Source organism: Ambystoma mexicanum, chromosome 13 (genome assembly GCF_040938575.1).
Source record: "Ambystoma mexicanum isolate Mex_15411 chromosome 13, UKY_AmexF1_1, whole genome shotgun sequence".
NCBI lineage: Eukaryota > Metazoa > Chordata > Amphibia > Caudata > Ambystomatidae > Ambystoma > Ambystoma mexicanum.
The window spans coordinates 72,421,728-72,710,085 of NC_090938.1; the positions used below are offsets into that span (position 1 = coordinate 72,421,728).

The following is a 288,358-nucleotide window of genomic DNA, read 5'->3' on the forward strand; positions in this document are numbered from 1 at the left end:
TTGGCAATAGCACAAAAGGTGCATCCTGGTATGTAATCCGCGACATCCTGTCTCAAGGTCTACCACCATACATATCTTTCAAGTTTCTTTTGGGGCTTGTGGATCCTGAAATTGCCTGCAGCAGTGGAGTGTGTCTAACTGGCTTTCCCTTGTGGGTAACCATAGGCAATCAGCTTTGTACAACAATCCCTAGTTTCCAAACTGTCGGGTGTCATTTCTAGAAACACCTTCCTGCTTTCTGCAGTTTAGAGTTCACGGAGTGCTTTGTCCCAGGAAGGGGTAGCCGGCTGGATGGTTGAAATGATCTTGTCTGATGAGACAAATGGAAGTCCTTCTTCTTCCTGGCTAGGTTCATGACACATCGTGGGCAAGGCATCTGCCTTAGTGTTCAGGTGGCCTGGCTTATAAGTGACAACGAAATCAAATCCTGAAAAGAAATGAATCCAGTGGTTCTGCCGCTGATTCATAGCTTTGGCTGTTTTAAGAAATTCAAGATTCCTGTAATCTGTGATCACCTGGATGGGATGTCTTGTGCCTTCCAGCAAGTGGCGCCATGTCAAAAAGACCTCCTTGATTGCCAAGAGCTCTTTCTCAAAGATGGTATAGTTGGCCTTGGCTGGTGATAAGGTCCTTGAGTGGTAGGCAACAGGGTGTAGAAGAGTTGTTTTCAGATCTTTTTGCAGCAGTAATGCGCCTAAGGCTCATCAGAAGCATTGACTTCGACCGTATATGGTTGAGAAGTATCAGATAAGGGTACTACAGGAGCTGTTGTGAACAGCTTTTTGAATTGCTGGAAGGCTTCTTAAGTTTCGAAGGTCCAGATAAAGACAGTGCTCTTCTTCAAAAGGCAAGTTAACAGCAAAAACAAGGATGACTACTGAGGGATGAAACAATGGAAGAAATTGGCAAAGCCCAGGAACCATTCTAACTCCTTAAGATTTCTGGGTTCTGGCAACTCCAGAAGAGTGGAGAACTTCTGAGGGTCCATCTCAAGTCCGCTTGGGGACAGAATATAACCCAAATAGGCAATGGGGTCTTGGTGGAAGCTACATTTCGTTTTATGTACAGATTATGCTTCAAGAGTCAGTGTAAGACCTCTTTTACATGTCCAACGTGTTTTTCATAAGTGTTGGAATAGATCAAAATATCATTGAGGTATATCATCACATAACCCTCAAAAAAGCCTTGAAAATGCTGTTTAAGAAGTTTTGGAAGGGGGCCAGGGCACTGTATAGCGCAAAGGGTATTACAAGATATTCATAGTGGCCAAAACAAGTACGGAAGGCCATCTTCCACTCAACCTCCGGATATATCGTGACCAGATTATAGGCACCACAAAGGTCTAGTTTGGTGTAGAGATGGCTCCGACCTGCTTGATCTAATAGAATCTGGATGAAAGGCAAAGGATAACGTTTTTTATAGTAATGGCATTTATTTGCCTGTAGTCCACACATGGCCTTAATTCGTCGTCGTCCTTCTTTAGAATGAAGAACAATGGGGTCCCCGCCGGCGATGTCGAGTTCCTTATAAAGCCTTTCTTTAGATTCTCAGCAAGTTATTGTCAGAGTACTACGTTCTCTTTTTTGGACAGAGCGTAGGTACGCCCCCCAATGAATCAGGGCCCTGGGACTAAGTCTATTCGACAATCGTAGGGTCGATGCAGGGGAAGTATGTTTGGCTCATTGGCTTCCATAACATTAAAGACTGAGGTGTATTCCTGATATTCAACCGGGATCTTGGCTTCCTTCCATAGTTCTCGCAATACAGCTGGACTACACTTACGTCCGAGGCTTTGTGTTAAAGGTACAGGATTGGACAGTCTCTGAGGGGAAGTGGGAGAACGAAACTGAGGGTGTGTTCGTTCCAATCGATAAGAGGATTGACGTGCTGCAACCAAGGTATGCCCAGAATCAATTGAAAATGCTGGGCCGAAATAACATTTTGATTCGCAGGATAACACAAGAGGGATTGTTTCTTGCTTTATTGATCCAGAAATAAGAAAAGATCCATCAACCGACAACATTGGTTCTGAGATAGGCTTTTCACATAAGGGGATCTGATGTTGATGGGCGAAATCAAAATCAATAAAGTTCCCGGTAGCTCCACTATCTAGAAGAACCTGGAAGGTACTCCACTGATGGATCTTGGTCTTGTGAAAAACCAAAGGCTGTCTCACACGCTAGTCCTCAGGAACTTGTCATCCAGGTGGCCAGGACACGGCCATCGCTTTTGGATTCAGTTCCTGGGGGTGGACCAGTGCAGGAGGATTAGCTGGGTGGGGATCTTCAGGGAGTGGGGGTGAAGCAACTGATGGCGCTACATGTTATTCCCCCCTTTCCGATACCCATGACCCTCCTACTTCATAGTATTTTCTGATGTCCCAACTTCCCCCCTCCATTTCCACAAACACTTGGCCAAGGAAGAGGGTGACAGAGTAATAAGGCTAACCCTTACACATCATATTGGACATGTACCGCTAATCGGATCAGGCAAAGTCAGGCGCTTGACTTTAATCACATACATCTGATAACCATTATCTCTCCCCAAACGGATAAAAGATGGAACAAAGAGACACACTCTGAGCAAGGTGGAAAATGAGAAGCAGCAGAACTTCCGGGGCGAAGGCAAACCTACTGGAGCAGAGTGACAGATCGAGGGACGAGAACCAAGGGTAAAGGAGCCCAGGAGTTCCCTGCAGGAGGTTGTTGCCTCCAAAGAATCGTAAGATATACGTGGAGAAGGGCAAATTCCAGGCAAGAAGACTGCATTGTGTTTCAAACGCGCCTGCAACCCTCTCAGGTGAACGACAGAGTTGGGGAGGCGAGGCCAAGCCTGTGGTATTAAGCTTGACTCTGGAATTAAAAGGCAAAGACAAGAAAGGAATGCACACAGCCGGTGAGATGGCGAGCAACATGAAAGACCGGTGTGTGTTAAGGGAAGATTGAAGTTGCAGAAGTATATTACACAATTGAAGGCTGCACATGTGTGGATGAGACACGAAGAAAGGCAGACCTGTGGTGAACTTTAAATTACTGATAACTGTGAAACCAGTGATAGAGAGTAGCGGAGTGGTCCGGCGAAAGGAGGTAGCCCACTCAACATTCTCTATGAAAGGTGAAATGTTTCATTATAAAGCAACAAAGTGAATGAACTTTAAAGAGCGTGATGTTCAAGATTGACCCAGGCAAAAGGGGAAGTAGAGAGTGAATATTGAACTCTTGTGCTCATGAGATTGAACTACATAGACAAGGAAACATTGGGGTAAATAACACAGGAGTGCGAGTTGAAGGAAAAGTCGAAGTGGTCCTGAGGAGGTCCATAGTAAAAGCCTCACACATTTGAAAGTCTTCGACATCAGGAAAAGGTCCAAGCCCGACTGAAGGAGACCAGAAGAGGAGTGTGATAAGTTAGGGGAAGGGAAACCCTAACGAAGGTGAATAAAGCTTGAAGAAGGAAACCCTGCAAGTGCTGTGAGTGAGAGGTCCGAGCCTGACTGAGATAAGCCAAGGTGAAAGTTTTACTTTTAGAGGTCCGAGCCCGATCGAGGTAGGCCTACGTGAATCTTTGGTGAACTGTGAACCCTTTTTGTTCAACTGTGAAAGAACTTTTGGAAGGCTGGAAAAGTGACTTTAACTTGGAAGGCCAGGCGGGCGTCAATCCATGAGCCACAGTGTGTTATCCTGTCTACGAGGACGGCTTACTCTGTGCTGTCCAATGTGAGGAGGAGAGCTGACTCAGCCACTTTAATTCATTATATTTTTACACTGATTTTCCTTTTCATATGTATTGCCATTTACACACTTTTTCTATAAGGGATAGGGCAGGCATTAGGGTTTATTAGTATAGGCCATTTTGATTTGACAGAGACGGACTATGACTGTGTTTTCTTTATTATTTGATGGTAGAGACTACTCCCATCTTAGCTATAGGCCAAAGTAGGAGTTTTTCCAAACCCCAAGAACTGAATAAAGGTTTTACAAATTGTGTCTGTGTCCTACTTGTGATACCATGCCTCCCTTACAGTCTGTAACTGTATCGAAAAGTAAAAATCGGGTGCTTCATTGGGAACAGACCCAGGACCACTCCACGGAAGCAGCTTTGGTGAGTTCGCCAAGGATGTCCCTCTACTCAGCGAGCTTGTTAGTTTCCCTTCAGGAAGGGACCTCTCTTGGGGCAAATACGTACGGAATGGCCTGGATCACGCAATAAAAACACAAATTCATTTTCCTTCTCTTCGTTGCTTAATGTACTCTTAGTAACTCCTATCTGCTTAGGTTCAGGGTCGATTCTCTAAGGATTGTTCATTCTGGATCAGGTCTAAAAAAGGGACAGCGGTAATCAGGATTTCTTTGCTCCCCTCATCTTTCCCCCGTTTTCTGATCGATTCGTATCACCAGAGAGATGAACTTAGTGATGGATTCTGGGGGTGCTACTACTTGGCTTACTGAATACTATAGGTCTTCCCTCGGGCCTCTATAGAAGAGGGTTCTCTGTACATCTTACGCCCACAAGATTTGGGCTGCAATGTTACGGAAATGGGCGATATAGTACAATAAGTCTTGATTGCCTTGATGGATTTAATACATTCATTACAGATGGGTTAGGTAGCATACTGATGTTCAAAGATGGCCCAGAAGGCACTGAAAAACCTGGGGGAGTTAGTCAGAATAGGATCATAGTTATCTATGTATGGGGTAACCCAAGCAAGGACTGTTCTTTCTAGGTTGAGTACCACAAAAGCTAACTTAGCATGATCTGTACCGTACACGGTTGGACGATTAAGGTAGTGTATCCGACAATGAGTACAGCAGGCCTTGAACTCTCGGGGATCCCCTTCATATTTAACAGGCATGGGTGCTGTTCAAATATTGGGACCTAACCCAGGAGTCTGTAACACAGCGGGGGTTAGGACCGACCTGCTATCTCCTCTAGTTGCAGAGGTACTCATAGGGCCTGCAGCAGGACCTCCCACCAACCCCCAAAAGGTGGCCTAACCCAGGGAACCTTCCCGTGACTTGTTCTACTTTATCTTGAATTGCAGTCATGGTTTGAAACAGGACCGCGTTTTCTTGTCTACCGGTACTGACTTCGACCTGTAGCTTCTGTAGGGCTATGGTTAGTTCCTTCACAATGCCTTCCATGGTTCGGAAGGAGAATATAAAGTTCTCACAATGTGTCTAGCTTTGTCCGGTGTGCAGTTGCTTTGCCGATCCTTAGGAATCATGGAATTGGACCACCCCTATGAGAACCCCCTCTCTCGGACTGTGGAGGGCACAAAACAAGAAGGTTGGCAAAAGGGCAGCAGTGTCTTAATGGCTGTGCCCCCTTTACTTTGGCACTTGAACCACCAACTCTGGAGCTGCGCTGATGACAGGAGCTGCAAGGATGACAAAGTTATGTATGTAATACTTGCTAGACTCTAGTAGTGGGGATTGTGGAGGAGGGATATATGTAAGAGTATTACTGATACCTGAACTTCTTAGGAGTCATGTGCAAACCATCCAAGACGCCATTGTCTGTTGATGTCACAGACGGTGACACTTGGCTCATTGCACCCTGATTTTTCCCTATGCTTTTAGGAGTTGAATCAACTTTACATGACAAAATACAATGGTGCTTGTAGTCATAATATGCATATTGCAGGGGAGGCATGCTATCACAACCAGAGACTGACACAATGGGTACACTTTGTCAAACCTTTATTTAAATGGTTGGGATTGAAAAAACTCCCATTCTGCCCTATAACTAAGATGGGAGTAGTCTCGACCATCCAATAATAAATAATGCAGTTCTAGTGGAGTCTGTCAAATCGAAATGGCCTATGCAAACAAAACCCTAATGCCTGTCCTATCTCTTGTACAAAAAGTGTGAAAAGGAAAATTGTCCTCAAAAGGAAAAATCATTGTTCAAATGATGTGGTTGAACCAGCTATCCTCCCCGCGCTAGGCCACACGGAGTAAGACAATCCTTGTAGGCAGGGTGACACACTCTGGCTCGGTTTTCAACACAATATATATAGTTAAAAAAACCGTGGATCGAGGTCTGCCTGGCCTTCAACGCTCGAGCCTCTTTCTCTTTCTTCCAAAATAATGTCTTATCCAAACGTTCCCAAAAGATCCCCTGCTGCCGGGCTCAGATATTTCACTACACAGTTCTTTTAGATCTCCCTCTGTCAGGCTCAGATCTCCTACGATAAAGTTCAACACAAGTTGCAAGGGGGGCTCCCTTCCCCAAGCTTATTTCACTTTGGGTCTCCCTCCGCTGGGCTCGGACCATTCACAATAACTTTCAACACAAACTTCAGGTTTCCCTCTGTCGGGCTCGGACCCCTTTTGGATGTCGAAGTCTTTCGATTGTGCATGGCTTATTTGTCAGACCACAGCAGGACCACTTCAACTCAAAGTTCACTGTGTTACTTTCACTCTTCCCTTCTCTAAGAATTAATCTTCTTCCTTTTACTTTTACTGTTCATTTGCTTTCTCACTTTAAACAAAGTACCTTTCACATAGACCTTCGAGTGGGTTACATCCTTTCATAGAACCACTCTGTTACTTAGTATCGCTGCTTTGCCAGCTATTCTTTACATTGAAGTCAATTCACAGGTCTGCCTTTCTTCGCGTCTCCTCCACATGCGAGCAGCCTTCACTTGTGATATGGTGTTGCTACTTCATTCAATTTACCACACACCAGTCTCTTATGTCGCTTGCCAACTCACCGGCTGAGTGTGTTTCTTTCTTGTTTTCCGATTTTCGAGTCAAGGTTAGTACCACAGGCTTGATCTTGACTCCCTAACTTTGCGTTCAGCCGGGAGGGTCGCTGGCGTCCTTGAAACACAATGCAATCTTCACTTGTGGGATCTGGCCTTCTCCACGCATCTTTCACAGCCTGTCAGAGGCAATGACCTCCAATAGGGAAGCCTTGGGGTTTTCGGTCCACTGCTCTTGTCCGTTTGTCTGTTGCTCTGCTCCAGTAGGTGTGCCTTTGTCACTGAGGTTCTGCTCATTCTCGTGTTCCGCCTTGCTCAGAGTGTGTCTTTGATTTCTGCCTTTTATTTGTGTGAGGAGAGCATATTGGTATCAGATGTCTGCATTTAGGATTAAGTGCCTGACTTTGCCTGACCCGATTAGTGGGACATGGCAAGTACGATGTATACAAGTCAGTGTTGTTATTCTCAGACATCCTCTTCCTCTGCCCACTGTTTGTGTAAATAGGGGAGGAGCGAGTTGGGATCTCAAAGCATGCTAAAACATAGGATGGGTTTGAAAAACCAAAAAAGGGTGAATACCGCGTCTCACCATCAGCTATCTCACCCCCACTTTCCGAAGACCCCTCACCCTGGTGATCTTCCCGCACTGGTCCACCCCCATGGTCTGAATCCAAAGGTAATGGCCATGCCCTGGCCACCTGAGAGAGAGATCCCTGGGGAATACCGGGTGAGACACCCTCTGATTTCTCACAATATACACACATCTCCTGGATTAACCAGCCTGGTCATGCAGCGTGTGCGTTTTCATTCTAACGCACATCTCAATCTTTATCTTTAAGTTCGGGCAACATAGACGTTATGCCCACTAGTACCTGCCTGTCCAGTACAGCCTATGCATTCCATATCCACGTATGGCTTCGCCAATAATGCAATAACAGAGGACCTCTGTATCAACAATAAGACAGACACAAGTGACCACAGTTCAAGGATGTTTATTGAACCTCAATTGGGTTTGAAAAACGCCCATCTAATCCTAAATCTAAAGATGGCAGCAAGCTACGACCATCAAATAATAATAACGCAGTTCTAGTGGTGTCTTGTCAAAATAAAAGGGCCTGTACTAATAAACCTATTGCCAATGTTTACCTATAAATACAAATAGCGTGGGAAACAATGCTATGCAAAAGAAAAGTGTTCAAGAAAGTATATTTCAGGATATTTAAGCCATTGGATTCCCTTCCCCATGTTTTCAGCATGGAATAAGGTGGCACACTTGAGCTTAGCACAGTCTCTGGCTACTCTAGCACGAGGCTGCAGTTCAAGACTCCAATATCATGGCCTTCTGTGCCAAAGTCTCTTTGCCATTCAAAGTCTCTTCTTTCAGAGCGCCTGATGTAACAAACAAATAATAAAGTTCCTTTCCTTTCAGGATTCTCATATACACAATTTTCTTAGGATTTCCACGTATCCAATTTCTGGGGTGATTCACTGTTCACCACGGATACCACTCTGCCAGGCTCAGATCTGTTCTAACACAAAATATTTAATCAGTCTCCCTCTGCCGGTCTCAGACCAATTTCTCTAGCATAACACAAACTTGATTTAACACAAAGCTTTCAATTTATCTCCCTACGTTGAGCTTGGACCAACTTTCCATCAACTTTCTTTACTGTATCAATATCGAAGACTTTCGATTGTGCACAGGATTTGGCTTGGCCCATTGCAGGACCACTTCGATTCACAATCCTTTGCCACTCTTTCACTTTTGTAAACTCTCAGCTGAACACCTTACAGAGGCCTTCAAATGAGCATGCATGCAGTGCCGGACCACTCTGTCAAAGGTATTGTATATCTTGGTTTCAAAGTTCAATCACTGATCTGCAGATCAACTTTACTTGCGTTGGTTATCACACGCATTTCATACACTGTTCGTTCCAGGGCTCACCATACAATATTTCCGCTTGCAACCTTGGCTTCAACACAGACCGGTCTTGTATTGGTCTCCCCAACTCGACGGCTGTGTTGATTTCACTGACGCTGCTTTGTTGTTGGAGCCAAGGACAGTACCACGGCAGCTGGTGATTCTCCCCGCCTTGATTATAAATGCGGCAGGGCCCCGGGTACAATGCAGGATTCCTCAGCCTGGTTTCCTGGTCTTACGCTTTCTATTCTCGAGGCTTCTTGAAAGTAACAGTTCCTTGTCGAAAAGGTCAAGGGAACTTCCCTCCTTGTGATCCGCTTTGGTTTTGCCGTCTTTCTCCTTGTGTCAAACTGCCATCTTGGAACTGCTGTTTCCTCGTGTGCTTTGCCTTGTTCAGGGTGTGCTCTCATGCTCCACCTTTTATCCGTGTGGGGAAGTGTAATGGGAGTCAGGTGTTTGTAGTTAATAATTGCTTGACTCTGCTTGACCCTTGTGTTGAGACATGTCAGGTATACGGCTCTGGTGTTAGTCTCTTGTCGCTCATGATGAACCGCCCCTTAGAAAGTGTTTGTGTTGGAAAAGATGGGGGGATTGAGTTTCTAAATATCCTACCTGGTAGGATGGGGGAAAGGTGCCATAAGGAAGGGGATACTGTGTCTCACCTTTCTGTGTCCCAGTTCCAGTCCCGAATACTCCCCCATCCAGGCGATCCTCCCGCACTGGTCCACCCCCAGGAACTGGATCCAATAGCGATGGCCGTGTCCTGGCCACCTGCATGACAGATCCCCGGGGACTTGCGGGTAAGACACCTCCACGGACAGCTCACAGTGAGAGAAAGCGGACTAAAACCCGATGCGTATACTTGACATGTCTCAATACAATGGTCAGGCAGCGTCAGGCAATTACTGATCATTACACACACCTGACGTCCATCACGCTTCCCCACGCGGATAAAAGGCAGAGCAAGAAAGCAGTGAGGCAAAGCACATGAGGAGGCAGCAGTTCCAAGATAGCAGTTTAATACAAGACGAAAGACGGCAGAAGCAAAGAGGATTGCAAGGAGGGAAGTGCCCTTGACCTCTTCAACAAAAGTTTGTTACTTTCAGGTACCTTTGGGAATTGGAAAAGTAAGATCAGGAATCAAGGCTGAAGAATCCTACATTGTGTATAGGAGCTGTCTGGGGCTCTCCTGCATCGATAGTCAAGGCAGGGAGATTTGTTTGCCGCTGTGGTACTGTCCTTGGCTACTACAACAAAGCTGCGCCAGTGAAGTTAGCACTGCCAGTGAGTTGAGGAGACTGATACCAGACCGGTCTGTGTTGAAGCCAAAGTTGCAAGCGGCAACATTGTAAAGTGAAAACTGAAGAGAACCTTGTAGGAAGCGTATGTGGCAAGCAACACGAACATAACCAAATAGCAGATGATAGATTGAATTTTGAAGCCAAATATGATACCGTAGACAGAGTGGTCCAGTACCACCTGGGTGCTCATTTGAAAGTCTCTGTTAGGTATCCAGCTGAAAGGTGGCAAATGTCAGAAGTGATAAAGAATTGTGAAATCAAAGGTGTCCTGCAACGTGTCAAGCAAAACCCTGTGCACATTCAAACGTCTTTGATAATTGATGAAAAAGGATATGAAGTTGATCAGAGCCTGACTGAGGGGGATGCAAGATCTGAGCCCGGCTGAGGGGGATCCGAGATCTGAGCCCGGCTGAGGGGGATCCGGAATATGAGCCCGGCTGAGGGGGATCAGCAGTGAACAGACACCCGAGCTTGAAAACATTGTGATAAGAGAAGGATCTGAGCCCGGATGAGGGGGATCCAAGGTGAAGAACATTGTGTCAGGAGGATCTGTGCCCGGATGAGAGGTATCTATGGTGAATCGCCTAAGAAATTGAGAACTTGTGAAAATCTGAAAGAGGAAAAGAACTTATCATTTATTTTTCACATCAGGCCCTCTGAATGAAGAGACTTTGAAAGACAAAGAGACGTGGACATAGAAGGCCCTGATGCTAATGATTGAACTGTATCCTTGTGCTAGAGAAGCCAGACACTGCTAGGCCCAAGTGTACCACTTTGTCCCACACTGAAAACGTGGGGAAGTGAGCCAACAGCCTAAAGATGCTGACATATCATTTTGTGAACACTTCTTTCTTTCTTGTAACATTGTTTCCCACACTAGTTGCATTTAAAGGTAAGGATCGGCAATAGGTGTATTAGTATAGGCCCTTTTATTTTGACAAGACACCACTAGGGCTGCGTTATTATTATTTGATGGTCATAGCTTGCTCCCATCTCTAGATTTAGGATTAGATAGGCGTTTTTTAACCTTTTTTCTAAGTTCAATAAACACCCTTGAACTGTGGTCACTTGTGTCTGTTTTACTGTTGATACGATGCCTTCCTTACATTTCCTCTTGACAACCCCCTTCTACTACTGTTACTGTGGGAACAGGCTCCTTTGTGGAACAGTATGTCTACTACTTCAACCAACTTTAGGGTAAGATACACTGAAGTATTACACACACAAGTACAGTTTTAGACGTTCTACTCCAACTTGAATTGTAAGTTGTGTTAAAGACAAGACTCTTCGATCTCCACAGGTAGGCAACACACTCTCCTTTCTACACTATACAAAAAGGGCAGACTCTTTCCCTGTTCTTTCTGTATTATTGCCACCAATATAACCTGCCTCTGCTTCCAAACTGCTCCACTTTCACCTTCAATGGTCTCAGCAGTACAGATTGTTGACCTAATCTTATTACAAGCACCAAGCTCCTTTCCCAGCTTAGTAGCTACCCAGAAGCTGTATTGCCACACTTCCAGATTTGGACAGCAATGTCACACTTGTATCAGAGGACACTGGGCTGTCAACAACTTTAACAACTTCAGCATGCAGGTGAATAGATCTTAGCAGGGTTGGTTTCACCATAGAAACGATTTGTCTACTGGCTTGGGCAATGCTTGTTCTTTTCGTCAGTTTAACAACTTCTACATTTATTGAAGACTTGCTCTGGATGTTACAAGGATTAATCTTCCAAATAGAAACATATTTAGGTACACGCAACCACTCTTCAAAGAGGATCTTTAACTTTGAAGACCCATAAAGGATTGTATTCCCCTTTATTAACACAGAGTTATACTCTGGCTCCGGCCGGGAATCACTATTGTTCACATGTGACCTCTCCTGGATGGTATGTGCCTTGTTACACTTTGTGAAAATGAGCTTTAGGTTCCCGAGCGATTTGTAAAGCGTTCCTCTTAATTGGAGAAACGCGACCACTCAGGTAACGCTTAAACAGTTCAACAATGGAAAATGAAAGCTTTCTTTTATACGCGAGCACACCGACTTGCATTAGTAGTGCCCAGTCTACATTTTCATTGGTAACAGGACTCTTCACAGCGACAAACAACTTCTACTTGCTCCCAATCTTATGCGAGTTATTACAGAGCTGGCAACAGTTACCGGCAAGGATTTTAAAGCAAACCTGCACACAGAGCATCACTCACCAGCTCCAGGAACACTGCATTTGTGGGCTGCTTCCACTTCCCGACTTTGTTTGCTTCTGCTACTACTTTAGGCACTCTTGGGATCTACACCCCTCAGCCACATAGGTGTCTTCGTTCCAGCCACAACCACGGAGTGTCTCCTGCACTCCCCTGTCCCTCGGCTTGCTTCTGTACACGGGTCTTGGGTTGCAGCACAGTCCCAGCTCTGTAGTCACAACCACTAGGCGCACCTGAGAAGACTTTCAACCTTGGCACGTTTCTCTCAGTGCAGCCACCACAAAAAAGGGTTTGTGAACACAGGACTCTCTCAGGACTTGCAGATGAAATCTGCTTTCCTCTTGCCCCAACATCTCTTAGGTGAACACACTTCCTTGTGAACTGTCAGCCTCATGAGATTCCCCTTCTGCTACTACTACCAGCCTTCCAGCTCCTGCTCCATTCTACTTATCCCTCCTGCTGCAGCCTATTATGCTTCTTAGGTGAGGCAATTAACATCAGGTGCAGGCCCTTATTGTTAATTGCCTGACCCTGGCAAAGACTGTTAAATCTAATTGACTGTCCTTCCTTTCTACATGCCTCTTGAGCCCTCTTCTTTGTCTCAGTCCCTATCTGGGACATGTAGTTCACTTTAGTGAAATCAGATTTTTCTACTTCTTTTATAGAATTAAGGGTAGATTTAATTCCCTTAGTCTTTTCAAAAGCGGGATTGAAGGTCTTAACCTTATCAGAGGAAGAAGGTGTAGAGAAGATAAAGTTTCCGCCATTCCTTGTAGTATACCTTTGGTATTCAGGAGGATGTTTGCTGTTAGGGATATAAAAGATTTGTTCTTTTGATGTAACAGGTTTGGGTCTTACCACCTGTGGTTTTATGACTTTCATTTTAACAAGAGGCTGAAGGATATTAGACGGACAATAAGCCACTGCCTTTTCTACAGGAAATATACTGCATCCTACAGATTCTCCTCACAACCCTGTGCCCTGTCTCCACCCAGGTGATCCTCCCGCAGTACACCATCCCCAGGATTGGGATCAGGAAGCATCTGCCCTTTGCCTTTAGGCAGGGTTTTGGTGAGGGATCCACACTATTCATCAACATTGCCTTCTCTTTACTTTGGAAATGATGGTTACAATCTTTCTGAAATATTCTCTTCTCTTTAATTTGGCAATGATGGTTACAGTATTTCCTAAATATGGCCCCTGTTTTAATTAGGCAATGATGGTTACAGTCTTTCTTAAGTATTGCCCCCCTCTTTACTTTGGCAATGAGGGTTACTATCTTGGTTCAATATTGCCCCCTCTTTGCTTTGGTAATGAGAGTTGTAACCTTTCTTCTCTTGCTTTCTTTCAAAATGAGTAGAACGCCAACCTGGACTATTTTCAGTATTCAAAATGATTGTAGGCAGCCAGCAGTTGACTACAGAGCGCCTTGGTGTTACCTATCAAAGGCCAACTCACCTGTCTCTCTCTATACATATGTATACAGTCAATCCGCTGCTGCTGCCACTTCTGCTTCTGTTGGTTCTGAACTTCTGACAACTTTGGTCGTATTCCCGTGGCCTGTGCCGTTCAGGAAAGGAGCATCTCTTACTCCTTGTGCACTCCGTCACCGCCACCGGAACAGGGCACAAAATAAGGAGAGGTTTTCTCTCCCACGGGACAGCCTGTCAAAGTACTGCTTCCCGCAGCAAGACCTCTGTTCTTCAGGTTTTCAAATTCAAAGACTCCCTCAGCACTGTAATTCGTTTGAAACACAGCAGCGGTTCCGGCATCTTCGTTTCTCTCTCTCTGGTGCTCCCACTGCTGCTGACCACTTCTTCTAATGGCTTGGGCCTGAAGGGGCTTCAAATATTCTAAGGTCCCGCTCAGGTTTGGGTTATTAGAACCACTAGACTGTACATGGCAGCTCTGTACCTCTGAGCCCCTCTTCCCCTTCCGAGTACTTAGAGCATTATGGGACTTGAAGTCCCTAATGTTCTGGTTTCTTTTTATATCAAAGATTTCAAGTCTAACCTTCTTTAATTAGTTCTATTTATTGAATACACCATTAGGGGAGGATTCTAGAGGATTTAATGGTTACTGGTTGATTTCATAATCAAACCTAAAGGTGAATCATATCAGGAGACCAGGCATTAATGCTATGATTCTTATTTATTATACCTATGTTGACCATAAAGGTTTTCACTACTAATAATTTGGGTAATTTTGGGAAGGGAAGCGTGACATCCTGAACAGGATGAATACCGGAGTCATCCTACTCCTTTGGTGGCCTTTTTCTTCCAGGTGATCCACCCAGCTAATGCCACCTCTAGGATTAGGATCAGGATCAGGTGGCGGCTGCCTTCCCCATGCCAACTGGGAGACTTTAGGCATGGATTTTGTGAGGACTCAGCAGGATTCATCTCACGTCCTATCATAAACTAAAACAATATCAACAACAACGAACAGCAAATAAAATCGATTGTACACGCTTGTCTTCCCTTTATACTGAGTATCTCCTCTTTTATCTCTTTTACTGCTCCCCAAAGGAGACTGGGCTTTATGCCCTACCATTCACAATTACTGTCGGAAGTATCTCTTTCTCTCTGTCTCTCTGTCTCTCTGTCTCTCTCTCTCTATCTCTCTTCAATACTCTTTTTTCAACTGAGACAACATTAACAACAAAATGTACCCTCCACCGCAGGTATTTTCATGCATGGATATACTCACATCTTATGATCCCGAGGTCCGTCAGTGTCGACTCTCATCTATCTGCCTTCTTCGCCCTCTGCACCCAGTGTGCTGCCTGTGAGACTGGGCAGGACTTGCAGGACCTGGGCTCCTGCCACCACCTCTTAAGCGCGCACTCGTGCCGCTCCCTGCTGGCGGTCTCTACTGTCCAAGGGAGACGCAGCAAGACGCAGCAAGGAGTCCTCGGCCCCCACCAGACACTGGGTATCTCAGCAATGCCTCCAAAGAACAAGTTACTTCTTACCGACGGGATGTTCCTCCGACGTATTCCTCATCTTAGATATCTCCTTCCAGCTCTGCTGGCCTCGGAAAATTTTTTCTCTAGAGGGCGCAGCGCGTCGACGTCCTCCGAGTCGATGTCCTTCGACAGCCGCCGTATCGACGTCGACGTCATCCTGCCTATAAAGGCCGCGCGCAGCGTCCGTTGCTCAGTTTCGTTTTGTAGCCCACAATAATACTTTCTGGACTAACTAATCACCCTGAAGGAGCGTAAGCTGCAACAACAAGGGAAGTAGAACTGCGGGGATGGATGGGAGGGTCGATGAGGATTACGTCTGAGGAACATCCCGTCGACAGAACGTTACAAGGTAAGAAGTAACTTGTTCTTCGAAGGGATTGTGTCCTCCGACGTATTCCTCATCTTAGATAGGCTCCCATAGCAGTATTCTATTATCGGAGGAGGGAGTACTGACTTCACGCTGTCTTCTATTGATGAATAGAATGCAGTACAGCCCTTCCAAACCTAGTCTCTTGACTGGAGGAGGAATCCAGATTGTAAAAACGTGTAAAGGTATGGACAGACGACCATGTAGCGGCCGCACATATGTCTTTAACCGGCACGCCTCTTTTGAGGGCCGATGAAGCCGCAATACCTCTGGTCGAGTGAGCCCTAAGGTTTTGAGGGGGCTCCTTCCCTGCCAGTTTATAACATTCCAGAATGGCTAGAATGATCCATCTGGAAATGGTCTGCTTAGTTATTGGTAACCCCAGCTTGTGACCTGTGTAACCTACAAACAGCTGGTCTGCCTGTCTTATCCTGGCTAGTCTACTAATGTAAAAACTTAAAGCCCTCCTAGGGTCTAGCCTGTGTAACCTCTCTTCCTCTTTCCCCGGGTGAGGAGGAGGATAGAAAGATGGTAGGGTAATCTTCTGAGTGATATGGAATTCAGAAACCACCTTTGGGAGGAAATTAGGCTTCACTTGCAGGACAACTTTGTCTTTGTGAAATATAGTATGAGGGGGTTTACAAGAAAGAGCTTGTAATTCGCTCACCCTTCTAGCAGATGTAAGTGCTATTAATAAAACAGTTTTAAGGGTAAGGAATCTTAACGAACAAGAATGGAGAGGTTCGAAAGGTGTACCCATCAGGAAAGTTAGTACTAAGTTTAAATCCCATAGGGGAACTTGGAATGGTCTTGGGGGATAAACATTGGTTAACCCCTTTAGAAACTGTATTACCAAGGGTAATTTGAAAAAGGATGGTTCTTCCGCAGTACGCTTAAAGATGGATAGCGCTGCGAGATAGCCCTTAATGGTGCCAACGAAGGCCTGAATTTGCCAAATATAGTAGGAAGGACAAAACCATTGGTGTACCACACGAAAAAGGGTCGATATTCTGTTCTCTACACCAGCTGCAAAATCTGTTCCAACGGCAGCGGTATAAAGACTTTGTTGCTGGCCTCCTTGCCGAAAGCAACACCTCCATAACATCATCAGGGAGGTCCCAATCCTTGTACCTCAGCCTTTCAGAAGCCAAGCGTGTAGGTTGAGGGTTTTGATGTCTGGATGGAGAACCTGACCTCCCTTCTGTGAGAGTAGGTTCTCTCTGAGTGGAAGTCGAATTGGAGGGCAGATGGACAAGTCTAGAAGGTCCGGGTACCACGTTCTCCTGGCCCAATCCGGGGCAATTAGGATCATGGTTCGCCAGAATCTTCTCAACCTCCTGATCATTTGAGGAATGACAGGGACTGGTGGGAACGCGTACAGAAGCGGAAACTCCCAGTCCACTATGAACGCGTCTCCCAGAGCTCCTCTCGGGGGAAATTCCCTTGAGCAGAACAGGTCGCATTTCCTGTTTAGGCTGGTGGCGAACAGATCTACCTGAGGGGTTCCCCAAAGGGCGAAGATCTCTTGAAGGACTTCGTGAGCTAGCTCCCACTCGTGGGAGACTGTGTTCTGCCTGCTCAGAGCGTCCGCTGTCAAGTTCTTCTCTCCGGCTAGGTGAACTGCCGATAGAGAGATTCCTTCTTGGATTGCCCAAAACCAGAGCTGCATCGCCTCCCTGCACAGGGGTAGTGAACCTACGCCTCCTCTTTTGTTGAGGTAATGCATGGCCACCGTGTTGTCCGTCATTATCAGGACGTTCTTCCCTTGTACAGCTGGCAGGAACGCCTTCAGCGCAAGTCTGATGGCTCTCAGCTCTAACAGGTTGATGTGTAGTCTGGACTCCGATGGAGACCAACGACCGCTGATGGTCAAGTCGTTGGCGTGGGCTCCCCACCCCGTGAGTGAGGCATCCGTGACTACTGTTATCTCCGGCCAGGGTTGCCAAAACTGTTCTCCTTTCAGAATGTTCTCCTGACAGGCCCACCACTGAAGGTCTTGAGCCACCCTGCCGGGAACCTGAAGAAGATCTGTCATTCTCCCTGAGAATTGTGACCACTGAGTCCTCAGTGCCCACTGGAGGGATCTCATTCTCAGGCGAGCCTCTGGCACTAGGAAAATGCAGGATGCCATGAGGCCTAGCAACCTCAAAAAGTCGAAGGCTGGGAGACGTTGGGCATGCTGGAACTTGGTAACCATCTGTAGAATATCTTGTGCCCTCACCTCTGGTGGCAAGGCTTTTCCCAGGGAAGTATCCAGGATCGCTCCTATGAACTTGAGTCTCTGCGATGGTATCATTTGTGACTTCTTTAAATTGAGGGAGAAGCCCAGTCTGTGAAGGAAGTGGCACACGTGATTTAGCTGGATCTGAGCTTGTTCCGGAGAAACAGCCCTGATCAACCAATCGTCCAGGTAGGGGTAGACGTGAATCCCTTCCCTCCTTAGACTTGCAGCCACTACCGACATTAACTTGGTGAAGACCATCGGGGCGGAGGTCAGCCCAAATGGCAGCACTCAAAATTGATAGTGAGAGTTGCCAATTGCGAACCTCAGGTATTTCCTGTGTTTGAGATGGATAGGCACATGGAAATAAGCGTCCTGAAGGTCCAGAGATACCAACCAGTCCTGGAACTGAAGGGCCTGGAGGATCTGAGAAAGAGTGACCATCTTGAATTTGTCTTTTCTGAGGAATTTGTTCAATTCTCGCAAGTCCAAGATGGGTCTCATTCCTCCGTCTTTCTTTGGAATGAGAAAGTAAGGGGAGTACCAGCCCTTGTTCCTCTCCGCTACAGGTACCGGTTCTATGGCACCTTTCTCTAGCAGGTCCCAAATTTCCTGCAAGAGGAGCGGATCTGGAGCTTTCTGAGAGCTGATCCCCGGTGGATGACTCTGAGATATACGTAGGAAAGGCAGGCAGTAACCTTGGGCAACTGTTTCCAATGCCCAAGCATCTGACGTGATAGCCTGCCATACCGTCAGATGTTGAGTCAACCTGCCTCCTACAGGTGTCCTGTGAGAGAAGTCCTCAGAGTGGTTTTGGGGCGGCTGATGAAGATGCCGATGGTAAAGAGGCACCTGCTATTGCTGCGGCTTTTGAATATCTACCCCATCCACCTCGGGTAGTTCTTCTTTGACCCCTTTGAGCCGGTCGTCCTCTACCTCTTCCGAATGCAGAGTAGAAGCGAAAGGACTTGCCCCTCGCAGAGGTTCCTGTGGGACGAAAAGGAGTCTGACGGATTGCAGCTCCTAGGGATTTTGCTGCTGCTTTTGAAGTTTGCAGTTTCTCTAAACTGTCATCCGCCTTTTTCCCGAATAAAGAAGAGCCATCGAATGGCATGTTCAAGAGCCTGGCTTGCACATCTGGGGCAAAACCCGACTTTCTCAACCAAGCGAATCTCCTGGTTGATGTACTTGCCGCCATTGCTCTGCTGATACTGTCAGCCGAATCAATGCCCGTCTGGAGGGATTCGCACATAGCGTCTTTACCGTCCTGTATAATATTCAGGAACGCATCCCTTTCTTCTCCTTCCGGGATGCAGTCAGCCGCTGTAGAAGCACACTCCCAAAGTGTATGGCTGAACCTAGCAAGGGTGCAAGTAGCATTAACAGATTTTAACGCCATGCTACATGCTGAAAAGACTTTCTTTGCCATAGCATCATATTTTTTATCGTCCCTGTCCTGTGGGACGGTAGGATAAGCCGTCTTGACATCGGTAGAGGATGCTGCCTGTACCACCAGACTTTCTGGGGATGGGTGTTTAGACAAAAACTCTGGGTCTGTAGAAGATACCCTGTACTTTGTAGACAGTTTTTTATTTACTGCTGGTACTACATCTGGGGTTTCCCAGTTTGTCATGATCTTTCTCTGAAGAGCTTTATGAAAAGGCACCACAGGATCCTCCTGTGGGCCTTTGTCAAGAATATCCGTGAGGTCATCTTGTTGGAAAGATTGTGAAGGTGCAGACCACCCCATGAACTCTGTAATCCTGGCCATTAAGGCTCTGTAGGGGGTTTCAGCATGCTCCCCAGGGTCTGGTTTAGCAAACTCCACCTCAGGGGAAGTGTCTAACCCACTTGCCTCATGTAAAGAATCATGAAGATCCTTTAATCTGCGCTCTTCAGAGGAAAATTCCTCTCTAACTGGGGTTACAGGTCCCTGTAACTCAAATGTGTCTTCCTGTTCAGACAAATCACCCTCTTCTAAAATTGAGGATATAGTTCTCAATTGTTCTGAACTCATAAAGGGAGTAAATCCCATTTCCAAGGCAGAGGGTGCCGAACTTGTCATTATTGGCCTCGAAAACGTCGATGTCGTCGACGCCGACGTCGAAGGCTTCGAGCGTGGCGTCGAAAACAGAGGCGGAGGCCTCGAAGACCTCGACAGAATTGGAATTCTACTCGACAATATCGAAGCCATCGACGTCGAGGGCCTGGGGATAGTCACTGGATGTGTGGTAACCGTGACTTTTCTTGGCGTCGACGCCGGTGTCGAAGCCGGCGTCGAGTCGACAGACCCGTGTGTCGAAGGTCCCCTCGACAACGGCGTCGAAGACATCGACCTCGACGTCGACAGAACCTTCGAGGAAGGTTTGGAGGTCATAGTCCTGCTCGAGGGTTCGAGACGCGCTTGAGAGGTTTCTTTCGCCGGCTACTGCGACTCGCGGCGTTTTTGACCTTTGGGTCTTTCGACCAGAGCATCGCTCTCGGCAGTCTTCGAGGGGGTCGAGGCCGCGTTCTCGAAGACGCTCATCATATTTTTTCGGAATTCCTCCCATTCAGCCCGGGAACTATGTTTTGTGGGGCAAGGGATTCTTTTTGGCGAAACAGAGGAAGAGGAAGACAGAGAAGGGGATCTTCGACGTCTCCTCTTCGAGTGCTTCGATCTCGAGGAGTGATGAGACCCACTCCGAGACCTGGAGCGCGAATGGTGACGAGGAGACGAATGTCTCGACTTCGTCGACGAAGAAGAAGCTTTAAAAGTCTTACCTTTCTCCAGCTTCCCCCTACGCTCCTTCAGGGCCTTAGCTGTCATGGACATACAGTCCTCGCACTCCGAACAATGGTGTTCAGCTCCCAAACACCACAGACAAATTCTGTGAGGATCGGTCAACGACATCTTTTTCCCACAATCTCGACATTTCTTGAAGCCGGATCGAGGAGTTGTCGGTTCCGACGAGGAAGCCATCGAGTACGGATCGAATAACTCGAGGTAAATAGGATTAATCTGACTAAGAACTGAGCAACGGTATTCCGAGGCACTGAGTAAGCGCGGAAAAATGGAACTGAGCAACGGACGCTGCGCGCGGCCTTTATAGGCAGGATGACGTCGACGTCGATACGGTGGCTGTCGAAGGACATCGACTCGGAGGACGTCGACGCGCAGCGCCCTCTAGAGAAAAAATTTTCCGAGGCCAGCAGAGCTGGAAGGAGATATCTAAGATGAGGAATACGTCGGAGGACACAATCCCTTCGAACGTCTGTGTATGCTGCAACCTCTCCCTGCCTGCTCATCTCCATCCTACTTGTATAACCCTATCTTGGTATTCAGCAACCTATTCTACTTATGTGGATGCAAACTACTTCCTGCCCTGCTGTGTCGCGCAACCTATTCTACTCTTCATGGCGGTTGCGTGACCACTGGTGGTTTACTGAACAATTCTCCGTTTGTACTTTCGCTCATGCTCTGGAACAGGTGGTGGCATGGCCAGATCTGGTGCAACTCTCATCTCCATTATCACACCGGTAAGGTCAGTACAGGGAGAATGCAACACTTGGTATGGGGATGGGCCTTCCTGGGCTTGGCCAATGTCAGCTGGTTTCAGTTCTGTGGTGGGGCAGAGAACGAATGATTCCAAATGCTAGTTGGGGTTCCAAAAGCACGCACTACAAAATCTTCAATCACACACCAAAACACCAAAAAACATGATTAGCCATAATACAAGCTGTCCACGAAGGCATATAGCTAAATGCTGCTTTTGATTTAGGAGCACTAGCTATCTAAATTATGAGATAGTAATGCTAAGCCACCAGATTTGGCAGAATACTTAATACTTAAAAGTAGCAATGAAGTTGCAACAAGAAGTTTCATTTGAAAATTATACCCATGCTGCTAGTCATGGTTGTAGGTCTAGCAGTCACCTAGTTAATATTTCTTTAGTGGACTTTTTTTTATTTGTTTAACAGGGTTATGCTACTCTCTCAAAAGGTTACACAGCGCTCAGGATTTACCAGGCATGCCTATAGAGACTCCTAGGCATTACTGGGGATTGTATGCCACATCAAATAGAATTGGGTTGCCAATTGTCAACTGCATAACATTAAATCAGTTTCACAAAGGTAATAGGCTTTTAAAGAAAAGTAGATGTAGCTGCCATCTGGTTTCCGGTGTGCATATTTCTCCTGCTGCATGCAACTTAATCTGTGAAAGATGGCTGTCTAACAGTTGCTGGGTGTCAAAAGGTTCATATTTCCTAGCATATGGATATTAGTGGTCCACCTAGGCACCCATGGGCAGAGGCCCACCTTAATAGAAACCAACGACACCACCTTGTAGCACAAACCGTATCATGAACATGAGACTGTTCAGCAGATCTTACTGTCATGGGGAACTCATTTGAGCCAGAAGATTAAACCTAGCTGATGGCAGCTGCAATCTGGCCCGAATTCATGGTCTGATTGATAGTATTAATTTGTATTTGTATTTATTTGTTATTTATATAACGCCTAACGCCAAGGCGCTTTACAAAAACAATTTTACAGTACAATAAAAGTGAGCCGGTGGTTACAATAAAATAATATAGGTTACAGTAAAACTCACAATACAATTAAAGCAGAAGTAAGAAGGTCTTTAGGGCAGAACAGAAGGTGGAGTTAGAATGAATAGACCGGAAGGAGAGAGGGAGAGAATTCCTGTAAAGAGGAGACAGGAGAGAAAAAGAACAGAAACAAGAGGAAGTACAAGGGGGACGAGGAACAGTTAAAAGAAAGTGGGTTTGGGAACAAAGAGTACGAGAGGGGACATAGAAGGAAACAAGAGAGGCAAGGTAGATAGGAGTAAATCGATAAAGAGATTTAAATACGATACAGAGAAAATTGAATTTAAGCAGAGAGTGAAAAGGTAGCCAGCGGAGAGGCAAAGTAAGGGGAAATGGAGTCACAAATAGGTAGGGAACTCAAGAGACAGATAGAGGAATGGAAAATAGATTTAAGGGGAGCTAGAGGGGAGGTGGGAAGACCAAAAAGAAGAACAGAACAGTAGAATAATCGAGAGAAAATTAAGGAAGAAATTGGAAGCTTCGTAGCAATGAAGGTAAGGAGAGGTCTAACTTTCCAGATGTTAAAAAGATGAAAGTGGCAGGAACGAGATGTAATTGAGATATTATGAGCAAAGGAAAGATTAGTATCAAGATGAAGACCAAGGATGTGGGCAGCCAGGGAAAAGGGCAGATGCAAAGGGGAAAAAAGAACAAATGGAGGGAAAACAGGAGGGGGGATAGTATTGGCGGGAAAAAAGAGAACTTCGGTCTTAGATGGATTAAGGGCAAGAAAATGGTCTAACATCCAAATTCTGATTGCGGAAAGACAAGCAGAAAGATTTGAGTGTATATCAAACGAGAAAGAACAAAAGGATAGGAAAAAGTTGGGTGTCATCGGCATAAAAGTGATGAGACAACCAGAAAAAAAAGAGATAATCTCAGCTAAAGGAGAAGTATACAAAGAGAAGAGAAATGGACCAAGGCCAGACCCTTGTGGCACACGATGTAGAAGAGAAGGGAATTCAAATTAACTCCAGCCCAGCATACTAAGTAGGAAGGATTAGCAAGATAGGATTGAAACCATGAAATTAAAGAGCCACAAAAGACAAAGGAAGAAAGAGAAAGGAGTAATGAGTGATCCACTGTGTCAAAAGCAGTGGATAGGTCCAAAAGTATAAGAATAGAAGAGTGTTTTGGATAGCGGGCAGAAAGGAGAGAGTCGAAAACAGATAAGAGAGCAGTTTCCGTACAGTGAAGAGCTTGAAAACCAGATTGAAAGCGAGGTAGAATAGAATTAAAAGTGACAAAGGAAGAAACCTGAGAGTAGACGAGACATTACAGTAATTTAGAGAGATAGGGCGGAAGAGAAATAGGATGTAAATTTGAAGGAATGGCAGGATACAAAGAAGGTTTTTTCAGAGCAGGAGGATTGATAGCATGTTTCAATAGAAGATGAAAAGTACAAGTAGTGATAGAAATGTTAAGAAGACTAGTAACGTAAGAATCGAGAGAAGGATAGATGTTAGAAATGAGAGCAGATGGAACAGAATCTTTAGGAGAAGCAGTGGGATGTGCCCGAGAAATAAGTAAAGAATTGTCAGAATTAGAGATAGGTGAGAAAGAAGAAAGAACCGCAGCAAGGGGAAAGGAGAAACAGAGCAGGATGAAGACTGGGGAGCAAGGGGAATAGTAGAACAGAGAATTCTCTTTAGAAGTGAAGACATTAGCAAAGTCAGATGCATTAGGTGTAGAACGAAGAGAGTGATCAGGCAGGGGGGAGACAATAGGTGAGAGAGGGATTAGAAAAAACGACGAGGGTGGGAGGATTGCGAGTGCAGGAGATCAGAGTAATAAAGAGGTTTAGAAGAAAGAAGTGCCTCATCATATAAAGTATGGTAGCAAGAGAAGGACACACCATCAGACACAGATAGAGATTTATGCCGACACTCCGGGCGACGGAAAGCTCTACGCACAGAGCAAAGATACGGAGCGAGCCAATGCAACAGTGATCAGCAATGTCCTGGATTGACCTAACAGTGACATATTGAAGTATCACAAAACTGCAAAAATAACCAAATACCTATCAACATGAAGAGCAACAGCACACAAGCAAAAACAATTTGTGGGTGAGAGTGTGTAGCATTTTTTTTTAAAGTTCCCCAGGAGGAACCCACCCACACGTGTGAGATTCACCCATGGTTATGGACCTCTTGGAGCGTCAAAGTTACATTTTACCTCTGTTGATACTCAGTTCTGCTGAATAAATCTCCACCACAGCAGAAAGTATTCAGACCTAGCAAAACAAAACAAATGTATACAATGCATAATGTGCAATTGTTTAGGTGTTCAAGCAAGTATGAAAGAGTCAATAAGTGGGCCTCATTACGAGTTTGCCGGTAAAACATGCCACTTACCGGCAACCGCGTAACACTGTTACTGCCGCCTAACATCCCAGTGCTTCTGGGATATCATAAGCGGCAGCGATACGGTTATTTACCTTTCCCATGGAGTTATTTCCCATTCCCATGGAGTCCCATAGGAGGTTAGTAACGGTGCTTCAGTGAAAAGCCTGCCGGTAGGGGCCTGAACTCCCGGCAGGTCAGGCCGGCTGGGAGCTCTATGCCCCTAACGGCAGACTTGTAATTTTTTTGTCAGTCTGGAAAGGGTGCCGGTAACTTGTAATTCCGGACCACCATACTCGTAATGAGGGCCATAATGTATGCACAAATGCACATGGTGGCGAATTGTTAAATGAACTTATTCTAACAGCAGTAAAACTGTCCAGGCAGCCTATCCTTAAAAGCATCGAGTAAAAGATACAGTAATATGATCTATGGAAAAGGTACAAGTCGCATAGAGTTTCACTTTGTTGTGCTTCAAGCAAGGGGAGTTCCTGTCTATGCAACCACTTAAATTCATAAACTTGTGGCGGTTGGAATGTGAACTCTAACACGACTCTTTGTAATTAGAAGTGCTATTGGGGCGCAAGCAGGTTTCTTGCGTGCATCGGTGCTAATCCACAAAGTATCGAGATTTCAGATGCAAGTTATGCCTGGCAGAACTTGGGCCAACGCCAGGGATCATGTTTTGCCTAAGTGAATTGAGGCAACCCTGTTGCTGGGTAGAAAAAAGTAAATTGCACTACATTTGCAAACAAGATCAACTTGTGGCTGCTTTACTGATGTTCTGGCCAAGGTCATGCAATGTGTGCGTAGTGGTATGCTCACACAAAAGTCAGAAATTGTTTTTGAGGATCAGCCGATTGCACACAACGAGCTACGACAAAAGTTACACCATTTTCCATGTGTTCAACATGATTTAGCTTTTTACTTCCAACTTTTAAAAAATTAAGCTATATTCTTACATATTGCAACTAGGAGTGTGTTACGGCCATGACGAGAAACTAAGGGACAATCTCACAGAAGTTATAGCCACATTTTTCACACAAAAATTTTGTCCACACCAAAGACTTTAGAGTTCACCATGTGTAATTTATCAGAAAACAACAATGACAATGGTGCCCATAACATCTTTTAACTTTCATTGACTTATCTAGAACGTCTCACTATAACAGCAAAATACTGCAGGAGGTAACGGGGTGGTATATCATTTAAATTATTACTTATTTTTACTGAGATCAAAAATTGCACCCACATAAAAAAAATCAACCATGCTTCTCCTTTGGCAAACTTACTGAACATAAATGTATTAATACCCAAAGGAGGCGGTAGAGTATGACTTGCATATGTAAAGCAAAACTTTTTCCCAAAAGCAGAACTCTCTTTCTGGGCGGGTTCATACCATAGCCTTTATAGAAAGATTAAAGAACACCATGCGAAGCTGGGTGTGCCGACGCTTGTGTATGTATATAGTGAATTGGCTTCTAGTTGTGGCATGTTTACAATAATTACCTACCCAGGGACACGTGAGGATTTAACCCATGGGACCGAGCAGAACTGCAGGAGGATGAGACATCAGCTGTGAAACTCCTCGGGCAAGACAGCACCCACGCTTGCTATGGTGCAGCCAGTTCACCCTGTACACTTTATTAATGTGGTCCGACCTTCCCAGCATGCGTTCATATAGACCAGTATAACCCATTACAATCACAATAACCAATAGGTCCAGTTGGTAGCTTGTGATATTGAATGATACCTGGCCCTAACAAGAACTCTCAGGCTAGCCAAGCAAAGTCCTCTTTGTCTTGGTTTGGCCTTTGTTCCTTTTGCTATTCATCAGACACTGTTCCCCAATTTCAAAGCACCAGGGTCCTGGGTGTGGCCATTATAGACAGAGGTGAAGTGTTCTTCTTGGGTGCAGATGAGGGTCTGGATATCCAAGCACATGGAGAAGGACAGAGCATCAGTGCATGACCATGCTGGTCCTGAAACAGATTTTGCGGGTCTGGAAATCACATAGCCACCCATCATCTGGGGAGTGAGATCTGAGATACGAAGGAGCAGTGTGATAGGACTTTTTTAGACTAGAGGGCAAAACAAGGAGTTTTAGACGGATCTGGGCCTGTTTTGTTGAGTATATTGGATAGAAAATTATTGTAAGGAAGGCATGGTATCAACAGTAGACACAGACACAATAGATTCAAGTTTCTAAAACCTTTATTTTGTAGTTTATTGGGGTTGGTGAAATTCCTAACTGGCCCCAACTCTAAAATGGGAGTAGTCTCGACAATTACACAAACAAAAAATGTGTTCAAGTCAGTCTACTCAAAATAAAAAGGCCTATACTAAGAACACCTAATCTTGCCCTCCTTCTCAAATGACAAATGTGTAAAGGGAATACAAAAATGAAAAATAGTGTCTTAAAAGAAATGTCAGAATGGCTTAGGTAGCAGCAACTCCCTTTGCCACGTTCAGAGGCATGGGGTCTCGAGAGTTTCTTAAAAAGGATAGGTGGATGGCACAGTTCTATAGTCTTGCACACTCTGGCTTGATGGTACAATTCAACAGTTCAGGCTTGGGCTTCGAACTTTTGATAGTCTTATAAATTCCTTAAGCATCATCTGCCTTACCACAAATACACAGTTCTGCTCTTGGCTTTCACTATGCCACCATTCAACACAGGCTTCACTCCGCCGGGCTCGAGCCTATTTTCCTCTTTGTGGGGGTTCCCTTCCCCATGTTATGTTCTTCACACCTAACTTTCACTCTACCACAGTTCAGCACAGGCTTCCAACCGCTGGGCTCAAGCCTGTCTTTCTCTTTGTGGGGGTTCCCTTCCCCATGTCATGTTCTTCACACCTAACTTTCACTCTACCACAGTTCAGCACAGGCTTCCAACCGCTGGGCTCAAGCCTGTCTTTCTCTTTGTGGGGGTTCCCTTCCCCATGTTATGTTCTTCACACCTAACTTTCACTCTACCACAGTTCAGCACAGGCTTCCAACCACTGGGCTCAAGCCTGTCTTTCTCTTTGTGGGGGTTCCCTTCCCCATGTTATGTTCTTCACACCTAACTTTCACTCTACCACAGTTCAGCACAGGCTTCTAACCGCTGGGCTCAAGCCTGTCTTTCTCTTTGTGGGGGGCCCCAATCCTCACGTTCTATCCTTATCTCCTTTTACTGTCGAAGACTTTAGAAACTGCAAGGATTTTACCTAGACCACTGCATCACCACTTCGACCTCCTTTGAAACAATAATCCTCACAACACCAATGCTCCTTGGTACTTGTCGTTTCCTTATTCTCTTTCTTTGTGCCCTCTTGGCATCTTTCAAAGTTCATATGCAACACCAATACTTCTTGGTACTTGTGGTTCTACTTTTGCCCTCTTGGCCTCTTTCAAAGTTCACACGGCACATTAATGCCTCTTGGTATTTGTAGTTTTACTTTTTCCCTCTTGGCAGTATTCAAAGTTCATATATATATTGCTTTTGACTCAATCCACTCTCGTTCTGGATCGCAGTTACATTCTTGCCTTTGTTTCCCGCTTTCCATAACTCCGAACATTTCACAGATACTTTTGAATGTGCGACTCCTCCTTGCAGGACCACTCTGTTACTTTATGCATGTTTCTCAGCATTCAATCATTGTTCTCTTCATTAGCCATCTTATCGGCACACGTCCAACCTTCAACTCTTGTTACATACTTCTTCTACTCTTAACACAAACCAGGCTTTTTCTGCCTTCGATAACTCACCGGTCGTATTAATTGTGCTTCAATCTTCAATGTATTCCCGTAGCAGTCAAGGCCATTACCAACACCGCCTCTGCTGCTCCCCAACTCTGTCGTTCATCCGGGAAGGTAGCGGGCCGCCTGGAAGCACTTTGGAGGTTTCTCTTTTCCGACCACTCGTTTCCGGTCGTGGAATGCTTACAGCTTCCCGAAAGGGTGGAATTCTCGTTTGGATCTCTGTCATTCTCTCAGCAGCCGATCAGCCCCTTGGCCTTCCAACCTCCACAGCCTGGTTCACATCAGCCCCGAAAGAGCTGCACCTTCTCATGCGCAGCCTCGCTCAGAGTGTGCCTGTGTGGACAACTTTTTCTCCTGACAGGGAGTGTTAACAAGTGGAAGGTGTAAGGCCTCATTTCTCATTTTCCTCGGCTCAGTAGTGTTGTCAATGTGAAGAGGGGAGGAATTATGTGAGTTGTAGTTTCCCATATAATAAGCAGGGATAGGGTTTAGATGAGTCAGTAAAATAGGGGTTTACCATGTCTCAGCATCAGGTGCTTCACCCCCACTCCCGAGGACCCCTACCCAGGTGATCCTCCCTCGCTTGTCCACCCACAGGGTCAGGATCCAAAAGCAATGGCCTTCCCCGGGCCACCTGAGTATGGCATCCCCGGGGACTAGGCCGTTTAACACCATCTGGTTTTTATCACTATGCATACAACTAGCCTTACAGATAAGGTGTGTATCAGCCACTTTTGCTTCCTAAAAAGAGGTAAATACTCCCAATAAATTCAAATAGGATGTAAAAATACTCCCAACAAAAAACAAGCAAACGACATGTAGAACCATGCGCCCCTGCTTTCACCCAAACAGCTCCATGGGTATGTTTGGACCAGTAGTGCATGTAGTACAAGAGGAAGAAATTACTATTATTGCTGCATGATTGGAAGAAGTAAACATGTATATTTTAATGTACATGATTAACTAGGTGCAAAGAAATAAATATTACAGAAACGTTTCCATTTTCCTGTTTAATCATTTTTACTTGCTTATAAAATACTCCCATTGCGAAACAGACTTACATGTTTTCTCCCAAAAATGTGTTTTACTTCCAACTTTAACAAATAGGGAGTACTCCCACTTCAAAATCTTAACTGGAGCACTGCATACAACATATGTGTTCTATTGTTGGCAGTGACCACCAAAAACAACTTGCCATATTGTTAAATCCTGTATATGAAATGTCAGTTTTTTGTGTAATGAAAATATAATCAAATCTTTTAGTGCAAAAAAAATCAAATTTCAAATCTGTTCAACATAGGTATGGAAATAATTTCTTGGAGATCAAATATAAGTTATCATTTGAACTCTAAATAAAATAAAAAGGAGTGAAACATTACTGTTGTCATATTGTTTTTATTTCATGAAACATTTTTTAAAAGCCGTGGCATCGCCATTTGGGTATATTGGGATTTTGACAGCGCGGCCGCTTTCTCCTGTGATCGGTCTCGAAGCAGAACTGATAGCCAGACGTCGGCTTGACAGAGGTGTAGAATGGGGCGAAGGAGTTTGCCTTGAAGTAGGAAGGGTCGTGTGCCACATCTATTGATCTTGGAAGGTCGGGCAGCTGATATTTGGCCTTCATGCAGAGGCTGGCCAAAGAAGGCGGGAAGTAAGGTTTGCTCTTGCTGAATTCAGAGAAGGACATCAGTTTGGAGAGATTATTAGACCAAAAGGAAAACAATAATTTGTCACGAGTGTCGCCCACCATAACCCTTCTGCTGGCATTTCTAGGGATGGTATTCAAGATACCTAAAATGGACTGAGAAAAAGAAAAGACAAAAAGAAACGTGAATACTTTTGATAAAGTAGCAGCTGGTATCACAATTTGAAAATAAGGATTGTAGGGAAAATGGGGCTGCGAATTTCAACTGGGTGAGAGTTTTATCAAAAACGCAGACTCTGACAGAAAGAGGTCTGCGACTCTGGTGTGAGATTCTGGTGTGGGACTCTGGTGCGGGACAAAAAAAAGGGGGGATTGAATTCGGCATTGCATAATAACTGATGATGTAACATAGCATAAAGCTACACCATGGTATAGCATGGACTGAGTTGCAATGAAGACTAATAAATACTGACCATTAATACCATCATTTGCTAATCTGGAATTCCTTACTAATATTGAAGGCAGCTCAGTCCGTAGTTCTTTGGTGCAAAATATTGGTGCAGATCATTGGTACAAGCCGGCCCATCTTATGTGATGGCGGGCACAGGCTGCACAATGTCGCTTGGAAAATACAAGAAATAAACGTGTAGCATTAAAGCTGTTTTGCAGTGAATACGTGACAAGTTGAAGGGCATGGAATGTGCAAGTTCATGTTGCTCGAAGCAAGCTTCTGCTCAAAACTCCCAGCGCAGGAAGCCAGTGTAACCGGACAATATGGCAGCTATATTCACCTTACATTAGACTCTGCCTCTACCAGTGTTATTCGAGGCCTAAATGAGCAATAGAACTTGTCTTGGGAATCATTTTCTCTGTATCATTCAATACAGTAAGCCAAGAAGGCTGCTGAAAGCAGGACATTTCAGCCAAATGATTTGCCTCGCCAATTCTTTCCAAACTTAAAAAGGGGCATTCTAGTGCTTTGATGTGACCATTAACCCTCATTCAGTAGAATTGAAGACTGCTTACACTTTTATGGGCTCCAGCAAGATATTGTATCTGAGCTAACCCGTGAATTTGACAGGCAAAATCCACTAGAATGGATCATGAAACAAAATGGCCGCTATTTTCATCTTACATTAGGCTCTGTCTCTGCCAGTGTTACTCAAGGCCTAAATGAGCAATAGAGCTTGTTGTGGGAATATTTTCTCTGTATCATTCTATACAGTAAGCCAAGAAGGCTGCTTAAAGCAGGACAGCTCAGCCAAATGATTTGCCTCTCCAATTCTTTCCAAACTTAAAAAGGGCAATCTCACACTTTGATGTGACCATTAACCCTCATTCAGTAGAATTGAAGACTGCTTACACTTTTATGGGCTCCAGCAAGATATTGGAGGTCATTACGAGTTTGGAGGCAGCCATGGCGCTATTAGCGCCATGGCTGCCTCCAAACCCGGGTCCGGGTCCGGGTAGGCGGAATGGGGACTTACCGGGACATTCCGACCTATGCAAATTGCAGGCCCGTTATTAGCTTCAAGGTCCCTTAACAGATCCCGCTAAGAACAGCTGGTCAGACCAGCCGTTCCTGCTGGGACCCACTAAGGGACCTCGGAATAGGGCGGTAAGGGTTTACTGGCACTGGCATCCTTAACGGTGCCGGTAAACCCTTACCGCCCAACTCGTAATGACCCCCATTGTATCTCAGCTAACCCACTAATTTGACAGGCAAAATCCACTAGAATGCATCATGAAACAGGCAACTAAGATCTATGGGGTAATATCTAATGAGAAGGAAGAGACAGCTAAGAGTGAATAAACTTAATTCATAAGCTAAAGAATCCACACCGCCAGTCCTAGAGGTAAAGTCTGTAAAGATGCCACTAGAAACAGACGAAATTCAGGCAAAGAATGACACACCACACAATCAAAGGGGTGTGGCTCCGCAGAGAACAACACCCCAAACCCCTGTGTTCCAATCCATAGATCCCAGTGACAGAAGCTCATACATTAGTCCTCAGTGTCTTGGTCATGCTCCCAAGGCGTTATTTCGCTATGATATGCCAGGGCTATATAACACCCAGAATCAGATGTACAATAGCCCATTTCAGGCATTAGGAGCCCAGTTTAGATTTGACTCTAACAGTACAGTGTATGGCCATCAGGAAAGGCCAAGGTATGTTGATAGGTTCATTGAAAATGGAAATCAGCACAGGGAGCAACCACACCTAAATGAAAGACAAAATGTGAACTATACACCTTGCTAATATAGTCAGTCCCCACCGCAGGTTGACCACAGTCAAAGGATGATCACCCAACAATCCCCACCTCTTATGGCACTGGAATTCAGGGGAAATACAAATAGATATTAATCTCCTGAAAGGTACCATAACAGGCCTAATCAGGGTGAATTCAACCATTATGGCCTAAAACACAAAGGGATTAGTTTAGGGACATGGACAGGTTCCAATGCATAGAGGTCCAGGTTAAAATGGTGTCTGAGCAAATAGGGAAATTGTGTGCAGTACAAAAACAACAGCCAAATGAAAGTGCAGAATGTCACAGAAGTGATCTTGCGTGTGGTGACAAATGACTAGTTAGTTTGTTTTTGCCATGATGACCAGGAAGTACCATTGAATGAAGACACCGAGTTGCATAGTGATTTAAAACCAAGAAAACAATTGAGAAAACAAGACACATGTAATGTAAACACATATCAAAAGGATGTGTGAATTAACCTAGATAGGAACCAAACCCTTCAAGGTGTGTGAAAATGAGAAAGAGGAAAAAAGAAATGAGCATGAAAACCCAAAGAGCAGTGTGATAGATGGCAATTTAAAAAGACTGGAACATGCAAATAAAACACATGTCGTCAAGCAAATGATGGTTTGTGACAAAATGAATCATTGCAGGACTGATGGTACACTGAGTATATCAGCAGTAATACATCAAAAGAGAGAAACAAGTGACAATGTCCCAGTACTTAACAAGCAAGATACTATTCATGCTTCCACAGAAATGAAAATTCCCCAAGAGACAGATGGCGGTCAGTCATTTGAAGAATATTTTAAACCACAGATTTTTCAGGAGGAGAAAATGACAGGTACTGTACAAAATATAGGTAAGTGTCCCATACCAGAAACTTATATGCTGCCAAATGACACATGTGAAAATATAGATTCACTAGGTTCCAGAATGCGGGTAAGTGGAAAGGACCCGGGGGTAGTCAGTGGCGCTGCTGCAAAATGGTTCTTAGTCCAACAAAATAAACAAAGACATACTAAGAGAGATGGGCAAAAAGGGGGCTTAAGTGTCATTTCATATGCCCCTTTGCCCAGCAAGAAGTCAAGCAAGCCTAAGGAAAGTAAGAACTGAAATCAGTAACAATTCATATTTCCTATGTATACAAGAAGAATGCAAGGACAGATATTATGCTCCTATTTCTATTATCGAAAGGTGCAATGCATTAGCAATGATTGAAACACAGGTGGAAAGGCAACCGTGATGTCCCAGAAATTAATTTAAAGCATACATTAGGGAAACTCCCCACAGGACATGCTGATATTGAGACAGAGTGAAGGCCCAGTGCAGAATTTCAATGAGGAAGAAATACCAGTGGTAGGTGTCACTGAAGTTGACATCAAGATAAGGAGACATAGTACGAGACAGGATGTGGTGGTCACATCCATAGATGAGATACCATTCCTTATAGGAACAAATTGCCTTAGGAGACTCTCAACTCTCATTGATGGGTAAATGGGGTATTGTGGCCTTTGGCCAAAAAAAAACTAAACCCAAAAGGATAATGAGTCAGAGCAACAGTGCAGAATGTGCAGAATGTCACAACATTGCCAGATCAGAAAGTGCAGTCGAAGTGTATCGTCAATATGGCTGTGTGCCTAGTGTCACTGTCATTCCGATGTGCCAGAGTGAAATGCAAGGAGAAAAGGAAAAGCAATCTATAGAGATGTTTCTGGACCCCAAGAAAAATTGGCAGACACAGATTGATGAAAACACATTTTATCTAAATGAGGAGAATTGTACACTAAATATTGCTGAAGAGTCGGATCAGGAAAGCTATATTTCAACAATAGCAGAGTTACACATGTTAATGTTAAAGTATATTTATACCGCGCCCTATCACCACCGGAGTGGTCCCCTGGCACTCGGGCGGCTCTGAAGGAGGAAGGGAGGGTGAGTTAGTGGGAGGAAGCTGGAAAAGTGTAAGAAAGCAGTGATGTGCTGTTAGCAGCCTCAGCCCGGTGGGTCCATTGGCTGGGCCTGGGGTGTTTTCGGCCGGTAGTGGTGTACTGTTGTGCTAGTCTATGTGTGTTTTTTTTTTGTTTTGTTGTTGTAGTGTAGTGAAGTTTGTGCGGTTTGTTGTGCTATAGATGTGTTGTTGTGTTTGGTTTGGAGTTTGAGAGGTGTATACAGAGAGGGGAAATTGTTAGTGGAATTGGTTAGTTGGCATCTCTATCCTGAATTGGCGTGTTGGGTTAGCGTAATCCCACTAGATGGGACGGTGGCGCCACGCGCCTCTGTCGCGATCTTGGCCCGTCCGGCATTCAATGTCCTTTTCATATCTCGCTCCCACCTCCACCAGCCTCCCTCAAAAGCTCATCTGTCTTTCCTACCCACTTAAGTGGTAGAAGGGCAGGACTGAATCCCGGAGCATGTGAATGGGCATCCAGAAATAATTGAGGCATTGTTGGCTTAATGAAAGTGTGTTTAAACAAATACTTGACAGAGAGGAAATATCAAGTTTTTAAATAAAAAGTTAACAAATGTTTGGGCTGGATGACCCTGAATTGGGGCAAAGAATTGTGGGAAGGTGCATGTTGAAAATCACAATTGGTTCCAAAAGCATTCAGCATAAGGTTTGGATTGTAAGTGGAACCAAAAATAAGTTCTACTTGGGAAATGACATCATGCACAGAATGTGCATGATTTTAGATTCCTTGACACAAAAGGTTTGGTCTAGGGTGGGTGGAGTGCTTACCATTGTGCCCAAATGATGCCATATGCAGTTGAGCTTCAGGTAAAGAAGGATGTCACTATTCCTGCTTTCAACAGACAATTCATGATAGCATTAAAGTACAGGAAGGGGCAAAAGATGGAATTGCCTGATGATTTTGTATGCCTCAATGAATCCATGAAAGAGCAACGGCTAGAAGGCGAACATACAGCATTGGTTGAGATTGGGGATGTCCCCATTTGAATACTGGTGAATAACAATGGATGCCAGATGTGAGAAACCAGAAGGTGTCTCGCCCACTGGTCCACGAAGATCTGTCATCCAGGTGGCCAGGACACAGCCATCGCTTTTGGATCCAGTTCCTGGTGGTGAACCAGTGCGGGAGGATCAACTAGGTGAGGGGCCTTCGGTGAGTGGGACACCGGATGGAGAGACGCGGTATCCCTTTCCTGTAACACCTTTACTCCATCCTACCAAGTAGGATATGTAGGAACTCTACCCCCTCTTTTACAACACAAACACTTTCATACGGACAGCCCGCTATGAAGGAAAACAGACTAACACCTGAGTTGTATACCTCATGTGTCCCAATACAATGGTCGGGCGAGGTCAGGCAATTACTGACCATCACACACACACTTGACTTTCATTAAGCTTCCCCACACAGATAAAAGGCGAAGCACGAGAGCACACTCTGAGCAAGGCAAAGCACACATGAAAACAGCAGGTAGCCCTGTGGCTTTGGCCTGATAAAATACCTCAATAGGATACCGTTCTAATTAACCCAAACTTGTCCTCTTGACAAAGCCGCATATGCGTTATTCACTGTCTCTATGTAACACTCTTACTCAATCGCTCTTATTTTCCTTCTAGCTGAGACAGGCCCTGCTGTAACAAAATTGGAGAAAGAGGAACAGTTTACTGAATAATGGTGAATTGCAGGAGAATTAACTTGTATAATATTTTTTATGTATTTATTATTACTTGAATTTAATCAGATATGATTTTTACGATTTGTAGAATATGCAGTTTGCCCACACAGAATGCAGCTGACTACAGAGGAATCAGCATTTAGCTGTCAAGCGGGGATCCTTTGCACCGGCAGTCCTCTTTCAATGACAGCTAGCCAGCTGGGGTAGAAGAAGAACCCCACAACTGGTGAAAGAGGGGGCACTATAACTAGAAAGTGAAGAGGGAGGAATGGAGGGCCTAGTTTGGGTGTTGAAGGAGAACTGGTCAGTTGGTGACTTGTGGTTAACTGAGAGATAAGGTGGGAGAGGAAACAGGTATGGAGGCTCAACTCCCCAAACCTCATAGAATTATTTTGCAGTTGAAGAGTCGCAGCGAGGTAATGTCAATGAAAATCAGTATTTTGTGATGTAAAAAAACGAATGAAATTGCACGGTGCGACTAATAGGGGAGACTTTGGTAATCTATCTATTAGGGATAAAATGTTGGGTGCAATACTAAATTATGAGACAGTTTTTCTGCAAAAGTACATGGATCCAGCTCATGCACAAGCTCAGATGAGTATTTCCTGGAATAGGGATAACATGGTGTTGGGACAGAGTGCAAAATTTGAACTTGTAAGGTACTAGCCAGGAATACAAAGTTACTTTCCCCCCCAATTCACGACATACGCACACAGAACAGAATTTCTTACTTGCCAGGAGTCAATCACTAAGCAATTGATGGTGGTGAGGGCACCTTTTGAAACCGGCCATTGGGGATTGGAAGGCTCTGTGCTGCAGTAGATTTGGGGGCAATTGGAGAGGCCATATGGGCAGCTGGAGATGGAGACCATCAGAACCCGCTGGCCAATATTTGGGTGCAGGCAGTGAAAGCGGACACTTATGTATCTAGCTATCAAGCTGGCTGTTTTGGCCACCCTTAGACACCACAGGTGAAGGCAGCCCGGAGGCCCGGTTAACTTCTTAATGACTTGATTCAGCAATATTTGGTAGGGCCCTTTTTTACCCTTTGTGTTTATAAAGCAGCAGAAGAAAAAAAAAGGGATAGCATTATATAAATCTTGTTGGACTGGTTGTATACGAATTGATCGTTGTACAACTGCTCGAATGACAATTGACCTTTTCACAATTGACCGAATTGTGAAGGTCATTTGTACCATATATGTGGGGGGGAAACCCCCCACAACCCCCCACCCAACGCCAAATCCCCCAAAACCCATATATATATATATATATATATATATATATATATATATATATATATATATATATATATATATATATTCGGTCAATTGTGAAAAGGTCAATTGTGACCCTTTAAATTGTAAACGACCAATTTGGGTAATACCATTGGACTATAAGACAGATAAGCGGGGATACTTTAAAAAATATATAATAATAATTTAAAAAAAAATACATAAAGTTGACCCCATCAACAAAATAAAACAGAATACTCTGGTGAGAAGCAAACAAGAACAAGCCATAAGGAGTTTATTACATACATATTACAACAACGATGCTCTGGAGCTCTGGGAGGTGTTATGGTGCAGAAGTAAGGCTCAGACAAAAAGGTGACAGATTGGTTATAAACTTACCAGTAAAAGGGTTGAAAAATCGACCCACTGTCCCTAAAGGTAAGAGGGGGTTCCCTGCCTCAAAGAAATCTAAGGAAAACATCAGGATGTCAAATAAATAGTCACAGTTGTGTCAAAAAACCCTGCTTCTGACCCTAACACTAGTAACTTAAATCTAATGTGCAAGGATGCTATATTCAGAACTAAAGTGATGTTGACAGTTCTTGCCAAAAGAAAGGTCCCAATGTCTCAGGATGTTAAAAAAACAAGTGTTCCTTTTCAACAATGTAACATTCCAATGACCGGGGATTAGCTCCTTCCCCTATATTCCTTCTTGTTCTACCTGACAAGTTAGGAGCTTGTCTCCTCCTTCTGTGGTTTCCTTTACTTTGCAAAAATAACACAAAAGAAAGCACAGTATTCTCTCAGCCAGGGGACTTGTCTACATTTCCCTGGACTTTCCACGCTTTCCCAAAGATGCACAACAAGAATTTCCAGCTTTCCCTTGAACACCTCTTCATTGTTCACAGAGGGTTTATGTCTGGTTCACTCTTCTGCTTAAAACACCCCAGGAAATTATAACAGATAGTCTTTGTTCATTTCTTCTTTTTATCTCCTTGGGTCCCAGACCCCGTACTTTCTTGAATGATCTTGACCTTATTCTTAGACTTGCAATGATATATTATCAGCTTGGTGTACTCTCCTGCCAAGCATATGTTTTTCTCTTGTCTGTCTCTTTTGCTTTCAGAGTCTCAGACCTTCTTATTCTCTCGCTCTAACGTGGCTGAGGGTCCTAGACTCACAATGCTGTAACACAATTGCTTGGTCTACTCTCCTGCAAGCAAAGATTTCTTTCTGCACTGTCTGTTTCTCACAGGGTCCGAGACCCTCTTATTCTCTGGCTCTCATATGGGTGTGGGTCCTAGACTCGCAATAATGTCTCTTGCCTGCTTGGTTTACTCTCCTGCCAAGCATACAACTGTTTCTTTATCTCTCTATTACTCTCAGGGTCCCAGTCCATCTTATCCCAGAACTCTGGCACTTCTTGGTCTGCCCGCGTGCTGGGTTTGTGTGGTTCATGTCATCCAAGCGGTGGTGCTCCGCTGTGAGTCTCTGGTAGCGTTCGGGTATTCTCTCAGGCCGGCATCGGGCCTGCTAGTTACTCCTTCTTTCTCGGGGGTGGTTTATGTCTCTGCGTTCAAGTATCTCCCCTCATCGTGGGTTGCTCCACCGGTCACTGCTTCCTTCTTGGACTGTAGTTTTGGTCCCCAGCAGCTCCCCGGCTTCGAGGCGGCCAGAGGTTTTCTTGGGCAGCAGCCAGTGTAGTTCCTTTGTGCTCCCATTCGCCTCTGTGCATGGCGTCTCATGGTGCGTTTCCCTGTATGCCGGATCAGCGTCTCCCAAATTTCCTTCTCAGAGTATGGCTCTTTCCATGTTGATTTCCCTCTTCTATTTTGTATTGCCTTTGACCAATCAAGTGACGTGAGAGACTAGACCGTTCACTCCGGTTCTCTGGAGTGATCTTCATACTCCTGGTCATCTTCTTCACAGTACCTTTTAACATTTCCAACAGCGTTCAATGCCGTTTGCAAATGAGCAGAAGATAACGGAAAAGTTAATGTCATGGCTCTGTTTCAATGTGGCCAGAGAAACATTGCCAGTGGTCTGAAAAGAATCTTAGTTGCACTGCACTTCCTCCTGCACATAGCCACTGGCAGTGGAGACCAGCTACGGGAATGCCACAGATCAAAGCGCATCCGTTTGTGAAGCTGGTGCTCTTTAATCCGTTGGCAGCTAGATCTGTGAGGACCCCCTGGACACATTCTGCAATTAGATGGATTTTCAAAAAGGAATCTGTCATGTTGACAAGTAAGTTCCGGGGTAAGGAGGCGGTTGGCGGGTGCAAGGAAGTGACATGGGGCCAGGCAGGCAGGGCAGTCTACAGTTGTACGTGGAGCAATAAAGAAATGTAACATCACACTTGTCTGTCATGTTATTGCGCAGCAAATCCTTGACTCCGGTCCATGTGGTCCTTCACCCGGAGTAATCTCGGCACTGGCGATGAGGGAAGAACGTGGTATGACACGTGGCTGACTTCAGGCGCCGCGGGCGCAACAAAGCTGGCGAGGAGGCCTGATAACTGTTGATAACTGTTATATCACCCGTGGCTGCGGCGGTGAGGCTGCCCAACAGCAGGAGGGCTGGGCGATTGTCGGAATCAACCTAGGGCTGTGGCGGTGATCCTCACAAACATATCGGTGAGTGAGGCATTGAAAGGAGAGACAGACAGTGCTCGTGCCACGTGGCGGCTATCTCACAGAGTCTCTTTTCCCTCTGTTCTTTCTTATTTAACCCCAAGGATATAAAAGAAACAGTGCACACAGGAGAGAATTATAATGTCTGTCTAGGATGTCCCCCTGGCAGTTAATCAGGACATTCAGGCTGCGGGTCAAGAGGCTCCACCAGCAACAGCTCCATACAGGCTCCCTGACTCCCTGGCTGTGCAGCTACCAGGGGCCTTTGATCTATCTGACACAAGCGGCATGGGGCAGAGGTGGGCCTAGTGGATTAGGAATTTTGATCTCTAAATGGAGGCAACAGGGCCCGTGGATGAGGAAAGACAAAAATGCCTGCTTAAGTTAGCAGTAGGGCCTGCAACAAGGGACATTATCGATGAAATTCTAGCAACGTCCATCGATTCCATTTAAGATTTAAAAGGTGCACTGGCCGCCTCTTCACACTGCACACAAATGTGACCTATGAACATCACCTTTTTCATAGCACAAAACAGGCAAAAGGTGAAACAATGGATGCCTGTGTTATGCGCCTACAAATTCAAATGAAGCACTGTGACTTCGCCAATTACTCGAACACGAAGGCTCTACGGTCCCAAATCATTGCGGGCTGCGAATCTGAGGCGCATTGGCGCAAGCTACTTCAAAAAGCCTGAATACTCGACGAAATCCTAACTTTTGCAAGGGCAGAAATGGCGGTTGATGTACAAGTTTAGAGTTTCAACACAGCCACGCCTCCAGAGACAATGCACATACTCCAGAACGACCAGAGACAAGAGGAACCTTTTTGTTATCGGTGCAGGAATGAATATCCACCCAAAAGAACCTGTCCAGCAATTGGACAGAGGTGTGCTGCATGTGGCGATGAAGGACACTTCAAATCGGTGTGTCGCATTGTGCGAGAAAAAGGATGAGACAGAGGGGGAGAGTCCACAGCTTGCTACAGGCCGACGCCTCCTCACAGTGACACAAGCGTCTTAAGCAACCGCCCATTCTCATTACAGACCAAAAGAGAACGAAACAAGAGAGCCGGAATCAGGGGGTTGACAAGCACAACAAGTCACTTGCACATGACCAGACAGAAGGTTGAGACACCATGTGCGGTACCTGGTAGAACAATATCCCTCAGACACAGAAATCATCTCATTGGACGGTGAACACAGAAAGAAGGGTTATCTGTACGGTATGGGCAACACTGCCGCAACAGAACACAGCCCGACCCTGGTCAGGGGGCTCAATGAAAGACCGACCGAGTTCCTGATAGACACTGGCTCGACTGAATGTGGTAAGCGAACAGGTGTACAATGAACTGCAGTGCCCCCAAAACTCCGGCCGGCAAATGTAGATATATACCCGTATGGGGCAACATCTCCCCTGAAGTGTTTGGGACAATTTGAAGGCACATGCAGATATAAATCAAAAGAAAAGAAGGTACCCGTACATATGCTTGGCACTGGGAGTGGGAGCGGGTGCATAATCAGCTTTAAAACAGCTAAAGACAAGGGTCTTATACATGTGCTGTACAGGTTAATGGTACATAAATACATCGACCCCGTGAACATGATCAAGGAACTGCACCCAACCCTGTTCAGAGGAATAGGAAAACTCTGCAACTAACAAATCAAGCTGCAATAGACATCCCACCTATAGCACAACACTACAGAGGCATACCTGTCAACATACAAAGGAAGGTAGAAGAGGAACTGTATAAAATACTTGAGCCACGGGGCCCACAACATGGGTATCTCCCATCGTCCCCGTCATGAAGAAAGGCTCAAACGCCATCCGCCTGATATTACTCATACATCAACATTCAAACCGACTCAGGAAGTTTGGCAAACTCAAGACTGATTTATTAACAATTTTCTAAAACAGGGACTTACAATGATCATCAATGGACGCTCTCTCGATTTCTCTCAAAGAAGCCCATGAGCACCAAGTCCAGTATGTGTGCTCAGAAGGGTTCCTTGCGTGAATTACTTTCACACACATTTATCATATATAACAAATTCAATTAAATTCATCTTGTTTCGGCCCAAAACCATAAAAAATACATAAACAACATTGCAAGTAAAAGATTTTAGGATGAAATACAAACCGATTACATAGATAAAACATCATAAGAATGGCATCACATATTGGCGCCAGTTGTAAAATACCAGACCACAAGCTAAAAGCTATGCATAAAGCAAAGAATATAAAAATATGTTCTCATACTTTTGGGACAAGGAGCCCACAATGGTGGTGTTTGCCTCCTTCGTTTTATCAAAAGAGATGTATTTTCCGAATTAGGAGGATTTACAGCGATTTACTTACAAAGAGAGAGGGATGGAGAGACTTATTTACAGTATGCAGACTGGATGGCATGAAGAACATGTTTGCCGGTACCCATAATGTACTGCTTGGAGAAGGTGGCCCTTGCCTAAGTCACCTGCCACCCATTCAAGCCACACCCAGCACCCGTCAGCCCATACCCACTTAGACTGCATCCCACCGTTACAGCCCCTCTACGATTTCTCATCCCACCTCAACGCACACAAGCACAGATCATTTTGTGGCGCGTTAGGACCAGAGTGATCTTAAATCTTATTAACTATTGTGCCAATTGATTCCTATGCCCACTAGGAATACTTGCGGTGCAAAGCAGTCTAAGCACGGGAAAAGTCTACTAACCCACACTACAGTCATTACCAGAATACATGTTGAGTTTACTCTATTCTGCATACGTTTCATGAGGGTTGGTCTTGCCTGTATAATTGCAATTTACTAACCATGCCCCGGTTGTTAGAAACCCCAAAAGGGGTTCATATAGAGGATACACGGGTCAAGATGAAGATAACACATTCAGTATCTCGTGTTGTTTTCAACAGGGAGGAAAAAATAGCGAACTTCTTTAGGGTGTATGTACCCAAAAATGGTGGGTGTCACTCATATAAAAGGTTAAGCTGACAGATTAGTTTCTTGGACACAATCTCATATATAACATTGCAGCCTGAATGACAAATGATACGTTTTAAAAAGGTGGAAGACAGGTCTCCTTTTCAACAACAAAATCAGGAACAAGGAACCAAAGTGTGGAGAGACTCACTAAATGTTATCAAATGTAACTTCTTTTAACCAGTCCATAGGGCAGCCACACAAACCCAGCCCTCCCAGCCTGTGTGGTGACATCCGATTGTCACTCACAGGACCGGCCTGTAACACTTTCAGATTCTAATCTGCCCACGGCTCTTGTGTCACAACCCTGTGGGAATGTGGCCCAGAAACGACACGCCAGCATTCCAGGCACTCCTGCTGCCCAGCAATGCTGATCCGTTTACATAACTGATGGTATCTCACAAGGGTGTGAGAATGGATGCTGAAAATACTCTGATGTATTGAAACTTGAGTCAGGCCCAGGAGGACATTTCAAAATAACAAACACATTTTCATAGGAGCTCAAAAGAGTAGATGACTGAACCTCGAAGGATTTTAGTTTATGCAATTGGCAGTGGAAACCGCTAAAATGAATTATTTTCGAGGCCACCGCCTTGTATTTCAGTTTAGATAGCAATTCGAGTCGATGGGTATTCTAAAGGAACAGGGGGAAAAACATGACATACAAATTACCTGCGATGCGTTTTTCCTTAAAAAGCAGGACAATTGAAATTCGAAAGGAAAAATCAGAACTCCAAACCCTGCTTTGTAAGGAAACAATCCATGGTATGGAGTGATAAAGTCGCCTGGGTAATGGTCGTCAGGTGGTGACATTTCCACAAATGTACACTCCCAAGAATCCAAAGCTCTTTGCCCAAATATTCTATACCCGTCCTATAATATGTTGGGGAAGGCTTTTAGGGATGCAGGAAAAAAGTCGCCTACCTGCCGTCTTTTTCCCAGGCGACATTATCACATGCAGCTCAATCTACTTGAATTCATTTCTGAACTTCTCTAAAGATATAGTTTCTGCAGACATATCTGTGATTGAAACTGGTGCTCTAGATTGAAGACGTCTCACGTTGCTCTATGTCAGATGTGAGTAGATAAAGCATCTCCGTCTTATTATCTTTGCATTCTGTTTTTGTAGCACAATATTTATAATGGGGCGGGGGCGAAACTTATGCAATAGAGGGCACAACCAAGACTGGCATGGGGCAGCTTCGACCAGTAGGTCACATTTGCAATTCTGGTCAATGTTTTTATCCCTGTCAATCCTTAGAAGCGCTATGTCAAACTGATGGGATTTTTGCCTCCAGCTGTAAATGGCTCAGCGAGCTTTGGTCAAAGCAACTCTAAAAAAAAAAATAATAATAATTCCCAAAAAGAAGATTGTTTACTGGACTCGTAGTTCTATCTTTCGATACCAGCTAATCCTATAGGTTGAAGGTGCAAACTACACTTGTGGGCAAGAAATCAAGGTGAAGAGAAAGGCCCAGCAAAAAAAAAAGAAAATTATTCCCACAAATCTGAGATTTGTGTTTAGGAAAACTCTCAAACGTTTTAAAATGGTACATGATCAGCCTGAAAAAAAGCTAATGCAGGGATACCAATAAGATATAGTGAAACAGTCCTTGCACCAAAGTACAATCAATAGCATGGACCAAAACCAACCTGTTCATCTGCACCCATAAACCTTAAGGCATCCACAGACTTACAATACACAAGATCAAATCAATACATATTAAGATAAACTGTTATAACCCTAGCAAAAATAAGGGGGTGAGCAGACATACTGTGACAAATCGAGGGATTCAGTCACTTTCCCGCAAGGGGGACCCCCTTCCTGTGAGGAAAGGGAGGTGAGCCAGCTACTTAATAATCCACCTAGGCGTGGGGGTAAGTGGGACCTCACAGGAGAGACTCCCCTCTTGGGGATAAGGACTCCCTTTCCCATGAGGAACTCCCTTCATATTATCACCCACAGTCCAACACTGCCCTACTGACTAACAAATATCCAGACTTCTCCTAGATATACTACTGTAATGTTATACCAGCAGAAAAACCTGGTACTAGGACGAGCAAGAACATAGGAGCAAAAAAGAGTGCTTGTCTATTAAACACTGAGAGGAAGAAGCTGACAAGGGGTATGATGAATGTATCACAAACACAAAGGAAGGACTTTCCTGAGAAGTTGGGGAAATCTCAGCAGTGTGTCATAAAAAGAGGTGGTCTCAGAAGCAGGAAATGAAGCCCGGGTGTTTCAAACAGGCTGGATTGAGAAGGCTGGGAAACCAAGGGAGACGCTGCTTCATGCACTTGAAAGCAGCTATGGAGAAGAAGGGACGGCGGCACGCTGCCGACCAACCGAGAGGACTGAGTTGGTAAAAGTCCCTGAAGGGATGTCCAAGCAGGGCTGAAGGAGAGCCCTCCTGTCGGCATTTCAGAGAAGCTGCACGCCAGGAAGAGTCTGCAATCCGAGAACTGAAAAGAAGGTGATGGCATAAAAGGGGAACCAAGAGAATCCCTTTTTTTCGCTGATAACGCAGAGATACAGCAAAGCGTGTCAGAAGCAGCGAGAAAGAGAAACCAGAGAACCATCCTGAGTATGGAAAAGAAGAAAAGAACGTTGATCCAGTGACGCAGACCTCTTAGACTACAAGTGAAGGGGAAAGCGGAAGACCCGGGGAGCGAGTCGTAGAGAATCACTCAGCTATCCTGCATACTCGTGAGGGGCAAAGATATAAAGAGAGGGATGACCACTCAGGGTCCCTGCTTATTCATCCCAGTGAGTGGCAAAGATATCAGAAGAGTAAACATCACTCCAAAATCCTGCATACTCGTCCCAGTGGGTGGCAAATATATAAAAGTGAAAATCACTCTGAAACCCTACCTACTCATCCTAGTGAATTGCCAAGGCATAATAAGAGTGAAGATCACTCAGGGGCCCCGCCCTGCATACTCATTGCAGTAGTTGGCAAGAGTACCAAAAGTGTGGGGGTCATACAGAAGCTCATCATAGTTGTCCTAGTGAAGACAAAGAGTACAGAATAAGCAACAGGCAAACAGAAACTTGATCTACATTCCTTAGTGTGAAGAGAAAGAGTCTGAAGAGTGCTGAGAACAAGTCTACAAGGGCCTGTGACAATCCCTTGAAGGAACTAAAAGGGCTATTATGAGGGATAGCCAGAGACTATTTGAAGATACCTTATTAAAAGGAGCAGTGCTGAAAAGCATCCCAAGAGAAGGGAGTCATTCTCCTGATTTTATGTTGTTTTTTTCTTAGTAGTAGGGCTAGAATAGCTTAGCTTTTTGGACGGAGGACGGACTATTTACTTTGGCCATTACGACTTATGACTAGGACCCTAGTTTAGTTATGTTAGTTAGGGAGACCCTTAGCAAGGTTTTCCTCTCCTACTTTCCCCTCTGCTTGGCGAGCTGTTTCTCCGCTGGCGATCCTGCTTGGGGTTGTGCTCGGATGGGCGGGGGATAAAAGATGAAGCCGGGAGTGGTGAGCTGAGGTATCAACAGATTCAGGCAGGTTGCACACCTAATGTTTTATGCAACTGTTATGTGCTTACTAGGTTCTTATTTAAGATTGATCCCAGCTTATAATTGAAACACATAGGTCTGCATTTTCAGTCAGTGGATGAGAGTATGCTTCTCACTATCGCACAACGCTCTACGATCTAAGTCTATGAGCCCTTTGTAACTATTGTATGAGTGCATAATCGAGGCCGTAATACTTGACTCATCCTTGAGATACTCAGCTTGCCTATTACTAGAGCTCATGCTTCTAAAGTGGTGTCTGGGCACTTAGTTGGGCCTCCTTCTCAGCTGATGTTTTCTGACCCGGGAGTAAGAAAGGGGTTTTCCCCAAGAAGGACTTAAACCTGGGATAGCGTAACAGGTTTTCCTGGAGCATGGTACTATTTCTGCATATCCGGTGTGCATTGGTAGTCAACAGTCTGAGGTCTTGGCAAGGAGTGCTCAGATGAGAGAGCTACTCCGAGACATGAGATTAGAGTCAACTGACGATGGACCTGGACCCTTTATGGATACCTCCATTACAGGTACTGAGTTAGATAAGGAGCAAGTGGCTAATCAGGAGGATCATGCAAGTTTATTGGGGCGGCATTAATTGGAAGTCAACCTGGAAGCACAGACTGCTTAGCATCAGCCTTGGCTATGTCAATGCAGTCCCCAATGAAGAGTAGGGAGAACGTTATTTTGGAGGCTATTTCACACTCCCCTCTGGCACATAAGGGGATGGATGACGATCCAACTCATCTCAGTAGATGACAACACATTAAGGAGAACACCATTTGTGATCTTAACCAGTGTTCTAACATTATGAAATTCTGCCTACGGGTTGAATCCTTGGTTATGGTTGTAATGCAGGCCCATCATTGTAACAGTGTTGATAAATGCTGCCAAGCTGACAAGAATGAAACCAGTAGTCTGGTATCTGTTAGAAAGGAAATCACTGAACATCAGGTTGAGCCAGCATTTCCAGCTTCTGGTTTAGTGTGGTTGTCAGCACCTGCAGAATGTCTCTGTGGCATTATACCATCTCCTCAAAAGCCTGTTGGCTTTACGTACCCTACACACAGATCAGTTAACTCCCTCGATTCGAGAGTTATCTGCATAAGAAAGTCCTGAATGCCGGAGATCAGTGACAAATCAAAGAGGGTTGTTTATAGATCGGAGAAATATTATAATAACTAGTGTGGAGAAGCTGGGGACGAATGGGCCTAGAGAGGTGCTCTGGAACAAAGTCCCGCCCTGGTTACATTTGTGAGTAGGTTGAGGTTGTATTAGAATGCATGACCTGAGAGTTCTCGGGAGGGTGCAAATAAATGATTGGTATACTGTGAGCAATTCAGACTATATTGTGATAGGTTGTGGACAGAGTACTCTCCCACTGTTTTTGATCCTGTGTAAGAAACTGTATTAGTTTAATCTAGCCATGCTGGCCTAGGAAAGCTTCTTCTCTTACTTGTATTTCCTTTTTTGATTTGTGGGGGACATTGCTGTTGCCTACCTGGCTTTTAGTTTTGCTCTTGTGTGTAAACATAGATTTGCTATTTATATCTATGTATGTTATGTGTTGTATGTGAGCGCACAGATGCATTTGGTTTGGTCGCGCTATACAAATAAAGAAAACATAAACAGCATAAGGAAACTTAAACATTTTCTTTATTTAAATAAAATACTTGTGAACATGGCAAATAATGATCTGTCTCCTCCTTCTGACCTACCACATTAGACTATCTTGCCACTCCCCATAACTAGCACTACACTGTAGACTGGTTTAATGTTCAAGACACACACACAAATCACTGCCACTACTCAAGGGAGTAACTAATGTCAATGATTCTGCACCACGCTTATTCAGTCGGACTCAGTCCTTTTGTGTTATACCATTGAGTGGGAAAACATCTGACCACTGTTTCTCAGAGCAATATTAACCCCTGCAGGGTTCAAAGTATAGGGCCGCGATATGCGAGGGACTCAACGTTGGATTCCGACACCATTTACCAGCTTGCGAAATCTTGCAGCGGGGTGGAGGCTATTGCTATTAGAACCCAGGGTTTATAAATTGGGATGCTGATATCAAAGTATTTGCTTGAGTAAACGGGTCATGAGCTCGCCAGGGTCTGATTATTCACACAAATACTCAAGGTGTCTCTCATGGAAATGGAAGATGGGTTCCATGTGCAGACCCTTTTCCCAGGAGCTGCTGAGGAGCATTGCGGCAGCCGCAAAAACAACAGGTAAGTGGGTTGCTAAGGGTAAGCTTATGGGAGGTGGCGAATGAACTGAGAAGGAGTGGGGAGCGGGTGGGAAGATGGAGGGGTGGTTGTGAGCAGCACACAGCTTGGTTCAAACCCATGCTTGAATCCTGTGATTCAGCTCAGCTCAGAAGAAACCTGTTTGGATGCTGCCCCTACCAAGCTGCTAATTTGTATTAATTGACAATAGGAAAGACCCTCTCTCCTGGAGGAGGGCAGATACAGCAGGATCAACTATTGTTGAACTGCTACAGAAAATAGGCCAGTGCACCAAAATAAGTGGCGAAGAACTCTGAACTGCAACTCCCGAGTTCTTGCAAGAACATGGGAGTACTTTTAAAGGAAAATGTGCAAAATAAAGATTATAACATTGTTCAGAAGACCACATAGGACTAGCTATAACCTGGTATATGCTGAGCAGGTATGCATGAAAACATCAGAGAAAATAAGGAATCATCGCATACAACAAATCCACTCCAATGGAACAGACAGAGGATGAAAAAAACAATCTCGCAATGAGGCCGAGGGAGCACTGAACACCACAACTTGAAGATGAACTCAAAAAGAATGATCAAAAGGCACTGAATTCTTTACTAATTCAGAAGAACAAGAAACTTCATGACCTAAAAGGAGTGGCCCTAGGGACTGTTCATAGGCAGAGAAGGATAACGGTGCCCCCTGAAACAGTGATCCTTACACCAAACATTACAAACACTGAAGAACCATTGGTGGACCTCAATCAGCAATCAACAATCAACGATAAACAAACAGGACCAACACTAAAGACACGACGGGAGACCTCCCCAACAATTAACTAGTAGACATCAACGTCTTGCGAGCATGTACATACACATACTAAGCAGTCTGGTCTCTCCAAAGGACTGACCTTCTGCTAAGTTAGGAACTAGACAACATTTAACCCTGTGAGAAAAATAAAGACTATATACGACACTTGTGTCGCAAAAACAACTTCCATTGGCAGACCAATAAACATTGGCAGGGTTTGAAAATAGCTGGGAGCTATTTAGCTCTTGCTTCTAGGATAGGATAGCCTGGATAGCATGAAACCAAGAGGTACCAGGAACTACACTTTTGGCTCCACAGGCCCACTGGTGACCAGGCTCGACTGACCTATAGGGCAATAGGGCAATGCCCAGCCAGGTTGATAAGTTACTTCACCATGCGGCTAGTAGTTTTGACCAGTATTACTGAATAAATAGTCTTTAAAATGCACAATTTGCATAAGATTTTATTAAAAAAAGCTCCCCCTTTGGTACTATTCAGTCTGTCACAAAAGGAATGAATTAACAATTGCAACTGTGTGCCACTTTTTCATTGGTGCCCAGTATGCTCCAGTCCAACCCTGCTGGTGACTTCCAAACATGCATATGTGGCATCACCTTTGAGTATTTGAGAATGTTAATAAAGAAGAATTAGGACACATCTAGTACACATTTAAACAAACTTGATCATAAAACTGGGTACAAACTTAAAAATGTCATCGCATAAGGAAGTTGGGTTTCAAGCACACTGTGTACCCGCTCATGGTTCCCCAGCAGTAGTTCCTGCATACTGGGTGATGCCTGACACTGAGGAGCAGGTTTTAGTCCCTGCTTATTTCTATCTATATATTTGAAGCAGGAAATCTGTTAGTTTGTTCCTTACACAATTCCACACCGTTCCACCAATCTGCACCAAATGTTGCATAGTTACCCATTAGGACCCTCCGGACATTACTGGCTACATGACATTTGTACGCCCCACCACTTTTCCCTGGATTTCAGCCCCAACACACATGAGACGGTTGCCTGAAATCAGCGAAAATGCAGTCATTGAAGGACCGAACAAAGCTAATTTTAAGCGTCTTGACATGAGGAATAAAATATGAAGGCTCGAAAACCTCGTTTCAAGATGCTAGGACACTCCGTTTCAGAAATATTTGCACCGCAACGCACTGCACCGCGCCAGGATGAGGCAACAGGTGTAGAAAGCGCACAGAAGGTCCCAGCATGCTGCAACACACTAACTCTCACCCTCCCCAACCCCCCAACATCTGCTCCGGGGTATGTCAGACAGACACACGATTCCATTCTAGGTACAGTTTACTTCGGCGTGCAAAGCACATCAAGTGATAAGTGACTTGGAACAGAGGCCTACAGGATCACTAATTTTAAACAATTGATGAGAGTGTTATCATGTCTGTCTACAGAACCCGTGCAGAGTACGGTCATTTTTGCTAGTTGTATCATAATTTCAAACCCTGAAAGGTATGCCCCAGGTTATGATTGCACAAGAAAATGCTTGAACTAGATACCGCTATGTTCATGTAGTTTGAAGCTTGAAGCCTACATCGGCATGCTCAGAAAATGTGTAAGATCTGACATACTCACACACAACAGGTAACTAAATAGAAATTAATCCCCAATAGAGAAAGGCAATATGAACACTCCAGAGAAACAAGGAAAATGTAATACAAACAGCTGGCGGTGGAGGTGCTGGTGTGGTCACGGACACACAGAAATACAAAATGGAAGCAAACAGACAACGTTTTGACTCAAATTATAACTAGGAACTTAGTGACACACCGCAACATGGAATACACAAAACTCTGGAATAAATCACCAAGTCCATGCCAAGTAGCACCAAGGAACACCTCCAACATCTGAAACCAAACAATGTAACCTTTGGGACTTTCTCAAAGATCCACAAACCAGGAAATGTGGGCAACCCAATCATCTTTGGAGTAAATACATTAACCAGAGCCATATCAGGATATACTGAATCCATCCTGAATCCACTGGTGATGGCCACAGAAAGCCTTGTACAAGATGCAACACATTTCCTCAGGAAGATTCAAGAGGCAGAACATGTACCCTCGGATGTACTCCTGGCCATGTTGTGTGTCACTGGACTTAATTCCAAAATTGCATATGAAGATGGAATTGCGGCATGGCAGAACTTCATAAAATAAACGAAAACCAAGATAGGACACCCAACCACAGCAATCACAGTTCTATGAAATTCCTACTCTTATACAATTTCTGCTTCAATGCAAGGCACTTTCTACAAAAGACAGGACGGCCAGAGGTACAAATAAGGCACTTCATTATGCAAACATATTCATGGCAGACCTATAACATGCGTTTATACAACAATCATCCCTGTAACCACGAATATACGTACATTACAATTGATGGCACCTTCTTGATTTGGATAGAAAGCAAAGACTTTCTTTAAATAATCCATTTATCACTAAATGGCTTACACTGATGCATCCAATTCCACGTAGAATATTCCAAGAAGAGGATACATTTCCTCTATTCAGTCATCTCTGTTGGAAGGAATGGCCATCAAGATACAGCTGTATACAATAAACCCATCAGCAGGAATAAATACCAGCACAGAGCCTGTTTCCACCCAAGCCACACAAAATGATCCATTATCTAAAGCCAAACCATCCGAAACCAACGCATATGCTCCAACATTAGTCAAAGCAAGCTGCACAGAGTATTGAGTCCTACTATCCTGGATGGGCAGCTTAACTGCAACTGGCTCACCTTAGGAATAGGATGGCGCTGTGCAACATGGGTTTGATGCCCCAGTTGGGCTGATTCATCCCTCCATCCTCCGGAGGTCCATAAATTGAGTACCATGAATGGGTAATAGTGGCACTGACTATTAAGAACAAGTTATTCACTTTGCTCCTAGTCCATAGTCCAATTTCCCTCATTTATAAAAGCTGTGCATCCCATTGGGCGGGGACTAGCACATTTACACAACAACAAATCCTCCACATTTAAATTTAGGGGCAGAGCCTTTGCAGTGTGTGGTTGGAGTGTATGCAGACTCCGCCCATCTGCAATTCACAGCAGTCCCTATATTCCATGCCTTAGGGCTGTCCAACTACTTTTTATTATTTTATTTTAATGCATTTGATTATAGGGGGTGGATAGAGGGTGAAGGGAGGACAGGGGACTAAGGACTAGCAGTACAGTGGTCACTAGGGTACCATTATCTTACTCCTAAGTCCCTTTCCCTTTTCTTTATACATATGGAAGAGTACCATGCATCACACTCCTGGGTGGAATCCAAGGACACAAAAAGGTTCTGCAGGACATCCTGTCCACATCTAGAGTATGATCTACAGCTATGCTGTCCATGCAGTAGTGTTTGCAAAAAACAGACAGGAAGGACCACGTGGCTGCTTTAACTATGACCTCCTACAGAACCTGCCTTTCAAAAGCTAACTTTCGCCATGACCGCATAAGCCCGGATTGTTTTTGCAAAGAGTAGGATTCTGAGATGCATTAGACTATGCAGTGGGCAACCAATGTCATAGATGCCTTCCTGCTTGCTTAACAGCCTCCAAAGGTGACATACAGGTCATTGTCCTGCCTGAATTACTTCGTTCTGTCATGGTGGAATTGCACCGATCTGTGTACATCCAGATAATTTATGACTCGTTCAGCCTCAGACTGAGGGTTCAGAAAGGAAACCAGGAGAGAAATCTCCCCATTGATGCGGAAGGCAGAGACCACTTTGGGAAAGATCTTTGGATGCTTGAGAATGATCACCTCTTATTTCTTATAAATGGTATAAGGTTCAGTTGCTGACGGGGCTGAAATCTCACTTGTGCAGTAGGCCAACATAACTGTCACGAGGAAAGCTATTCTTAAGTGACCAACTTGATGTCTACTGATGCCATAGGCTCCAATGGATCCAAAAAAGAAAGAAAATAGAGGGCCGCAGTGCAACCAGCTCCGTCCTTACAGAAAAAGAGACTGGCGGGTGGTGCCGGTGGGCGGAGACAGCGTATGCAGTGCCCATGCCCTCGTGTGTGCTGGCTCCTCCCCAAATTTAAACTTGGAGAATTATTTTGCGCAAATATGCCAGTACCATCAAAATGAAACAGACATTCTATAATTAAGGGAGAAAGGGCACGGAACATAGCAGTATAGTGCTTACAAGCTGGGGGAATCTGGTATGACGTGAAATAAAAGGCCCTGTATTATTACTGTTATATATCAACCTGGATCCACGGGCATTGCCCTATTATTGCCTGAGCCCAGCATTTACTGTTCCACTGATTTGTTGGAATTAGAGATTGCCTGACGTATACATCTCATGGCATCACTGAACCCGATGCTTGGTGCCAAATTGTAATATTTGGGTCTATTTAAAATGGCAGAAAGCACAGACTAATTTATTGCTTAGCCAAACTTACAGCCAATTCATGTACTCATTATCGGTGGTGAGGGACCTGGGAGTGCTGCACTGTTGCATATCATGTTTCGATAATGGACATAAGATGCATTACATTTCCTGACGAGGATATCAGGCACCAAAACCGTTATGACTTGTAAATGCAGAGGTAAACAAGTGTTTTTTTTGTGTGCCTTATAACTGAGGAGGAAGAGAACTGTCCATAAAGGTTCCCTGGAGTCTCTCTCTGTGCTATCCTCAAATGACCCCTTGTTGTTCCGCTCAGTAAATGTTGCTAGGGTTTAAACCACGGTCAAAAGACAAATGGGATTATCCACTTGAGAGAACGCTCAGTTTACGGTGCTTTGCTGTAATTGGCTAAAGAGTATTCCCTCGCCACTGCCTGATCCTATAACCTGGATATTCCTCAGCTCACAGAAGCACATCCTTCATCAATAGGCACATCTTTAGAAGATTGCTTTTCTGCTGCCCTATTGTATGCTAAAACATGGATGAAAATGGAAAGATGAATTACTAGCTGTACACAGTGTATCATAATCCATTCTAGCCTTATCTATGACGTTTCTCTCTGTCAGCGCAGGGAGGGCCACAATCTCTGGACGGGGTGTGCACTCTATAGCTTGGTGTCTGCCTCTCTTTTTCTTTCTTTCTATATCAGTATAGATTATATATATAAATTTGATGTTTTTCGCTTTCAAGTCTATCTGGATTTCACAAATGTTGTGACTGTGTGGCGGAGAGTGGCAGTCTTGGTCTGCCTCCCCTACTACATTCCAGTCTTTCTTCAGTGCGGATCCAGTCTTTCTACAGTACCTTTAAAAACTTACTACCTCCGCGGAGCGGACGCGGAGTGGCGGAGAGTGGCAGTCTTGGTCTGCCTCCCCTACTACATTCCAGTCTTTCTTCAGTGCGGATCCAGTCTTTCTACAGTACCTTTAAAAACTTACTACCTCCGCGGAGCGGACGCGGAGTGGCAGAGAGTGGCAGTCTTGGTCTGCCTCCCCTACTACATTCCAGTCTTTTTTCAGTGCGGATCCAGTCTTTCTACAGTACCTTTAAAAACGTACTACCTCCGCGGAGCGGACGCGGAGTGGCGGAGAGTGGCAGTCTTGCAGTCATGCTAGGCAAGCCGGCAAAGACGCTTACTCTACCGCCGGCACAATCAGAATCAGAAGAGGACACGGGCAGACGCTTGAGAAGTGCTAGCGTAAGTGCCATTGCCAAAAAAAACACAACTACAGCTATGCCAAACCCCCCCCTCGACACAAGCTTGCCACAGGACGATGCCTCTCAAGATTCAACGCAGAAAAACCCTCTAAGAAGGATCAACATCATAGCGCCTGCATCAACGACCCATTATTCTCTACCACGCCAGGCTTTGAGGTCACCGGTCTTACCTAGCAGTGTACGGCCGTCTTCGCCCAGGGGGTCTCCCCAGTGGGTCGGGGCGAGGCAGAAGGCCCTGTGGTCGATCCACCGAATGTATGTCAGCGGCCGGAGGACTCGGCTCTCTCCCTCCACCAGCGTCTCTCCTCGGCCTTGACCGGCGCTCCGCAACCTCTCGGAGGAGAGGCGGCGTTGAGATCCCGGAATGGCCGGTCGGAGGTCGACGCTGGCGCTGAGGAGGAGGCGAGGCGGCGGACGTGCCCCCCGCTTAGGGCGGCGGAGGAGAGGGTAGCTCCAGACGGTGCTCTGAGGCCCGTATCAGCGGCCCAGATGGGGCTCGAGCCCGCCCGACTATCGTCCGCCCAGGCGTTCGTTTCGCTGCAAACTCCGCCCCCATCCGTGTTGACGGTGCAGGCCCAGATCCACCAGGGGGTGGGGAACGCAGCCAGCGAAGAGGAAGACATGCAGACCCGGCCCAACGTGGACCTCGCATCATCTCTATCGACGGTGGTCGAAGAACCGGTGGGGGAAGAAGATTTTACTCCTGTAAACCAGAAAAAAAGACCACGACTCACCGGTGTTCCCCCCCTAATAAAAAAAAAAAACTATAATAAAAAAAAAAAGAACCAGAAAAAAAAAAAGACTGCCACTTCACCAACAAAGCCAGATCTTAATGACCATCTTGATAATGCAAACAAGAATGGTAACTTAAACCCTATAAAAAATTTGAAAAAGGGACCAAAACAACATCAACAACCGTTAAAACTTTTGACGGATTTCTTCCGCAAACATTCAACGGCTTTTCAAGGTCTAAGGCAAGAGTTGACCGATGAGGAAATACTGGCAGTGACCTCTGAAAGCTCCCCTCCTAACAAACAACGTAGATTGAATCCCTTATCTAACATCCCTCCTTTGCGACAACCAACAGCAGTAGACGACCGCATGCTATCTCCAACCAAAGAAAATGACCAATCTGTTGAACTTCCCCCAAACAAGCGGGCCTCAACGAATGAAGCTGCCACAACAACGCCATTAGCACAATGGCGGTCAAACGGCTCTGACACCACCGAGGCTGTACTGGTGCTAACCGAGGTTAACAGCGATCCACCGTGCTCCAAAGAGAGAAACTCAACACACCTGGCCACTTCGCAGCAGGATGGAGCTTCCAACGAGACATTTTCAAATGATTCCATGGCTAACCAAATTCCACCCACGTTAGCCAAAACTTCATTGACCCTGCTCCCCTCTCCAAAAGAAATTTTAGAAAAAGAAGACTTGAACGGTCACGTCGAGGAACAACCACTAGGGAAAGACTCAGTGAGTAAGCCCCCTCCCTCGGGGAGAGATGAACGCATCAGAACAATCAACTCCCCCCCTGATTACTCGCTGACGAAAAAGCCTCCTTCATCGCACAAAGTCAACTTACTGCCTGAAAGGCCCTTGGACACCTTTTTCTCCAACTTAGACACTTATAACCACTATAGAAGATACTCACTAGATCACCTCCCCAGAAGATCAAACTCAGGAATGTCATCTACAAACCCCTCGACCACACGGAGCAGTAGTCCCCCCCCACAAAGCCCAACAATTTCAAACGATCCTCCACCAAAAAAACTAGACATGTGTACTTTGATGTCGGCACTGACAATCGCTCTCGCCCCATTCACCAAACTCTACGAGACTATCAGTGAGAACTTGAAGGATCAAATATCAATACAGGCGACTATGTCAACTAAATTGACCTTTTTAGAAGGTTACATAATGGCTCGAGAGCAGAAACGGAAGCAGGGCGATTTTCTGGAACCACAACATCTTTCATCACCAATTTCTAAAGGAAACAATACCGAAAAAGAAGTGTGCATGCCGCCTATCCATACACCAGGTGAAACAAAAGCCACTCAAACGGTAGCATTTATTGACTTAACAACGTGCTCCGGCTCACAACCAACGGCAGGCAAAACCATAAAAGATCACTTTGAAAGTACAACAAAACTTACGAGTACTTCAAACCCTGAATCAACAACTCAAAACCAAGCTCCTTCTAAGACTAAATTACCACCATTGATAAAACGGTTAGCAACCCAACCAACCCCACAGCTTACACCGAAAGTCATCCAAAGACCACCTCTGGAAAAAAACGATCCACCTAACCCCTCACCAAGAGGGGTCCAAGAGTTCTTAATTCACGAAGAGCTGATGAACATCACACAACATCTAACAGAGTATTCGACACCTCCTTCAACGAAAGAAAACCTCAGGTTCGACAAAGCCACGCCACTCGCTCAACAACAAACCAGACCGAATGTAGAAGACGCAGGACTTGAGCCTTCATCCTCAACCTTGAAGAACATTAGAAGGACCATCACCAGGAAACAAGATGACGACAGGAAACATTATGCTTCCCGCGTCCATCGCGACAAAAAGAAAATATCGCCACCCCGAAAGCGTGAAGAACGATCGCGCTCTCATCGCCAGATGAGACGAAATCATCACCACGATGAACCTAACCATGTTCCTTTCGAAGTCGGACAACGACCATCTCGTCCACACAGATCCTACAACAGACCCATGCCAACGAGAAATACACCTAGAGCCTTATCGCAAAAAGATCCTCACATTAGATGGATTCTGAAGCTTGAACAAACTCAAGAAAACCAAGACAAAGTAATCCTAAATAGAAGATCAATCCTTGACCTCTTCAGCTACATCCCCAAACTATGTGCGCTGAAATCTGAGGACATCCAGATAGTCGATCCGAGCCATAGGGACCACAAGGCAATTTCCCACCTCTATATCTCATCCTCTGCTACTAATAAAATAATAAGAGCAGCAGTCGAAGACCTGCAAATCATGGGGTACGATTTAAGAGAATCTACAAGGGAAATAAAAACTCGTAAAAATGAAATACCTGAACCTACCACGAATCGCCCAAAGGGAAAAACTGACATAAAGCACGCCCCCAAACAGCAGCATGATTCGTCAAAAAGCACTAAAGTCATCGGAAGACGTAAAGATGTACTATATTCAACTGTTCAGAACGCCCCGGCATTGCCAATAACCACTCAAGAAGAATGGCAATCAACAGATTTAAGGAAAACCCAAAGGAAGGTTCAAAACGAGTCCTACGCAAACGTGGTAAAACCCAAGACAGCCTCTACCCTTGAGACTATGTGGTCATGGCTGCCTAAGGCCTTGAAGTCCCAGCGCCAAAAATAGCCACCAACGAATCATATCTACAGCGACACGGTCAACAACCATCAGACTCGGATTCACGACCGAATAAAACTTTGTTCATGGAACACCAGAGGCTTTTACCATTTAACCACTCCAAGCGCCATCAACTGGTATGAATACGACATCATTTGCCTCCAAGAGACTTGGCTACTTCATCCTCCGATCATTGATGGGTTTGTGACCAACATAGCAGCAGCGAAAAAAGGATTAACCGGTAGACCAACAGCCGGCCTATTGATCGCAATCCGAAATGATCGTGGTCTCACGAACATAGAAAAATTGAAAGAGACCCAAGACATGTTAATGATAAAGCTAAATTGGTCATCTGCCAAAGAGAACTCCGCTGGCTATTCAAGGTCGATGGTTATCATCACCACATACTGGAACCCGGCCACGACTAACACCTTGAAATTTATTAAAGAAATGGAAAGAAACATCGACTGGATCCACTTAAATCAAAAAATCGACCACATACTTATATGTGGGGATCTCAACATTAAATGTCACAACCCTGACAACTCTTCTTGTGCCAAATGGAAAGTCCCAGCTACCGACCAAAGGGCATCTAAGTGGCTAGAACTAATGGAATCTAGATCTTTCCTAAACCTTGATCACGCTTTTCTCGATTTAAAGAGACTCCCAACTTGGGAAAGAGCCAACTCCAAATCTACAATAGACCATATCTTTGTCTCGCGGCCACTACTAAACCTGGTAACTGCCTTCGATGTGAAAAAAACAGAGGAGAGTGATCACAACCTCCTTGAAACTACCTGGATCTCAGTGGCGCCAAACAAGAGCACGATGCCAAATAACATCGACCTAACATCGCAAGGCACAAGATTGAAAATGACGGAAAAAGCAATAAACTCGTTAACATTAACGTACAAAGCTCTTACTGCACAAAATCAGAAGCCACCGGCTGACTACACTCCATTATTGGCAGCCTTCAGAATCCCATGTGGAAGGAAAAGAGAAAATCATTCTCAGAGGAGGCACACATTCGACAAACTTATTCAGGAAAAAAAGAGGGAACTAAGGAGATCTAAAAGACTCGCCCTGACACTAAACCAACCCGCAGCTGGCCTAATAGCTGAAAAAACCTATAAAAATTGGCTGAGAAGTTATCGACATAACCTGTTCCAGCAAGACGCGGAAAATATCCTCAGGGCAATAAATGGCAACCATGCCAGAGATTTTTGGACCCTCATCCACTCGGCTACGCCAGGAGCCCCTCCCGACCAATTAAACGGAATTGCGGCTGCAGTTTGGGAGGCCCACTTTGAAAATTTATTCAAAGAATTAACACCTACTGAGAATAAAACACCCGAAACTACCGCTGCATGGATCAACATCACCGACCGGGACGAGATTCTGGTACAGATAAAGAAATTAAAACCATCCCGCGCCCCTGGCCCAGACGGGATTACAAATGTTGATCTTAAAACCCACCCGGAAGCGTGGTCTCATCTCCTGAGTATAATTTTTGCATGTTGCGCAACTTCCAGATCAATTCCGCCATCCTGGACCTATGCGAACATAGTCCCCATCTACAAAAAGGGTAATAGAGCCGATCCATCCAACTTCCGACCAATAGCTCTTTTGGACTCAATAGGGAAACTATTTGGGTCCCTCCTCCTGCAACATTTCCTCAGATGGGCAATCAATGCCCCTTGTCAAGATAATCTTCAAACAGGATTCAAGAAGAACCTTGGTACGAACGCGAACATTATGATATTGAACATACTGAAAAATAAGATCATCGAAGGCAAACCAGATTTATACATCACGTTCATTGATCTAACTCAGGCCTTCGACAAAGTGAATCGTACTAGATTATGGCAGAAATTAACTAACTGGAAATGTCCACCGGAGATCTTGAATCCGATCAAAGCCTTATACTCAAATACTTCAATGAGAGTAAGGCTAAACCAACAAGGGTTCCTGTCGGAGGAGATAAAAACATCGAGAGGCGTGAAGCAAGGCTGTCCACTCGCCCCAGCACTGTTCTGGACTTATCTGGGGGACTTTCAAGCCTCCGAAAAATTAATTCGCTCCTTTCCACCGAAATTGGGAGGAACCCTGATCAGCCGCTTATTTTACGCCGACGACCTGATCCTATTGGACCAGACTCCTATAGGTCTCCAACGACAACTAAATAACCTTCAAAGGTATATGGAAGAAAACAACTTGGAAATTAACGTGTCCAAAACCAAAACAATGAGGCTCCAAAAAACTTCAAGGAAAGCAGAAAAGTCCAACTTCTGCCTCGGTTCCATTCAAATTGAAACGGTGAACAGTTTTAAGTATCTAGGAGTCACACTAGACAGCTCTGCGAACGACAAATCAATGCAAGAATCCCTCATCGATAAAGTCAAGAACCTCGCGATCCAGGGAAAGGCAATTGATCGTAAGTTTGGCCGTTATTCCTTAATCCCTGTAAGGGACTTCTACAAAAAGAAGGTCATCCCCACAGTAACCTACGGCACAGACGCTATGCCTAACTTACCGGCAGAACTGTGGCCCAAATTGGAAGCCCTATTCTGGAGGAAAATCTTGGATCTCCCGAAATCGACCCCGTTAGCCCCGCTCAGAAGAGAACTTGGGTTGCTATCCTTGGGCACCTCGGTGGCGCTGAACAGTGTTCTACTATACAGGAAATGTATCACGCCAGGGACTCCATACGCTTATCGCCTGATAAACCAGGAACTAGAAATGAAATCATGTAACTCACTGTTGAAATGGGAATCTAACATGCTGGCCCTCCTCCACTCAGCGGAAAGTTGTAAGGAAGAGCTGATAACCAATCCAGTAAAAACCTCAAAAAAAATCAAAGAGTGGGACTGGATTCAAACTATAGAAACAGCAAACAAATACAAACTCACCAGTCACCTCCCACCTTTCTTCAAAAAACAGGACATATTGCAACCATACCTAAAACTTTTTCCAAGCAGAACAGCTCGTCTTTATTTTCTGAGAATTAGACTAAACCTCTTGGAGACAAACGAGATCTTGGCAATAAGAGGTCGCTCAAATACAAGCCAATGCCGTCACTGTAAATCCCCGAACGAAAAAGAAACGATCCGTCATCTCCTGCTGAACTGCCCTAAGACTCGAGAAATCCGTTGTACCTACTTGAAGAACTGTATCTCCGACTTCTCAGCGACCGACGAGGTAAACTGTTGGAACAAGTTGATCGCAGGTGACAAACCGGGCTGGGCCCTGGCTACTGTAAATATCATGCAACACATCATTAATTTAAAGTGTTCCGCAGAAGCTCAGCAGTCAGCTGCTAATCTGTCGACCTCCTAAACAAAAGATAGATACAAGCAAGATCGTCCTGTACGCAACTCCGTCTGACGCACTGGACCTGTTCGTCAAGACACCAGATGCGTCACTACCAGTCACTTCCAGCCATTTGCCTTCTCCTGCTTCGAGTTCCGGCATCCACATGGAGCCAGTAACTAAATATTGAAACTATTTAAATAGAAACCTCAGTTAATTATTCCCTGCTTTGTAAAAAATCCGAAGTGATTAAACAATAAAAAAAAAAAAAAAATGTTGTGACTCCTCACACCACCCCATAACTCTGCACCCGCTTTACGAAACCTTGCAGTCAAGTTTTTTATTTTTGCAAAGTTTCATCAAACGTCGCCAAAGTTATAAGCCACCCAAAAACTGCTCTTCCTATGGGAAAACCAACTTAATCATAAGTACACTGTCACTACTGCCGATCTTGTAATATATCAGTAAGGTCTTGGGCAAAGGTCACCTTGCTGCAATGATACTCCGTGAGTGAGAGCCACCTTGTTTGTCCGATGTGCGCTCTCTGTTTTATCTTCTCACTCTCTTTCTGTGTTCCTCTGTCTCTCTTGGTCCCTGTATAGCTCTGTGTCCTCCCCTCTCTGGAGTTGAAATGTCAGTAACACAGAAAAGCATGTTCTCTCCCTCTTGGGGACCTGTGTATTGAGGATGGAGTCTCTCCGGCTGCATCACAATATTTCCCGGTCATCATCTCTCCACATGTCTACCACCGGTCTCCATCTATCCCTCTTCTCTCCCCGTCTCTCACTCCGTCTCTCCTTCCACTCGCTCTCCTCCTGAAGCCTGTGCATAGAGGAGAGTCTCTCTCCCTCTCTATGCTGCTCTCGCCCTATATCTGCACAGTTTGCTGCCCGTCGCCAAGATTTGTCAGTAAACACAATATGGAGAAACAAAAACAACGCATGAGAAGCCATGAGATAAAAAGAAAGGATACATATATCATATGGTTATGCATCATGATAATTGTGGACACACCTGCTCTGTTCCAAGGAATACAACTTCTCATCATTCTTGTTATGGGGGTTCTACATCACATAGTGGAAGTCTTTAGTAGCTTTACCTGTGTGTGCCTATTTAACAATATGGTGCTGCTTGTAGGTTGAACTGTTTCTCCAATCCCGAACCATCCTAATGTTCGGAGTAAATGACACGGGTCATCACATGGTGAGTGAAAGATTGTCATCTTCATTTTGTGAGTATGCCTCATGTTGATGGCAGCAGACGTTTTATGGAGCAGGGAAAAAGCCTACCACTCTTGAAAAAGCTTCAAGTTGCTGCTGTGTTGAGCCCGAGTTACTTTAGGGAATATTGCCTTGGTATCATTAATTGTTTGGAAGTGCTTCTACCAACCTAATCTGGTCTGAGGATTTGAATGAAGACATATGCACGTGGGCAATGTGAACAGGGAGACGCCGGATTCAAGTTTTAATGTTGGAGCTGTTACTTAGTTAATGGCACAGCGATGTGGGTAGGGTTGGCACAAACGCCTACCTTATACCATAAACACAAAATCCTAACTAATAAGGTGAGGACAAGAACAATCAAACAGAATGGAGATAGTTATTCTCTGTCTCACTCTCTCCTCAAACAATGGCTTACTAAAATGTTTGTTCTACATTTCAGCAGTGCCGAGCCAATGCTTCCCTAATCAAATAAACAGAAATGTACAAGAAAAACCAACCAAAAAGTTCCCAAATTCATCTTGAAAAGTCCATCCTTAAATTGGCATGGTTCAAACAGTTTGTGAAGAAAGTCTCTCAGAGCTTGAAGAGTATGGATGCTTCCCAGACCAGGTAGTGAACTGTGCCTAGTTAAGGGACACTATATAGCTGAGGGAGGAGTCTGGGACCCAAACCTTCAGAAACCAAGAGAACAAGAGAACTGTAGATATGAGATAGCAACTGGCAAGTTAGTGAACCAGGCTTAAGTAATACATATTACAGAGCTGAGAAGTAGTCTGGAACCCACATAATGAGACGGGGCTCATTATGGGGGTTCGTAATGAGGCCCATTGTGATGTGCATCTATTTTGGATATGGGTACAAGCGTGTAGTGATACATTTCTCATTGATCAATCTTGATGCAGCATGGTTGTGGTTGTCAAGCATTGTCAATGTTGGGTACTGGTTGGGGTGGGTGTATGCACTGTAATGAGCAACTGGGGCTTGCTGTACAGTTGTGTAGGGGATGGCAGGATGTTGATTGGCATGGCTACAATTGCCTTGGTCCTCGTGCAGGGTTCTTGAGTAGGTGGTTTGGAGTCACTTTTCCATCACTGATCCTCACAAGCCTTTGCATGTTGGCCTATGCCTTCTGACCCTCTCATGCCCTTTACGTGAGCATCCGTTTACATGGCGAACATTGGTCATCACTACCATTCATTCCTGTGTGCCACATTCTGGTTTGCATTCATGTCACATGCATATGGGTATGTGCTCCTGTGACAGCATGTGTACTGGCTAGATGCTGTGGGGTTCACTGCTAGTGGTGAGTAGGATTGCATTCAATTGACTTGTCTGTGATGCAGGCGGTGAGGGATGTGCCCAGATTTAGTGCAGGGATTTGTGCTAATGGTGTGATGCATTCTGGTACATATGGTAATTTTGAGACGACTGTCTGGCTTTACAATGATTGGAATTGGGTGTGATCCATCTGCCCATTTGATACATGCATTCCATGCCATTCAACTCAGGGATGCTATTTGTGTGTAGTAGGTTGCATTGAGCACATGCTCTGGTGCCTGTGCATCTATCCCCCACTACACAGTGCTCATGCATTGGTCAGTCTACCCACCCAACAGCCAGGTGCGCTATCCGGTGTACTGTGCCATGTACCCTGGCAGCGTGGAGTTCCTCAGTACAATTGAGTCTAAGTAGATCCCGGAAACCGAGCGCAACAATGGGTGATGAGGTGTTCAGCATCACAGACCCAACTGCACATTTAGGGAGTGGTATAGCTTCGTGTTTCTGTACACTACCTCAATGGCATTTCTGGCCACCAACTCCACATGGGTGAAATCCAACGCACCAATTATGTTGGGCATGCCTGCCAGGGCATGGAAGGCAACTTTAGTGGAATTCACCTTGGCAGGGGTTCGGAGTAGGGCAATGTGGTCTGCCACTTGGCGTAGGAGTGCATCTAGGACCTGGAACAGGACCCTTGAAAAACAGGGTTGGGATAGCCTTTGCAGCTCACCCACGGAATTTTGGTAGGTGCTGGTTGCCAGGAAATGCAGTACCAACGCTACCTTCAGCAAGGGTGGGATTGCAGTCATATGTTTATCAGGCTGGCTAAGTCATCATGTATCAGGGTGACATTTGAGGTTATGGTCTCTCTGTAAAGCCAGTATAGGGTGTGTATTTGGCTTGGGGTCAGATTCCAGGGTGTGGCCCTGATACGGGTTATTGGTGGCTCCCTACAGGGTGCTTCCGGCTGGCCATTGATGTTTTGTATGGCCCTTTGGTTCCTCCTTTGCCTCCTGTGTCTCCGCCACCTCCTCTGCCTCTCTGCTGCTTCCTCCTCTATCCCTTCTTGCAGGGCCTGCAGTCCAATTTCTGCTACTGCAATTTCCAGCATGGTTGTGTTGGGAGGGGTGTTGGGTGTGGGTGTGATCCTTTTCTACATTCTCAACGGTCAATGCTGTGCAGCTGGGCTGACTTTGTGCACCTGGGACCTGTTGCTGCACACCTTGCACCGTCTAATGCCTGGTCCGCGGTGCCGGTATTACAGGTGCAGTCTTCACAGTGCTAACGGAATTTCTATGCCGGTGTTTCCATGTACTCAGTGCTTGAAATGTGTCCCTATTACCGCTGTGCCAGTGCCTCAGGCACATCCGGCAGTACATTCCACTGTTTACGTTCACGGTGCTGAAGGATGCGGTGGCACCGTGGCTGTGGGTTTGCGGTAACAGCGTTTGCGCCATCGCGACTTGTGATGTGCCGGTCCAGTAAACAGTGTCGGTATGGTGCTACCGGCATTGCTCTTTCTGGACCGGCATGCTTGGAACGAGACCCATTGTATTGTTTAACAGACTTTCAGAGTATGGAAACAGCACTGAGATGTAGCCATTTACTTCTGTTTCTACCATTCTAAGCAATCAGGATGAACAATGTCAGAGCTTTCGAGAGGGCTGGCTGAGTTTCAAGGGGACGGGGTTTTGAATCACACATGTCATACAGAAAGACAATACAATTCTATATTTTGTGTAAGTAGGACCTATATGGTGGGCAGGCTTAGCTCAGAGGGTTTAAAAAGGCTGTCAGGATGGAGGAAGGGGGACTCACTCTCTGGCTTCGAGTTCCTGGCTGGCAGCCATCTCGGAAGAGTTTTGCTGACCCTGGGGGAAGTGTGCAGGCAGGCGCTGACAGAGGATCCTATGTGCTGTTTCCAAACTAAGAAGATAGTGTCCAGCAGCTAGAACGGGCGCTGTCAATTCAGGACACACACTCATGCTTAAAGATTATCCTTGGTGAGTTCAGTTGATCTGAGTTGCATGCTAATCTGAATTTGTAGTATTGGATAGTGTGGGGTGGATTATATTACACACTTGTCAGAGGTGGATGTTTCATTTTTAGGTACTGTACAGTGAAGTCTTAACTGTGTTATTTTTTTTTATTCATGTGACAAAATTCAAATGTAATAGAAGGTTAGTCTCTGCCAAGACTTGTCAGAAGCTCAAAGTCAGTTTCCACATACCGCTGGCTAGTTATCAAAATGCACTTTCATGAAAGCTCATTTATAAAAAAAAAAAAAGAGTTAACACTTTGACATCTAGCATAGCAAGGCACTTTCATTGCAGAAGAAATTAACTGCAAGTGAATTGCACTTAGAAATGTTTATTTTTGATTCCTGGCTCAAAATGTAAGGGGTATGTGAACATTTTGCATTGTATGTTAATCTGTATCTTGCATATTTCTAACCTGTGATAAAGAATAACAATTCAAAAGTTCAATCATCTCAGAACATGTATTACGTGGCAAATGTATTCTGAGATGCAAGCCAAAAGGGCATATTGTGGTATTGTAAATAAAATACTGCAAGGGGATAAGTTAATTGTTTAGAGTGTACCAAGTCTAGCATTTACTTACCGTTAGTGATCCCGGTATAAGAACAATTATCAGGCTGTACTCTAAAGTTAGGCTCACCACTATACCACAAAATACCAATAAATACCACCAACCAAAAATACTACAGAAAATACCCCTAACAGGAGTCATCCTGTTATAAGCAGGGTGTCGTTTACATTATAGGTTTCTTTTGGAGTGTAAGGGGTGGAAATAGGTGTGGGACATAGGACAGTGGACTGTTTCATTTTGATGGACATTCTGACATTATCCTTAGTTTTGGCTGAGGCAGGGAAACCCCTCTTAGTTCTAGGGACAGTTAAGAGTTTTTCCTTATTTTCTAGTCAATAAAGGTTTGTGCCAACAAACAAGCCACCCTTACAGTACTCAGACTGCCAGATATTATATGGGCCTTGTGATAAACCTGAGGGTGTTTCACAACCTAGTCCCCAAGGATCCTGTACTTAGGTGGCCAAGGAAAGGCCATTGCTTTTGGATCCCGACCCTGGGGGTTGTAAGGAATTTATGGTGGCAACAGTAAAGACAGATACAAGTGATCACATTTCAAGGGTGTTTATTAAAGTGTATAGGGAGGTTGGAAAAACACCTAATATAAACCTAAATCTAAGATGGGAGCAAGCTTCGACCATCAAACAATAAGAAAGGCAGTCCGAGTGGAGTCTTGTAAGGGACTATACTAAAAAACCTATTGCCAATACTTACACTAAATACAAATATAAGTGTGGGATAAGGTTCTTAAGAAAGAAAAAAGTGTTCACAAATAATAGTCAAGGATGCAGTAGTCGGATCTCCCTTCCATTTTCAGCACAGGATAAGGTAGGACTTTGGAGCACAGCGCTCGCTCGCGCTTTCCCAGCACAAGCTGACAGTTTAGCTCTCAGGAATCAGGGCCTTCGGAGGCTAATTCTCTTTTGTACATAAAGTCTCTTGCCACCGTGGGCCTGATATATTCGAATTTATACTCAAAAAGCTCTTCTCTGCTTGCATGTTGGGTGATGGTTTTTCCACCCCTTGGTCGCCCTCTTCCGGGCTCGGACTCTTCTCAATTGTTAGCCTCCATTCACCAGGTTCACTATGGCTTTCAACACAATCTTCTTTGCATCATTCACAAATCTTAATATTTTTTTAAACAGTTCACTGTGGACATCCTCGGCCGGATTCACTCTTGTCAACACACTGTATTTCGGGACTTTAGACTTTGCCTTCTCTTTATTGGCATCCCTCATCAGGGTTTACTCTTGCCAATCTTGTCAATCGTGTCTTTCTCATTCAACTTTTAAGATGCAGGATTCACTTCCATTAGCTTCACAATCATCTGTCGGTCAAAGACTTTCGACTGAACAAAGGATTTTACAAGACCCCTGTATGACCACTTTGACCCCCATTTCGCCTTTCCCAAGGCTTTCTGGTTATGGTAGTTCAAAACAATCGAGTAATTGCCCAGAGTTTCCAGAGTGAGCACCCATGTGGTGCCAGACTCCTCTGTTGCTGTTTTTCCCCCTTTTCGTATAAATAGTTCTTTGAATCATTTACAGTTCAATTAGACATTTGCTACTTTTCGTTCAACACAGTTCGGTTTCCCATCGACTCACAGGGGTTCCATGTAATAATGTCGCCACAAAAATCATGCCATGCAAAAATATCGCCGAAAAATTGCCATTTTTTGTGGCGACATTATTGCATGGAACATGCGGGGGACACCCCCGCAATCCCCAAACTTTTTTGTTTTTAAAAATTTTTTTGTAACATTTTTTTTTTTTTGCCCCTGTCCCCATATATATGGTCACCCAAATAATATCGCCACAACATTTTCCCGGCGATATTATTTGCGGCGACCATATATATGGAGATATTATTACCTAATACCCTCACAGGCTGTGATGAACCGCTTAACTTTCTTTCTCTTTGGAGTCAAGGTTGGTACCATGGAGACCAGCGTCACTCCCCGACTTGGTCATCAGCGGAGGAGGGTCCTGTGTACCGCTGACATCTGCTGCAAGACACGCTGGCTATTGTTCGCGGTCTTACGATTCCTTCTACGGAGGTTCCACAGGCCTTGGATGGAAAGGGCAAGGCCACTTCTCTCCTCGTCACCCTCTCAGTATGCGCCGTCTTGCTCCTCCTCTTTAACTGCCGTGCTGAGTTACATCTCATGTCGTGCAGCCTGCCTTGCTCGTATTGCGTTCTTGTGCTCCACCTTTTATACCTGTGGATAAGGCAAAGGGACGTCAGTTGTGTGTGGTTCTGGTCAATTGCCTGACTTTGACTGACCCTGGTGTTGGGACATGTCAGGTAAATGGTTCGAGTGTTAGTCCGTCATCCTCCGTAATATGCAAACATGTTCGCGTCAGAAAAGGGGAGTGGTTAAAGTGTTTGTGTATCCTACGTGGAAGGTTGGAGAAAAGTTGTCATAAAAAGGGGGATACTGCATCCCCCCCGTCGGTGTACTACTTCCACTTCCCAAGGACCCCCCATCCAGGCGATCCTCCCTCACTGGTCCACCCGCAGGAACTGGATCCAATAGCAATGGCTGTGTCCTGGTCACCTGTATGACACACTCTGGGGACTAGTTGGGGAGACACCTTCAGGTTTCTTGCAGGATGTGCAAATGAGGGAGGATCACCTGGGTAGGGGCTCCTCAGAGATTGGAGACGTACCTGATGGTGAGACATGGTATAGCCCCTTTTCCAGAACCCATCTAACCCATATCCCTGCTTATTTCGTGGGAAATTAAAGCTCCCATAATTTCTCCCCACTTCACATTGAAAACACTATTGGGCCAAGGAAGATGAGGATTGAGGCCAGGAAGATGACTTGCAATGGCTCTGTCCTTTTAATGAGTCCAGGGAGAGTCAGGCACGTAATCCTAAATGTACACACCTGCCACTTGTTAACACTCACTGTCCGGGTAAAAGGTGGTGCACACAGGCACACTCAGAGCGAGGCTGGGTACGAGAAGGAGCAGCTCTTTCGGGGTTGATGAGAAACAGGCCATGGAAGTTTGAGGCCAAAGGGCTGATCGGCAGTTGCTAAGAATGAGAGAGAGAGACAGGCGAGAATGCCACACTTTCAGGAAGCCGTTGTTCCAAGAATGAAACTGAGTGAGCGGAAAGGAGAAACCTTCAAGATGCTTCAAATTGGTGTGCTACCCTCCTGGGTGAATGACGGAGTTGAGGAGGAGCAGAGGAGGCGTTGATAGGTAACGGCTTTGATTGCAGCATGAAAGGCGTTGAAGAAAGAATCCCAATTAACACGAACAGTGAGTTATCGTAGACAACAAAAGCCCAGTCTGTGTTAAAAGCAAAAGTAGCATTAACTAAAAGTTGAAGGTTGTGCGTGTGCCAATAAAGTGCATAATGGAAAGGATAATTATTGAATGTTGAAGAAAGTATATAAAGTAACAGAGTGGTCCTGCGAAGCGGAATTGCACATTTGAAAGGCCCTGTGAAATGTTCAGAGTTGAAGTGTATTTGAACGGGAACCGAAGGCAAGAAAGTAACCCTGGTCCCGAACGAAAGCTGAAGAAGTGAAATGCAAAGTATGTGAACTCTGAATATGCCAAAAGGGCAAAACATATGAACTTTGAAAGAGAACAAGAGGGCAAAGTAAAGAGAATAAGAAACTACAAGTACCAAGAGCATTGTGAAATGAGGAAGATTGTTGATTGTTGAATTGTTTAAAGAGAGGTAGAAGTGGTCATGCAGAGGTCTATGTAAAATCCTTGCAGTTTCGAAAGTCTTTGACAGTAAAAAATATAAAGACAAAATGTGGGGAAGGGAATCTTCACAAAGAGAAAGACAGGCTCGAGCCCAGTAGAGGAAAGCCTGTACTGACCTGTGGCACAGTGAAAGTTAAGTGTGAAGGAAAGTGGGGAAGGGAACCCCCACAAAGAGAAAGACAGGCTTGAACCCGGCGGATGGAAGCCTGTGCTGAACTGTAGCAGAGTGAAAGTTAAGTGTGAAGGAAAGTGGGGAGGGTAACCCCCACAAAGAGAAAGACAGGCTCAAGCCTGATAGAGGGAAGTCTGTACTGAACTGTGCTAAACTGAAAAGATGAATGTGAAGAGAAAGGCGTGCTCAAGCCTGGGAAAGGGTAGCATGTGTTGAATTGTGGCAAAGTAAAAGTCAAGAGTAGACTGTATTTATGAGAAGGCGAACAAAGCCTAAGAAACTGATTGAACTGCCAAAAGCATGAAGCCCAACCTGAGCTGTTGAATTGTACCAGTAAACCAAAGTGTGCAAGGCTGATAGAACTATACTATCCACCTATCCTTTTTAAGAAACTCTCGAGACCCTGTGCTGCTGAACGTGGGAAAGGGAGTGGTTACCTAAGCCATTCTGACATTTCTTTTAAGACACTTTTTTCATTTTGTATTCCCTTTATACATTTGTCTATTGAGAAGGAGGGCAAGGTTATTTTTATTTTTAATATAGACCTTTTTAGTTTGACTAGACTGACTTGGACTTGTTAATTATTTGTTTAATGGTCGAGACTACTCCCAATCTAGAGTTAGGGCCTGTTAGGAATTCTACCAACCTAAACAAAACACCAAAATAAAGGTTTTCAAAACTTGCATCTTTCGTGTCTGTGTCTACTACTAATAACATGCCTTCCTTACAGCCTCCTGCCACAGGTCAGCCTTTTCCACTGGTTCACAGGTGGATGGTGTGGCTTCTACCACCACAGTTCACTCTACGTGAGGCTCAGGATTGTGCTTCTGGCTACTGACCTCCTGCCATGCCCCTGGTATTCTCGCAATTTGGCAAGTGGCAGCTTTCGTCAGCTGCTGTATGGCTTACACCAGCCATTCTAGTTGCTTACCATGGTCTCTTCCTTTAACCTCCCTTGTATCAAGATAGCTGTTGTATCCCAGTCAGGTCAAGTCAAAGTTTGCTTCATTTCATAAATAATTCCCATAAGAACACAGGCAGAAATGACATACATTAAATATTTCATCAAAAATGTGTCTGATTTTGACTTCTACAAAGAAAGAGACTCTGTGTCATCCACTAAGGAAAGGGACTGCAAGGGTACAGCTTGGTCTTTGGTTACTGGTGCCAATGAGTCTACTGCCCTAAAGGTGCCTTCCTGAGCCACAAATGTGTCTGTCGACTTCTTAGACTTCAGTCTGTCCTCCTACAACCATTGACTCTTCTATGATCCAGTCCACAGCTCTACAGTCATCTTTGGCACATGTGCCTTCAATCAATGAACCACTGCTATGTCTGCCATTTACTCAAGAGCCTCCACCATGCACGTGGTCAGTCCCAAAGACCTTGACATGTTTGTCTTCAGTTACCGAGATGGCTCCAGCTTGCATGCCTTCAGCCTCAAAACTTCCTCTGGCATGCCTGGCTTCAGCTACAGCGACTCATCCAGCATACCACTCTCCAGCCATAGAGCCTCCGGCAGTCCACCCTAAGTGCATGTGTTCAGTCCCAGAGCCAACCACTTGTCTGCCTTCAATTCATGAGACACCTGTATCCTGCTTAGCCTCGCTGCTAATATCAGAGGTATACCTGTCTACACTGTCAGATTCTGCTGCATTTTCTTCTGCTCCAGAGATTCCTCCTGAATCCCAACCATTTACTGTTGCTGAACGTCGAGCCTGCTTCAGGGGGATCACCAGAATGCCTACCTTTTACACAAGACGATTCTCCCAACTACTTGACTTTAGCATCAGAGCCTCCTGAATATGCAGCATCACAATCTGAGACTTTTGCCAGCATGCCTGCAATTTGCTCACCTCCCACATGTCTGCTCTCGACAGAAAGGCTAACAGAGCATCTACCATTGTCTAATGTATGTTGCACTAGCCTGCCTTCCTCCTCAAGGACTTATAAGTGACCGCTCCCAGTGACTGAGTTTCCTGGTCCTTCCAACTCTGCTTCAGATCCTGCAAGTCCTTCATGCCTTTCTTCGACCCATGAGTATCTTCCTCACCAGAAGCCTGCCTATGACTCTTCTAGTCTGCAACCTGAGTCTATGCATTCCAGTCCATCTGTCTTTGCCCACATGCCACCATTTCCATCAGTGCCGCCTCCAAAGAAAAAGCACTCCTATCATGGAAAGAAGATGCCTCGTGCGGGTGGCGGGCACCAGAAGACGGCCGTAGGAGGGGGTATACTGTCACGATTCGCTTCCTTCGCTCCCGTTCCCACCACTTGGGGGCATGATTTGGGGTTTATTCCCTACTGGACTTTCCTTCCAAACCTTATGCTACAGTGCTGTGATGAATTGGGAGCGCTAAATCCTTATTTTCCAAGTTACTTCCCTTCCGGATCCATTCCAGGTTTTTGGCAGCCAGTATGCTGCTTTAATCAAATGACTATGCTTTCCAGAATGCCTGGCCCACAGCTTCATCTCCACCCTTGCAGGACAGGGCTGGGTGGAGGATAGGCAACACTTGTGGCTGCAGGTGCAGCAAGCAGCACACCTGCGGCGTGTGCTCGTTAGGCAGGTTTAAAAGCCTCAGTTTGCTTCAGTCCAGTGCTGGTCATTGATGCAGTGTTCCTGTTTGTGACTGGTCCCTTGTTCCTGGCTCTTAGCCTTGTGCCTAGTTCCAAGTTTCTATTCCTTATTCCTTATCCTTGGATTTCGAATTGATCTGCTTAATTGATTTCTGCTTCCCAGATTCCCTTTCTGTCTTCTTCTGTTAGCAGGCAGCTTTTCTCAGTGCTTTCCCTTTTGGTGCAGCCCATTTTGCCTGTGTTCTATATTTCTTTGACTTTGTCCTTTGCTGTTGTAAACCTTGATACTTGAGTCTTTCTTCTTTATAGATTAGCTTCATGCCTTTTTCCTTAGATGGGTGGGGGAAGTTCGCCCTTGTAATTTTGTTTTCTCTGCTCCTGTTCCTTTACTTTCTCTTGGAATCCATTCCATGTTTTCCCTTGCACCTGTGCATATATTTCCCATTGATTATTAGGTGTGGTGTGCGGTTGTAGCTAGCTCCTGTGTGAATGCCTATGTTTTCCTCACTATTCCTACTTGCCCCTTGTCTTGAGTCTTATGTATTTAGTTATCCTTCCATTGCTGTTACAGCCTTTCGGGGTCCCTGTTTGATCAACAGGGTTCGTGGGCTTGCTGACATTCAAGTAGTATTTCTCGTCCTCGTGAGTACTGTTTTTAAGTTTCCTTATTTAATACCATCAAGAGTGTTAGTTCACAGATCCTGTCTTTGCTTGCCCTCTATGTGGGCGTAGCGCTGTCAGTACCTGTAATAGCAATTGGGGGGTAAGGAGCTTGCTGACTTTCCTTGCAGTCATAAGGAGCATCTAAGTGCTTACCCCACATCCCTTTTCATATATTTGTATTGTTGTCACACTCTGTTTGCACTCCTGGGTTTTAGTATACATGAGTCTTGGTTCCTGTGTGCATGTTGTTTGACTCAAAGCTATTCACTGTGTGATTTTGTGCACATTTCCCTTGCCATAGTCGCTGCCTTTGTCCTTACCTGACAAGGCTGAGCATTCTCTTGGATTATGTGTGTACACAGAGTGCTGGTCTACTCAGTTTTGCCTTCTTGTCATCCTTCTCTCTGGCACAGGGAAGAATCAGGTACTAATCCTCCAAGCTCTTCGACACTGCGGTGCCAAAGAGCTAGTAGGTGCTTCACAGAGATGCCTGGTCCACAGTCTTGTGATTGCATCTTGTCTGCTTTTCTCTAGTCGTCTGAATGCACAGCGGCTATGTGGTATACACAATAGCAGTCCTCTACATCCGAGAGTTTTGCCATTAGATCTGTATCTTGGAAAGCTCCCCAGCCCATAGTTCAGGGGAAAAATGAAAATTCTATCCATGAGTGTCGTCTCGGGCTTCCAGGCTATGCCACGTTTCAAGACGGGTAGTAGGCCTGAGGGATCTCCAGCAGGTACTTTCTGGGAGGACTTTCAGGTGGTGGCTGGTCCAGCCCCAAACTCTAGTGGCTGGCTATCTTCTAAGAGTAGTATATCGAGACTTCAACAGACTTGGAATCACTACCTTACCCTGTACATGCAGTCGCTTTGTATATGGGGTCTCCCAGAGCTGAAACAGAAATCCCTGAAAACCACTTCATCGGCTGCTCACTGCTCTGGAAGGAAACCGAGACCTGGACCGAGCAGAAATAATTGAATTAATCACCTGGTCCAGCAAATGAGACAGGGTGGACTTCTTTTAATTGTACGGGAGCCAGGAAGCAGAAACAAAGGCAGATATGATCTTCGGGTACACCTTTCACAGTTACCCAAATAGGTCTGGAAAAAGACGACATGCCTAAGGCAGACTACACTCTTACGAATGACTAACTCCCTCACACCTCACATAAGCGGACCAGAATTTTGGTACAAACACCATACAGACTACATAAAGAAGGAGAACCTCTCTAATGCAAATGTACTGTGAATATAGAAAAAATGCTTCTAGCTCCATTAATGGTAAATAGTAGCCCTGTACCCAATGGAAACATTTCACTGCCATTACGACTGAGGTTAGCAGTGACAAGATACCAAAGTCATAAGAGTGGCCAAAGAACTTAAGCTGAATACTAGTAACGTACAACCTTCAGTAATGCTGGAAATTAAAGTCTTGCCAGATACCATGGAAGAAACTGCGGATGTACCCCTACCTGGAAACACACAACATAGCCAGAAGTGGCAGTGTCCCTGGAGCAGCAGTGAAGAACCATTTCCAGTAACGAGAACAGGAGCTGACCTATCTCTAGGTATGTTGACCCATGCACATCATTGAACATTGTTGAGTTGAAAGCCACATTGGTGGAGACAGCAATTTACATTGGTTTGAAAATGGAAAAGCATGATTACTGGCAGCTTTTGCCTGCAAAGCTTCACTCTTAGTAAAACCCATCATTAAGGCATTGTTCCCTCCCCTGAACCCAATTTGAGATCTGGTTTGAGGGCAGCTCTCATCTGCCTTTCAATCCCAACAAGGTAAGACAAGCAGTCAGATTCCTACTCGGTTGACAGACAAGGCACGAACATCCCTCACAAAGGGTTTGCAGGCTTAAAACAGGTAGGGATTAGTATAAATGCAAATTTAAGGGAGAACAAGACCTTTTAAAGACAAGGCATTCCTGTTGATGGCATTCTTGGAACAAAATAGTCATCTGCTATTGATAACCGTCTAGATTATGGACATGAAGAGTCACCCACACAGAATTAGGCAGTGATTAATGTGAGGAGACAGGAATTAAACTCTGGCACAAGTTAGCCATGTTTTGGTTAAAGACCTTTATTGAAAATAAAAGGGTTGGGAAAAGGCCTCCCTGACTGTGCTCTAAAAGGAACTTCCCTACCTAAACAAAAAAACTAAGGATCCGTCTGTGTCAGAAAGTCAAAAACAATACTGTCCTGTGTCCAAAGTTCTATTGTGCCCCTCACACTAAAACTAAACTCAATGGTGAAATGGGAAATGTCTTTAGCCTTTGGAGGTTAGGAAAGGTGTTAACAAAAGAAGAATAAATGGCTCCAACAGAAATGTTCTTCCAGTATAGAGAAACTTGTTCCAGAGGGTGGTTCCCTTCCCCTGTATTCCTCTTGGCTTTTCGAGGTTTCACATACAACAGTTATTTGTGCATTTCTAGGCTCAACCCAATTAACATACACACTTATTTGACTTTGCAATTGTATTTCCAGAACTCTTGGTATGCTTTTCTGCCAGTTTTCTAGATCTCCTCTCTTGGTTCACATATCTCTTTTCTAGTCCTGCCAGGGCATCTTGCTCTCACACACTTGTGGTTAACTGGTATACTATCCTGCCAGGGCTTCGTGTATTCACACACGTGTGATTGCCTGTTATACTCTCTTGCCAGGGCTTATTGTATTCACACACTTGTGGTTGCATGGTATACTATCCTGCCAGGGCTTCCTATAATCACACACTTGTGATTGCCTGGTATACTCTCCTGCCAGGGCCTCTTCTAGTCACACACCTGTGATTGCCTAGTGTACTCTCCTGCCAGGACATAAGTTGTTCACACACTTGTAATTGGCTGATGTACTCTCCTGCCAGGACTTCTGTTGTTCACACACTTGTAATTGCCTGGTGTACTCTCTTACAAGGATGTCTGCTGTTTACACACTTGTAATTGCCTTGTATACCTTCCTGCCAGGGTTCTTATATTCACACAGGGCTTCTGCCCTTCCCCAAAGTTGCATATAGACTTGGTTTATCAATCTGTCCTCTGGATATACTATCCATTTGGGTTTTCCCCATATGTGCATAACATATCTCCTTTTGCTTGGAAGGGTTTTGTTTGTTGCTTAACCCCCCCCCCTTTTTACATCAAGTTAATTTGTTCTTGCTTTCTTTTATTTGTGCGTTTACCACTTCCACTCGACGTTGCTGCAGAAACACACCTGGCTCCCCGCTGCCTCTTGGTGGACTCACCAGCTCTTGTTGGCATCTTTCGTTTCTCCCGCGATCAACCAGAGAAGAGTCCCCATCTTCTTCCTTCTTGAGACCACCCTCTTCCTGACTCTTGCAGCTTCCACTTCACGTGTCTGCTTCTCTCCGGGCTCTGGTAGGTAAGGCGCTAGTCTCTGTCGCCTGCAAACACCCAGGAGTCTCTCACTGGCTCCAGGCCTTCCCACAGCGTGCCCTCCTTGCGCAGCCTCTTCCGTCTTTGCTGATGAGCCACCTGGCTCCACCACACCGGTAACTGCCTTTCGGTTTTTTCACCTTCACAGAGAGACACAGCTATCGCCCGCCAGCAGCAGACATTGAATATGTGCTTCAGTGGTCCCGGGGACAGGTGTTGGCAAGCAACCAATAGAGCGCTCACTGGACTTGTAGCCTCTCTCGCTCTGTAGTGCTCACTTCCTCTTCCTCATCCCAGTGTTTTGGTCATTCCGAGCGATGAAGTTCACTTTTGAGAATTTATTTGAAAAACTTAAATAACCATTTCCAGTAGTCTTAAATGGTAGATGAGTTATGGATGACTGATGAGTGGAATTGAAGAGGGTGTTATCCCATTTCTTCATTGGAGAAGGAATGGATGTATCACAATAAGTCATGAGGGTGTTGGATATGGGAGGGTTACTTTCAAAAGAAAATGGGGCATACCATGTCTTACCCGATGAAGACATGACATCTCTCAGAGATGTCTCCCCCATGTGATCCTCCCTCATACAGCCCCCCCCAGTGTCAGGATAAGGTAGCGGTTGCCGTCCCATGGCGACATGGGAGGAGGTCACCGCCGGGGAATCAGTGATGACTCCATCGGATTCATCACAGTAATTAGCATTAACAAGGGCTTCATACCCTGCTAGAGAGCATTAGTTTTGCCCTCACATGGCCATGTACTGTCATCTTGGCCTGAGGTACTTCCACCAAATGTGCAGATGGTGGTATAAAAAGTACACTTACTCCCTCAACATGGTAGGTAGTGGCATTCTATGGGCATGGGTGAATCATGAAGTGGAATGCAGAACAAGGATAGTGGAGAGAGGACTCATAGGGCCAGGAGTGGTGCACACGGCCTGTTGCTGCCATTGTATACCCAAGTGATATCCGACCAAAGGCATCATAGAACTCAGTGCATCTTCATATAGCCTTGTACTGACATCATGGACCCAGGCACTGTTAGTGGATGCCCAGTTAGTGGATGTTACTGCAACAACATGAACTGTACTGGCATCACATGTCTTGCTTTTAACACGCTGTGCCCGGCAAAGTCATGATAATCCAAGCCATTAATAATATGGCATTTATGCCCACTCAGGAGGGCGATCATGGCCGGTAACGGCACGCCAGCCCGAGCTAAGGCAGTCCTGAGCCAAGCAAGGGGCCTCAGCTCGGGCTGTGTGCCACAACCGGCCATATCCGCCCTCCTGAGCGGGCATGACGGAGAGCCCGTCCACTGAAGCATTCTCCTGCCGCATGTGTACCTCCATGACAATGTTGCAGAGGCCTCCAACTCCATCGCGCCACCAGCGTCCTCCCTCAGCTGATGGTCCCTCTCCCAACGGGGCCTCAACTGACCCTCCCGCTGGGAAAGTTAGTATGGTTCTATCTGGTTGGTGTCGGACTTCACCAATTGTTGACAGTTCATACCTAGGCATAGTGAGAAAGGGGGAGAAGTCTGGAACTACCCTTTGCCACTTTGGAGGACTCACTGCAAACACCAAGAAACAAAGGCAGGGAAGTTTTAAAATAAACAGAAGCACTGGGTCTATCCTTTGAATCTCCCATTGCATATTTTTTTGTATGTCTGTGCGTTGCAGAAGATAATCAGCCTTGGTCTTGTTCCTGCCATCACTGGAAGCAATCTACTCCCAACTGCTGAACCATAACCCCTTTACAAGGGAACAGCAGCAACCACTGACATTTGTTGGCTTCATCAGGGAGGTGCAGAGTGGTTACTTTGTCTCGGTGAGTAAGAGACTCAAAATCTGGGCAGAGCCAATGTTGCATTTGATTTGCATTTAGTTGGCCTCCTTCTGTAAATAGCACAGTCTAAAACATGATGGAATGTAAATTGCCCAGAGGAATTTGCAGTGGTTAGGATTATTTTACAGCTTTTCACCCATTTTTTTATGAGTCTACCAAGAGCAGAACCAAGTATAAACTTGTGATTAATGAGGGCAGGATTCTTCTTTGACCCTTTTATGGGGCTATTATGTTTCACCGAAATTCTACTTACTGATAAGAAGGGTTTTTTATTTCCTCATTTTGATTTTTTTTTTAAACTTTGTTTTTTTAATTGTATTTCAGTGATCTGAGCTCATCGTTGCACATGAACCCCTACTCTCAAAATCCCCTGATAGCTTCTGTAGTACACTATGGAAGATGCTCATATTTCTAACAGCACTCTAAAGCTTCATTGTTGCCTCCCAACGGGACCGTAAAGTAGATATTGAACAGTATGAATTCCTGCAGTTTTTGGCACATGTTCTTTCTTCTGTCACTCTATTTACCTTTGTTTTATCAGGTGTAGAAATTCACCAAGAAATCTGCGGGGAACTATGAAATTCTATTTGTTGTTTGAGAGTGCAGCCAATACTATGTCAATACTGTATCCTAAAGTTACAAGAAGACATACCCCTTTTAGCAGCAGGTTGCAGGATCTTTGCTCCAGGCAAAAATATTGGCATTACTATGCAACCAATTACAAAATGAAGCAGATAATTAAGTCTGGACATACAAAAGGGAAAGAGGGATATAGTTGGAAGAGCCATCTTTAAATAGTGTGTCTGTGATCCTTATCCATGATCCTTAGAAAAATTGTCCTCTCATAAGGCCTTGTAAGTCAGACATCAACAGACCCCGGTTGACTGGGGAGTCAGGTGTTACTGAATCCTCACGGGTAATGATGCTTTGCAGTTCTTGAATGCGGGAGGAAGTCTTTGACGGGGTGCCAGGTGTTTCTCTACTGAATCCTCATGGGTAGTGATGCTTTGCAGTTCCTGGAAGCGGGAGGAAGTCTATGACAGGGCATCAGGTGTTTCTCTACTGAATCGTAATGGGTAGTGATGCTTTGCAGTTCCTGGATGCAGGAGGAGGTCTTTGACGGGGCGTCAGGTGTTTCTCTACTGAGTCCTCATGGTAGTGATGCTTTGCAGTTCCTGTATGCGGGAGGTGGTCTTTGATGGGGCGTCATGTGTTTCTCCACTGAATCCTCATGGGTAGTGATGCTTTGCACTTCCTGTATGCAGGAAGAGGTCTTTGACAGGGAGTCAGGTGTTACTCTACTGAGTCCTCATGGGTAGTGATGCTCTGCAGTTCCTGTACGTGGGAAGAGGTCTTTGACGGGGCGTCAGGTGTTTCTCTACTGAATACTCATGGGTAGTGATGCTTTGCAGTTCCTGTACGCGGGAAGAGGTCTTTGACGGGGCGTCAAGTGTTACTCTACTGAGTCCTCATGGGTAGTGATGCTTTGCAGTTCATGTATGTGGGAAGAGGTCTTCGACAGGGCGTCAAGTGGTTCTCTACTGAATCCTCATGGGTAGTGATGCTTTGCAGTTCCTGTATGCGGGAGGAAGCCTTTGAAAGGTCTTGTGGCCATTTTGGATATCATCAATGTGCTCTGAAGAACTGTCCAAAACCAATGTCCCTTCTGAGTGCGGTTGAGATGTCTTTTCTCCTCGCAGGTACTACTACTCATAACAGAGTGGGGTGTTTCTCCAATAAAATGTGTTGCTGAGTGACGGGGGTTACTGGAAAGTTTTTCTCTATATGGTTTTCCTGGGTCTTGGACCGGGGGGCTTCTTCAGTAACAGGGGGGGTGGCATCATGGTAACGGCAAGAGTTGAGAGTCTTCACTACTGGGGACTTGGTGAGGGGTCTGGAAACATGAAAATGCACTCAGTATGCCAGCGTGAGAACATCTGCATACAAATCCCTGGCAAGAAAACAATGGTGGGCGAGCAGCACACTAACGTCATTGAAATGGAGTGCACCGCTTGTGGCTATCCAGAAGGCTGATGTGGCAGTTGGTGGAACCTTGGGCCTGCCTGATGAGTGATTGGGCGGGGTGGGGGAAACAAGGTGAGAACCATCCAGGGAAAGTGAGGAGAGCTCTGCCAAGAAGATGGAAGCATACCAGAAGACGCCAGCAGTAGAGACATGCCGGAATGTGGAGAGGAAGGAAGTAAGAGCGGCATTATGATGGTGGATGGTGGAATGTCACCAGCGCTGTTACACAGGCATTAGACAAAATCAACGACATCAGACAAATCTTACTAAACAGACCAACCAACCCTAACACTCAAGCAACTAGACCTGACGAGGAACCGCAGCACAAACTCCAAAACTTCCCGGAAATATCAGTAGAGACATTTGTCAATCTGGTAAAAAGACAGCAAGAAAGCAGGATTACCTATGGATCCCTGCCCCACTGACATCTACAAATCAATCCTCGCACAAGGAACGCCATCAGAAAATTATAGAAACCTCTAAATCTGTCGCTCATAACAGGGATTGTACCATGATCCTTCAAATCATCATATATTAAGCCACTTTCGAAAAACACAGTTGGCGACGTGGAAGACCTCTCCAACTACAGACCGATTTCAAACATTCCCTACCCAGCAAAAATCCTAAAAACATACGTATACAAATGAACCCAATAACATGTAGAAAAACACCAGTTGCTAGACCAAGCACAAGTCGGCTTCAGACCCTCAAGAGGAACAGAATTGGCACTAATACCCATCTGGACGACCTAAAAACAAACGCAGACTCCAACACAACCTCAGCTCTGATTCTGCTCGATCTCTCGGCAGCCTTCGACACAGTGGGCCTCATTACACGGATGGCGGAGAACCATGGCGCTATTTGCGCCATGGTTCATGCCGGTAAAATACCGGCACCGCCTTGGTGGAAAGGGGAATTACCGCCCCATTCCAAGGATGGCGGGCGGTAATTCCCCCTTCCACCATTGCCCTTCCCCATTCCCATTTTTGCCCCATAGGGCATAATGGGAATGGGGAAGGCGCTAATTACGGTACCGCAAATTGCGGTACCGTAATTAGCTCCCTGGGTCACTTTGCGGGTTGGTTTTTAACGCCTGCAAAAAGCAGGCGTTAAATTCCCCAACCCGCAAAGGGACCTTGTAGTAAGGCGGTAAGGATTTACCGGTACTGGTAAAATACCAGTACCGGTAAACCCTTACCGCCTACCGTGTAATGAGGCCCAGTAAGCCATGACACCCTAATCAAAAGATTAGAATATATAGGTATAACGGACAAGGCACTACTCTGGATTAAATCATTCTTAGCAGACAGAACAGAACCTGTATGGATAAAACCCTTCAAATCTACTCCACAAATTAACAACTGTGGAGTACCACAAGGATCCTCACTATCAACACTATAATTCAACATCTACCAGACTCCATTAATCAGGATCTTCAAAAAATACAACATTACATGCTACAACTATGCAGACGACACCAAAATCATCTACAAAACCGAAGATACACAAGCCGACCACTCAACCCTAGTAGAATGTCTAAAAGAAATCTTTGATTGGATGAACGCTAACAACTTAAAAATCAATCCAGGAAAGCCAGAAATTATATGATAGTTTATTTATATAGCGCCTATACACAATGTGTTTCAAAGCGCTTCAAGGCAAGGGAGGGAACAAGGGAAAATACAATGATGTTCTTACAGGCCATGAACAGTAACAAAGTGAAATGAACTATCGTACTCGGCCTGACAATATTTCAGATAGTGCAAGACCTGAGACATAGATAAGGAAGGGAAGGAGAGAGTGGGAAGGAAATGGAAACAGACAGACAACTACCATACTTGGCCTGATGACATTTCTGGTAGAGCCGTAGAAAAACAAAAGGTGAGGGAGAGGGGTGCACAAAGGGAGGGGAGGAACAAAACAAGCAACTATCGTACTAGGCCTGATTACATTTCAGATAGTGCTGGGGGGGCAATTAAGGGCAGGGGCGAGGAGACAGACAAGGTTGCTATCATACTAGGTGCAGGGACAATTCTGATACAGTACGTGCATAGAAGAAAGTAAGGGGAGGAGGGCAGGAGATAAGAAAAGGGAGAGAGAGGAGGGGAGAACAGAGAGTAAGCAGTAAAAAAGAGTGGAGAAGCAAGAGGGGAGAGTGAATACAATTGCAGAAGTCAGTAGTAACACAATGTTGCAAGCCAGGATACAAGATGAAGTTGGGAACAGCATGATTCAGGGCCACCATGAGTACAAGATGAAAAGGAAGTCCAGCATGAGAGATGAGAAAGGGTGACGCACCATGAATCAATGAGGTCCTAAAAGTCAAATCCAGCATTGGCCACAAGACGTGATGGTGAAACCAGAATGCATCAGGACAGACTCCTTCAGAAGTATGCTGGAGGGAGGGGAGGTGGATTAGGGTATAAGAATCAAGTAAAACAGGCAACACCTGTGTGCGGGAATGTGGGGCAGAGGGAGTACACATATGTTGGTGCATGCTTACCTGCGTCTGAGCAGGTGGTTGGGCCCTGGGTCTCCTGGTCCGAACAGGAATTGCCCTTTTCTTCGACTGCCCTTCGCTTCAGACGCCCGGGCGAGAGACGCCCTTGATCTAAGAGTTAAGAGCAGGAAGGAAGAGACAGGGCTAAGAAGGTGGATAGTGATTAGGTCAGGTGACCTAGATCCACTTGCCCTCCCCATCTGCAAAGGAAAAGAGGCTGGTGGGCTCCTTAAGTAGGGAAAAAGAGTGGCAACCAGGAAGGCACCAGGTGGGTGGGGATTCCTAAGTGGGGAAAAAGAGCGGCAACCATGAAGGCACCAGGTGGGCGGGGCTTAGGCCAGGTGACCCAGATCCACTTGCACCTGCTCCCCATCTGCAAAGGAAAAGAGGCCGGAAGGCTCCTTAAGTAGGGAAAAAGAGCGGCAACCAGGAAGGCACCAGGTGGGCGGGCTTGCTCAGTGGGGAAAAAGGGCAGCAACCATGAAGGCAGCAGGTGGTCGAGGCTTGCTAAGTGGGGAAAAAGAGCAGCAACCATGAAGGCACCAGGTGGGCGGGGGTTAGGCCAGGTGATCTAGATTCACTTGCACCTGCTCCTCATCTGCAAAGGAAAAGAGGCTGGAGGGCTCCTTAAGTAGGGAAAAAAGAGCAGCAATCAGGAAGGCTCCAGGTGGGCAGGGCTTGCTAAGTGGGGAAAAGGAGTGGCAACCATGAAGGCACCAGGTGGGCCGGGCTTAGGCCAGGTGACCTAGATCCACTTGCACCTGCTCCCCATCTGCAAAGGAAAAGAGGCTGGGGGGCTCCTTAAGTAGGGAAAAAAAGCTGCAACCAGGAAGGCACCAGGTGGGCGGGGCATGCTAAGTGGGGAAAAAGAGCAGCAACCATGAAGGCACCAGGTGGGTGGGGCTTAGGCCAGGTGACCTAGATCCACTTGCACCTGCTCACCATCTGCAAACATGATTATATCCAAAAATCAAGAGAACACCTACATATCCTGGCCGACGGAAATGGAAACCGTGCCCACACCATCTAAGGTAATAAAAAACCTGGGAGTCCTAATGAACAACGCTCTAACCTTAGAACCACAATTAAATGCAATAATTAAGAAATGTTTCTTCCTCCTTCACACAACAAGAAGAATCCTACCTTTCCTCTCCTTAACCCACAAAACACTGACAATCATCACCTGATCATGTCAAGAATCGACTACGCAAACAGCCTCTACCTCGGGTTGCCGGAATACCTCCTGAAGAAATTACAACGCATCCAAAATGCAGCAGCTAGACTCCTCCTCAAACTATCCAGAAGAGACCACATCACTCCAGTGTTAAAAATACTACATTGGCTCCAAATCAAACATTGTATCACATTGAAAATAATGTGCATAACACACAGGCGAATCAGCGGACAGAGAGGACAATTCCTACAAAAGAAAATAACTATCTACAAGCCAACGAGACTCCTCAGATCAAGCAAATCCACCTGGAAAAAAAAACATACACCAGGAAAAAACTAGGGGGCTCCTATTTCTCCGTCCTAGCCGCAAAAATATGGAACAACCTTCCAAAAGAAATAAGAAACACCAAAGACCACCTAAAATTTAGAAAACTTCTAAAAACTTGGTTTTTCAACACATCAGAACCGAATTGAAACAACTGAAACAATCAAACAGGAAACACAAAGAACAGACGGATAGAATATATGATGGCACAGACAACACCCAGGACCGACTAAGGGAAACTCCTACAAGAACAAGAGAGACGATGCTAGGTGGAACAGAATGCAAGCGACAACCCCATGAGGAAAATAGCATACATGCCCAACACCACCAACAACCTCACCCAGTCAGAAAGGACGTAAGGTTCGGATGTTCCTTGCAAGTAAATCAATCCGAAAAGACTAGGTTGCAGCAAAGACAAACTGGCATAAAAGGGCTAGCTGAATAAAAAGATGAAAACACTTAAGTAGCTAACTTAGCATAATGACAGAGGGATGAGACAGCCTTATGATGCTGAAATTGAATCACCGAAAGGAAACAACCTTCTGTAAATCAAGAAGGAGAGGCTATAGGTAAGTGAATTTCTCCTAACAACAAGGCTAATAACCAACCCCAAAAAACTATTAAAAACCTCACCACTCCTCACACACCTCTCACACTTTAACCAAACACAAACACACCTCTAAAAGCTGCAGCAATCCACACGCACTTCACCACACCACCCCGCAACAACAACCACACCACACAGACCCCCACAAAACAGCACACGACAAACTCAGAACCGAACACCACACCAATAAGCTCGGCGAACGGTGTTAATCGAACTGAGGCTGCCAACAGTACTTCACAGCTCCCTTGCTCTTCTCCAAACTTTGCCCTACTAACACGCCTAACCTACCCCCCATTTGTTTCAGATCTGCCAGGGGACCACTCCGATGGCGATAGTGTTGGTACAAATATCCTTTTCCGATGGCGATAGTGTTGGTACAAATATCCTTTAACATTAACATTAACATTAGGACATATATTTCTATGATGTGAATGGGTGGTGAATGCTTAGAAAAGACACACACACACACAAACACACCACACCTCCCATAACTCTTGCTTTAGGGCACTCAACTTGCACTGCCACAGCCTAATCCAGTGGTTAAAGCAGCAGAGGTCTATGGCATCCAACCTTAAAACTCCAAAATGCCATCGTACACCTCGTCGGGCACAGCATTCTTCAGGTCTTCGACAGAGCAGCCTCCCAAGTAGCCTAAGCATAAGACTAAAACCATGGGCTCTGAAAACCTATACCAAGCTTCCCGGCTTAGCGAGTGCAAGGGCATGCTTCTAAGCACTACAGGGAAGTTCCCTCCCACAAACATTTTGTCTTGGTCCTCCCAGAAGAACTGATTACCTAGGAAAATGAGGGTGTATGTCTCTAGTAATTCCCCCGTTCTACTCCCCACCTACTAGCTAAACAGTGGCGGAAAGGTACACATGCTTAAAAAGAACCTTGCCTTGGACGACTCTATTCTTGTGCTTCTCTAAATGTGCTCCTTTTAACTCACTGGGTAGGGCGGTTTCTTTTCACTCCTCGTTATCTCCTCCCTTCCTTCCCTCCCTCCCTCTGGCTCGCACCTGCACCTCTTCCATAACTCCTTTTAGCATGCGGCCGCTGGAAGGACTCTCAACATGTCACCTACATAGATACAAACATGCATACAGATAACAAGTCTTTAAAGTTTTCCGAGTTCAGAGGCCACCAGTAACGTTCTGGGAACATCGCCAGCAGTAGCTGTGCTGGAAGATGTTAGATTTGTTAACTCTCAATGCTGATAATACTGAATATGCCGCCCGAGTCACTTGGTATTTCCTGTGCTGCACTTATATAACACGAGCCATTCTGAGGTTAACACAAGGTCTGAACACATGCAGAACTCACCGGCCAATCATATTAGTAGCTGGCCATAAACCAATTAATCATGTCATGGGAAGATTACGGAAATAAAGAGTGACAGGTTTCCCGGTACAGGCAACGTGGAGGCATTGCATAAGCTTAAGTGCTAATAAATCTGATCATTAGTTTCCAAGCGGTTTCCGATTGGGGATCATGAGCTGCTTCTATTTTTACATAAACTATTGGTCTTCACTGTCAAGCAATTCAATTGATCTCGCTACAAATTAGTGTGATTGTTCTTCATGATGTGAAACTATTTTTACACATTAAGACAATAACAATGTATAAGCATAAAGCATTCATGAAGCATAAGGTCCATGTTCTGCTTTAGAAATGTATAAGGGATTGGATAGAGCACAAAGTGTAAAACCGATGTCTTCAGCCAAGGAGGTAATCACAAAACAAGAGGATTTTAAACATTCTTTTACCAATTTTTCTCTTCAAGACTTAACTTAAAAATGTACAATTAATGTACATGTTGTAGTGTTGGTAAATGTAGTTTGGACTGGGGACGGGGGAGCGGGAGGGAAGTGACATAGGAGGAAAGGGAAGGGCAGAACAAATTGGGGGCCTGTTGAATAAAGATGTGTTACAGTAGCGCTCCGTCTCCCCATCTCTTTGCACTGTGACGCTGAGGGGCGACCGGCAGTGCCTGCACAAGAGGCCCTTGTGAGCGAGGCATTCTACACTGGCGATGAGGACGGCCCACATGTGAGTGGTGATGGCCGCCTGGAGTGGCTATCGTTGTGCAGCAGCGCTCCTGGCCGGAGAGCTGCTGTACAACGTGAGATGGCAGTGAGCCGGCAAGGTCCGCGTGATGCGGGTGCGCACCGGAGACAGAGCACACAGCTGGGGGAACGACGACAGGACCCGGGGCAACGGCAGTGAGTGTCAGACAGCGGGCACGAAACCCGGGTGGCCCGAAAGGAGACGATTTGAGCAGTGCTTGTGCCTACCTTAGGCGGCCGCCATTTTGTGGGTCACTCACTCCCCAATCCGCTCACTAAAACTACGTCAACCCTGGGTGTCATTCTGTGTCAGTGCCATCATAGTAGAAGCCCAAAGGGAATAGGAGGGGCAAAATCGCAGCAATCCACAATACGAGACCTCGAGAGTTGAACAACACAACAACCATGACTGATCTGGATGGCCCAGCCACCGTCCCGGCCACACCACCAGCACAGGGTCAACACAGTGTTCCGGAGTCTCTTGCGGTACAGCTGCCAGGGATATTCAATGTTTCGTATACCAGCAAAATAGGGCCAACATGGGCTAGGTGGATTAGAGACTTCGACTTGTATCTGGGTGCTATAGGACCCGCTGAAGATTCCAGACAACAATGCTTATTAAAACCGTCGGCAGGCCCTGCCACCAGGGACATTATCGATGAATTTCCAACCGACTCCATAAGACACCATTCAAGGTCTGAAGACCGCACTGGCCACCTACTTTACATCACATACCAATGCAGATTATGAAAGACTTATGTTTCACACTTAAAACAAATGAAAGGAGAACCCATGGATGCCTTTGTGATGAGGCTGCGCATTAAAACGAAACACTGTGACTTTAACAATTACTCAAACATAGAGGCATTGAGGTCTCAAATCATAGCAGGACAGGCGCCAGAGCTTCAGGAGAAAACTACTACAAAAAGCCAGAACTTTAGAGGACATTTTAATGCTAGCGAGAGCTGAAGCAGCGGTGGATTCATAGGTGGAGTCGTTTGGTAACCAAAAGGGATCACAGACACACCCTGAAGTCATACAGAAACTACAAGGGGCATCAAGGCCTCAGGGTGAACCGTTCTGCTACAGATGTGGCTATGAATTCCCCCGTGATGGCACATGCCCGAAGATCGGACAAAGATGTTCCGCATGCAAAGTAGAAACCCACTTAAAGACAGTATGCCAGGATTAAGACTACAACCACTGCATCTGAAGCCTCTCAAATTGCAGCCCAAGTGCACGGCAGACTGAAGGAAGAAGAAAGACGCAATCAAGGATCTGGAGATGAGAAGCAGAGGAAAGCTAGGAAGGAGGACAAGCTGGGGAGAGAGAGAAGACGATATTGCATCTCATCATCATGACCAGAACGTCACTCAAGACGATATGTACGATGTCTTGTTGAGCAATCACCATTCAACACTGAACCGGGCTCCTCTGAAGGAGTACAAAGGTGAAAAGGATATTTGTATGCATTATGCAACCAGCAAGCGACCAAGCACAGCCCGATACTGCTCATGCACCTAAACTAGAGACAGACTGAATTCAGTATAGACACTAGCACCAAAGTGCATGTAATCAGTGAGCACATATACAAGGCTCTACACCAGACACCCAAATTACACCTGTCAGCAGTAGACATATATCCCAACGGGTCTTATGCCTTAGGCAATTTGAGTCGGCATGCAGACACAAGAAACAGATTACGCCCATTCTGGTTCACGTGATCTCCACTCCCACGAAGTGTGGGTGCATCCTGAGTTTTCAAACCGCTGTAGACATGGGACTCATCCAAATACTATACAAACTAATGGTTCCCAAATATATTGACACCGTGGACACAATTGACCAACTATTCCCATTACTATTCAAGGGCCTCTGCAACACACAGATCGGACTCCACGTTGATGAAGATCCCCACCGGTAGCTCAACACTATAGAGGTATCCCCGTCAATATTCAACGACAAGTCGAGGAGGAACTCCACAAATTACTAGAACAGGACCTCATAGAACCAGCGATAGTGCCCACACCGTGGGTGTCCCCCATCATACCTGTTCCAAAGAAGGGCTCAGATGCAATCCAACTGTGTGTGGACATGAGGAGACCAAATGAAGCCATCAAGAGTAAACGACATTTGGCATTTTGTATCACAGATATGGTTCACTTTCTCAACGGTGCAAGGGTATTCTCAAAATTGGACCTAAATAAATGAGCGCACTGAGACCTTTGAGCACCCTGAGACCTTTGGGTTAGTGTGCGCTATATAAGAGCTATTTAGTTAGTTAGTTAGTTAGGTATCATCAGCTGGTCCTAAGCCCGGAAAGTAAATATATCAGCACGTTTGTGACCCATCTAGGCCTATATAGATACAAACGACTTAGCTTTGGAGTCTCGTCGGCAGCTGAAATGTTTCAAGCGGAAATCCACAACAAAAAGCACATTGTAAATTGCATCAATTATAGTGACGATGTTCTGGTGTTCGGTGCCACTGCAGAGAAACATGATGACACACTCGCCAGAGTATGCATGGCACTAGAAGCGGCCAACCTCACACTGAAGAGAGGTAAATGCGAGTTCAGAAAGGGGTCACCCAGGTTCTTTGGACACATCTTTTCAGACAACCGCATGACCCCAGATTCCGCCAAGGTATATAGGTGATAAATGAAACACCACCACCGAAAAACATCTCGGAACTCAGGTCATTTCTGGGTCCGGCACGTTGTTGCACACGATATATCAAGAATTTTGCCACCATCAGTGACCCACTAATGGCCCTTACCAAACAGGACACACCGTTCCAATGGTCGCCTGCATGCCAGCAAGCCTTCACATCCATCCATGACTGGATAGAGCAGGCTGAGAATATGGCCTATTTTGATGCGGAAATAGAGACGGAACTAACGGTAGATGTGAGCCCAGTCGGTCTAGGGGCCATATTAGCCCACAAAGGCCCGGACAACTCCAGCCACAGGCAAATTGTCTCTTATGGGAGCAGGAGCGTATTAAAGATGGCGCAGGATATTCACAGGCAGAGGAGAGCCTGGCAGTCGTCTGGGCCTGGAAACACTCATTTATTTTTATACAGAAAGCCATTCACAATTATAACCAATCACCAAGTCTTACACTTCCTATATGGCAACCCTCAAGCAAAAATGCTGCCCGCATTGCCAGATGGGCCTTGTGATTACAGGAATATGCGTTGGACATCATTAATAGGCCGGGAAAGAGGACAACCCAGCGGTCTTCTGGTTGCGACGCCCGAGACCTGAGAGCATGCAAGAGCCATCAATAGCTGATCGGTACAATCGATAGCTGGTTCAACAGGCAATTCCTCAAGGCATAGACCCGTTAGGACTCACAAAAGAAGCAGACAGCGACATTGGATTCCAAAAGTGTTATAGAAGGGAGGAAGTCAGGGAAATGGCGGCAAGCAAAGGAAAGGAGCTGCCTTGAATCAGTCGAAATCAGGAAAGTAGTAGACAGTCTGCTAATGATAAAGGAGGAATTGGCCATGTTGGAAGAGAACCTACTGCTCAAGGGAAACAAAATCATAGTACCCATGCCGCTGAGGAAGCGAGTGATAGAGCTAGTGCACAAAGGGCACAGAGGAATTGTCTCGACAAAGAGAATGCTTATACAGAAATTATGGTTACCAAAGCTTGACTCGATGGTGGAGGAACTATTTCGAGAATACCCTACATGTTACCTCATCACACCAAACAGTGTCAGGCTGAGAGTTCCTGTGTCCGCGGAAGCTGCTGAACCCCCGACAATCCCCCTGAAGTGTAATTCTCAGAACCAGAAATACAACTCAGCTCTGTTAACTACACCCCTAAGGGAAAGGGGGAAGTGGATAACATAAAAACACCAGGCTGACGGCATCAAGACTAACCGAAACTGAACCTGCAGAGAATACAAGAAAACAGATGCAAATCCTCTGATTACTTACTTAACTTCAATGATTAGAATTTACTTTACATCCATAACTAATAAGTTAAGAATCATACATGGTTCTTCTCCTAAAACTTCTTAGAGAAGTTTGCAGAAGTAGCTGAAAATCATTCTTACTTGAGTCTCTTGAAATTTACAGCAACTTCTTATTCATGGCAAACCTGAGAAGTCTTGCTCTTGCCTTTTCAAAGTTGACTAATTGTTCCAGTAAGATTGTCTTTAGTACTGCCTTTGTTTTATTCTTTTCTTAAGTTCCAAACTATTTACAAAACAATTGAGTACATAGATTCTTGAAGAAGCGCGCGCAAAGATGCACACGCGCTGAAGTACAAACGTGCTGAAATCACACGCGCTGAAGAGTCCACGTGTTGAGGCGCACCCGCGCTGAAGAATACCCGCGCTAAAATCACACGCGCTGAAAAGTCCACGTGTTGAGGCACACCCGTGCTGAAGAATACCCGCGCTAAAATCACACGCGCTGAAAAGTCCACGTGTTGAAGCGCACCCGCGCTGAAGAATACCCACGCTAAAAATCACACGCGCTGAAAAGTCCACGTGTTGAAGGGCACCCACGCTGAACAACACATGCGCTAAAATCCCACGCGCTGAAGAGTCCACTCACTGCAGAGTTCATGCGCTAAAACACACGTGCTTGAAAACACACACACAGCAGAGTACCCGTGCAGAAACATACGCGCTTGAAAACGCACGCACAGCAAAGTTCACGCACAGAAGGATTCTCACATTAGGAAACACACGCGCTGGTAAACACACGCGCAGTAGAGTTCTCGCGCAGACAAGCTCTCGCGCCGAGGAACTCTCGCGATAGGAATCTCACGCACATAACACACTCGTGCTTTTTATGTACATGCACAGACGAATTCTCGCGCTAAGAAACACACGCGCAGGTTACACACAAGCAGTAGAGTTCTCGCGCAGACAAGTTCTCGCGCCGAGGAATTCTCGCGATAGAAAGCTCACACGCATAACACACCTTAAACCTCGCGCTTACTTTCAAATGAACACCAAAGTTCACGCACTTAAACAATTCAAAGTTAAAGGCTCCAAGAAAACATTTTACGAATTCTCTCTCAAACGACTTCAAGATGAAGGCAAAGCAGTAGAATTAAAATCTCAAAAGATAGTCACTTATCTCCAAAATGATTTCTAAATATCTTCAGGGTTTCCTGTCTTCAGATCACTTTCCTGGTAAACAAAGATCTTCTTCTGACACCCTATGGAGAGTAGCCGCTCAACTGCTAGCGCCTGAAGGATAAAATCCACCAGGCCCAAGACTAAAGCAGGAGCAGCCACTACACACGTCCTCTCAGCTGGGTGTTAGATGATGAAAGGCAAAGAGTGACAGTTTAGAATGTTCATTGTTGTTCTGCAGGGTTCTCTAGCCAATCAGAGCAGTCACTGAGAAACTCCATCTTGCCTTGGGTCAGAATCAGGATTCTGTATTAAGAAGTTAAGGCCAAACCAACTACAATAGAAAACTTCCCACCCACATAAGGCCAATCTAAAAGGGATAGTAATAATAATAAAGAGATAAAGGAAAAGAAACCTGACAGTACCGCCCCTCCTAATGCCCAGTCCCTGGGCCTACCTTATGTGGATTTTTGGCATGAAAGCTAGCAATTAAATTGGGAGCATGTACATCAACTGAATCTTCCCAAGTTCGTTCTTCAGGTCCATATCCCTCCCAATCAATTAAATACTGCAACTTTCCCCTCACTTTCCTGGAATCCAAAATCTGTTTAACCACAAATTCCTCAGATGAACCCTCCAAAATCACAGGGGGAGGAGGTGTTCTAAATCTAGTTCCTGAACTAATTGGCTTTAAAAGGCTACATGGAAAGTGGGGTGTACCTTCAATTTCTTGGGTAATTTCAATCGCACTGCCACAGGATTGATGACTTTCTCTATCTCAAAAGGGCCTACAAATCGTGGAATTTATTCTTCCCCTTAATTTTTAGATACCGGGTAGAAAGCCACACTAAGTCTCCTACCTTGTACTCAGGACTTGCTTTCCTTCTCAAATCAGCACATCTTTTATACTTCAACTTTCTTTCCACCAGCACCTTTTTTATCCATATTATTCTTCATTACCAGCAAACGATCTTCCACTCCAGGATTCCCGGAATCCTCAAAAACCTCAAAACTCAGAAAGCGAGGATGAAACCCACGACCCAAAAAGAACGGGAACATAGAAGTAGCATCCTTATCACAATTGTTGTAAGAGAATTCAGCCAACCATACTAAATCCACCCATTCCTCTCCGGCTTGTAAATAACACCTTAAAAATGTCTCCAATTCCTGATTTACTCTCTCTACTTGTCCATTAGTCTCAGGATGATACCCAGAAGTTAAACTAACTTCCACCCCAAGTTTCTTACAGAAGGCCCTCCAAAATATTGAGATAAATTGAGATCCCCTATCAGAGATAACTTGACTAGGGAGCCCAGGCAGTCTCACAACACCTTGTAAGAAACTATGAGCCAGTTTTTCCGCAGTAACCTCTCCCTCCATCGGTAAAAAATGCGCTTCTTTAGTAAGAAGATCCACCACAACTAGAATGGTAGTACAACCTTTATCCAGAGGAAGATCAACGATGAAATCCATAGAAATAGTGTGCCAAGGACGAGGAGGAACAGGTAACGGCTCCAATAAACCATGCGGCTTCCCAACTTGACTTTTTGCCTGTGCACAGACTAGACATGTCTTAACAAAGTTCAATGTGTCTTGGCAATTTTTTTCCCACCAAAAGTTCCTTCGAACTAACGCCAGAGTTTTCCTGAAACCAGGATGTCCTGACAAGATGGATTCATGACAGTTTCTCAAAACCTTTTCTCTTAACTCTTCAGTAGGTAAATAAAGCTTGTTGTCAAAAAATGGTAGACCGTCTTTTAAACTTCTGGCTGGATCTAGTCTCACCCACTCCTCCATCTTCTGCAAGGACATATTCTGGCGAACTTCGTTCAAGACGTCCATGCCTTTAATGACTCCAGCTAACAAAAAACGTTCTGGAGCAATAAGAGGTTCTGGCTCCAGAAACTCTCTCACCTCACTTCCAGGAAATTGGCGGGATAAGGCATCAGCTTTTTTGTTCAAACTTCCGGGTTTAAAGGTCACGACAAAATCATAGTCCGCAAAAAATAAGGACCGACGAAGCTGTCGTGGAGACAAAGTTCTTGCAGATTTTAAAAACAATAAGTTTCGATGATCAGCAAGAACCGTTACCATGTGTCTTGCTCCCTTAAGAAAATGTCTCCATTCTTCAAAAGCGGACTTGATTGCTAGCAGCTCACGATCTGATATTGTATAGTTAACTTCCGCTGCAGAAAACTTTCTTGAAAAGAATGCAACTGGATGTAACTGACCAGTAGTTTCAAGTCTTTGTGAAAGTACCGCCCCCAATGCTAAATTTGAAGCGTCCGCCTCCACAAAAAAAGGTTTCGAAAGATCTGGATGTATTAGAATCGGACTAGAAGTAAACCTTTCCTTTAACTCTTGAAAAGCCTTTTCTGCTTCAAGGTCCAAGTTAAATTTCACTCCTTTTTTCAACAGTCACGTTATAGGAGCAACTAGCTGAGAAAATCCTTCGATAAATCTCCTAAAAAAATTTGCAAACCCTAAAAAACTTTGTATTTCCTTAACCTTAGTTGGAGTAGGCCATTCTAGAACTGCTTGAACTTTTTTAGGATTCATTTCTAAACCATTTGGTGAAACTATAAAACCTAAAAACTCCACTGAATCTGTATGGAATTGACTTTTTTCCAGTTTGGCGAACAAATGATTTTCTTGCAACTTTTGTAAAACTAAGCAAACATGTTTCTGATGTTGATCCAAGTTAGAAGAGAAAATCAAAATGTCATTGATGTACACTGTCTTCAGATCACTTTCCTGGTAAACAAAGATCTTCTCCTGACACCCTATAGAGAGTAGCCGCTCAACTGCTAGCGCCTGAAGGATAAAATCCACCAGGCCCAAGACTAAAGCAGGAGCAGCCACTACACACGTCCTCTCAGCTGGGTGTTAGATGATGAAAGGCAAAGAGTGACAGTTTAGAATGTTCATTGTTGTTCTGCAGGGTTCTCATAAGGCCAATCTAAAAGGGATAATAATAATAATAAAGAGATAAAGGAAAAGAAACCTGACAAACAGGCACCCTGAACAGCTGAACATGTCAGAACTGCCAAATGGTGTGTGGAAAGAAGTGGCAGTAGATTTCTTCGGTCCCATTGAAGGGGGGAAATGAGTGATGGACGAGTACTTGCGATTTCCGGAAGCAAAAGTAGTCTCTTCCACCGCGGCTCACCACGTCATCCCTGTACTGGACAGAATCTTCATCGCATACAGCATTCCCAAGCAGGTGAAATCGGACAATGGGCCACCATTCACGAGGCAGGAATTTAAAACTTTCATGGAGTACATGGGGTTCCAACACAGGAAAACAACCCCATGATGGCCACAGGCCAATGGAATGATTGAACATTTCAGGGCCAACATGAAACACTATAAATCTCACACCTAACTGGACAACTATATGAACAGGTGTTACATCAGCTGTTACGAGACTACAGCCACACAGCTCCACCGGAAAGTGCCCGGCAGAGGTTATGTTTGGCCGCAACTTTCGCACTCAACTACCACATCACCAGAGTGCTGCTGGAAGATATGTAGAGGACAAGGATCTCAGAGAGCGGGATGAAGGAGTCAAAGAAAGGATGAAGTGCTATGCAGACACTCAGAGACAGACGAAGCCCTCCACATTAGCAGTGGGGGATGTAGTAGTAGTAAAACAACCTAAGACCAGCAAAAGGGATGCCATATTTCATGAAGACCTTTTAATCATCACAGCGATGAAAGGCTGCATGATCGCTGCTGAAGGAGACCAACGGCATGTGACAAGAAAATCATCCCACTTCAAAAGGCTGGCCGGAGGTATCCAACCAAGGTGAAGCAGTCTGCAGAAGAAGGAAGTCACCCACTCGTCTGATGAATCTTATTATGGAGACACTGATGACTCTGACGGGGTAGAGCCATGTGACCTGGTGTTTGACACCAGACCTGAGCCATTGGAGGTGAGTTACCACCAACCACAAAAGGCAAGAAAAAAGCCACGAAGACTCATTGAAGAAATTGTCAGGAACTGTAGTTTGGACTGAGAGGGCGGGGCACAGGGAGGGAAGTCACGTGGGAGGAAAGGGAAGGGCAGTATGATATGATATGATAGTTTATTTATATAGCGCCTATACACAATGTGTTTCAAAGCGCTTCAAGGCAAGGGAGGGAGGCCATGAACAGTAAGGATGTGAAATTAACTATCGTACTAGGCCTGACGACATTTCAGCAAGAGCTAAGACATAGATAAGGAAGGGAGGGAGGGAGAGAGTGGGAAACAAATGGAAACAGACAGGCTGCTACCGTACTAGTCCGGACGACATTTCAGGTAGAGCCAGAGAAAAACAAAAGGTAAGGGACAGGGGTGCAGAAAGGGAGGGGAGGAACAAACCAAGCGACTATCGTAACATCTTACAAGTTGGAGGCCTGTTGAATAAAGACGTGTTACACTACTGCTCCATCGGAGCGTCTCTTTGCGCTATCGATGCTGAGGGGTGCCCAGCAGTGCCCGCATAGGAGGCCACAGGAGGCCACTGTGAACGAGGCATTCTACATGTGTGAAACTTCATTTCTGTGCATTGGCAAAACCCTGGTTAGGTTAACCTTGTGGTGCCGAGTGAGAACACGATCAGAGAGTACTTTGGTGGAGAACTTAGCAACGCCTGCCTCCATCTATGGAGGTATAGAAATGTACAGCAGATTTATAGTCCACCCTATCAGCCAAATGTATCAGGCACTACCTACCCTCTGCTAGTTGTGCCCCATACTTTAGAAAGAACTCCACAAGTCACTCTCCCTCACTCCCCAGGTGAAATCCTTCAGTGAACAATCGCGATGACTAAACTAAAGACTGTCCGACCGCCCAACTTCACAATTTCCGCCTGCTGAACAAGGCCTCTGAAGGGACGGTGGTACAGGGGGATAATTAGTCCAATAGAAAACACCTACATACTTTATAAAGAGATCCCAATATTTTACACAGGTGTATTTTAGGGAATATATACCAGCTCATACATAAGGGCACTGCATGGCGCATTCGAGTTCCTTGTCCTTATAAAGGCAGTTGGCCAGCATTTATTTTATTGACAAAGTTTCTTGTTGACTTGAAATACCTGAATATGTAACGGAAGGCAGATTAAACCACAAACAGCCACACATGCTTGGAAGTGTATATACAAAGCAGCTCTGACAATGAGAGCAACAGGACACAGAGAGATAGATATAGATAGATAAGCTAGATGGATACAATAGGAAACTTGGACCAGCATTCATAAGTATATATGTTGATCTCTGTGGCACCAAATAGAGGTCTGCTTCTCACGACAGTCCATTCATTCCTCCTCACTCAACTCAAAATCACATTACCAAGTGCAGAGAAATGCATGGAAAACCTGCCTTATCAAAACCAGGCAGCAGAAGAATGCAGCCCAAAGCCAGTGGAGAGTTAGAGATTGGATTTTAGGAAGAGGCCTAGGGGGTGCAAAGGAGAACTGGGAGTGGAGGATGCTGCAGCACGGAAATAATGCAAGTAATTTGAAAAAGGAATGGTGGCGCTCAGTACAGTTTGTGACCACCAGTTTAGGGACTGTGGCTAGAAAGGCTTTTCTATTTGCCATAACACTATATTGCCACCACTGTCTTTTCCCTGCCCCCAGCATCCCCCACTCCCTGTACTCTTTTGCAGCAACCACCTAGGTGGGTGTATATGTATACAAGTCTATGGTGTGAAACATGGGTTGGAGACCTGTGAGTCTGGCGTTAAACACGTAATAGTAATGTATGTAAATATGTTCTATGTAAAGCACTTTAGATTAAAGCGCTATATACAAAACAAATTATTATTTTACAAATCAGCAATAATAACAATACATTCAGATAAGTTGCATCATTTGTCTACTGAGGGGAATCATAATGGGTGTTAGGAAAGATTTCCATGTATGGGTAATTTTTCCTCCAGTTGTGAACCCCCAACTTTTTACTTTTGTCTGAACACCCTATCCTAACTTTCTCCAGTGGAGCCCAACCTTCTGCTGTACGCCGCTGGGCTTTTGTTATGGGGACATGCCCTTCATACTGTCAGTACTGGGAGCCTTTGTTTCCGTTAGTCTTTCACTTTGTTGTCATTTGTTGGTAACATTTTATCAGTACACAATGTACCTTACAGTACAGTGAGCTTGGGTCTCTTTTTCATTTTTAAGGCCCTAGAGAGCCTCGAAGGATTTTTGGTGATTTTTGGTGAATGTACAAGTGCGTCCAGGACAGAGCTGGTGGCAGCAATTACTTTTAAAGCATTTTTGACCTTTTTCTATGATCCAAACTGCGTGCATCACAATTGCCCCAGGACAGTGGCCAGTATCTAAAATGGGCATGCCATGAGGTCCTTTGTTCTGTCCTTTGGCCATTTTGTCCCTTTGCCTTCCCCAAGTTGAGCAGACTCGGAAAATTCCTTATTTGGTCATGCAGACCCCCGCACAAACCAAAGATGTCGCAGGCTTCTGCATGCCCTGTGTGTGTGCACCCAGGATGTGGGCTGGAGCTGTCTAGTTCCAATACACATCCTGGGTGCAAGGATGTCTGGTGTGCTGGGATGACTAGGACCACCGTAGTCCGTGATTGGTCCATGTCTGGGATGGTTGAATGTGAGCAGATCTCCTATTGGTTTCTCATTGTTTTGTCGCGAAGGAAATTCTGGATAAGAGAAGGCACTCCAGATCTATTCCAGATCGATCTTCTGAGTTCACACTGAACTCAGTAAAGGAGCCAATTATCCTGAACCAAAGAAGCAGATCTGTGGAACCGCTGGTGACCCGCTGGAAGGTCTGGCACCCTGACCCAGCTGTTGTCCCGTTGGAGTCCCTGTTTCTCATCGATCATAGAAGGCATGCAAGGGCACTTCGACCCATTGGAGTAGTGGGACTAACTACTCTCGGCACCTCCTGCTTAACCTGCAAGTGAGCCTTTTCAGAAGTGTACCTGGACCGCCCAGTGAACTGACCAGCTCATACAGGAACTTTGCCTTGAAACCGCTTTCTCGAGTTTGGACCGGAGACTTAGGGAACCGTAAGCTCTTGGTAGAAGGCACCCTCTCACAGAGTTTCGTACACCTAGCATTCCTAGGTCTGGAATTAGGAGAGTCTGCCTTAACCCGAGCATATGCGATACCCGTATCTCCACGCTGTGTTGCAGAGCTTCGTGGGTGCCTTGCTGCTGTGCCTCCCCCTCCCTGTGCCCTAAAACGAGCTGCAATGGAACTGGCCCAATCCTTCCACGAGAAGCGGAGAAATCACCACTGTCCCGCCATGGACTGAAGTCCCGGAACGCAGCCCATGAAAGCAGGAGAGACGTGCAACTGCTGAACTGAGACCTGCAAGGAACTGGACTTGACTAGTGAAGTTTGGTCCGAAGTGCGTCGAGGGTCGGTGAGTACTTGCATCACTTACCGGTGGCCCCTGGCGCATCCATAGACTGTTACGCACGAGGGCCCCCCCCCCAAGGGCCACTCTCCTTTCTTAGGGCAGCCTGTGCTACCATCCTATTCCCGATTTCTGGAAATTGCTCTGCCCTCTTTTGGAGACCCTCCATAATTAGTGGAACTCTATTCTTCATCGCTTTACCCCCATTCCTGTGACACTACAGCCCCTTGAAGAGACCCCTTGTGTACTTTAACGCACAATTGAACGCTGCGGTGCTGAACTTACTTTTGGGCACAACACTCCACAATTTGTAGGGATTGGACTGCCTGTTAGTGAGAGTTGAGACTCTTGAAGAATTGCCTAAAGTATATTTCCACTGCCTGACCCTCTTCTGTTACAGGTTGTGGATCTGCCCTTGTTTAATATTCATTTTGGCCAATAGTTACAGTATATATGTTTCCTAGTAAAGTGTTGTGTTGGTGTTGTTAATATTGCTGTGGTTTCACTTTGTGTTTCATTTAAAAGGCCTTTAATAAATGTATGTGTATTTTCGATATATACACCTGACAGAGTAATTTGTGGTGTTGTTTACTGTGTGTGCTCATTGTGGACATTCAATCACCCTCACCCCTTATGAGACCTAGTCTTGGCCGCCACCAATGCTACCTTGATTGGACGGGCTTGTACAGAAGGTTACCCTGTTCCAAGAAACTAGGCTATCCTTCTGAACCTCTACCCACCAGGTCAGAGTTCAGAAATCCATCTTAACAATGGGTTCATGAAATGTGCTCTGTTATGTTATAAAGCTTTTATACTGTGTCAATAACCATTGTCATGTTCTTATGGTGCGGGCACCTTGTCCGAGAAATTGCAGTATTGTGCCTTCCTAGTCTTTGGAGGAAGAAGAAAAGAAAAAGGGCCAAGAGACGGAGTACAGGGAAGCAGCAATAGGAAAGAGACGCACAGAACTAGCAACTTGGGAAGATCCAATGGGGTTTAAGAAAAGGGAAAGTGACTGGTACGTAATGGTAAACAGAGGATCAAATAAAAAGCTGATCATGAAAGAGGGAAAATAAGAAACCTTGTGGTGATGAACATTTTCCCAGTGATGGCGGTTTATATTTTTTTAGACGGAAGTATTAGAATTATTTAAAACATGGTTGAGTTATGGCCCTGCCTTATGCCCGGGAAGTCCTTGAAGTGCGGATGCTAGATTTCTCAAGGAGCTTTTTTTAGGCACCCCTTGAAAACCACAAAAAACATAATCTGTGATTACCAAGCCAACTGGCAGAAGTTACAGAGCCAAAGACTGGCTGTGTAAAGAGGGTCAATGCCGGGAAATCATAGTGGACATAGGGAATAGGGAGAGGAAGTGAAAACGCCCGGTATTACACAAATTGACCTTTTACAATTGACCTTTTGTCCTAATTGACCTAATTATAGTGGTCCTAATTGAGCTTCTGCACAAATTACCTTTATATTATTTTAGTTATTTTATATATATATATATTGGGTTGGTTTTGGGTTATAAATAATATAAGGGGATTGGGTGGGGTCATTTCTTCTACCAGTAGGTTGGACCTCTAGAAAGAAATCATAAGTGCCATACTTATTCACATTCTAGGATGGACGTAATTTTTCCACCTCTAACCTGCCAAGCCATTCCTCCGGCTAGTAAACAGGTGGAGGGTAACACTTACAACCTTTTCTTCCCTCAGACCTACCACATACCCGATAGGGACAAAATAATCATCTGCATAGAGCGTAAGGTAAAAATTCCAGCCCGCTCAGTTATCTATCTGATGCCCCTGACTGAAAGTAGATGTAACAGGAGATTAAAGGTGTTACCTGTGCTGTTCAGTGGAGAAGATATCAAAATCGTCCTTTTGAATTTTTTGCACAATCTTGTACAAATTAAGAGGGGCGAGTTAGGAGGACTCTTGGCACATGAAACCCCATATGAACCTTTATCACAGTATGGCATGTGGAAGGGAGATGAAGGAAACCCAGGAAAACAACATGATGGGAAGTAGGACCCAGACATTTTCCTGCATGACTCAAAGCTAGAAGCAGAGAAAAATGCAGATTCTAGTTACAACCGGACAGAGTCAAAACTATTAACGGAAAAGAGCAAAGGTCTGGATTCCTGTCACGTCTTGATGTCCCAGTTGAACTAGAGACGGTTCATAGTGATAATACCGAATCAAAAAATCTCGAAAACAAAAATCTCGAATACAAAAGGCCGAAAAAAAAAATATCGAATTTTTTTTTCAATGTGTTTTTTTCCAAAATGGGGGGGTTCCCCCCCAACCCCCCTTTTTTTCATTTTTTTTTTATTTTACCCCTTTTTTTTACTTACCTGACCCCAAAAACATATATAAATAAATAAATAAAAAATTCGATATTTTTTTTTCGAGATTTTTGTTTCGGGCTTTTTGTCATTCGAGATTTTGTTTTTGAGATTTTGACTGACCACCAGGTAGGACAGGATTGGCTCGCATAGAACCTCAGCAGCTCTAGAAGGAACAGAATAGAGATCAATGCATTGATACTGTCTGTCACTTAGGCAATTAACTTATTAGACGAGTCACATACCTGAAATGGGCATACGTAGGTTTTAAAAAGGAAGAAGCTGAATGTGTATTGCCCGTCGGCACTAGGACCGAAGAGAAGACAGATGGCAAAGTCTTAGGGATGGGGAGCCGTAATGTCCAATCCAGTTCCAGAACAAACAGGAAGGTCGAATCCAGGCCAGAAACAAAGTTTCAAAAATGGTCCAAGTCACCAAAATGCAAGGCAATCCAAAAAAGAGTTCCAGGGATGCAAGTCCAAAGTTCCAAAAAACAGAAAAGACAAAAAGTTCAACAAAAATCAAATGGCAATCCACAAGGCAATCCAAAATGTTAATCCAGGAGTCAAAGGCCAGGTGCAAGGATGTTGAACAAGAACAACAGACAGCGAAGCAAGCCAAACGCTACTACAGCTGAGAAGCATTGACAGCTGTTGGGCGGCGGCTTAAACAGTGTAAAATTTCATCTCCGGGCTGCGACATACTGCTGTCACGTGAGGGGGGGGGGTCATGATCCCGTGACCAGCCTTACCCTTTTGGTGCTGCGGTGCTGGCTGGTGTCGCTGGGCTGCATCGGCCAATAGCCATGGCAACCGCCAACAGGGCTCCAATGTATGGAAGCAGCGCGGTCCTCCAGGGACTACAGGAAAGCCACAGTGGGCCGGGACAGGGTGCCAGGTACATGCACAACAATTCCCCAATATTATGCTAGATCCCTCTTCTCTTGAAAACTGAAAATTGTGACCCTCCTGAAACTACGGTCACTCCATTATCTTCACCCAAATATGGTAGAATCGCTGAACAGCCAGTAGAGGCCTTTTTAGTCAGGATAGCCAACAAGGATAATAACTTTCCTGATTCCCCACCAACTAGAAAAGTCTCCTATCCTTACGAGACAGAAAGCTGTGAAGTTTCCCAGTCCAAAAATATTCTGGTCTTTACATTGGTCAATACTCCCACTACATCCGAGAAGGATAGATATTCCCCTGAGGAAGATACCCTATCAAGGTCATCCACTACCCCTGATGATAAGGAGACCCTCGAAGTAGAAGGAGACGATGTGTAGACTCCCTTGATAGAAGCAGAAAGTGAAGATGAACCCGATTCCTCATGGGTGGAATTTGGATTCCCTGTCGGATACCGACCCCAAAACAGGAGTGTTTTTCTTGTGGGAAACTGGGTCATCCCACAAAACTTTGTCCACTCAACAAACTGGAAAGCTCTACCTTACCATCAGAGCATAAATTAGGAAGGAGAAACAAACGAACCGCAGGTTTTCCTATTTAAATATTATGTATGCCCATTCTATCAAATCAGCATCTGTTGAGAAATCTGATATCATGCTTTGTGCAGGGGAGAAAAATAATTATCGACCCTCACTGGTACTACAGGGAAAGAAAATATGGGCCCAGTTGGACACAGGAAGTAAAGGGTCTGCTGTAAAAACTGCTCTTCTTCCTCCAAGTTGGGAAATCTTGGGCCAGAGAAGTGTAGGGTGTTTTCATGGACAGGCTTCGACCAAACTCACGGTTACCATGTTATGGATTGAAATGTTATTAGTAGTGTTATTGTTACTTTACCTTCCCACTCAGATGGTTTTGGGTAGTGACGTCCCATATTTTGATGAGTTGATTCTTTGGGTGGGTCAGCTAAAAGTAAAAAACATTTTGATGAAAGAAAGAATAAGAAATTTTCATCTTACTCTCCCCATAAATCTTGGGAACAAGAAGAGAAATTTTCAGAAGATCCAATATGGAATGGGGAAGCCCAAAAACCCACTTTGAATGTGTGGGAGAAAATTAACCTGGAATGGGAGACCAGGTCTTTAGGGGAAGGGTATGTGATGAATCCTGCCGACTCCTCACAGAATCCCAGCCTAAAGTCTCCTTCCATGTGGCCAGGGGAAGGCAGCCGCTACCTGATCCTGACCGTGGGGGTGGTAGTAGCCGGATGAATCACATGGGAGGGGAAGGCAATCAAGGGAATGTGAGGACTCTGTCAGAGAAAATGCAATATCATCTCCCGCAGACGAGGGTTTCCTAATACCTGACTATCTGATGGCTTACTGCCATCGTACTACTTTCCATGGCAAACTTCCTTTAAACATAATAGTGTGAAAACCCTTTTGATAAACATGGAGCTAAAAATCTAGGAATGAATACTACTTCTGATTATCATAATTCGACTTTCTTTAAAAACTTTCTTTAAAAACGTCCCCTCAGTGTACATTTCATAAATCATTAAAACTGAGAAACTTGAATAAACTTCAACAAAATAGGAGCATTTTGGACTTCAAGTCTCATAATGCTCTAGGTACTGGGACAAGGAAGAGGGGCTCAGAGGTGCAGAACTGCAGTCTGCAGTGTAGTGGTTCGGATGACCTACACCTGAGTGGGACTTTCAAATATTTAAAGCCACTTCAGGTGCAGGCCATCAGAAGAAAAAGCAGAATAAATGAGAAGCAGTCGAAGCAGCACTTTGTAGAAGGTGCAGGAGACAAAGCTGCAGCTGATGTGAAAGCGGGGTGCTGTGTAAACGCTGTGGCAGAAGTCGAGAATGCTGTGAAGTGAAAACAGTGCGCAGTGGGAAGCAGTAAATAAACTGGCTGCCCAGAAGGAGAGAGAAACTTTCCCAGTCCTGCGTGTTGCTCCATTGTGTGGCGCTCACTGGAGCATACTCAGAGCGAAGGTTGCTCCACCTGTGGGAGGCGAGAAACATAGAAACATTGCCCGAGCTGTCAAACACCTGGGGTTCCCTGCTGAGAGCAGGAATGCAATCAGCGGGCCCAGAGGAGAGGCTGGCTAAGACAGATAAGTTGGCCGTACTTAGGTGACACTGGGATGCTCCTAGCCAGTCAGCTGGCTCAGCAGTAGGATTTTGAATACCAGACTGATGAAAAGAAAGCTTTTGAATACCAAAGTAATGCATTAAGGCGATTTGGGTGCAATTCTCACTTTAAGAGGCAGAGTGAAAAGAACTATTGTAACCAACATTATCTAAGCCAAGAGTGGACAGTATGTAAACAAGGTGAAATAGAACATTGTAACCACCATTACCAAACCAAAAGGGAACAATATTCAAACTAAGTAAAAGCGATTCACAGAAAGGAAGATTACTGTTAGAAAGAAACTGTACAAAGCATTGCCGAAGCCAAAGAAAGGCAAACAAAGGAAAGCAAAGTTGGCAGAACAGAAACAATCTTTGTGATAACTATCAAGGGGGAAGAGAATTATAATCTGCATTGCCAGGGGCAAGTGAATCAGTATGTAATACATTATTAATGCCTGCAAAAAGTGTTGACTTTCTCGACTGTGGATCGGATTAAAGTGTGCAACGTTTTGAAGCAAGCCTTACCACGAAGTACTGATATTAGTTGCAGGAGTTTTGTCCTGGCAGGCGAGTAGACCTGGAAGGGAAACTTAGTGGTGGTTAGTCCTGGCAGGCGAGTGGACCAGCAAGAAGTTGAAGTATTACAATGTGGTAGAAGGTTGTGGCAGATCAAAAAGAGTACATTGGTTGGTGAACTTTGAAGAACTATTGTGAAATCATCCTTATGACAATTGTGTTGCATAAGAAGAAATGTGTTTGGTTTATCAAACAGCAGTTCGTTGACACTTTGAACATTGTCTTGAAGAGTGGGAAAACCTATTGCACAGTACAATAATTGTGTTGCCAAGTGAAGAACCTGCGGAAGGAACAGAACCTGTACTATACTTTGAGTGGAACTTCAAAATTGAAAGAAATTGCTTACTTTTGACTTTTAGTTGGAAACATTCTGAACATATCCAAGGGAGGGGGATTCAACCCTGGATACAAGGATTTATGTTTATTCTTTCTCTATGTGCATCTAAATGTTATTTTGTGAAACTTGGACAGCCACATAACGCTTTTACGATTTTGTTGTATAAATGAGTGTGAAGGACAGAGATCTTTGAACGTTAGGTCCGTTTTCATTCGCTTTTGGTTTTGTTAGGTTAGGGGGAGTTAGGCGTTTGTCTCACCCTTACTGTTCAATTAAATGGCTAATTGTGAGAAAACTCTACTTGTTCGTCTCACATTTATGACCCCCTTACATAGTGAGGAGGAGAAAAGGAGCTTGATTTAAAAAGAGACGGTCAGGAGGAGGACAGGGAAGGGAATAGAGGAGAGAAAAAAGAGAAGGGGAGTAAGGAAGAAAACTAGAGGTAAAAAGAGGGAGAGGCAGAGGTAGTAAAAAGGTGGAAAGTTGAAGTAAAGGAATGACTTGTGCTGGGTGAGATGAGGAGTCCATGAAAAATGAAAGTGCTTGTACATTAGTAGAGTGTGAAAGAACCCACAAACCCCACCTAAAAAAGGAAGAAAAAACAGCTTGGCCCAATACCCCAATTGAAGCATAAGAGTCTGGCACAGGGTCCCAGTAAAGACAACCCAAGGATCTAAGTGTGGTAGTGCCAGGTTTGGCGAAACACAAGAAACCAGCTACAGGATATCCTAACCAATACAGTGATGACCAAGGAAGAGTCTGCTAAGTTTATCAAGAAAACCTCTATCGAACAGCCAAGAAAGAACTGTAGGGACACTTAAAATCCTAGAGACTGTCTTTTTGCCAAGAAGGCTGAACTATAGAAGACAGGGAGGAAAAGAGAGAGGGCCACATCTTTAGAGAAGTTGAAACCTTGTTGTATGCTTTACTAGAAATGTCCACCCTTTGATCTCAGTGTCACTGAATCCCCTTTTTTCTGTTTCTAAAAGTGAAAGCCCTTTGACCTTTCCTGACAATGTGTCATCGGTTGATCCCTGCCCAGGACAGTGCACAAAACAAAATGTTTCTGTTTTATATTTTAATGCGGACTGGCGGTTGTGACTAAAACACACATTCCTAGAAACACACACAGACACACACACACACACACAAATAGACCTTCAGGCGGAGTTCCTTAATTTACATACTGGAACGAAGAGAAATTAACCTGCCCCATGGCGATGAACGACAAAATATTTACCAGTGCTTTCTGTAAAATCATGCATGTCACCATAAGCACACTTCATATTTGGTGCAATTCTGCCACTCAAAGGCCAGCCATGCAAAGTCAAACTTTTATTTGACATTTACTGCAGTAACCTTCTGGACAAACCAGACCAATCATGGTAGCTTGGCAGGTGGTCAAGACTAAGTCTCGGGAGAGGTGAGAGTGATCAGAAGCCCAGAATGAGCACACACAGTAAAACTCCACAGAATACACTAAGACAAGTGTATATAGAAAATACATATACATTTATTATACGCCTTAATTAAACATGAATACAACAAAGTAATATCAAACAGTTACCACACAGGCCTTTCACTATGTACCATGTAAACAATTATGTTTCACCTAATGCAGTAAAGGGGGAAACACAACCACAACCTGCAACAGAAGGGTAAGTTAACACAAATATAGCATTGGGCAGTTCTTCAGAGTGGATCCCTAATTTAAGCAGTCCAGCCCTACGGAGTGGAGAGACTAATGCTCAAATGTACAGCAGTGAGGTGAAAATGTGCGGTGATGCATATGAGAGAAAGCGGGTCCTCTTCAGGGAGCTGTAGCCGTTCAGGAAGGGGCTTGAGGTGATGAGGAACAGTGTCCTACTATTTGAGGAGGGTCTACCCTTGCAGGCAGAGTGACTTTCGAGTTTCGGGAATAGCCAGGGAGAGCGGGCTAGCCCAGCTAAAGTGAGTATCTTTTTAGGGATTCTTGTGTGTAAAGAGCAATGGCTGTGCCAGGGGGCCACTGGTAAGTGATGCAAGTACTCACCGACCCTCGACACAGTCCAGGCCAATCTTTGCCAGTCTAGGCCAGGTCGCTGGTAGGTTTAACTGCTGTAGTTACACGATGCATCGGCTCTGAACGGCTGTGGGACGATTGTCCATGGTGGGACAGTAGCCTTTTCTCAGCTCTCGATGAAGAAAAGAGGAGAGTTCCAGTGCAGCACGTCTCAGGGCACACAGAGGCAGGTATGCAAGGCTCCTACAACGACTGTCACCACAGCAGGGCGACACAGCAAATGCACTCTCTTAAACTATGACCCAGAGGTGCTAGGACTATGAAATTTGGCGGGAGAGGCCACAGGACCACAAGCTGGCGATTTCTTAAGTCTTGAGTGTCAACTCAGGACGGCGGCGCTCCTAGGCGAAACCCCCGGGTTTCAGCTGGTCAGTTCACTAGATGGCCCAGGAGCACTTGCGAAGACGTTCTATTTGAGGGTTATCAGGAGATGCAGAGAGTAGTTGTTGCCACTACTCCAAAGGGTCGAAGCGCCCTTTCAGGCCTTCAGTGATCAATGCAAAAAACAGGGGTCCAACAGGACAACAGCTGCTCAGGGTGCCAAACCTTCCAGCACATCCCTGGCAGTTCCACAGGTCGGCATTAGCATTTCAGGATACTTGGGCTCCTTCTGTAGTTCGGTGTGAACTTCAGGTGATCGACCTGGAATTAATGCAGAGCCCCTTCTCTTATCCAAGATTCGTTTCGCACTCAATTCTGCGATAACGAATCGAAGGGCTGCTCTCTTGCATTAACGCCACGTTTGTGCCAATCACAGCCACAGTGGTTCCAGTCATTCAGGCATACCAGACATAATGGAACCAGTAGTGTGAATTGGGCCGACATTCCCAATCCTCTTCCTGGGCACTGTAAGGAACTCATGGTGGCAACAGTAAAGACAGACACACGTGATCATAGTTCATGGGTGTTAATTAAACTGTATACAGGTTGGAAAACGCCTAATCTAAACCTAAATCTAAGATGGGAGCAAGCGTCGACCATCAAATGAAGAATAAGGCAGTCCTAGTGGCATTGTGTCAAATAAAAAGGGCCTATACAAAGAAAACGATTGCCAAACCTTACAACTAGTACAAAAAGGGTGTGGGATAGTTTTCAAGGAAGAAAGAAGTGTTCATAAATAATATGTCAGCATGCAGTAGCCTGGTCCTTCCTTCCCCACGTTTTTAGCACGGGGTAAGGTGGGATTTTGGAGCACAGCACACACTCAAGCTTCCTCAGCACGAGTCGACAGTTCTGTTCCAGTTTATCAGGAGCCTCGATGGCCAAGTCTTCTTCCCCTTGAAAGTCTCTCACCTTCGCGGGCCTGATGTGTTAAAATAACAAAATAAAGGTTCCTTCAACAAAATGAAAGTTTGTCTCCTGATTTTACTTATGGTGAGGGTTCTTCCCACCTGGGTCCCCTTCTTCCAGGCATTGACCTTTGTTCCTCGTGATGTTGGGTGTTGGCTTTTCACTCCTAGGATCTCCCTCTTCCGCGCTTGGATTCACAGACAGTTCCTTTCAATATCAAGGCCTTCAGTGGTTGTGGTTTCCTGGTCCCAAGGGCCTGATAGGTTTACGAAGAAAAGAACTAACTAACAAACACAAAGTCCTGTCTCACATATTTCTCGGGTGATGGATCCCCTGGGTCCCCCTCTTCCGGGCGCAGACCCCCTTTCTGCTTTCAGCCTTCCTGCACCGGGTTCACTATGGCTTTTATCGGGTGATATATTCACCCCTGGGTCCCCCTCTTCCGGGGTCAGTCTTGCCAACTTTACATTCACTTTCAATGTTCACGGGAATCACTTCCCTTACTTTCTCATATGGCAGGATTCACTTCCCTTGCTTTCGTTATAGTTCTTAGGTCATAGGCTTTCGACTGTATAGGGATTTTGCTTGACCTCGTGTATGACCACTTTGACCTATCTTGGAGGCTCTCCTACGGCATTCTGGTATCTGTAGTTTCACTCAGATGGGGATCGACCAGAGTTTCTCAGAGCAGTACCCACATGGTGCCAGTTCCACTCTGCAGCTGGTCTCCCCTTTGTAATATCACAGTTCTCACTTTGCCACTTTGCGTCTTTCATTCACCACAGCCCGGCTCTTATCGGTTCTCCCCTTGACTCACCAGCTGTGATGAACGGCTTAGCTTTCATCTTTACTGAAGTTAAGGCCATTACCACGGAAGCAGAAGTCTCCATCGCTCTGGCTTATCAGCTTTTATACGCTCAGTGTACCGTTGACATCTGTTGCAACACACTTGGGCTATTGTTCTCGGTCTTAAGTTTCTTTCAGCGGAGGGTTCGCAGGGTTTGGTCGAAAAGGGCAAGGTTGTGTCTCTCCTTGTTAGCCTTTCGATATTTGCCACCTTTCTCATCCTTTTCAACTGCCGGGTCTGGATAGCTGTCTCGCCATGCAGTCTGCCTTGCTCGTACTGTGCTCTCTTGCTGCACCTTTAGTCCCGGTCAGGTTGGGAAAGGGCCGTCAGGTGTGCGTGATTCTCATCAATTGCCTGACTTCGCCTCACCCTTGTATTGGGACATGTCAGATAAACAGCCCTGTTGCTCTGTTTTCAGTCCATTGTGCGAAAGTGTTTGTGTTAGGAAAAGGCCGGGGCAGGGTTTTCGAATGTCCTATAGGGTAGGAGGGGGAAGAGGTAATGAAGGAAGGGGGATACCCCGTCTCATCCATCGGTGTCCCACTCTCACTCCCAGATGACCCCCATCCAGGTGATCCTCCCTCACTAATCCACCCGAAGGAACTGGATCCAATAGCGATGGCCGTGTCCTGGTCACCTGAATGGAAGATCCCCGGGGACTAGCTAGGGAGACACCTTCAGGTTTCTCACAGCACACGTGACATACAGGAGCACGCGAAAGATGCGGTTTTTGCAGGATGCTGCATGCCCAAATAAGGAATTTGAGGGTCGGCTCGACCTGGGGGGAAGGCAAAGGGACAAAACTGCCAAAGGACAGAACAAAAAGACTTTGTGGCATGGCCATTTTCGGCACTGGCCAGAGTCTTGAGCCAAACATGCTAAGCGTGATATGGTTCATTATAAAGAAGTCAAAATACTATAAAAGTAAACTGCTGCCCCAGTTTGTCCTAGGCACACTTGTACAATTACCAGAAAATCCTTAGAGGGTGTCTAGGACCATAAAACAAAAGGACACCTATGCGCAGTACTGTAAGGTAATTGGCACATAGATAAAAAGTTACCAAGAAATAACAACATAGACAAAGACTAAGGGAAACATAGTTTCCCCAATGCTGACAGTCTGAAGGAAGAGTCAGTTTCCCCATAACAGATGAGCAAAAGCCTAGAGGAGCGCAGCAGAAGACTATGCGCCACTGGAAAATTCAGGTTAGGTTAGCAAAACAAAAATGTTTGGGGGGGGGGGGTTTAATGGAGGGAACATTGCACCTAAGGGAATTCTTTCCTAACCACGATGAATTTATAATAAGCCCCTAAGTCTTTGACCTTGCATGACAAAAACTATTATTGAGCAACATTTTGGGGAAAGTGAACGCTTCTTTCTGGTGATCTTTAATGAACCTTTTTCTTTTTGAAACCAGAATAACTATTTGGTGAGATATCTAACTTAAGCCTGACGCACATGGCGCTGACTTAACTTTCTGTGGTGCTCTAAACGTGGTAGGGATAGGTAATAAGTAGGTTTTCGACAGAGGACAGATATCCCGCGGTGACTGAATAGGAATATCTGCAGGAGGGATTTAACCCGTGAAGTGATGAGGAACCAACCGAAGAATTGAAAATACGTAAGGATGTAATGAAGGAGTGTAATACCACAATTGCCCAGATTTGAAAAAAGGCACACAGGAGAATAATTTAAGAATAAAATAACAGTACAAGTTTGAAAGAATTCTGTGGTGCTGGTACTTTTTGTGAGAGACTGTTATGTCATGTTATGTTAAAGGTACTTATATAGCGCACTGTCACCAATGGAATTGGTCCCCAGGCGCTCTGGTGGTTCTGTAAACAGGAAGGATGGGTATGGTTAGTCTGGAGGAGGGGAGCAGAAGAATGGGAGAAGTGATGTGCTGTTGGCAGCTTCAGCTCGGTATACACCAAGTGCTGTGCTTTGGTGTTAGTTAGGGATCAGGCGAGACCTCGAGTGCTGTAGGTGATGTTTATGTGTTGTTGATGCGGTGTGGTAAAGTGTGTGTGGATTGCTGGGAGAGAGATTGTTGTGTGGCTTTGTGTGGTTTAGGGATGCAGAAGGTTGAGGGTTGGGTTAGTGGGGGGTCTGTGTCCTGATTCAGGTACTTTCTGATTCCGTTAGAGTTGTATCCCTGTGGGTTGGGTTGATGCTGGTTCCTCATGGGCCGATTCGCTTTGTCGGTGCTTCGCTGACCCCGCTGTATCATAGTGAGTATTGTTTGGATGGATAGGTGCGTCTGAACCTTTCTTCTGGTGTGGGACTGGGTTGGTAATATCTCTATTCTCTTGTTATCTGGTGTGACACTGGTCAGTTGAGGTTTGAATGGTTCAGTGTCGGAGTGGTGTTGATGTGGTGTTCTAGTGCTTCCTTCTTGGTGAGCCTGTGTATTCAGTTGTGCGTTTCCTCTTGTCATAACTGTCTTTCCGTTGGTTCATTGGTTTCTGTCGGGTGAACATCCTTGGGGATCTTGTTAGTTGTAGTTTTTGTGATGGGGCATTGTGCTTCCCGCTGTTTGGTCGCTGGACAGTGTGTAATGATGAAGCGTTCTGTTTCTCACCCATCGGGTAGGGTGCTTGTGGTGTAGAGCTTAATTTCCCCCTCTGTCTATTGTCCTTAAGGTCTGTTGGGAATGGCTATGGTATACGGTCATGATCCTCTTGATGATTCGTCCTAGTGTTTCTGTCTTTGTCTTGCTATTTATACGGTCTTTGGTTGTATTGCGGCTGTCTCCCGGTTAGTCGTTTAGTATCTTGTGGGATATTTTCCTGGGGGGGTTTCCCCCATTGGTGTCTTGGTGCGGATCAAGGTCTCATAGTTGTGTGCGTGCCCCTGTGGCTGTTATTTCTAGTTCCCACGTGAAGAGCCAGGTTTTGAATAATTTCCTGAATAGTAGGTGGTTTCTTGTGTTACGTATGTACTTTGGAAGGTTGTTCCAGGTTTTTGGGGCTTGGTGAGAGAAGGAGGATCCTCCAAGTTTTCTTTTGTTGTAGGGTTTCAATTCCAGGCAGATGTCAATGCTTGATCTGAGCGTTCTTGTTGGTTGGTATAGACGCATTTTGTCACTGAAGAACTCAGCGCCTTCTTTGTGTACCGCTCTGTGCGTGATGCACATTGTTTTGAATTTTATCCTTTGTTTTATTGGTAGCCAATGTAGTGTTTTCAGTGCCGGTGTGGTGTGTTCTCTCCGAGGTCGTTTCAGAAGCAGTCTGGCTGCCACGTTTTGAATGTGTTGTAGTTTTTTTAAAAGTCGTTCCAGCATGCCATTGTCAGCTCATAACCGAATCCAAATGATTTCATATACACAGCCAAACATGAACCAGAGCGATTCTCATCACACTGCCCAAAATGTAATTTCATGGTGGTATTTACATTGCTGTGCCCAAGTTGATTCTAGGTGTTTTCCAACACTGTGCCAAAGTTGAATCAGTGTTTTTCCATTGCTGTGGCAAACGTTTATTCTAGGTGGTTCTTTATTTCATTGTCAAAAACGGAATCTAACTGGTGTTCATTACTCAGAAATAGTTTAATCTACTTCCGCTTGACAGTTCTACCAAAGTTGAATGCAACTGTCTCCCATTGCCCTGTCAAGTCTAAAGAATATCACTGCGTGCAGAAAAGAGATCCTTTGTATGCATTTGCATTGTGTTCATTACACAAACAAATGAGAATTTGGGTAAACATTTTGTCGCTGTTCAATGTTGTCTTCCAGGGGCACTCAGAGGTTGTAAGGGGCGTAGTTTTCACTCATCACCCTATCATGCCCGCCCCGGACATGCCACACCCCACACCTCTCCTCCCCCACCCTATTTTCTCCCCTCACAGAGCCCGCCCACCCTGTGCACCCCAGATTCCACTAACAATAAGGCAACTCGGGCAGCTCACTGGTGCCTGACCACTTGCGACAAGTCAAGGATGAAGACATACAAAAAAATAGAACACTGTTGTCTAGTCTGGCACAAAAAATATTTTGTTTGAGTAAGTGATCAAACAGGGATGATCAATATAGATGTTGACTTTACTTTGTTACTGTGTTCAATAGATATATTGCAGGTGGAGAACTGGTTGTCCATATCTCTCACGCATGCGGCACTAAGAATATCAAATGAATATTGTAGTTAAAGGGCGCAGGGTTTCAGCAAGGTGATATCAATACAACCCCAACCATAATAAACACAATTGTTTAAATAAAGGTCTTTAGCCGCAAACATGCCACCTTTGTGTCATCCTCCTTTTTCTATACCCTTGCATACCCCTAAAATGTCCTCAAGGAGTCTGACTCCTTTTTCTGGTCCGCCACATATGGTGTCAGTAGTGGGATGTCTATCCAGTGGTAGACGTTGGGGACCCATGCTATTTACCAAAGTAGTCACTAAGGCCAAGGCTCCCGCAGTAGCAACCCCAAAGTTTACTGGATTTGGTTTACATAGCATAAAGGAAATCAACATACCCTTTATTTTATTTATTTATGTCATTTGGTTATACGCCCAAACCCTCTGGTATCGCGGCGTAGGTTTGAAGCATATTTACAATCTTAATGGTTGAACAAAACAAGAATACTGACAGGTTTCAAGAATACTTACAATCTTAATGGTTAAACAAGCAGTCATAAAGCAAGGAACAAAGTCTTACATGAATACATAGGGTTACATGGTGAGGAACTTAACAATGGTTGCTAGTAGAGGTACAAAATAACCGTGTGGAGAAGTGTATGTGGACAATACCGGCCAGCTATGAGGATAAATGAGGTAGTGGCAATGGCCAGCATATATCAGATAGGTACCTGGTGTCAGATTAGAATTTGTTGAAAAGCCAGGCTTTTAGTAATTCCTTACATTTTGGGTGGGAGGGCTCATTACAAATGTCTGAGGGGAGTGAGTTCCAGATTCAAGGGGCTGCTACAGGAAAGATAGAGCTGCTGGTTTTGGCATTTTTGAATCAGGTGATAAGGTGAGTGTTGGCATTAGATCTGAGGGATCTGGTAGTTGGTTTGCGCGTGAGGCACAGGTTCAAATAGATTGGTGCGTTGATGGTGACACATTTGTGCGTGATGGTGACAGTTTTATGTGGAATTCTTGCTTGAATAGGCAGCCAGTGAGCCTGTCTCCTGTGCTGAGATATGTGAGCTCTCTTGTTTATTCCTAGCGCTGCTCTCAGTGCATTATTCAGTAATCGCTGTAGTTTGTTTATGTTTTTCTTCGAGGTCCCTTGCAGTGGTATATTACAGTAATCAATTTTGGCCAGTATGAGGGCTCTTGCTAGTGTGATGCAGTTTTGAGATGTGAGGAATGGCCGACTTAACAAAAATAAGTTTGTTTGTATATTCGGTAGAGAAGGCAAGTGAACTGATATGTCTGGTCAGGCTGGAGTCAAGGTAGACACCAAGGGTTTTGACCTGGTTGGAGATGGAAACAGGGGTACCATCTATAATTATGGATGTGTATTCTGGGTGGAGCTTGCTAAAACGTGATGGTGTGCCTACTATCAGGATCTCCGTTTTTTCTCCGTTGAGGCAGAGACTGTTGGTAGCCATCCAGTTTTGGATGTGTGAGTACATTTTGTTTATGCAGATGGTATCTTGTTCCAGATTGCCTTAGATAGGGATAACAAACTGCGTACCGTCTGCGAAGTTGGTGTATATTACTCCCATCGCATCCAGTGCAGCGAAGAGTAATTTAGTATACGCATTGTATAGGGTGGGGGATAGGCAGGATCCTTGTGGGCCACCCAATGGGACTCAGATGGGGTCTGCTGCTTCCTCTCCAATGGACACTCTGGAGGTGCGGTCTGACAAGAATGACTTGATTCAGGTTGTTGCTTTGTTAGAGAATTCGAGGTTGTTTTTATTGTTAGGCATAGTTTGTCATGATCTACTAAGTCAAATGCTGTGGACAGATCGAGTATCAGTAAGATGCAAAGTTACTCAATTCTCTGATGGGGTCCATCTGGGTTTTTAAGTCCAGTAAGGCTGTATCTGTGCTATGCCTAGGGCGAAAGCCTGCTTGCCTGTCCCCTAGTAGTTGGTTGTTCTCAAAGTGAGACTGCACTTGGGAATAGGCAATTTTGTCTATGATTTTAAGGAGAAAGGGGACTGTGGTGATCGGTCTGCAGTTGGTGGGGGTTGTGGGGTCTAGTGTTGATTTTTTGAGAAGGGGTGGGAGGAGGCTTCTTTGATGTTTGCTGGGATGTGGTTGGTACTGAAAGAGGCATTAATGAAATTGCTGATGGTAGGGGCTAGAAATGGGGCACAGGCCTTGACTAGTTTGGCAGGAAAGCTGTCTCCTTTACAATTGGAGGGTTTGAATGATGCTATAGTGGTAATAACCTGGGACACAATCACTGCAGTGAAGTGGAAAGGAGTAATGTTAGATGAGCGGTCTGTTGTTAGCGCATGGGTGGGTTCAGTAGTTTTAGCTAGTAGTTTTCTTTTTCGAGTACCATTTTGTTTTCAAGCATGTTGACTTTGGACGCCAGTGCGCCCTGGATGGTGGTGCACCATGCTTTGCTCACTATAGCTGTGCTGGGTGGTGGGATAGGTGTTTCTAATTCTCTAATGATAGAGAACAATTCTTTGCTGTTCGGGGCAGCATTCGTGATGCGTTGGTTAAGGGAATTAGCTTTGAGGGTGATAACTTCACGTTTATAAGTTCTTGATATAGATTGGAGTTCTTTTGTAGTCTCGCTAGTGGGGTTTTTTCTTGAGAGATGTTCTAGCGCTCTTTTTTTCCTTCTCAGTTCGAGGAGATCATCGTTGAACCATAGGTTGTTACGCTTGGGTTTTTGGATTTTGGGTTTGCGAGGGGTTAACTCATCAATAGTTGTTTTAAGGCATGTGTAGTAGTGCCAGGAAATGCTATCTGGGTGTGCATCGATGAATTTGGCATTGAGTAGTTTATTTAGGATGGGGGACATGATTTCCGGGGTGAGTTTTCTAGTGTTTCTCACCAGGATAGGGATGGGGGGGTGTATTTACGGGGCCTAGGCCACTAGTTCGGTTTACATTAAACCTTATAAGAGAATGATCGGTCCATGAAAACTCTAGTATATCTTCTATGGTGACTGGAGTATTTAATGTTAGGATCCAATTTAGAGTTCTCCCCTTGGAGTGGGTGGGGGCATTGACAATTTGCGTGAATTGCATTTCTAAGAACGGACTGTGGAAGGCTGTGGCATTGTGGTCTGATGGGTCATTGTAACCAGAACGATGTCTCCTAGGAGAATGAATTTGGTGTTGGTTTGAGGAGTGGGGTGATAAGTAGCGGTAAGTCAATGTCAGGGTTATTAGAAACACTTGGGGATCTGTACACGATAAGGAAATTAATGGTGGTTTTTGGATTGGTGGCTAGTTAGGAGCTAGGAGTTCATAGCCTGTTAGGATCTCTACTATACATTCTCTGAAGTGGAGACTGGTTTTTGCAATGATGGCAAGACCTCCTCCGGTGGTGATATGGCGGTCCGCTCGGATTATAGTATAGTCAGGCGGGATCGCAAGTGTGAGAAGAGGACCTGAGGCTGGTTGGAGCCAGGTTTCGGTCAGTACTAAGAAGTCTAATTGGAATTCCAGAATGCAGTCGTAAACATCTCTTTAATGAGCGACGGTTGATGCCCACGGCACGCAGTATTTCTCCCCCACAGGGACTTATGTACGATTTGCCTCAAAAGCAGGACTTGCATGGAGATCTGCCCTGGATGTTGTGGCTGGTGGGATAGACCCAGATTATCGGGGAGAAATCCAAATCCTAATTCGTAAGTATGGGCCTAACCCTTATGTGGTGAAGGATGGAGAGGTTATCGCACAAGGGCTTCTCCAACTAGCCCTTAATCTGAATCCCCAAGAGGTGGAGGTAACTAAGGGAATCTTGAGGGTTTAGGGAGGCTGATCTTCCAGATGTAGACCCAGTGGAGACTGAAGAATCACATCTCTACCCGACCTTGCCTTTGCCCAAAGGCATTATCTCGTTCTGACAGAGGCCTTTAAGAGGGTAATGTCGGACGAGAATGGGCACAGACAAGCTGGACCATTTTCATTTCTTAAAAAAGCATTGTCATATAGGGGAGACACTGGTAGGGATGGTCTACCCCGAACCCAATTGGTGGTTCTCTGAAGCCACGGGAGAATAGTACTGGAGTTGGCCAAATTTCCCAATTACTGCCCCAATCAGGTAATGGGAAAAACCCAAACGCAAGTGATCCCTAGGTTTTATTGGCCTGTAGTATTTTCAGATGTCAAGGGCTATGTCTCGACTTGTGACATCTGTCAAAATGTTGCAGCCCCTCCAGTAGCACAGGCCCCCTTATAACCTCCACCCATCATTGAGGTACCCTTTTCAAGCAATGCAATGGACATAGTATAGTTAATCTTCAGAAACTTCCAAATTGGGGGAGAGGTTCATTTTGGTAATTGAGATCTATGCTACTCGGTATTCAGAAGCTTTCCCACCAGTCAGTAAATACTAAAACATCTCCTTCCCTTGCTTTCCCAAGTAGGACTTCCGAAGGAAATCTCAGTAGCCAAGGCACTACCTTCAAGTCCAAGATTATGCAGGAGGTCAAAGAAATGCTCCCACATTAAAACCTTGCACACATCGTTGTATCACCCTCAGACTGATGGACTGGTAGAAAGGTTCCATCAGACCTTAAAAATAATATTACACACGTTGGGAGAGGCAGATGGCTGTAATTGAGACACCATGATTCCCTGGGCACTCTTCACTGTCAGGAAAACACCTCAGGCATCTCTAGGTTACTCTCCTTTTGAACTATTGTATGGAAGAGAACCTCGAGATGTACTCAACATGTTGAAAGAGACATGGGAGGAAAGAGAAGAAGCCACTATACCCATCTCCCACAGCACAGAAACTCAAAACTCATATGGCTTCTGTTAGGGAAATTGGGAAACAACATTTAGGCAGAGACCAAGAACATGAAAAGGCTTTGCATGATAAGCATGCAGTAGACCAGTCTTTCTCCGTAGGTAGGTGAATCCGTCTTAGTTATCCTTCCCGCCTCTGAGAATAAGATGATTTCAAAATGATAGCATGTAAACCTGTTCAAAGAGTGGAAGATCGACTCAGAAGAGGAAACAACAGTGACAATGGCTGCCCTCCTTACTGATTCAGCCTTAGAAAATCAATGAATACCCAACCATCTACCACTCTCCCAAGAAAAAGGACTCCATGATATATTAAGGCATTTACTGGAGGTTTTCTTTGAACATCCGGCTAGGGTGAGTAATTCTTTTCATGACATCCGTACGCATGCCAGGCAAACAGTAAACCTACAACCTTACCAGATTCCGGGGGCAAGGAGAAAATCATAGTGGCGGAGCTCGATGAAATGCTCATAGCTGTCATTATTGAACCATCAGAGAGCCCCTGGTCGTCCACCATCATTTTAGTGGACAACCCAGACCAGCTTTGGAGGTTCTTTAGCAATTTCAGGAAACTGAACTCCATCTCTATGTTCAATACTTACCCCATGCTATGAATCGATGTGCTCATTGAGACGTTAGGGTCTTCCAAATACATTTCCACACTTGACTTGACCAAAGGATATTGGTATGTGCCCTTAAATCCATCCAATAGGGAAAAGACCACCTTTTCTACATCTTAAGGGCTTTTTCAATGTAATGTACTTCCCTTTGGCCTGAACAGAGCTCCTGCTACTTTCCAAAGGTTTATGGACAAAATCTTAAGATCCTACTCTAACTTTTCTGGAGCATACTTGAGAAACATAATCCGTAGTAAGAACTTGCATCAACACATGCACCGCCCTGATGTAATTTAATGCGCCCTCCGGAGAGTTGGTTTAAGGAGTAACCCGAAAACATGCCATCTGGCTCAGGTGGTTATAAAGTAACTGTTATATTTCGTGGTAAATGGATTAATAAAACCTCAAGTTAAAAAAGTTAAGGGGATGAAACAAACACAAGTACTGAAAACAAAAAAGGAACCTTCAAGCTTTCCTAGGACTGAAAGGCTACTACCAAAGATTTATCCCAAATTATTCCACTCTAGCCGGCAATCTTATGGATAAAGGGAAGAACTTTCAACGCCAGAGACTTGTCTGGAAAGAAGATATACAAAGCTTTGAAGGGGTTAAAGCAAATTTTGTGCCAAGAAACAGTCATGAAAATGTTAGATTTCAACAAGGAATTCATGCTTCAGACAGATGCTTCTAAAGTCAGATTGGGGGAAGTATTATCCCAAGAAGACGATAGGAAACATCCCATACTGTATACCAGCTGAAAACTGTTTCCACAACAGCAATCATATGCAACAGTGGAAATAAAAGCCTTGGCAATCAAATGGGTGACACTGATGCCTGTGTTACTATCTGGCGGGGTAGAAATTACAGCTTGTGACCGACCACTCACCCCTAATCTGGATGACCCCTAGGAAAGATTCTAACACTTGAGACATAAGATGATTTCTGGACTTGCAAACCTTTTGCTTTTCCGTATAACATAGAAAAGTGAAGATCAAAGAAATGTGTACTTCCTAAGTCGCTTCCACCTTACCATTGAAGGGACTGCCACTCGCTTAAAGGGAGGGGTATCTGATGAATCTTCGTCCCTTCCCCCCAGGGGGAAGCCACCCATTTTGAGGCTTCGGAGGTGAGCACGTTAAGCAATACCCTCCCTAGGCATCTGGACAAGTGGGAACTCACTGGGAGTGACTCCCCTTTCTGAGACATGGACTCCCATTCCCACAAGCAACTGCCCATTGGAAAAACACTACACACCTATATGGGAACTGAAAAGCCTGTTGCTACTGCTCTATTACCTCCAATGAACAGTGACATTGTTGCCATCCCATTGGCTTTAGGTAATGCTGGATTTCCCTCAAAGAGCAAAGTGGAAAGACACACCGCTTTGGAACACAGCACCAAACATAAAATGGTGAGGAACCCGGAAGGCAGGGTGCAATCGCACCGCACTGAGGAGCCACCGGTGCTCTGGAGCTGAGCGAGCAGAGAAGGATGCCAGAAGAGGGGCAACAAGAATGGTAGAGTAACCGATGTGGAGACAGAGGCGGAAGAACCGTCCTGCTTGGTGGAGTGACCATGCTACAACCGTGGATGGCCTGGGACCCTCGAACGAACACAGAGACCAGAGAAATACTATCAGGATTACCTTCCTCTCGGTTTCAAAATCCCCCTCGTCCTCCTCACCTGATGAACTTGATTCAGGCGATGGAATCTTCCTTCTCCTCTTGGCAATTACCTCCTTTTTTTTAATGAAGGTACGGTCTGCCACGGAAGGAAGCCACCGGGAATCCCTGTTATCAATAGGGTGGTGGTATCCTCTCTTCCGGGGCAGCCAAGCGATCAGGGGAAAAAGCCTTATCGCACAAAAAACCCCTCTGAGTAAGGAGTTCAGGAAGGTGTGTCCTATTACCCGGATTCCAGTGAAGATTTGTGGTCTTCTGTCCTCCAGAAGGTAAGTGGTTGCCAGTTCAAACGAGATACAATGTAAGGAGGGCAGTAAAGCTGACCAGAGCTGACTGGAGCAGGGCTGGGGAAAACCCAGACAGCAGGAATAGCAGGGAGGCTAGAGCCAGGAGGGACACAGCAATCGGGAGAGAGAGAGTCCCCAAGGGAGAAAGAAACAAGAGAGGAAGAAGAGCGGCGGACTACAGAAAGCCAAACCGAAAAGAAAGAAAGAGAGAAAGAAAGATGCGCTCGAGAGACGCCGCAGCAGAAGGACTTGGTTACGAGAAGCCAAACAGGGAGACAAGCCATGAAGGGAAAAACGACAAGGAAAGAAGCGTAGCACCGGAAGACAGAAATCACAAGCGTAGCGCAACAAAAGAGCAAAGTACCAAAGAGTTGAAACGCACTGACTGCTGGGAACTGGATGGAACAAGTAACTCCCGGCGGCGGCCATGTTGCAGAGAAAGACTAGACTGCACACTGGAATGCAGAAAAAGATGTGAAGGCACAATCAATGGAGGCAACGTCTCCATTGATTCCAGAGCCTAATGCCCCCTGGAACTGTGACAAATACGGAAGAATGAGCTCTCCATTCTGCATTGAGATGCAGAGTCGATCAAGAGGGTCAGCAGACACGGAGACGGGGGCACAAGAGCTGTCCCACCAGGTGGCATGACCACTAGACGACCATAGTGGGATACTGGCACTCAAATGAAAGCTGGCACCAAGTGACACTGAGGAATGAATCCTCTGCTACAGAGAGAAATGTCCAGACGCCATCCCTAAAAGGCACATGCAAGAGGGGTGAAGGTACCCGGGTTGCCCAGCAAAGAGGGAGGCACAAGAGAGCAAGAGAGTTGAAACACAAAGCAGTCCACAAGAGCCCTTTTAAGTTGAGCATTGAATATTGGCAAAGGCTAGGGACACACACATGCAAGAAGAGAATTACCAGGAACTGGATGGTCTTTTAAAAGCAAGGGATTGCAAGGGATATTTACATTAAATATGTAATAGTCAGAGATATGGGGTCTAGTGGGTAAATTAGAGACAGTGAAATGGACACAAATCCAGGCTTCTCCGCTTGACCAAGATGTGTAATCATGGGCAAATCGCTTTACCTTGCAGGGCCTAATTGTCCCTAACTTTTTAAATTGAGATCCCTGAATAAGTGTTTCAGTCAACAAAATGTATTATGCACCAACAATCAGGCTTTACCGGTCATAAAGCGACAGTACTTGGGTGAATGTGGCAGAGCGTGGCAATGATTATAGCACTTGGGTCTGTCAGGTTTTAGCTACCATATGATGACTACAAATGATGCATGAGGTTTAACCTGGTATAAGAAGGCACTATAGGGTTTATGAGACTGAACTTAGCATTCTATAGCAGTGCCTGGTGGTGAGGCCATATCTAGCATATTATTGCTATACATGGCGGAACTGGTACAATTCAAAGGTGGCCAACTCATTTCTGCTCTTCCCCAGCATGGTTTGCAGCATTTTTATGAGGTGGATGGGGCAAACCGGGCAAGCCGCCCAAACTCCCAACTCCTTCCCCAACCCCACCCCATGGCATGGTTTGCAGCATTTTTATTAGGTGGATGGGGCAAGCAGCCCAAACTCCCGACTCCTTCCCCAACCCTGCCCCAACTAACTTTAGAATAATTTTTTTAACAAATCCTAACCCTGTACCATCCCTAAATGAGCAGTAAAACGACTGCAACGAGTTGTGGCCGACGAGTTGGGCTGGTACATCTGGCATGTGAGACTAACAGATTTGCTAGTACTTGCTTTTATAGCCAGTCACTGGTCTATTATAAGAAAGCATTTCTATTTGTAGATTTGGGATACCTTTCCCTTTACACAGAATGAGCAACTTTACTAGATTCAGGCCATAAATTAGCAGTTGCTTTTGAAATTTGTGTCCACACAAATGGAGGCATAGACCACGTGTTTTGGAAATAGAATTCAAGTTTGGCAGAGCTGTAAAGCATGAAGTGTTCAAAAACACTGCATTTTAACTTAAAATCATCTGCGATGCGTTTAGAAACGTATATCATTACTTGTGTTGGAAGCACTCATATGGCAAGGTACTGGTCCTATTCTTTTAGAGCAGGCTTGTCCAACCTTTTTGAATGTGGGGCCGAAGCATTAACTTTTTGTCACCCGGTGGGCCGGCGAGCCAAAAGTGAACACCCTTACCCAAAGCAGTATACTCAAAAGCGATGGTGTGTGACCTTTGACACAATAGCATCACAGGGGTAGCCATGCAGTCCCAAAGATAGCTTTTGGTGTCGGGGCAGTGATCAAAGGATAGTTTCTTGTGATTTCTTCCAGTGTGTATGTGTTGATATTTCTCTGAAATAGTGGGGGCGACCGAGCGTAGCGAGGGAGCTATAATGATCTTGGGAGGGTTTGGGGTGAGGTGGGTGGGGTGGGTGGGGTCCCCCCCAAGATTTTTTTTCCAAATATGGGGCTGAAATTGTGCATTTTACAGCAGGAAAAGTGACCAAAAAGCCATAAGTTTACAATCAGTTCTAAAGGGGAACATGTACATTCCATGTCACCAACAGTAGACAAGAACATAGTAGAACGCAACACATTTTAATGATCAATGTGTCCACAGTGTAAGACAGCACTGTCACTTATGTAACACATTGGCATGCTGGTTGTGCACAAAATATGTCTCTGTAGCAACATGCCTATGCTGGCTGTTCCCAATTTAGGCCAGCATTGTCCTCTACAAAGCATGATTCATGCTGCCTGAGCATGTGCAGTGTGCCCAATACATATGCCAGCTTATCTCTGTAATAAACATTCATTACTTCTGTGCTAATGAAAGAAGCATAATCCAATTCCAGGGGGTCGGACCCAACATTGCAGAAATAAATAAATTGATCGTGTCCACGGACCTGACAAACATTGAACAAATAAATAAATCGGGCAGGGGAGCCGACTTCTAATTCCCAGCGGGTGCCCAAATATAGGAAGTGACATCACTATTAGTTATATGTCCGCATTTGCACGTAGTCGCTGACTTGGTGCGAAGGGGGAGGGGGGTGCAGATCAGTGGAAACATTGGCTAGCATGTACTGCATATACTAAAGTCAAGTAAGAAGGAGGTGTAAGCCTTCCAGTTGCATTCCAGTAGGCCAATACTGCCCCTACTCCAACCCTCTATAATCATCCAGGTTGTAGTAGCCCTCAAAAGGCAGAGCAACACAACAAGGATGGGAGAACGAAATGCCATCCCATCCTGTGAGTGTGCCAAACCTCAGAGCAAAGACTGTGCATGTGCCTCCTACCTTGGAGCACAATCTCACTAATTTGATGCAAATCTCGCAAGTGGGTGCTTGGGAATCCCCTGCGTGTGTGTGGGCTGCAGACCCCGGATCACTTGCTCATTTATTCAGTACTGTCCCAATGGTGAGACGTGTCATATTTTCACATTCGATCTGGAAAAGTGAATACCCTTCATTTGAATGACAGACGTAACTTGATGGCCGTAGGCCAACCGTCTTATGCACCGAATTATAGAAATATAGACTGTTATGCTTGACCAACAAGCGGCCATTTTAAACGTAGCAGAATCGCCATTTTGCCTGTTAACCATTGCTCATTGCTTTCTGTCTAAAACTGCTTTGCAGCTTGCAATTCTTGCGGTTTCTGCTTACTCTGCTCAACTGTTAACATTGTTGTCTGAATATGAAAAGGGCAAGGTCGCGGGACTGAGGAGTTTGTTGAAAACTCCTCATGAGTAGCCTAGAAAGGAATGCCCACGCTCCCTCTCTGTAGCCTTGAGGGAGATCTGCAGGGCATTTAATCACTTCACAGCTGCCAGCCAGTCTAGCACGATGATAGAATATGTTAGAATAAAACAGCTAAAGGCTTGAATTATGCTCTTCCTACGGCCCCCCTTCGCAAAACCCTTTAGAGCGTGTCGGCTCCCAGGACAGGAATAGTACCTCATAGATAGCAAAGCATGGAATGTGGCTCTTCGCCCGTGTGCAGCTTGCTTCCAAGAACAGAACCACTGTGTTCTGTTCAACAACTAAAAGATGCCTCTGCACTTTCTAAATTGCACATTGTTACTAGAATAGACATCGAAAGTGTCATAATTGTCATAATTGTCATACCCGTCGGAAATGGCCATCGTCATCCCGAGTTCAAAGAAAGTTAATAAAGGAGGGTGTTAAACATGACATAGCTGATTGTATGATATGCATTTTGTATATATGTAACTGATGTACGTAATTCGCTATCTTGCGTCCCTCGAGGTCTAGGAAACTCACCTCGTGGGGCGTGAGACCAGAATTGGCCAATTGGGACTATTTTTGCTTGCAATAAACCCTAGCATTGGGAATTTGAACCTCGTGTCTGGCGCATCTTTTCGTGTATGGTTATTGCCTTGTTTCCATATCACGAGGGACCCCTAGGGGCCCCTTTCAAGATGGCGCCCGAATAGGGACCCTCCCCCACTTGCCCCATCGTATACGTTGTAACGGAGTAAAGGCGGAAGAACGGCGAGGACGGGACGATCGAGCCGGGATCAAGAGGTGTACGGGGCGCCCTGTAGAAGTGAGGAGAGATTCCTTCCGCAGATCTGCACACATTTGATCCCTGATCGACATACCGGGCCAGAGGGCAAAGGAGGCAAGGGTCCCGAGACGAGGCAGAAGCCAGAGAAGCGCAGACACGACGTTGGGAGAGGTTGCGTTAAGACAGGCGACTTGTTTTATCAGGTGAGTCATTCCCCGATTCAAATAAAAACCTGATTTTTGGTAGAGTGTTGATTTTGCAAATTCAAACGTCCAGGTAAAGGTTAGCTAACCAAAGGGGAAGGTTAAAGAAACATGCCTGGAGTACTGTCCACTTTAGCAGGGATTTTCAGCTGCGGTAGACAGTCCTTGGAATATGGCCAAAGTGCACCGCCTGGGGGAACGCCGGCTTATGACATGTATGCAAAATATGGTGTGGGTGCGATAATATTTTGTGAAATTTGGCATAGGCAAACTAGAAAGCAACCCGACCATCAGTGGCCGATTAATGTTAGCTTTGAGATTGCGAGGATAGATAACCTAGAAAGGGTGCTGATTAGGAAAAAAGCACGACCCGCAGCTTTTGAGACTGTCAAAGATTGGAGGAGGGAAGCAATGCTCCGATTTAGGAGTAGAGAGAAGCATGCGCGTAGGCACAAAACGAAGCTTGAGGTAGCAGAAGAAAAGGAGGAGGAGGAGTGGACAGCAAGTCTAAGACGGGAAGGGAGATGTGACCAAATGAACATAGAAGGAATATACCCGCAGCGGGAACTACACATAGCAGACAGATTAATGGAACATTTGTTAACTAACACGGGTCGAGGCCCAAAACCAGAATCGAAACCAAACACGCCAGTAGTGACTGCGCAGGCCCAACCAGTAGCTCTCGTACCCCCTCCCGTAGCCCAAGCACTTCCCCTCACGCAAGCATTAACCCAAGCCCCACCCACAGCTCGAGCCCTCCCACAAGCGCAGACCGCGGACATGCAATTTCCCAGCACCCAGGAAGGCCCTTCTCAGATGCCACCTGTGTCACTTGTCCCATCCGCACCTCCCGCTCCAGAGACAGATTCAGCACCATCCGCCCCTCCCGAAGTCGTAATTGAGACCGGGGAAGCGAGAGGCGGGGCTGAAGGAACAGGATTTGGACGGGTAACTCGAAGCGCGATCAGCAAAGAAAGAAAGATTGAATTACGGCAAGAGGCAGAAATGTACATAGAAGGAAATGATGGGACGGCAGCATTGGCCTCATTGTATGGGTACCGAAGAAGCGACGAGAGACAGGTAGTGTTGGAATGCATGGGGGAAATTTTGGTGGGAGAATGGAAAAAGATACTTGGGAATTTACCGCCACAGCGATTGTTAGATTTGAATAAGTTAGCACGTAGTGAGCAAAAAGATGAGGATGTAAGAAAACATGTGCACAAACTCATTGAAGTGAAAAATGAAATGGAAGACAGATATGCTAAGATGTTTGCTACACCTGAATATAGTAGTGAGTGTATTAAGAAAGGTAGGAAGGAGGCGTCGAGGTTGTATATGCAAAAATCGTGGCCGAGAGTTTTTTCAGGTGGTACAAAGCATTTGCCGGTACCGGGACAAATAGGTGATAGACAAAGATTGCAGGTATGGGTGGGGGAAACAATGCGATGGATGTCGAACAAAAGAACGTCAGTGAAGGAAGTAAGTGAGATATGTAATGGGTACCCATTGGAGATGAGAAAAGAAGCGATGCGAATGATAGTAGGAGTGTTACTGCAGCAGGTCATTGGATACAATAGAGGTAGAGGAAATGCACAAGGCAGAGGAAATTTGAATAATATGCATGGGGTGTCATTGGGAGTAAATCAATGTGCGTACTGTAAGGAGGAAGGACACTGGCGAGCGCAATGCCCGCACCTACAGAATAGAGGTGGGTTTGGTCAGAGAAGGCCTCATAGAGGACATCAGGGGTCAAACGGCCCAAGCAGAAATAGCATGCAGCAGTAGCAGGGATATACCAATGGAGGTACTGAAAACCAATCCTATGGTCAAAACCAAGCGCAACAGAACCAGGCATTGACCCAAAGTGTTTCAAACCAAAATCAGGGCGGGCAGGGCCAACAGAGAAATGATCAGAGCGGAGGACACCGAGGGGGAAATGGGAATATTTTTGATACACAGCCAAACACGTATTATAGCAGCAGCGGTGGCTACACATCGGACGATGTGTTATTTTCACAATAGGACAGCCCACGGCAAGGGTCGGAACCAGTGTCTATTCCCGTGAATCAGAGAGGACCTTACGTAGAAATGAGAGTCGGGAATAAGGAGCACCGTGTCCTTGTAGATACAGGGGCACAGAAGTGCTCGATCGACCACCACTTGGTTCCGGAGATCCCACTATCGGGGCAAAATAATGTTTCTGTAGGGTTCGCAGGTACACCAGTAATTAACCCCATGTCCGAAGCTGTCCCAATTACAATAGGACCATTTACGGAACAGTGTCCATTTCTTTTGACAGAAAATTGTGGAGAGAACTTGCTAGGATTAAATTTGTTGAGAAAATTGGGGGCAGTCATACATTGTACAGCAGACGGGGTGTTCCTCACGATGTGGCCTCACGATGCACCGGGGACGGAATTTATGTCAAAAGCGTTACCAGAAGAGCTAAGTAGAGTACCAACCTGTCTGTGGGCAATGCATGATAACGATGTAGGATGCTTGAAAATAGAGCCAGCAAAAATAACTTTTAAAGAAGGTGTTACACTACCACGAATTCCCCAGTATAACATTTCTGTTGAAGGTGCGAAGGGATTAAAAAGTATTGTTACTGACCTGGTGAGATTGGGGGTGGTTGAAGAAATTGCAGGTAGCACGTGTAACAGCCCGATTTTTCCAGTTTACAAGAAAGGAGGCAATGAAGTACCCTATCGTTTCATAATTGATCTGCGTGCATTAAACAAAGTGGTAGACCCACAATTCCCTTTGGTCCCAGATGTCACAACGATACTGACAATGATACCGGCCACTGCAGAATACTTTAGTGTAGTTGATCTGAAGAACGCGTTCTTTAGCATTCCAGTGGATAGAAGCAGTAGATATCTGTTCGCGTTCACTCTAGGAAGTCGATCATTCACATTCACACGCATTCCACAAGGATACACAAAAATGAAAGGGGTTGGACCTGACGGACAGGGAATAGCCACTTAGTACATTTATTTTTTCATGAATACCAATAAATGTTCAAATTTCGTTTCTAAACGTTGACGAATGTCGGTGTGATAAGCACGCACAGACGGAACCATCAGAACAGTGGATGGAGGACATTTGTGGAATTGTCTCAATAGAGCAAGAGGCCTTTTATATATGAGGCCAAAGTATACACATGTCACCAGTGTGTTATAAAAAGTAAAAACAGTATGAATGGTAGGAGTGAATCAGTCTGAGTTGAATTTACATTTAATTGTTTATTGAAATGTTTTAGCATTGCATATGAATTTATTATGAGAATAAAAAGTTTTTAGAAACGAAATTTGAACATTTATTGGTATTCATGAAAAAATAAATGTACTAAGTGGCTATTCCCTGTCCGTCAGGTCCAACCCCTTTCATTTTAGTATATAACGCCTGAAGGACCTGGCACCCCTTTTTTGTATAACACAAGGATACACAGAAAGCCCGAGCATTTACAGCAGAGCACTAAAAGAGCAGCTAGACATGCTAGAATTACCCGAAGGTTGCGTACTCTTGCAGTACATAGATGACTTATTACTAGCTGCTGACACAAAAGAGATCTGCAAAGAAAGTACTATATTACTATTGACACACCTAGCGACCCATGGTCACAAGGCAAGTTTGAAGAAATTCCAGTATAATCAGAAGGAGGTGTCTTATTTGGGTTACCTACTTTCGAAAGAAGGGAGAAGATTAACACCAGAACGCATAGAAAGTATTTCTAGTATGCCTATTCCAAAAACTCAAAAAGGAGTGAGAGCTGTAGTAGGCATGGCCTCTTATTGTCAGCAGTGGATCAGTAATTTTGCGTTGATTGTGAAGCCGATGATAAAGTTAACTAAAAAGGATGCAGTGATGCCTTTACAGTGGGATGAGGAATGTCAGAAAGCGTTTGAGCAATTGAAAGCTGCATTGTGTGCTGCGCCAGTTTTAGGCACTCCTAACTATAAAAAGATCTTTAGACTATTTGTGAGTGAGATTGAAGGATGTGCATTGGCGGTTTTGACACAGGAACAAGGTGGAAGAAATAGGCCGTGCGGCTATTATTCTTCCGCGCTGGACCCTGTAGCGCGCGCACTACCACGATGTTTGCGATCCGTCGCAGCGGCTGCTGCGTCAGTAAAACAAACGGAAGGAATGGTATTGGGGCACACTTTAATTCTGATGGTGCCACATGCTGTAGACGTTCTATTAAATCGGACACAGAATCAACAACTCACCTCAGGTAGACTGACAAGATATGAGCTCATCTTGTTTGCACCCCACATCCAAATTATGAGGTGTAGCGCATTGAATCCTGCAGAATTAATGCCACTGCCCATAGCAGAAATTGGTGACAATGAATCACCACCCCATGATTGTTTAATGGTCACTGAAGAAGAAACAAAGGGAAGAATTGACTTGAGCGACATCCCACAGAAAGAGCCAGATGGGGAGTTATTTTGTGACGGCTCTTGTTTTAAATTACCTGATGGCACATCAACGGCCGCATATGCAATTACTACCCTAGAGAGTGTTGTAGAAAGCAGAAGAATCCCCTACAATTCGGCACAAGCCGCAGAAATAATAGCACTGACCCGAGCCTGTGAACTCTCTGTGAATTTGAACGTGAATATTTATACTGACAGCCAGTACGCCTTTGGCGTGGTTCATAACTTTGGCCGACTTTGGGCTGAGAGGGGTTTCTTGACATCACATGGGGCCAGGATTCAGCATGGCCCTTTGATTGTGCGATTGTTGTCTGCACTCACGTTTCCAAAGCGCCTAGCTATAGTGAAGTGCGAGGCGCATAAAAAGGTAACATGTAAAGTGGGAGAGGGAAACGCATTTGCAAACCGGATTGCGAAGCAAACAGCCACAGATTTGGGAAATAAAATGATGACAGTACAGACTGAGGAAGTACCTTGTATGATAGAGTATGGAGTTGCCACAGTCAAAGAAATGCAGGCTGAGGCCACGAGCGAAGAGATTCAGGGGTGGGCTGAGGGCTCTGCTGAGTTAGATTTGAAGGGATGTTCGGTGGACAAAGAGACCAAGAACTGGATGTTGCCAAATTGTTACGTAACCGCAATGGTTACAATGGCGCATAGCCCTACCCACATTTGCACGAAGAAAATGGTACAGCATTTATCCACAGTATGGAAAAATGAGCACATAAAAAAGAATGCAGAAAGGCTAGTGCAGAATTGTATTACGTGCCTGCAACACAATGTAGGGAAGGGAACCGGGGCTCCAGTAGGTAGTTTTGGCCCACCCTCTATGCCATTTGAGGTGATCCATTTTGATTTCATAGAAATGGAAAGGTGCCAGAACTACAAATATGTGTTAGTGGTGATTTGTGCATTCAGCAAGTGGGTAGGGGCATATCCTTTAAAAGACTGTACTGCCATGTCAACGGCAAAAGTAATGTTGAAGGAATATTTCTCCCGGTTTGGGTTGCCCCGTGTCCTATGGTCAGACAACGGCCCACACTTTGTGGGTGCAGTAGTGCTACAGACCTGTGCAGGTCGGCAGATAGAGAAGAGATTCCACAGTTCCAGGCATCCCAGTTCTGCCGGGCTTCTGGAGAGACATAACAGAATCTTAAAGTCAAAGATATCTAAAATCTGCGCTGGGACCAAGTTGAGTTGGCTGGATGCATTACCCCTAGTGCTATTGTGCATGCGCACGTCTGTGCAGGCTAAAACTGGGCTCTCCCCCTATGAAATTATAATAGGGAGACCGGCAAATGTGTGGTGCGCACCGCAGCCCAAAAGATTATGTGAGGTCGAGCATCCTATGTTAAGCACGTACTGTGGCCTTTTAATGCAGAAGTTGCGTTTGATTCATCAGCCGCTGCAGGAGGCGTTACCAGTGCGATACACCGGACCGGGGCACTCGCTGGAACCTGGAAGTTGGGTCTTAATAAAGAACTTTGAGCGGAAGACAGCATTAGCACCCAGGTGGCACGGCCCCTACCAGGTACTTTTGGCAACGCAAACGGCCATCCGAGTAGACGGACGGAAGGCATGGATCCACGCGACACATGACAAAAGATTCCCAGGACTGCTGACAACTTCCAACGACCAGAGAAAGGAAACGGTCTCGGAAACGAAATAAACTGTTGCCAGTCCATTACCACAGCATCAGCCTGAGCGAGAAGTGAAAGTTGAAACAAAGCCCAAGCGAGAAGTGAAACTCGAAACAGAGCCTGAGGAGGCTGCCAGTAAGGGGAGAGGGCGAAAAGTGCCCCAACGTTGCTCAGCAGAAACAACATCACTGCCGAGCGACACAACCCCTGCATTGCAAACACGAGCAGAAACAACGCGTGTACCCCTTTGGCGCCCACCAGTTTCTGCAAATGCACCAAAACCAAAGAAAGAAACTACATCATTGCCACGGCGCTCTCCGCTACCCATCATTGTGCCACAGGCTGACACTGAGCCTGATACTGGAAGTGCAACGGCACTATTCACGGATTATACAATATCAGGAGTGAACCGGTATAATTTGCATCCTCGACAGGCAAAGTGATCCACAGATCTTTGGTGCTTTTCTTTTGCCTTTGGTTCCACTCACGGATGGAGTAGGAGCCAGGGGCGTAGAGGAGAGAAGTGTGAGAGTTGTGCAAGTCGGACAATTCAAGACTCACGGCTCCTCGGTGCGCTTATAAAAGTACATATGTCAGGAGCCAGAGCAGGACAAGCTGGATGCACATAGTACTCTATCAATAAAGAACTGTTCAGAAATCGTCTGAGCAGTGGGAGAAAGAACAACTAATCTTGCTCGGAGTGGATAAGTGATCTAGGCTGTGAAAGGGCTGGCAGAATTGAACTGTGACATTTTTCGTTTAACTTTTCTGGCATCGAGAACGAGAGACATTTGTGACGAACTTTGCCAACAAGAAGAAGGACAATGAAGAACAAATCAAGACCGGTTTCAGCCTCCTCCTGCACCCCTGCTGAAAAGATGATAGATTTAGAGACTGTAAATTTTGGAAAAAAGCATGGTAAAAGGAATAAGGTACTGATTTGGACATTGGTCCTGTGTACCTTAAGTATGGTAGTACCAACAATAACAGCTATTACACTATGGTTCCTGGAATAAGCGCACCCATTAGAAACACTTTTGCCAAAAGCAGCTACTGAAAGCCCGGTTCATGTAATCACTGGTACTTTGCCCCCAATGGAAGAAAGACATAGCGAAGGATACGGAAACAATAAATTGTTGCTCATCATGAACATGACCCATGCGGTTTTAAATAAAAAAGATTGCTGGGTTTGTGCCCATTTACCACAGCACGGTGGGAAAGGGATAGGCTGGTATGTACAACCGTTACCATTGGTTTATTCATGTGAAGTATCATTGAGTGCAATGTTCTTTGGGAAATGGAACAAGAGTAATACGGGTCAGCTAGATGAGACCAATATGAATGAATTTGAGGAAGTGATCATGAGACCTGTGGGTTGTTCCATATTCCACAAAGCTCGCGTGTTTTCACCAGATCCCATGAGAAAGAATACACGAAAGACAACAAGACTAGATAGATTACATAGGCAAAATAGACCAACCCCGCCAGCAGAAGAAACATCAGTAATGACATTTCGAATGAGGGATGAATGGAATAAAGATGCTGTGCCTCCTGCCTATACAGTGGATCACAGCCCCGAAACTGCTCCCCTATGTTTACAGAAAAAGGGTTCCTATAAAATAGGAACGTTTAGCAACTGCCTGAACACAGTGGTTTTAAAGCACGAAATGGAACCCGTGGACGTAGGGGACCCTGTTTACTTTATATGTAGGAAAAAAGCATATCCATGGTTACCTAGGAACTGGGCAGGTACATGCTACCTACGTCTACTATTTCCAGGAGTGTTCCTCTTGGAGACAGCAGAAGTAGCCAGAAGAACAAAAGGTAGAACTCAAAGGAGTAGCAAGGATGGAATGATAGCAATAGATATAGCCAAATCATTTATACCATTCTTGTCCCAAATAGAAAATTCTTACAATATAAGAAAACTGTCTACAATATTAAAAAATACAATAGATTCAACAACAGATATTTTATTGAATATGACTGTAGAAGAAAAAGGAATAAGACTAATGGCACTCCAAACAGGATGGCTCTCGATATAATATTAGTTGATCGTGGGGGAGTTTGCAAACTCGTAAAAACTGCATGCTGTGTGTATATAGATGATTACTCCCCTACGATATTTAAAGCAATCCGGAAATTACATGCCCTAAGTTCCACACTTAGGGTTGGGGGATAAGTTCCACACTTAGGGTAGGGGGATAGGATCCTGGTTTTGGGGATTATTGCGGTCTTGGGCTGGAAGTTAATTTCGATACTAATGATGGTACTTGGTATATTCATAACATGTTGCTGTTGCATACAATGCTTACCAATAGTTTGCACTGAAATAACTGATGGATGTACTAAGGGATGTGTGCACATGGTGTCGAGAGGAAAACAAACGCATGGTCAAAATAACAGAGACACTGATGAAATAAAAACAGTAAAACAATTCATGGCTATAGACATTAATGATGAAGATGATGCTGATAATAGCATGAAAGGTTCAGACATAGATACCCCAGACTTATCCTCATCGGAGGAGGATAAAATGAATGAATAAGACGTTTGGCATACGGCCAAAAGGAGGGTTTGTCAATCTGGAAAAGTGAATTCCCTTCATTTGAATGACAGACGTAACTTGATGGCCGTAGGCCAACCGTCTTATGCACCGAATTATAGAAATATAGACTGTTATGCTTGATCAACAAGCGGCCATTTTAAACGTAGCAGAATCGCCATTTTGCCTGTTAATCATTGCTCATTGCTTTCTGTCTAAAACTGCTTTGCAGCTTGCAATTCTTGCGGTTTCTGCTTACTCTGCTCAACTGTTAACATTGTTGTCTGAATATGAAAAGGGCAAGGTCGCGGGACTGAGGAGTTCGTTGAAAACTCCTCATGAGTAGCCTAGAAAGGAATGCCCACGCTCCCTCTCTGTAGCCTTGAGGGAGAACTGCAGGCCATTTAATCACTTCACAGCTGCCAGCCAGTCTCGTACAATGGTAGAATATGTTAGAATAAAACAGCTAAAGGCTTGAATTATGCTCTTCCTACGGCCCCCCTTCGCAAAACCCTTTAGAGCGTGTCGGCTCCCAGGACACCTCATAGATAGCAAAGCATGGAATGTGGCTCTTCCCCCGTGTGCAGCTTGCTTCCAAGAACAGAACCACCGTGTTCTGTTCAACAACTAAAAGATGCCTCCGCACTTTCTAAATTGCACATTGTTACTAGAATAGACATCGAAAGTTTCATAATTGTCATACCCATCGGAAATGTCCATCGTCACCCCGAGTTCAAAGAAACTTAATAAAGGAGGGTGTTAAACATGACATAGCTGATGATATGATATCCATTTTGTATATATGTAACTGATGTATGTAATTCGCTCTCTTGCGTCCCTCGAGGTCTAGGAAACTCACGTCGCGGGGCATGAGACCAGAATTGGCCAATTGGGACTATTTTTGCTTGCAATAAACCCTAGCATTGGGAATTTGAACCTCGTGTCTGGCACATCTTTTCGTGTATTGTTATTGCCTTGTTTCCATATCACGAGGGACCCCTAGGGGCCCATTTCAATCCTGTGAGTGTGTCAAACCTCAGAGCAAAGACTGTGCATGTGCCTCCTACCTTGGAGCACAATCTCACTAATTTGGTGCAAATCTTGCAAGTGGGTGCTTAGGAATCCCCTGCGTGTGTGTGGGTTGCAGACCCCGGATCACTTGCTCACTTCTTCAGTGTGAAACTCTGGCCAAGGCAGTACTGTCCCAATGGTGAGAAGTGTCATATTTTCACATTAATTATGCTTAAGCACTTTGGGTTATTGAATAGTACTGCTACATTCTGAGTTATTCCATCCCTTTAAATATATTAGCTCTTGTATAACCACAACAGTGTTGATTTATTCTGATGATGATGAAGATGTTAGACTTGCTCAATAGTTCTGGTTCAGTATCATTAAATGTACTTCAGATCTTCAGAGTCTCGGGAGGATAGCTCAGGGGCAACGTGCTCGCCTTGGAAGCAAGACGACATGGAGCAACACAGGTGCGATCCCTCTGGGTATATTATGCTCATTATAAGTAACCAATACAAATAAATAAATCTGCTGAGAAGTGCTAGGGCCTTGTCAATATGAGTGTAGCAGCTCAACTGAGAAGTTCTGATGTTGCGCCATCAAAAATATAGCAGCCCCACTAAGATGAACTAGCATTGCCTCAACAAAAGCATAGTATTACAATTATAGAAGCCCTGTTTTGCAAGCTAACTGAGGAGTACCAGCTTTGCCCCATTTAAAATATGGCAGCTCTAGTAGAAAATAGATTACACAGCTCTGCTTAGAAGTGCTGTTACTGTTTCTTTAAAAATACAGAAGCCCATTAGCTCTGCACCATTAGGCCCTGCAAGTACCTCATTACACGGTAGGCGGAGAACCATGGCGCTATTAGCGCCATGGTTCATGCCGGTAAAATACTGGCACCGCCTTGGTGGAAAGGGGAATTACCGCCCCATTCCAAGGTTGGCGGGGCGGTAATTCCCCCTTCCACCATTGCCCTTCCCCATTCCCATTTTTGCCCCATAGGGCGTAATGGTAATGGGGAAGGCGCTAATTACGGCACCGCAAATTGCGGTACCGTAATTAGCTCCCTGGGTCCCTTTGCGGGTTGGTTTTTAACGCCTGCAAAAAGCAGGCATTAAATTCCCTAACCCGCAAAGGGACCTCGTAGTAAGGCGTTAAGGATTTACCGGTACCGGTAAAATACCGGTACCGGTAAACCCTTACCGCCTACCGTGTAATGAGGCCCATTGAATGCTATCACACAACAAGGTCAACAGTATGGCAAGGTCCATACTGGGTTCTATGTGATAATTCTGCATTTTGAAGAACAAATTGTTATGACCAGCCCTTGGTCATACGGTTCACTCATCAAGGACACTCAGGATACTCAGAACAGGTACTCTTAGTGGTTACTTTATTAGCTTCATAGTTACAGGATCAGATGTCAACAAGTCATTGAGAGATCAAGAGGGATAAGGGATAGGAGCCCACTGGCTCCCACCACCCAGGCTCACTAATTGTAACTGCCTGGTTTAGAACCAATTCAACTCTAAACATTCTAACCTTACACTCCAAACTCACAGCCTACATTCTGATGATGACATCAATCCTGGCACAGCACACATGCAGGCGCAAGAGCCAACCCTAACACCTCCTTTCCTACATCAAACAAACACACATCAAACTCACCAGAAGGAAGCCAACCCTAACACCTCCTCCTGTTGCATAAAGACAAACCCACTACCACACACTATACATAACTTCTTCGCTCCAACCATGTTCCACTTACCCCAGGGAAATTGAACCAGCAGGCTTAACTAACATCCTACGACAGACCCAGCCGCCACAACTAACACTCCTAACCAATCAAAACAAAACAATTCACCTTCCTTTCCCACCTGCCACGAGGAACCTCGAACTGCCACTTTCGAGCACTAACCGCCCACCTTGGCAAACACAACAAACGCTACCAAAACCAACCAAAACACCACAAATCACCTTCCGTTCCCCCCTGCCACAAAAAAAAACTCGAACTGCCACTTCCGGGAAAAAAACAGGTACTATCGTAACAACAAAAGACACTTACTAACAACCCAACAATCTACCCGGGTCAACTACACTCACAACTCATACCGCTGTTAGAGCCATTCAGAAATTCAAGCAAACACAGCCACACCAAGTCACCACTCACTCACCCAATCACACCATGAATAAATGCAACTAGATGTCACTAAAACAACCACAACTAGCCCCAGCTACAAATGTTGGCCAGACATTTGAGCCCTTCTAGACAATTAAAAACACCCCCAAAGTGAACACAGCCGAAGATGAAACATTGCCAAGCTTCTGAAATTGACCAAGAGGAACTCAAGAACAATCCCAGAAACTACCTAAAAGTTCAAAAAGAGAAAACACAAGGTACAATGACACCTGCATCTTCAGGATTTCAACATAAATACCTGGACCCTAACAACTTCATAAGGTCACCAATAACAACATCAAAGCTTCACACAGCTTCAGGCACTAGTCCCCTACTAGATGCCTCTGGGCTCAGCAGAATGTTCTGACTTGTGTGTCGTGTAGACCGTTGAGACCTCCGTCCCCAAGTGACGCACAGGGGAACCAAAAGAAACCCGCTGTGCGACCTTTGGGGCCACAGGTGGGAGATGTTACTTCCCGGATCCACGGAACCTCTGGAACACCGATGCTGCTGCAAAAAGAACTAGGTTAAGTACCAGGCAAATACAATATATCACAAGAACCAAAGGATCTGAATAGTCTTACCTATCCGGTGTTTGGAAAACCCGGGAAACCTAGGAGGGAGGTTCGAGACTCAGATGAGAGGCGGTCCCCAGAACAAGAGGGAACGCAGACAAGCGTGGATCCAGGATAAGCCACCTGTAGAGCTGAGGGCGTAACTTGAGTTCCCAAAAGGGCAATGGCGTAGAAGTCCAACAAAGTACCAAGGGATGATCCGAAGACAGGTGGGGGTCGTGTCGAAATTCAGCAATAGGTAAGCAGTTCCAAGCAAAGGTACAAAAGGATAATCCAAGGGAGTCCAGGTGAGAGTTCCAAGATCAAGGTAAACCAAAAGTTATCAAACGTAGTGCCAAACAGGGTCTGAAGACAGCTGAGAAGCGATGAGTGCTCCGTGCATCAGGCTTTATATACTGTGCGCTTCGGGGTCATGTGACGTCCACCAAGGTCACGTGGGAAACGCCTCTCTGAATCACGTGAGCAAATGAACAATCGACGCGGAGGTGTTCCGCCGCCCCTTCTGCTGTATGTTCTCCATGGCAACTGCCAATGCAGGAAGGGCTGCAACCGAGCACGTAAATTGTACCTGGTACGGAACTTTCGGTCCTTTGGGTAAACCAAATCACATGAGTCTCGAACCCTGGAGGGAGTCGTGTGGGAACCCGAGGAAGGTGTTGTGGAGATGTTAGCAGTGTTCTGGTGTGCAGAGATGTTAGCAGTGTTCTGGTGTGCAGAGGATCGTTTAACATAGCCCCCCCCCCAATGGCCCACGACCTCGTGGGCAGGACGGGTGATCCCTATGGAACCGGGCTACCAACCGAGGAGCATTAACATCCAAGGCGGAAACCCAAGAACGCTCCTCCGGTCCATAACCCTTCCAATCCACCAAATACTGGAGCCTACCCCTAAACCAACGGGAACCCAAAATAGCTGACACTTCAAAAACATCAGGGGAGGCCAGGGACACAGGGGCTACTGGGGCCCGAAGGCGGGAAGAATCAGGACATGGCTTGAGGAGAGAGACATGAAAAACAGGATGGTTTCGCCAAGAACTCGGAAGAACCAGACGAAAAGCCACTGGATTCACAACCTGAGAGATCTCATACGGGCCAACAAAGCGAGGCAGAAGTTTCCGACAACCCACCAGGCGAAGGTGATGGGAAGACAACCACGCCCTGGAACCCACCGCAAGGGGAGGAGCAGCCAAGCGCTTGCTGCCAACACGGGACTTCATAGAGGCCTTTGCTTCAGTAAGATGGACCAAAGTACTAGCATGAACAGCAGACAGATCCCTAAGACAAGCCGTGGCCGCAGGATTCAAAGAGACAGAGGCGTCAGGGACAGGCAAGACTTTGGGGTGTTGGCCATAGAGGGCGTAGAAAGGAAGAAACCTGTAGCAGAGTGAGCCGCGTTATTGTATGCGAACTCGGCAAGCCGTAAAGCACTCAACCAGGAGGACTGCTGCTGCAGGATAAGACACCGAAGATACTGCTCCATAGATTGATTCGTCCTTTCAGTCTGCCCATCAGTCTCAGGGTGATAGGCCGAAGAATATCTGGTATTGATGCCAAGTAGCTTAGTCAAAGATCTCCAAAAACGAGAGGTGAACTGCGACCCACGATCGGAAACAATGACAGAAGGAAGCCCAAACAACATGAACACAGATTCAAAAAACAACTCTGCCAGGACCGGGGCCGAAGGGATCCCCTTACAAGGAACAAAGCGAGCCATTTTAGTGAATGTGTCCACCACCACCCAGATGGTGTCAAAACCCCGTACCTTGGGGAGATCGGTCACGAAATCCATAGTCAGTCTATGCCAAGGTCTTGGGGGTACCGGAAGCGGAAGCAGCAGGCCAATTGGACGACCTCTTCGATGTTTGGCCTGAGCGCAAACAGAGCAAGAGTTGACATAGCATTCCACGTCGCGCTTCATAGAGGGCCACCAACACCAGCGCTTTAGGAGATCCATAGTACGCTCCTGGCCGGGATGGGCATTAAAGGGGGCATCATGAGACCATTCAAGGGCCAGGTTACGGGTGTCAGGCTTGGGAAGGAACAGGCGATCATGCAGGCGATCATGCACGAAAGGCAAACCATCACAATATACGGGATCGCAGTTGGTCAGAATGATTGCTCGTCCATGCTCGCACAGAATCCAAGAGTGACAGAGAGGGAGTGCAGATGAGTCTTACCAAGAACAGTATCGGGGAAGGTTGGCAACTCGACTCCACCCGGAGAGCGTGACAAGGCGTCCGCTTTTCCATGAGTGATTCCAGGACGATGAGTAATGTGAAAATCAAAGGCGGAAAAGCAGAGATGCCACCGGACCTGTCTGCTATTGATGCACTTTAAGGAAGCCAGATCCTGTAGATTCCGATGATCGGAGTAGACAGTAATTGGATGCTTAGCCCCCAGGAGGTGATGGCGCCAGACACGAAAGGCGTCCATGACAGCCAGAAGTTCCTTCTCCGTTACTGTATAATGGGTCTCAGTATTGGAAAACTTGCGGGAGTGGTATGCCACCGGATGCAACTTGCCTGTCGTAGGACATGTCTGAGACAACACCGCACCGAGGGCAAAAGAAGAGGCATCCGCCTCGACTATGAATGGAAGATCGGGATTGGGGTGCTGGAGAATCGGTGCAGTGGTGAAAGCGGTTTTCAAAGCCTCAAAGGATTCCTGATGTTCCTTTTGCCACTGATAGGGTACTTGAGGGCTGGTCAGAGCCGTAAGTGGGGCCACAATTGTGGAAAAGGACGAAATAAAGCGCCTGTAAAAATTGGCAAAGGCCTGCAAAGCCTTGAGTGTCTGAGGAACTGGCCAATCTAGGACTGCCTTAAACTTGGATTCGTTCATGGATAGTGCCCCAGGGGTAATGTGAAAGCCCAGAAACTCAACAGACGTTTAATGGAATTGACATTTCTCGGGTTTGGCAAATAGTGAATGTTCCCTCAGACGGGATAAGACCTCCCGAACATGCTTTACATGGTCATCAAGATTCCGTGAAAAGATCAAGATGTCGTCCAAATAAACAACCATGTATACGTCCAGAATGTCCCTGAATATGTCATTCATAAAACGCTGGAATGTTGCCGGGGCGTTGCATAGACCGAAGGGCATGACTAGATATTCATACAAGCGGTAACGGGTGCAAAAGGCGGTTTTCCACTCATCGCCCTCGCGAACGCGCACTAGGTTGTATGCGCCGCGAAGATCCAGCTTGGTGAAAACGGAGGCATGGGATAAGTGGTCCAGAAGAGGGGTGATCAAAGGAATTGGATACCTATCCTTTTTTGTGATGGTGTTAAGACGCCGGTAATCCACACAAGGACGTAAGTCCCCCTCTTTCTTAGGTACAAAGAAAATGGGACTTGCAGCTGGTGAAGTAGAGGGGCGGATGTGTCCTAGTCGTAGGGCGTTCTGTACATACTGTTTCAAAGCTTGTTCTTCCGAGGGAGACAGAGAATAAATCCTGCCCGAAGGAATGGTAGAATCCGGGATTAGTTCAATCGGGCAGTCATATGGTCTGTGTGGAGGAAGCACCTCGGAAGAACCGCGATCGAAAACTGACTCGAATGCTTTGTACTCAGAGGGAATCCCAGTAACTACCCCTCCAACGGTGTGGGAATTCACAACCTCTGATCCACCATCATTCAATGTGAGTTGCGCAAGAGCTCCCAAGGCCCGGGAAGGAGTATCTGTTACTTGATGGGTTGGGAGACAATAGTTCTGACAGATATCCGACTCAAAGAGCACCGTGCCTGTTTGCCAATTAATCAGAGGATTGTGTTCACGCAACCATGGTATTCCTAATATGATACCGAATTGAGATGTGGTGATCAAGTCAAAACTTAGCGTCTCTGTGTGAATGTCTTGTATGGTCAATAATAGAGGAGCAGTTTGGTGTCTAACGGGACCAGAGACTAGTGCAGTGCCATCTATGGCCTGAACCGGTTCAGGTCGGGTTTTCACCACTAAAGGTAGATTGAGAGAATGGGCTAAAGCAATGTCTATGTAGTTCCCAATGGCACCAGAGTCAATGATGATCGTGACTGCGTGAGAAATACCCGTAGAGGGACAAAGAGTGGCCTGTACAAAGATGGGCTGGACACGAGCAAAAGCAAGAGTGGTACCCGGAGATGAGGACTGGAAACTCGACCTGGTCTCCAGATCTAAGGTCGAGCTGTCCGAAAAACCTGGGACTTCTTGGGACGACGAGGGCATTCCTTAACATAATGCCCCGTGGTACCACAGTAAAAGCATGCATTATCCACCCTCCTACGTTCTCTCTCGGATGTCCTGATAGGGCTACGTAAACCTCCCACTTGCATAGGTTCCTCAGTGCTGGAAGCAGGAGTACTGACAGCTGTAGGATGAGAAAGACCCAACTCATCTCTGCGCTCTGATCGACGTGCATCTACCTGCAGGGCAAGATCCACTAGTTCCTGATACTGAGTGGGCACGGAAGGAATCACTGCTAAGGCATCTTTCATGGAGTTATTCAACCCCCTATAGAATATGACCGCCCGCTTGATTTCTGCCCATGATGTCTCGGCGACCAATTGGTTGAAGCGGGTGATGTAATCTATCAAGGTCCCTCTACCCTGGGTTAGCTCTAATAACTCCAGATCCCTAGACTGTGCCTTGTGTCGGGTGTCGAAGACTCAAGACATCTCTATAACTAACAAATCGAAATCATAGAGAACCGGGCTATTGTTCTCCAGTAAAGGATTAGCCCAAGCAGCAGCCGTTCCGGCCAGGTGGGAAAGGGCAAAGGTCGCTTTCGCAGTGGAATTAGGAAAGGCCAGAGGTCTACACAGAAAGTGTAACTTGCACTGATTGATGAAAGTCCTGAACTTCTTGGGGTCGCCTTGATAACGTTCAGGAGCGGCCAAAGGAGAAGGGGTTGGGAGGACCACCGGAGTTGGAGCTGGGGTACTTGCCAACGGAGGAGGTGTGGTTGAAGTGGCAGCATCCCCGAATTCAGAGTCTGCAGGAAGGGAATGCTGGACACTCTGTATGGAATCTAGCCTTTGGTGAATCACTGTGTTAGCGGCGGCCATATCTGCCCTTAATACTGTAATTGTCTGAACTAAAGCAACTATGGGTTCTTCCGTGGACCCCTGCATTATCTAACACGACTATATGGCTTCTCAGTCTGTTCTGACTTGAGTGTCGTGTAGACCGTTGAGATCTCCGTCCCCAAGTGACGCACAGGGGAACCAAAAGAAACCCGCTGTGCGACCTTTGGGGCCACAGGTGGGAGATGTTACTTCCCAGATCCACGTAGCCTCTGGAACACCGATGCTGCTGCAAAAAGAACGAGGTTAAGTACCAGGCAAATACAATATATCTAGTTTGCAAAGGTAGCGGGCGCCCCTCTCTCGACAGAACAAGGCCTGATAACCTGTTCAGTGGTTATTAACCACTTGAGAGTTCGCAGCCACTGCTTTTACTCACTGTGCCTTTCACAGATGGGAAATATCCATTTGCATATCAGTCTTTGTCCTGCCCAGGGGCAGTCCAGCACCGAAATGCAATGGCAATTCCAACCTGAACGAGAGTACCACCAGCAACCCCATACACGTGTTTCACCCTTGTTGGGGATCATCAGTGAGGTGAAGCTGATGCCTCTCTAAGCACAGTGAGAGGGAGACCACGTCTGGTTGCCCCCAGGAGACCTAGGGTTACCAATCCCAGGTTCCTTGAAATTTAGTTTGCAAAGGTAGCGGGCGCCCCTCTCTCGACAGAACAAGGCCTGATAACCTGTTCAGTGGTTATTAACCACTTGAGAGTTCGCAGCCACTGCTTTTACTCACTGTGCCTTTCACAGATGGGAAATATCCATTTGCATATCAGTCTTTGTCCTGCCCAGGGGCAGTCCAGCACCGAAATGCAATGGCAATTCCAACCTGAACGAGAGTACCACCAGCAACCCCATACACGTGTTTCACCCTTGTTGGGGATCATCAGTGAGGTGAAGCTGATGCCTCTCTAAGCACAGTGAGAGGGAGACCACGTCTGGTTGCCCCCAGGAGACCTAGGGTTACCAATCCCAGGTTCCTTGAAATTTAGTTTGCAAAGGTAGCGGGCGCCCCTCTCTCGACAGAACAAGGCCTGATAACCTGTTCAGTGGTTATTGCGAGAGAGGGGCGCCCGCTACCTTTGTAAAACTATTTTTTAAGGAACCTGGGATTGGTAACCCTGGGTCTCCTGGGGGCAACCAGACGTGGTCTCCCTCTCACTGTGCTTAGAGAGGCATCAGCTTCACCTCACTGATGATCCCCAACAAGGGTGAAACACGTGTATGGGGTTGCTGGTGGTACTCTCGTTCAGATTGGAATTGCCATTGTATTTCGGTGCTGGACTGCCCCTGGGCAGGACAAAGACTGATATGCAAATGGATATTTCCCATCTGTGAAAGGCACAGTGAGTAAAAGCAGTGGCTGCGAACTCTCAAGTGGCTAATAACCACCGAACAGGTTATCATGTCTGTTCTTGCGAGAGAGGGGCGCCCGCTACCTTTGTAAAACTATTTTTTAAGGAACCTGGGATTGGTAACCCTGGGTCTCCTGGGGGCAACCAGACGTGGTCTCCCTCTCACTGTGCTTAGAGAGGCATCAGCTTCACCTCACTGATGATCCCCAACAAGGGTGAAACACGTGTATGGGGTTGCTGGTGGTACTCTCGTTCAGATTGGAATTGCCATTGTATTTCGGTGCTGGACTGCCCCTGGGCAGGACAAAGACTGATATGCAAATGGATATTTCCCATCTGTGAAAGGCACAGTGAGTAAAAGCAGTGGCTGCGAACTCTCAAGTGGTTAATAACCACCGAACAGGTTATCATGTCTGTTCTTGCGAGAGAGGGGCGCCCGCTACCTTTGTAAAAATACAATATATCACAAGAACCAAAGGATCTGAATAGTCTTACCTATCCGGTGTTTGGAAAACCCGGGAAACCTAGCAGGGAGGTTCGAGACTCAGATGAGAGGTGGTCCCCAGAACAAGAGGGAACGCAGACAAGCGTGGATCCAGGATAAGCCACCTGTAGAGCTGAGGGCGTAACTTGAGTTCCCAAAAGGGCAATGGCGTAGAAGTCCAACAAAGTACCAAGGGATGATCCGAAGACAGGTGGGGGTCGTGTCGAAATTCAGCAATAGGTAAGCAGTTCCAAGCAAAGGTACAAAAGGATAATCCAAGGGTGTCCAGGTGAGAGTTCCAAGATCAAGGTAAACCAAAAGTTATCAAACGTAGCGCCAAACAGGGTCTGAAGACAGCTGAGAAGCGATGAGTGCTCCGTGCATCAGGCTTTATATACTGTGTGCTTCGGGGTCATGTGACGTCCACCAAGGTCACGTGGGAAACGCAGCTCTGAATCACGTGAGCAAATGAACAATCGACGCAGAGGTGTTCCGCCGCCCCTTCTGCTGTATGTTCTCCATGGCAACTGCCAATGCAGGAAGGGCTGCAACCGAGCACGTAAATTGTACCTGGTACGGAACTTTCGGTCCTTTGGGTAAACCAAATCACATGAGTCTCGAACCCTGGAGGGAGTCGTGTGGGAACCCGAGGAAGGTGTTGTGGAGATGTTAGCAGTGTTCTGGTGTGCAGAGATGTTAGCAGTGTTCTGGTGTGCAGAGATGTTAGCAGTGTTCTGGTGTGCAGAGATGTTAGCAGTGTTCTGGTGTGCAGAGGATATTCTAACACAGAACCACAACCCACAACAACATCAAAACTTCACAAAGCTACACGTGAACTCCGCAGAGCCACACATCACCACAACGTCGAAGCTTCGCAAAGCATCTGGTACTAGTCTCCTACTAGATACCTCTGCACCCCGCAGAGTCACTAACCAATTCACACATCAGAACTCCAACAAGTTCCTTGACCACTTCTTGGTCATGCACTACATCTAAAATCTCTTACAAACCCCGCAGGGTTCTTTGACCAACCACTGGTCATGCACCACACTCACACTCAACTCAAAACATACACAAACACAGCACCAACCCATAAATATGATGTAAAGCTGCTAGAAAGCGCTGCAGTCGCTGCAGCAGAACTTGGGTCACACCTCGATGAACATACAACAACACTCACACCTGCAATTGCCTCAAAATGGTTATTCTAAGCATAACATTTGAGTGATACATTAACACATTGTACATTGCAAGTCAGATTTTCTAAAGCCCACATTGCCATTACTCATGCAACTCTAAATGCTGCAAATCCTCAAAATATTAAGCTAAGCATAACATGGAAAACACCACTACGATTGTGTACCAAACCAACAAACCTCACACAAGTCAATCACTGGGTTGTACCAATCCTAAAAGTCCATGTAGCCAACAAGCCAACTCTAAAACCTAGAATGCCTCAAATTCATTATTCTAACACATAGATCATTTACATCACTCCAGCCCAGATCTAACGTATTACTCACTGTTGAGTCTACAACATCACAAGTACATATATATTCATGTAATAATACATTACATTAACATAAGGACGAATCGGCATGTGCTAAAACCACTGTTGCGCTCGAATCCCTAAACACTCACTCTACTTCCAAACAGTTGTTACAAAAATGCAAAATGAAGCTTGACATGTGTATTACAAACTAACCTTGCGATCCCATAAACATCACGTATAAATAAACAGAAAACCCCCATATATCCTGACATAGTAAAGTATGCGTTTCAAATAGAGCGTTTCAATGCAAGATGTGCACTGACGTATACTTCCAGACATATCAGCACAGTAAGCCAACGTGGCTCGCCGCACTCAAGATGTGTTGCAAACACTTCCTTTGAAGAAAGAACCACAGTACCTGGAAGGGCTGCCAAGATGCATCTCGTTGCTAACACAACCAAAAACAAAAAAAAACTGTGTTCAAATCAACCGCTGGCATCGTTACTCCCTTCCCAACAAAGCTGCTCACCTCCCAATGGCTCATCATCGGTCATTCAAAGAAAAACTCAACGCACCCATGAACTGTTGGTGACTTCCTGGTTACATTGGAAGTACGCCAGAAGGTGCTTTACTCAAGCCTTCACAGGGACACACAGCAGTGAGAGGAAACAAACGTTCCCTGCAAAGAATGCACCAGAGCGAACGTTCCAGCTGATCCCCAACCCCTCCAGCAGACCGATGACGTTACCATTGCAGCTGCAGGAATGGGGTTGCACCGATCTCCGTGACCCAACCGTCACCTGAGCCTGCTAGTCTCAGCTACCTTAAACCAGGACTCCGTTGTGGCCATTTTAGTTCCTCCAGAGGGACGCTGTCAGTCATACAAGTTTACCAACCACTGTGTCATAAGACTCCACTGCAAACAGCGCCACTCACGTGGAGCTAACCTTTGGGTAAAATAAGCTACTGACTGAAATCTTCACTTTCACAGGACACCCACCTCAGGTGTGCAGACACCATAATCCCCCGGGATACTTCACAGTCAATGGCACAGTAAGCTGCCTTCCTCAACACTGTGTGCCACTCTTTTTAGACTCCTGGCAGCCTCTTTTGTCACTGCCTTGCACAGCCCTGACTGGACACTCATGTCCCAACATCCCAGGGGACAGACTGCTACATTCAGCCTTGGTTGCTTCTATTCTCCTGACTCTTGGGCAGCCACTAATAACACGGCCTGGGCTCCAGCAGGTCGCTCTCCCCAAGGGTCTCCTAGGACAGGCTGCCCCTTCTAGCCCTGGGTGGTGGGCATCAACCAGTCCATGGGGGGCAATGGGCTCTCCCTCTCTCTTTGCATTCACTTGTCCTCTTGCCTGCACCCCCCGCAGCAGAGTCTCTCCTCCTCTCTCGCATGACATCACACAGGTACCTGCTTCTCTATGCTTCCAGCTGTCCACTCCAAGGTCCTCCTTCACCATACCTTGGACCATCCTTGTCGCCAATTGTTATGACCAGCCCTTGGTCATAGGGTTCACTCATCAAGGACACTCAGGATACTCAGGACAGGTACTCTTAGTGGTTACTTTATTAGCTTCATAGTTACAAGATCAGATGTCATCAAATCATTGAGAGATCAAGAGGGACAAGGGATAGGAGCCCACTGGCTCCCACCACCAAGGCTCAAATATTGTAACTGCCTGGGTTAGAACCAATTCAACTCTAAACATTCTAACCTCACACTCCACACTCACAGCCTACATTCTGATGATGACATCAATCCTGGCACAGCACACATGCAGGCACAAGAGCCAACCCTAACACCTCCTTTCCTACATCAAACAAACACACGTCAAACTCACCAGAAGGAAGCCAACCCTAACACAAATACAAAACAGACCAGTTTATTTCGGCCGATTTGTGTGGTCAAAAGACAGAATTATCACATTCTACTGCCCACCCACCCTGCTAGACCCCCCAAGAAGGTGATGCCACCTCACCCCACGCTCCCATCCTCTCCCACGCTGTTATCTTCCTTAGAATTCAGGGGAGTTACCTCCCTCAACGCCTCCGTTCCCCGCCATAGCATAGTATTCACCCTCACCACGTACACACTCAGAAACATGAAAACAGTCTCATTTGCCCTCTCCCTGCCACCTCCCCCCGCAGATGCAATGAAAGAGGGTGCACAGATGTACAAATACATCCAACCCAAAAAGATTTTTAGAAATTGAGGGACAGACTTGCTTTGCATCTGTGCCTCCATTTCTAAAAATCGTTTTGGGTTGGGTGTACCTCTACATCTGTGCACCCCTCTTTTCAAGAGGGGTGCACAGATGTACACATGCATCCAACCCAAAAAGATTTTTAGAAATTGAGGGACAGACTTGCTTTGCATCTGTGCCTCCATTTCTAAAAATCGTTTTGGGTCGGGTGTACCTCTACATCTGCACAGATGTACAAATACATCCAAACCAAAAAGATTTTTAGAAATTGAGGGACAGACTTGCTTTGCATCTGTGCCTCCATTTCTAAAAATCGTTTGGGTTGGGTGTACTTCTACATCCGTGCCACAGATGTAGAAATATACCCAAACCAAAACGATTTTTAGAAATCGAGTGACAGATGGAAAACAAGAGCCTCTTGCTTTGCATCCGTCCTTCAATTTTTAAACATTGTTTTAACCCGGCTTTCACCCCGGCCCCCAGAGAGAGGCACAGTATGGATAGAACAAAGGGCCATCCATACTGCGTCTCTTCTCTCCGGCCTGGAGGGGCCAGGGAGGGGGGTGGGGGAACCCACGTACTCGGCCCCCCTGAAACCGGCATGGTTTATTTATTTATTTGTTCAATGTTTGTCGGGTCTGTGGACCCGATTAATTTATTTATTTCTGCAATGTTGGTCGCATTGCAGAAATAAATAAATTAATCGGGTCCACGGACCCGACAAACATTGAACAAATAAATAAATAAACCGGGCCGTGGCAAAGGCAATAACAGTCTTCCGCCACGGCCCGGTTTATTTATTTATTTGTTCAATGTTTGCTGGGTCCGTGCACCCGATTAATGTATTTATTTCTGCAATGTTGTTTCGACCACCATTGCAGAAATAAATAAATTAATCGGGTCCACTGACCCGACAAACATTGGGCAAATACTGTTACTGCCTCTAGTGCCCCCTCACCCCCTTTTTTGGGGGCACCAGAGGCAGTAACAGTCCTCCGCCCCGGACTAGTTAATTTCTTTATTTGTTCAATGTTTTCTGTACAGCCTCGCGGGCCACATGAAATGGCTTGGAGGGCCACATTGTGGCCCGCGTGCCGTATGTTGGACAACCTTGTTTTAGAGCTTAGTAAATTCTATACTTCTCGCCGGCCACGGCTAATTTTATTAATGAATCACTTTCACCCGCCTTTTCCATTCTCAGATGTACTTGTCATGGTGCCCTTCCCTTGTGCTTTTTGTCATAACTTTAGAACCTCTCCTTCAACCAATCTGTGTGACTAAGAAGATTACGGAGCCTAGAGACCCAAACTATTCCTCACTGATGACTCCCAGTGAGGCCGAAACATGTCTGGGGATGCTTGGGGTCTTGTGCAGAAGGGATGTGACATAGCAGTTAGGGTGGGACTGCACCTTTTCAAGTGGAATCTGTGGGGAATCTGAGGGCGTCATCACTTCTCCCCCCCCTCCTCTCGGGTTGTTAGGGAAAGTTAATCGCTCTTGGATCCTGACCCTGGGGGTAGATATGCGAGAGAGGATCACCTGGGTGGAGGACACTCGGGGAGAGGGGCGGGGATATGCTTAGGTGAAATATGGTATTCCCCATTTCCTTTTCATAATGAACCCTCTAGTCCTCAAGCCTTTGCAGGCTTTTGTCGTCCTGTCCCTGTTCCTCCCCCAAACTTGCCCCAAGAAACACCAGCTCAACACTGGACGAGGAAGAGACCAACTAGGAAGCCACATGCTCATATTGTTGAGATAGACACATATCAACATCATTTGGTTAATACAGTCACATATCATCCTAACCTGCTTACTGGAACGAGGAGGAGGACAGCACGAGTAAGGCAAAACTACAGATGCAGAGTTTATGCAGCAGGAAGCGAAGCTAAGGAACGCTGGAGGCCGGTAGCAGTCAGCGAGAGGCCAACGTGACAGAGCGAAGCGGTCGCAAGAATAGTGGCCTGCAGGTGGAGAATCACTGGGGACAGGAAGCAAGATACTGCACGGGAAGACGACAACCTGTGGTGGTAGAGACCTTGCACATTGTAAGCTCCGATCAGTGAGTGTAGGAAAGACTGGGTTGGCAGGCGACGCCATAAGCTCCGACAGGTGAGTGTGGGAAATACTGGGTTGGCAGGTGATTATGTGATGAGCATTATTTTGAATACCGAACTAAATGAAAACCCTTATAAGTGCTTTTTAATACCAAACAGAGCAAGCATAAGTACTTTTGAATAACGAATGAACTGAAAGTCATAATAAATACTTTTGAATGATAAACAGAGTAAAAGCAAATTTTGAGCACTCGTGAGTGGAGTGAAAGAAAGGTGATGAAAGTAGCTGACACCAAGAACTGTATTTTCTGAAACACAAATACTGGCAAAGTCAAGAAAATACCTAGAAGCAGGGATCACAATCCTGGGGCGCTTACCGCTATTTAGCTCCTGATAAAGATAAAAGATAAAAGTGCTACTGGTAATCGCTTTGAAAGTCCAAGGCAGGAGCTGCTTTCAGCTCCTGCTGAATTAGCCTCCTGGGAACATGCATGAATCAACCCTGTCAGCCTTACTCTGTGAGTTAAGAAAAAAGTTGCTTCTAAATAAAACACAGCAAGTTTTCCTCCAGAATGCATTCTTTTAAAGATTCATACACCAAAAAAAGATGTAAATTATAGAAACAGCTTGTGCACAAGGGACACTCATCTTTCTAGCATTTAAAACGTGTGTACAATTTCAAACGTTTTTCCTTCAGCCATGCTTTTGAAAGAAAGTTAAGTCAATTTCACTCCTTTTCTTAGAGGAAGCAGTGACAAAACGGATATTTCTTGTAAAGCCTTTCTTTTAGACGGCCTAATAACATATTTCCTTGCAACACTTAAAGGTTGTACAATTGTATTATAAAGGGCTACACAATACCATCCAACTACTTAGTGCAGGAAACCCCACCGTTTTTCTTTGTTTAAGTTTGAGCGGACTATAGCTCTAAATGGAGAATACAGATTTTAAAAAGCAGGTGTAGGTTTTGCTTGCAAATCTCTCCACTTACACGTTGCCTTGTACATTATTGTCCTGCACTGTGAGATAATGCCAGTGTCAGGCAGAATCATCTGCAGTACCCTTACGGAACACTACAGACAATTAAGTCCACAAGTGGTAGTACAATTTCACCTTTGGTACAAGCCTGTACTACACACTTATAGTGGTAGCAGTAGCGGAGCAGCCAGACTTATCTCAAGAGAAAATGAGCAGTAATAGGGATTACACTAAGGACTACAATTACTGTGACTCAAACAAACACTGAGTCAAGGTTTCTGGTTAAAAAAATATAGGTACATTTATTTTTAAACTAAATGTTCATAAAACACTTCACTTCTAGTAAATGAAAACACACTCTAAATATACCACACACAACCAATTCCTTTGGTTCAGGACAATTCAAGGTAAGTACATTGGGATTTGGCAGACCGGTGTTGCGAAACAAAAGACGTTACCGGGGGATACTAAGCGATCCCTTTTTGACAGTAATGACATTTCGGTCTTACGAAAGAAAAGCGTACCCGCGGGAAGAAATGTAACCGTAGTCAAACACACTTAGCACATTGAATTAAAACCAGGGAATAGTAGATAAAAATCATAGGCAATACTTTTGTGAAGGCACTAGAATCAGAGGATGTGCTCTAAGACAAAGTCAATAGACCTCCGCCAGTGTCAAATGGAGAAGGGCTCTGTTGACGAGGATCACACAGTTAGAACAGTTATGGATTAACGTTGCCAGGACTATTGGATATTGTCAAAGGTAGGCAAAAGTTATAAGAGGGAAGTAAGAAAGGACAAGCCTTCAGAAAGGAAAAGGGGTTCACCCCGATTCCTCAAGGTCGGACGGAGAGAACAACCAAATGGACACAGTACCTTATTCGGCTGCGTAAAGCTGGTGCTACAGCAGTTGTTCCTGGTAGTTCCTGTAGACTCACGGTTCCTGGAGCTTCAGTCGTGGGGACAAGAAGGAGGACGTCTGGAGCGATCTGCACTACACAGGGATGAGACCAGCAGCAGCATAGCAACGGTGAATAAAAGGTGTGCTCCTTTAAAACAGGAGAGGGCTCTTCTGATGGCTATCCTGACCACTACAGCTTTGTGCAGCGATTTTGAGCCAGAAGAGGATTCTCTGGCTGTAAAAGGTGAGCTGGTTGATCCCACCAGGCTCAGGGAAGAAGACTCCGGACTGGATCTTCTCTGTCGTTGAAGGGTAGATAGCTCAGGACTGTTGCAGGGCTTCACCGGGATTCGGGAGTTGCAGCAGCCGTCTTCCTCTCCGCTTCTCTTCGGTTCTTGCAGTTCCAGTGGCGACTCTGACTTCCAGCCCAAGAGTCCTGCCTTTTATGCCAAAATCTCCCATTCAGACAGCCTGGCTATTAATCACACAGCAGGGGGGTTGTCCAGCCCGGACAACCACCTCAGCCAATGGACACAAAGTGTGACTTGGGACTCCAAGGAGACCCTGGGCAGGTGGTTACTAAACCCCTCCCTCACATTCAGCCCACCTAGACACCCAGACGCCAAAGGAGGGCTTCTTTGCAAAGGACAGCGAACAAAGAAGGCAAACCTGGTTTGGTGCGGAAAGTAAAACACAAGAAGGATGTTAACCAAAGGAAATGGTGACTAAACCTGACAGGAGCCAAAATAAAATGTATTTGGTCAAGCGAGTTTATGTTCGAGGCTAATACAATAGCCTAAAACAGTACCACGTTTATATACTATAATCGCGGTAGAAAAGTTAGGGTAGAGACCACTGCCACCAGCCAAGTCTTAATGTTAAGGGAATGAAACAAGGCTCCAGGAGGTACAGACAAAAAGGGATCAGAGTTAACCCTTTCCAATACTCCATGTAAAATGGGGTGTACTGGGTCTGTAGTTTAAGTGACTACATAAAGTTAATGGTAACTTTACCAGTTTCTGGGGGAACAGTAGTCAGCCCCAGAAAAATGGAGTCAGTGGGAAGTCTCAGAGACAACCCTGTGTCACTGCAATGAAGGTGCTGTGTAACACACTAAGAAAGTGGAGCTCGTGGAGTGCTGTGGCTCCAGAGGCAAAGATCACACAAAAAGTAGAAGTACACATGGCAAAACACATCTAAGACTGGGGAAAAGGTTCACACTCTTACAAGGTGGAAAAAAATAAACCCCAGAAATCCAGCAAAGCTGCTGAGGGACTCACTAGGTAAGGGAAATTAGCCATAAATGAGAATTCTCCCTAACTCTCAACCCCCGCCCCCCAGACTAAGGGACAGGAGGATCTAATCCACTCCTGGAGCGATCTCATACCTTTAGTCGGTTATGAACATCCTAGAGAGACCATCAGCATTTTGGTGGTGACTTCCTGGTCTGTGCCCAATGGTAAAATCAAACCCTTGCAGGCAGATTGACCATCCTAGTAGTTTATGGTTTTCCCCTTTCATTTGCATCAGCCATCTCAAGGGTTGGTGGTCAGTCTGAATAATGAAAGTAGATCAATAAAAGTATGGTCAAAACTTCTTCAGTGCCCTCACAATAGCAAAACATTTGCGTTCTATTGTTGCCCACCTTGTCTCGGGATCCTTTAACTTCCTGCTGATGAAACAAATGGGATATTCCCTACCTTTCTCATCCATTTGACTAAGGACTGCACCTATATCTACATTTGAAGCATCCATTTGTACAATGAAGGGGTGGTGGTAGTCAGGAGCTCTTAGGACTGGAGCTTGACAAAGGGCTTTCTTCAGGCCTTCAAAGGCTTGAGTGCACTCCTCATTCCATCTGACCTTTTTAGGATATTTTGGAGAAGAGATAACATTCAAAGGAGAAGCTATGGTCCCATAGTTCTCTATGAAGTTCCTGTAGTACCCAGTGAGACCTAGGAAGGCTCTCACTGGGGTTTAAGTAGTGGGGGTGGCCCAGTTTTGTACAGCCTGTACTTTTCTAGGCAATGGCCTTATTTCACCTCCTCCTACCTCATGTCCAAGGTAGACCACTTCGCTCTGACCAATTTGACATTTACTTGCCTTTATGGTCAGATGGGCCTGCTCAAGAGCCTGCAAAACATACCCTAGGTGATCAATATGTTCTTTACATGTAGGGCTGAACACTCCAATGTAATCCAAGTATGCCAAGTCCTCCATCCCATCCAGAACTTGATTGACCATCCTCTGAAATGTATTCTTTAGTCCAAAAGGCATTGCCTTAAACTGGTAGAGGCCTGCTGGGGTGGAGAATGCAGTTTTCTCCTTGGTATGGTCTGTCAGAGCTATTTGCCAATAGCCTGAGGTTAGGTCAAATGTGCTGAGGTACTTGGCTGCACCACGTTTATCCACCAGCTCATCTGTCCTAGGTAAAGGATGGCCATCAGTCTTGGTGACTGCATTTAGAGCTCTATAGTCCACGCAGAATCTCAACTCTTTGGATCCTGCTTTTAGTACAAGCACAACTCGGCTAGACCATGGACTAGTAGAGGGTTCTATAACACCGAGATCAAGCATCTTGTTGACCTCATTCCTTATATGGGTTCGTACATTGTCTGACATTCTGTACCCCCTGCTGTTCACAGGCAAACAGTCACCAGTGAGGATATCATGCTGGCCTCAAGGGGTCAGGCCTGGTGAAAGTGAGAACAGGGAGGCAAACTGATTCAACAGTAACCTGCACTCATCCTGCTGGTCAGATGTTACACTGGAAGAGAGATTAACTCCATCCACTTTCTCATCTAAAGGTAAGCCTCTGAGGAGGTTAGGCAGAGGTTCACTCTCCTCCTCCCCCTGAGCTGAAGCTAGAAGCAAAGCTCCTATTTCAGGTTGAGAGACATAAGCCTTTAAAGTGTTGGTGTGAAAGACTCTGGGATCCTCCTTAGGATTGCCTAAGTCCACCAGATAGTTCACCTCTCCAAGTTTACCTACAACTTTGAAGGGTCCTATCCACTTGCCCTGCAAGGCCCTCTGCCTTGTGGGCACCATAACAAGAACAAGCTGGTCTTGAGTAATCTCAACCATGTTAGCCTTCTGGTCATGCCAATGTTTGACCAGAGCTTGACTAGCTTTCAAGTTATCACTTGCCACAGCCATCATGTGTGACATTCTCCTCCGGAGACCTATCACATAGTCAGTCACTCTGACTGGCTTGGGGGAAGGAGCACTCTCCAACCCCTCCTTAATAAGGGCAAATGGACCTCTGACTGGATGGCCATAGAGAAGTTCAAAGGGACTGTAAACTACTCCCTCCTGAGGGACTTCTCTATATGCAAAGAGAAGGCATGGCAGTAGAAGGTCCCACTTTCTTTTAAGGGGTTCTTCTAAAGCACCTATCATGCTCTTCATAGTTCTATTAAACCTCTCCACCAGTACATTTGCTTGTGGATGGTAGGCGGTAGAGAACTTGTAAGTAATCCACAGGTTTTCCACATGGCTTGCATGTAGTGGGACATAACATTTGATCTCGTCAGATATCAAATCTTAGGAAAACCTACTCTGGTGAAAATACCAAGTAGGGCCTTAGCCACAGCCTGAGACGTAACAGTTCTCATAGGTATTGCTTCAGGATACCTAGTAGCATGGTCTACTACAACCTGGATAAACTTGTTACCTGAAGATGTGGGAGGATCAAGACGACCAACAATGTCAATCCCGACCCTCTCAAAAGGAACTCCCACCAATGGGAGAAGCACCAAGGGTGCCACATTCTTGGTTCCACTCTTGCCAGCGGTTTGGCAAGTGTGACAGCTCCTACAGAATTTGTCTACTTCTGAACCCATCTTAGGCCAGTAGAAATAAAGTGAGAGCCTTTGCTTGGTCTTCTTAAAACTTAAGTGACCAGCCAAAGGTATCTTGTGAGCTAACTGTAGGAACTGGAGTCGGTTCACTAGAGGTACTACAAGTATTTTGCAGTCTCTAGGGGTTGACTCAGTCGGTTCACTGTAGAAGAGGCCATCTTCCCAGTGTAACCTGTACTTCCCATGCTCTTTCCCATCGAGCTGAGAAGCTGCCTGCAGGCGAAGACCTTCAAGAGTAGGACACTCCCTTTGTCCTCTGCTGAAGTCTGCTCTGTTGGGTCCACCTTCTGCCAGTAACGACTGCAGTTCAGGATGTTCAACAGGGTCCAGATCTCCAACCAGAGTAAGGTCTTCTTCCAGATCGGATTCCTCAGTATCTGGTCGAACCACACAGGGTTAGACCTCACACTCAGCCTCAGCTGGTGAAGGAGTCACAGGTGTGGCTTTGGACAGTCTCGGTGATGTCCTTGTGGGCACAGGGGTGCTTGCTATTTTCTTGCTGGCAGACTTGGGTTACCCTTTGTCCTTCCTTGTCTTGCAATAGCAGTAAGTCCTTTGGACTTGGGGTGATAGTTTCTTCTATCAGATCCCAAGGAGAGCCTCTTAAGGTTCTCTCACTTGCAGGCCTTGTGAGCTCCTGGTTCCTCTTACTAGACACAACTCCAAGAGTTTTTAGGTCTTTACCCAACATAACTCTCACAGGTACTTCACTCTGCACACTATGAGGTTTCTGACAGTCATGTCATTGCACTGGATGAAAGCTGGTAACTGGGGAACCATTTGCACAGGGCCTCCAGCTAACTTGGTTAGGTATTTGGTGCCTTAGCAACATCCTCTACCTTGAACAAACATTCATCAACCACAGTTATGCTGGATCCAGTGTCTCTGATGGCAGGGGTCTCCTGACCATTCACAAGAACACTATCTTTATAATACTCTTTAGTATTATCTGGGATTGAGTTATAGACATCTAAATTCTGTTGTTCCCAAAGACCCAAGGACACTAAAGAAACACTATCTGAGACTATCATGGGTTCATCAGCCAGTAACAAGATTTCCACTTGACATAGGTACTTCCTCCACCTGGGAGAAGGCTAAGGAGACAGTGTGGACCCTTGAAGGGTACCCTTACACCTGGGATCCCCTTTCACATGGTCAGTAGCTTCACAAACAAAACATTTACCAAATTTCCTATTGAATGGAAGCTTACTCTGACCTCCACCTGGTTTAGCACCAGATCATACACTAGGCTGATTCGGTTTCCCTTGTGGTTTACCCTGGTTCTGTTTGGGGCCCTCTTTTGGATTGGAGTTATTGGAATTCTCGTTGTTATCTTTCTTTGGCTGCTTTCCCTCATTCTTCTTCTGAGTTGCCCCAGAATCCTTGTGAGTAGCCCTGTTGGCAACCCACAAGTCGGCAGCCTTAGCTAACTTCTTAGGATCTATCTCCTTTGAATCAGCCAAGTGCTGTCTAAGCTCAGGAGAGCAGGCATCATAAATTGACTCCAACATAAAAAGATTCCTCAAACCTTCATAAGTGTTCACTTTGTAACCCTTAACCCAACCATCTAAGTTTTTCAAACAGTCACACACTCAGGTAGCCCAAGGGGTACCATCATGCTTTTTGAGGGTCCTAAACCTCTTAAGGTACTGGGAAGGAGTCTTCCCAAATCTAGCTATGAAAGCTAGCTTCACACACTCATAATCCTGTTTATCCACCTCCCCCAACTCCATTACAGCATCACTTGCAACAGGGGGGAGCCTAGAGAAAAGCCAACGAATCAACTGATTCCCTGAGATACCCTGAATCCCATGATCATATACAAAGATTGCTAAACAATCCAAAACATCAAGTTTAGTCTCATATATAACAATCATTTCCTTTGGCATATGGTGTCAAGGATGGCACTCTTATTAAGAGTGGCACAGGACACCCAGGAAGGTTTTGGGTGGTTGTGCCTAAGTAAAGTGGACAGAATAGTTCACACACAGCTGAAAGAAAGGAGAGCGAAGAGTAGGCAAGTGTAGTAAGGGAAAAGGTACAGAATAGTTTCCGTCTTGGGGTGTATGCAGATATAGGAAAAGAGTATTCCACGAACTTTAGGAAAACTCTAACCTTCTGCACAGTTTGCTATAACAGAGGCCCACACTGTTTGCTCATGGCTTGGAACAACAGCTATGGGTTTCTGTAACTTAGAAACTAGACAAGGGAAAGGGCAGAGGTTGCCTGACGGAAACCAACAGACAAGCTCTGTACAAGGGGTTTACAAACCGTACAAGAGAAGACACTAACAGATAAATCCAGGGAAAAGGAAGTTGAATAGCAAACTAGCAGAAGGAAATGAAGGGAAAGCCGTATAACAGGATTGGATAGGGAGAAAGAACTGAGAGTTGAAAACAAGGAAGAAAGCAAGGGAGCAGCAGTCAGGAAACAGATGAACTGTAATAACTGAAAGTAAATAATGAAGGTAAACTGATGTGGATAGCAGAGGACGGTAGGGTACAAGGTAGAAAGCTCAGAAAAGCAGGGAAGCAATGGGCAAACCCAAAAGGAGCAGGGCTGTATGGAAGGAAGCCCCGAGGGATTGGGCTTAGGGCAGCGGAGTGAAGCAGGCTGCACGGCAAGGAGCCCAGAAAGGCCGGGCAGCAAGGTGTGAGCCCAGAGGAGTAGGGCCGCTGAGTGTAGAAGAGTGTAGGAGGACTGTAAAAGGCTGCTAGATTGGAAGCCCAGCGGACGAAGACTGTAGGTTGAAGGCAGTGGAGCGTGATCTGCTGAAAGGCAGGAGCCTGGGAGGCAATGGCGGAAGGTAGCAGCGGAGCCTGATCGGCTGCAAGGCAGGAGCCTGGAAGGCAAGGGCGGAAGGTAGCAGCGGAACGTCATCGGCTGCAAGGCAGGAGCCTGGAAGGCAATGGCGGAAGGTAGCAGCGGAGCGTCATCGGCTGCTTGGCTGGAGCCTGGAAGGCAATGGCGGAAGGTAGCAGCGGAGCGTGATCGGCTGCTTGGCTGGAGCCTGGAAGGCAAGGACGGAAGGTAGCAGCGCAGCGTGATCGGCTGCAAGGCTGGACACTGGAAGGCAAGGACGGAAAGTAGCAGCGGAGCGTGATTGGCTGCAAGCCTGGATCCTGGAAGGCTAGGACGGAAGGTAGCAGCGGAGCGTGATCGGCTGCTATGCAGAGGAACCGCATACAAAGATACGTAGCTCGAAGCAAAAAGGTGCTGGAAGGACTCTTAATGCAAGAGACTGAGCCCCTGCAAGCAGCAGCTTTTATACTGCCCAGCCCAGCACAGAGGCAGGCTAATTGGTCGCACCTGGCTAAGCACACATGCAGACAATCGGCCACCTCCCTCTCTGATCCTGAGCTGGTGGGAGCAGAGCAGATCCCTAGGGCTTCTGGGGATTGTAGTTCCGATGATGAGCAATAGGAATAGCCAGGAATAGATGGTTATAGCCAGATGCATTGTGGTAAGTGAAGTTTGCTGGAAAAAATAGAAAAGTATCAATGGGGAATAAGGTCCATATTGATCGCCAATGTATGCGCCCATGGCGCAGGCATGACATATGGTGTCTCTTAGGACTGGAAGACCTAGAAGATCCTGGGAGAGAGGCATTTTCTACAGAACATTTCTTCATCTCTAAAGCATGAGCCATCCCCATTTCTCTGAGCCTTAACTCTTGATGTTTCAATCCAGTTTGTGCATCAATACGTTTCCCTTCCAACTCAAGTCTCATTTTCTCAAGTGCAATAAATCCAGGAGTGAGTGTAGGACCTGATGGGGTCCCTGTGGACAGAGGTTGTGGTTTCTGAGCAGGCAGTGGAGTTCTAGGGCCTCCTAACAAAGACTCCACTACTACTTCTAATCCAACACTCTCAGAATCAGAAACATCATTACCCACATTTGCTCGAGGGGTAGGCCCTTCTGACCCACTCTCCAGACTTTGTTTTCCCAATAACTTAGCAACCAGTTCAGATTTGTATCTTTTACCAGAGAGGCTCTGTTCCCTAAACATGGTTCTTAAAACCTCAGCAGTGTAATCTTCCATATTTGACATGATTTTTCAGTTAATAGATTTCTGTGGTGTTTAGCCTTGTGGTTAGCTGAACCAAGGTAATAGCAGCACTGTAAGTGTAATCACTATACTTAAAAATCCCACTGCTGTACACCAGTGTTAGGCAGAATCATTTGCAGTACCCTTAGGGAACACTACAGACAATTAAGTCCACAAGTGGTAGTACAATTTCACCTTTGGTACAAGCCTGTACTACACAGTTATAGTGGTAGCAGTAGCGGAGCAGCCAGACTTATCGCAAGAGCAAATGAGCAGTAATAGGGATTACACCAAGGACTACAATTACTGTGACTCAAACAAACACTGACTCAAGGTTTCTGGTAAAAAAAATATAAGAACATTTATTTTTAAACCATCTGTTCATAAAACGCTTCACTTCTAGTAAACAAAACCGCACTCCAAATATACCACACACAACCAATTCCTTTGGTTCAGGACAATTCAAGGTAAGTACATTGGGATTTAACAGACCGGTGTTGCGAGACAAAAGACGTTACCGGGGGTTAATAAGCAATCACTTTTTGACAGTAATGACAGTTCGGTCTTACGAAAGGAAAGCGTACCTACGGGAAGAAATGTAACCGTAGTCAAACACACTTAGCACATTGAATTAAAACCAGGGAATAGTGGATAAAAATCATAGGCAATACTTTTGTCAAGACACTAGAATCAGAGGATGTGCTCTAAGAGACAGATAAAGTCAATAAGCCTGCGCCAGTGTCAAATGGAGCAGGGCTCTGTTGTCGAGGATCATACAGTTAGAACAGTTCGAGATTAACGTTGCCAGGAATACTGGATATTGTCAAAGGGGGGCAAAAGTTATAACAGGGAAGGAAGAAAGGACAAGCCTTCGGAAAGGAAAAGGGGTTCACCCCGATTCCTCAAGGTCGGACGGAGAGAACGACCAAATGGACAAAGTACCTTATTCGGCTGAGGAAAGCTGGTGCTACGGCAGTTGTTCCTGGTAGTGCCTGCAGACTCACGGTTCCTAGAGCTTCAGTCGTGGGGACCAGGAGGATGTCTGGAGAAATCTGCACTACCCAGGGATGAGGCCAGCAGCAGCAAAGCAACAGTGAATAAAAGGTGCGCTCCTTTAAAACAGGAGAGGGCTTTTCTGATGGCTATTTGGACCACTACAGCTTTGTGCAGCGATTTCGACCCAGAAGACTATTCTCTGGCTGTATAAGGTGAGCTGGTTGATCCCAACAAGCTCAAGGGAAGAAGACTCTGGACTAGATCTTCTCTGTCGTTGAAGGGTAGATAGCTCAGGACTGTAGCAGGGCTTCACCGGGATTCGGGAGTTGCAGCAGCCGTCTTCTTCTCCGCTTCTTTTTGGTTCTTGCAGTTCCAGTGGCGACTCTGACTTCCAGACCAAGAGTCCTGCCTTTTATGCCAAAATCCCCCACACAGCCTGGCTGTCAACCACACAGCAGGGGGGTTGTCCAGCCCGGACAACCACCTCAGCCAATGGACAGAAAGTGCGACTTGGGTCTCTAAGGAGGATCACATACAAAGTACAAGTACACATGGCAAAACAGATGTAAGAGTGGGAAAAACGTTCACACTCTTACCAGGTGGAAAAAAGTAAACCCCAGAAATCCAGCAAAGCTGCTGAGGGACTCACTAGGTAAGGGAAATTAGCCATAAATGAGAATTCTCCCTAACAGCCAGCTACAACACATTTACAAACTATGCCTGCGATTACAGCTGGACAGTTGCCTTAATGAGACCTTTCACTGTAAGATTAAACCAAGGTTACTGATGAAGTTGTCAAACATTTGGAATGTTGTTAAAAAAAAGGGTATACCAATAAATCTTCCATACATGCTGTATATGGCTACTAAGAGAAACCACATAATACATTGGGCTAGATGCCTTTTTCTACATTACGGTTTACTAATGTTTTGGTGTCGTTTGATATTCTTAGTGGGTTAATGCACCCAATGCAGAGGTCTTAAATCTATAAAATCTTTGTATCTCAGGATGGAACCATACCAGGTAGAGCAACCATTCATCCACCTGAGGTCCTTAAAATATGATCGAATAATCCCTGTGAAACAATGCAGCTTGAGTCATGTAGCGACTGCAGCAAACATCTTGGCATCTAGTATATTCGACACCTGCACCATAACCCCATTTTTCAGACTTAACCAAAAGCACAACTATAGTTACTTTTAAAACCTTACCCTATTTCTTCACCTAAAAAGTGAAGGCATAGGGTGGGGTAGATATAGGGTGCAGTAGGAGAGAGAACAAGGTGGTAGCAGAGAAAGAGGCAGGAGCAGAAAGAAACGTGTCAGTGAGGGTATAGCTAAAGCAATAGATGTAGCAACAGAAATAGTGTTCTAGTGACCGATCATGAGTCTAGTGGCAGACATGAATAATGACCATGTGAAGAAGCAATAGATAGACAAATAGGGAGGCTGGCATAAGAGTAAATAAAAGGGAAATAAATATGATGTTGCATTGCACAAGATCATAATAAAAAGATACAATCGGTAACAGTGCAAGAGAGAGCATTTTTCGGTGCTTATCACAGATTGGAAATAAAAGCAAGTTCAACCATTTTTCAGGCATTCCAGAGTGAATAAAAAGTGGCATCCTATACTTACAAAGCTGTTTTCTGAGAATCTTTTTATATTCTGGAGAACTTTTTTTCAACACATTTTTTATGTGTACACTATCCTTGGAAAACCTTTCAGACTTTAACAGCTCCTGGGTGAGATGAATGACTCCTGGTCATAGGGCAATCCTCGACACCCAGGAGCTACTTTCAGCTCCTGCTTCTTGAATCTGAATTTCGACCGCTGCAGAACGGTATGGTATGAGAGACCAAGCATTGGCCAAAGCCAAAAGAGTTGAAGGAACTGCATGCTATGAGGAAACCTGCAGGGGCAAGATCCAGGAAAATACAAGAAGGTGTAATACGTGCATGGTGGCCACCCACACCATGGTACAGTGTCAGAAGAGTGTGACGCCAGTGTATGGAAGCAGTGGCATATTGTTGATGGAAAACAATCAAGAAAGCGGTATCGGTTGTATGACCTGTAATGGGCGGACCATGTGGTCCGACAACTGCGCCTAGATTGACTGCCTCCCAGTATGGAGAAGTCAATGACAGTAGCCACCAAGAAACTTGTGTTTTGCAACAACCTCTTATGTGATTTTGAAGTGAAAACATTGAACTGCCTATGTGAAATAGTGAAAAGAACCAATATTAAAAGAGCTGGGAAGTGTCCCAAGGAACTGTGTTGTTTTGAAAAGATGGAAGATGGAAGATTTTAACTCTTGGGAAAGGGAACCCGAGTATCTTGTCAACTGCTTTGAACTTGGGGAAAAGGAAGCTGTATATAAGCCAAGCGCTGGAAGAAGCGTTGAACTTTATTTTGAAAACTATTTATTTTGATGCTGACATCCCTACACATTGTATACAGTTAGTTCTGAGTGCAATTATAGGTTTTGGACACAGACAGATATTTGATTTGGACTTCCTGACACAGACTATCTCCTTAGTTTTCTTTAGCTAGGGAAATCCCACCTTAGCATAGGGTTATGTAGGCCTTACTCCATCCTGATTTTTAAGTTAGTAAAGCTTTTGAGAACCAAAGTTGAACCTGTTGCCTGAGTCCACTTCATGGTGCCTTCACAAACAAAGCCTGATTTGCATAAGGATTTTCCCTTTCTGTCAGGCTGAAAAACAATGGTCTGGAGGATTGCCCAGAGCTGTACCCATGGTCGATCGTTTCAAAATCTTCCAGCCATCACCTTTTGGTTTTGCTTAAGAAGATTACATAACAAATCCCTACCATTTCTATAGCAATTGCACTTCAATCCCTTGGTGAATTGTCCTCACTTTATGAATATAAAGTGTCCTTTAGTAAATCAAAAGTTCATCCTCGAAAAAAATGCATGCTTTAAATCTACTCTTAATGCCTATGTAGTTACCTGGTGTCCAAGCTCTATTAAATAATAGGTATCAATTTGAACAAAGACACTATTAGCCAACATAATATCACGTCAATCCTAAACAAAAAAAAGACTCACTTCCTTTACCAATACATGGAATCCTCGAGTTTTATCCTGGTGGGGTTGCATTAACTCCATAAAAATGATTTTATTCCATCATGCACTTATTTTGTATCTATGTTGCTGCTTTCCTTCAAGCCACCTGTTTTTAAAAAAAAGAAGTTGGATAGCCTGGTAACCAACCTTTCATTCAATATTAAACTCCTCTCAATAAGGTGAAACATTTTAAAACTTAAGGCTGAGTAACTTCCATGATTTTCAGAAATATCATAAAACATTTGCCCTTCGTCAGCTTGTGCAATAAAGCCCTATCGGAGCCTTTCAATTCAGTAAAGTTCTTCAAGCGACTGGCTGTTCCTGACTAAGGATCTTCCATTTCTTTGTTTCTCTTTTTTTTTTTACAAAGGTTTCTGGAAGTGTAGAATTGATCATTCCTATGTATCTACCTCTCTTGGGGATATATGTATTCAGCATAATGCACACTTTTTCTTAATAATAATCATCCTATTTTTCACACCACTTAGTTTAGTAATTTCTCATCATTTACATCGCTGATTTGCTCATAAGAACTTGATGGTTTGAAGTCACTGAGGTGATCTTAACTGCCCTGCCTTCGCTTTATATAAAAATCCCTCAAAAAGGTCTTTTATCTTTACTGCTTAACCCTTTGCATAAAGGTGAAACATGTACGCTCCAATCAACAATTTACCTTTAGGTGACGATGATCTAACAAAAGTGTAAACCGACCATGTGCAGGATTGGGGCATTTGCATTGCCTCGGATACCTGGGAATGCATTTTGGTTGAATTGTTTTAATTGCTCTGTGGCTGCTAACCTCAGTGGCTGCTCTCAGCTGCACCATATCCCTCATCAGAGTCCTCCGCCTTGGTAAGGCACCTTTTGCCCTCATCCACCTCGGCCCACACAAAGGCACCTGATCATGCACTCCCCACAGAGCAGGCATGGTCGAAATCGTCCCGCCTGACCTTCTTTGCCTGACCCCGTGATGTCGGGCATGGTGCGGCACCATAACGAGGCTGGTGCCTCGTTGCTAAGTTACTAGCGGCATTTAGCAGTGGCCATATCCGCCGGCAGGCGGAAACGCTGGCGGCCGCTCACGAAGGCCCAAAGGCCCCTGTTTGCCCCCTGTTCACACCATGGAGCAGATTAGGAGCTCCCCTCGTCTGTTACGGGCGCCTCTGCCTTCCTGCCTATGAGCCTGTTAGTGCCACGCTCCACTACCAATAAGGTAACTTTGATCAGTAACGCTACTCCCACACCCCTGGCGACCATTATTGTCTATGAACACTAAGAATCTGCCTAAGCACGCTTTGAACCTTTGTATATTATTTACTCAGCCTATCTCACGTGTTTCACATGCTCTCTAGACTAAGGCATGCCTGCTGGGTTGTATCTAATCCTGACTACTACTCTGCATTAGAGGCGCACTATGCTCCCTAGCCGTCTTGTCTTGCCACATTTAAACTAATTGTCGCACTATGCATTTAGCCTTTCTGGCTTTTTCAAATTCTAGATGCATTTAGCCCTGTTGAACCCTGCTGCCTTGTTTCAAATTTAGTTGCATTTAGCCTTGCTGTCTTGTTTCAAATTTAGATGCATTTAGCCTTGCTGTCTTGTTTCAAATTTAGTTGCATTTAGCCTTGCTGCCTTGTTTCAAATTTAGTTGCATTTAGCCTTGCTGCCTTGTTTCAAATTTAGATGCATTTGGCCTGCTGCCTTGTTTAAATTATAGATAGCAACCCAGTGCTTCTATTCACATTGTGGAACCCCCTTCCCAGGCCCAGAGTATAAGTACACACCGGCCCAACTGGCGCCAGCTTAGCTGAGACTTATACCTACCTATACTCTCACCTCCACTTAGAATATGTCTACCTACTAGCAGTGTATTTGCCTTTGTCTTCATCTTCCTGAACACTGCTATTCAGTTTAAGATGGCACCACATTTACCCAACATGCCTCCTCCTACCATGCTTAACAACCAGGCACCTTCCTACCCACACACAGTCAACCTACAGTTATTACCTAGGCTTCCTTGTACCACCTCAGATAGGAACCTAGGACTCAGAGCTAGACTAGCTAAAATCTACGAGCCTCTCGCCCGCTCATTGCCCACTCCACAGAAGTCCATAGAGTTGTCGTCTCAACTAAGCCCTAACACTAAAACCTCTAATCTACCATACAACATCACCTCTAGACCTTTGCACAACCGCCCCAGTCAGAGCATTCTTGATCTAACTCAAGATAAATGTCACACAACCTCCACTAAAAACACAACTACCATCAAAACACAGCTAGCCCTAAAATCAAGGGAGCCCTGATCAACGCCAGATCCTTAGTAGCGCATGCCATAGAAATTGTAGACTTGATCCTCAAAGACGATCTTGACTTCCTCGCCATTACCGAGACTTGGCTACACCCTGCAGCAGGCCCCATGCTCATGCTAGCAGTCCCAGACAACTACTCTATCCTGAGGCAAGATCGCCCCAACTCCAGAGGAGCGGGTGTCGCCATTATACACAAATGTAGTCTATCCATGAGATGAGTAACTCCTGCCAATGTCCGATCCTGCGAAATTCTGTCAGCCAAAGCCCCACTCACCAATACCCAAACCCTTACTATCCACCTGATCTACCACCCGCCAGGCCCCATCGGCACCTTCGATGAAGACCTTAATGCCATTCTAGCCAGCAATCTCAAAAGCTTGTCTCAAATCCTCACCTTGGGGGACTTAAACATAGGATATAACGACCCTGCAGACCCAACAGCTAGTACCATTGTCACCACTCTTGCCGAACTAGGCTTTGCGCAAAGAAGCATGGTACCCACCCACTCAAAGGGCAGATTACTTGATTGGGTGGCCGACCACAATTGCCTAGCGAACATCACCAATATCACACCTCTAATCTGGACTGACCATCACCTAGTTTTTTTCTGGTTATCCATCGACAGACCCACACCTCAGCCCATCTCAATGGTCCCCCCCTACTCTTACCAAAATCAAGAAAAACATTACACTAGAAAGACTCATCCCGAATTTACTCCCCAAACTCAACACACTCTCAGACAACATGGATCCAGAGATCCTAGTTGAAGAATATAACAAGGCTATGGCCACAGCATTGGACCTCATCGCCGCACTCAAACTCAGACCGAGTAAACCGAAAACGCACCTCAACAAATGGTACACACCATTCCTCAAAAACTTAAGGCAACAAAAGAGAAACTGTGAAGCTACCTGGAAAAAATCTCCCTCAGCTGAAAATAAACTCAAACTATGCAAAATAGCCGCACTCTATCAAACAGAAATCTACATGGCCAAACGAACCTCCTTTGACTCCCGCATATCCTTAGCTAAATCCAACATGAAAGAACTCTTCTCTATTCTTAAAGAAGTCGAAACACTGATACTACCCCCTGATACCTGCACTAAAGATAACAATTGGTGTTCAGAAATTCAAAACGCCCTGGCCAATAAGATCAAGACCCTTCAAAATAAAATTTCCAGTAAAAAAGCAGCCCTAAAAGACATGCTCCCATCGAAAAGTCCAGATAAGAACACGACCATAGATCCCTCCCACTTCAAGTTCTCTAAAGTCAACACTCTTGAAGTGGAAAAAATCATCCTGTCTCTGAAACCTTCCAACTGCCAGGGAGATCTGTGCCCAGCTCAACTTATCAAAGATGCCGCCCGTGATCTGTCACCTTTCATCACTAAACTAATCAATGCTTCCTTTACCACCGGCTCCATCCCCACAAATCTAAAACAATCCTGGGTACTGCCTTTATTAAAAAAACCTACCCTTGATCCAGCCACACCTACAAATTACCGACCTATAACGACCGTTCCTTTCTTACTAAAAATCCTAGACAAGGTCGCTTATGTACAAATACAGAAGCACTTGGAAGAACACCACCTTTTAGGATCCAGACAATCAGGGTTCCGAACGCAACACGGGACTGAAACTGCACTTATTGATTTGAAAGCTCAAATAGACACAATCAGGGACAAAGGGCAAGTTGCCCTACTCCTCCTCCTCGACCTATCTGCAGCTTTCGACCTGGCTGACCGCTCTGTCCTATGCTCACACCTCCATACAGCAGCACACTTCTCCTCCGAGGCCATCACATGGATTACCTCTTTTCTTAACGGAAGAACTATGAGGGTCTTCTCTCCCACTGCAGCAGCAGACCCAATACCCATTACCTGCGGTGTGCCACAGGGCTCTTGTGTCTCCCTGACACTTTACAACATATTTACCAAGCCCCTTTTCGATGATTTGGATCATCTCGGTATCACCTACACAAACTACGCCGATGATACCCAGATCCTCCTTCCGCTTTCAGGAGATTATGAAAAGGATTTGGCCTTGCTAAATAGGGTGTACACCATCATCCAGGCATGGATGGCCACTCATGGACTATGCCTAAATGATGAGAAAACTGAGCTTATCATCTTGGGTACCACGTCTAGCCTAAAGAAACTTAGCCCGGCCTACATCTCCTTCATGATAGATGGGAACAATATCAAAGTTGGACAGGAGGTCAAAACTCTGGGATTCTACTTAGATTCCAACCTTTCCTTCAAAAGACAACTGAGTTCCGTGGCATCATCATCGGCATACACATGCAAATTGATCCGTTCAGCTAAACCATTCCTTTCAGACACTAGCTGCGTCACACTCGCCAGAGCCCTTATACTCTCCCGCCTTGACTACTGTAACACCCTTTACCTGGGAACCTCCAAGGCTACTACCAACAAGTTACAAACACTTCAAAACAATGGGCCTCATTACAACTCAGGCGGTAAGGGGTTTACGGCGCCGTAAACAGCGCCGACCCTTACCGCCTGAGTACGAGGTCCCTTAGCGCCATGGAGCTTTTAACGCCTGCTTTTAGCAGGTGTTAAAATCCATGGCGCTAAGGGACCATGGAGTTAATTACGCCACCGTAATTTACGGTGGCGTAATTAACGCCTTCCCCACTCCCATTATGCCCTATGGGGCAAAAATGGGAATGGGGAAGGGTAAATGGGGATTGGGGACTTACCGCCCCGCCAAGGTTGGAATGGGGCGGTAAGTCCGCCAACCACCATGGCGTAAACGTAGTTTACGCCATGGTGGTAAAGTCACGGCCCAGGCGGTAACTTACCGCCTGGGTCGTAATGAGGCCCAATGCCCTGAGAGCAGCCCTAGGCATCTCTAGAAGAGAACACATTTCAGGACTCAGCCAACAGAACAACTGGCTATCAACTAGAAACAAAATACTCCTAAAAACGGCATCACTTACCTATAAATCTCTCAACAATGCTGCCCCGATCTACCTGATCAACAGATTCCACAGACAAGCCTCCTCGAGACCCCTCAGAACTGCGTACAAAGACTGCCTTTCCATCCCACATTTCAAACTTGCTAATATAGGAGGCAACAGCTTCATGGTAAAAGCAGCGAAACTATGGAACTCCCTGCCTCCTAACCTGAGAATAGACATGCCTAATTTGCACTTCCGCGCTAAGGTAACATCATGGCTGAAATTGAATGACCACTCAGGTATCTAATGCTATGGCTTCTTTCATGCCTTCCACACACCGTGTAACATGTGTGCCCACCCTTGTAATTATGTTGTTACTGCTTACATTGTTTGCCCTCCCTACCACTTTGTAAATACTCCTTACTGTGAATGTGTACCTCTATACCTGTTACTAAGCTTCGCATATTCTTGTAACTGCTGCGCCCTGATACCCGTGGGTATAATTGCGCATTATAAATAATAAAACGAACAAACAAACAACAGGCCATTTGTGTTAGGCATCAGGCATACCAATACATGAGGAGGTTTAGTGCAGAAGGTTCTGGCACATAATGTTCCTGTCACTTGCCCAATGCACAATTTTATTTTACATTTGATTTGTGAAAGTAAGCATGCACAAATTATTGCTCTGATATCTGGAATTCTGTGCAAACCTTTTCTAATTTTTCGCTGCAAGATCACACTGCCGGAGGATGTGCCCCCTTACCATCGTGGTGCAGAGCCTGGAGATTCATCTTTCTTCTACAGACCCGGCGACATCTTCCGAAATTGCCATCACCTTCTAGCAGCTGATCCAGCCTCCCGCATTGCCCTGGAGACGGAGAGGCACGTCGCCTCATGGAGCCACCCGATTGACTGAATCTTTCATCAAATACGACGGCCCGGCTGAGCCGTGAGGTGGAGCCGGGCCTGGTATTAAAGGCCTGTGTGTTTAAGGCCCTGCACAAGATGATTGGCCTGGGATTTCCAAACTACCTGGTGAAGACGATTGCAAGCTACCTGGGAGGCCGCACCTTCCATGTCGCCATGCGGTCTGAGATGTCCTCATCACATCCCATCCGAGCAGGTGTGCCACAGGGATCGAACCTCGGACCCTTCCTGTTCAACCTCTTCACCAACGACATCCCGACAGATCTCCACAAGACCGACCTGGCGCTGTATGCAGACGATGTTGCAGTCATCTCCCAGTCATTCAGCGAAAGGAAGTGGCGAAGAACCTGCAAGCTTCATTGGATACCATTGCGAAGTGGTACAGCGACTGGAGGATAGAACTGAACACCAGCAAGACAACCGCAACGCTGTTCACCAGAAAGAAGATCAAGGAGCACCCACACATCAGCCTCAACGGGGAGACCATCAAATGGGAGAGCAGCAGCCGCTACCTCGGTGTGACCCTGGACAGCAACCTCAACCGGGAAAGCCACATCGAGAATACTCAGCAGAAGGCAAAAGGAAAGATGGCAGCGCTGTACCCACTCCTGAAGAGCAAGTCCATGCCCCTCCGGACAAAGATCAACGTCTACAAGGCGATCATCAGACCAAACCTGACGTATGCCTCCCCAGCATGGATAACCTGCCATGAGCGACACCGGAAGAGTCTTCAGATAGTCCAGAACAAGGCCCTGCGGATATCTTCTGGAGCTCCAATCTTCACAAGGATAGCAGACCTTCACAGAGACCTGGACATCGAGATGTTGGACGAACATCTAGCGAAGCTGAGTAAGAACTTCTGTCAAGGACTGGATCAGAACCCGAACCCTCTGATCAGAAGACTCACTGCCACCACTGCAAACCCCTTCGACCGCTACCCGCGGCCCATCACTGCGAAGACCCTGTGAAACCAGCTCTAATGTGACAAGACCACACAGAGCAAGAAGAAAACAAACCCACGACTACATACTCAACCCGAGAAGATGGAGTAATGAGGCTCAAGCCTCGGTATCCAAAAATCACCGCTGATGGCTAAAAATCTATCAGCAAGAAGAAGAACAAGCGCGGCCCTGTCATTCCCTGCAAGAGCACACTGCAGGAGGATGTGCACCCTGACCATTGTGGGGCAGAGCCTGCAGATTCACCTATCTTCTACAGACCCGGTGACATCTTCCGAAATGGCCGCCACCTAATAGCAGCTGATCCAGCCTCCTGCATTGCCTTGGAGACGGAGAGGCACGTCTCATGAGTCCACCTGAATGGCCGAATCTTTCATCAAATACTGAGGCCCAGCTGAGCCGTGAGGTGAAGCCGGGCCCGGTATTAAAGGCCTGTGTGTTTAAGGCTCTGTCTTTCCCTGTCTTGCCTGTGGCTTTCCTGGCTTCCAGTACTGCCCAACTTGCGATCAGACTTTTCCGAGCACCCCTCCTGCACCCGAGGCACTCCTGATCTTTCCACAGGTAAGAGGTGCTCATTTCCATAACCACACCTAAGTTGCCCATGATCCACCTACAAAGATATTGTACCGTCCACCTAACGTTCTTGTGTGAGTTTTCCCTTTATATACACTTGTTTTTACTGACCGTATCTGCATTGTACCTGCCCTGCTACGTGATCCTGCAGCCGGCAGCTAGTATGCATCTGTTTCCGTCCTTGCCGATTTAATTACCGGAGCTATCCAAAATCCTTAAACAATGCTCTTGCCTCATTACAAACAATGGACAATGCGCTGACCCTTACCACTCCATAGTGTTCTATTGTCTGTGTCATGCACTTAGCAAGGATCACCCGGACATGCCAGCTCAACTAAAAACGCACCACCTTAACTGGTGCATACTGGACTGCCTTACGTTCCTTTCCACACTTGCGAACTGCCGAGTAGTCAACTCACTTACCATTTCTAAACTGCCAAGTTGACTGCTTTCAAGTTGACTACTTTCAGGCCTTATGATCAATGTTATTATTGATACCTGCGATATTACCTGCCTTACTCACTGCCATGGATTACTTGCCTGCTGCAGCAGAGCACCCCCATTTGTTTTACATGGATCGCACACGTGTCCTTTTCCATAACTAGTCTAACCTTTTCAGTAAAATAATATGCGGTGCGTTACCCTCCTCATGCACTCTTGATTTAATTCTATCGACATACTGCCTGTCTGTCTGAAACTGATCTCTTACTACGAGGAGACCCACTGCCTTTTTGCTTTACCTCTCAGTTTCTCCCCATTATCATGCACCATTGATGTGGCCCTCTGTCTCTAGGTTGAGCCTTCCCAAGTATGCACTCTTCCGTTACCTTTTTTATGTCACATATGCATCCCTGATGCAGCTCCCCGCCACAAGAGGCGAGCTTTCAAAGTATGTATTCTCTCTATCCATCATGTCCCATATATGTACCTATGACGTAGCTCCCCGTAACAAGAGGAGAGCTTTCAAAGTATGTATTCTCTCTACTCATCATGTCCCATATATTTACCTATGATGTAGCTCCCTGTAACAAGGCAAGATTTTCCTAGTATGTATAAGCTGCACTACACTGGTCTAATTTATGCCTGGTCTGTAACCATTGTAACCTGATGTTTCCAGCACTTACTGTAACCATATTCTTAGGCTAAAAGGGCCTAGATGCCTCTGAGGTTTGTGCGCTATATAAATGATTAAATAAGTAAATAAAATGATTAAATTGCCCACCTGTCACTCATCAATCTAAAGTTGGGACCACTTGACGAGTCTGAAATTGAGGAGATTAAGTCTCCCAAACTGTTCAACCAAATGATTAAAATAGGTGTTTATAAAATAATTCCATGTAAACAGAAATGTTCTGATAATATAACCAAAGTTATCCATTGAATTATATTTGCACAGGGCCTAGAATTGAAAAATAAAGTACCATATCGGCTTTTGAATTCCAAAACTTTAGTAATAAATGGTCAGACTTAATTAATTTACCTAGCAAAACTAATTCTGTATTTGCGTCCAAACAAGTTGGCAAAAAAGTGAACGTTCCTAAACCACTTTGATTACTTGCTGGTTCTGGGCTTGTATTTTATGATGCTCTTATCTAAATCACTTTGTGTTTCTGTCTGTCTTGTCTTCGAAACTGCCTGTTTTCCTCAATATAATGTAACATGTTATAAATTGTACTGGCTAATTTTAAAATGTGACATTCATTTTTCGTTACGTGTTAAATGTGTCCTCTTATTCATTGCTAAGTGTTATATGAATGCGCTAATCGTTGTTCACCACTAGTACTGTTTTTAATGAATTTGATCATTTGTATTGGGTTTATTTTTTCTTGTGAAATATCAATAAAAACTATTTGACTTAAAGAAAAATAAGATCAAGCTCACTTTTGTGGCCATGCCAATCAAATATGTATTGGTATTGCGTACTCACTGTTTATCTATTTGTGCTACCATGTCTATGGGCCTCATTACGAGTAAGGAGGCAGCCATGCCCTAAATCATGGCATGGCTGCCTCCATACCGGGCTCTAATACCGGGTTCCTTCAATGAGGAATAACCAGGTCATTACAACATTGGAGGACCCGGTAATTCCTCCTTGAAGGAACCGATCCCCATTCCCATTTGGGCCCCCATAGGGCTCAATGGGGATGGAGCTAATAACGGGCCCGTTTATAACTGGCCCTTTATTAGCACCTTGGTCCCCTCGCGGGACCCGGAAAGGGTGTCTGGTTTTACCAGACGTCTGTTTCGGGTCCCGCGAGGGCGCCTCGTAATTGCGCATCCCGTAATGAACTGTGCCGGTCCCGTACCGGCACCCTTCATTACGGGAGCGCAAGCCTCGTAATGAGGCCCTATGTGTTTATGTCCCCTTGGGTTTGTTCAAGAGGCTCTTACTTCTGCATGAAATGCCATGAAAGTTTGGAGTTTAAGCAACATTCCTTTAAAACGTGCATGCTTTCCATTTAAAAAATATAATGGTTTTTTTGTTTGCAATTGACTGCACTGTTGTTGTGTCTGCCATCTTTGACTGCTGTATTGTTGTACTGCCTACTTCTGTATATGTTTCACTCTTCTCCTTAGGTTCCCTTGATCATAGTTCTGTTTCTTGGCCTTGCTGCCTGGTTGTTCCCTGTCATGTTCCTTTTTCATTCAGGTTCCCTCATTCTTACTCTGTTAACTGGTTTGTTTTTCACATCTACATGACGACTCTTCTTTTTTGTCTCATCAAGCCTATCGTGCATTGTATTAATTTGTTCTTGTCTTGTCTGCTTGCACCCCTCTTCTTGTGTCTTGTGCCCGCCCTAGTGTCTCCTCCACACTTAACTTTGTTCCCCCATCCCTCACCTCCCCCCCTTCTCTCCTCTCCCTCTGCATCCTCTATGGTGCTCTGCATCCCTCCTATCTTCTCTAACTGCTTCTCTATTGACTATCCTGTCCTTCTTACTAAGTCTGGTAGGAAGAAGTTCAAACGGGATATCCTGGTCTCCAACCCAGGCCTCCCTATCGCTGATATCTTCACCAGCGCTTCCTCCAGGCAGACCCTCATTGACATCTTCTTTGTCATTCCTTCGCCAGATCTATAGACTTCACATATGGTCTCTGTGCTCTCTCCTTTTTCCTCCTCTCCCATTAATGGTGACACCTGGTGGGAGGCCCTCCTGGCCCACTTCCACTCCTCTAAGAACATCAATAAAGTTTACATAAATTGCACTGTCTTGGGCCAAAGTTCTCAGGCCAACCTCCTCCTCTTTGATAGACGCTTCCCGTGCCCCATCAACTTCCTTTCTTCTCCTGCTGTCCCTTCTTTCCCTTCTCTGGCTCCTTTACCTCTACCCTCTGCTACCTCTCTGGCTTTCCCTACTTCTTCTCTGGCTGCCGTGTTGCCTCCCTCCTCTGCCACCTCTATGGCACCTTCATCCTCCTCCTTGGCTACCCTGACCTCTCCTCCTTCCTCTTCTGCCCACCCTCGTGCCCCTTCTACACTTCCACAGGGCGTACCTCTGACCTGTACCCTCCACAGAATTCTTTCAAGGGTTGTAAAAATTCCACATTGCCACTCTCAATTCTCGCTCAGCTGTCAAACAATCCTCTGACATCTGCCGTCTCCTGGAGGAACACGGCTTCGATGTTCTAGGCCAGATCTGAAACAAGTTTTGAAACTCCCCTCCCCGATGGCCACAAGATCCTCTCCGCGACCACATCGAACCGTCCCGTTGGGGGTGTAGCCTTGATCTTCCCCAAGTGGATCCCTGCCTCTATCATTCCTATGGAGGTCTACTCCTCCTTTGAATGCGTGGTCTGCAGGCTCCCTCTCTCTCCTGGCCACTCTCTCACTGTGGCTATCTATCGGCCACCTGGTCGGGTAACCTCCTTTCTTTCCGAGTGGGTGGACCTCTCCTCTCTCCTGGCCTCGGCCACTCAACAACTCCTCCTCAGAAACCTCAACACCCACCTGGATGCTTCTTGTCCCTCCTCTGGATTCTTTCGCAACCTCTGCGAATCTCTTTCTCTCTCTATTCTTCCCTCTGGCCCAACTCACTCTGCAAGGCACACCCTGGATGTTTTGATCTCCTCAGACCTCCCCCTCTCTAATCCTCTAACCACTCCTCTCTCCTGGAGGGACCACCTTCTCTCATCTCTCTCTACCCCTCAGGTTGAGCCAACCCCTCCACTGCCACTGTTACGCTCACCTGGCATCCACAGGGATGCCACCCAGCCGGGTTACTCGCTGGTATGCTTCTCAGCTTTGCCCTGATGTGGTCTGCGGGGAAGGTTCTGCCTGAAAATACAGGAGGACTGTGTTCAAGACTGACCGACTGGGGTAAGTATCCTCCCTCCACCCCAGTATGCTTTCAGTCCCTCTGGCCCCCTCGCCTCACATTGTGGTAGAATTAGGCATGCTCTCCGTCCTGCCTTCTTTGCAGGAGCGCGTTGTCTTTCATGGGCAAGTACAGTCCAGTTACTTCACTGACGCCGGCCCGTTTGATATTGTTCGGGTAGGTCTTATTGCTGTTCTTTAGTTTTGTGGCTATCCCGCATGCCTTTCTTTGTTTAAAATGTCTCTTTTTTCTCCCTTTGGTATGCAGAGCTTCAGCGCGGCGAACTGGCTTGGTTGAGCCCCGCTGGTAAATGATGGCGCATTAAGAGCGCTATGATGCGTAAGTAAGCGCTATGCGCAGCGCTGCAAAGTCTTGCCTTTGCTAACCTGTGTTTTCCTTCCTTGTAGGTTGCAGTGTTCTTCAGCGCGAGTGGAATGTCCGGAGTGGTGCCAGCCGAGAGGCGACCAGCCAGGTAAGCCTTTTGAGCAGTTCGTAATTTGTAAATGTCTCTACAGCTTTCTTTAATGTTGCCTCTATCTTTCTCTTTCAGGTCGTTCTGGCCGGGAGGCGTGCAGATTCGAGGAAGCTGTTCTCAGTAGCTGCGAGTGTTTAAAGATGAAGACTGCAGGTAAGATGCTGCTGCTAATGATGTTCCTTTTGTCTTCTTGCAGGTTCTGCTTCTCCGAGGTTCGAGGGAATAGCTGGACACGGTGAGCGTCACGTTGCAAGCTGCAAAGTAACGCGAAGCATGTTCTGCGGTCAGGGTGTGGTTTATATAGCCCAGGTAAAGTAGTACCAGGGAAAGTAGTTCCAGGCCTCCCACACCCAAAACACTAGACCGCATAGCTTGGTTCTCAGGAACCAAGCTATGTGGATGCCTCCATGTTGGCTGACAATACAATAAAGTAGTTCCCAAGCACATTGTTGTTGATGGTGTATGAGCTTGGCGCCATAGGCGCCAGGACTGGCCCCATGAGGGCTTTTGAAGAGGATGCCAGGCTCTAGAGGCCCGAGTCCTGACTCCACCTGGCCTATTGGTTTGCCAGAGGGGGTTTTGGGCGAGGGTCGTGACAGCCACCCACCTTCTCGGTCATCCGACCCATGAAGCGTGTGTCAGCTGAAGTTTTCCCTGCCACTTTATCTCCCCTCCTGCACCTCTGGCTGACTCACATCTTGACACAGCCCGTTCCAACTTCCGTTCTTCTATCTCTGACACTCTTAATGCACTTGCCCCTGTCATGAGCATCCGCTTGAAGCCCAAAGCCAAGTGCAACTCTTGGTACGACTCACGACATTGTCACCCTTAAATGCAAGTGTAGGGTGGCTGAGGGGAAATGGCGGGCATCTTGTACACCCTCGGACAAAGTGGCCTGCTGCCTGCTCCAGAGGAAGTACCGACTGTCCACACTGAGAAAAGAGCTAATATCCAAGCCAGCGTCTCTCCGGCATCTAACAACTCGGCCAAACTCTTTAAAATCTGAAAGGAGTTGGCCAATCCTGCTGCAGTCTCTACCTCTCCTGTCCCCGCTTAGGCCCTCTGCACGGCCTTGGCTTCCCATTTTATCTAAAAACTCCAGGACATACCGCCCACCCTCTCTTCCTCTGCTTTTTCCTCTACCTCTGGCCTTGTTGCCGCCAACTCTCCTCCTCCCTTCTCTTCCTTTCCTTTGTTCACCCCTGATGAGGTCTCTTTCTCCCTGGCTGTTCAACCAATACTGGGCACCTCTTACCCACTGCATAGATGCTCTCTGCCCCAACTTTCAGTGCTATGCGGATGACACTCAGCTTGCTTTCAGGCTCCCCTCAGCCACGTCTTCTCCTTCTCTCATCCCGGATTGTCTGTCGGAAATCCAGGAGCGGTGTGCCGCCACTGATCTCTGCCTTAATGCCAGTAAGACAGAGATCCTCCCCATCGGCTTACCAGCACCTTCTTTTCCTGACACTCTCTGGCCGCCCATTCTGGGCCCTCTTCCTGCTCCCAACTGCGAGCTTCGGGGTAATCTTCGACTCCACACTCTCCTTCTCTCCTCACATCTCTAAGAAGTCAAACTACCAGCTGCACCTCCTCAGAGTCATTCTTCCTTTCCTCACTTTCCCCAGAAGCTCACTGTCTCCAGAGCTATGGCTCTCTCTAGACTGGACTACTCCAAAAGCCTCTTTCTAAATCTACCTGTATCTACTCTCCGTCCTCTTCAACTCATCCAAAACAGGACTGCGAGACTTGTCCTTGGCCTCAAGCCCAGGGATCGTATCTCTACAGCTCTGAAATCTCTCCATTGGCTCCCAGTGGCGACAAAGATCAAGTTCAAGACCCTCTGCATTGTCCACAAGGCTTTCTGGGGCCTGAGACCGCAATACCTCCAACTCTCTCTAAAGAAATATCTTCCTATTCGAGCTCTTCGCTCCTCCACATCCAACTCCTTGAGGGTTAGTCGCTTCTTTCAGCAACGAGTTGAAGGCAGATCTATTTTTTTGACTGGTGCCTCCCTCTGGAACAGCCTCCCTGCCTCTCTGAAACTTGAGCAGAATCATCTATGGTTCCGAAAGCACCTCTAGACCGTCCTCTTTGCTTCTGCCTTCTCTATTCCTCTCCCCTGCTGATCTCCTATCTGATACATGCACTGGTCAACTGGCTACCTTCTGAATTTGGGCCCAGGTGCCTGCCTGTCCAGCTGTGTATCTGCACTCCCTCCTGGTACCCTGTGGGTGGAGGGAGGGGTTGTTTAATGGCATCTTACTCCAGGATGAAAAAGAAACAGTGATTGCATTTTTTAAACATTACGTAGAAGTTGTAGCAGTTTATGAATGGCAAACAGTAAAAGGAGAAGTCCTTTGTACTGTTAACCATTCGCCACACAGGGGATAGATAAGTAGCCTAGATAAATAACTAGGCTAGATATAATAATTACAAACTTATATTTACATGGCATAGAATGCCCCCAATGGACAGTTTTCATGTATGGATATTATTCTTTAACTAGTTTCATAACACATTTTTACTTCAAGTTTATTTTGTTTAATAAGCTCTTAAAATACAATACATACACCATGAGGTGGCTGCCTTAAATAATGAAGTTTGGAATGTTAAAACAATAAGGAGGAGACGAGGGGGGAAACATTGCACTGTAAGTGGGAAACCTGCATTATTTCACTTCTCTTGAATGTATGTTTTCTGGTAGTTAGAAACAATCAAATGACCAGTGTTTGCAGGTAATGGAAGATGTGTATCAGTGGCTATGGTCATGTGCATGCCCCTTAAGAGGTGTGAATTGTGGGTGAAGGGAAGGCTACATAAAGTTTCATGCTGAGGGGCAATGACACACTAATGGTGGTAATTTAAATGTATATTCTTTGACCACGTTGTCTTTAGTCTTGTGAGAACCTTTGTAAGTCACAGCTTTTTGAGGTGGAGGGAAGTAAAGGAAGGACCCAGATAGGGGGTTTGAATTGAGGGGGTGGGGTGGGAATGGCTATATGGGGGATTGAAGGGAGCAGGAAAATGGGTGGGGCATAAAAGGGGGCGGGCAGAGGAACGTTGTTCCACTACTTTTTTGTACATTGATTCCAACTCTCCTCATTGTGGAAGGAGCTTGGTTTGAGCCACACATTTTAATGACCGTTGTCATATTGATCAGCTAAAACAACACCTAGCAGCATTCCTGGACATTCACCCTCATTGGATGCGAAACCTCTGGGAGAAATGTAACCCTCACACATAGCTCCCAACCTATTTTGTCACCAAGGCGGGTGAAAACCATAGCCCTCAACCATTTGTGTTGCAAAGGTGGGTTAAAACACCCGATTTTGTGTTTGGCGGGTGAGAGCCCATTGAAATGAATGGGTGTGCAGTAGGCTTGGCGGGTGAGTTGGCGGTTGCTCACACCAACCTAAAATGTAGTCAAAGGCTGAAAATGGAGTCAGTTCCCTCTCAGCCACCCTTCTTAACCTGCTTAAAAGATGTTTACACTATTTACAAACATAAAGCAGAAGAAAGACATCAAAGGTAAAGCTGCCGTTTCTTGAGTAAATCACTACACCGTGGCCGCTCCCCGGGCAGAGGGATGTGAGGAATAAAAACGTGGCGCCAAAGCCCGCGCAATTATAGTCAGCAGACTGCGCATGTGCTGCACCTGTCACCTGCCATTGGCTTGAAACATTGCACATGCGTAGGAGGCGCCACTGCACCGTCCCCTAGTGTCAGTGTGAGGGACATCATCATACCATGCAGGAAGCCTGCCGATGCGGGCATTCGTCCGGCGGGGGGACCCGGTGCTCCTTCTCCACCTTGCAGGAAGACTCTTCCAGAAGTGGCTCCTTCACCCTGCACCAGCTCTCTGGCGGCGGCGGCCAATGCCCACGCGGGGCCTTGTGTTTTTTCCGACAGTATGTCGGCTGTGGAACTGGAAGCCTGGCCGCGCGCGGGGCCTTGACTTCCACCCTGCAGGTGTCCTCCTCGGGGTGCTTGTCCTTGCGCCGTGCCCTGTGGTCCACCGTGCAGGGGGTCGGGACCAGCGTCCTGTGAGGAACTTTGCAGGAAGTAGGCTGCGCGGGGGGCCCGTGCTGCAGCACGACCCTTTTCTCTTTCGGGGCTTTGTGTGGCAACTTGCAGGTGCCGTGCTCCATCTTTCGGATGGTAGAGCGGGCGATGTTAGTGAAAAAAGTGGGAAATTAGTAGAAAGGAAAGCGATGGGCCAGACCACAGGAGAGTTCAACTAGGGAGTGCCGGGGAGGCACCGCGCATGCTCTCTGTGACGTCACAGTGACGCCATGCACACGGCCATTGGCTGCGCGGCTAGTTGGAGTCTCCAGCCAATCAGGCGTCGAATTGTGTCCCTCGGTTCAAAAACCAGCGCTCAACTGCCACTGGGTGTCCATACATGTATTCTCAGCTCCTCTAGATCAGTGACTCCATTTATTTACCTTGTGTACGACTTGTGTGTGGTGTTTGCCATGAACTGTGCCTACCAGCTGTCAGGCAGACTATTTCATATGCAGCAAGGAGACATGCAGTATCTGTGTGCCTCAGGTAAGACTCAATGTACCGGGGCAGGAAGCTCTGCCAGTGAGGGCATGGGAAAAGACGGGCTAACTGGCTATTCAGAAGACAGTACTCTTTTGGCTGCTCTATTGGTCTCTCTTAACTTAATTGCCGGTGGTATAGATAGTTGCCTCCTGCTTCTGAGGAGGCTTGGAGTAGGAACTTTACCATGAGACCCTTCCTCGACCCTCCTTATTGGCTGGGAGGCCGCCTCCCCTCTCGTATACTAACTCATTACATAGACTGTGTTCTAACATGTTTATGGTTGACCATCACAGACCACTTAATGATCAGTGATTTTAATATATGATTTTACTGTAATGTAAATCCTTCAGTAAGCATGCTCATAAGTGTTTGGCAGCCTCTGGTCTTCTACTCTTGGTTCAGAAGGCCACTCATGGTTGGGCATCTGTTTTGGCCACTTCTACCATCACCCATGCCCAACTTTTATCACCAACCCATACTGAGCATTTTGTATACACTTCGACCTCTCCAGGTCGGCAAGGCACCCTTCTTAACTATATTCCCAAGAAAAGGGGATCCTCTTCTGTCTGCCTCCCTGCCACTGCTTCTTCTGCATGACCCTTTTACAAGCACTGAGGTTTGTTCACACCTTGGTTCCAGTGACAACCATGAAGCTGTATCACACACAAATGCCTACACAACCAGGCTCCCATCTCCCTTGCATGCTGATTTACACCCCATTCGTCTTCCCGACCTCTCAGATCCGCACAGACGAATTGCCTCGTTCTACCCAGATTCAAATTACAGAAAGCAGGGGGGACTAGCTTCCCTACATTAGCTTCCAAACTTTGGAACACCTTGCCCAATCTGCTTAGATCAGATCCTTCTTTCCACTCCTTTAAACACAAAACCAAATTGTGGTTAACGGAACCCGTCATCCCTCAGACTGACTGAGAACGCCCATGCCTATGCGCCTACCACCCCACTGTTGATATCCTGTATTTGGTACATACCGTGTGAACACACTGTACAACCCTTTTTAATCTTTGTATACTTTTTCACTTCCTCCATGCACTGTTTACCCTTGCCTGTGTTACTGTATATTGTACTTTATCCTTTTCCTCTGTCACCTGTCACTGTATATTGTACTTTATCCATTTATATGTACCATTATGTATTATATTGTAATCCTCTTCCTTAAGTTATTGTAACCTTAAATTAAGCGCCCAGATACCCTTGGGGCAGGCGCGCCATACAAATAAAGAAATCCAAATCCAAATTGCCATGCTTCCAGCTCCAGGCAACAATGAAGCACCTGTATCAGAAGACACTGGACCTTCAGCAACTTTGCAGACCAGGGCTAAAGCTTTTAATAGGACTGGTTTCACTATGGCAAGAGTTTGCATCTTGGCTTGGGTAATGCTTGTTCTTCTAGTCTGTACAACAATTTCTGGATACGTGTTCTGAATACAAGTTTCAGCCTTCAAATAAAAACAGATTTAAGCACATGCAACCACTCTTTAAATTAGATCGTTATCCTTAAAGAGATACTAGTGATTGTATTTCTTATTCAATATCGCAGATAGGGTTTCAGACTCCTTTAGGGAAATACAGGTGGCCACACGTGACCTTCCTTAGATGCTGCATTCACTTGTTACACTTATGAAAATCAACATTCGCTTTTCTAAATGGCTTTTAAGAGGCATTCCCTTTTAAATGAGACATGCAGCCACTCTGGCAACGGTCAATTGTTTAACAATACAAATAATTGGCTTTTTGTCTTACGCAAACACTATTGCTCTCGCTAATGTTGCGCGTGTTACATTTTCATTAGTAAAAGGAATTTTCACAATGACAAACAGTTTATACTTGCTTTTGAACTTACGTGAGCTACTTCAGAGATGGTAACAGTTACCGGCAAGGCTTGCTGAGTGAACCCCAATGCAGACCTTCACTCACCGGCTCCAGGAACGGTGTGGTTGCGGGCTGCTTAACTTTCCCAACTTTTTCAACTGCTACCACTACTTTGGGCACTCTTAGGACCCACACCCGCCTGCAGCACAGGTCTCTCAGGTCCGGCCATGCCATTTGGGAGTCTCGTTTACTCCTCAGTTCCTCGCCTTGCTTTCTGCTACGGGCCTCAGGCTTCAGCACGGTCACAGCCACACAGCGCACCTGAAGAAAGCTCCACTCTCAGCACGTCTTCTTCAGTGCGCCCACAGCAATGCAGGGTTTGACCACAGGACCCTCTCCGAATTTATAGGTGAAATCTACTGTCTCCAAGCTCTGGCATCCTTTCTGTGATCACACTTCCTCGTGAATTGCCAGCCTTATGCTCTTCTACTACTGCCAGCCTTCCGACTCCAGCTCCATCCTCCTCTCCTCTGCTGCTTCAGCCTTTTATGCCTCACGGGTTTGGCATTTGGGTCAGGTGTGAGCCATTGTTTTCAATTGCCTGACCCTTGCAACGGCCTAATTGTCTGACTACTACGTCTACATGCTTCTTTAACCCTCTTCTTCATCTCAGTCCCTATTCGATTCTGGGACATTTAGTTAATAAAAGTCAGGTTTTTCTACTTCTTGAGCATTTCTTAGGGTATATTTAATTCCCCTACTAATTATACCAGAGGGGCTGTAGATTATAACTTTACTAGAGGAAAATCATTTAAAGAAGACATTTCCGCCATTCCTTGTAGTGTACCTTTGGTATGAGGAGGGCATTTGATTTTAGGAACCAAAATAATTATTACCTTTGGTATAATATGCTCTGGTATTACAACCTTGGGATTTACCACCTTAGTTTCCATAGGAGGTTGAGAGACATTAAAATGCCAGTAAGCCATAACCTCTTCTGGTACAGTGGTAAGAGTTTGCCTGTTAGAGAAATGATTTTACGTCTCATCCCATGGAATCTTCCCACTACCCTGGGCCTTGTCTCCACCCAGGTGATCCTCCTGCAGTAGACCGCCCCCAGGGTTGGGATCCGGATAGCGTCTGGCTTTCCCTGGCCACCTGAGAGGAGCCTTTAGGCTGGGTTTAAGTGAGGGATCCGCAGGATTCTTCAGTCAGTCTGTCACAAAAAAACAAATATGTTTCTAGAAAAGTACTTTGTGTATTAAAGGTGAAGTCGCTGAAAAAAACAGCAAATCCTATGTCCCCAAACTAAAGACTGAATAGCTGGGAAACTAAATATGTGTCAAGAATTGAGGGTTGGTGTTATGTTTCTCCCAAGCATTAGACATGTTTCTCAGCTTTGATTCATTCAGACTACTGGACATGTCCCCAAACCTCCCTCTGCTCACACAGTGGAGGAAGAATTTGTGAGCCTTAGTGATGGTTCTGGAAATTCTATATATGTTCCATGATATCCTTGTTGAATCGGAAACAGTCAACTATCATCCATTACAGTCTATAGTAACCAATGATATGTCGTTTGAAACCGGGATGTGTGAATTAGGCAAATGATGAACATTTAGAAATCGGGGCATGTGCAAACGTAAATGTACACTTGGTTTTATCAGCACAGTTAACATGAATAATGAGAATGCAGTGTTTAACGCTTAGGTGTATTTTCTGGAGTCCTTGGAGAGCCCCCTCCCCTTATACATAGAAGAACCTGTATTTGGTCTTTCCAACACAGGTGTGTACAAACAGGTCATGCTACGATTAAAAGCAATCTGAAAACTCGGGATAGCAGTTAGCTACTAAGACTAAGATGGGCTACACAACCATTTTAAGGATTTGAGACATCACCACTTCACAGTCAGTTTTCAAAAGACAAAAGTTCAAGACCACAGTCACTCCAATTGAGGCACTTGCCTTACCAAAATCAGATCGTTTAAGCCACCCAGACCTTGGCTAATGTGAGTGTAATATTAGGGCAAAATCTTTATTTTGTGGGGTGTTCTGTCACATGTTACAGTACACATAAGCATTTTGTTTGTTATTGTTTGCTTTTGTAAGTCTTTGACTTTATTTGTTATGGTTGGAGGGATTGCCATCTGCTGCAACCTTTTTTGATGTGGTTGTTAAGCACCTCATTTTGGCAATTATGCTGTAGTAGCTGTAATAGTTTTGGCAATCGTTTGTACTCGTTCTTTGTCTGTGGGGAACCACAAGGCAAGTCTACAATGGCTGTTCTACTAACATGGGCTTGCCTAAAGCCCAGCCTGATACCCTCCATTAGGGTATTGACTGCCTTTTTGCTCTGTGGGTGACTTCAGTGTCTGGCAGTGTTTTTCAGGCTGTTAGTTTGGTGTGTGATGGGAGGGTTGGCTTAGACCTTCTCATGAGTCAATATTTATAGCTAGGGCAGCTGATTCAGCAGATTCTTACTTGAATCGTTGGAGGATGCTGCATAGATGGGATCCCCTTTTTCTTTTTTTTTAGTTCCCAGGTTTGGCCATACTGGCTGTGCTCTGTGTCTTTTATTTTCTCTTGTTCATGTTATTCTAAAGGCTGCTGAACAACCCTGCCAGACTGCTGCTTGTCATCTTTGCTGCCTGGATGGCTGTTCCATCCTGAATAGCTCCGGGGTTACTGCACTGTTGCTTCCAAGCAGAAATCTTCTTGGACCAAGCACCTCCAGATCAGGAACTTCCCTGGCCCAGAAGAGTGGTGGCTCCCTACTACTCTACAGCAGATCCCATGGTGCCTTAGTTGCTGCTTTGACTTGTGGCCAACAATCGCTGTCCTGCGTACACTGATTATTCTTCCACCTGGGTCATCTTGTCTCCAACCCTGTATTTACTGGATTCTCCTACTTCTTCCAAGCTGATCTAAAGTGACTGGCACCACGAGTACATGTTTCAGGTTTGCATGTCTTATATTCTTTGGAAAACTCTTAAAGGGACCTACGGTTACTGGAGTTATGGGGTTTTGCAGGCCCCCACCGCAGTTGGCCATTAACTTGCTTTTGGCCTGAATTAAGCACCTCTTCATTTTCTGGTTGGCAGGGTCTCACACCTGGCACGTTAGCTCTTCTAAGGGGTATTCCCTTGATCCCTTTTGGGTTGGCTTCTTCGTTGTCCATATCTGTGGGGTAGAACAGGTACTTACTTGGCTTTATCCTATAATTGTAGCTGTCTCTCTATTTGCTTTGTTTATTCCTATGGGCACTTTTGGCAACTTGAGTTTCAAAGTGACCTACCTGAAATTGGACATTTTCCTCGGTTCCAATGAGTTTTACCAAATACTGGAACTTTTGCACTTGCCATTAAACATTTTAAATCACTGCAATGTTCTCCTGCCACACAAACACATTAGGATTATGTGTCTAATGATGGTTAATGGGTCTGGTATCACAAGTTTAAACATATCCTGACTTTTGATGGCGCTCCATGAATCAGTAATAGTATTGGTAACCCCTTTCCTCCATCTTGGGGTTATCGTGCTTTTTTTCTCTAGATCCTCTTTCATTCAAGAATAATAGTGAAGTTGATTATTGAAACAAGCAGAGTTCATTAATACAAAGTAATACGATCAGTAGCTTATTGAGTACACTTAAAGAAGAATCTTCTTTTCTAGGAAATTTTGGAATTCACTCTACTTAACCTTCATTTTCTTGTACCTAGTGATACTGATCATAATTGGAACTGAAAAGCTCATTTATTGGGTTATATTTGTAATCCAGACCCAATATTTGAAACACTGGAAGGCCTGTCTGGTTGCTCTTGGTGCTGTAGCAAAGGAATAATTATAAAGCATTAATTGTGTTTTTGTAATCAGATGTTTTGTTTTTTGAATTCATGCAACCCATAATAAGCAAGGTATTAGTGAACTTGAGGGCAAAGAACACGGCCTCTGTTTTTTACAAAGTTTTAAGGCTGGTGCAGTGACCTCATTTGGGCTCTTTAGTTTAGTGCTAATGCTTGTGCCAGAGGTAAACCAGCCATATTTGTCATTTTGCTGGGCCTACAGGTTACTGTGCAGGTGCCATTTCACAATGTGCGCTGTTTTAGTGCAGTAGACGCAGGAATCGTGCAGGTGCTTCCATATCCCACTATTTTAACACTGCAAAACCTGGCCTAAATATATAATTGTCTTAGAATGTCGGTGCACTGTGGACTGAGCATGTGTTAAGTCATCCTGAACAAATTAAGTGAATGATGTTGCAGCCATTCTATACTTGCAACAAAATGCTGAGTATATCCGAATCAAGATATATGGTTAATTGTTGTGAAAAATAAAAGCACCAAGCCCAGTGAAAGTGGTACACTGAATTCTTCTGCCGGAGAAAAGGAGTGTATGAAAATTTGAGTCAAGCATAAAAGACGTAATTCCTTGTCGCACATTGAATTACAGAGTCATCATTACCCTAATTTTCTATTAATGTTTTTAATGAACTTTTCAATGGCATTACAGGAATTCAGGTTTTCCCCTTCATCAAGTGAAACAGGCTTTCATTCCTTTGTGTACATCCACTCTCTAGCTGCCATGATAATCTTAGTATGTGAACGAATGAAGACTGTACCTGAGTAAAGGAGGAACTCTAAGCTGGTACTGCTACAAAATAGATTCTTATTATTACAACAGCACATGTAATATATCCACCTGTTAGATGTTTTGATGGAAATTAATGCATAAACAAGGTACGTTTTACTTGATTACCTATGCTAGGAGTGATTTATTGAAACATGAAGTGTATTAAGAAGTAGTGTAGTAATCACAGACCTATTGAGTGGAGATCAAGAATTGAATTATCCTGTTAAAGCGTAGTGGTCAATACAGTGCAACTGATTTAACTGATCCAGCAATGCAGTAAAACAATCAAAGGCCTCTGGAACGTATTGGGGCCACTTGGAAAGTATCACTGTGGCCTCTGTGAGAGCTAATGTCAACAGTGGTCCCACTGATGGTCTTCTGAAAACAATACAAATTTAACATGCTAAGCAAACAAAACAGCAGCTCAAGAACAGTAACTTAAGCCTTATGTCCCCAGTCTTCAAGAACTTAGTGAGGGACTATACATGAGCAAAATTTCAAATGATGACTTTTACTTACAAATCTATCCAGGTTTCAGCAGTGGCCCACTTGGAGCGGTGAGTGCCACAAATTTGTCCATATGGATTCTACCAGGTCACCAACTCTACCCATCAACTGTGGAATTCTGAAAAGATCAATCCTCTCCCCTGCATCAGCAAAGTCCACGTCTCCCTCTTTTTACAGACCCCTCTCCTTCAAAGATCACATAGCAACAAACACACTTGCGGCTTGATATCAGCGTTCCCTCCTGTGGAAAATCAAGCCTTTCATCCCAGAAAAGCACTTCAGGTCTTATGTAAAGTATTGGCCCTCTCCCAACTGGATTTTGGCACTGCCCTCTTGTAAGGCCTCCCGGAGACCACCCATAAGATGTGTTCTGTATGCTGCAACATGACTCGTCAAGGCACTCCACAAATTCGACCATATCACCAGACCTGCATCTAACTGCATTGGATCCGACTGAAAACACTTATCGCCTTCAAATCTTTCTGCATCATCTACAAGGCTGTTGCCCTCAAGTGACCAAGCTACCTTGCTGAGAAATTCCAGAGCGCTACGATCCAGCAGAAGTAAGAACATGGGCTGCCTTGAACCCCAGTGGTACAGGAATGAAACTACCAGAATACAGGCTTTCTCTGTTTATGCCCCTAGACTCTGGAACCTCCTTCGCTTCAACTCCTGTCTTGCCATCTTAATTCTCCCTTTCAGGACAGAGCTTGAGAACCTTCTCCCTAGCACATAGATTCACACACCCGCCACTCCCCACCTTACCTGAGACTGGGTTATTCCCCCCAGCCCCTTGTTTTCTACCATTGTTGCTTGTAGATCTCTTCTACCACATCAACAGGTTTTACCCCGTTTTTACCTCCCCACTCACTTATCTGTGCTTCCATCACAAGGTATTTACCCGCTATGACTTGCAAAGCACTCTGCTGCTTCCAAACATAGATTTGTGCACAATAAATACTCTGGTGGGTCAAAAGAATGATGCAGTCTCCGATAATTAATTTCACTTATTATTTTATTGAAAGAAAAAGATAAATGTCTAACTGTCCCTATCCTCCGGAGCACCCTTACCTAACAAACTAGCTACAGTGCTTGTCCATCGCCAGTGAAAGTCTAAAGTAATCTGTCACACATCCAAACTAACCTTATCTCACCCTACCACTAACCTAATAACTAAGGACTATGGAATGACTCCCTTCTGTCGTGTTCACTTCTTGCAAACTTAAGTTCATTAGCAGGGTTTGAAATTGAAGGGAGCTATTTAGTTCCTGTTTTTAGCCTAGAAGAGCCTGGTTAGCTTGACGACAACTACTACCAGGAGCTACGTTTGGTTCCCCAGGTCAACTAATACCAAACAAACACACCTATGTGAATTTGACTCTGTATTGGGGACAATCCATAAATAAATATTATGACGCACATACACGACATTTAAAGGGCCATAAACAGACAAAATGATATGTTTCCATCTTGTGTAGAAGTTATATTTGCACACTGCTATGTACTAGCTCCTCGTTCCCCAGTGGTAGCTCCTGGTAAGTTGTTTATGCTGGATACCAGAAGCTGCTTTTTAGCTCCTGTGTATCCAATCTTAATTTCGAACCCTGCATTAGGATATCTTCAAATAGCGTCTGGTGACTGCTTTTATCAGATATATTTCATTCAGCACTTTCTTGAACTTAACTTTCTTTTCTCAGGTATTGTATTCTTTAGCTTCCTGCTTGTCTTTCTTGTGGTTTCTTTTATCAATAGGGGGTTTTCCTCCTTTCCTCTGGTAAGACTATTAGGAATTTACAAGTCTCCCCTTTGTTGCTTTCGCTGGTTTTTGGTCTTTTTAACCTAGTCACTCTTGTTTTAGCTGAACCTGAAGATTCCCTCTTCTAGGTATTAGTAGGAGGTTCTGTTCTCTCACTGGGACAAATATGAGCGTTATAATAACGATTCTCATTCACTCTTCTAAACATCAATTTGATATACTCTTCTTCTTTACTGGACTATTTGGCGTATTTCAATAATGGTTTTTGCTGGCTTCACAGGTTTTTCAATATTATAGTCTATTTGTACTGGGATGAGTATGACTCTTCTCATACGACTTCTCATGTTCTTCACTGGTTTTTAAGATTACTGTACTGAGACGAGTCAGAGTATTCCCATAAGGCTTCTCAATTGCTTCCCATGGTTTTAGTATTATCCCTTCTTTTCTCGTACTGGGACGAGTATGAGCATTACAACAATGATTCTCTGTTCCCATTCCAGGTCTCCTGTATTTCTTCTTACTTGTAACTGGTAGGGATAACTACACTGGGGTTTCAGATCTCTCCTGCTCATCTGTGTTTCGTCAAGCTGGTGTTAGGAGCTGCCCATTAGGCAACACTGTCCCCATGTAAATAGTTCATAGAGGGTAGGTTGCTTGATCTGCTATTGTTCACATGTAAATAGTTAAGATATCTTTGCATGCGTGGAAGTCTTCTGTATTCTCAAGTGGAACCTTGCTGAGTGGAGGGTCCTAGGTTCCATCCTTGTCAGTTGGAGGAGAGGTGCACTGGCTGAGGGTCGCTATGATTGAGCTTGTCTTACCTTGTTGACAACTGGTGAATAAAGGACAGGTCGTGCGCTGACCATGGAAGCTGTGGCAATGCTGGAAGCATCTCTGATTTTCTTTTAGTTCCTTTGCAATAGTATCGGTCTAGCTTCCTACCAAGATGGCTGCCTGGTTATAAAGGGGGGGGGGGGGCAGAGACTTCTATTATTTTGGTGAACTCCTGCGCTTAGCATTCTACTCTTCCTATGCTTGTGGGTGGTAATGGCCTCTTTCGTAGACTGTCCCGCTTCTATTCTTACCTGCTCCTTTCGTTCGGGTGAGTTTCAGATCTCTCGTCGTGCTCCATGCGCTTTCATATCTTTTGTCTCCTCTTTGTGCTCTGTTACTTCGTGTTTGCCACAGAACTGCCCTTCTGTTACCTTTTGGCCTCTGGTGCATTCTCTTACCTGCATTACGGGAGGTAGTTCATCACAGCACTGCCCTTCTGTTACCTTTGGCCTTCAGTGCATTCTTTACCTGCACTACGGGAAGATTGAACTTTCTGGTTTATTGTCACCTTGTTGAACTATTGAAGAACAGTCTACAAAGATCAGACCAACCCTCCACTACGGATTATACTATTCCGAAGATCCCAGACTCGTGCATTGACTACAGAAACGCCAGATCAAGACTACGTAAAATACAGGGTTTTTTTCCGCCTTTTGAGGCTTTTTCCCCTGTACTTGGGGTGGGCTCCCCGGGTGTCCCCGGACTTACGTTCACTTCTGGTCATAGTGGCCTCTGGGGGAACTCGCCCTTACCTTCATCAGAAGAAGAAGGAGGGAAAACCAAAGGAGCTCTGAAAATCTCGCAAGAAGAAGGGAGCAGAAGTTCAAGAAAGCTCCTTCGAAGAAACTGGTGAGGAGGAGGATCGGGAGGGACCCACATGGCGTGACAACAGGTTCAACTCTCGAGCATGTGTGTTTTGCCTCCTTTCACACATAATAATCTAGGGACGAGAAAAGAAAGCAGGAAGCAGCTACCCCCGGAAAAGGAGGAAGGAGAGCTGCACCGGAGCCAAGCTGGATTGGGCAGGAACCTCGCCATCAGCCACAGATGAAGTCTGTGCCAGTCTGTGGGTGGAGGAGGACCTGCTGCCTCCAACAGAGGCAGTCTGGTTGAGTGAAGAGAAGAGGCAGTTTTGTAAGCACGCGCATGGCGCCATCGCATGAGCTTCTTGCCTTCGGTCCCATTAGAGGAAGGGACCCAGAGGCATCGGCATGCAACCATTCCAATGGTAGCATCAGGTTGCCACGGCAACCTCCAACTCAGCGGAGTGGTCTCCAGAAGATCGGCGAGCTGAGAATAATTTGAGCTGCTGTGCAGAGCAGCAACCACGAATAAAAAAACAATAAAACAAAATGCTCTGCTAAGGCCAAGGATTAGAAAGGAAATCACAAGGCCACACTAAGTGAATAATTGAGGCCATGCGAGCAGAGTCGGAGCACAAGACTTCCCAAAGGAGTTGAAGTCACCCAAGGCCAGGCAATAAAAGGAACCACCCTTATTCTCTGCAAAGACTATTTTGTGTTGTGACAATTTCCTAATAAGCAATAGAAAACAAGACACCCATTAACAACAGGCCAGGAGAGAATGACTGGGGTCCCAGGCTACACTGCTGGTGAATGTTGAGGTGACTACAGAGAAAAGGGTGCAGGAGACACACACTGAGGGTGCCAACGCAGAAGGTGTTGGTTTCGCAAAGTCAGCATAACATAGCTAATGTACCTGGCCCGGTATTCTTTCTCCCTACCCCTGGTGAACCTAGAGTGCGCTGGCCTGATTGGAGGGATGGCTTCACTAAATATCTCTTGGCGATATTTGACACCAACTACTCCAACGATAGGAAGGAGGCACTGCTGTTCCATTGTTTGGGATCCGCAGGCCAGAACATCTTAAAGAAGCTCCCGGAGCCGGCAGGATTAGAGAGCGCAGGTTTGTATGAAAGGACAATTGCCAAACTTGACGAGCACTATGAAGTGAAAGAGAACCTCATCTTGGAGCATTACCACATTGCAACCAGAGAGCATAAAGTAGGGGAGAGCATTGAGGAATTCATCATGGCCCTAAGGATTAGGGGAAGAGCATTGAGGAATTTGTCATGGCCCTGCAGAGTAGGGGAGAGCGTTGAAGAATTTGTCACGCCCCTGTGGAGTAGGGGAGAGTATTGAGGAATGTTTCACAGCCCTGAGCGGTTTGGCATGTGAAGTGCCACTTATTGCCAAGAAGAACAATTGTGAGATCAGTTGATGATTAAGTACAACAATGATGGAATAAGGCAGGAAATGTGGAACGAGCGCAACCCCTTCCTTATCAAGGGTGATTGAGACCGTGAAGTGTATAGAGCACACCGAAAAGTGTATCAAGGCCCTTCATCTGGACAAAGGTGCTGAAAGTGCCAGGACAGCACCGGAGGAAGGTTCTGTAAACAAGAGTTCAAAGGCATCTCAGAGGTAGTTGTCGTGAAAGTTCAAAGAGGGGTGAGATAGTGAAGAGAAAGGGAAGAGACATCTCGAATTATGCTGGTCCGCACAACAACAGGAACATAGGATGATCATGGGGATCTCCGAAGGAGTTCAAACCCTCCATGGACAAAAAGTGCTATAAGTGTGGCAATGGGTCCCACTTGGCATATGATATGGAATGTGTGGCCGTCCACATCATCTGTCGTGAGCGTGGGCGCAAAAGACATGTGGCCCGCTGCTGCAAAAACATTACACCCTGTGGACAAGTGCATGAGATCCTTGAAAATAATGAGGATGATGAATATGGAAGCATGGAGAAGGAAATAATAGGCTCCATTCACGCGGTGTTGGGGAAAGTGAGGAGACGCAAGCCCTACACCATCATAACCGGCAAAGGAGTATGCATATTAATGCTAATTCACAGTGGTGCTGACTATACGGTTATAAGTGTTCAAGTATGGAGAGACCTGTTTGGCTGCTGCACTCTACATGAGCCAGAGATAAGGGCCAATGAATATGGTGACATTACCATAGATATTCTTGGCCAGTTCAATGGAGTGTTAAAATTCAAAGGGAGAAAGGCTGAAAGGACCGTTTGTTTAAGTTTATGTAACAAGCAAAGGAAGAGAGCTATTATTGTGGAGTGACCAGGCTGAACTGTGAGATATGACTAGACGCGAGGCATCCTGAGCAAGTTTTGGCAATAGATTAAGATAAATTAGGTGACGACTCAACAGTGTCATTGGAGTTTGGTCAACAAGTTTTTGAGAAAAAACTGGATTGCCTCAAGGGATTCGTAGACCCATTTGACTCAGATGTGGCGCTCAACCCAAGGTGGCCAAGTTACGCATGGTGCCATTGACACTGCACAGAGATGTAGAGGATGAGATTGCCAGAATGAAAAGTGAAGGTGTCATTGAGAAGATTCAGACTTCAGAATGGGTTACTCGTGTCGTTGTTGTGAGAAAGTCCAACGGTTTCGTAGACTGCAAAGATTTAAGACATTTAAACAGCATGGTGGTGGCGGAGAAGTTTCCACTTCCTAGAATTGATGACTTATTGACTGGGATCGCTGAAGCTTGAATGTTCTCCATTTTAGACCTCAGATCTGCCTGCCGCCAGATTGAGCTGTACAAAAGTTCCACGGATCTAACTGTGTTCATTACACCTCTTGGTCTTTTTAGGTGACAGAGGATACCTTTTGGGCTTCTGTCGGCAGCCAGTGTAGTTCACAATATTATGTATTGGTTGTCTGGGAATCAGAAGGGTGTGTTGTTTTACCAGGACGATGTGTTGATCTGTGGTGGGAGTCAAGAGGAGCAGGACATGCGACTGAGAAGAGTGTTGGAAATCTTGAGTGAAGCCGGTCTTGCCATTGCCACTGAGAAATGTGTACTTGGGGCATGAAATTTCTTCAGAATGGGTGAGGCCAAAGAATGGTGCGGAAGAGGCCATTAGGAAAATGGAGTGTCCCAAAAGTAAGGGTGATGCGTCATCGTTTCTGGGTCTGGTGGAATTTTATAGCAAGTTTGAAAACTTGTCAGATAGGACAAAAATTATGAGGAGGCTAGTAAAGGGGTTTCTTTTGATTGGGATGTGGCATGTGCCAAAGAGTTTGAGGATATAAAGTGGGTGATCATAAAAGCTCCAGTTTTTTTTAGTTTTGTGGAGGGTAGGAGGGCTCTAGTTTATGCAGACGATAGCAATTTTGGTCTTGGTGTGGTCCTAATGCAGGAGTGTGGTGGAAGTTTGTGTACCATTGCATTTGCCTCAAGGACATTGAAGAAAGCATAAGTGAGATATTCAGTGGCGGAAAAGGAGACTTTGGCTTGCATGTGGGCTGCAGAAAAGTTTAAAATGTACTTGTGGGGCGAGAATTCACCATCGGTATAGACCAAAAACCACTAATTAGTATTTCCTCAAAAGATGGGTTGGAATGTGTGTCAAGGAGAATAATGAAGTGGGTTAGTAGTCTTCAGGGGCTACAATTTTGTATGGAGCATGTTCAAGGTAGGAACAATGTAGCTGTGGATGTCTTATCAAGGTCAGTGGTGGTAGGGCGAGTAATCGGTGAGGAGGTTGGGGGTGATGAAGATGTAGCAGAGATTTCTTTGTGTGCAAGAGTGTATTAAGAGAGCTGATTGGGATGTGGCATGTTTGGAGGATTCGGTGTACCAGTTAGTTATGAATTTGTTAAGGAGAAATTATTCAGAGGTGGGCGATGAGATGATGAAAGAGTACAAGAAGGGGAGGAATGAGCTCTGTGTAAGAGACAATTACTTATGCAGAGGGCATAAGTTGGTTTTACCGGAGAAAATGAGGAGTGCTGTAATGGAATTGGTGCATTGTGGCCATTTGGGTCTTTCAAGAACTAAAGGATTGATCAGGTCTGACCTTTGGTGTACTGGTGTCGATAAGGATGTGGAAGAGCAGGTAAAGGGATCTTTTGATTGCGGGGAAGGAGACAAGGGTCTCAGAGTCCAGGAAAAAACCCTGGTGGTCAGAGAGAGTCCAAGAATGTCGTGGGATGAGGTCGCTTTGGACTTGTTAGGTCCTTTTAATATTAGAGGATCCAGAGATACTTATTTGCTGGTGGTGCTGGATCTTTTGTCTAAGTGGCTGGAGGTTTGTGTTCTAAAAAGAAGTTACCGGTGGTAGCATCATGTAGTTTTTGGGACCGCTGTTTTGGAGAGCGGGTGTTACTCGTACGTGTCTGTCGGATAATGGGACACGGCTAGTTTTGAAGGAATTTAGGGGATTTTTGGAGAAACGTGGTATAGAACTGGTTACGACCTCTCTTTATCATCCACAAGGCAATGGGTGCGTTGAGAGGTTCAACCGCACCTTGATGGATGTTATCAGGATTGTGGTGGCCATGGGCGGAAACTGAGTGTGGACAGCCATGGAATGAAAGTTCCAATATAGGCTGGCTCCACACACGGTGAGAGGGGTGCCCCCCTTTAAATTGTGAAGGGATAGGAAGCCCAATAACATATCTATTCCCAGGTTGGATGGGTATGTCAAGATGTGGAAGTGGATGAGGTGAGAGAGAAATTACTGGTCAGTGGACAGAGGTCCAAGCAGAGGTATGATAGGAAGAGATTTCCTGTTAGGCCTGGTGAGTTGGTTAAGGTGCAGTTACTGATGAAGGTGAGGAAAGGCAATTCTTTGTTCTCTGAGCCCAAGGAGGTGGTTAAGGATCTGGGTTCCTCTGTTTTGATCAGAGGGAGGGGTTTGGAACAAGGAGAGGGTGGCAGTGCTGTATGGGAGTGAAGTATGTGTAGGAGGATGGGAGGGGGGTGTTAGGAGCTCCCCCATTAGACAGCATTGTCCCCATGTAAATAGTTCATAAAGGGTAGGTTTCTTGATGTTCTGCTATTGTTCACATGTAAATAGTTATGAGATATTTGCTGGTGTGGAAGGCTTCTGTATTCTCAAGTGGAACCTGGAGCCTTGCGGAGTGGAGGATTCTAGGTTCCAACCTGGTCAGTTGGAGGAGAGGTGCACTGGCTGGGGGCCGGTATGATTGAGCTTGTCTTACCTTGTTGACAGCAGGTGAATAAAGGACAGGTTCACCTTTCAAGCATGTGTGTTTTGCCTCCTTTCACATAAAACAGTTGGTCTTTAGGATCTCCTTCACAAAGGGACGTGGCCTGAGCTCATGGCATGAGGAGGTCACCGTGCAGAGCTCCCGCTAAGATTTTCAATTTGATCCTGCTGCTACGGACACATGTTGGGAAGTGAAATAATACACACTTCTAAGGGAGGGCGAAGCATTTTCCCAGATCTCTAAAGAAAGTCAGTCGAAAAACGGAGTCGCATTACCGCAGATTTGAGCCTCGGAAGGACTACCCCTCCGGCGAACAAGATGGCACTCACTGCAGAGGCCCAAAGCAAGGCGCCAAATTGGAGGTACGGCGATATAGCATCGCGAGGCGGGGGAGCGCTGACCCCTGGACTACGGCGGTCGTGAATCGAAGATGCTGGAACAAGCTGTCGTAAGGGGCAAGCGATGAGGCAGAGCGGAGGGGCTCCATGCAATCTGGTACCTGAAAGACATCTGGGAGACAGAGTAGGGAGGCACCCTACGCTGTATCAGGACAACGCACACTGTGAAACCAGTCAGAAAGGGCAGACTGCGCCGCAAGCGAGGCGGCATCGGTCCTGTTGCTGGTGGAGGACAGGGAGAGCTGCGCCACTCCGAGGAGGACCAATCTTGCTCACTGTGATGCACTTTAGTGCGGCGGCGGTGGGTAGTGTGTGCCACACTTCCCACAGAAGGCGCTGGAATTCCCCCCTGGAATCCGGAGACGACAGCCATAAGTGAGGTAAGCCACGGCACGGTACCGCTAGCTGGCAGGGGTCTGCTGCTGCCCTCGAACAGAACTGGGGGCAGTTCATAAATACGAGTGCCACTCCATACAGTAAGCGGCACGCAAAGTCCCTGGCGGGCGCAACCAGATTAAGTACCACCGGCACAAGGCCCATACCATGGGTTTGGGTGGGATCCGCAACAGGGCACACCTCATTGTTGCAGCTTGGGGTGCCGCCACATGCACCCAAGGCAACGGGACAAAGGCATAGCCTGCAACACGTTAGTTGGGGTACGGGGAACCACCATGCGGCACAGACCCTTCGCTGCGTGGACACAATGAACTGCTGACAGCGACCCAGGCCTACCAGCAGCTGCTATCGTTGGTCCACTAACGCCTGGGAGCACCAATAAAGTGGCACAGAGTAGGTCACTGTGCCCACCTCACCATCCAGGTTGTCATCCTGTGGATCGGCAGGCACCTAGGAAGACCGTGCTACGGACTATCACATAGTTCTACCACCAGCAAGCTAATCCCTGCTGAGAGAACGCTGGATCACGTTGTTTCTGGGCAAATGGCACTGAGAATCCTAGGGACACAGTTGGTAGGATCGGTGTACCAAACCAAAGGGTAACAAAGAACAAGTCACAACCACCAGCATTGTCGCGCCCTGGCAAGTACCAAATAACGCACGTTGTGAATGAGAAGCTCTGAGGGTGCCAACAAACCCAGGTGCTGAGCTAGTCACAAAACCGCAAATAGCCCACTGGGGTGGGGCGAAGTACTGTTACACAAACAAGGAACTGACCTCACCCCATCAAAGATATTTATCTTATTACACACTATTTCTTCCTGTGTGGTACTCTACGACAAAGAGGCTTAAGACTAATTCGCCTATAGAACAATAAATGTTGAACCCAGAAACTCTGGATATCTGATTAATTTGATATGGGGCGAAGTACAACAGCTATCGCAGATACCCCATGAAAGAGGACAAAGCTGAAGCAAGGCAGTGAGGTGGGGACTGCGTGGAGTGGGAGCTGGGCTTGAATCAGATTAACAGTGGCACACCGCAAGAGGGGCAGTCAGACCCTTCCGCGCTCATTGAGACATTCAAACACTTCTGGAAACGGAGCTATCACTTGTCAAGCAGACACTGCGTGGGCGCACACAACCCTAGCCGCCGCAATCCGCGCAGACACTGCCCTATAGACAAACCAGGTCGATGCACATCTCCAGCACTCTAAGGAGCAATCTCAAGTCAAGGTTAAAGAAATGAAGTGCAAGGCTGAAGACCAACTTGCGCCCTAAAAAAGTAGCCATGTCCCCCACTAAAGGGAAGGCAAAAACGACGATCGTGGATTCCTTTGCCGTGACCAGGCCACGAGTCCCAATGCAAAGTGGCACGACTGTAGTGAACAAAAGGCCCTGGAAAGTAGACAACAGGGACGGTCAGGTACTGGAGACTATAGCTGCATTGAGGTCGTTCATAGACAATAAAATCAAAGAGGTTAAAACAGACATGCAGCTAAAGCGACAAGATGCACGTAACCTGCAGAGAGGGTGACCACTGCGGAGGCCGGGCTCCAGGAAACAGCATAGACAACGGCGGACCTAAAAGCAAGAGTACAAGAACTAGAAAAAGGGGTTGCAATGCTTGAGGCAAGATCTGAAGGGTGGGCCTGACGCAATAATGTGCGCCTCCTGGGAATCCCTGAGGGAATGGAAGGCCCGAACCCAACCGGATTTGTGGAACCTTGATACAATAGCAGATAGGCGCAGGCCAACCTTCACAGGGTTTCGCGTTGGAGAGGGCCCACAGAGCTCTACAAAAGAAACCACCACTGGGATCACAGCCCGCCCAATGATCGCAAAGATCCTGAATTTCCAAGACAGAGAGGTCATACTTAAGTACTCAAGAGAAGGAGGGGAGATGAGGAGAGACAATTCTAAAATAGCTATATACCCGGACTACAAACCCACAGTACAGCGTGCAAGAAACTTGTTTGTCCCGATCAGGGCCAGGCTCAGGCAACTGAACCTAAAATGCATGCTAATGTACCCATCCAGACTGAAAGTGATCTATAAAGGGCGGGCTGTATTCCTGAAAACCCCAGCTGCGGCCAACATGTAGCTGGAGCACAGCAACCTGGCTGGCGGCGAGGAGGCAGTTACATGAATAATCCCTGATGGACCCTGAGGGTGGGCCACAGGGAAGAAAGCCGCCCACCTGGGACAGCGGCAAGTCGACCAACAAATGCTTTGTGTCCATGGTAGCATTGTTATATAACCAGTATCGGACAGGAGTGCTGCTAGGCCACTTGACCTGAGCTTATAGGCCTAACCCATGGAACGATAAGTGCAGGCCTGTTGCCAGCACGACTATACTCTTATTCAATGGCCGGATGGATCCAGAAGGTGCAGGGACCACTGAGCGCTGCAGGAGCGAAGCAGCAGCTGGGCTTAGTTACTTGGTTTTGTTTGTTATAAGGTCTTCATACGATGCGGTGGTAGCCAGGAAATGGTCATATGCGGAAATGGGCTGCGGAGCGGAGCCTGGGCTGAAGTTGTGTGGGGGATGCAATGAAGGGGCCAGAGAGGGCTAAGGGGAACCACACCAAACGGCCATGGCAGCTCAAATTGGGGTGTTGACGTGGAACATAAGGGGAATGGGTACTTATTTACGAAAGGAACTGGGTCAAATCCTTCCTGAATAGGAAAAAAGGTATCCATAGCCCTCCTGCAGAAAACTCATCTCACTGAGGATGCCACCTCCAAACTAAAGGAATGCTGGGGTGGGCAGGAGTATGGTGCGGCATACTCCAACTATGCACGTGGTGTGTTTACGTGGATAAATACTGTGGTACCCTTCCGGTTAATGGGGGTGGAGGCGGACGTAGAAGGCCAGTATTTAATATTGAGGGGCTCTATAGAACAAACAGAAATATGCCTAATTAACTCATACTTTGCCAACCAGGTTACCCGTGCACCTCAATGCGCTATGTGCCAAAATAACCCACCACAGGGAGGGCTTCTTCATTTGGGGGGAATTTCAATTGCGCGAGAGACCTGAACCTTGACAGATCTGACCCACCGCTGAATCGGGTGGCAGCAGCCCCTTTGGCGCTAAACACAGCACTAGCCCACCTTGACTTGGTTGATGTTTGGAGAGAGCTACACCCCACAGTCAGAGGATACTCCTACTCCTCCCCACTGCATGGTCTGTACACCAGAATCGACTACATATTCACGGGCCGGGCCCACCTGCCGCAGATCGAGTCAGCGCAATACCTGGGCATTTCGATCTCTGACCACTCGCCGGTGATTCTGACTTGGACGGTGCCAGGCCCCCTATCCCACTATGGCGCATGCCCACAGAAGCGCTGACAGAGCTGGCCTTTAGGGATCACCTCAGAAACAAACTAAAGGAGTATATATAGAACAACGTTGGCAGCGTGGAACAATGGGGCACGGTATGGGAAGCACTGAAAGTAGTGGTGCAAGGAGAGGTCATAGCTGATGCAGGGGTTATCAGGAAAACGCTAAGAGTGGAATTGGAAAAACAGGAGGAGGAAATCAGGCAGATAGAGGCTAACACCCAGGGGACCAGGGAGGAGGAGGCAAAATTGGGGGAAGTGAGGAGCAACTGCCAAGATGCCTGGGGGAGGCTTTCCAAGTTTGATTACATAGCAAGAACTACTAGAGCACATAAGGAGGGGGATAAACGGAGCAGGCTACTGTCGTGGCTGTGTAGGAGAGAACATCCGAAACACTTAACAACAGCGCTAAAGGATGATGAGGGCACTACCCATAGGACGTAGCAGTCGATTAAGGACACCGTTGCTACATTTTATTCCCGCTTATACGACCGTGACACTTTAGTGCCACAGGAGGATATACTGGACATATTGGAAGAGATGGGGCTGCCCAAATTAGGCAAAACACGTGAGGCTCTAGATAGGGACATCTCTGCTGAAGACGTGAGCGAGGCGATTAAATCCCTTACCACTAACAAGACCCCTGGTAGTGATGGGCTCCCCCCAAGGTTCTACAAAGCCTATGAGTTGACCCTGACCCCAGTGTTTATTCCGGGCCGAAACACTACGGTAAGCCTGCATAGACTGCAACACGTAATGGCACAAACGACGGAGGTGAGGGGGCACTTTGCGATACTATCTTTAGACGCTATCAAAGCGTTCGATTACATATACTGGGAGTGGCTACGTGCAGTACTGAGAGAATTTGGGTTTGAGGAAAGATTTGTTAGATGGATAAAGGTACTGTACACAACACCAACAGCGAGGGTGAGAACTGGGAGAAATGTATCATCGGCCTGGGACATCCGAAGGGACACTAGGCAGGGAAGCCCATTATCACCCATGATCTACATACTAGGGCTTGAACCGATCACAATCTACATAAGAAAAATAAGAAAAAAGAAATTTGATGCAGGGATTCGGGTGGGTGAAACGAACCATGTGAGGGACCCACATCTTAACGTGCCAGTGATGCTGGAGGTACTGGACAACTGTGGGAGGGTCTCGGGGATACGCTTCAGCATACAGAAGTCCTGTATATTCCCGCTGGCTGGTCTGAGGGGAAAGGGCATTGAGGATCTACCAGACGTGGCGTACAATGGCAATTGGACTTGTTCAGGTACTTAGGGGTATATATACGTCACACACCAGAGCTGATGCATGAAAATAACACCATAGCAGTGGTGAAAGGACTATGGTCATCAATGAAGTTCTTGTCCAAACTTCCTCTATCAATGATGGGCAGAGCGCCAATTGCTAAAATGATCATTCTTCCGAGATTTTTATATCCCTTCCAGAACATACCACTATATTCAGGCCTCTTTCCTTCGCACACTGGAAGTGCTACTCCAGGAGTTCCTATGGGGTGCAACCCGGCATAAACTGTCTCTAGCCACTTTGACCCTACCCGACAGGGAAGGGGGCATACAAATCCCAGACCTAGAAAAATATTACTTAGCTGCGCAACTTAGCATTGTAGCTGGATGGCTCTCGGATGAGGCCACAACTGAGACAGAGCTATGACAACACCTAGTGGCCCCTGTATGTTTGAAAGAAATATTGTGGGTCTCCCTGAACTGCTTGGGGAGCTACCCCCATGATCGTAATGCTGGGAAGACAGGTATGGAGCAGAGCCAAGCCACTGCTCCGCCTTGAACACCTGTACTCACCCAAGACCCCAATTGCTGCTGATGTATGCAAAGTAAGAACTGATTTAGCAACGGTAAGGTATTGGGAAAGATGGGGCATATATATATATATATATATGGGGGGACCTATACGGACAGGGAGTCTTCAGGGAGTTTGACTCACTGCAGGAAAAAGAGGGGTTACCAAAAAGGCAGTTCTTGTGGTATCAGAGGGCCAGACATGTGGTAAACGTGGCCAGAAGAGCCGACAGCGAACCCCCTGTTGACATTAATGCACACTTTGATTAATGGCTGGAAGCCAGTCTCTAGATTGTATGGTCAGTTGGCGGACAATCCCAACCCCAGGAGTGCGTCATTAAAAGCGAGATGGGAGACAGACCTGGGACTAGATATCACTGAAAAAGAGTGGGAGAGAGTGCTAGAGTATCCCCTGGAGGTGTCCAGGAACGCTAGATTCCGACTAATATAACTAAATGGTTTATACTGCACCTACATGACCCCACGCAGGTTAGCTTGATTCAACAGGCAGGCACGGTCTCAATGCCTGTGGTGTGGCATGGGGGAGGTGGGAATGATGCACATGTTCTGGGGATGTGTAAAGGTGCAGCGTTTCTTGGCCAAGATAGAACAGGCTTGCAGGAAAACAGGAATAGTACGATATGACTGGTCCCCATAGGAATGTCTCCTGGGTGCATACCCTAGAACATGGGTGCACAACATACGGCCCACGGGCCAGTTGCGGCCCGCCATGTCATTTTGTCTGGCCCACCAGCAACAAAGACTTTCCTAATGGAGGGCGGCCTGCAAGCAGCATCAACAATCCTCTATTATGAAAAGTCATTGTTGTCTTCCGGGCCGGACAAAACACTGGCCCTCATTGACTCAGGGCCCACGAACCACGTAGCTCCTAAGAGCCACGTAGTGCGTGTGTGCTGCACCAATGGAGGGAGCACTACGGCTGGCGTGGCCAGTAAGGCTTGATGCCGGAAGGCATTTCTGCCTTGCCCCGCCCACGTCAGCTGTAGTACCGGACCTCGCCAGCGTTCCAGCTAGCCTGCCTTCCAGCACGTCGTCCGGTAAGTACAGATTTTTTTTTGTTTTGCTTTTTTTGGGAGGGGGCTGTTTGTTTGTGTTTGTGTGTGTGTGTCTGATCTTTGTATGTTGAGATGTGGGTGTGGGGTGTGTGTCGGGTCTGCCTGAATGTTTGTTTTTGTGTGCAAGTGCACTGTGTGTTGAGATGGGGGCGATGGGGTGTGTGTCGGGTCTGCCTGAATGTTTGTTTTTGTGTGCAAGTGCAGTGTGTTGAGATGCAGGGGTGGGGTGTGTGTTGAGTCTGCCTGAATGTGTTTGTGTGCAAGTGCAGTGTGTGTTGAGATGTGGGTGTGGGGTGTGTGTCGGGTCTGCCTGAATGTGTTTGTGTGCAAGTGCAGTGTGTGTTGAAATGCGGGTGTGGGGTGTGTCTCGGATCTGCCTGAATGTTTGTTTTTGTGTGCAAGTGCAGTGTGTGTTGAGATGCGGGGTGTGGGGTGTGTGTCGGGTCTGCCTGAATGTTTGTTTTTGTGTGCAAGTGCAGTGTGTGTTGAGATGCGGGGGTGGGGTGTGTGTCGGGTCTGCCTGAATGTGTTTTTGTGGAAGTGCAGTGTATGTTGAGATGCTGGGGGCAATGGGGAGGGTCGGGTCTGCCTGAATGTTTGTTGTTGTGTGCACGTTCAGTGTATGTTGAGATGCTGGGGTGGGGGGGGTCCAGGTCTGTATGGGTGCATGCTTGTGAGTTTGTTTGGTGAGTTGGGGTTGGGGGGGTTCGAGTCTGTATGGGTGCATGGTGTATTGGTGTATGCTTGTGGTTTTGTGTGCTGAGTTGGGGGGTGGGAGTTCGGGTCTGTATGGGTGCATAGTGTATTGGTGTATGCTTGTGGGTTTGTGTGCTGGGTTGGGGGGCTCAGGTTTGTATGGGTGCATGGTGTATGCTTGTGAGTTTGTGTGCTGAGTTGGGGGTGGGGAGTTCGGGTCTGTATGGGTGCATGGTTTATGCTTGTGAGTTTGTGTGCTGAGTTGGGGGTGGGTGGGGTTCGGTGCATGGTGTATGCTTGTGAGTTTGTGTGCTGAGTTGGGGGTGGGGGTTCGGGTCTGTATGAGTATGTATGCATGGTGCATGCTTGGTGGCATGAGGCATAGTGTTTGGTTGGGGGTGGGGGCATTGGGGCATAGTGTTTGCTTGAGGGGTGTGTGTCTTGCTTGGGGCATAGTGTTTGCATGAGGGGTGGGTGTCTTGGGGCATAGTGTTTGCATGAGGGGTAGGTGTCATGGGGCATAGTGTTTGGTTGGGGGTTGGAGGCCATGGGGCATAGTGTTTGGTTGAGGAGTGGGAGCCATGGGGCATAGTGTTTGCTTGAGGGGTGGGAGCCATGGGGCATAGTGTTTGCTTGAGGGGTGGGAGCCATGGGGCATAGTGTTTGCTTGAGCGGTGGGTGACATGGGGCATGGTGTTTGGTTGGGGAGTGGGGGCCATGGGGCATAGTGTTTGGTTGGGGGGTGGGCACCATGGGACATAGTGTTTGGTTGGGGAGTGGGGGCCATGGGGTATAGTGTTTGGTTGAGGAGTGGGCGCCATGGGGCATAGTGTTTGGTTGAGGCGTGGGGACCATGGGTCATAGTGTTTGGTTGGGGGCCATGGGGCATAGGGTTTGGTTGAGGGGTGGGAGCCATGGGGCATAGTGTTTAGTTGAGGGGTGGGAGCCATGAGGCATAGTGTTTGGTTGAGGGGTGGGGGCCATGGGGCATAGTCTTTGGTTGAAGGGTGGGCACCATGGGGCATAGTGTTTGGTTGAGGGGTGGGCGCCATGGGGCATAGTGTTTGGTTGGGGGTGGGCACCATGGGGCATAGTGTTTGGTTGATGGGTGGGGGCCATGGGGCATAGTGTTTGGTGGAGGGGTGTGCACCATGGGGCATAGTGTTTGTTCGGGGGGTGGGTGTAATGGGCCATGGGTCATAGTGTTTGGTTGAGGGGTCGGGGCCATGGGGCATAGTGTTTGGTTGTCGGGTGGGGGCCATGGGGCATAGTGTCGCACGCCAAGAGTAAACCCAATAATAAAGCTAAAACAGGCACACTTTTTGTGGAAACCTGACTCAACAAAGGCCATACTCCTCTGGGGCATCCCAAACAGCAAAGTATGGCAGATCAAAATAACGGAATGTCCAATCAAGGGTCAATAAAATATATACAATTTAAGTAAACAGACAATATGCAATAGGTAAATAGAAATAAATGATAACAATGGAAAATGTGTAGTACAAAATGTAAGTTTGAAATACAAATAAAAATCGTTACACCTCAAAAACGTATTCTTTTTCCATGTGTTTAATAAAAATTGGTGGTTGAAAAAGCCTCCCGCCACGCCTGCTGCGCCTACTGCCCCGCCCACGTTTACTTTTCGGCCCACTATAGCCATCATGTAAGGTACTTTCGGCCCTCTGTCAAAATCAGTTGTGCACCCCTGCCCTAGAATAAGCAAGTTCAAACACGTAGTGAAATTCATGGATATGGTATGCATACTGGCTAAAAGATCCATAGCAATGGCATGGAAATCGACAGGGAGCCCACAATATGCAATGTGGTATAGGGAGTTTAAACACTGGACAAAGGCAGAGACTAGGACATGGGGTGCAGGAGTCTCCAGAGAGGCGGAGGAGGTAAGCGTAACGTTTGAAGCATGGAAAATGTTGGTTTGGGACATGTTTTATCCCTCTGACGACGAGCCCCTTGAGTGTATACTTCTCACCTAGCACAATTATAGTACACTGTGGAATATGAGAAAGAAGGAAGGTCCACACACCCTATTACTCCACAACTGGCAGTTGAACACTGTAAACCATATCCCTGCAAGACTGTGACTAACTGTGAGAATGGAAATACGTATGAAGACAGTTAATGTTGGTTTTTGTTTAGCTTGTTATCAGTCACCAAACCTGAGTTGTATGTTTTGAGTATGGTAAAATGTAAGCTACTGATTGAATGTGATCTTATAAATGCCAATGAAAACATTTTAAAATAAATTAGGATCTCCTTCACATCTCTTCTTTCGTGTTTCCGGGTTTGTGGGCTCTTCGGTGTCCCAGTTATTTGTTTGTTCTGCTTTGCTTGAGTGGCATCCGCGTTGTTTGAATGATCATAGGTCCACCACAAGTTTGTGGTCACGCCACCACTCTCCTCGTTAGTTTGCTGACCTTTAAGATGCCACAAGTCTCATTCTGGTTCTCTCCTTCCTGTCTGTGTGAGATGCTGTGTGTCTCAGTCTGACTCCTGCTCTCTCACTGGTTCAGGATACCGACCATCCAGCTTCTAGCTTAATGCTGGCATGCAAGCACTTTTGTAACTCGTGGACTTCTCTCTCGTTCCTCCAGGCTTCTTGCCTTTCATACACTACATAGCTGCTGGACTTCCCAGGTGTTGCCCTTTCTCGTATGGCTTCTTTTCACCTCCAACTTATATGGGGAGGAAGCCCGGTATACCGTTGACTATAGAGAGTTAACAACGTATACTCTATCTAGGTCCGGGAGGACAGTAATCCATTATTTACAAAGGAGACAGAGCTAGTTAATATAGATGCCACATGTACACAGAACTCATAATATTGGAGTATCTCAACAAGGACCCGTCATAATTAGAAATGATTAATATCAGATTTAATGAATCACAGATTTTTAAAAAAACAAATTAAATCATACGGTCCACAATATGTACATACATTTTGAAAATCTACACCACAAACAAAGGACATGGACAACAGTTACGTGACAAGCTTTCAATAGCTAGTTGCCAGTGTGTCAAGAGTAAACACACCGAACACCAAGCGGTACGTTTTATATACAGTTTTACGCACCCAAAGTTAATTAGGGTTAAATGTGTCAGCAAATTGGTCACTCTGGTAACAATCCAGAGTGTTGGCTCGACATGTTTCAGTTCCTAAACTAGGTATGGAACATTCATCAGGAGAAACATAAATGACAACGTAACCAAATAATTCTAATCAACAGACAAATATTAATATCAGGATATTTCTTGGCATCTGTGGGGTAAAAAACAAACAAACAAGGCAAGAGATGAGCTAACAAATAGCAAATGGAGTTGCCGGTTCTGACTATGAACAAAGGTATCACAAATAGAGGGGATAAATACCTCTAGTGATGCCTGTGGGTGCTCTCTACTGAGTGGTAGTAGGAAGTAGGAGTCCGGAATCCGGTCCAACCTAGGATAAACAAATATAGATATCCATAAGAGCGCCATGGGTAGCTCTCAAAAAGCCGGAGATGCGCCAAAACAAAGCGACTATCTGAGCCGAAGAACGGCAGAGGTGCCTTCCCTAGATAATTAGAGATAGAAATGGTGAAAGAGACCTAATGGTAAAAAACCTCTAAATAATCATATGGTCGCCATATGGGCAGCAAGTGCGGAGGGGAAGCCAAGTCCGCTCAAGGAAGAGGGGACAAAATGGCAAGAAGAAGTGTCACCCCAAAAAAAAGGTAGTAATACTCGTCCTGTGTCACACAGTCTAAGCGCCGAAGCAACAAGGCCCCTATCGTAACGCTGTGCCTCCGTTCCGAGATACCCAAGTACGAGTGTAAATCAAAACCCAAGAGGGAGTAACAATAGAGATAACTCTGACGAGCCCGCTGTAACCGGCGGAACGTCTGTGAAGCCTGAGGCGTACCTAAGAGGTAGAGGTTCCCTTCGTGGAATAAAGGGGAAACATACAATGAATCCCTAGGAGAAATCAGCGTGTCAGCGCTAGTGCTGAAGAGACCGCGGCAAAGCTCCGTGTAAATCAGGTCTCAGGACAGGGCAGCGTATGATGCCTGGCCAATACTTAACAAATTACGGAGACACGGGCAGTCCTACGTCTATGTCAATGTGACACGACAGGCGTTAAAGGTGTAACGGCCCTGGCGGCCATATTGGAGTGGAGATAAAAAAATGGAATAGCGAACGTCCAACAGTGACAGCTGACCCCCTAAGTAGAGTTCATGAGTTAGAAAGACAAAAGAGCAAGTGACACCCGTGAGTGGAAGATAAAAAGTTATAAAGAACTATGAAGAAGTATGGGAGAAAGTACAGAATAGATAAAGCCTAAGGACACATCCGACCACTCTAGGAAGATGGAGACACACAGAGTGTGAAGAACTGTTACAAGGGTACCCCCATGTCTACGGGCAGAACAAAACAGACGGCGTACTCAACCCTTCACCCCGAAGCTAATCTATGGAGTACTGAAAATAAAAATAAAAAGAGAGAGTTCGGTATAGAGACCGACCCCCGGCATGTAGAGAAAGGGCGCTTAGATATTGTGCCATTCTATAGAGTCATTAAGACCCCTAGTGTCACTCTGCAAAGTATAAATCATTTTTTGCTCAATCTTGAGGAGTTTCTTTTCACGGGTGGCATAGTTGGTTCCTTTCAGTGATAGAAGTATTGTCCATTTGAAATCCTCATAGTGATGTTTCAGAAGGTTGAAATGTTTGACCATCGGAGCATTTTCGGTTCTATTCTTCAAACAGCTCCGGTGTTCCATGATGCGTGTTTTTGCCTTCCGGGTGGTCTTACCCACATAATGCAGTCCACAGGTACACGTAATCAGATAGACAACAAATTCAGTATTGCAATTAGTCAAATTCTTTTGAGTCCAGAGTCTTGAGAGGCCAACATCAATACTTTTAGTTACGGAGGTCAATTTACAAACTCCACACGAACCACAAGGATAATGTCCAGTGGGTTCGGGTAACCCCCAAAGGGTGGTTAAACGGGGTTCAACGGTGGGAATAGATTTAAGCTTGCTATTACTAACTCTATTCCCTATCGTGGTACTTCTTTTGTACGCAAAGATAGGCACGGGCATGGAGGGAGCAGAGGTTTTAAAGATTTTCCAATTTTTCTTTATGATGTTGGTGATCTCAAAACTCCGGTTAGAAAAGGTACTCACACAAACAATACGTTCATCTTTGGTTTTAACAGGTTTCGGTTCCAATAAAGCTTCTCGATTGTTGTTGAAAGCTCTCTTAGCTGATTTTCTTACCAATTTCTTTGGGTAACCTCTCTGTCTGAGTTTTTTGGTGAGAATGTTAGCCTCTGACTCATATATTTCTTTAGTAGAGCTATTTCTTTTGAGGCGTAAGAATTGACCAAAAGGAAGATTATCACGAAGGTGTTTGATGTGGTGACTAGAATAATCCAGAAGGGAATTTTTATCGGTGGGTTTGTGGTAAGGCTTAATTTTCAAAAGGCCATTGGAAGCAAAAATCGTAAGGTCCAGAAAATGTGTGGATTCATTACTCAATGTCATAGTAAACTGTAAATGTGGATTCAGGTTATTGAGCCAATTAAAAAAGGCGTTGGCATCTTCTATAGTCCCTTTCCATATAACAAGGATGTCGTCAATATAACGACTCCACTTAACAATGTTATTGCTAAACGGATTTTGATCGCTGTAAATGTTAATCTTTTCGAAGGTCTCAACATAGAGATTGGCCACACTCGGAGCCATGGTGGCACCCATGGCAGTCCCTTCAATTTGCTGATAGAACTTGCCATTGAACTCGAAATAGTTACGTTTTAAAGCCAGTTCAACACACCAGAGGATAAATGAGGTAGGCACAGGGTCAGAATCAACACGGGAGAGGAGTATTTCTTCAATGACGTCAAGGGACGCTTGTTGGGGGATGTTGGTGTATAAAGAGACAATGTCCAGGCCCACCAAAAGTTGAGTCTCAGTGTTGAAGGTCAAATTTTCATGGCTATTGATGACGTCTCTGGAATCTTTCAGATATGATTGCATGGTCTGTACGAATCCTTTAAGATAATGGTCGGCAAAGGTGGAGAGAGGTTCGAGAACGGAATCAATCCCAGCTACAATTGGACGACCCGGAGGGTTAACCAAGGTTTTATGCACTTTGGGCAAAGTGTAGAAAGTAGGAATACTCGGTTTCTTATTGACAAGGAACTCCGCTTCTTGTTTCGAGATCCATTTACGGTCTTTAGCTTTAGAGACTTTGTCGGCCACGAGAGCCATCAGTTCCGGAGTAGGGTCCACGGTAAGTGGACGGTAATAGTGGTTGTTGTTCAATTGTCTTTCACATTCCGAAATGTAGTCACAGCGATTCAGCACCACGATCCCGCCACCTTTATCCGCTTTCTTGATGATAATCAGGGAATTCTTGGAAAGGGAATCCAGAGCTTTAAGTTCAATGTTAGAGAGATTCTGGAAGGGTCTAGAAGCTTTAGACTCCAGAGCCTTAATCTCAGCAATCACTTTCTTTTCGAATACTAAAGATTCAGGAGAGAAACTCTGGGACGGGGGATAAAACACAGAAGGTTTTCGAAGTCCAGTGCAGTTAAATGGACCTTCAGAAGTAATGTTAGGGTCACCGGAAAAAAATTCTTTAAGATGGATTTTCCTCATCAACTTCTTGAAATCGATGAGAAAATCAAATGGATCATGTTGTTTTGTCATGACGAATCCCAGTCCTTTATTAAGGACTGCTTGCTCTGTTTCTGTAAGGATATAATCAGACAGATTAATCAGAAGCGATTCCCGCTTCGGGTTTGTTTTGATCCGTCGTCCCAGCTGCTTCTGTTTGGGGCCTGATATAAAAAACGACCCTGATTGCCTCTTCTCCCTCCATTATTCTGTCGTCGAGTAGACTGTCCTCTTCCTCTTTTGTTAGGGGCCCTATTACCAGCTGAGGTTCCTTCACCTGCATCATCAGGGTCACTGCTATCGTGACTTGTACTATATGAGGTGTTACGGAACCTGACTCTTCTATTGTGTCTGCTTGGACCGTTGGTTTGCAGGGTCTTGTTGATGTAATCATCCTTGACATATGGAAAAGCTCTTTCATGTGAGTAGCGGGCTAGATCTTTTTTCATACGCTGGATCCTTTCGTTGGTGTTCAGACTCTTAAATTCCTTCATCTCCTTCTCAATTTCTTCCAGTCGTTTCTTATACGTCTCCAGAGGTAGTAGTTTCTTTATATTTTCTTCAATTTTGAGAAGTTCAATTTCAATTTTGGTTGATGTTTCTTTTGCTGTATCGATAATCAAGATTAACCAGTCACGGCCACAGCGATTCGCTATATAGCTCCATTGTACTCGGAACTTTTCATTGTCCAGAAAGAGTCTAGGTTCATTCTGGACTGTCAGTCCTTGAGGTAATGCTTTATTCTTGAGATACTCAAGCATAATTGCTCCGTGAAGTTCTGTCCTCGTCAGTCTTTTCCTCAACTGGATTAACTCGTTCCATTCATCTTTGTCTTTCGTGATATCCACGATGTCTTCATGATTAAGGATCGAGATAGCTTTCATGAGGGCGGCAGCATAATCGTCACTGTAGGCTAGTGTGCGATCATCTGCCATCGTGAGGGTAAAGTAGTAAGGAAACTCAATAGAAAAAAGTGTGAAAAGTGTGAAAAATAGAGCGGCTCAAAAAAGTGCAGTGCGTAGACGCACTCTCCACCCACTAAGAGAGAGTTTCCTGTGACTAATCAGCCACTATGAACAACTTATATGGGGAGGAAGCCCGGTATACCGTTGACTATAGAGAGTTAACAACGTATACTCTATCTAGGTCCGGGAGGACAGTAATCCATTATTTACAAAGGAGACAGAGCTAGTTAATATAGATGCCACATGTACACAGAACTCATAATATTGGAGTATCTCAACAAGGACCCGTCATAATTAGAAATGATTAATATCAGATTTAATGAATCACAGATTTTTAAAAAAACAAATTAAATCATACGGTCCACAATATGTACATACATTTTGAAAATCTACACCACAAACAAAGGACATGGACAACAGTTACGTGACAAGCTTTCAATAGCTAGTTGCCAGTGTGTCAAGAGTAAACACACCGAACACCAAGCGGTACGTTTTATATACAGTTTTACGCACCCAAAGTTAATTAGGGTTAAATGTGTCAGCAAATTGGTCACTCTGGTAACAATCCAGAGTGTTGGCTCGACATGTTTCAGTTCCTAAACTAGGTATGGAACATTCATCAGGAGAAACATAAATGACAACGTAACCAAATAATTCTAATCAACAGACAAATATTAATATCAGGATATTTCTTGGCATCTGTGGGGTAAAAAACAAACAAACAAGGCAAGAGATGAGCTAACAAATAGCAAATGGAGTTGCCGGTTCTGACTATGAACAAAGGTATCACAAATAGAGGGGATAAATACCTCTAGTGATGCCTGTGGGTGCTCTCTACTGAGTGGTAGTAGGAAGTAGGAGTCCGGAATCCGGTCCAACCTAGGATAAACAAATATAGATATCCATAAGAGCGCCATGGGTAGCTCTCAAAAAGCCGGAGATGCGCCAAAACAAAGCGACTATCTGAGCCGAAGAACGGCAGAGGTGCCTTCCCTAGATAATTAGAGATAGAAATGGTGAAAGAGACCTAATGGTAAAAAACCTCTAAATAATCATATGGTCGCCATATGGGCAGCAAGTGCGGAGGGGAAGCCAAGTCCGCTCAAGGAAGAGGGGACAAAATGGCAAGAAGAAGTGTCACCCCAAAAAAAAAGGTAGTAATACTCGTCCTGTGTCACACAGTCTAAGCGCCGAAGCAACAAGGCCCCTATCGTAACGCTGTGCCTCCGTTCCGAGATACCCAAGTACGAGTGTAAATCAAAACCCAAGAGGGAGTAACAATAGAGATAACTCTGACGAGCCCGCTGTAACCGGCGGAACGTCTGTGAAGCCTGAGGCGTACCTAAGAGGTAGAGGTTCCCTTCGTGGAATAAAGGGGAAACATACAATGAATCCCTAGGAGAAATCAGCGTGTCAGCGCTAGTGCTGAAGAGACCGCGGCAAAGCTCCGTGTAAATCAGGTCTCAGGACAGGGCAGCGTATGATGCCTGGCCAATACTTAACAAATTACGGAGACACGGGCAGTCCTACGTCTATGTCAATGTGACACGACAGGCGTTAAAGGTGTAACGGCCCTGGCGGCCATATTGGAGTGGAGATAAAAAAAATGGAATAGCGAACGTCCAACAGTGACAGCTGACCCCCTAAGTAGAGTTCATGAGTTAGAAAGACAAAAGAGCAAGTGACACCCGTGAGTGGAAGATAAAAAGTTATAAAGAACTATGAAGAAGTATGGGAGAAAGTACAGAATAGATAAAGCCTAAGGACACATCCGACCACTCTAGGAAGATGGAGACACACAGAGTGTGAAGAACTGTTACAAGGGTACCCCCATGTCTACGGGCAGAACAAAACAGACGGCGTACTCAACCCTTCACCCCGAAGCTAATCTATGGAGTACTGAAAATAAAAATAAAAAGAGAGAGTTCGGTATAGAGACCGACCCCCGGCATGTAGAGAAAGGGCGCTTAGATATTGTGCCATTCTATAGAGTCATTAAGACCCCTAGTGTCACTCTGCAAAGTATAAATCATTTTTTGCTCAATCTTGAGGAGTTTCTTTTCACGGGTGGCATAGTTGGTTCCTTTCAGTGATAGAAGTATTGTCCATTTGAAATCCTCATAGTGATGTTTCAGAAGGTTGAAATGTTTGACCATCGGAGCATTTTCGGTTCTATTCTTCAAACAGCTCCGGTGTTCCATGATGCGTGTTTTTGCCTTCCGGGTGGTCTTACCCACATAATGCAGTCCACAGGTACACGTAATCAGATAGACAACAAATTCAGTATTGCAATTAGTCAAATTCTTTTGAGTCCAGAGTCTTGAGAGGCCAACATCAATACTTTTAGTTACGGAGGTCAATTTACAAACTCCACACGAACCACAAGGATAATGTCCAGTGGGTTCGGGTAACCCCCAAAGGGTGGTTAAACGGGGTTCAACGGTGGGAATAGATTTAAGCTTGCTATTACTAACTCTATTCCCTATCGTGGTACTTCTTTTGTACGCAAAGATAGGCACGGGCATGGAGGGAGCAGAGGTTTTAAAGATTTTCCAATTTTTCTTTATGATGTTGGTGATCTCAAAACTCCGGTTAGAAAAGGTACTCACACAAACAATACGTTCATCTTTGGTTTTAACAGGTTTCGGTTCCAATAAAGCTTCTCGATTGTTGTTGAAAGCTCTCTTAGCTGATTTTCTTACCAATTTCTTTGGGTAACCTCTCTGTCTGAGTTTTTTGGTGAGAATGTTAGCCTCTGACTCATATATTTCTTTAGTAGAGCTATTTCTTTTGAGGCGTAAGAATTGACCAAAAGGAAGATTATCACGAAGGTGTTTGATGTGGTGACTAGAATAATCCAGAAGGGAATTTTTATCGGTGGGTTTGTGGTAAGGCTTAATTTTCAAAAGGCCATTGGAAGCAAAAATCGTAAGGTCCAGAAAATGTGTGGATTCATTACTCAATGTCATAGTAAACTGTAAATGTGGATTCAGGTTATTGAGCCAATTAAAAAAGGCGTTGGCATCTTCTATAGTCCCTTTCCATATAACAAGGATGTCGTCAATATAACGACTCCACTTAACAATGTTATTGCTAAACGGATTTTGATCGCTGTAAATGTTAATCTTTTCGAAGGTCTCAACATAGAGATTGGCCACACTCGGAGCCATGGTGGCACCCATGGCAGTCCCTTCAATTTGCTGATAGAACTTGCCATTGAACTCGAAATAGTTACGTTTTAAAGCCAGTTCAACACACCAGAGGATAAATGAGGTAGGCACAGGGTCAGAATCAACACGGGAGAGGAGTATTTCTTCAATGACGTCAAGGGACGCTTGTTGGGGGATGTTGGTGTATAAAGAGACAATGTCCAGGCCCACCAAAAGTTGAGTCTCAGTGTTGAAGGTCAAATTTTCATGGCTATTGATGACGTCTCTGGAATCTTTCAGATATGATTGCATGGTCTGTACGAATCCTTTAAGATAATGGTCGGCAAAGGTGGAGAGAGGTTCGAGAACGGAATCAATCCCAGCTACAATTGGACGACCCGGAGGGTTAACCAAGGTTTTATGCACTTTGGGCAAAGTGTAGAAAGTAGGAATACTCGGTTTCTTATTGACAAGGAACTCCGCTTCTTGTTTCGAGATCCATTTACGGTCTTTAGCTTTAGAGACTTTGTCGGCCACGAGAGCCATCAGTTCCGGAGTAGGGTCCACGGTAAGTGGACGGTAATAGTGGTTGTTGTTCAATTGTCTTTCACATTCCGAAATGTAGTCACAGCGATTCAGCACCACGATCCCGCCACCTTTATCCGCTTTCTTGATGATAATCAGGGAATTCTTGGAAAGGGAATCCAGAGCTTTAAGTTCAATGTTAGAGAGATTCTGGAAGGGTCTAGAAGCTTTAGACTCCAGAGCCTTAATCTCAGCAATCACTTTCTTTTCGAATACTAAAGATTCAGGAGAGAAACTCTGGGACGGGGGATAAAACACAGAAGGTTTTCGAAGTCCAGTGCAGTTAAATGGATCTTCAGAAGTAATGTTAGGGTCACCGGAAAAAAATTCTTTAAGATGGATTTTCCTCATCAACTTCTTGAAATCGATGAGAAAATCAAATGGATCATGTTGTTTTGTCATGACGAATCCCAGTCCTTTATTAAGGACTGCTTGCTCTGTTTCTGTAAGGATATAATCAGACAGATTAATCAGAAGCGATTCCCGCTTCGGGTTTGTTTTGATCCGTCGTCCCAGCTGCTTCTGTTTGGGGCCTGATATAAAAAACGACCCTGATTGCCTCTTCTCCCTCCATTATTCTGTCGTCGAGTAGACTGTCCTCTTCCTCTTTTGTTAGGGGCCCTATTACCAGCTGAGGTTCCTTCACCTGCATCATCAGGGTCACTGCTATCGTGACTTGTACTATATGAGGTGTTACGGAACCTGACTCTTCTATTGTGTCTGCTTGGACCGTTGGTTTGCAGGGTCTTGTTGATGTAATCATCCTTGACATATGGAAAAGCTCTTTCATGTGAGTAGCGGGCTAGATCTTTTTTCATACGCTGGATCCTTTCGTTGGTGTTCAGACTCTTAAATTCCTTCATCTCCTTCTCAATTTCTTCCAGTCGTTTCTTATACGTCTCCAGAGGTAGTAGTTTCTTTATATTTTCTTCAATTTTGAGAAGTTCAATTTCAATTTTGGTTGATGTTTCTTTTGCTGTATCGATAATCAAGATTAACCAGTCACGGCCACAGCGATTCGCTATATAGCTCCATTGTACTCGGAACTTTTCATTGTCCAGAAAGAGTCTAGGTTCATTCTGGACTGTCAGTCCTTGAGGTAATGCTTTATTCTTGAGATACTCAAGCATAATTGCTCCGTGAAGTTCTGTCCTCGTCAGTCTTTTCCTCAACTGGATTAACTCGTTCCATTCATCTTTGTCTTTCGTGATATCCACGATGTCTTCATGATTAAGGATCGAGATAGCTTTCATGAGGGCGGCAGCATAATCGTCACTGTAGGCTAGTGTGCGATCATCTGCCATCGTGAGGGTAAAGATTGAGCAAAAAATGATTTATACTTTGCAGAGTGACACTAGGGGTCTTAATGACTCTATAGAATGGCACAATATCTAAGCGCCCTTTCTCTACATGCCGGGGGTCGGTCTCTATACCGAACTCTCTCTTTTTATTTTTATTTTCAGTACTCCATAGATTAGCTTCGGGGTGAAGGGTTGAGTACGCCGTCTGTTTTGTTCTGCCCGTAGACATGGGGGTACCCTTGTAACAGTTCTTCACACTCTGTGTGTCTCCATCTTCCTAGAGTGGTCGGATGTGTCCTTAGGCTTTATCTATTCTGTACTTTCTCCCATACTTCTTCATAGTTCTTTATAACTTTTTATCTTCCACTCACGGGTGTCACTTGCTCTTTTGTCTTTCTAACTCATGAACTCTACTTAGGGGGTCAGCTGTCACTGTTGGACGTTCGCTATTCCATTTTTTTATCTCCACTCCAATATGGCCGCCAGGGCCGTTACACCTTTAACGCCTGTCGTGTCACATTGACATAGACGTAGGACTGCCCGTGTCTCCGTAATTTGTTAAGTATTGGCCAGGCATCATACGCTGCCCTGTCCTGAGACCTGATTTACACGGAGCTTTGCCGCGGTCTCTTCAGCACTAGCGCTGACACGCTGATTTCTCCTAGGGATTCATTGTATGTTTCCCCTTTATTCCACGAAGGGAACCTCTACCTCTTAGGTACGCCTCAGGCTTCACAGACGTTCCGCCGGTTACAGCGGGCTCGTCAGAGTTATCTCTATTGTTACTCCCTCTTGGGTTTTGATTTACACTCGTACTTGGGTATCTCGGAACGGAGGCACAGCGTTACGATAGGGGCCTTGTTGCTTCGGCGCTTAGACTGTGTGACACAGGACGAGTATTACTACCTTTTTTTTGGGGTGACACTTCTTCTTGCCATTTTGTCCCCTCTTCCTTGAGCGGACTTGGCTTCCCCTCCGCACTTGCTGCCCATATGGCGACCATATGATTATTTAGAGGTTTTTTACCATTAGGTCTCTTTCACCATTTCTATCTCTAATTATCTAGGGAAGGCACCTCTGCCGTTCTTCGGCTCAGATAGTCGCTTTGTTTTGGCGCATCTCCGGCTTTTTGAGAGCTACCCATGGCGCTCTTATGGATATCTATATTTGTTTATCCTAGGTTGGACCGGATTCCGGACTCCTACTTCCTACTACCACTCAGTAGAGAGCACCCACAGGCATCACTAGAGGTATTTATCCCCTCTATTTGTGATACCTTTGTTCATAGTCAGAACCGGCAACTCCATTTGCTATTTGTTAGCTCATCTCTTGCCTTGTTTGTTTGTTTTTTACCCCACAGATGCCAAGAAATATCCTGATATTAATATTTGTCTGTTGATTAGAATTATTTGGTTACGTTGTCATTTATGTTTCTCCTGATGAATGTTCCATACCTAGTTTAGGAACTGAAACATGTCGAGCCAACACTCTGGATTGTTACCAGAGTGACCAATTTGCTGACACATTTAACCCTAATTAACTTTGGGTGCGTAAAACTGTATATAAAACGTACCGCTTGGTGTTCGGTGTGTTTACTCTTGACACACTGGCAACTAGCTATTGAAAGCTTGTCACGTAACTGTTGTCCATGTCCTTTGTTTGTGGTGTAGATTTTCAAAATGTATGTACATATTGTGGACCGTATGATTTAATTTGTTTTTTTAAAAATCTGTGATTCATTAAATCTGATATTAATCATTTCTAATTATGACGGGTCCTTGTTGAGATACTCCAATATTATGAGTTCTGTGTACATGTGGCATCTATATTAACTAGCTCTGTCTCCTTTGTAAATAATGGATTCTTTTCACCTCCACAGGTCTTCGAATCAGTCATTGGGGGGATCTCCTTAGTTAAAGGAATAGTCAGATTTTCCTGTTCACAATAGCACATTGGCATTTTCTTCACACAAATCCTTATAAGATACATCTGGAGAGGTAGTATTGACATGTTATCTACGGAGTTGTTTGCCAGAGGAGGGAGTCTCTCCCGGTGAGGTCCCGCTTGCCTCTACACCTAGGGAGGCTATTGTGGAGTGGGCTCACCTCCCTAGTCTCACAGTGGGGGGGGTTCCCCCTTGGGTAGAAGGGACGAATTCCCTTGATTAGTCATATGCCTTTCCCCTTAATTCTGAAGCCTCTGTTGATTGTAAACCGACTTAAAGAAGTCCATGTTTCCTTGCTCTTGTCCTTTCGATGTTTCTCTGTGAAACAAAATGGTTGCAGATCCAAGAACCATCTCATGATACCAGCGTGTGTGTCTTTCCTGATGCTCATCCAAGTCATGGGACAGCGATCTGTAACAAGCCGGAACTTTCTGCCAGTCAAATAATATTTCAAGTGGGTAATAGCCCATTTGATGGCCAAGGCTTCTAATTCTACAGTTGTGTATGATTTCTCTCTGGGGAAACGCTTTCTGCTTATATACAGCACTGGATGTTCTATGCCATCATGTTCTTTGAAGAGTATGCTCCTACTCCTGTTTGGGAAGCATCGGTTTGTACAATAAAATCCCTATTGTAGTCTGGCATCTTTAGGACTGGTTCACTTTTTTTCATTCTGCAGTTGGACTACTACTGTGTATTACAACGTCCTCTAGGTAGTGTCGGGCAGGCATGGACAGGCATGGTATCAAGAGAGATACAGATTCCAAAGTAACCGTTTGAAAAAACCTTTATTAACAAACGTTGTATGGTTGGTTTAATGACTACCTGGCCCTAATTCTTCTTCAACAAATATTTCTAAGGGCCTTTGATGTCCGTAAGTATAAAACCAATGTTTGTCTGTCCAAACCTATGCTTAAACCAAATGAGATAGGGGGGTCTTCCTAAAGTAAAAACGGTGACTAAAAAAAAAATGTAAACCACAACTGGTTTCATATAGTCTTACCAATAGGTGTAGTTCTGCCAGTTCAAAATAGTTAAACTCAAAAGGATTGCCCTTGGAATCTTCCACGTAGGGCTCTTGCCGTAAGTCGATCAAGTTCACAATGTCTCTGGGTCTCTCTGGGTTCCCTTCCCCAAGCTTTGATTGCTCTAGTTCCAAACAAAAAGACACAGTTCCTGTTAGGCCTTTCCTTCGCCAAACCTAGGCCTCTCTTTACGAAAATCCACAATGTCATTAACGGGCCTCTTAGGGTTCACTTCCCCAAGCCTAGACCACTCTCTGGTCTCAAACACAAAGTTCCTCTGTGTCAGGATGTACCTTTTTCTGTACAGTTCTTTCAGGGGGGGTAGCATCATAGACTTTCAAGAACGCTGGGTGCATTGCTCCTCCCGGGCGCGACCACTCTGACCTCTAGCCCCTCACCTTGTTCTGCAACACCTTTTAACTCTTTAATGCCTCATTCATTCTGTCCTTTTTCACTTCACTGTGCTTCCTGCACACCTTCTTTTTCTGTCGTGCACACTTGCACCTTCTGTTGACCTCTCTGTGCTTCTTGCACTCTTCTCTTTGTTTTCACTGTGCTCTCTTGCACCTTCAATTCTTCACTGTGCTCTCTTGCACCTTCTCATTTCCTTTTACGCACCACTTTCACTCTCTGTATTCCATTTGGGCCACTCGCACCCTCTTTCTCAGTTTCAGGTTGCTTCACCATTTCTTAACTTTTGGGCCTCTCACGGCCCCTCTAGGCTATTTCCATGCAGCCAGTGCACTTTACTGTCTTTTCACTCTTTCTGAGCCTCCAGTGCACCTTTGCTATTATTCCACTTTGCTCTCCTTCACCGATTTCCAGCTTTCATTCGCTTCACTTTGCTGTACTTTCTTTCAATGCGTTCTAGCTTTCACTGGCTTTGCTTTACCTTCTTTCGCTTTGCTTGACTTTCCACGTTTACTCATCGTGCGTCTCCTGTATAGCCCTCCTGCTCCGGCCTCCCGCACACTACTTGAGTTACTTTCAGCTGCATGAAGCTCACAGTCAGTAGTGCAACGTGGTCGATAGGTCACATAAGTTTCAATGGGTCTTGGGTAGAGGTCAGGGTCTCACCACCTGCCTCTCAGACACCCCTGGGACCCGCACACGTCCCAGGGGAACAATCACAGGCCGAAGCCCGGCCAACCGACTGCCTTCCAGATCCCTGGAGACATAGCTCCCTCGCTACGCTGCATCCCCTCAGACACACAGGGCCAGCTTCTCTGCACTCCCGTACTCCACCGGTCCTTCTGGGCTCCTTCTCTAGCAGCCTTCCACTTCTTGGCCTCCTGGCTCCATCCAGCAACCAAGCCCCCTCTGCTGTTTGTACAAAACCTGGCTTGGGACTGAGAAGGGATCTCCCCCTGCTGCCACACAGCCTCCCTTCTATTCTCCCAACTGATTGTCCCTCTGCTCTCTCAGCATTCTCCTTTTATACACCTGTTTTGTATCAATGGGTTGCAGGTGTGTGGTCGGGGCATGTTTTGCCTGACCTCCAAAACTCCAATTAACCGGACATGCCTATCATTCAGTCCTGAAAAGAGTCAAGTAGAGTCAGGTGTGAGTGGTCATTGTTAAATGCCTGACCCTGCCTGACTCTATTAGAGGGACAATCTAATGGTAATTGGTGGCAGTCTTCTCTTTGTTCTCAAGGTGTTTCTCATAGGTAATCCTCACTACTCTTGTTTGCCTCATCTTCTTCCCAGTATTAGTTGGAAATAGGGAGGGGAGATGGAATGGGATTGGAAATATCCCATGAAAGCTGAGGAAGGGGTTTTGATGGAAAATGGGGAGAAGGGGGAATACCATGTCTCGACCTCAGGCTACTTCCTCTTCTTCTGTTCAGGGGTTTAGGATTACTGGGACTTGTAGTTCAAACCAAAAAACGTAGGGTTCTTCAGAATTTTTGCCCTGTAGTAATTTCAGAATATTTTAGGGATATTAACATTTTTAATCCCCTTCCTCCATTCATCCCTAGGTAATTAATCCCCACAACTCTGCTCCCAGCGGTTGGGTCACGATGCATTGGTCGTGTCCTGGCCACATGAGAGGGGTTTTTGACCTGGATTTGGGGAGAATCAAGGATGATTCTTCACAGTAGGCATCACTGATTGCAGTTTAGGGCTTCATGGCTGTCCATAAAATGTTGAAATATGGCCGGTTTGCCATGCAGACCAAATGGCAATACTTTAAACTGAAACAGGCCTTGAGATGTTGAAAAGGCTGTTTTTTCTCGAACATTAGGATTTAGGGTGACCTGCCGCTAGCCTTTGGTTATGTCTAGTAAAGATATGTACATAGCCGAGCCCAATCTTTCAATTCAATCATCTCTTTGTGGCATCAAATAGATGTCGAATATAGATATTGAGTTAAGTTTTCTAAAATCACTACAAAAATGACACGATTGGCCTGCCTTCTCCATCAAGACAATGGTAGAGGAGGACCAGGGACTTTCGAATGGCTCAATAATATCAGTTTTAAGCATTTCTTCAACCTCCTTTTGTATTATTTTGTTCCTAGCCTCTGGGATCAGGGCTTCAGATGAATAGTCTTTCCTGGCAGAGTTGTGATATGATGGGGGAGGGGGGGAAACATTAACTCTGCATGGTTGTTCTACAAAGGCATCAGGAAACGGATCAAATGCATTCCTGATAATTGCGTTTTGGGATGAGATGGGTCAGGAGTAACTAGGGCATTTACCTTGTCGGAGTCGGTAAGCAGAGTGGCCATGGTAACAGTGGTCTCCTGCCTTGAATCTACTTTCCAATCTTGAGTCCATTAATATATTTGGGTCTTCTGTCTCTGGTGTGGCTGTGATATAAGATAGTTCCAGGGACCCTTCCTTTCAGGGACTTCATATGGTCCAAATCATTTGGACACAATTTTATTCTCGTAAGTGGGTAGGCGAACCTGCACTAATTGCCCTTCTGAGAACATACAGGGAATGGGCTTTTTGTCATGGGTAGCCCGTTGTTATTCTTGGGATTGCCCCAGATATTTCGGGACAATTTCTCTCACTGTAACAATGTAGTATCAAAGTTTTTGGGCAGTTTGAGAAATTGGTAGAATGGCCTTTTCTCTTTCCTCCCAAGTCTCCCTCAACATATCTTATACGTCTCTGTTCCCTTTGCGAGGAGTTAGACATGAGAGGCAGACAAAAAGGTATGTAACTCTCCAAGACAGACATTTTTATTGTACAGAAATGGGTTGGAAAAATGCCTCTCTAGCCCTGTTCAAAAGAGGATTCTCCCTACCTGAAACCTAAACTAAAGGTCTGTCTGTGTCAAGTAGTCAGTGGGCCTCATTACAAGTATGGCGGTACGGTAACAACAGTGCCGGTAAGCTCTCGGCACCGTTGCTACCGTACCGCCAAACTACGAGTACTGTGAGCGGGTGCATGTCTGCCCACCAGGTCGCATAACCGCCCTCCTCATTCCCATTGAGCCCTATGGGGCTCGAATGGGGACTGACAATTACCGGCACCCAGCTTCGGGAATTACCGGATCCGCTGGGGCTGGAATGCCGTGGTAAGTACCTGAAGCCGGGTGCTAGTAAAAAAATGACTGCGGCGGCAGCCGTGCCGGTTTTACCAGCAAGGCTACCGCCGGACTCATAATGAGGCTCACTAACTTCAAAAGCAGTCCTTGTGTCCAGAAAATTAAATTCAAAACTGACCCTCATACTAGAAGCAAAACAAAAGTTGCAGGTAAATGTCTTTGAATTAAAATTAGCTAAAAAAAAGTGTTCACAACCAAACTTAATAGTTCCAACGAAAAGGTGTGCCATGGAAAAAACCATTAGACCCAGAGGATGGTTCCCTTTCCTTGGATTCTCAGGTAAAATGGCAAAAAGAATCTCTTGTCCAACAATTCCTTTGAATTATGTTTCCAAGAAGAGAACTTTGGATCCAGAGAGAGGGTGGTTCCCTTCCTCTAGATTTTTAGGTAGGATGGCAAAAAGTATCTCTTTATCCAGGAATTTCTCTGTTCTTTTAATACTTGTTTCACAAAGTTCTTGTTCGAACAATAAATCCCATAGTAGTTTTTCTTTCACTCCAAACAATACATTCCACAACAATATTTCTTTACTTTTATGGATTGTCTGGTATACTCTCCTGCCAGTAATCGTTCTATCGGGTGTTGAGGTCTCCTGGTATACTCCCCTACCAGGAGCCCTCCATGTCAAGTTCTTTACACAACCTCGGGTACTTGCTATATTCCTCTACCAGGACCTCTGCAAAAGTTCTCAAGGTAAAGGTACACGATGTAAGGACGATCCTTCCCCCGTTTCCCTCTCACAGGCGTTACCTCCCAATTGCCTGGTATTCTTCTGCCATGGCTTCTGCAAATGTTCACAAGGTAAGTGGGTTCCTTTCTTCCCCTTTTCCCTCTCACAGGTTTTGCTTCTCAACTGTTCTTTTCATCATACAAAGTAGCAAATGTTCTAAGGTGTTCAATATATTTGCCTATGGTAGCACGTGTTTCAGCTTTCTCCTCACATTGACCTCTCATGCAACTAGTTTTACCTGGGGCTTGTTGTGGCCCATTTGAACTTGTGCTTTCCCTTGATTGCAATAAACTACGCTTTGTGTTTTTCTGTCACTTGCAACTTCATACAGTTCAAACATTTGCTGGTGTGGTAAATCCCCAGAGTCCCCCCGTGTATAGGCAGATTCACCAGGTCTTTTGTACTTCTACACCTTTACTTGCATTTATGCAGTGGTGTTTCTTCCCCTTCGGGATTATACAGATGCTCTGTCAGCGTCTGAAGCAGCTCAGCAAGGAACCACTAGCTTCCCTGTACCAAACAACACTGTCGATGCAGTTGTGTTCCCTGGAGTCTCTCTGCGGTCTCCAGCATCACCATGGTTTGCCTTCCTCTGCGCTCTCCTTTCCGTCTCACCACCCTGGTCCAGATACCTCACTTTTGGGAGCCCCATTTCAGGATTCCTTGTTCTCTCCTGCATAACAGCAGCAGCACCATTTTGTACTGCTTTGGCCATTTTAAAATGTCCTGCATACTTTAGGTACAACACAACAACTAGTCTGCACATTAGGCTTCAGGATTCCCTTGATCTGCATGAACTCCTGCCTCCTTTCCTCGTCTCAGTAATTGAGGAGTTGAAGTCCATACATGTGAATGGATTTCTTAGATGTGGTTGTTAAAGATGCAATAGATCCATAAAATGTTACATATGAGTTGCGAGTGTTTTAAGTCATGAGCAGAGTTTTGACCTGAGTGTTTTAAAAAAAAAAAATTTAGGAAAGGGTTTATGCCTTTTACTACAGGGTGTAACAGTTAGATGACAACAGGCTCTTAAGGACTTCGGTATTCTTAAATCTTCCTCCAGGGAAAGATGGTAATCTCTCTTCTTATTCAATTGAGGCATCACCTCCCCCCTGGTAATTCTCTTCCTCTGTGTAATCCTTCCTTATACAGCCACCCCAAAGATCCAAATCGGCAGTAACTGTTAACCTTAGGGAAGGAAGGAGGTCACAGCGGGGAAACGAGTGATGATTCCACCGGATTCATCACACCTCCCATACAGAAGTACAAATGGGGAATGTCCCAGAGAACCATGGCAAGTTTTCCTGGCTGCGAACAAAGTCCAGTGGATCTTAGCATTCCAGTTTTCCCATCCGCTTCCACTAGCTGACACAAGATCCTTTCAGCGTTTGGTTAAAACATTCCAATAAGCCATCGGTTTGAGGGTGGTATGCTGTGGTCCTTAGTGTCTTGATGTTAAGGATTGTTTTGACCTCCTGCATAAGGCGGGACATAAAGGTGGTGTGCTGGTCCGTCAGCATCTCTTTTGGAAATCCTACTCTTGAGAGGAACAGAATGAAGTGCTTTAAGCTCTGTTGTGTGGTATTCTGCAATGAAAAGGCCTTTCACTATCACTAGAATGAAATGACTACCCAGTCTAGAGGTTTCTAGAGGGCCCACTATATCCATCACTATCCATGAAAACAGAACATCAATAATGGGCAATGGTGGGCTGGGGGAGTCAGAGTAGTTGCAGTCTTTTGACAGATCTAACACGTCAGTACAAATATTTCTGGCCAGTAAAACATGGGTGTTATCTGGCTTGGATCTAACACCACGTCCCTATGACTTCAATAAACTACTAATTGGGCACGAGATACCCCTTCTGGAGTCAATATAGTAGGCCTTTTTTTAAGGAGACCAAGGAGCCAGCCTAATTTTGTCCCTCTTAATCAATTACCCCTTTTGCGAAGGCCTCCGTAAGCATTGGGTCAGTTCGTTGAACGAAGCCAGATCAGGAAGGAGGTCAACTTCTTCTGTTTCTTGGAGAAGTGTATTCTTCTTTGGGTGTTCTGCTTCGCCAAATCCATGAGAATGTCTCTCTTTTTCCTTCTGAGTATTAATCTTTTGGGGTATTGGGAATAGAGTGTTTTCTAGTATCCCTTGGGTTATCTTTTCCCCTTTTTCTACAGTGTATGATTTCAGTGATTGTGCAGGAGGACTTTAACATCACCTCTGTAGTCCGAATTAATGACCCCTGTAATCACATTTAATCTATACCTCCAGGCTAGTCTGGACTTTAAGGCTAACTTTGTTTATGCCTTTATGAGGCCTAATAGTAGCCCAGTGGGGATTAAACGTCTTTCACCTGGTGGTATTTCAATCTCAGCAGTGCTGCGGAGGTCAAATCCAATGGATTCTGCTGTGGTGAACATATGTGGATTGGGTTTGGAAGTAAACCTAGTAATCTGCACGGGTCCACAACTTTTATCAATTGGTCTCCATCCCATTTCTAACACCATATGTGGTGGGTCAGAAGGAGGACGCAGGCTCTGATCATTAATTTCACTGATTATTTTGTTTAAAGAAAAAAATAAATGTCTAAACTTCCCTATACTATAGGCGCGTCCCTATTTAACAAACTAATTAAGGTGCTTGTCAGTGAAAGTAATCTGTCCCCATCCAAACTAACCTTATGTGACCCTACCACTAACCATATCTTACCCTACAATTAAACTAATAACTAAGGGCAGGAGAATGATTCACTTCTCCTGGGGTGTTCACCTCTTGCAAGTTTCAGTTCAATAGGATATCTTCGAATAGTTTCTTGTGACTGCTTTTATCAAATCATGTAGTTAATTCAGCACTTTTATCTCTCGACAGCTTTAGTCATCCAGGCACAGGAGGTCGAAGAAGGGTGAGGAAGGTAACGCACCAATAACAGACACTGAGCTGCTTAAGCAACCACCTCTCTACTGAGGGACCCGGTGTATCTGTGTAATTTTGTTCGGTCGTGGTACAAGTTCAGGCTTGAGGACCCCTATTTCGTAGAGCAAGCAACCGACAAGGCTGTAAAGCTTGTGGGAAAGAAGGCTTCGAACTACCTTGAGACGTCAAGCCCTGCAGAGGTGAGACCTCCTTGGCCCAAAACTTAGATGATTTGATGCAAGCAGAAGAACAGCAAGAAGAAGAGACACTTCAGTGGATACAGACCCGGTCGATGACTAGAGCCAGACAAGAACTGAATGAAAAGTTAAATTAGGCACACTGTCCTCTCCTTATACTAGGTAATCATACTGATCAGTGGCTAATGATTCTCTACCTGCACATCCTTTCAGGAACACTTTTCCAAACTCATAGGGACCTCTGGACAGATGATTCGACATAAGGTGTTCTTCTATGTGTTCCTTCCTCAATTAGCACACAAATTGTGGCTTGTCTGGGAGTTCATTGTTTTTTGCTGCACTGACTGATTGTCACAGCAGGAGCACTTAACTAACACATGAAAATCCTAATGGTGCATTTCAAAGACTTTTTTTAAGGGGTCTCATGAACTTTACGGACAATATAAAAGGCATCCGGCATTACAGAAAATGGAAACTGTGACAAGATCTATTGTGTTGATATTTTATGCTTTCAGTTTTCTCTACCTCTTTACCCTCTTTGCTCTACAGAAGGTTGTATTATTGCATGCACACGCCTTGGTACCTGTTAACACAATCCCAATTCCTGCACTCATTGACACCATATCTGGGCGAGTAACCAGCACTGGCCGAGAAGTAAAGCGATTCAGGCGAAGCGCAGATATAGATTTTCAACATGTAAATACAAGCACATGACCAAGGTGGGGATAGAGATGACAAAGGAGAGCTGCTATGTGTGCTCTTACATCCCCTATGCCATGAGTACTTCCAGAACATTCATAGTGACCAAATTCCCAACAGCCAGAGCACAATGCCTCACGCACATGTCGCTCTGCACAACAAGAGGCCAGTTCCTAAGGAGATGGGCCACATTAAGATGGATGTCGCAGAAGACGTTCTCATATGAAGTATCTACATTAAGACTATGGAGATGATAGTTGACTATTGAAGTACTGATAAGACAATAGAATAAGTTCCCAGCAGCCCAAACAAAGGAGAGGCCAGAATAGTGGCACAGAAGGAATTACAATGTCTAGAAATAGGACAGAGGGAGATGGGAGGAAGGCCAGGATGTTGGGAAAGACCACAGCTACTAGTAGACAGATAAATATTTACATAAGGAAGGAAGGAATGGTAGGGTGCAAGGCACACACACTCCTGACAGTTCCAGTAGAAGTGGTACAGAAGGAAAATGATGATTGTCTCAAGGAGTGGGCAGTGTAAGGAAGGCATGGTATCAAACAGTAAGACAGACACAATTGATCAAAGTTCAAGGGTGTTTATTGAACTTCAATTTGGTTTGAAAACACCTACTAATCCTAATCTAAAGATGGGAGCAAGCTACCACCATCAAGTAATAATGCAGTCCTAATAGAGTCATGTCAAAATAAAAGGGCCTATACTAATAAACCTATTGCCAATCCTTAGTTCTAATTACAAATAGTGTGGGAAACAATGTTAGGCAAAAGAAAAGTGTTCAAGAAATGATACGTCGGGATATTCAAGTTGTTCACGTTTTCAACACGGGACAAGGCAGCACACTTGAGCTTAGCACACTTTCTGGGTTCTCTAGCAAAGGGATGCAGTTCAAAACTTCAACATCAGTGCCAAACTCTCTTTGCCATTCAAAGTCTCTTATTTCAGAGGGCATGCTGCAACACGACAAACATTAAAGTTCCTTTCTTCTTAGGATTTCGCATATAGAACTTCTCAGGTGCTTTAGTGTTTACCCAGGGTCTCCCTACGCTGGCCTCAAACCGACTTTGACAAAAAATCTTCAATTTGCCTCCCTCCGTCGGGCTCGGACCAAATAATTCACATCTACAACTTCTCGGGTGCTTTACTGTTTACCCTGGGTCTCCATCCTCCGGGCTCATACCCACTTCGACACAAAATCTTCAATATGTCTCCCTCCGCTGTGCTTGGACCACTCAACTTCATCAAAATCAAATACTTTCGAATGTGCGCATGGTTTTGCTTGACCCGTCGCCGGACCACTTTGATTCACAATTACTCGTTCTCTTCTTGACCTTTTTCTCACTTTCACTTTTCCCACTACTTAGCTGGATACCTCACAGAGACCTTCGATTGAACACCCACTTGGGACCTGAAACTCTGTCAAAAGGTATTGTATCTCGTTTTTAAAGTTCAGTCACTCATCAGCACTTCAACTTTACTTGTGTCTCTTATCACAAGCGTTTTAACACTGTTCACTCCAGCGCCTGCCATACAATGTTGCTGCTTGCAACCTTCGCCTCACCACAGACCAGTCTTGTGTCAGTCTCCCAACTCACCAGCTGTGTTGATTTCACTGAAGCGGCTTTGTTCTTGGAGCCAAGGACAGTACCACGGCAGCTGGTGATTTTCTCTGCATTGATTATTGATGTATGAGGGCCCTGAGTATCTCTGACACACAATGCAGGATACTTCAGCCTGGTTTCCTGGTCTTACGCCTTCTATTCTCATGCTTTCTGGAAAGTAACGGTTTCTTGTTGAACAGGTCAAGAGAACTTCCCTCCTTGCAATCCCCTTCTGTTTTGCCGTCTTTCCTCTCTCGTTCAGCTGCCGTCTCGAAACTGCTGTTTCCTTGTGTGATTTTCCTCGCTCAGAGTGTGCTCTCATGTGCTGCCTTTTATCTGTGTGGGTAAGCTTAATGGAAGTCAGGTGTGTGTGTGTGTGTGTGTGTGTGTGTGTGTGTGTGTGACATGGTCAGTAATTGCCTGACCATTGTATTGGGACACGTCAGTTATATGGCCCGGGTGTTGGTCTGTTTTCTCTCATAGCGGGCTGTCTGTGAGGAAAGTGTTTGTGTAAAAGGGGGGTAGGGTTTGTAAATATCTTACCTGGTAGGCTGGGGTAAAGGTGTTATAGGGAAGGGGATACCGCGTTTCACCATCTGGTCTTCCACACCCTGAAGTCCGCCTACCCAGGTGATCCTCCCACACTGGTCCATCCCCAGGAACTGGATCCAAAAGCAATTGACTGTGTCCTGCCACCTGGTGGGTTTCTCACAGCAGCAAGTGCAAAACTGCTCACCTGGGTGGAGAACGAAGCAGGTCCCATGCCAATCGTACCACATGAGAATGCTTCCTTGTGTTAACAGAATGATGGTCCAGTGAAGGTTGGAGGGATGCAAGCAAATATCAGACATGAAGGTCGATAATGCTGTGTTAAAAAATCACTACTGGGCCCGCGGGTCCAAGGCATGCATGCAGGTACCACTAAACTAAGTGCTCTCTGGTGCACTGAACACACCAGTGTTAGTAATGCCTCAAAAGGACATACAAGTAGATGGATTCCTGAAGATTAATACATGGCAGCGGAAGAAAGTCTGCAGAGCTAATGAGAGTAGAGAGAGGAAACTGTTTTGACAAAGATTGAAGATGAACTAGACTCTATACCACCAGAACAGACATTATTCAGCCAAACTGAGATGTTCTTTGCGTCGGTGGTACCATGAGTCCAGGTCAATGTCAACGCCAAGTGGCTCCAGATCACAAGATTGAAACTGTTGCAGACGATAAACTCGACCATCAAGGGGTTTAATGCCATCAAAGAAGAGTTGAGAGCTGTCAGATTGATGACCTTACAGAACAGATACTTTATAGATCTCCTCACAGCTATGGAAGGAGGCGTTTGCACCAAGATCAGGCCTTCTTGCTGTACGTATGTGCAGTCCCACGATGGAGAGAATGGGACACCAACAGAGGCAATCATACAATTATCAGACCTGCATGTGAAAATGAAGGCAGTGACAAACTCAATAGCAGATGATGAAGATTGTTTGACATGCATCTTTTCTTGTACACAATCATCGATGGCCAGTAGATTGAAACACTATGAGCATTATTGTACTTCTTGTAGCTTTAATTGTGCTTAAAATGATTTTAGGCGGGAAAACTACATATCTCATCAGCCCTAAGTGCATGCAAAACTGGTGACTAGTGCCAGCCACCAGAGACAGTCGGTCTTCGCTGGGTATTTAAACAGCAGCTTTTTCCTTTAAATACTTTTAGGCATTCATTCATACATTGTGGGGAGTGCATGATTGACCTCATTGTATTATGATAACTGTCGCTCTTTGTTTCTGTTAGATTGAAATCTCGCTGCACTTCTAAAACCATAACGCGTGTGCATTCATAAGATTAACAAAGATTGAAACGGCGTTCTTGTTGAAACTCCATTTGTGCAGAAACACTATTCAATCACACTGCTTGTTAGATTTCATTGATGGCACAGGTAGATTCGATTTTTCATTAGATCGCTAGATTTGCTTTGTTTAAATCCGCTTTACACAGTGAACTCATCACAGAATGTGCGTTACCTGTAATCTGTGGATAGTAACACTTGTAACACTAACAGCATTATTGTACGTCTTGTGGCTTTAATGTGCTTAAAATGCTTTTGAGCGGGAAAACTACATCTCAGCCCTAAGCGCATACAAAACTGGTGACCAAGTGCACCAGAGACAAGCCGGTCTTCGACGAACCTCTGCGCGCTCTGCATTAGTCCTTTTTCCTATTAGGTAAGATTACCTGTGCCCGTGTAGCAGCCTTTCCATTTTGGGGTACCTCGAGACCTACATTTGACTGTATTCCGATCTTCTGATACGATTTGTGGACTTGGCGTTCTTCCTCCTTCTTCTGTTCCTCCTGTCCCGGTATTCTACAAAGGCAGAGGAGCAGAGCACTTTTGGCCTCTACCGCTTGTCTTGTGACTAGCTATTTTGAGTCATGTGCTTTCCCAAAAATATTAATCTGCTGTTAGCAGCCCAAACGAGCATACCGTCTTTCAATTGTAAACAAATATGTACAGTTAAAACTTGACGATTCATAAGCCCATTCCCATGCTCATAATAATATAATTTGCCCCCAGGTGATCACCAGCCTAGTTGCACAGCATGCCCCCACCTTGAGCCCTAGGGTACAAATCCCACCCCGTCCCCTAGTGCTAGAAGCTCCGGCACCCAGCACACAGCCACAGATTCCTCTAGAATTAGTTGAGGATGAGCCACCTGCAAAATGCCACAGCCAACTTTGTTCACACACCCCTCCCCTGTATCCCCCCTCCCCCACCAACCAGGACTCACATCCCCAAGCAGCAACAGGGGTCAGCCAAGCCCCTCCTTCTATCAAATCAACTAAAGAATTTGGAAGAAAAGCATCTTCATCTACACACGGGCTGCAGGAAAATTAAAATGTCCCTTTTAAACATCAAGTTCCTTAAGTCACGCTTGTGACATTCATGATTCATGGACCTGTGCTCCATTTTGCTACCAGAGTTCAGGTGAGCTTTGCCCCCCTTATCCTCGACCCCCCTTTCAGCCCTCATGTTGTGTGTTTTAGCTGCTTGTTTATATTTTCAGTGCTTTCTCACGCTCTCTCTCCCCCTGCTCAGCCCCCTCTCCTCCCTTTCTTTCTTCCCTCCCCATAGACGCCCCTCGCTACTGCAAGTAACATCACCGTGCTGGCCTCACTTGCGCTCCATTTTGCAGCTGAAGTTCAGGTAAGCTTTGCCCCCCCTCCTCCCCTTCTCCCCCAGATCCTCTTTGAGCCCTCATTTTCTCATTTGTATCTACTTTAAAAAAACTTTTCATTGCTTTCTTTTGTGCTCTCTCCCACTGCTCAGCCCTCTCTCTTCCCGGTCTTTCTCCCCTCCCCATAGCCTTCCCCCTGACCCCCATTGGCTGCAGTCCTTGTAACTACAAGAAACATCACCCTGCTGGCCTCAACTGCACTTCATTTGCGGCCAGAGTTCAGGTGAGCTTTAACCCCCTCCTCCCCTTATCCTCCGACCCCCCTTTCAGCCCTCATTTTCTGTGTTTTATCTGCTTCTTTTTTACTTTTTCAGTGCTTTCTCACGCTCCCTCTCCCCTGCCTAGCCCTCTCTCCTGCCGTTGTTTCTCCCCAACCCATAGCCCTCCCCCATTGGACGTGACCCCTCATTACCTCAGCCCCCAGGGCATCTCCTCTGCCCATCCAGCCCCTGCGGCTAAGGGCCCCAAGACAAAAGGAAGCTCCTGCAGAAGCAGCTCCAGATCGTGATCGCCTTGGAAGCAGGAAGCCTGCAGCCGTCAACCAGTAACGACTGACAAGGTAAGTGTGTTGCGGATAGGGGGAACAGCAATCACTGCACCCCACTAAACTACCCCACCTCTCTTACTACTCCTGTTTCTCTTAGTTCACCACCACCCTAAAGCTCTCACACAGTCCCACTGTATTAAACTCCCACACCGAGGCAAACTGTGCTGCTCAACGTACCTTGCATCTAGGTGAACTTTGCTCTAACTGTGCTAGTCAGCAATACCTCACATCGAGCGCCAGGCAGGGGTTCTGCTCCTCACTGGGCTGCCCCGCTGCTCCTGCTACCTAGAAGCTTTAGTCTGATGCACGTGGCCCACAATCGTGTGATGGTCATATCTGGCACTTAAGCCATTATGTTTGTTAGCCATTCTGGATAACTCCTTACCTACTCCACCTGTCCCATTACCTAATTGTCATTTGTCCTTTTCCCCCCAGGCACTCAGCCTATCTATGCCTTTCAGCTATAGTCAGCACTTACCTCACTTACAATCACCATATTGAAACCAGCCTCATTGTATAAGGTAACCACACTTTGCATCATGCTAATTGTGTTAGTCATCCACAGTTTGCATTTGAGCAATTAGGGATGGGGTAGAACTGTGAAGGATTATCATGCATCGCATCTAGACAGAATTGTGATGATAATCACACGTCACATCTAGGCAAATTCTGAAATACTCATGCGTCACATGTAGACCGAACTGTAAAGGCTAGGATGCACCACATCTAGATAGAATTGTGGAGATCAGCCTGCGTCACATCTAGACAGTGTGAAGACTAGCATACATCGTTCCTAGATAGAATTATGGAGATTAGCATGCGTCATATCTAGATTAATTGTGGAGACTAACGAGTGTTGCATCTAAATAGAATTGTGAAGATAATCATGCATCTTGTCTAGATAAACTTGTGGAAATTGGCATGCATTACATCTAGATCGTGATGCCACTAACCACGCCTACTAAAAACTCTCACCCTTCCGCAAACACCTCTCAAACTCTAACTAAACACATACCTCTAAAGCACAATAAACCGCACACACTTCACTACACTGCAACAACAAAACAAACCACACATAGTGTTGCACAACAGCACACAATGACTTCCAACCGAAAAGCACACCTAAGCTCATTGAACGGTGTTAACCGAATTGATGCTGCCAACAGCACATCACAGCTCTCTTGCACTTTTCCTGCTCAGCCCCATTAATCCCTCCTACCCTCTTTCCTTTCAGATCCGCAGAGCACCAGGGGACCACTGCAGTGGTGATAGTGCACGGTATAAATATCCTTTAACATTAAAAATCTTGAATTTGACTTTCTTTTCTCTGGTATTATATACTTTAGCTTCTTGCTTCGCGTCCTTGTGGATTCCTTAGTCAATAGGGGGTTCCTCCTTTCCCCTGGTAAGGCTATTAGGGATTTACAAGTCCCTCCTTTGTTGCGTTCCCTGTCTGGTTGTTGGTTTCTCTTCTTGACTTGGTATCTCTTGTTTTAGCTGAGCCTATAGCTTCTCTCTTCCGGTTATTAATAGGCTGCTTTCTTCTTTCTTACTGGAATAGTATGAGTGTTGAGCATAGGGCCTTTAGTAACATGCATGCAATGGATGGGTTCACAGAATAACTCTGAGGCCAAATAACCGAACCAACTCAGGAACATGGCAAAGTACTGTTTTATTATCAATTATCTAAAACAGGGAGTTACAACGGATATCAACGGATGTTTGCTCGATTTCTCTCAGCGATCTTTTCACAAAACATAGACTTTATACTAAAAATACAGCAGAGGTGATGTCATACTGCGTGGCAAATAATGAAAAACCTACTAAGGATTGTGATAGGATTAAGGGGAACATCTAAGTATACATCACATAGGAACTGGGATTGTGATTGGCTGGCCACTAAAACATGTCATCCACAAAACCATTAAGTACACAGTTTTCAATTGGTCTTCAAACTATAAGGGCCTTCATTATACAGACCTTTACAATTGGTTGGCACGCTTTTGCCATGTCTCGAACATTTGGTTCACTTAGCAGCAAATAAGCACAGACCCAGGTGCAAGGAGGTGGGCCTGACTCTATCTCCCCACTCAATTAGCTCAAAATCTCTCATTGCCCATGCCTTCTGCCATGAAGATTGTCTTTGACTTGGCCCTGCAAAGTATCCTTTCTCTGTGAATACATGGGAGTGCAGGCACTCGCTATCATTGTTCTAGGACTCCAAGTTCGACTCTATTTTCATCCTTGGCTCACGTGACAGGAGACCACGATTTGGTCCATTTTGCAGATTTCAGATGTCTTAAATTAATAAAACTTCGCACTTTTGGTGTTCTTTCTCTGCACCTTAACAAGAGATGATTCATCCTTTGCACGTTCACGCCTTTCAAGAATAGATAGCTCACCTTGGCTGATTCAGTTTTGATACCAGGCCAGACAGCCTTGCCATGCATCTCCACAATTTCAGCGTATTCTTGCTGCAACACAATTCTCCCTTTCTTCTTCATGGGTCCTGGCTTATTAAAATTCATGATACCGATGTCCAGCTTCTATACAGTGGCGGCTTCGCCTGTATTCTATTCACTGCATATCGCCAGCTTCTATGATGACTTAGCCTACATTTCGTTTTAGCATCTGTACAATTATTGATCGGTTGATTCTCTGCAGCACTTTGTGCATGTGTAATCTTTTTCATATTTAAAAGTTCACTTGACTCTTTACTATGTCATTAGTTTCTTTAGGATCCATGCAGCATCATACTCAGCCAGTATCTTGGGATGCTGCACATGTCTAATGTGACGTCACTAGCATCTCTGTTTGTTCATATTCCTTCAGGGAGTTCCTCCCTCAGATTGTCGTCTCTTCGGGGATACATTCGATAGGGTTCTCTCAATGGGTATCTTCTTTCTAATATACGCTGCGGTGTTGGCACAACTGATGGTGTCAAACACGGCACAATCTCAGACTTCCAACATATAGGAGGTAGGGGGTCAGGATTTCCTGCAGAGGCATGCAGCTGCTACTCTACAGAGTTATAGTAACAATTCTCATTCACTCTTCTAAACATCAATTTTATATGCTCTTCTTCTTTACTGGGATGGGTATGAATATTCCGATAACGATTTTTACTAGCTTCACAGGTTTTCAATATTAAAGTCTCTTTGTACTGGAACAAGTATGAATCTTCTCATACGACTTATATTGTTCTTAACTGGTTTTTAGGTTTCTAGTTTCTCTCTTCCTGTACTAGGACAAGTATGAGTATTCCCATAAGGCTTCTCCGTTGCTTCACAGGGTTTTAATGTTATCACTTCTTTTCTCGTACTGGGACGAGTATGAGCATTACAGTAAGGGTTCTCTGTTCCCTTTCCGGGTCTTCCATATTCCCTGTTACCTGTAACTGGTAGGGATAACATCACCAGGGCTTCCGATCTCTCCTGCCCGTCTGTGTTTCGGATCTCCTTCATGTCTCTTCCTTCATGCTTCCGGGTTTGCCGGCTCTCCGGGCTCCTACTTATTTGTTCTTTCTGCTTTTCTTGAGCCTTATCAGCGTTGTTTGAAGGGCCACAATTCCACTTTGAGTTTCTCCGACCTTTAGGGTTCCTTTTCTTTCACTGGCTCAGTGTTGGCGTGCAAGCACTTTTGTAACTTGCAGGCTGCTCTCTTGTTCCACCAGGCTCCTCCCCTTTCGTACACTATATGGCCATGAGACTTCCCTGCTCTAGTGGCATAGTGCCTATGCTCGCTTCTATGGCTTCTCTTCACCCCCACAGGTTGCCTTCTTCATCTCAGTCATTGGGAATTCCTTAGTTAAAGGAATAGTCACATTTTCCTTTTCACAATAGCGCATATTGACATTTTCTTGACACACATCTTTACAAGATACATCTGAAGAGGTAGCATTGACATGTTCTAAATGGAGTTCTTTGCCAGAGTGGGTGTCCTTGTCCCTAAAGGGGGAGTCTCTCCTGGTGTGGTCACACTTTCCTCTACCCGTAGGGAGCGGGCTCACCTCCCTAGCCTCACTTTTTGGGGAAAAGGGACCAATTCCCTCGACTTGTCGCAATACCCTAATAATATAATAGTAATTATTCTGTCATAGCCCCAACAAAATCAAGGGGCACCGCCCCGTTGTAGAGCTGCTTCATACTCAATTTTTCCACCATAGGTTGCATGGCAGTAAGCTCGTTGGTGTTAAAGTTGTGAGAGCATAGACTTGAGGCATTGGGGAAGGCATGACCATGTGTGTGGCTTTGATGTCATTTCCATTAGAATCTACACAAGGTTAACCACTCCTAAAATAGATGTATCCTGTATTACGGTGTGCATGCCCACCCCAGGTCTGTTGTTCACACTTCTAGACTGTGAACCCCAAACTGAAGTTTGTGCATCTAAAAAAACGATATTTGGCAGATGGTTCATCATGCTTCCTGCTCACGCCACTAAAAAAGAGGGTGAATCTCACTATCTAAACGTTTAACATTTGACGACACTTGCTTCCAATAGTGAGTATCTTGAAGCAATATTCTAATTAAAGTAGGTTTTGTTAAGTACTTAGTGGTCGGGTGTCAGTGGGGGTTTCATTTGGTTGGATCGTGTTTATATTCCCAGAATAGGTCATTTGCACTGTTATTGGTAATCTTAATTTGACATTTCCAATGTTGAAAGACTTTAATTTGTATAGGTTATGTATAGATGTTTAGAGCACAATCAAGTTAAAACCTATGCTGAGGGAACTATTACATTTTCCTCGCAAACCATACACATCTCTTCATGATGAATCCAGCTTTCAGCTTCCAGGGAGTTGCTCGCTGACTGTGCTTGAGCATGGCAACTCTGAAAGTTGGCAATTATTTGTAGGAGTAGGCTTAAACACGATTCAGTAATGGCAGTGAATACAAAGCAACAGAATGTTAGTAAGATGTAGGCGTTGGTTCAAGACAGTGGAATATAGAGTGAGTCACTAAGTTCTGGAGGCTCATTCACAATATGTTTGTACATGTTTGATGTGTGTATATTGTTCATACAGTATGGACTTATTCCTACCAACAGCATATCTCATCCCTTGCCTGCTTCCTTAAAGCAGTATTTCCCTTCTATTCCAGCTTTAATAAATGTGTTTAATTTCTACTGTCTCACTCGGCCTCCATTGGTTGGCCTCATTACGGGTCCGTCGGTAACCCTGCCGGTGCTACTGGTGGGTTGCTGCTGGACCCATAAAAAATTACTGGTGCCTGACTTCCCGGTGCCACCAGGCTATTACAAGTCCGGCGTCCGGGAAGTCAGACGCCAGTAATTTTGTTAATCCCCATTCCCATAGAGCCCCATATGACTATGGGAGTGGGGACATGGAAGCACTGGCCCCGTTGTTAACGGTGCCGTTACTTCCGTGCAGTGTTTGCCTACCATGACCGCTGTGCCCGGCATGGTCAGACCTTTAGAGCAAAGCTGCTCCGGCAGGCAAACACATAGTTTGCCAGTCCGGAAACAAGGGTGCCGGTGAGCTTACCGACACCCTTATTTCTGGACCAGCAAACTCGGCATGAAGTATTCACTCAACACAAGGTACAGGAACATTATATAACACTTGATAATTAGTGAAGCAATTATCTATAACTAAGGTTTGGCTATTTTCAACGGGGATTCCAAGTAAATGTGACATGCAAAAGATATGCTGTTCTTTAGTGATAGGTTGGGTCGGTCAATTTTCTCTGATTTGGTTAAAATTAGCTAGAATATGTTTTGTGCAAATTATGTAACATTAACGACAAAGGGGGGCCTGAGAGAGTAACTGCTGTTCTATGTATATAAACACAAAACAAATGATTTGGGGAAACTGTTTTGCATATGCTAATATTCTACAGCACGGCAGAACACCCCACACCCAGGAGTAGACAAATTCCTACTAGCCAGGCACAAAAAGTCCTTGCCACCTGTTTTCCATGTGCACCGAGTACAAGGAGTCAATTATCAATAGCAAATGGCTACTGCAGATTTCGAGGCCTCCCCCTCCTTGTACGTTTGAACAGTACAGATCACTTTATATCTCTATTTGTAAGCTACAGGTCATGAAAGTTTGATATGTTATTTGGATTTGTACTAGGCACCCCTGCCATTTGCATGGCCGTCAGGCACTCTGACGAATCAGGAAGAGCGTGGGTTGGTTTGGTTAGTTGGGAGGGGTGGGGAAAGCAAGATTGTAGTGCTATATGTTGAGGATGCAGATCAGAAGAACCCAGAGGTCTGTGTGCTTGTAAGCTTTCTAGATATGTAGGAGGCTTCCAAGGCTTTGTGCCCAATAGGGCGGCCTCATGCCTATAGTGTGGACATGTGTTGGCCAGGAGATGTGTATGTCAGTTGTAGTTAGAGGTATTTATTTGTCATGTTTGAAGTCTGGGGGAAGAGTTTTTTAATATAAAAAGCCCTCTGCAAGTGGCAGGTTTTCATATATGTGTGTGGTTAGATGTAGAGAAATTGTGGCCTAGTCAAAAGGAGGGGCGTGTTTATGTTTACGAAGGGCCTTCAAATTGGTCTTGGTGTAGATTTCATTATGGTGAGGTGTTTGTTTTTAGTGGTTGATGCGTGAAGATGTCTTTAACAGTGGTTTAAATATTGTGGGGACAGCAAGCGTGTTCTCTTATGATGTGTCTTCCAGTCCTTTTAGTTTCCTGAGTATCTTGCAATGTGTTCTAGGTAGATGGTCGGGGCGGTACAGGCACTCACATCAAAGGCTAGAAACTGAAGACCTGTGATGAGATGTAAGAATCACAAACATTTGTGATAATGGGGAAATGATTAAATGAGAGCAAAACATGTTTTGATCCTTAACGCTGATAACTTGGTTTCTTTCCAGACGTGACTCTCTCAGAAGGATTTACACATGCATCCGGAATGAAGATTACCCAAGCTTACAGCACAGGGAGTCTTGATTCTATTAAAGACACAGAGGTGAGCATTATGATAAAACTTCTTTAATCTTATCTCTTCAGCAGTTTCAACAATTTCTTTTTCTTTTTGTCTGTGTAAAAAAATGACAACTCCAACAGTCCTTCTTAATCCAGTAGTTCCTGTAACTGACTTCCTGTGCTTGGCACCTTCACATCACTTCCTGCCTAGGTCCATTCCTCTTCTTTGGATGCTCTGAACTTTGCAATGTAAACCATGTCTCTTAACGGCAACCACAAGACAGATGCCAACCGGAGTCAAATCCTTGGACTTAACAGTCAAAGCCGAAAACCTAGACTATGCCACTCGAAGCTCCGCACATCCACACGCCTTTCTGACTGATTCCGTTCAGCTGTTCGTCTGCTGAGAAAGACAGAATGACAATATCGGGGTGAGAAAATGCACTCAGTACAGACATGCACGAAAAACAATACATCTTGAAAGAAAATCTCTGTACATATTTCCCAGGTGGGAATAATGCTCGCCTCCGTGTCTTTAATAGATTCAAGTCTCCCTGTGCTGTAAGCTTGGGTATTCTTCATTCTATGTGAATACCGGAGGCAAGCATTATGCTTGTTCAAAGCTCTGCATGACTTCCGCTGCCACAGATGTCACTGGCTTGAAATAGAATGCCTTGAAGGTGTTGTCGTTCGACCAATCTGCTGCATGCAGAATGTGCGCCACTGCTGCCCCTGCGCTGAATACTTTATATACCATCGCCCCTCAGACTGAATGCGCTCAAAATCTGGACAGATCAGTCCCTGCTTGCTCCATTATCTGTGCACCCATCTACCTACTCTGCATGGCGCACTGCTTTATAAGGTTTTCTATGCACCATGACCAGTTGTGTTACGCCTGCAGGCCTAGTACCGCCTGTCCTGAGATTGTAAGCACTAATGCAGGATGCGATGCATAACTGGGGTTGCCTTGGCAAGTAAAGGTATGAAATTGAGGTGGAGTTTGTCTTGGTCCTCTTAGCTATGATAAATGTAACTCTGTCCGCACAATTATATTTTCCTATCTATTTCCAGAAACGGGATGAAGACTTTGGGCCTCATCACGAGTAGGGCGGTATCCCAACTTTACTTGCGTTACTGCCCACCCATCCGGCAGTATTACTGCTGGCTCATGGGTTGGGCGGTAAATGTTATTAACCATTGGGTCCATGGGACCCAATGGGGAATTTTCAGTGCAATTACCGCCAGCTGTATTACTGTGCGGTAATTGTGCTGAAAATTGGGATTTTGTCGGCATGTTTACCCCCTGCTCTGAGATGGGGGTAAACATGCCATAACCATGATTGGGTGGACCCTTAAATGCAGCGGTCACCCCGTTACCACGGCATTTAAGGGCTACTACCCAACTCGTGATGAGGCCCTTTGTCCCCTACACCAGTCTTCTCATTTGCTCCACGCAGATTTATAGCTCCTGCGTGGGGGTGGGGGATGGTCAAGAGTCTTTGATAAGTTGGGCAGCTTGGCTCAAAATGCCTGGCATAGCCCATCTACTCCTGACACCCTGAAAGCCACCAGTGGAAGTGGGCCCTTCGCCCACAGAGGGTGACACAACCCAGCTGGCTCTATGATTATGTCTTCCTCGTGGGGAAGAATCCGCAGAAAATCTGCAGAAAGTTCCATCAGAACTAGAATCCAGGCTTCCACACAAGCACTACAACCATTAGCTCTGCTTACTCCCTGCAAATCTTCACCAGCACTCTGCTCAGGGTTATGAAGGGGAGAAACGTGTACTGTAATGCTCTGTTCCAGTTCTGCAGAAACGCGTCTGTTCCCAGTGTGGCGGCATCCAGTCTCCAGCTGAAGAAGTTGCATGTCTGCACATTCAGTCTGGAGGCAAAGAGGTCTATTTGTATCGGACCCCACAGTCTGTTCAGCTGCTGGAAGACTCCACTGTCGAGCTTCCAGTCGCCGGAATCTGTCAGATATCAGGAATTCCAGTCTGCTACTACATTGAGAGCCCCCGGTCTGCAGATAGTAATGCCAAAACTCCTTCGCTAGTTCAGCTTGAAGCCTGGACTTTGTACCTCCTAGATGATTTGTGTATTGAATTTCCAAGATTCTGTCCGTCTTTAGGAGAATGCAGCAGTCAACTTTGTCCTTCGTAAAAGTTTTCATTGCAAAGGACCCAGCTAATAGTTCCAGACAGTTTATACGAAGTGATAGTTCTTCTGGTGCCCATTTGCCTCCTGCTGTGCTGGCATCCAACTCTATGACTAGATCTGGCCTGTCTCTGAAAACCGCATGCTTGGTTCATGCCTCTATGTACTGTAGCTACTAGTGCAGTACTGTTCTCGATTCCTGATCTAAGGGAATCAACTGTTGATACTTGAGATCCTGTTGCAGGTGCCTGATTTTCAATCTCTGTAGAGCCCTGTAATGAAGGGGCCCTGGGAATATTGCCTTGATCAAGGATGCTGACAGTCCCACTATCCTCGCTAGAGTACGTAAAGAGATGACTGGCTTCCTGAGACAGGCTCTGATCTCTTTCTTGATATCTCTCACCTTCCTCAGTGGAAGTTCCAGCGTCGCCTTCCTTGTGTCCACCATGAGCATATCTGACTTTTCCTGATTGATGAGAAAACAGAAAGCTGTTAGAAGGTCCTTTACCCACTTGTTCTGGAACACATATGTCTCCCTGTTGACCGCTAAAAGTAAGATATCATCGAGATAGATTATTATCCTGATGCCCTTCTCTCTGATGGCTGCAGCCACTGGTCTCACTAGTTTTCTAAATGCCCAAGGAGCTGACGAGAGAGACCGAATGGTAGCATTGTGAACTGCAAGATGTGACCTGCCCATTCAAAACACAGGAAGGATCAGTACACTTGCGGGGATCGTTAGGTACGCGTCGTTTAGATCTATTCTGGCTAGCCAGTCGTTTTTCCTGAGAATGTCTCTCAGGAGGTGGATAACTTTGCTCTTGAAGTGTCTGTATGTAATCCAGCCATTCAGTTCTTTTAGATTTATTACTAGGCAGACCTTCTATTTCCTGTGAACCGGGAACAAATTGCTGATGAAGTCTGCTTGCAGCCCGTGAATGGTTCTGTGGCTCCCTTTGCACTGAGCTGAGCTAATTCGCTGTAGCTGATCCTGTTCTACTCGGGCATGTGAATAGGGACAAGAATGTGTGACTCTGAAGTTCTTTGTATGAACTCTAAATGGAACCTTTGAACTGTCTGTAAGACCCATGCATCACCGGAAAGCATGTGCCAGTTTGGCAAGAATTGGTTTGTCCTTCCTCCCACTGGAGGGTACTGTGATGAATCTTAGGAATCCCTCACGATTTCCCTGCCTATGGTCTCCTCCCAGGTGACCAGGGAAAGGCAGATGCTTCCTGATCCTGACCTTGGGGGTGGTGTTCTGCTAGAGGATCGCATGGGAGGAGAAAGGACCTAGGGGACTGAAAGGAATCTGTGGGATGAGAGATGGTATTCATCTTCCTCTAGGGAGGATGGCTCAGCAATGCCAAAATCTGGAATGGCTTGTTGTAATAAATATCTGGTTGGCCCACGAAATACATATACAAATAGAGGTGAACCCACTCGTAACACTCCTAGACCTGGAGAGAAATCAAAACCCTTCAAAGTTCGGGAGACCTGTAAAGCTAAGAATCTCCCTTAGACCCAAAGCGGCAGTGAAAGGAAAGTTGTGAATAATACCAGTGTGAACTTATTGCTTTTTTCTGTACAATGAGGGTTAATAACTAATTCTGATACTGTTCATGTAAGTGATGTTACAAGGAATAAACTGGGATTTAAAAACCAAACTGCAGAATTAAGAAAACCTGATTTTTCTGTTAGGGACTCAAGTCCCATAATTCCCTAGGTACTAGGACGAAGATGAGTGATGAAGAGGCACAATGTTGTAGGAGTGGTCAATTCATTAATGTAGATGACCCACACCTGAGGGAGGCAGAGAGGCTTAAAAGCCCTTCTCAGGTGCAGGCCATAGAGTTGGAGTTGTTGGTGAAGAATAGAGGAAGTCAGAACTAGAAGCAGCGCCGTTCATCTTGGCAGCCCAGGCAGAAGCTGGAGGAGAAAGAGGATGCCGGGACCACTATTTGGCCTGATATCACCTACCGTTCCTGAGAGGGTCTGTTTCCCCATAAATCTGAAGTGCAGAGGTTGCGCAGCGGAAGGCATGCAGCAAGAAAGCTTTCCCAATTGTGGCCGGTCTTGCAGAAGCTGCACAGCAGGAAGCATGCACAAGGATGTCTCAGGTGGCTGATGTGCACCGAAGGGCCTCAGGAGCAAGAGAGGCTCCTATTTGAAGTGACATCAGCGAAGGGAGACTTAACGGAGAGGTTTGCTGGGTCGCAAGGAGCCACAGGGGAAGAAATCCTGTGAGCGGCTAGGGGTGCAGAGACAGGTGTCTGATCCGGTGAGTACACGGGTTACCAATGACCCCGCAGCATTCTGTCACTGTTGTGCGTTGGAAACAGACTGCAGGCGAGCAGAAAGCACTCACCTAGGTAAGCAGAACTGAGGTAAAACTGCAGCAGAAGTGCTCACGTATGAATGAAAGTGGTTAACATGTTCTGTTTGAATACCAAACTGTTACAAATCAACAGCAGCAGCACTCACGCATAAGTGAGAGAGATTCCTGCATTGATTTTGAACACCGAAAGAGGGTATAGCAGCAGAACATGAATACACCAAAGCCAATTTGCTGTAATTTTGAAGGTACATGTCTGAGAAAATCCCAACCACCTGTGGGGCTAACTTTAAGAGTTAACTGGAACAAGCGTTACCCAAGCCAAAAGAAACTAAGGCAAACACAATCTAACCAGTGTTACCAACAACAGAAATGGGTTAATACAAGATGAATACATTCTGAAACTACTTGCCCATATTGTATACAACATCTGATACAAGGTGGGAAAGACACACATTGCCAAAACCAGGGCAGAGGCAGGAAGAAAACCTCTCCCTATCAGCCTGTGGTGACTTGTGAAGTGGGGAAACAAGAGTGGCAAAAAGGCCGACCTTCTGAAGAGCATAATTTGCAGAAAAGTATTAAAGAGCATCAATGTGAATCTTGGTTTCCCTGAAAAGTTGTTGAATGTTTAGAAGCTGCAATTTGTTGAATGCTGCTAAGCTGTTTTAAATTCTTATCAATTGACATCGACCACAAAAGCACTTGTACTAGTGCAAAGCTGTTCGGGCATGGGAGTATGCCCGGATGGTTAACTTTTGGAATTAAGGGGTCTGGCAGGGAAGCAGGCCAAGTAGAAGTGCTACAAAATGATCTTGACAGAAATATTTCTTTGTTGTTGTGGAGTTGGAGGAAGAGCCGTGCAAGGCTTTTCCTGAGAAGTTGTTCCTTTTAGTTGTTAAAGTGGCAAATCATCTTGACTGAGACAATCAATGTTGCTATTGAGGAACTGAGAACCTGTTTAAGGAAGAAAAAGAGACTAATATCTTCTGTATTGGAACTTTTCTATTAACAAGTGAAAATTGCAGAGAACTGTACTGGATCTTTTGTTGCTAATCAGGATTTCCTTGAGTTATTTCTTGAACTGTGAAGCTCAACTACGTTTAAACCCGGGGAAGGGGAATTTGCCCTGGTTATGAAGGACTGTGGTTACATTTTGAATTCAATCATTATTGTTTTGAACTGCCATACATTTCCTTGTTTATTTGTTATATGTATAAGTGTGAAGGACAGATATGCTCTGGTAGGGTGTTTCCTTTAGTTTATGTTAGGCAGGGAAATCCTTGTCAGGGTAGGGATTGTGTTGTAGCACCTTGAAGCGTAATTTGTGCTAGATGGAATTACAATAATGGTCACAAATCAAATAACCGGACAGACTCAAGGAATATGGCAAAGTACAACTTTATTCTCAGTTTAATAAAGTAGGGAGACCTGACAAACAACAGATTGATGCATGCACACTCACACCTAGGTTTGTTTGCGCAGAGGTCTTATGTCATACTACATGGCAAAATACAAAACCTATCAGGGGAAGGATAGGTTAAAGGAACATGTCTACTTATAAAATATATAAGGGTTAGTGTTTCATTGGCTACCCTTTGTCTGTAGGGCACACCTTGAACTAGCTCTAAATGCATACAGTACTGATTATAGTGGACAAAACATCACTGGATTGGCTCTTGCAAAATTGTGTGTTAAGTTGTCCCACAACCCCACTTATTGGTTGGCATACTATCCCAACATTGGGATTTAGTCTCCTTAGCAGCAGGTACATGAGACGAAACATGGGTGTTTGAATCCCATCAGACTACTCCCCATTCTCCCAATTAGTACATCATATCTCATCGGCAGGCCACAAGCCGAAGTCTCTTGTTTGTAGTTTGACCTTGTTGCTGCTCACTGTCCTGGAACATTCAAGGGACCACACCATTATCTTAGCTTAAGGCTCTCATGAATAGCGCTTGGTTCCACTTCAGGGTCACGTGTGAGTATACCACGAATTTGTCAATTCTAACCTTCCATTTACTGCTATTTGATTTAATTATGCTGGGTACTGTTGCTCCTTCTGGCCTCTAGAGACTTGCTCACTCTATCTCATACGAACTTTGTATGCTTTTAATTGACCAGTAATTTGGCTCTCACAGATGTTTTCATCTTCCTTCATCTAAGAAGAATGTCTCACATTCAGAGCTTATCCACATAAGCCCTTTGCGCTCTGTGCTTATCCTTTCAAAAAAGCATCTTTGCTCTGGGCCAACCTTGACTCATCATTGGGTCTGCTCACCGGGCTGTCTTTCCATGTCTCCTGATTCTTACAGCCTCTGCCTGTTTCGGAGGTAGCTTGGTTACATTCAACGTGAACTGTTGTCCATTTTCCTGATATGTAAGACAGACCCACCAGAGGGGAAAAATGAAGTTCATGGGAATAGAACCATAGAATCAATCAATGGAATAAGCTGCGCACTGTGAGGGAGCTAAATATGGGGACAGATCAGGTCAAGGAATCATAGAGATATATTCAATCAATCTTTAATAAACACATATACAATTGCCATACAATTAAAAACAGCTTAAAAACATATAATTGATACTAAACATATCTAGTTAAAGTGCATATTATTTTACTAAACATCCTAGGATGTAAGCAAAAGTGCAATGTGCCTAACTTAGTTCAAAAGTGCATAAATTCCGTAGACAGTAAAGAGCCTCAATTGAACCCCAAATTGTATTTAGCCAGGGGGATATATTATAACTAATCTCTGTATATATGTAAGAGTTAGTTAGTGAGGCTTAAAGAGTTATGTAGGGCACCAAAGTCACGCAGATCAACAATAAACAATATTTTCTGCGAGATGAAAAGGGTTGTACCTTAGTCCAGCCCAACATTTCTTTATAGAGAACAAACAGCAACCTGTGCTTGTCTTGGATTGATTCTATGGTTCTATTCCCATGAACTTCCTTTTTCCCCTCTGGTGGGTCTGTCTTACTTTGGTTCTCCCCTGGGTTCATGGTGTTGGGGACGCCTATTTTTGATTATACATTTTCCTGATATGGCCATCCCTGCCACGTTATATATTCCTCAATAGCAAGCTTCTATACGTTGTCTTTCTACCTTGCGTTACTGCGTATTTACAGTTATTGGTCAGTAAGTTACTATATCTTCTTTTAGATCTATAATCACTTTAGCTTCAGGTTCATGTAACTCTTAGTGCTTCAGTTACTTCATTACTTATTATTTTCATATCGTTTCAGCATAGGTTCATATATCTCCTTCATGACATCACTTTGTCCTTGTCAGACTTAATTTCAGGTGCATGCACGATATTCACTCATGCATTATGGCATCTTGGCAAATGACATCCTTCCATGTATGTTTCTTCCATGCAATATCATTCCACACTTTCAGTGTGAGGGTACATTCTGTATGGCTGTCTGAGCACATACGGCTCTCATACACTCGAAGCGGTATCAGAACGATACAGGGGGGACCTTCTATAGCTCTTCTCCAACTGTTCAATATGACAGTGGCAAGGGGGCAAGGACTGGCAGGATAGCACCTACCTGCTCCTCTGGTCGAATTTTTAACCACATTTTCTTTCTTTTCTTCCATTGTCCTTATCTCCTCTTCATCATTTATCAACATTTATCTTCATCCTGCTTCTTTTTTGGATCCCAATCTGTGTCACCCCCTCAGGTGTTCTGCATTCTTTACGTGTTCATTCACACTCCAGGTCATTTGACAGCATTCTCCAGATGGTGAACAGAATATCCAACATCCCACATATCTTTTCCTATCCTTAGGATAATAGAACTTGATTCCTTAAGGAGCAAGAGTGCTTTTCTTTTTATTCTCACGGCTACTGCTTCATTTTGCATCTGCTCACCCGTTCCAGCATCAATGTCAATCATTATCTTCATAACAATAGCTTTCTTGGCTGTCTCCTTACATTGCAACAAGATGATCCTTATGATACAATACTAGCAACACGACCACTTACATTGCCCCAAGCATTTTGAAAGCATTTGCTAGCTAACTTAGAATCCATGAGAACAGAGATGTTAACCAATCATCATCTTCAATTGTGTCTACTTCCTCCACCATCTTTGTGTGCAAAGTTGACAACATAGTTATTGCTTCAATGAGGGTTCCATTGTCATCATCATGGGAAGGTGTAAATGTACAGCAAAAAGGGCTGATCTTGGCGTGCACACCTCTTTCCATTGTTGTAATCAAGTCCAGAACATACCTGTTCTGGAAGGCCATAAGTCTGATTGCCTCATTTCTTCTCAAATTGTATTAAATCCTTTTACTGTCAAGTTTATTGTTTGCAGCAGCTCCCATCTTATAATCTGTAACCAATTGGCATTCATTGCAGCCTGGAGCCCTGGCAGGAATATAGATGTAAATATCACTGCTGTTTTGTTTGCTGAACAGTTTATGTTCGTCTGAAATGTCATAATATGCATCTTCTGATTTTGCTGAAAAATAATTCTCCCTCTTTTTGCGATAGAGATTGAGCGATCTTTTCTTCCTCAAGTGTGCATCCATTTTCGGGAAATGGATTGTCTGCAAGTTGCTTTGTAGTACTACCAAGGCTGGTATACTTATTAGTAGCAATGAGCACACTCCTCCCCGATTTGGCAGTAACTTCATATATGCTCTAGATCCGCAGGCCCAATAGTTATACATTAGTACTGCTGTTCTTTCCTTCATGCCTGGAACATCAAAAACTCGACCACACTTAATATTTTCACCTACTTTCACTGTGCCATTATTTCTCAAACATAAGGATGCATTTTTCAGAGGTAGTATTTGCAGGGGTCCCCTCATCATCGACTCATGTCAACAATCTTGCAATCTTAGGTCACTGGTCTTTGCATTCTTTTTTTGCATTCATCATGACTGCTTCCCATTGTCTGATTAATGCTAATGTTTTGCACACAACCAATCCTTCAGCCCATCCTTCAGGAGTAAGCACTGTTCCTTTAATTCATAGCTGCTCTCTTTCCCAGCATTCTTGTCTTTCGTCTCCAGTCTTGTCTTCACATTTAAGCACCTTATTTCTTAATTCCTGCTCCATGTTTTCCAGGCTATTTATATTTTATTATTCAGTGTTTCGTTTCTTGTTTTTCTCTTGACTTTATATCTTGTACATAATTGTCTTCTCTTGACAATGTTGCTTTATTCACCCACACTATGGATGCTGTCCTGCCTTGGAATTGTCTTCCGATTAGGCAAAGTGGAAGGCGCATCAGGCAATGTGCCTTTTTTACTGATACTTCTGTGGCTATGAATATTTTAGATGTTCCCAAAGCGTAAGTTGTAAGGCAACACACATAACAACTTTCATCGGACATTCTCCTTCCCACCTTTTTCGTGTGCTGGTACCATACATTATTTTTTTTTAAATGAGACGAATTATCAAGATATGTATATCTTCCTAGTTTTCTTCAGAATCCCTTCTAAATTGAAATAAACTTCTATTTATATTGTAAAACAAGCTTCTATTTCAGTACTACTGTTTGCCACATTTTGAATTGCCATAATAATAAGGAGAAAAATGCAAATCATAAGACCCATCGAAATAATCATTAATATCCCATGAAAACCTATTGACTTTCTGGATGGCAATGACTATCTAAAATGGTGAAGTCTCTCCATGCAGGGGAGGGGGGAGGCAAAAAGTGAAAGGGGATTTGGGGGAGGGGAAGTGCAGTACATAGGATAACAGTAAATAAATAAAAACAATAAATAAGACAATAAATAGGAAGTGCAGCCAGCTGGTGGCAGGTGCAAGGTAAGTGCAGACATCAGGTGTTGAGTGCTGGCAGGGGGCTGTTGGGATACAGAAACAGCCCCAGAGTGCAAGGGTTGCCAGGGGGGCAGTGCAGGTGTTCAACTGGCAGGGAGGGGACCTGGGCCCGAGAACAGAGGGTAGCCAGGTGACCAGTGCAGTTTAGATTCAGCTAGGAATTCAGCAGGTGAGAGGAGGAGAGAAAGCAGAAGCAAAGAGGAAGGTCTTGAGGTGCTTCCGGAACCAGAGATGGTTCTCCTCAAGTTTCAGAGAGGTAGGGAGGCTGTTCCAGAGGGAGGCCCCAGCCGAAGAAAGCAATCTACCACCAACTTGTTGCTTGGAGAAGCGACTGACCCTTAGGCAGTTGGAGGCGGATGAGCGAAGGGCTTGAGAAGGAAGATATTTAGGAAGAGAGAGTTGAAGGTATTGAGGCCCCAGAAGGCATTGTGGACAATGCAGAGGGTTTTGAACTTAATCCTCGCCGCCACTGGGAGCCAGTGCAGAGATTTCAGTCCTGGAGAGATACGATCCGTGGGCTTGAGGCCAAGGACAAGTCTTGCATTCCTGTTTTGGATGAGTTGCAGAGGGTGCAGAGTAGAGGCAAGCATATTTAGGAAGAGGCTGTTGCAGTAGTCCAGCCTAGAGAGAACCAGAACTCTAGACACAGTAAGATTCTGGGGGAAGGAAAGGAAAGGAAGAATACCTCTGAGGAGGTGCAGCTGGTAGTGTGACTTCTTAGAGACGTCAGAGATGTGAGGAGAGAAGGAGAGTGTGAGTCAAAGATGACCCTGAGGTTTTGGCTCACAGGTGGGAGCAGGAAGAAGGCCAGGAGAGGGACTGGAAGGATGGAGCGGGTGTGCTGACGAGTAGAATCTCAGTCTTACTGGCATTAAGGCACAGATCATTGGCGGCACACCACTCCTGGATAGCAGACAGACAGTCAGAGATGAGAAAAGGAGACGAGGCAGCTGAAGGTAGCCTGAAAATGAGTTGAGTGTCACCCGCATAGCACTGAAAGTTGGGGAAGAGAACAGCAATGCAGTGGGCAAGGGGTGCCAGGTATTGGTTGATAATCCCTGGAGTGAGGTTAGACCCCCCTGGGGAACACCACATGTGTAGAGTTAGAGATAGAGGAGAGGAAGGGCCCAAGTTGGACCTGGGAGGGTCGATCAGAGAGGAAAGAAGTCAACCAGGCCAGGGCCTGATCAGTAATACCCAGGCTATAGACAGTTGAGCAGGATGGTATGGTTCACCGTGTCAAAGGCAGAAGAGAGATCAAGTAAGATGAGGACACAAGGGGTTTTGGAATCACGGTTGGAGAGCAGGTCTTCACGGATGTTCAGGAGAGCAGTTTCCGCACGTCTGGCAGCTCTAAAGCCAGACTGATGGTCATGGAGACAACCAACCGATTCAGTGTGAAGATTAAGCTGGGAGATGGCCAGCTTTTCCAGGAGATTGCACAGGAAAGGAGTGATGGAGATTGGGCGATAGTTAGCTGGGCAGGACAGGTCGGCAGAGGGTTTTTTTAAGAAGGGGGTGCACAAGGGAGTGTTTCAGGGGGGAAGGGAAGACCCCAGTGGCGAAAGAGTGGTTGCAGAAGTCAGCCAGAGCAGGAGCCAGGGTGTCGATGTGGTCCTTGATGGTTTTGGAGGAACAGGGGTGAACCTGTTTTGATGAGACTTTCATAGATCAGACTTGTCTAGAAACCTTTTCTGGGAGAACAAGGGAAAGGCAGAGAAGTAGGGAGGAGAGGTGGGTGAAGAAGGGCCAGAGGAAGAGCAGGGAGTAGGGGGAGAGGAAGAGAGGGACGATGTCCTGAGTTTTGGAGATGAAATGAGAAGTCAGAGCCATGCAGAGGGCATGGGACGGGACAGGAGAGGTAGAGACTGCAGCAGGATTGGCCAGCTCCTTGCAAATTTGAAAGAGTTTGGCCGAGTTGTTAGATGCCGCAGAGATGCGGGCCTGGGTGTGAGCCGCCTTCTTGGTGCGGACAGAGAGCCGGTATTGCCTTTGGAGCAGGCGCAGGCCAGTTTGTCAGAGGATGTACTGGAAGCATGCCATTTCCTCTCAGCTACCCTGCACTTGCATTTGAGGGTGACAAGGTCAGAGTCGTACCAAGAGTTGCACTTGGCTTTGGGCTTCAGGCAGAACCTCATGGCAGGGCAAGAGTATCAGATATACCAGAGTGGAGCATGGAAAGGGCTGTGTCAGGGTGTGAGTCAGCTAAAGGGGGAGGGGGGAGAGAAAGTAGCGGCAAAAACCTCAACTGACACACCTTCATGGGTCAAATAACCGAGAAGGTGTGTGGTAGTGCTGGAGGTGGCTTGGCCTGAGGGGTGGAGATGGTGATCTGGGGAGAAAGGAGAAAGTGATCTCTCCAAAAGAGAGGAGTGGTGAGAGGGATAGAAAGGGGAAGGTCTGAAGAGATCAGACCATCCAGAGTGTGCCCTGGAGAGTGAGTCGGGCCAGAGGGGAGAATAGAGAGTGAGAGAGAGAGAGTTGCATAGGTCGCAAAGAGTACAGAGGAAGGACAGGAAGCGTCCAGGTGGATGTTATATTTACTCTAATGTACAAATTTGTTAACTCCTTTTTAATCACTTCTATATCAAAAACTGGAATATTATTGCAATTATCACTCTGCAGACAATGTAGTTGTTTTTAGGGTCCTCTAAAAAGGTGATGATGTTTATTCCTCTTCGAATTAAGGCTGGAGAAGTCTGCAGTATGTAGGAAAAAAGAACAGATAAGAATGTGTATACTAGTGTGATTATAAGTATCATAAACAATGGTCAACACTGTTCTTTCTTCTTCAACATCCGTGCTCTACTCTCATTGTTCCTTGAAACCTGCCTAAAAGGAGTGTTCCAAAGTCACTGCTAGTCTATTTTCTCCTTATCAAATTTGCGAACCAATGATCTTTAATTGATTCTAAAATATGTTAAATCCTCATCTATAGAGCTTGCGTGCACTTCATTCTCCTTGTTCTCATTCCTAGCTATTTGGCAGGTCTGCATGCACAGAACCTACTTCTCTTGCTTCGTTTGGATGGTTCATCACACATAGAACTACTTCTCTTGCTTCTATTGAGATGCCTTCGGGAGGGGCCGATGTTTCACCTTTATACCGTTTGATGTCGTGTAGATGTTGCCATGCTCTTTGCCCCTTCAATTTTACTGCAGTGGGGCTAGCTTCCTTAACCTCACGGGGACCCTCCAAACCACTTCTGGACAGCAGAGGATGTGCTCCAGGTGCGTATGAATTTCTGCACTAACACCTGGTCTCCTGGATAAAGTTTTGGAGGATTGAGCAGATCTTCTGTTTCATGGGATTGATTGTCATTATTGCTTCTTTTTGACTCCTCCCTTGGTTTTTTGATCTGTAGAGACATAAAAGAAACACTTGCTATCATTGTTGTTAAATTATCATGCATCTCATTACCTAATGCCCTTGCTTATGTGAGAAACCTGAAGGTGTCTCCCTAGCTAGTCCCCGGGATCAGTCATCCAGGTGGCCAGGACACGGCCATCGCTATTGGATCCAGGTCCTGTTGGTGCACCAGTGAGGGAGGATCACCTGGATAGGAGGCCCTCAGGGAGTGGGACACTGACGGGTGAGACACAGTATTCCCCTTCCTTTTACACCTTTTTCCCATTCTCTCATGGAAGACATTCCAAACCACTGTCCCCACCCTTTCTAACTCTAAAACTTTCACACAACACGAAGGACAACGGGCTAACCGCAGAGCCGTTTACCTGATATGTCCGAATACAAGGGTCAGGCAAAGTCAGGCAATTGATCAGAATCACATACACCTGGCGGCCCTTTCCCTTACTCAAATGGATAAAGATGGAGCCCAAGAGCACAGTACAAATGAGGCGAGTGCAGCAGATGGCACGATGAGACGGCTACCACACAGCAGTTCAATCGAGGAGAAAGGCGGCAGGAATCGAGAGGGTGGCTAGGAGAGAAATTACCTTGCCCTTTTCGTCCGAGGCCGAGGAACCATTGTGGAAGAGAGCCTAAGACCGTGAGCAATTGAACAAGTGTCCTGCAGCAGAGGCCAACGGTACACAGGGCAAGCCTATGCCGATAAGCAGGAGCGAGTGAGGCTCCTGCGCTCATGGTACCGGCCTTGACTCCAGAGAAGCCAAAAGCCAAACAGTTCATCACAGCCAATGAGTCGAAGGGGGAACCAATGAGAACCGGACTGTGTTGAGTGAGAATCGCAAAGTGACAAATTGTAAACTAAAGCAGATAAACTTTGAACAAACTGTTGAAAGCATGAAGGGAAGACCAGCTGCAGAGGGAAAGCGGCACCATGTGGGCGCTCACTTGAGAAACTCTGGTCGAGCTCCATATGAGAAAAACTACTAGTACCAGTAGGCCGTAGGAGGGCCAGCGAACTTGGTCAAAGTGGTCATACAGAGGGTCAAGCAAAATCCCTCTACAATCGAAAGACTTTGATCTACAAGCAGTGTAAGGAGAAGGGAAGAGAATCCCACAGTGAAAGTGAACATTGAGAAAGCAAGGGAAAATAAATCCTGCGAGAGGGGTCCAAGCCTGACCAAGGGAGATCCAGGGGTGAAGCTGTCACCCAAAAGTTGATTGATAAAGGAACTATGATATATTTTGGAATACGATTGAGAAGGGTCAGCACCCAGAAGAGGAGGACCCAGGGATGTATCGTCACCCAGTGAACATTAGAAAAGAACTTTAATTTATTAAAGGAACCTTTGTTTTGTTGAACACGTCAGGTCCTAGAAAGCAAAAGACTTTAAAGTGAAACGAGACTTGGTCATCGGCGGCCCTGATAACTGGAAGCCCAAGTGTGTCCTGAGAGCTTCCAGCGGAACTGTTGTTTCGTGCTGGAGAAGCCAAAGACAGTACTGGGCTTCAAGCTCCCATCTTACCCATGTCCAAAACGTGGTGAATGGAGACCCAGGCTACTGCATACTGATGTATTGTTTGAGAACACTTCTTTTTTTTCTTGAGAACTATCCCACACCCCTTTTTGTATTAGTATTGAGGTTTGGCGATAGGTTTCTTAGTATAGGCCCCTTGTGGGATGTATGGACCCACTAGGCTCTGGCCTGCGACATCACTGTGTGCTAGTGACACCAGAACCAGCAAAATGGCCGCAAAAAGCCCTATGCGCGCTAAACCCATGGAAGTTGCGGTGTGAAACCAGAAAGTTGTCTGCCAATCTACTTTGCCTGTGTCAGTAGTGGAACAGGAGACCACACTGCTAAAACCTGTCATTGGGCTGCCCACAGAGCGAAAATGGAAACTACATGAAAGGCAATGTTTTCTTGCGAGGAAACCCAAAGGTGCTCTGAAATCCTTTTTTCGTTGGTTGCTGAAATTACAAAATAATGATTCCAAGCCTCAGAAAATATCCAACTGTAACGCTCACCTGGTATCCACGGGGACGTCACTCAGCCTGTTCTGACCTCTTACGACCTCAAACCCTTCCCTGGAGTCTACTCGACTGGAGACTGGGCCTGAAACACAGGATTGGTAGAGTTTAACTCCCTATTGTCTCTGTGTGCTTGAACCCATTCTTCCCCGGGGTCCAACCCTTCCCTTTGATCCACAGCTCACCTTGTTTTCTTGGAAAGTGTGCTCTCCGTCCTGCTTTCAGTGCAGGGGCTCGTTGATTGATGCGGGCTCGTTGCTGCCTAGTTACTTCACTGGCAAGAGTCCGACAGGTAAGTATAATGAGTCTTTTGAACAGTTCTCTAACTTAATTCCTTTCCTTCCTTAGATGATGGCCAGCGTCCGGGGATGGTGACGTGCTGCTGAGATGAGTAGCGCTGAAGTTGAGTGAGAGCGCGATGCGACCCTTTCGTATTTGTATTGAACTGAGTTCTGTTTCTGTGTCTTTTAGGTGCCGCGACGTTTTCAGCGTGGGTGCCGGGTATGAAGAAGAAATGCGGTGAGTAAGCGCGATATGCGGTGCCTCTAGATGTTTCCACACTAACCTGGAGTGTCTTTTCCCTCTTGCAGATGGATGAGAAGTTCCAGAGACAGAGTTCCCTCAGAGCGGCTGGGATTCAGGTAAGCGTTTGAAGCTCGTACAGTCTTTAAAAATAAGCGAAGATTTGCTGAATGCTTACTAATGCCTTTTTGTTCTGTTCTTTTCCCTTTTCCTTAGGAAGCGGCGTGCCGGGATGGGAATGACAGCGCCGAAGATGCCCGCAGAACAGAAGAAGTGATGAATGATGGGCAGAAGCGCCGCAAGGTAAGGCTGTTCCTAACGGTGTTCTTGTTCTTGCAGGAGCTGAGCGCAGAAGATGCAGGCCTACTGGAGACCGATCTGAACACGGTGAGTGTCACACTGCAGGTGCAGAAAACACAAAGCATGTTTCTCAGCCTGGGCATGGCTTAAATAGTCTCTGGGTATCCCAGGTGTCTCTGGGCTGAACCACACCCAAATGACTAGACTGCACATGCAGTTCTGGGAACCGAAATATGTGGGGGCATCCATCTTGTCCCCATCAATGCACTACAAATCCAATCCCCAATGTTATCCTATGGGAGTGAGTGAGTCTGGTGCCACAAGTGCGAAGTCTGACTCCAAGTGGGTCTTTGGAGGGATGGAGAGGCCCTTGAGGGCCATGTAGGTAATCGTGGCCTGGCTCCAGCCTGACATCTTGGAGGGCTGGGGACATGAGGGGCAGGAATCATGACACCAACATCCTTGCTGGGTGTTATCCGTCACCATATTCAAATAATCCACAAAAGCACACAATGTCAGGAAAAGCAGATTCCATCACAAGAATATCCACATTGAAAAGTGTGCTTGTCTGTAAAAATCTGTCAGAATATGGGCGCAGTACCGCTGGCCGCCTGGGTGACAGCTGTCAGTCGATTACATTGAAAGCTTAACTTGTGCCAGTAAAATCAAATGGTTGAAATTAAGTGACTTGCTATCAAAAACAATATAGGTTGCAACTATTTAATCTCTATGTTTAAAAAGACTGGAATTAGAGATCTGTTTGCCTATTTTGAAAATGTAAGTTTATTTTATCAAAGACAAATTTAAACACATTGGGCCTCATTACGACCCTGGCGGAGTGGGTTTACGCCAGCGGTATTCGCGGCGGACCCGTCCGCCCTACTACGAGTTCCCGTAGCGCCATGGAGCGTTTTCCGCCTGGTTTTTCCGGGCGGAGAAATCCATGGCGCTACGGGACCTTGTTGTTAATTACGCCACCGTATTTTACGGTGGCGTAATTAACGCCTTCCCCACTCCCATTATACCCTATGGGGCAAAAATGGGAATGGGGAAGGGTAAAATGGGGAATGGGGATTTACCGCCCCGCCAAGGTCAGAATGGGGCGGTAAATCCGCCAACCCCCATGGCGCTATCGGCAGCTTTCCGCCGTGCTCCATGGTGCATTTGGCGCCACGATTTCCGCCAGGGTCGTAATGAGGCCCATTGAGTTTTAAAGTAAATTGATACAAGCCAAAGAACTTCAAAGCAAATTCCACAGCGTGCCCCAAACAAAAGGCACCTTCCTTCTGCTCTCTGCCCCAGGAACTCCCATTCAGGTGTTAATGGAGAGGGGAGGAGATTTTGGGCTTGTTGCACTGGGGAGAGACAAAGGGCTTGCTGGATTGAAAAGAATATGCAGATGCGAGTGTCAACAGAAACTCCTGCCATAGGAAAGAGACAGGGATTGCTCTTGACCCACCAAAACTTTGGGGGCGGGACAGACAGTGTTGTATATTCTGAAAACACAAGAAGTATATTTTTGAAAAGGACTGACACAGAACTGTGCAAAATTGTAAAAATTGTAAAATGACAGTATTGTTAATACGAACATTCTGGTCATGTTTTAAAAGTACTCAGAACTCTGTGCTATGTTCAGGGACAAGACTACAGAATTTGTGGTTTTGTATCAATTGTGGTGATGCCAGAAACATGAAACTTCATATGATTATGCCCAGATATCATGCACACATATGTTTAAAAATGTGGACAAATCTGACATTGGGCACCAGACCAAAAGTGCGAAAAATTGCCAAATCCAGACCCAAGCTCTTAACGAGGCGGGGCTCGGATGAATACTTGCTCCACCAAATCTGTGATATCAATATGCTGTTGCTAGAAAGTTTGTAAAATTGTAAATATGTCTTGTATGAAAAATAGATTTCATGTGCAGAAACAAAGGGGAGGTTCTCCCTGGATCATAAACTACAGCGTCATCATGACACTCTGTTTTCTTCTCGAATTAGGGGAGAGGAAATACCCTAACCAATAGAATCCCTAGGGGTGTGCCTAGTATAATTCAGCATACCCACCCCTTTAGGAAATACATAAATAGAGACAGCTTAGGACCTAGGAGGACACACGCATTCACCCACCAACCGATTGATGGCGGAGCACTTTACAAGAGAAATCCATATCCAAGACTCCAGACTCCAGAACTTTGAAAGCAGAAAGGCCCATTTCCAAAGCTGAACCCTTCTCAGCTTGGCCTTTAAAAATCCTGAAACCAGATTTGACCCCAGACCTCTAAGGGGAACCCAAATGAACTATTGAATGTCTTTTTGACAACATTCCAAAGTGTGCAGGGGACGGGAGGGCTCCCAATCAGGATCCTCTTACTTTCCCTACTGTGTGCAATATTGGTCTTGTGCCAAGACCATCTTTTCTCCCCCGCACCTTAAAATTCCAGAAAACTGAAAAGTAAATGAAGATAATTCTATCTTGAACAACTAGTGTGCACCGACAACCCAATTTCTCTTTTGTTTCTTGTTCACTGGACAGATCCAGTGTGGCACACATCAATTTCGGTAGCACCTACATATTTAACAATATTTCTATGAAATTACTATGTCTTTTTCGCGAATAAATGAATTAACGGACAAACATGCCACTACATTGGCATTTGATGCAAAAGAGGAAACCCGTATTTTATCTTTAATAAAGGACACAGACAACACTCTACTAAGCAAAACTAATCTGGATAAACAAATATCACAGTTGGAAAAACTCATAAGACGCGAAATATCTCAAACTCCATGCAACAACACTCGTGGAATACTATAAATCGCAAAGGATCCCGAGAGGATTAAGAGTTTATCTTAGGCCAACTTTTTGTAGTGAGAGCAAGGCGTTCATAGCAAAGTGGGATCAGATCTTGAACAAGTGCTCGCTTGACTTAATCTTACTCCCAATTGAGGACCTCTCAAAGTCTTTAACAACAATTGACACAGACATTACTATTGTTGGAGTTTAAAACAGAACAAGAGCTGTCAGACCTTCTAGAGGAGGTGAATTCAAAACTCACAGGGTACAAGGCCGATATCGAGCAACGTAAATTACGGAAATTCAAAAAGAGACACTTTTGACTATCTAAACGATATTGTGTATAACTGGCAGGAATATTACCAACATCGAAACCTGAATAGAGGGAGACCACGTAACTCTCACCTGACTATTTCCAACACTAGTAGTAGCAGCAACAGCAGCATTGGGGACCCCGTCGGTACTGAAGCACCACGCAGACCAAGAACTAAAGACCCTGATAATAACGAGGCTGTAGAGCCACGAGTAGTGAGCCCTTCAAGAGAATCGGAACCAGTAACATCAGGACCCTCAGGGTGGGCTTTTTTAGGCCTTTGAGAAAAATCAAAAGAATAACAAGGCGGGGCAAACAAAAACCAAAGGGGGAAAAAAACAAATGAGCGAGAACCTAGTGGTTAATATATCGAGCAAGAACCTAACGGGAGGACAACTTGAGATGCTCAACAGAGGACTATCCTTTGTCCCCACAAGCAATACATCCTTGTTTGAAGAGGTTTGTCTGCACAGACTCCTCAGAAAAGTTCGACTCAAAATCTTCTTCGAAGCAGATTGCAACACAGAATCTTCACAATTGTCTGATGACAGGCTAGAACTTTGCCCAAAGAGTTACTTTGATCCTCCAACACAGAACTTGATTTTGGATATGTTCGAGAAAAACGTATTGACAGATCTTAAAAGGATCAATTACCAAAGAACTACACCTCACAAGATCAAAAACTGTCAATTAGACCACATTGAAGCACTGGCAAAGGATGAGAATATTACGATTAAACCGGCAGACAAAGGTGGCGCCATCGTGATTATGGATACAGATGATTACACCAAAAATTGCATGAGCCTGCTTAACGAGTTAACCATCTACACTAAACTTGATGGTGACCCTATATATAGGATTAAGTCTACTATTGAAAAAACCATTAACGAGGCGCTTGATAATGAATGGATCAGCGAAAAAACGAGTAAGTTCCTCTTCAACCAACATCCCATAACACCCGTCTTCTACGGTCTTCCAAAGATCCATAAAAATCGAAATTCTCCACCCCTCAGACCAATAGTATCCGGAACTGACAGCATTTTTGATCCCCTTGCCATCTACACTGATCAATCGCTACAACCCTTGATACAAAGAATTCCCACCTACTTAATGGACACCACCGACTTTCTAAATTGCATCAATGAAGTTAAAGCTATAGACTTCGACTGCATACTCTTTAGTATGGACGTGTGCAGCTTGTACACGTCTATCTCCCACAGGGAAGGGATCGAGTCAGTTGAATGGCTTCTTCTCAACTCACCATCCCCCAGTGGCAATCTGGAACTCATTTTGGAATTCCTTAATCTAATATTGGACAATAGTTATTTCAGATTCCAAAACACATTCTTTTTACAAACAACTGGGACATCTATGGGGTCATCCATGGCCCCTGTCCACGCTAATAAATTTATGTATCATTTCGAGAAAAAATTTGTATTGGACCACCCGAGGTGGTCATCATTTATATTGATGTGGAAATGCTTTATAGATGATGTATTCGGCATATGGTGTGGCCCACAGAAAGATCTTCTATTATTCTTGGAATACCTCAACTCAGTGCATGACAACATTAAGTTTACTATGGAGGTGGGGAATCCCTCACTTCATTTCCTGGATGTAAATATTGAAATCAAGAACAATAGCTTATCTACAACAGTCTACCACAAACCGACAGATGCCAATAACCTCCTCCACTTCACAAGCTTTCACCCAAAAGCAATGCTAAAGAGTCTCCCGTTCAGCCAGATGTTAGGACTTTAAAGGATCACATCAGACTCAGCGGGACTAGACACACAGTGTTCTAAACTCATTGATAAATTTGAGTCGAGGGGATACCCATCATCAGTTTTGAGTGAGGCCAAGGAAAGGGTTGATCAAAGAACTAAGGAACAACTAATGACTATGAAAAATAAAGAGAAGGAACCACCACTGATGTATATATCCAAATTTTCTCAACAGAGTTTTCAAATTAGTAAGCAATTAGAAAACATTGGGGAATTCTCCAAAATGATCCAATACTCCACAAGCTATTCCCGAAAGCGCCAATGATGGCATTCAAGAGAGGCCGCAACTTGTGGGACAAATTGGTGAAGGCAGAAAGACCACCAAAGGAGAAACAATTATACTTATCAACAAAGAAAAAAGGTACATTTCCGTGTCGGACTTGTTCTCACTCTAACAACGTGGTGAAAGGTGACTTCATTAATCATACCCAGTCGAGAAAAATAATTAAACTAAAGGATTATGCGACATGCCTTACACCGGGAGTAATCTACTCTATTAAATGTCCTTGTGGACTTCTGTATGTAGGTCAAACAACCAGACCTGCCAAGAAGGAGAGATGGACAGAACATAAATCAACCATCCGATGTAAGAACACTATATCACCATTATCGAGACACTTTCTGGAAAATCATCATTCCATCGCCCAATTAAAATTTCAAATCTTGGAAGTTGTGAAATGCCCCCACAGAGGAGGGGATTACCAGTCAATCCTCTCAAGACGTGAGAAATACTGGATCCATTGCTTGGACACCCTAGACCCAAGGGGTCTGAATGAAGAATTCTCTTTAAGATGTTTCATCTGAAGATATATGGTCTCCTTAATTATTTCTCCACGGATGACGCATACAGATCTGAGAGACTTTGCAATACTTATGAACATATTTCCTTCTCACAAACACCCTAGTATTCATATACTATTTGATTTTTATTATTATTTTATTTTATTTTTTCTTTCAGGATCTGTATTTCTTTCTTGACCACTAGAACACTCCCAGGGATGTTAGGGCATATCCTAGCGTGTCAGATACATGAGTTACTTGACACTCTTCCGCTATGTGCGGTATTACACACTTGAAGTTTTTTTTCGTTAAATGATCAGTAAAGAGGGATAACAATGCTTGTTGATATATCTGCAGAGTTGAGTATTTAGAATCTATTAGCAGATCACTACTATAAGGATGTGAAATTGTATTGCATTGATATTGTTTTGCTATGATACCAGCTAGCATTCCCACTGTTAGATGACTTTTACGTAACACTATATAAAAAAATGTAATATAAGTCACAACATCATTCAATGTAAAAAGGGCACCCGCTTCACACCATTTTTGAGAGCATTAGCTTTTATTAAGTAGACCTCAAGTTGATTTCAGTCTCCGAGTATCCAGTCCAATATGGCACCCACTTTAGACACGTTTAACATCTAGTTCATTTTTAGTTTTCATGACGCTTCCAGTCATTCAATTGACCGATACATCATGGCGGCTAACATACACAAGACTCACTGACTCGCATCACCGTGGCTACCGCCACGCTTTCCTGAGTGCAGTTTATCCAGACACGGCGCATACTGCCTACTTACAGGTACATGTTTTAATTAATATATAGTTCTCCAGAGGCACTTTCCACGCGGATTATAACGAAAACCCGCTGAATCAGAGCGTGTCTCTCACACGAACAACAGCGAACTTCTCCCAATACTATGACTGACGCCTCCAGTTAACAGCACGGCAGCACACTACACGTTCGGTGCCGGTGCACTTTCTGAGGGCAGCTCTGTCTTTTACAGGTACTTCACATTAAATGCTGATTTCGCTATTTCTTTCACAATCTTCTCGTTTGACATATATTTTAATAGGGTCCATGTAATTACCTATTTTCTTTAGAGTTTGCCTACATCAAGCCACTCATATGAGAATATATGAGTCCTCGGATACAAGGTTGATGAAATCCTCCGGCCTCGTATTCCCGCTTTTCAGTCACACTAGTGAGTTTCACTTTACTGTTTTAGTATTGGCATAATCCACATATATTACATGTTCACAATTTTCTATAAAATAAACCAGGTGACATTGACCCTGTCCCTTGTTTTAAACCGACAGACTGAGTGAGTCATATCGTGTCGAATTGAATGCAATTTCCTTGCATTTTCTACATTTCTAGGATTCGTCAACTTCAAGCAAAAAGGTAGACATTTTTGACTAGCCTTTTCTAACTATGTGTACTCACATTTAGCTTTGATGCCGCTATTAGAAGCCTGATTAGCTTTCATCAACCTAGAATATGTATGACTAGATTATCAGTCAGACTCAATGAACTACACTTTTTTTATTCACCATTTATTATTACACTTAATGCATCATGATCAAGCTCATCCAGGAACCTAGGAAACTAATGCTATGCCTAAATTGGTGCTCATCGGGTCCCCTTCAACTGCCTTTTAAACGAGGCATATGTGTAAAACACTGACATTTTTAATAACAGTATGATATTGGACATTGCGATGATTGTCTAGAGAATTAATAGTATGTCATATACCAATCACCCAAGTATTCTGTACCTTTGGTAGTTGACCACCACCGCTATTATATGTCCCCCATTATGTATCCTATAATGTTTGTTGGGAATAATTATGATAAAACATACTCATGAGATTTACCCTCTTGTTTTTCCCTCCACTTTTTATCTCTCCACTTGATCTCTCTCTATATCTTGCTTGAATGTGTCCTAGTGCTTTTGGGCTCAAGAAGAAAAGGAAAAGACCTCAAAAAGCGTCAGCCAAGCACCCAGAATTTACGGATTCTTGTCCACTCTTTTCCCTTTTTTGCACTTTATGCCAATATACTTACAATCAATTGCAGTAAAAAAACATGTTTGCTTTGTTTCCCGCAATTAAATACCTATTCTGTTTCTAAAACTGAGACTATCATTGATTCTAATTGAAAAATGTTCATATCTAAAGTTTCATAATGAACTATTGAATGTCTTTTTGACAACATTCCAAAGTCTGAAGGGGCGGGAGGGCTCCCAATCAGGATCCTCTTACTTTCCCTTCTGTGTGCAATATTGGTCTTGTGCCAAGAATATCTTTTTTCCCCCGCACCTTAAAATTCCATAAAACTGAAAAGTAAATGAAGATAATTCTATCTTGAACAACTAGTGTGCACCGTCCACTCAATTTCTCTTTTGAACCCAAAAGAACAGCCTGGCTGTGCTGTTGCTGCATTCTTGCTAAGAATTCTTGCCAGAATCCAGAGATCCGACCCAGTAGAGCAGAGCGGTGACCAGATAGCTGCGAACCAGAACCAACCCGTCAGATCCAGTCCAATCCTGCCGTGCAGTGTCCAGAGTGCCGTGCTGAGTGCAGAACTAGAGCACCTTGAGTCCAGTCCGGTGTGCTAGCTGAATTCCTGTCCAGAAAGTCTCCCTGACCAGATCCCTGACAGGTCCATTCCAAACAGTGGTAATGAGTATCCATAGCATAGGATTGCCTCTAGCCTATGCATTATCCATAAGTCATCCTTTCCAAACCCATCTTCTATTATTATATCCAGAACTGCATTGTAGAAAATATTTTGTCTTACCTGAATCTTTCTCTCATCCCTATAGTCCTTTCGTAATAGTAGTGTTAAAATCATCTTTGCGCTAATATATTTTCTGAAGAAAGGCGAGCGTCTCGGCAGGCTAAACCAACCAGTGATATCCTGGGCTGGTGGCTGCGCTGTCGTGTAGTTGGCATCTTCATAGACTTCCCTGGTGTAAAGAAATCTTGTTTGTTAATTTTAAAGAGCGCATCTTTATTTTGCTATTTTGACTCTTTCTGAAAAAATGACCTCTACGAAAACCTTCATAGCTTCTTCACCGTGTATGCTAGAAACGAAATTTAAGTATCAAATTGAAGCCAACATCCTCAGCCTTCCAATAAACCTAAAACTGCATCCCTTATAGTTATTCCGCAATCGCACTTCCCGCGCGCGGAAAAGTTTCCTGCAAATTTTTCGTTTGGCTCAAATCTCTCATGTGGGAAATAGCTGTTCCTTGCATCCGACCTCAGAATTAAGTGTTCAATCTGCTAGTTACTCAATAATCATTGCTAGTGTTTGTCTGATACTATACAAAGCGGCTCCCACTAGCATTGAAACCATTTTAGTGAATTAATGTTACGCCTCCCACTACCCCACGCACTTACCTGGGTCCACGTAACCCCGTGACCCTCAACCATCCTGTCAGATCACTGCATGGCAGACCCGGCGTTTATCGCCCCTCCCGTTCTTGGCAGCTGAACTGGAGATTGACATCACGCTACAACGCAAAGCGTTGCTCACGGAGACCCGCGCGTCACGGATCACGTGATTGCCCTTCACGCAGCAACGCTCCCGTGTCACGTATCACGTGACCCCTGAACTGCTATAAGAGACTTCCGGAAACAAGGAGCGTTGCTTCACAGCTGTTTTCCTCCTGGATCACGTGACGCTACGCCTTTGGATACTTACGGATTGTCTTTGTGCCTCGACCACGCTTTGTTTCACGGATTGTCTCGCATTACCCTTCTACTACCGAACTTTGGATCTTCAGTTGCCGACCTACGCTTTGCTCCACGGACTGCTACTGCCTCACCCTCCTGCTTCGAACTTTGGTCCTCTTGGGTACTTGACTTCGGCTTCGTCTCTGGATATTCTACGGATCACGTCTGTCTGTTTTGGTAACCTGGCCTCCGGCCTCCGCTCTAGGTGTTTACCTATCCATCCACATTCCTAGCCTCCAGCTACTCCTGCTCCGGGGTTCAGCCTTCCCTCACATCTCTGGGCCTCCTCTTGTACAGATAGGTAAGCAGCACCAACTTACCTGTGTCTTTAGTTGTCCTTCCTATTCTGTGCATAACTGCCTAACCTTTTGCTTTACAGCGTTCAAGGGGTTCTTCCGGCTGTTCTCAAATCGGCTCGACGGATTTCCACCTGTGGCCTCAAAGACCGCACAGGCAGTATTTCTGGTGTTGTCTGTGTGGTACTTGGGGACGGAGGTATTTATACTCTGCACGACCATCAAGTCCATAACAGACTGTGAAGCCTTTGGCCGTTCAGAGTATGAATCCCTCCGCCGGGGACCCAGTGACCGCTCTAATGCAGGCCGTAGCGGCCCTTAGGACCGACATGGCGGCAGCTACGACCGCCATTCACCATCGCTTAGACGCCTTGCAAAGCACACGTCATCCTTTGCCTTTAGACGCCGAATTCGGAGACCCTGCCCCTCCAGTACAACCTGTCCCGGCCCCGGCCTCCGTACCCACACCTGTTTTGCTCCCAACCTCTTTCCCACTTGCCGCTCCAGAACGCTATCAGGGTGACCCGCGGAAGTACCGCACCTTCATAAACCAATGCAAGCTCCACTTCTTGTGCAGACCCCAAGCCTTCCCCGATTCTACCACAAAAGCGGCATTCCTTTTGTCCCACCTATCTGGTGTAGCGGCCACCTGGGCAAACCCAATGCTAGAAAACGACCATCCAGCTTTATATGATTTTGAGCTCCTCATAACGGAAATGGCTAGAGTGTTTGACACCCGCTACAAGGCCCAGTCAAGGGACCTGGAATTACTAGATCTCTCACAGGGAAAGCAAACACTTATCAAGTACATCACCCGTTATAACCAACTCGCCGCTGAAACCTCCTGGCCAGAGGAGAAAAAGGCGATCGTGTTCTACCGTGGGTTATGTAACTCCTTGAAGGACGCTCTATCAGTGGTTCCTGCTCTTCCTTCTGTGTTTACGGATCTTGTAGACCTTGCACTACAGGTGGACGCTCGGAGGTCCGAACGGAAGGCAGAAACCACGTTTTCTGGCCAGTCAACCCCTGTTTCTTCCCCCGCCAGTTCTGAACCCATGCAAATAGGTGGGATCCGAAGCCCAATAACGCAGTCTGAACGGGAACGTCGGAGAAACAACAACGCCTGTTTTTACTGCGGGTTAAATGGACACTACGTAAGGGAATGCCCCCGACGACCAAAGAACAAGGCGCCGGGTTTTCAGAAGGCTCGCCCATGATACAGGGGGCACCGGCGAGCCTATCCACGACCCCCACTGAACCCGCCTTCGGTCCTATCAGACCGGTTGTGGTCCAGGCCCTGTTGAAACCTACCCAGGAGATCGTCCATGCCGTTCAGATCGTGATCGACTCCGGGGCCACGGGTTGTTTTATGGACATCACATTAGCCCATCGTCTCAATTTGCCTTTGATCAAAAAGGAACACCCGGAACCAGTGCAAGCGGTCGATGGCACGTCCTTGGCCTCTGGTCCGATTAAGCACCAAACTGCTCCTTTGGAAGTGGTGATACAGAGCACTCATAAGGAGAGCCTGTCATTTGACCTCATCACCACACCGCAGTTCGGGGTTATTTTGGGTATCCCCTGGTTAAGGCACCACAACCCTTTGATCAATTGGGGAACGGGACAGGTATCTTTCGAGTCAGAAGAATGCCAGCACTTCTGCCTAACAGAACCTGAATCACTCTCCTCTCCCGCCAGGATCCTCGGCGCCTTGGCTTCCTCCAGTATCAGGGAAACAACCACTGACACCACGTCAACTCACACTGTGGGAGCCGTTATGGCAGGTATCCCTGTGGACTACCATGATTATCATATGGTCTTTGACAAAGTCACAGCGGAAGGTCTACCTCCACACAGACCTTATGACTGTCCTATTGACCTACTCCCGGATGCTCCTATACCAAGGGGTAGGATCTACTCGTTATCACAGTCTGAAGAACGGGCTTTGAAAGAATACATCCAGCAAGCCTTGCGTTTGGGTCATATCCGTCCTTCCTGTTCTCCAGCTGCCAGCCCTATTTTTTTTGTCCCAAAAAAGGAAGGTGATCTGCGCCCATGCGTGGACTATAGACGGTTAAACGCTATCACCGTGAAGAACAGGTACCCCATTCCGCTCATCTCCACGCTACTGGACAGGTTGACGAAGGCGTCCCTGTTTACCAAATTGGACCTGAGAGGGGCATACAACCTAATCCGCATGCGGCGTGGAGACGAATGGAAAACGGCATTTTGCTCCAGACAGGGATTATTTGAATACACAGTGATGCCTTTCGGGCTCTGTAATGCACCTGCAACGTTCCAGCGTTTCATCAACGATGTATTCTCGGACATCTTGGATACGTACGTGGTGGTCTATCTGGACGACATTTTGATTTTTTTCATCCTCCCTGAAGGAACATATCGCTCATGTTAGAGAGGTACTCTCCCGTCTCAAAAAGAACGCCCTGTTCGCCAAACCCGAGAAATGTCTGTTTCATACAAGGGAGGTGGAGTTTCTGGGGTTTCACATCACCCCTGGAGGGTTGTCTATGAATGAATCAAAGGTCCGTGCTGTCACGGAATGGCCAGTCCCTGTCAACCTCAAACAGCTCCAGTCTTTTCTCGGCTTTGCTAATTTTTATCGACGTTTCATTGCCGGGTTTTCTTCCATTGTGTCCCCCCTGACTGCGCTAACTAGCCCAATCGTCCCTTTTGTCTGGTCCTCCGTACACCAGGAGGCTTTTGAAGCACTTAAATCCAGATTTGTTTCTGCCCCCGTATTGCAGCACCCTGACCCGGACCTTGCGTTTGTAATAGAGGCTGACGCTTCCTCGTTTGCTCTGGGTGCCATACTGTCACAACCGTGTCCAACCACGGGTAGTTTGCATCCGGTAGCCTATCACTCACGGAAGTTCACTGCAGCCGAGTCACACTATACAGTGACCGAAAAAGAGTTGTTGGCCATCAAGGACGCCCTCCAATCATGGCGTCACCACCTCATGGGGGCGAAACACCAAACCATAGTATACACGGATCACAAGAATCTACAGGATCTGGCCTCTCTTAAATGCGTGAACAGCAGACAAGTGCGTTGGCATTTGTTCTTCGCTGCTTTTGATTTTGTGGTTAAGCACAGGCCAGGTCTTGTTCATGGTAAAACTGTTGCCCCGTTTCGTGGGTCCCTATAATATCACTGGGATTTTGAACCCTGTGGCCTTCCGCCTTGCTGTCCCTCCTTCTTGGCGAGTCCACCCGGTTTTTCATACCTCTCTCCTCAAGCCTTGCCTGGCCCCTACCCGTGTCACTGCTCCACCACCCTCTGTCTCAGTGTCCTCTCCGGATGTTTTCGAGGTCAGTGCTATCTTGGGTTCCCGTTTTCACAGGGGTCGTCTTCAATATCTCGTCGACTGGGTGGGTTACGGTCCCGAGGACCGATCTTGGGTTTCCTCCAATGATGTCCATGCCCCGCTTCTTGTTGCCCGTTTCCACAGGGACTGCCCTGCCTGCCCACGGGGTCGTGGGCCTTTGAGGGGGGACTCTGTTACGCCTCCCACTACCCCACGCACTTACCTGGGTCCACGTAACCCCGTGACCCTCAACCATCCTGTCAGATCACTGCATGGCAGACCCGGCGTTTATCGCCCCTCCCGTTCTTGGCAGCTGAACTGGAGATTGACATCACGCTACAACGCAAAGCGTTGCTCACGGAGACCCGCGCGTCACGGATCACGTGATTGCCCTTCACGCAGCAACGCTCCCGTGTCACGTATCACGTGACCCCTGAACTGCTATAAGAGACTTCCGGAAACAAGGAGCGTTGCTTCACAGCTGTTTTCCTCCTGGATCACGTGACGCTACGCCTTTGGATACTTACGGATTGTCTTTGTGCCTCGACCACGCTTTGTTTCACGGATTGTCTCGCATTACCCTTCTACTACCGAACTTTGGATCTTCAGTTGCCGACCTACGCTTTGCTCCACGGACTGCTACTGCCTCACCCTCCTGCTTCGAACTTTGGTCCTCTTGGGTACTTGACTTCGGCTTCGTCTCTGGATATTCTACGGATCACGTCTGTCTGTTTTGGTAACCTGGCCTCCGGCCTCCGCTCTAGGTGTTTACCTATCCATCCACATTCCTAGCCTCCAGCTACTCCTGCTCCGGGGTTCAGCCTTCCCTCACATCTCTGGGCCTCCTCTTGTACAGATAGGTAAGCAGCACCAACTTACCTGTGTCTTTAGTTGTCCTTCCTATTCTGTGCATAACTGCCTAACCTTTTGCTTTACAGCGTTCAAGGGGTTCTTCCGGCTGTTCTCAAATCGGCTCGACGGATTTCCACCTGTGGCCTCAAAGACCGCACAGGCAGTATTTCTGGTGTTGTCTGTGTGGTACTTGGGGACGGAGGTATTTATACTCTGCACGACCATCAAGTCCATAACAATTAAATCCATTTATCATTCCTGTTTTTCTCTGAGTTTGCTGGGGGGAAATTGGGATAGATACTGTATGTGTTGAGTGTGTATGCCTAAAACCTGTTTTCTCTCCTTCCATCTCTCTATATTGCATATTGGGGGGATTGAGTAGTGTTCAGGGGGAAAGAGTAATCACATTGCATTTTGATTGAACCCACACAAAGTATTATTCTATGCTGCAGTATTTTTCCTATCATTACTTATTCTGATTAAAGAGGTTTATTGTGACATCACCCCATTGGTGATCATTTTATAAATATTAAATAATGTGATCTATATGTATTGTGAAATCCATAAATACATATTTTAACTTTGCAAAACAGCCTGCTTCTTGGTTCAGTGTGACCAGGGGGGGGATTCAAAGAGAGGGACGTGATATAAGGGTACGTCATTCAGAAATAAAAGAATTTATAGACATAAATAAATAATTAAGAGTTCCAGCTATGCATCACACGCTAGGCATTGACTTAGGTGGAGTGCCGGGTTGAAATCACTTACAAGATTGGGGGCTTGTCACAAGATTTCTGGATTAGATGTACCACTTGTGACAGCTTAATACAGTGTGCTAACTGACGGGGTACATAAAACCTGTTGGGCTACCACGCTGTGTTACACTGTGAAAAGCACCCTACAATAGGAACGCACTAAGGAATTGGTCTGTTTTGCAAAAATAAAATAAACTCCTGTAAGTCAGAAAGGAAATTAATATTTCCAGAATGGCGACCTTGGTAGAAATCAATATGGCTAGAGAACACCCACTGCATACATTATTTGTAAGGGGTGAATGGACAGAGCAGGATCAGAATGTGTGGTTGCAGGCAATCACAGAACAGACCTCTGCAACAGGGTTAGACGTATGGCAAGATCAGGGTCCATTACATGTGGCCCTGAGTGAACTGTATATGGCCCCTAAGGTAAAGGAAGAGCAAAGCAAGATTGCCAAAATAGCGGCATATCTGTACCTCCATATTGGAGCAATACAGGACAAATATGCCGAGGGCCAAGATCTGGCAAACAAGCAACTGCAGGCATTAGAAAAAGCCCAAACCGATCTGGACTCTGTATAGCAGAAGCTACAGAGGAGCCAGGAATCAGAAAATGAAAGTAGGCAGTACCTAACCAAAATAAATGAAGACGTGGGTATCCTGCAGCAGGAGAAGGAAGAACAGGATACCAGAATGCTGGCCTTGCAGAAGGAGTACCAAGAAAGTTTGGACTGTCTACTGCAGAGCCAGAAAAAGCTGGAACAGCAAATACATTTTAACAGGGCATGTGCAGAGCAGGTAGTCACACTGACAAACTGCCTAGGCCAAGAAAAAGGGGAGAGTAATAAACTAATTCTCAAAGACCTGGACACCCAGGCAGAATTTGAGGAAGAGCGCCAGAAAGCTGGACGACCTAGCTGCACAGAGGCAGGCTCTTGTTCAGGAAAGGGACACGTTAGGCCAGGAGGTCAGTTACTTAAAAGAGAAGATAGAAGAAAATCACCTGGCCCTTCAGGGACTGGGTGACCTCCAAAAAGACCATGAAAAATTGTTAGAGCACACCAGGAGGGTGGAAGATGCTCTAGCAAGGAAGGACCAGGCCAGTATGGACAGGACTCAGGAGGTAACCCTCCTGCAGCAAAAACTGGCCCAGTACTCTAAAACAACACAATAAGCACAGAATGAAAATGAGGCTCTCTGTGAGAACAATGACAGGCTCCACAGACAGGTAGCAATGCAAGAGAAATTGATAGAAACCAGCAAGGCCTTGTCACGACCCTCGCCCAAAACCCCCTCTGGCAAACCCATTGGCCAGGTGGAGTCAGGACTCGGGCCTCTAGAGCCTGGCATCCTCTTCAAAAGCCCTCATGGAGCCAGTCCTGGCGCCTATGGCGTCAGGCTCATACACCGGTGCTTGGGAACTACTTTATTGTATTGTCAGCCAACATGGAGGCATCCACATAGCTTGGTTCCTAAGAACCAAGCTATGCGGTCTAGTGTTTTGGGTGTGGCAGGCCTGGAACTACTTTCCCTGGTACTACTTTAACTGGGCTATATAAACCACACCCTGACTGCAGAACATGCTTCGTATTACTTTGCAGCTTGCAACGTGACGTGCGCCGTGTCCAGCTATTCCCTCGAACCTCGGAGAAGCAGAACCTGCAAATAGACAAAAGGAACATCATTAGCAGCAGCATCTTACCTGCAGTCTTCATCTTTAAACACTCGCAGCTACTGAGAACAGCTTCCTCGAATCTGCACGCCTCTCGGACAGAACGACCTGAAAGAGGAAGATAGAGGCAACATTAAAGAAAGCTGTAGAGACATTTACAAATTACGAACTGCTCAAAAGCCTTACCTGGCTGGTCGCCTCTCGGCTGGCACCACTCCGGGCATTCCACTCGTGCTGAAGAACACCGCGACCTACAAGGAAGGAAAACACAGGTTAGCAAAGGCAAGACTTCGCAGCACTGCGCATAGCGCTTACTTACCGCATCATAGCGCTCTTAATGCGCCATCATTTACCAGCGGGGCTCAACCAACCCAGTTCGCCGTGCTGAAGCTCTGCATACCTAAGGGAGAAAAAAAGAGACATTTAAACAAAGAAAGGCATGCAGGATAGCAACAAAACTAAAGAACAGCAATAAGACCTACCTGAACAATATCAAACGGGCCGGCGTCAGTGAAGTAACTGGACCGCACTCGCTCATGAAAGACAACGCGCCCCTGCAAAGAAGGCAGGACGGAGAGCACGCCTAATTCTACCACAAGAACCTTCCCCGCAGACCACATCAGGGCAAAGCTGAGAAGCATACCAGCGAGTAACCCAGCTGGGTGGCGTCCCTGTGGATACCAGGTGAGTGTAACAGGCCTTGATAGAGGAATAGAAAGCTCAGGTTCTTGCATGGCAACAGGGAACAGGGGGCGAGAGAGATGAGGTTCACTGGGAAAGGGAAACACCTGAGCATAACCCCAGGAACCTTAGTACCAGTGGCCTTCATCTCTTTCAATCCCTGGACTCTGCCAACTCCATGTCCACTGGCGCACATGAGCCAAGGGCCACGGGGATGGCAGACTTCAATCCAATAAGGAATATGGGGCTCATAGACCGGCACCTCCCAGGAATGGATGGGCAAGCATTGGGGCATGGGTTCCCAAGTGCTGTAAAATTGAGTGAGGAACTCCATGAGAGTAGGCCCACTAAGGGCATCCTGAAAACCTCTGCCCAACTAGGACAGTGGGGGGGTAGTCATCAAATCCTGGGAGCAAGGAGGAATCGGAAGACTCCTCTGAGTGCCCCAGAACACAGGAAACTAGGCCCCCGCATTCTGCCAGCCATTCCCAACTCGCAGAATCTGGGAGAGCCTAGAAGACCAGACGGACACCTCTGGGAGCAGTGCCTCTGAGTCAGAGGAGGAGTGGACCAGGGTTAACCAAACCAAAAAGGCCAATAAGGTAAAAAGGGCCTTGCTCAAGGATCCCCTAAAACAAATCAAAGCGATAAGGAGCGTCATCACGCCCTATCATAAGAACGTGAAATATTCAGTTTGGGAGCACTTAGAGCTCTTTGAACAGATGATGGAAAGTTTTCATTTGAAGGACAGCCAAAGCTGTATTCAATATGTGAAATGGACCTTCTCTCCAGAATACTCCAGCTTCTTTGCGAGGCTGGAGGACCAAAATCATTCTAGATGGTCCACCTATAGGGCGGCCATCTTGAAACATTTTTCTGTACATAGGAACCCTCAGGAGGCTAGCAAGGCAGCCTACAACTTGCAATGTGGGGAAGATCAGGCCCCACAAGAATTTGTTCAAGAATTAAAACGTGCCTTTGCGCAGACCACCAGAAGGATGCGCACTGACAGCAAAGAGTTTGTGAATACTTTCTTCCACGCTCTCCCCAAGTACATCATGGCCCAGCTAGTGAGAGATTTTCACGAGAAAAGATCACTAGACTGGGTCATCGAACAAGCCACGCACATTTATGAGGTGCAAAAGCCTGTGGAAAACAAAAATAATCCAAAAAGCCACAAAACACCCCTGCTGCTAAAGTGGCGGAGGTGAAGGTTGCCTCCATTTTAGATTTAGAGATGGGGGGCCTAAAAACCTGCCTGCACAGAATCAAAGCAACCCCAAACCCAGAAGGCCCTCGGGCCAATCACAAACACGGAGCCAGGCAGGCAATCTCACCAATGGGACCCCTAACTCCCCTGACTACATCAGTCCCCGCTACACAGGGAACAGATCCATCCTGGGTTATTTGTGGACTCCTCCCGCCCAAGGGGAGGGGGGATCAAACCAGACGCCAGCTAACCCAGGGAACTTCCCTCCTCACTTCCCCCAGGAGTGCAGTAATTCCCCAAATACTGGACAGAACTTCTTCCCAAGGTACCCGCAAAACTTTCAACCCCAAAACAATCCATCCTTCTTTCCCCAATTTCCTGAGCCCAGACAACCTAAACCGGGAGAGGGGGGCCAAGGGTGGAGAGGTACCCAAACTTCACTAACTCAGGGTATTTTGGGAGAAGGGATAGCTACCCTTCCCGGGATCAGCCCAGGGGAGAACTGAGAACCCCATATCAGCCTGAGCGGGTGTCACAGCTAGAGCGCCAGGTCCAAAACATGGCACAGGATCTGGGTCGCATGCTGAGGGCTCAACAGAACCCTCAGATGAGCATGCCGGTGCAGAATGCCTCAAACTCAGGACCTGGTGCTCCAGAGCAATGACGGGGGAAGAACCCTGACAACCCACCGGTTCCCAGGGAGGAGGCACAATGGGAAGGGGGGTGTAAAGCCTTGGAGGAAGCTTCCTTACCCACTTAACAAAAGCCCCTGGAAACCCAGGAACCGGAATAAAAATCTCCTGCCGCTGAAAGTCTGCAACCCAAGGAGCAGAGGGGGGGTAGGAGAAATAAAGAGCCCAAACAGACCCATTTTGAGGAGGAGGCACAAATCTTCCAATTTGAAGGAGAGGGATCCTCAGAGGATCCTGGGAAAAGGATATTCTCCTTCAGAGATGGGGGAACTCCCCCCAAAGAAAGATAGATCCCAAAAGATCCAAATCCAGAATGGGTAAATGTGTGGACTGAGCTAGCGCCACTCATCATCCAACCCCAGAATCATCAGCAGGAAAATCCCCTGGTTCAAACCCATCCTGGTGACTGCCTCCAAAAAGGGGGGTGGGGGTCAGACCAGAACCAGAACCAGGGGAACCCAAAACTTCTCCCATATCTAGCTGTCACCTTTTCTTTTCAGATTCCCAAGACTCCCAACAGAATCCTGCCCAAATCTCTTCTCTATCAGTGTCCAAAACTAAGAAACTAACCCACCAGTTGGCCAAAAATGTACATTATCTGTGCCCCCTTGAGGAGAAGGAGGGAAGATTCTATGCCCCGGTCCAGATACAGGGGCAGTGTACAATTCTGGCACTGGTGGACACTGGATCCCAAGGTACCCTTCTGTCAAAGAGAGCCTTTGATAAACTGAATTTGGGAAAGGGGGAGAAATACCAAATTCCTCTCACCCCTCTTCCTGGACAACTTCAGAACTTCAACGGGAAGGAAATTCCCGTCGAGGGGACTGCGGATTTGGACATTGAAATTGGATGACACAAGGTGAAGCATCCGGTCATAGTTGTAAAACCAGAGGGCACCCCTTGTTTACTAGGGAAAGACCTCCTGCGAAGGTTGTGACCCCTAATAGATTATGTAAACAAGTTCCTCTGGACCCAGACTAACCGACCAATAAAATTAAAACAGAGTGTCAACCATGTTAGTTTAAACGGCACCTGCCACATGGTTGAGCAAAAATCTGACCAAGTAGAATTTCACTTCCAGAATAACCAAATCCAAGACGTTACAGTAATAGCAGTAGGACAACAAACTCGTGATGGGGGGTCCTCTCTATTTCTGAAAATCAACCTTCCTTCCAGTCTAAGGTGGCATTCCACACTGGAAGGAAACACTCTGAAATTCTTTACTAAGTCACAATCAGAAAATCCCTCTCCCATAGTCCAGAAAATGAAAAATCAGCTCAAAGCCTGGCTGATATTCAGCAACTTGGAGAGCAGTTGTTCATCCCTATTCAGTTAAATGAAGGGAAGGACTCTGTTCTCGCCCGAGTGTGTGTGAACAACGGTAAGAGCTTCATCAGCAAAGCCATGTTCCGCAAACTCCCAAAAGATCCAGCCATTCCCACATTTAAACTGATAGACAAATGGGAAATGGATCTGGAAACACCCAATTCCAAACATCTCCTGCCTAGCAGGTGTATGCTCAAAATTTCCATAGGCAACAAGAGCATAGTCCATAATTGTTGGGTCGTGCGAGATGTCCCTGCCGCATTTTACTTAGGCAGTGACATTCTCAATCGCTTTGCCATTAGTTTGGACCTAATAAACTTCAAAGCTTGGTCCCGATTAGCGGGTAATACCATGGGCTTTGATGACCCAGAGAAAGCATTTAGGTCAGCTCAACTGCTGACATATGCAGTTGAAATTCAGATTGGAGAGGAAGTCACTATCCCAGAAAGGACCCGACAATTCTCACTGGAAGTGAAAGTTAAAAGAGGACAGAAATTGAAAAACCCTGACGCCTATATTCATCTTAATGCTCATTTCCAACAGCAAGGGTTGTGGGTAAACCCAACACCACTAGTCAACAGAGAACATGACACCATTCCAATAGAGGTGAATAACAGCGACTTAAAGAGTATCACTCTAGCCGCAGGCACCATTATTGGAATGGCGGTTGATGACCGTCATTTTTCCATAGATCTAGATAATGAACTGTTAGGACCAATCCCCAAGGACTGTTTTGACAGTGATAGTGATGACAGCACAACACCAGACAGGATCTTTACCCGGAATGGAGGGAACTTCTTGGTGTACACTTCCTGCCCTTATGGTAAGGAAGATGTGACCTGTGACTTCAGGAGGGATGAGGTGATTTTCCAAGTCCACGAGGACTGCCTTCCCCACCTGAAGCCACCAGTCCAAATCAGCACTCTGACCAGGGACTTCTCCACCCAGCTGGAGGAGGCCGCTGAGATAGCAAAACCGGAAGTCTTTCCAAGCTTCAGGCAGATGGTTGAAGAGAGAGTCAACCTAGCCGATGCCTGTGAGACTCTGGAGCAGAAGCAACAATTGAAACAAGTTTTCTTAGATTTTCAAGATCTCTTTGCGGTGGACTCATATGTCATGATGCCTGCCTCCAAGGAGCCAAACCAGGCCCGGCACCCTCAGAGACAGACACCATGCATTCAAGGGAAGTCCCAGCAGCCCCAGATGGGGGCCCTTTGGACTCAGTCCTGGCGCCGTTGGCATCAGGCTCATAGGGGACATCAGTCCTGGCGCCATCGGCGCCAGGCTCATACAGAAGTAGGTTGGGAGTAGTGCTTGGTGTAAACTTACCTGTGCAGACCATGCTGCAACTTCCAAGACTGGAAGGAACTATTTTTCTAGGGACTACTTGATCTCTAGGGTGTGACCGGTGGAGGAATACATATTTCTGGGGGAAGAATACATACCTGGAACTACTTGAAAGGCTATTTAAGCCACACCCAAGCAGCAGACCACGCTTCGCGTTGGTCTGCACTCAGCAGCTGGACGCTCACCGTGCCTGCTCCGGCCTTGGTCCTCCATCACGCCTGCCAGCATCCTGGAAACACCTAAAGAAGAAAAGGGAAGAGAACAGGTGAAAACAAGAACCTTACCTGATACATCTGCACTCCGGATTCTGCACGCCGACGATCCTGCAAAGAAGGCAAACATTTTAAACGCGCATCGCGTCGCGCGCAGCACGCTGCATTTCACTCACCTGCACGTGGCGTTTTCGAGTCATGCGACGTCCATCCGGAGCTTCCACCGCCATCCAGCACCTATTGGAAGGAAGGAGAAAGAGAGGTGAGAAGGGAAACACGAATCTAAGTAGAACTTACCTGTGGTTCAATTCCCTCTCCGCCTTCGGGTTGTGCCATACCTTCGGCATCTCAGCACCCCGGCCCCTAAGGGGAAAAGAAACAGACATTGTATTAGTGAGTGCATGTGAGAACATTAGCAATACGCTCACTCAAGACTTACCTATTTGCAAGAGAGACATAGCAGCTCTTTTCGGGTCGGCGCCTTACCTCCGGCATTGCCGTACCCCGGCCCCTATGGGGAAAAAGACATTGGACATTAAAGGAGATACTTAAAACTGCAAAGGAATCTCTCATCGGAATTCTTACCAGAATTTGGCTTCATCCAAATCGCCTGCAGCCCGGAATCTTCTCCAGCACCTGCGAAAGAAAAGAACAGATGAGTGAATATAAACCCACACTTGCCATAAACATTTGCGGTACGACGGGAATGGACAAACTAGTTTAAACTCATCAATCCAGTGAAGTAACTGGAATCACAACGCGCCCCTGCATCAGAAGCAGGATGGAGAGCTTGTCATTTTGGTCCCTAAGGTGAGTCTTCGCAGGGAATCCCAAAAGGGTTTCACGGAGGGAGAGAAGGGAAGTGGGAGATCGGAACATCACCCGCAGACTATTAACCCTTCCTTTTCACACACAGTGGGATATTCCTCCGAGCCAGAAAAGCCAGGTTGAGGAATCCAGTCCAGTCCATCTTCTGGGTCTTACGCATCTCTGCAGACGAGGTCACAGCAGTCCCAGCCACGCCCGCGCTTCCGTGCGAGCCAGGTGAGCGTTACATCATATGACTGTGGTCGCACCGACATCCACACAACAATTCCCACCGACCATTGCATGACTCCAGTGTTTGTTAAGCAATATCGCTTGCCTCTCGCATCAATGGAGTCCCTTACTGAAATAATTAAGAACCTTGAGTCCTGTGGGATAATCTGACCAGTCCACAGCACCTTCAATAATCCGGTGCTGGGGATTTTGAAGCCAAACGGCCAGTGGAGACTCTGCGCCGATCCAAGGGGGCTCAACAAACGGGTCCATACTTCCTGATGGCCTCTTCCCTACATAGACCAAGGGCTGGCCCAGATCCAGGGGTCTGAGATATTCACTGCAATAGACCTGACCAATGGGTACTGGACTGTACCTGTCAGTAGGGAGGACCAATACAAGCTGGCTTTCACTGTTGGGGGGCAGCAGTACACAGTGACGGGACTGCCTTCGGATACATCAAATCCAGCAATGAATTTAACATTTTTCTACATAAGGCCATGCCCGACCTGGGTGAAAGGGGTAACCTGGCTTATTTAGATGATGATCTAGTCAAAAGCTCAACTGTGGAGGAACACATAGTGGAGATCTGTTATGTTCTGACACAGTTGAGGGCTGCCGAAGCAAAACTTTCCTTTCAAAAGGCACAGTGGTGTAGAACCCGTGTCAACTTCTTGGGGCATGAGATTACTCCTCAGGTTCTCTGTCCCCAGGAAAAGAAAGTAGAAGCACTCCAGAAATTAAATGATCCCACAAGATCCTGCGGGAACTAAGGAGCATCCTTGGACTGACTAATTACAGTAGAAAGTTCATTGAGGACTACGCAGAAATCACAAGACCCCTGATCCATCTTTTGAAGGGGGGGGTCAAGTGGGAGTGTGGTCCAGAACAAGCCGAGGCAGTAAGATAACTCAAAAGAAGCCTCTCACAAGCGCCTTGCCTGGCTTACCCTTTCAAAAACAAGGAGATCTTCTTGGAGATAGGGTTCTCTAATACATGCTTGACTCAGTATTATACCAAAAGCATGACAAGGTCAATAAAGTAATCTCCTATACGAGTAAAACTTTATCCTCTGTGGAGGAAAAATTCAACGATTGTGAGAAGGCACTCCTGGCAACGGTGTGGGCATTGAAGAATTACTGCCCGTTTATCCAGGGGGAACACATCATAGTGGAGACTCCACACCAGCCTCTGCAAAATCTCCAAAGTGACCGAATCCGGGCCGGAAATGTGAGTAATTCCCGAATTACTTCCTGGATTTTGTCAATGCAAGGCTTTCCTGTGGAGGTCAGACATGGCCAAAACAGGAAGAGTCCCCTTGCGCAAGGTCTGGCTGACTTGCATGATTGTGCCAGAGAAAACTGTCTCGAGGACAAAAGTCTTAAAATCAAGGACAACATGGAGGCATACCTTAATTCCCCCCACAAAGTCTTTGAAGAATATAAGTGTGGGGGAATGCCTACTGTCCATGTGGATGGATGCTCCTACCATGTTGACAACAACGGGGAAAAAGAACTTATGGCCGTCGTAGGGAATGCATGGGTGAATGAGGCCCCAGAACCCTCTGCTGGGTACAAGATTGGTCCCTGAAGCAGTCAAGTGGCAGAGTTGATGGCTGTGCATCAAACCATCCTCACTGCTGTCCAACACCAACTCCACAAACTGGTCATAATCACTGATTTGGATTATGTACAGAACGGGTTTGTGGAGCACCTGGTTATCTGGAAAACCAGAGGCAAGCTATGTGCTAATAATAAACCATTGAAACATGGAAAATGTATTCAAAATATTGATGATCTGGTCACCTCGAATGGGATGACCATCTACTGGTAAAAGATCAAGGGTCATTCCAAAGTAGAGGGACCAGACAAACTGGAAATGACCTAGCTGATCAGCTGGCCAAAACCTGAGCCATCCAAGGGGATCTACTTGGGATCAAGTCCCTGTTGGGGGAAATCCAGGTCACTGCTACCTCTAGGTCCCAGACAAATGTTCACAATGAACTCTCAACTGCACAATGGAGTAAGGAGACCCCAGATGCTGATTTGATTACGGCTCAAAAAGGGGATCCAATAATTGGTAAGTTTTATCAACACATTGAGGATCCTGAGAACTTTCCCCTGACGGATACCGATTACATTGGGAAAGAGGACCTCAGAGTGTTCATGAAATGTCCAAAAATGTTCCAAATCCAAGACTGTTTGTTGGTAAGGAGATCCCTGGCTGGCCATGATCAGTGCCTGGTCCCTACCTCATTCCGAAGCCTGATGCTAAGTCACGCCCATGACGCGGCCACAGCCGTTCATGGGGGTTTCACACAACACTTGAAATCTTAAGAGTGGTTGCATACTGGCCACACATGGTGCAGGACCTCGACCAATACTTGAAGGGCTGTCTTGTGTGTGCACAATTTCAGCCAACATCCCTCACACACCGTGCGCCTCTCCAAAAGAGGGGGAGGACACTGCCATGGTCAGATATACAAGTCGATTTTTTCGGGCCTTTTATTCGCTCCTCTGGGGGGAACAAGGTCATGTTGACCGTGACATGCTTGTTCACTAAATGGGTGGGATGTCTCTCGGCCCCAAATTGCAAGGCAGAAACAGCAGATGCCCTGATGATCAACCACATCTTCTTGCGTTTTGACCAAAGGATCGAGTCAGACCGAGTTAGCCACTTCACTAGCGAAGTAATGACAAAGATGTGGGAGATACTTGGGGTCAAAAGGATATTAAACATTGCCTACCGGCAAGCCTCTAGTGGTGCAGTGGGAGATACAACAAGACAATTGTGAGCATATTAAAAAAGTTTGTGGCAGATTCTGGGCCAAGTTGGGATATTCAATTACCTCTTGTCCTGATGGCCATCAGATCTACCCTTTCATCTGCAATTAAAATGTCACCGTTTGAGCTGATGACTGGACGCAGGATGGTGCTTCCCCAGTATCTGCTCTACAGAACCCAAGAGTAGACATTGATCAATGCCTCCACAATTCATGAGTACGTTGAAAATCTGAGAAAACACCTTTAACACGCTTTTGCCTATGCTCAGCGAAATCTAGAGAGATCTGCAGACAGGATGAAGACCCACTATGTCTTAAAGCCGACTAGAAAAGAATACCATGTAGGAGACAGGGTCTACTTATACAATTTCCAAAGGACCAGGCCAAACAGCGCATATTTTTGCCTAGCTGGAGGGGTCCTTTTGAAATTGTAGACAAAATCTCACCAGTCGCCTTCAAAATCCGTATCCCCAAAGGCAGTTTGACAGAGGGGAAGATAAGTGGGTCCATATCAACCAACTGAAGTGTTGCCATCATAGGCACACTCTGCAGCAACTAGAGGATTCACCTGGAACCCCAGAGGGGGTCACTCCAGCTCCCTGAAATCCCGACTAGAAAAATTATTCCATCTATATAAGCAATAAATTGCAAATAGAGAAAATTGTCCTCATATGTTAAAATGCATGTGTCTGCCCCAATACATAAATAGTGGTGGGGAAATGTCTACAAATAAGCTTTTGCTTTGTCATCCTAGAATTGGAAACCAGGGAGACTAAAACCAAGGAGGACCACCCAGGGACCGGAAGGAAAGATCCAAGGGGCCCGGGGTATCGCTCCATACTCTCATCAGGAATCGGCGAGGAGAACCAGTTGATCCACCACTGATGGGAGAAGCTGACGAATTTAGACATTTGGACCAGAAAGACAAGAAACCGATAATCCCAATCTCGCGACTTCCCCTTGACGGACGGTCAAAGCCAAATCACAAGGGGGGGTTTGTGGGATGTATTGACCCACTGGGCTCTGCCCTGCGACATCACTGTGTGCTGGTGGCACCAGAACCAGCAAAATGGGCGCAAAAAGCCCTGTGCACGCTAAACCCATGAAAATTGCACTGTGAAACCAGAACGTTGGCTGCCAAACTACTTTGCCTGTGTCAGTAGTGGAACAGGAGACCACACTGCTAAAACCTGTCATTGGGCTCCCCACAGAGTGAAAATGGGAATTACATGAAAGGCAGTGTTTTATTGCGAGGAAACCCAAAGGTGCTCTGAAATCCTTTTTTCCTTGGTTGCTGAAATTACAAAATAATGATTCCAAGCCTCAGAAAATATCCAACATCCTTGCTGGGTGTTACCCGTCACCTTATTCAACGAATCCACATAAGCACACAATGTCCGGAAAAGCAGATTCCATCATAGGAATATCCACATTAAAAAGTGTGTTTGTCTGTAAAAATCTGTCAGAATATGGGCGCAGTACCGCTGGCCCCCTGGGTGACAGTTGTCAGTCAGTTACATTGGAAGCTTAACTTGTGCCAGTAAAATCAAATGGTTGAAATTATGTGACTTGCTATCAAAAACAATATAGGCTGCAACTATTTAATCTCTATGTTTAAAAAGACTGGAATTAAAGATCTGTTTGCCTGTTTTGAAAATGTAAGTTTATTTTATCAAAGACAAATTTAAACAAATTGAGTTTTGAAGTAAACTGATACAAGCCAAATAACTTCAAAGCAAATTCCACAGCGTGCCTCAAACAAAAGGCACCTTCCTTCTGCTCTCTGCCCCAGGAACTCCCATTCAGGTGTTAATGGAGAGAGGAGGGGATTTTTGGCCTGTTGCACTGGGGAGAGACAAAGGGCTTCCTGGATTGAAAAGAATATGCAGATGCGAGTGTCAAGAGAAACTCTTGCCAGAGGAAAGAGGTGGGGATTGCTCTTGACACACCAAAACTTTTAGGGTGGGACAGGCAGTGTTGTATATTCTGAAAACACAAGAAAGTATATTTTTGAAAAGGACTGACACAGAACTGTGCGAAATTGTAAAAATTGTAAAATGACAGTATTGTTAATATGAAAATTCTGGTCATGTTTTAAAAGTACTCAGAACTCTGTGCTATGTTCAGGGACAAGACTAAAGAAGTTGTGGTTTTGTAGCAATTGTGATGATGCAGAAACAAGAAACTTCGTATGATTATGCCCAGATATCATGCGCACATATGTGTAAAAATGTGGACAGATCTGACATTGGGTAGCAAACCAAAAGTGCGAAAAATGGCCAAATCTAGACCCAAGCTCTCACCGAGACGGGGCACGGATGAATACTTGCTCCTCCAAATCTGTGATACAAGTATGCTGTTGCTAGCAAATTTGGAAAATTGTAAATATGTCTTGTATGAAAAATAGATTTCATGGGCAGAAAAAAAGGGGAGGTTCTCCCTGGATCATAAAATATAGCGTCATCATGACACTCTGTTTTCTTCTCAAATCCGGGGAGAGGAAATATCCTAACCAATAGAATCCCTAGGGGTGTGCCTAGTATAATTCAGCATACTCACCCCTTTAGGAAATACATAAATAGAGACAGCTTAGGACATAGGAGGACACACAAATTCACCCACCAACCGATTGCTGGTGAAGCACTTTGCAAGAGAAATCCATATCTAAGGCTCCAGACTCCAGAACTTTGAAAGCAGAAAGGCCCATTTCCAAAGGTGAACCCTTCCCAGCTTGGCCTTTAAAAATCCTGAAACCAGATTTGACCCCAGACCTCTAAGGGGAACCCAAAAGAACAGCCTGGCTGTGCTGTTGCTGCGTTTTTGCTAAGAATTCTTGCCAGAATCCAGAGATCCGATCCAGTAGAGCAGAGCGGTGACCAGATAGCTGTAAACCAGAACCAACCCGTCAGATCCAGTCCAATTCCACCGTGCAGTGTCCAGAGTGCCGTGCTGAGTGCAGAACTAGAGCGCCTTGAATCCAGTCCGGTGTGCTAGCTGAATTCCTGTCCAGAAAGTCTGCCTGACCAGATGCCTGACTGGCCCATTCCAAACAGTGGTAGTGAGTATCCATAGCATAGGATTGCCTCTAGCATATGCATTATCCATAAGTCATCCTTTCCAAACCCATCCTCTATTACATCCAGAACTGCATTGTAGAAAATCTTTTGTCTTACCTGAATCTTTCTCTCATCCCTATAGTCCTTTGGTAATAGTAGTGTTAAAATTATGTTTGCGCTAATAGTCTTCTCTAATGTAAAGAAATCTTGTTTGTTAATTTTAAAAAGCACATCTTTATTTTGCTATTTTGACTCTTTCTGAAAAAAACGACCTCTACGAAAACCTTCATAACCTCTTCACCGTGTATGCTAGAAACAAAATTTAAGTGTCAAATTAAAGCTAACATCCTCAGCTTTCCAATAAACCCAAAAACATGTGAGAAATAGCTGTTCCTTGCATCCAACCTCAGAATTAAGTGTTCAATCTGCTAGTTACTCAATAATCATTGCTAGTGTTTGTCTGATACTATGCACAGCGGCTCCCACTAGTAGTGAAACCATTTTAGTGAATTATATCAATTTTCAGTGTTTTTCCCATCCATTCAAAGCCACTTTCAAAACCATTTTGACAAGTTGCAATCATTCCTGTTTTTCTCTGAGTTTGCTGGGGGGAAATTGGAATTGATACTGTATTTGTTGAGTGTGTATTCCTGAAACCTGTTTTCTCTCCTTCCATCTCTCTATATTGCATATTGGGGGATTGAGTAGTGTGCAGGGGGAAAGAGTAATCACATTGCATTTTGATTGAACCCACACAAAGTATTATTCTATGCTTCGTTATTTTTCCTA

General features: G+C 45.5%; 1 long non-coding RNA gene across 1 annotated transcript; it reads right to left on the minus strand.

The window, feature by feature from the left end:
• Nucleotides 1-29,745: 29,745 nt before the first annotated feature.
• Nucleotides 29,746-182,743, minus strand: LOC138520086 (uncharacterized). The gene is made up of 2 exons (XR_011282780.1): nucleotides 182,228-182,743; nucleotides 29,746-30,167 (listed from the first exon to the last, which is right to left on the minus strand). It is a non-coding gene; the product is annotated as an uncharacterized lncRNA (long non-coding RNA).
• Nucleotides 182,744-288,358: the final 105,615 nt, after the last annotated feature.